The sequence below is a fragment of the Oncorhynchus kisutch genome, linkage group LG26 (genome assembly GCF_002021735.2).
Source record: "Oncorhynchus kisutch isolate 150728-3 linkage group LG26, Okis_V2, whole genome shotgun sequence".
In the NCBI taxonomy this organism is placed as follows: domain Eukaryota; kingdom Metazoa; phylum Chordata; class Actinopteri; order Salmoniformes; family Salmonidae; genus Oncorhynchus; species Oncorhynchus kisutch.
This window is the reverse complement of record NC_034199.2, coordinates 26,921,438-27,162,553: the sequence shown is the minus strand read 5'-3', so window position 1 is coordinate 27,162,553 and position 241,116 is coordinate 26,921,438. Positions and strand designations below refer to the sequence as shown.

General features: G+C 43.4%; 13 protein-coding genes, 1 long non-coding RNA gene and 2 pseudogenes across 41 annotated transcripts in view; 6 read left to right on the top strand and 10 right to left on the bottom strand.

Annotated features, from left to right (window-relative positions):
- Positions 1 to 8,821: 8,821 nt before the first annotated feature.
- On the bottom strand, positions 8,822 to 55,658 carry LOC109871348 (gap junction alpha-3 protein-like). 4 transcript variants are annotated; one of them, XM_031806082.1, is made up of 4 exons: positions 55,552 to 55,658; positions 21,320 to 21,558; positions 14,093 to 14,154; positions 8,822 to 12,919 (listed from the first exon to the last, which is right to left on the bottom strand). In XM_031806082.1, exon 4 carries the CDS (start codon positions 12,882 to 12,884, stop codon positions 11,583 to 11,585), a length of 1,302 nt encoding a protein of 433 aa, XP_031661942.1. In that variant the 5' UTR covers positions 12,885 to 12,919; positions 14,093 to 14,154; positions 21,320 to 21,558; positions 55,552 to 55,658; the 3' UTR covers positions 8,822 to 11,582. The 4 variants fall into 4 exon arrangements, with proteins under 4 accessions (XP_031661942.1, XP_031661943.1, XP_020317787.1 ...); XM_031806083.1 differs by lacking the exon at positions 55,552 to 55,658 and adding an exon at positions 40,836 to 40,945; XM_020462198.2 differs by lacking the exons at positions 21,320 to 21,558; positions 55,552 to 55,658 and adding an exon at positions 15,491 to 15,683.
- LOC109870703 (gap junction beta-2 protein-like) lies at positions 13,695 to 19,258 on the bottom strand. 2 transcript variants are annotated; one of them, XR_004205675.1, is made up of 3 exons: positions 19,061 to 19,258; positions 15,334 to 18,381; positions 13,695 to 14,154 (listed from the first exon to the last, which is right to left on the bottom strand). XR_004205675.1 is itself a non-coding variant. In XM_020461306.2 (2 exons), exon 2 carries the CDS (start codon positions 18,352 to 18,354, stop codon positions 17,551 to 17,553), a length of 804 nt encoding a protein of 267 aa, XP_020316895.1. In that variant the 5' UTR covers positions 18,355 to 18,381; positions 19,061 to 19,258; the 3' UTR covers positions 14,826 to 17,550. The 2 variants fall into 2 exon arrangements, 1 of the variants encoding a protein (XP_020316895.1); XM_020461306.2 differs by lacking the exon at positions 13,695 to 14,154 and having other exon boundaries at positions 14,826 to 18,381.
- Positions 47,187 to 54,637, top strand: LOC109871218 (intraflagellar transport protein 88 homolog; annotated as a pseudogene).
- On the top strand, positions 55,248 to 56,445 carry il17d (interleukin 17d). Its single transcript, XM_020462303.2, has 2 exons — positions 55,248 to 55,738; positions 55,824 to 56,445. The coding sequence occupies exons 1-2, from the start codon at positions 55,440 to 55,442 to the stop codon at positions 56,143 to 56,145; spliced, it is 621 nt and encodes a 206-aa protein (XP_020317892.1). The 5' UTR covers positions 55,248 to 55,439; the 3' UTR covers positions 56,146 to 56,445.
- Positions 56,446 to 60,638: 4,193 nt separating this feature from the next.
- On the bottom strand, positions 60,639 to 125,739 carry LOC109870954 (exportin-4). 4 transcript variants are annotated; one of them, XM_031805849.1, is made up of 22 exons: positions 125,628 to 125,739; positions 124,452 to 124,557; positions 117,551 to 117,692; positions 117,300 to 117,438; positions 114,227 to 114,343; positions 113,620 to 113,773; positions 102,898 to 103,010; positions 99,372 to 99,529; positions 98,466 to 98,640; positions 98,150 to 98,326; positions 97,235 to 97,377; positions 88,095 to 88,240; positions 82,991 to 83,168; positions 81,299 to 81,458; positions 68,467 to 68,636; positions 68,111 to 68,285; positions 64,561 to 64,854; positions 64,215 to 64,404; positions 62,747 to 62,868; positions 62,377 to 62,625; positions 62,178 to 62,270; positions 60,639 to 62,050 (listed from the first exon to the last, which is right to left on the bottom strand). In XM_031805849.1, the coding sequence occupies exons 1-22, from the start codon at positions 125,691 to 125,693 to the stop codon at positions 61,853 to 61,855; spliced, it is 3,465 nt and encodes a 1,154-aa protein (XP_031661709.1). In that variant the 5' UTR covers positions 125,694 to 125,739; the 3' UTR covers positions 60,639 to 61,852. The 4 variants fall into 4 exon arrangements, with proteins under 4 accessions (XP_031661709.1, XP_031661708.1, XP_020317262.1 ...); XM_031805848.1 differs by having other exon boundaries at positions 62,747 to 62,880; positions 64,224 to 64,404; XM_020461673.2 differs by having other exon boundaries at positions 64,224 to 64,404.
- Positions 125,740 to 135,201: 9,462 nt separating this feature from the next.
- Positions 135,202 to 153,849, bottom strand: LOC109870930 (serine/threonine-protein kinase LATS2). Of its 3 annotated transcripts, none has more exons than XM_020461636.2 (10): positions 153,627 to 153,849; positions 153,316 to 153,528; positions 148,183 to 148,866; positions 143,603 to 143,735; positions 140,480 to 142,014; positions 139,899 to 140,141; positions 139,422 to 139,761; positions 139,131 to 139,313; positions 138,919 to 139,025; positions 135,202 to 138,794 (listed from the first exon to the last, which is right to left on the bottom strand). In XM_020461636.2, the coding sequence occupies exons 3-10, from the start codon at positions 148,534 to 148,536 to the stop codon at positions 138,279 to 138,281; spliced, it is 3,411 nt and encodes a 1,136-aa protein (XP_020317225.1). In that variant the 5' UTR covers positions 148,537 to 148,866; positions 153,316 to 153,528; positions 153,627 to 153,849; the 3' UTR covers positions 135,202 to 138,278. The 3 variants fall into 3 exon arrangements, with proteins under 3 accessions (XP_020317225.1, XP_020317227.1, XP_020317226.1); XM_020461638.2 differs by having other exon boundaries at positions 153,316 to 153,496; XM_020461637.2 differs by lacking the exon at positions 153,316 to 153,528.
- Positions 153,850 to 154,019: 170 nt separating this feature from the next.
- LOC109870863 (uncharacterized) lies at positions 154,020 to 162,629 on the bottom strand. Of its 2 annotated transcripts, none has more exons than XM_020461541.2 (3): positions 162,188 to 162,629; positions 161,140 to 161,975; positions 154,020 to 159,663 (listed from the first exon to the last, which is right to left on the bottom strand). In XM_020461541.2, the coding sequence occupies exons 1-3, from the start codon at positions 162,522 to 162,524 to the stop codon at positions 159,178 to 159,180; spliced, it is 1,659 nt and encodes a 552-aa protein (XP_020317130.1). In that variant the 5' UTR covers positions 162,525 to 162,629; the 3' UTR covers positions 154,020 to 159,177. The 2 variants fall into 2 exon arrangements, with proteins under 2 accessions (XP_020317130.1, XP_020317131.1); XM_020461542.2 differs by having other exon boundaries at positions 157,523 to 159,660.
- A 28-nt stretch (positions 162,630 to 162,657) lies between these two features.
- On the top strand, positions 162,658 to 167,281 carry LOC116357704 (uncharacterized). 3 transcript variants are annotated; one of them, XR_004205624.1, is made up of 4 exons: positions 164,135 to 165,683; positions 165,808 to 165,919; positions 165,994 to 166,287; positions 166,638 to 167,281. It is a non-coding gene; the product is annotated as an uncharacterized LOC116357704 (long non-coding RNA). The 3 variants fall into 3 exon arrangements; XR_004205625.1 differs by lacking the exon at positions 166,638 to 167,281 and having other exon boundaries at positions 165,053 to 165,683; positions 165,816 to 165,919; positions 165,994 to 166,606; XR_004205623.1 differs by lacking the exon at positions 166,638 to 167,281 and having other exon boundaries at positions 162,658 to 165,683; positions 165,816 to 166,606.
- A 1,436-nt stretch (positions 167,282 to 168,717) lies between these two features.
- Positions 168,718 to 172,296, top strand: LOC109871301 (uncharacterized). The gene is made up of 3 exons (XM_020462127.2): positions 168,718 to 169,061; positions 169,208 to 169,721; positions 171,371 to 172,296. Exons 2-3 carry the CDS (start codon positions 169,275 to 169,277, stop codon positions 172,085 to 172,087), a joined length of 1,164 nt encoding a protein of 387 aa, XP_020317716.1. The 5' UTR covers positions 168,718 to 169,061; positions 169,208 to 169,274; the 3' UTR covers positions 172,088 to 172,296.
- Positions 172,187 to 177,949, bottom strand: LOC109888055 (potassium/sodium hyperpolarization-activated cyclic nucleotide-gated channel 1). Its single transcript, XM_031805644.1, has 10 exons — positions 177,613 to 177,949; positions 177,178 to 177,364; positions 176,357 to 176,461; positions 176,102 to 176,245; positions 175,743 to 175,904; positions 175,564 to 175,657; positions 175,312 to 175,439; positions 175,031 to 175,177; positions 173,075 to 173,312; positions 172,187 to 172,764 (listed from the first exon to the last, which is right to left on the bottom strand). The coding sequence occupies exons 1-10, from the start codon at positions 177,795 to 177,797 to the stop codon at positions 172,589 to 172,591; spliced, it is 1,566 nt and encodes a 521-aa protein (XP_031661504.1). The 5' UTR covers positions 177,798 to 177,949; the 3' UTR covers positions 172,187 to 172,588.
- An 11,735-nt stretch (positions 177,950 to 189,684) lies between these two features.
- On the top strand, positions 189,685 to 198,199 carry LOC109870998 (cytochrome c oxidase copper chaperone-like). Its single transcript, XM_020461738.1, has 4 exons — positions 189,685 to 189,884; positions 190,484 to 190,607; positions 192,122 to 192,231; positions 198,001 to 198,199. Exons 2-3 carry the CDS (start codon positions 190,492 to 190,494, stop codon positions 192,204 to 192,206), a joined length of 201 nt encoding a protein of 66 aa, XP_020317327.1. The 5' UTR covers positions 189,685 to 189,884; positions 190,484 to 190,491; the 3' UTR covers positions 192,207 to 192,231; positions 198,001 to 198,199.
- Positions 198,200 to 201,459: 3,260 nt separating this feature from the next.
- LOC109870850 (popeye domain-containing 2) lies at positions 201,460 to 207,464 on the top strand. 2 transcript variants are annotated; one of them, XM_020461516.2, is made up of 4 exons: positions 201,460 to 202,527; positions 204,302 to 204,410; positions 204,515 to 205,123; positions 206,650 to 207,464. In XM_020461516.2, the coding sequence occupies exons 1-3, from the start codon at positions 202,031 to 202,033 to the stop codon at positions 205,073 to 205,075; spliced, it is 1,167 nt and encodes a 388-aa protein (XP_020317105.1). In that variant the 5' UTR covers positions 201,460 to 202,030; the 3' UTR covers positions 205,076 to 205,123; positions 206,650 to 207,464. The 2 variants fall into 2 exon arrangements, with proteins under 2 accessions (XP_020317105.1, XP_020317106.1); XM_020461517.2 differs by having other exon boundaries at positions 201,461 to 202,527; positions 204,515 to 204,983.
- Positions 207,014 to 213,574, bottom strand: LOC109870848 (phospholipase A1 member A). Of its 8 annotated transcripts, none has more exons than XM_020461510.2 (12): positions 213,471 to 213,574; positions 213,000 to 213,072; positions 212,544 to 212,760; positions 212,186 to 212,363; positions 211,955 to 212,063; positions 210,715 to 210,816; positions 210,386 to 210,478; positions 209,478 to 209,663; positions 208,927 to 209,016; positions 208,634 to 208,742; positions 208,337 to 208,492; positions 207,014 to 208,244 (listed from the first exon to the last, which is right to left on the bottom strand). In XM_020461510.2, the coding sequence occupies exons 1-12, from the start codon at positions 213,525 to 213,527 to the stop codon at positions 208,154 to 208,156; spliced, it is 1,461 nt and encodes a 486-aa protein (XP_020317099.1). In that variant the 5' UTR covers positions 213,528 to 213,574; the 3' UTR covers positions 207,014 to 208,153. The 8 variants fall into 8 exon arrangements, with proteins under 8 accessions (XP_020317099.1, XP_020317101.1, XP_020317102.1 ...); XM_020461512.2 differs by having other exon boundaries at positions 209,478 to 209,645; XM_020461513.2 differs by having other exon boundaries at positions 209,478 to 209,645; positions 212,544 to 212,757.
- A 106-nt stretch (positions 213,575 to 213,680) lies between these two features.
- Positions 213,681 to 217,051, bottom strand: LOC109871217 (3 beta-hydroxysteroid dehydrogenase/Delta 5-->4-isomerase-like; annotated as a pseudogene).
- A 1,254-nt stretch (positions 217,052 to 218,305) lies between these two features.
- On the bottom strand, positions 218,306 to 233,810 carry LOC109870937 (kelch-like protein 9). Of its 2 annotated transcripts, none has more exons than XM_020461646.2 (9): positions 233,591 to 233,810; positions 232,769 to 232,822; positions 232,235 to 232,568; positions 222,157 to 222,289; positions 221,644 to 221,840; positions 220,664 to 221,486; positions 220,447 to 220,560; positions 219,184 to 219,392; positions 218,306 to 218,952 (listed from the first exon to the last, which is right to left on the bottom strand). In XM_020461646.2, exons 1-9 carry the CDS (start codon positions 233,644 to 233,646, stop codon positions 218,665 to 218,667), a joined length of 2,208 nt encoding a protein of 735 aa, XP_020317235.1. In that variant the 5' UTR covers positions 233,647 to 233,810; the 3' UTR covers positions 218,306 to 218,664. The 2 variants fall into 2 exon arrangements, with proteins under 2 accessions (XP_020317235.1, XP_020317236.1); XM_020461647.2 differs by having other exon boundaries at positions 232,769 to 232,845; positions 233,591 to 233,792.
- Positions 233,811 to 237,662: 3,852 nt separating this feature from the next.
- Positions 237,663 to 241,116, bottom strand: part of LOC109871358 (hydroxyacid oxidase 2) — a 6,868-nt gene continuing 3,414 nt past the window's right edge. For 6 of the 7 annotated variants that reach the window (XM_031805775.1, XM_031805776.1, XM_020462209.2 and 3 more), the window contains 7 exons: positions 240,732 to 240,884; positions 240,447 to 240,598; positions 239,914 to 240,197; positions 239,401 to 239,625; positions 238,591 to 238,749; positions 238,433 to 238,502; positions 237,663 to 238,300 (listed from right to left, as the gene is read on the bottom strand). In XM_031805775.1, the coding sequence (XP_031661635.1) occupies positions 238,245 to 238,300; positions 238,433 to 238,502; positions 238,591 to 238,749; positions 239,401 to 239,625; positions 239,914 to 240,197; positions 240,447 to 240,598; positions 240,732 to 240,862 (1,077 nt within the window). In that variant the 5' untranslated portion in view covers positions 240,863 to 240,884 and the 3' untranslated portion in view covers positions 237,663 to 238,244. Of the gene's footprint in view, positions 238,301 to 238,432; positions 238,503 to 238,590; positions 238,750 to 239,400; positions 239,626 to 239,913; positions 240,198 to 240,446; positions 240,599 to 240,731; positions 240,885 to 241,018 lie in introns of all 7 variants that reach the window. The other variant, XM_031805777.1, reaches the window with a different exon arrangement.

Sequence of the window (241,116 nt, the reverse complement as noted above, 5' to 3'; positions counted from 1 at the left end):
TGGAGGCCACAGAAGGAGTGTTGTATGGCATTGATGCTCGTTTGGAGGGTTGTTAAGTGTCCAAAGAAGGGCCAGATGTATACAGCATGGCGTTATCTGCGTAGAGGTGGATCAGGGAATCACCCGCAGCAAGAGCAACATCATTGGTATATACAGAGAAAAGAGTCGGCCAGAGAATTGAACCCTGTGGTACACCCAGACTGCCTGACTGAGGTCCGGACAACAGGTCCTCCGATTTGACACACTGAACTCTGTCTGAGAAGTAGTTGGTGAACCAGGTGAGGCAGTCATTTGAGAAACCAAGGCTGTTGAGTCTGCCGATAAGAATACGGTGATTGACAGAGTCGAAAGCCTTGGCCAGGTCAATGTACTGTGCAGCAGTCTTCAATCTTTTCTCGATGGTGGTTATGATATTGTTTAGTATCTTGAGCGTGGCTGAGGTGCACCTGTGACCAGCTTGGAAACCGGATTGCACAGCGGAGAAGGTACGATGGGATTCGAAATGGTCAGTGATCTGTTTATTAACTTGGCTTTTGAAGACTTTAGAAATGCAGGGCAGGATGGATATAGGTCTGTAACAGTTTGGGTCTAGAGTATCTCCCCCTTTGAAGAGGGGGGTGACTGGCAGCTTTCCAATCTTTAGGGATCTCGGACGATACAAAAGAGAGGTTGAACAGACTGGAAATAGGGGTTGCAACAATGGCGGATAATTTTTTGAAATTATTGTCAGCTGATTTATACGGGTCCATGTTTTGCAGTTCTTTCAGAACATATGCTATTTGGGTGAAGAAGAAGCTGGAGAGGCTTGGACAAGTAACTGCAGGGGGTGCGGAGCTGTTGGTTGGGATAGCCAGGAGGAAAGCATGGCCAGCCGTGTAGAGATGCATTTTGAAATTCTCGATTATCGTGGATTGATCGGTGGTGACAGTGTTACCTAGCCTCTGCAGTGGCAGCTTTGAGGAGGTGCTCTTGTTCTCCATGGACTTTAGTGTGCCAAAACTGTTTGGAGTTGGAGCTACAGGATGCAAATTTCTGTTCTAAAAAGCTAGCCTTTGCTTTCCTGATTGACTGCGTGTATTGGTTCCTGACTGCCCTGAACAGTTGCATATCGCCGGGACTATTCGATGCTATTGCAGTTCGCCACAGGATGTCCAGACAGGTCTGGAGTGAACCAGGGGCTATATCTGTTCTTAGTTCTACATTTTTTTGAAAGGTGCATGCTCATTTAAGATGGTGAGGAAATTACTTTTAAAGAACAACCAGGCATCCTCGACTGACGGGATGAGGATGTGTCCATGTGAGTGCCGCCTCACTGGTTCCGTCAGTGGCGTAACACTAGGGCCCTCACATGTAGTCGTGGTAACTTGTTTCCTGCATTACAAGGTGACCGGCAGACAGCCCGCTGATGAAGGCCCATATCTATTAGGTGGCAGACAGAGGGGGCATAAAGGGGTGACGCATGTCAACAACTCGCCCAGGAAAAGAGGCTGGGGGATCACATGACAGGAAGTGATGTAAGCCCACTGGGCACAGACGTCAATTCAATGTCTATTTCATGTTGGCTCAACGTAATGTCATTGAAATGATGTGGAAACATTGTTGGTTTATCCAGTGTGTTCCCAGTGGGGAGTAGTGAATAGTATCAAGTTTAGTAAGAAAAGTTTGGCATTCCATTCCTATTTTCTCTCAGTGAATTGATATGGTCAATTTCACGATAAAACAGAGCGATGGTGAGACTTTCCCTTTAAAATGTAAGCCAAACAAAAAGCAATGATTGCGACGTTAAACAAACCATATACAGAAGGATGACTTAACATTTTCCACAAATAATTCTTTACAATATCATATTTGCTTGAACTGTGTAGATGTAAAGTTTGGTAACGGAATGACTGCACCGACAGCACAAACCCTCTTTTTGTTACCAAACTTTGCACTGTTCTTCAAGTAAATGTTTTTGTAAAATTGTCAATGGACATTGTTAAACCTAGTGCCTGGGGAAGAGAGTTGTATGGTTTGTTTACATTTGCAGTCATTGGTTTTTGTTGGCATACATTGTAATGAAAAAAATCTTAGTCTCAGCATCACTCTTACTGTAGAATTGCCCATATGTTAATGTCTTGCCATACAATATCATAATGATGGTGACATTCTGAAAATCATCCACTGTTAGATGTAAAGTGATTGGGGTCAACTCAGGAAGTGAATTGCAATTCAATTAATGAACTCAAAATTGTCCATTCTTTTCCCTGGCATGTAATTCATATTCCTGTTTAATGTTCATATTATTGTGAAAAACATTCTGAACAAGGGTATTGAACATGTTCCCAGTAGGGGGCGCTATATGCCATGAGCATGCACGTTCTATATTGACCAGTGCATCATAGATGGGCAGATGGTGCCTAAACTCTTAACATCACAGCACAAGGTCGTGTTAAAATAATATCCATCATTCCCCACATGAATGCTGCTATGCTGAACTCCACGACAGGGGCGTGTGAAAGGGGCTGCAGTGTTTCCCCTGTGTGTGTGACTGACGAAAGGCCTTAATGGCCATCCCACCAGAATTTCAGAGGACATAGACCCCTGTATCCTTCCCCACTAGCAGTGCTAAATCTATCTGGAAATCTTAACCTTTAAATGGTCTAGCATAAACTTCAGGTGTTTAAACGGGCCATTTCATCATGAGCATTATGACAAAGGTATGACAACCCCTTTTTTTGAAGAGGCAGCTTTTTTCTTTTCTATCGGTTAGAGTTGGCCAGACTCCAATAACTTGTCCCATTGATCTAAAGCTAAAACGGCCCTGTGCGCACACAGCCAGACCTGAGAGAGAGCGGGCCTGGTGTAAAAACATTTTTCAACCTCTCGTTTTTTTTTTGTTTGGGCTCAATCCCCGTTCTTTCAGGGGGCATAAAGGAAGCGCTGTGCTCAGCAGGGTCATGTGGGTGAACCCTGCAGCCCAGGCGAGGGCAGACTATAGGTGGTGATTAGGGCCTCTAATGTGTGATGAATCCTTTTCGAATCACATGATATGAACTAATGTCGCCGTTTAATTATAAAACAACAGAGAGTGGGAGCGGGGGTGAAGAGCGCACAGCTGAACTGGACCGTATAGGGGGGATGGAATGGATGACAACTGCATTTCTAATGTTTTGTGCTCCAACACATGCCTCATACCCCAGTGAAGAAAGATTTAAAAAGCCCAGGGGGACTGATGGAAAGATACAAGTATTTAAGTTAAACACCTGACAACTTTGTTTTGCTTTTGCCTCATTGTCAATCCTCAACTGTATCTCCAGGCTCTACTTTAGACTCAGCTGTATCTGACAGTAGCTGTTTTCTCAGCTTTATTTGCTCCCTGTGTAAGTTATGGATGGTTTAGTTTGTCCTTCCCATTGGCCAAAAGAGTGGGTCGACAGGATAGTGTCCACGTCCGTTACACAGCCCTGTAACCTTGGGAGCTGGTTTCTGACTCTCAATAGAGGGTTGTCGGGGTGGATTAAGTTACATTTAGGATTACCTATCCTTATTTGGGGGACTTAGGGAAGCAGTGGGTGTAGCCCTCCAATAAGCACACACAGAGCTCTCTCACTCAAACAGGGAGTTTTCATACTCAGACTAAGAGACGGGCACTATGATAACCTAGCACTGCCTGTAGGAGTCTCTGTTGAGATCAGCACCTCTCCTCATCCCTATGTCCTTCTCATCCCCATGTTCCCACATCTCTGTCACTGGGATCTTGGATGTGTTGTCATCTTTACCTCACTTTCTTGTGACAAGCCCCTCTTTCTCATGGACAGTCAAAACACAGGATCCCTATTGGATGCAATGTTTGGCCACACTGTAGAAAAGTTACAGGACATGAAGTACTCAGGATTAGGGTCTATGCCATTTTCCAATCCGTCTATTTAAGGAATAAGGCCCGAGGAGGTGTAGTATATGGCCAATATACCATGACTAAGGGCTGTTCTTATGCGTAATGCGAAGTTCCAGAGGTGCCTTATTGTTATTATAAACTGATTACCAACATAATTAGAGTGTTAAAAATAGATGTTTTGTCATACCCGTGGTATACGGTCTGATATACCACTTCTGTCAGCCAATCAGCATTCAGGGCTCGAACCACCCAGTTTATAATCATGATTATACAACCAGTGGGTATAATCTTGAATGCTGATTGGTTAAAAGCGCATTCCAGCCGGTGCCTTTTCCACAAGTTACCACCGGCTAAATCTATGAAGTTAAAATGCCTATTTACTCTGTTCCATATGACTGCGCAATCCACTGTCGCATCAGCCCAGGCAGGGAAGTTATAAACTTGATCTCCATTATAAAAAGCCTCTAGACATTATCTCACATTTCTTTTAGACTAACATTTAGTTTTCAACAGCGGAGATTTGTATAAACCATATTGTCTGCCTCTCCGACATTTGCAACATTGTTTCAATATTCAAATTCGATCTAAAACTGTCCCTTAGTTATGAGTGTGTAGGGTCAGGGAGTCGAGACTAGAGACACACAGGCAGCGTTTCTCAGCCAGTCGAAATCATGATTCAGCTGGCATCATTTTTATGGATATATAACAAGAAATGTCAATTGAAAAAAGGTCAAACGAAATGAAGTGCAGCTAGTTTGCAGTCTTTCCAGCTTCTGTTTGAAGTTGTGTTCCCTGTGTTGTTGGCTAGCTCCTCAGAACAACAGTGTCTTATTAACGAGAGAGCACATTTTCTATGCCAATACGAAAAATTGTGCCTCGTTAGCTCATTGTTATGGATGTATCCAAATAAATGTCATTAGAAAACAACTTAGAACAACAACAGTAGCTGCATTTGTTTATCTGCACCGTTTGACGTGACTAAGTTAGACGTAGTTGGCTAGCTAGCAAGCAGGGGATAAGATCGTTTCCAGCCAGTATGGCAATGAAACATTTAGAACAAACGACTGGGTCACATCCATAGATACAGAACAAAAAGACTGAACGACTGGGTCGCGTCCATAGATGCAGAACAAAAAGAGTGGATGACTGGGTCGTGCCCATAGATACAGAACAAAAAGAGTGGATGACTGGGTCGAGTCTCTGGCAACCGAACCAATAGAACGAACGACCAGCCGGCTTTGGTTGATTTGTGTCGGGACAATATCTTGTGGAAGGATGAAATAGTATGAATAAATTAATCAAAATAATGATTTTAATGAAAACATGTCAATCGTTATTTGAATTTGTTGGTAACCCGTTGTATAAAAGTGATAATGCCCTCGAAGCCGGGTGTTGTTCGTCGAGGGCAGGCAAACCATGCCAGTATATCCTCCAAACACCCGGCTTCTCGGGCATTATCACTTAACTTCTTGGCGCACCCATCCCGTTAGCGGGATCATTTTCGTCAACATCCGCTGAATTGCGCAAAATTAAATTACTAAAAATATTAAATTTTCATGAAATCACAAGTGCAATATAGCAAAACACAGCTTAGCTTGTTGTTAATCCACCTGGCGCGTCAGATTTCAAAAAAGCTTTACAGCAAAAGCTTCCAATCGTTTGTTAGGACATCCCTCTCAGCAGACAAAACATTACAAACAGCTAGCAGCAAAGTAGATTGGTCACGAAAGTCAGAAAAGCAATAAAATGAATCGCTTACCTTCGATGATCTTCGGATGTTTGCACTCACGAGACTCCCAGTTACACAATAAATGTTCCTTTTTGTTCCATAAAGATTATTTTTATGTCCAAAATACCTCCATTTGGTTGGCGCGTTTTGTTCAGAAATCCACAGGCTCGAGCGGTCATGACGGGGCAGACGAAAATTCCAAATAGTATCAGTGAAGTTCGTAGAAACATGTCAAACGGGTTTTATAATCAATCCTCAGGTTGTTTTTACAATAAATTATCGATAATATTTCAAATGGACTGTAGCTCTTTCAATAGGAGAGAGAGAGATAAAATGTCTGCTCCAAGCTGTTGTGCATGCAAAACTCTGTTGGCACCCAGCCATCCACTGACGAGATGTGATCTTTCTCGCTCATTTTTCAGAATAAAATCCTGAAACTATGTCTAAAGACTGTTCACACCATGTGGAAGCCATAGAGAAAGGAATCTGGTTGATATCACTTCGTTTCTCTTAGGCACTTCCTTGTTGGATTTTCCCTCACGTTTTCGCCTACATTTTGGAAACTTTAGAGTGTTTTCTATCCTAATCTGACAATTATATGCATATTCTAGATTCTGGGCCAGAGAAATAGGCAGTTTCATTTGGGTACGTTTTTCATCCAAACATCAAAATACTGCCCCCTACACTCAACAGGTTAAGTAGAAAATGACACATTCTTTTCAATGTGGATACGATTCATGAATCAAATGTAATTTAACTTTCTGAATTGACAGAATAAAACATGGAATGTATTTGGCCACACTGTTTCAATGTTCCAATGTCTTCACTATAGGTTTAATTAACATCATTGTTTAACCCCTCATTCTCTCTCACACGCACACATACCCACGCACACCCTGTATTAGAAGATTATGTCTGTGGGAAGGCTATTCTAGGCCCCATAAAACATCCAGGGCACTACTGAAATTAACAACTGGGTACTGACTGATTGATTGACTGACTGGCTAACTGAAGTATTTGGACTCTGGGGCTAGTGTGAATTTGTTAGGCGATTAAAGGCTATAAATAACTGCTGTCTGTTTTGGGCCTTGCGGGCAGGGCTGGTGTCTCTGTGCCCTGGCAGCATGCAGAGCAGCTTTCACATGGCAGCTCCTTGCCAACCCACCAGCAATCTACCAACACTCCTCAGCCACAGCCACACTCCTGTACCCCACACCTATATGTTATCTCTCTATCTTGTCCCTCTGCCAGTCTGGCTGGCCCTGTCTGATCTATGCACCCAATACTATCACTCTCCTCCTCCTTGTTCCTATTGTACCTACTCACATTTCTTTGTCCATTGTCATTCTCCCCACATTTCTCATATTCTACCCACTGGGAAGAACTCCCAACTCTCAAACATGTCCACAAGTTCAGAACAGGTGTCCATTTAATTTGTAGATGTGTAGGTTTTGCTTTCCTGGTTCCCATGAGTTCCAGGGACAGCCCGAAGGGCCATTCCTAGCTCATTTTCATGCGTCAGGTGCTCCTGATCCAGGCTCTACATTAGACTCCAGGCTCTACATTAGACTCCAGGCTCTACTTTAGACTCCAGGCTCTACTTTAAGATTCCAGGCTCTACTTTAGACTCCAGGCTCTACTTTAGACTCCAGGCTCTACTTTAAGACTCCAGGCTCTAATTTAAGACTCCAGGCTCTACTTTAAGACTCCAGGCTCTAATTTAAGACTCCAGGCTCTACTTTAAGACTCCAGGCTCTACTTTAAGACTCCAGGCTCTACATTAAGACTCCAGGCTCTACATTAAGACTCCAGGCTCTACATTGGACTCCAGGCTCTACATTGGACTCCAGGCTCTACTTTAGACTCCAGGCTCTACTTTAGACTCCAGGCTCTACATTAGACTCCAGGCTCTACTTTAGACTCCAGGCTCTACTTTAGACTCGAGGCTCTACATTGGACTCGAGGCTCTACATTGGACTCGAGGCTCTACATTGGACTCGAGGCTCTACATTGGACTCGAGGCTCTACATTGGACTCGAGGCTCTACATTGGACTCGAGGCTCTACATCGGACTCGAGGCTCTACATTGGACTCGAGGCTCTACATTAGATTCGAGGCTCTACATTAGACTCCAGGCTCTACATTGGACTCCAGGCTCTACATTGGACTCCAGGCTCTACATTGGACTCCAGGCTCTACTTTAAGACTCCAGGCTCTACATTAAGACTCCAGGCTCTACATTGGACTCCAGGCTCTACATTGGACTCCAGGCTCTACTTTAGACTCCAGGCTCTACATTAGACTCCAGGCTCTACATTAGACTCCAGGCTCTACTTTAGACTCCAGGCTCTACTTTAGACTCGAGGCTCTACATTGGACTCGAGGCTCTACATTGGACTCGAGGCTCTACATTGGACTCGAGGCTCTACATTGGACTCGAGGCTCTACATTGGACTCGAAGCTCTACATTAGACTCGAGGCTCTACATTAGACTCGAGGCTCTACATTAGACTCGAGGCTCTACATTAGACTCGAGGCTCTACATTGGACTCGAGGCTCTACACTACACTGTTGTTTTAGGCAGGTTACGAATCACTCATTGACTCGTGGTACCCAATGTAGATATCATCGACACCTTGATGTCTTAATTCATATTCATAAGCCAGCTGGCTAACTACATTGCCCTCAGTTTTCTTGGGTTGCAGTTTACTATAATACTGTTGATTGTCTCTATTTTTATCCTAGTTATTATATGCCACCTCTGTGCCAAACTCATATTAACTTTCCCAGAGGTTTAATGTTGGGGAGTTGGTCCACCGGTGCTGGTAAGAGTTGCTGGGTCTGTGTGATGGTGTTTAATGGATTTGTGATAGATGTTTGTCTCCAACGTGTGAGACTGACACGCTGGTCTCAATTTAATTATATGTGTGGATGTGTGTTCGCAGGGTAGTCAGCACTGTGGGGAGTGGTGTCACTCTTTCCTCCTTTCCAGCGCAATATCCCATTCTCACATCCAACCTTGGAATGTGAAGAGAGGGAGCGATACATTTAAAGGTCAGTGAGTGTGAGCTCTTCTTGTACAAGATGCATCCCAGCTTCCCCAAGATATTATCTACTCATGAAGGTACAGAATGTGTGTGTGTTGAAAATGTATACTCAAGTACAGTAGGTCCACATACTGGCTCAATTTTATTGATTGCCACATATACCGGAAATATGGTACAAAAAGTTTGTTTAATAACAGTTTTGTAAACATTTGAGGTAAATTAACATTTACATCAACTTGTTTTTACAAAATGTCATACACAAGGCACTTCTCTTAAGACAGCATTGAAACAGGCTATTGTTCTGAGCATAATGTAGATGGTTCCTACTCCTGGCCAGAGAAATCACACTCAGCATGACACACATCAAGAGTTTGAAGAAAGCTACTGTATATTAACCTATTGGATGAGGGGCTTGCGGGCAACTCAAAACGATACACAAGTTGCTGTGTGTAGAAGAAGAAAAGGGCCAGCTACCCAGCTAACATTGTCTCAACATTAGTGTGATATTTTAATACAAGCTAACCAGAGAGTCACAGGAATGTGTTGAGAACATAGTGAAAGCACTGAGTGAGCACACAGGAAATACTCTCAGCCCACTTTTTTCTATATTTGAAAACCCAAACTTTCTGCAATCGTCTCAGACCATGACATTTGACGTAATTTTAAAAAAAATACTGTCTAACGCAAAGAGCCGTTGTGTTTAACTGTTAAGACATTTTCCTTTGAGGATTATAAACATTGGCAGTCTGGTGTCTTTTCCACTCTCTCTCCTACCAATATAAACTTCTTAGAACAGCATGTTTTGCCTAAATGTGCAAATATTTTACCTTTTTACTAAAATGTAAACTTTGAGAACCAAAATGACAAATGCAAATAACACAGATTTTTTTGTGGTTTGGGACATTTAAATAATTTAAATGAAAAGGTAACATACATTGGGAAAAACGGTTGTCCCAATAAGAGTAACACTGTTATAAGCAAAGGATTGCATAGTCTCCTCGGGTAGTCTCTCCACGGTTGTAACTATGGTTTCTAGTTTGCATTGAATGTTTGTTATTGTTTTATTTATGATCCTTCTCTAACTATAAACTATAAGCATATGGTAATTTGAAAGTATAAGAACTATGTAAGAAATACATAGAAGTGTGGTATTATACCAATCATGTTTCACAAGTAATTTAAGAAAAGGCCTATTAAGTGAATGATTGTGTTGTGCAATTACTTGCATAGCTTTTCAGTTATTCAAGATGGTTCAGGTAATCTACAATGTGAAATATTACATTTACACTAACTAGGCGGAAGCATATGCTTCCCATTGCTTACAACAGGTGAAGTAGTCAGTAATAGTTGAGCTTCTGTCAAAAATAAGAAATTAGGATGGACTTTTCATCCTGGCGTTATGACACTTGCAACGTCATTGCATTTGTCCATTTTGTACCATATAGCTGTTTTGGTTGTCATAAACTGACTACAGTTTAGAATTAAGATATCATTATGATTCTATTCTGTTTTAAAAAATAGCACTTTTAAGAAAAACCAATAAAGTATCACGTGATGTATGAGAGTGAGTTACCCTCAACATGAAGATGCAATGATTAAAAAGTGATATTGTGTTTAAGATGACAGCAATAAACATGGTTATCATAAATATATAAAAAACCAAATCTTATTTACCGTCTTAAGTTGAAGCATTTGGTATATATTTTGTTTTCAACCTCTTAAAATCGGATGTAAATTTTTGATTGTCCATATGGCAGTGCGCTTTTTAATTTCAGGCAAAAACAAATACTTTATTTGCTTAATTTTTGCATTGGAGAATCAAATGTAGGAGCAGGGGCTGGATGGAACCTTGTAACAGCTTTAGACTACAAGAACACATTCAACTTCTAGCTTTGACCCATAATCCGGTTATAGTTTGTGTAAATTATGTGTTCAGTAAGTGGATCCTGGGTAAAAATCAGACAGACAAATGCATCTGCAGACCAGTTAGTGAATCAGTGAGTTGTAGTTTGCATTTACAGATTCCACTGTTACTCTTCAAACACATAATACAAAAAATAGCTAGGCTATTTCCTGAATATTATAAAAATAAAAGTAATTTAGATTGTGAAATTCAGGAAGTGTTAAAGTACAATATAAAAGTTTGATAATGAACAAGCAAATGCTGTCCCCCATATTGGTGTCATTGCTGACATTGAACAGTATTCTTCATCTTAGAGAGAGAATGAGAGCATACATGTTTGGATTTAGTTTGTCTTGCAAGCGACTTTCTAATACACCAAAAAAATGATTAAAAATAACTTGTTTTAAGAAAGGCTCAACTTGAAGGAACTGGATAACAGCATAAGAGTAAACATAATAAAACACACAAGTGGTTTCAAATCACCCTGTACGTACTTGTTCCACATAAGTTTTATTCGAAGTTGGTTCTCAGCAATTTGCCAACCGAACTCAACGACTTGATGAATGTACAGTATCATTCCTAATTGGAATAAATAGGCTTTTATGTTCATCAAATAAACACAACAACAATAACCACTGTTGACAAGAGCACATTGACACATACCAGGCCATTGAAACCAAAATCAAACAGAAAAGTTACTTGGCCATTTTAAACTGGAATAAGAACCATAAAGTCCCCTGATGTCCAGTATATCGAAGCCTTCAGCTTGTCAGACCATTTTAACCAACATTGCACAATCAGACTGTGTGCATTTTTTATTCTAAAACGTATGCTACAACTCACCAATTGCACTGATATCAACTGCTGTTAATAGATATATATACTAGGCAACAACTCCAGTTCCAGACCCCTGCCTCACATTGCCTCCATTAAAAAAACAAAAATATTTTATTTTTATTTTGTACTTTTTATATAGAAAAATCATTGGGGGCTTTGGGAGGTTGGAGGTGTATTTAGGGGGACTGACTATACTGCCAGGTCTTTGGGCCTGGATCTGATGCTGCTGCTCTTGCTGGCCCTGCTGAGCCGTCGAGGGTCTGTGATCATAACGGGGGGCTCGTGCATTTCCACTGTGGTGGTGACGTGGCCTCCCTCCTGATCGCCATTCCCCCCACTCAAACTGCCCCCACTGGAGCTAGGGTTGGTGGTGGTGGTGGGGGGAGCAGCTTCACGAGGCTGCTGCTCACTATCAGATGGAGAGGAGGAGGAGGTGGCCTTCATCTCCCGAGTCTGCTGCTCGGTGGCCAGGTTGGCCCAGTTCTGCTGCGTGGTCAGCCTGTGGTTGTTGTTGCTGCTCATGTAGTAGGAGGATGAGGGCTCCTCCTGCAGGGGGTCCATTTTGAACTCTGCTGTGGAGGCTTCTGCCATGGGCGGCAGGAAGGCACCGCTCCCAGCAGTCACGTCCGTGTACATCGGTGGGTAGCTGAGGTTGGGAAGGGCAGTTCTGGAGGCTGAAGTCATGGACTCAGGCCCCACACCATCAGAGCAGGGCAGCAATGCATGATCAGGGGTGACCATTCCCTGTTTAACTTTCTTCCACCCAAGGTGATAGATCTCTAACAAATTCAGCAAAAGAGACAAGCAAGCCACCACAAGCATAAATATGATGAAAATCGTCTTTTCAGTGGGCCTAGATATGAAGCAGTCCACAGTGTTGGGGCAGGGCCACCGAGCACACTTGTATAGCGGCCTCAGCTGGAAGCCATAGAGAAAATACTGACCTAAAAGGAACCCCACTTCAAAAAGGGTTTTGAATATGATGTTGAACACATAGGTGCGCAGCAGGGCACCCCTAATGCGGATCTTGCCATGCTCATCCCTGATAGGTGGCTTCTCCTTTTTACCTCCTCCTCTTCCTCTTCCTCCACCTGCATCCCCTTTGCCGTTGTAAAGGAGTTCATTCTCCTCCTGGAGTCTGTTGGCCTTTCGCAGCTCCTCCTCCTTCTCTTTCCGCTTCTCCTCCATGCGGACGATGTGCAGTACGTGACCCAGGTAGATGAGGGTGGGCGTGGACACAAAGATGATCTGCAGCACCCAGAAGCGAATGTGCGAGATGGGGAAAGCCTCATCATAGCAGACGTTCTCACACCCAGGCTGCTGTGTGTTGCAGGTGAAGTCAGACTGCTCGTCGCCCCACACATCCTCGGCTGCCGCTCCCAGCACCAGGATCCTGAAGATGAAGAGGACAGTCAGCCAGACCTTGCCGATTACTGTTGAGTGTTCCTGTGCATTCTCCAACAGACGCCCCAGAAAGCTCCAGTCACCCATGCTTCAAGATTTCTAGCCTAGGGAGAAAGTACAGTCTGGAGCAAACAGAGGGAGGAGAGAGGGAGGAGGGGAAGAAGAGACAAGGAGAGGGGGAAAAAGAGATTGTTAGGAAACCTGTCAAAGTGATGCTGTGTAACATAAAGCATAAATAGCAGTCAAATAAAACATGGACAGAGAAGCATTACACACCTAGAGAGAGAAAGCAGAGGTATCATCACCCACAAAGTGTTAATCACACTTCACATCGGCACAACACATTAAGCGCTTATTAAAATGAATTACAAAAAATGGCCTTGAAGTCATTGACGTAAACCGCTGAATCAATTGTCTCAATCGAACAATTGGTCAAAGGAAGTGAACGGTATAGAAATGTTCGGTAATGTCATATCATTTTGTGAAGCACCCTATTTCCCTATTTAGCTTAGAACTATGAACCTGACATTTATGCTAACCCTCTTTCACTATCCTGTTCTCTCTCTCTCCCACTCTTTCTCTCAGTTACTGTCAAACTCACACACTCTCTCTCTCTCTTTCTCCCTCTCTCACCTGCTCGCTCCACTGCCCAGATGGCATGTGCTGAGATCAACATTATAATGTTCAAAAACAGCAGTGAGCGGAGGTTGCGGTGTGTAGGCCCTGACACACACAACTCCCACTGTTACAGATCCAATAGGGCCATAGGGGTCAAGTCCAAAGTCCAGCTATAGGCCTCTTTTAACATGATGACAATTATTTATTAGCTAAATCTAATACATCTCTACCTCACTTGTTAAAAAAGGATGAGAGAAGAAATAACCAATGCAGAGGCCATTTGATGTTTGAGTCTAAAAAATGTGTGTTCTTTTAATGGGAATTGAATGGTAATTTGTATCAGAAATTGCAGCCAATAAATGCAAATACACCATACTCACAATAACATGCATTGACTAAACTATTAACTATGCAATGATGTGTACCGTCATGCGGCATAAATGAAACCAGACAGAATAATCAGATGACACTTTCCCATAATGATGGTCAAAAACAAGCTTTTAGAATGGTTTTTAACTGACCAGGAGCATGAAGACAAATAGGTCTACTGCCTTTTGGAATCGATATATAGCGTTCGGTTAGCGTTGTGCACATGAACTTGCCAGTAGATGCCTATCAATCTACTATTCACACCAAAACCAAAACACAAGCAGGAACATAAAATAGTTGGAACTTACTAAAATGTTTTTCTATTGACGGTAATAAATCCATCGACTAGGGTTCAGAAGATATATGACACCTGTAACGAAAAAAAGTATAAATCAGTTAACATATTCGTCCATATTTACATCAAACCCAAACTAAAAAGAAGCCCATTCCCTTAGGTTTTATGTGCCAGTCTGCTTAAATCTGTTATTTTCTTTAATGATGGGTATTCTTTGGTTTACTAGTATTTTGTCACTCTTATTGAAGTGACAATTACCATAATCTGATTCATAACTAGTATGGTGTCACTAATTAGGATGTTAATTAGATTGGAAAGACAGGCATTTTGACAAATAATTTATATGCAAATACATTTCTATTTTGAAATATGCTTTCACCTATTTCTCTCTCCTTATCAATAGCCCACCCTATAGTTTGTATCCTGATTAAAATATTGTTAAAAAAATATATATATATATATATAAAATATAGGCCTATATGGTTCACAGCAAATACATATGAGATATATATTAAGAAGTGCTAACATTATAGGCCTATGCATATTGATACAACTTCAGATTAATCGATTCCAAAATTGTTGTTCGATGGGTCTGATGATGACCCACCCCAAATCAATGCTGGTCTCATCAGAATTTGAAGTGCTGATCAAGGGGAGAAAAAAACAGGCATCTAACTATTGAAGTCATCAGGGCTATGGGAAACATAAATGACTGTATAAAACAATGCAGAATGCTTTAACATGTATATGTTTCATATATTTGTATTTGCATTATCACTGCCATTATTAGGCTAGTATAAAGACTACATGATTAGAATACCATATCTGATAAGGTTGGAAGCTGCATGTTATTTTTGTTTGTTTTGTCTAAACACGTATATCAGTCCAGACAATGTCTCATCAGTTTATACAAATCGAATACATTCAATATCAGATGTTTTATGAAGGTTTTGTTTAACATTAAATAAGTAATATTGATTAATTTGATCATGTTCAGATAGCCGTCAGTTACTTACAAAGGGTGCAGGATAGGCCTTGTGTCCGTCCACTGGCTCTTTTTAATAAGCATCCCTATAACTTTATCCTATTATTTAATCCTGATTATATATTACAGTAGTAACCCTATATTATAATAATTAAAATAGGCACACTCAACATTGTCATTAAATAAAATGTGCTTATATATAAGTTACCAGCATCACGGTCTAGGACGACAGTGCCGGGAAAGATATTCACACCTAACTTCAATCATACCTTAAACTGGGGAAGCCCAACTTAAATATCGAAAGCAATATCCGTCTGCCATTGGTGCCATATTTTGAGTGCGTCGGATAGCCTACAGACCTCCCAAGGAAGCTGGTAACCTCCCCTCTCCCCCTGTCCCCAAATTCTGGCACCTCTGCCAGCTTACCAAACTCTTTTAAACGCAGCCAGGCCAAGATATTCATGCGCAAACTTCTTCACACGTGGATTCGCCGCCAAACTTGCGCAAGGAAAGTTCGTTTTTCCGAGGCAAATTTAACTTGGAAATGGGTTTCCGCGAAGGGCAGCTCCCTCCAGTTCCCAGTTATCGCGACTGTCACATTGTGTGACCATGCATGAATGAATTCAGAAAGTCATCACCCTGGACCAATGCACGCCACGCCCCTGTAAACTTTTTTATTTTTATTCATCGCTCAAGCTTCAACTATAGGCTATGCAGTCTGGGGGTGTATGTTATCCCGGAAAAGTGGGTTCTGCGTTCATTCTTTTACATCTGACCTTTGGCCTACTATAGTGGCTGAATTAGGCGATTTTGACAATACAGTAGGCCTATACAGTAGGAAAGCTGGGGAGAACATAGGCCTGTCAAATAAAATATGTGATTTAGGTATTTATGATTATACACTTCACTAGAATAAAATGAACTTACTTGTCATATGGCTATCAAAAGTTACACTGCAAATGCAGTCACCCACCCCAAAACCTATATCAGTAACCTCCTGCCCTCTCTTGGTTGTCCAGAGAAGCGCATCCTAGTGACTGAGGTTGATGCACATGCAATCAATCATTGTTATTACAACCGATAGTCCAACAGTGTGAAAGGAATAAGTATCATTTAAAAAAAATGTATTAAACAGTCTAATGTTTAGATAGCTAATAAAAAAATACAAATCAAACATCCTTCAAATAATATGCAGTTAGGGCATATCTATCAGCTTTCTAACTGCTGAAGTGTGACCATGAGGCTTTCAAAATGTTGCATTTACAGATATCCTTTGGTATTTCCTCAACAACAACAAAAAATCACAATACAAATAGCGCCTCAACTGAATATTGAGAGAAAGTTAGCCTACGGTTTGCTTTCCATGACAATGTCCAAATCATGAGCCATCACAAAATGTGTGGGATGCATCTCACTGGTAAAAGTGTCCTTATGTCTTCCCAGGTAACAGTCAGATTGTCACTACAGTGATACAAGTTATGGTGTTCCAACTTCTACATGTATGTGTGGACGGAGCACATTAAGCCATTTTTGCCTGTAGATCAGTCTGCTTACTCACATTGAAAGAGGTACACTGATTAGTTCAGTGGCTAAAATAAGCAGCAAGCTGAAAGACAACACCCCCAGTTAGGCTCTGTAGCCAGGTTTACCACCAGTCTCGACAACAATAGGCCATGTCTGTCACAGTTGGCATGCTCAGAGGGCCAGTTTCCAGGACCTAGCTTAAGCCTACACTTGGACCAAAAAGCACTTTACAATTAATATTCCTAATTGAGCATGCCTTCTAGTCTAGGCATAGGCTTCATCTGGGTCCAGGAAACCTTCCCAGAATGTTCAACTGGATCAGCCATCTTCTCTGAAACATTGTGCTCAATATACAGCATCAGGTACTATTTGACACTGCTGATAGCGACTCTCTTAAGGCACTGCATCTTAAAATTGCTTTGGTACTTGAGAAATTCCACTCGTCACTGTTAGAATGCAGGCAGATATGTGTACACGGGTGATCCTCAAATAGAACTTGGAGCAAAACTGCACGTTTGAGTTTCTGCTTTGGAAAAGTCTCCCACAAAAGCTGAACACAATGTTAACCAATTCTGGTTGCTCTCCACAATAAAACATCAATCTCCTGCAAACACATTGTAAACCAGAAGGTGGCACTCTAGACCCATTTTTCACTTCTGTTCAACCTACCACTCCCTGAACAGACATACAGCTCAAACATACAAGCACCTTAAATTGATATCAATAACAATAATACATTAAATTCTAGCACGTTAACTTTTAAAACTCAAAAAGTAGTTTAGGGCACTGAGAGAGAAATATCCTCTACATCCTCTGCAGACTCAGGGTTAGGCCGGTCCTCAGCTGCTACAGGCATCTGGAATAAAAGTATGGTCTCATCTCATGGTAACAAAACACTGATAGATTTCTACTCCCTAGTTATGTGTAGTCTCTAATGGAAAAGAACAGGCACTGGGCTGTCCTCACACAGTCTTGTTGCTGCAGGAATCCGTAACAGACGACAGCAGCATCTGATTCGTTTTATTCTGTAGTAGAGACTTGTCCATGGCCACATGACCAGAGGAACTCCTCTTGGAAGTCCTGTTGGAGCACCTCATCAGGGCCTTGGTGATGAGGTAGGCCAGCTCGGCCACATTGAGCACCATGCAGATGGCAGAGGAGACCACCATGAAGATGGTGAATATGGTCTTCTCCGTGGGTCGTGAAATGAAGCAGTCCACCTTGTTGGGGCAGGGCCATTGCTCACACTTCACCAGACGAGGCATCTGGAAGCCGTCGTAGACAAAGTAGATTGCGTACATGAAGCCAGCCTCAAAGATGAGGCGGAAGAACAGGCTGCAGGTGTACGTCCACCACAGAGGCCCAGTGATGGACAGACGCCGCCTCTTTAGAGTCTCCAGGTCCACCTGCCTGGTCTTGTCATCACCACCGCTTCGTGAGGCCGCGATGATGTGCCGCTTGTCCCCACTCTTCCTGTAAGCCACATGCATGGCCACCAGCAGGGCCGGCGTGGACACGAAGATCAGCTGTAGGCACCAGAGGCGGATGTGTGCCACTGGGAAGAAGTGGTCGTAGCAGACGTTCTTACAGCCAGGCTGCTGGGTGTTGCAGATGAAGTCAGCCTGCTCGTCTCTCCACACGCTCTCTGCAGCCAGTACCAGGATGGTGATACGGAAGATGAAGAGGACAGACAGCCAGATCTTCCCCAGGCTGGTGGAGTGTTTGTTCACCCCGCCCAGCTGGGTGTACAGAGGAACCCAACTCATCTCTAAGGCAACTTTGTCTGAGACCACCTGGAGAACACAAGAATGGAAAGAAGGATACAAATTCATTTCAGTTCTTAGTGGACATCAAAGGTTTTATTTTCAGAAAACCAAACAGACCCTGGGTAGGAAAACAGTAGACCTACATCACTGTTAAGTGTTTGTTTTAGTCCCCCCCCCCCCCCCCAGTACCACCAACTGAATTTGGCTCTGCCCGGAGTTCCCCCTCATGTGCATTTTAGCATTAAACCTATGGTCTCATGAGTCTTCTCAAGTACCCCATTTGAATAGGCCAAGTACCCCCAGGGGTCCTGGTTGGGAACCACTGATGTACAGTATATAATGTGTGTTGTCAGTCAAGTAATTACCTTCACACAACACTGGCTAGTGGCTATCAAAAGTGAGGCTATATTGAGAGATGGATCAAAATAAATCATGTCATACAAGAAAGTGAATTCCCATTATCTTAGAGAAATCAATTAAATCGCTTTTGTTTTCATTATAATAGGCCACAAAATGTCAAACTGTCCATAACAATTCGACAATCAATCACATTATATCAACTTTGGTTTCCTCATCGAATTTCTAACCTGTATATAAAGGGGGACAACATCTAAATCTCATTCACCATCGGCTCTATCGTTACATAAATCTGAATAAAACCGTTGAATATGCGGCACGAATGATTCACAAATCACAGCTAACTCACCTCCCACTTTCCTGGAATATCAGCAAACTTCCATCAACTTCAATTTTCGGTTCTCTTTAACGCCGTCTTGTCAAGGAACTCCAAACTGAGAAGAGTAAAGTGTGATTTGTTTGAAAGCAAGTCCAACTGAGAAAGCTGCGTGTGTGAGCTCAGGAGCGATGCACCTGAGTTTTTATAATCTTCTCCTCTTGAGGATCCACCCGCTAGGGGCGAGACCAAGGATAAGAGCACTCATCAACTCCACTCGCTAATCTGAATACCGGGACATGTTCAGGACAGAGTAGGCCTATGTATTTTTATGACTACCAGAATCTACTATTTGGTTTCGAAGTATTGAAACCAAACCATTATGATTTCAATTAAAAGTATTTTAATAAACAACCGGAAAAGGTTGTCATCATTTGAAATGGGTTACATGTCATATTAAACAGCATATAAACACTCTAAATAGGTCAGGAGCCAAACAAGTAGCCTGAGAAGGAACGAAAATGAATTATTTAGGCTATATTATTTCAAGGCTATAGTCTACAAAGAAATACAATACATCGTAAAGCATTTGCGAGTGCGACACACTAGGCTGTCGCATTAGCATTTAAATAACATTTCGTTGTATTAAATCATTATAGTCTATAAATTGCACATCTAGGCTGTGACTTACTTATAATTAAAATCAAATGAAACGAAAAATGCCTTATTAGGCTCCATCTACAGTCCCCTTGAATTCATTTTTAGAAACATGAGTTTGGCCTGAGTCACTGCTTTCAGGCTCAGGTGCCTGGAGAGCATGCCAGCAGCGGGAGAATATGCGCTCAGTGCTTGCAGAGCCACTGGGAACGCTAAAAACCCTTGGGCCACTCTTGCCAGGCTGGGCAGGGATGAGTGTGTGTTTTTTTCTGTAGGTAGGCCTAAAGGATTTTAGGTAAAATAACCCTATTAAAACGGAAAGCTCCTTGCAAGAGGTAACGTTAATATGCCAGGCATATTGAGCCCAAATTCATTTATGGCCTATTGTATAGATAATAGAACAAAAATTAACGAAACTTAATCTGATTTTTAGTTTATAAATACTTTCCTACAATGACACACCTAGCTAGCTACCCTTCTCGTTTCATTCTGTTAGCATTTGCACGTAACAAGTACGTGCAAATGCTTTCGGGATAACTTTCTTTTCAGATTCCACAACGATTCTTCAGTTCACCGCACTCTCTCTTTTTAAAAAACTTTTAACTAGGCAAGTCAGTTAAGAACACATTCTTATTTACAATGACGGCCTACCAGAAGGCAAAAGGCCTCCTGCAGGGACGGGGGCTGGGATTAAAAATACAAATATAAAACAAAACACACATCACGACAAGAGAGATTTAAGACAACACAGCACTTACTCCTCATCTTTGTAAGTCACCTTGATTTTTCACCTGAGTGTTTTATCAGTTTCTTTATGAAAATATTTTGCATACTAAATGACAATAGCCAAAGCAAAGGGCTATAGCAGCACACAAGTCGACTACAAATGCATGCTGGGCCGGCGATGCCCTGAGCTCGTCAAGTGAGCGCTACTGGAGAGAAACTGGAGCGGGCGAGAAGGACCATGCTCCCGCCTTTGGGAAACTCGCTCCACTTTTCGGTCTGTATGATTAAACATTCTGAACGTTTCATTTAACTGAATACACCCTGATCACGTTAACTTAACGTACTGTTGTCAGATCGAGACACTCGAATTCGGTGTTAATTACTAGTCAAGCATACTGTATAAAGTACATAGTCATCATGAGTCACAAGATCACCAGAACAAATGTAGGCATGACGGAAGAGGGAAGATAATATTTTTTTTGATGTTCAACCCATTTAACAGATCCCAATCATAGTTGTCCAAAATGTGACGTAACACAATATGAAAAACCCGATGATGTATCTTCAATCAATTAAGATGTTTGTTTTTTATCTTTAGTTCTTGATAAGGACAATTCAAATGTATTCCCATCCTAGAGAAATTCAACATTTTAATAAAAAAATAATTAAACAAGTTTATCACATTAACAATTCATATTCACAATTCAAGAAACCATTGTGGTATGACCAAACCATTACTACCTTTGTCTGATCATCAACTTGTTGATTGCATAAAACATGGATATATTTCTGAGAAGGCATGGCAATCAATCCCCAGATTGGTTTATTGTGTCTGTGGGCTCCTACAGTAACATCCCAGATTAGTTGAGCGATTGTGTGTGAGGACTCAGGGCTACAGTATTCATTTACCATCCCCAGTGTAGGCACCATTGAGAGATCAGATCATTCTATCACCATGCTCCTCAGGCTGAGTGAGGGTCAGTGAAGGCCTGAGTGATGGACAGAAGAGTCCCAGACACAAGTCCATCTTGTCCATCAGTGGTGTTGATAGTCCAGTGGTCACTTCTTGAGCTTGGCCAGGCCCATGAGGAGCTGATCCCTCCTCTCTCTCCTAGCAGACAGGTGCTGCGGGTCAGCTCACACATCTCCTGTAGGGATACATCAGAGGAGGGAGGGAGAAGATGAGATGAATAGAGAGTAGTTTTAGCTGCTGGGATTTCTTTCTGCTGTTGGCCTGGTAAAATATTTCCTTGGTTGGATACACTTGGATGCATTAAATTGGTCCAATTTGAAATATTTTCTGCTTGTGAAATATTTTCTGCCTATGGTCAGGGTGTTCTTTCACGACAGCCTCCATCTGTGGAGAATAATGTTTGAACGGCCTGATGGCATGTGGTTGAGTAATGTCTAATTAACAGAGTAAAGTTCTAGAGGAGGAAATATGTAGAACGCCCAACCTTGAGCTCATTGGACTAAAAGTTCCACACGTAAACATTGCCCTCTTTGAACTAACCCAGTTTTTCACACCTTGAACTTGATTAGTCAAATCTGAAGATATTTTTCCTAGTCCTAGAATCTAGTGGAGTTAGTACAAACAGTTCAACACACAAACACATAAGCCTATTTTGTTGATGCGCTCAGCTGCCTCCCCAGAGAATTCGGGAACAGGTCCAAAAGCGATCAGAACACTCCTCATGCCCTCTCTGTAGCACTGGAGATAGCCCTCCAGACCTGGGAGAGTGGACCATACATAGAGGGTTGGCCAGACTTTATTAAGGCAATGAGAAGATCTTATTTGTTACAGAAGTTCAGAGCAGCAAAATCAGATCTGTATGGTCTCACTATGACCGAAAATGAACATCTTCCAAGTACTTTAGTCATATTCTATAATGATTCTAGTAAGGGTTCTAGGGTGTAAGCATTTAAATGAGTAACTTGTTTCTTGGGTGTAAAATGCTATTCCCCATTTTCTTACTTCCAAGTTGAACACTGAATGTGTACATGAACATTACAGAGACAGACTAAAGCTAACATTTCAGTGTGATAACTGCCAGCTACATCCAGCTAAGCTCTCTCACAGAGTTATGTTTTTGGTGAGAGAGATCTCACCTGACTAGGACATTTTCAGTGATCCTTTCTCTCCTCTCTTCTGCTTCAATAGTCTGAACAAAATAAGTGCATGGCTCCTTCATTCTCGTGTTTAGCTTATAAAATGACGCTGCTTTCTGGTTTAAGGGCTTTTCTATGTCCTAACTGGAAAGTATAGTCACTCAGCCAGAGCAAAGCAGAGAGTGGACCGGAATGTTTTACAATCTGATTGGACGGGTTAGACTAGACGACCTACAGTCACAACAGGAATGGGCTTGAGTAACCTTTGGATGTTCTGAGCAACATGCTGTATGTAATTATTCCATACAATGGGAGATAAGTGTATTTTACTACACTTACACAGGCCGATGTTAATTCATCACTTGAGAAGATGACCATAGACTGGCACAATAGGACTGGTATAAAAAATGATTAAGAAAAAGGAAAACAGGTAAAGTAGAATGTGTGAGTACTGTACAACATGTATTCCTCCCTGGTAAGTGGTTTTAGATGACTTGTGTGAGGGAGTTTATTAATCTGTGTTGCTCAAAAGACAGCTTTGTTCTGCCAAAGTGCTCTCTCACTCTCTGAGCACGGTGGTACAGCCAGAGCAAGGTTAACCTTTAGTTTTCACACTTCCCTTTCATATTCTACATCTATATGACATCTCTCTCTCTCTCTCTCTCTCTCTCTCTCTCTCTCTCAAACACACGCACACCCCCCCAATATATGACTATATGGTAAAAGGGGACTGAGACATGTGAAGGCCACAGTTCCCCCTTCTCTTCACAGATGTTCAGGGTCTAGCAGAGCGACCTCTTTGAACTCTAATATCACGGTCTGGTCATAAGCTCTGCCTCTCACACAACCATAATTGCACATGGTTAAATGTGCCACAATCACACAGGACAAAGAGGACCGTATATAAATATGTATTCTTTGGGGACGGCCTCTCTATGTGTAAGTCAAATGAGGAACTGACCTTCAGGTGCATGGTTTCCATGGGACCAATAAAAGCGTAGCACATTCCCAGCCCCTCTGACATTACCAGGTCAATGTGCTTGACTGAGATGACACCATCCTGAAACGGTAGGTAGCAATGATCTCAGATTCAACAAAAAGGGCAAAAGTTTTATTTTTGTCCACCCCCCTCACTCAGGGTACCAAAGACACAGACGAGGGGTTATTCACCCTCAACGACACTCTTAATAAGCTTTCTACCTGCCCAACAAACAACCACCAGTCTGTCAGGAGGGCTGAGGAAGCAGCAGACTAGGCAACCCTTCTCCTTTCATCCCAGCAGAGCACAGCAGCATAAAGGCTACTCCCACCAGATTGGGTTTCCCTAATCATCTCATTCTGTGTCCAAGGATAATGGCAGAGAGGAAAGGCTGTGAGGGCAGTGCCAGGCCTGGGACAGGGCCTGCTGTTCCCAACTCAGATTACTGCTCAACAGATACTTGTTGGCTGACCAGGGGGAAATCAAAGCTCGGACACAGATATGGAGAGTAGTGGGAAAGGGGGACAGTGGCGTCTTTGTTCGCTTCCTGCAGGCCAACAACGGGCCCGTTATCTTGGTGTCGCGAGGCAGCGTCCAGGCGGGGGGCAGCCGTGAAAAGGGGCCTTTCCTCTGCTAATCACTGGGAGCTACCGGCTGCGTTCTCAGCCACTCTGCTTTCCGACACTGGCTTGGACTCAAAGGCCACGTTTTGTGTGTGTGTGTATGAGAGAATGTTATTTAACATTAATATCAGTGACACTTCACTTGAACTCTCCTTCATTAGGCCTACATACGACCATAACACTCAGCTTTTTGCAACTTGTACAGCAATGGCCAGGTAGACCTATGTACTTACAAGGCAACATTGTAATAACATGAATTACTTTATTATTTTGTGGGGATTCTCTGGGAATCAGGTACTGCAGAGTTTAATTATTCTATGTAACCTAAGTGACTAGTACATTTCCATTGATGCCATATATTTTCCTACCAATTAACAATACAGCACCGTAAAATTCCCTCTTTCAGAGTGCTAACAACAAAATGAGTTGTATCAAAGGAGAGAACATGCAGAATAGACCAGATTTCCAAACTCTGATATCACAGCGAGCTTACATTGTCATGCACCGAGGCAAGGTGTTTATAAAGGATGATAACATATCAACAGCTGAGTTGATGCTGGCTTTAAGATAAGCAAAGTGTGTCAATATCATTACGTCAATTGAGTAGATTCAGTTCGGAAATTGAAAAGACTGAAATATCTGCATTAGCGAATCGGCAGTAATTACATTTTAAATTGACCCAGACTGGTAAATAATAAAATATAGTCTGAAATGTTGATTCCATTAGCTAGGTTTCCATCCAAATGGCAACAGATTTTCATGTGAATATTCTAGAATCTATATAAAAATAATATGTGCACTTCCCACCAGAGAGGGGGGGGGGGGTGAATGCTCAGCAGTGGAGGCAGCTAAGGGGAGGAAGGCTCACAACAATATCTGAAATGGAGCCAATGAAACGGCACCAAACACATCAAAGATGTTGTTTCCATGTGGTTGACACCACTATATCGACTCCTTTCCAGCCACCACTAAGGTCCGTCCTCTCCTCAATAGCCCCCACTGATGCTTGGTATGTGTAGTGCTATGCTGTTACAGTAGAACATGTACCTCCCATAGCCTTCCAGGTGTCTTTGTATGATGTGTGTGGGTAGCATGTATTTTGAGCCAGTACATACAATGTCTAAGATTTGTCAATGTGGCTTTCGGTACAGCACCAATGACGAAACCTCATAGAACAATCTTATGGCACATACTATGTATAACAAAACCCATTTTCAAATTGACTTATTGCGGGTAAAAAGCTGTGCGTGATGATATAGTGCACATAAAAATACAATTATCATGTACTGAATTTAAAAATAAATTATATTGCATTTTCAACTCTACTGATGGTTTTGTCACAAGAAATGTATATTATATAGTAATGGGCCCACTCTGGTCTTTACACATGAGCTCTAGCCAACAGCTCACAGATACAGTCTAGCCATCAGCTCACAGACGCAGTCTAGCCAACAGCTCACATATACAGTCTAGCCAACAGCTCACAGATACAGTCTAGCCAACAGCTCACAGATATAGTCTAGCCAACAGCTCACAGATACAGTCTAGCCAACAGCTCACAGATACAGTCTAGCCAACAGCTCACAGATACAGTCTAGCCAACAGCTCACAGATACAGTCTAGCCAACAGCTCACAGATACAGTCTAGCCAACAGCTCACAGATACAGTCTAGCCAACAGCTCACAGATACAGTCTAGCCAACAGCTCACAGATACAGTCTAGCCAACAGCTCACAGATACAATCTAGCCAACAGCTCGCAGATACAGTCAAGCCAACAGCTGCTATTATATCAATATATATCAATATGATGCCTATTATATCAATATTTGCACATAAAGGTGTTGTTTAGAGCCATTTCATGCATTATAAATTTTACAGACACAAAAAGATCCCACCATGTCCAAATAACATGATTACTTATTCAATTGAACCGAAACTTTCTGTTTCCTGTTTCTACAACTGTCATGATTTTGGCCACCTAATGCATAGTTATAGTGATTCAGCCGGTTCAGCTGGTTCACCCAGAAGGCAGCCAGCCTCAACCGCAAGGATTTACAAATCACTGCCTGGCTCTGTCTCAGTGACTACTGACTACCCAGAGACAACATGAGTAGAGAGCAACAAACCCAAAATAAATAGAAGAGTAAAATCCTCAGTGACATATTTGACATTCATACAAATATTTGACCCAGTTCTGTCTGGTTTTTACCTGCACAACAGCCATACAATATCTTAAAAAGCTGAAAAACTGATCTCAATCTCTCATGACATATGGTGTCTATAGATGACAAGTATCATACTGTTATTTTCATCAGCTGGCATGATACACGTGACCAACACATCCTACAGTTCCATACTGTGTAGGTAGAGAACCATCCACTTAGTTTAAATTCCATCCAGGTCAGAGCATTTCAATAGTAACAGCAATGTGTCATTTGTCAGTAAAGAACCAAGGGTGCCCTCAGAGGTCATTTGGCTTCAGGGTACACCTTACAGCCAGCCAGGACACTCCAAACACTCCAGGGATCCAAGGAATGTCATAAAGACATGTGTCTGAGTTTCTACATGTCCATGTTAAGACGTAAATATCTGCACAGATGAGATGTATAGGGCGTGGGGAGTACAGCTCGCCAGCTTGTAGTCCTAAAACCTGGAAATGAGTGACCTCTGGTTTGTTCAGCCATCCCTATGGGAAAAATGAATAGGAAAGGAATAGGGTTTTGGAATAAATGCCAAAACTAAGGTCTGAGGTAAACAGGCTTAAGAGATATATGTTTTGTTCCGTGAGATAATAGCAGTCAGTTAACATGACCTTTATGAATTATGAAACCTTTGTGCTTTTTTTTTATTACATAAGTTACATAAATTCACAAAAAGTGACGTTAGCTGATGAAGATGATCTCATAGAACAAAACGTATAAGATCTCCTAAGCCTGTGTTTAGCAGACCTTATTTTCTGTGTTTATCCCAAAACCCTACAAAAACGACATTAATTTCCCCCATAGGCTTTGTCCAACAAACCAATAGCTGAGTTAGTGCTTACAAAACACCATTACTATTTCTCTCTATGGATGTAACGTGAAGAGGCTCAGTTCCCTGCGCCGTTTCTCTGAGCTAAAAACAATACAGATGTTCTCAGTAGCATGACCACAGCGCTCTGAGTGGACTGACTGAGCTCACAAGAGCTGTGCCCTTCACTCTGAAGACACACTTAACCTGTCTGTGAGAATAAGGTAACTCTCTAAAGACACTACAGTGTTACACGTTAATGCACATCCAGACTTAAGAGCTAATCGACTGGGTCGGAATGTTCTGAGTGTCTCTGTGCATTCCACTGGGTTGTCCATTGTCTCTGTTGTATGAAGACAATGGAAGTAGAATAATTATTCTCTTGGGTAGAGGTTCATTGACTAAATGGTTTGTGAAATCAATGCTAATTGACATTGCCAAATAAGTGGCAGACAGTGACATGACAAAAGCACCACTGAGGCGTTATTCTTTTATGCTTGAGAGGTTTCATGTCCAGTACTAGGCCAGATAAAGAGCCACAAAAGCAAAGCCGTCGTGACTGTGCACATTATCTGAGACTTCAGCACTTCTTACCATGTACAGTACCAGTCAAAGATTTGGACACACCTACTCATTCAAGGGTTTTTCTTTATTTTTACTATTTTCTACATGTAGAATAATAGTGAATACATCAAAACTATGAAATAACACATATGGAATCATGTCGTAACCAAAAAAGTGTTATCTCAAATATATATTTAAGATTCTTTAATGTAACCACCCTTTGCTTTGATGACAGCTTTGCACACTCTTGGCATTCTCTCCACCAGCTTAATGTGGTAGTCACCTGGAATGCATTTCAATTAACAGGTGTGCCTTGTTCAAAGTTACTATGTGGATTTTCTTTATTTCTTAATGCATTTGAGCCAAATCAGTTTTATTGTGACAAGGTAGGGGTGGTATACAGAAGATAGCCTTATATGGTAAAACACCAAATCAAATCAAACTTTATTTGCCGAATGACTTTACATGCGCCGAATACAACAAGTGTAGACCTTACCGTGAAATGCTTACTTACAAGCCCTTAACCAACAGTGCAGTTCAAGAAGAGTTAAGAAAATATTTACCAAATAAACTAAAGTGAAAAACAATAAAAAAGTAACACAATAACATAACAATAACGAGGCTATATACAGGGGGTACCGAGTCAGTGTGCGGGGGTACAGGTTAGAGGTCATTTGTACATGTACAGTGCCTTGCAAAAGTATTCATCCCCCTTGGTGTTTTTCCTATTTTGGTGCATTACAACTTGTAATTTAAACAGATTGGGATTTCATGTAATGGACATACATAAAATAGTCCAAATTGGTGAAGTGAATTAAAAAAATATACAACTTTGCTATAACCCCCTTTGCTATAAAGTCCCTAAATAAGATCTGGTGCAACCAATTACCTTCAGAAGTCACATAATTAGTTAAATAATGTCCACCTGTGTGCAATCTAAGTGTCACATGATCTCAGTATATACACGTACACCTGTTCTGAAAAGCACCACAAATCAAGGGGAACCACAAAGCAAGCAGCACCATGAAGACCAAGGAGCTCTCCAAACAGGTCAAGTACAAAGTTGTGGAGAAGTACAGATCAGGGTTGGGCTATAAAAAAATATCAAAATCTTTGGCACCAGAATATGGCACCACAACAAACCGGCCAAGAGAGAGCCGCCCACCATAACTCACGGACCAGGTAAGGAGGGCATTAATCAGAGAGGCAACAGAGACCAAATATAACCCTGAAGGAGCTGCAAAGCTCCACAGAGGAGATCGGTGTATCTGTCCATAAGACCACTTTAAGCAGTACACTCCACAGAGCTGGGCTTTGCAGAAGAGTGGTCAGAAAAAAGCCATTGCTTAAAGAAAAAAATAAGCAAACACGTTTGGTGTTCGCCAAAAGACATGTTGGAGACTCCCCAAACATATGGAAGGTACTCTGGTCAGATGAGACTAAAATGTAGCCTTTTGGCCATCAAGGAAAACTGTCTGGCGCAAACCCAACACCTCTCATCAACCCGAGAACAACTTTCAAAGCACTTCATGGCTACCGAAGTAAGTGCTACGGGGCGGTAATCATTTTAGGCAGGTTACATTCGCTTCCTTGAGCACAGAGACTTATGGTGGTCTGCTTGAAACATGTAGGTATTACTGACCCAGTCAGGAAGAGGTTGCAAATGTCAGTGAAGACACTTGCCAGTTGGTCCACGCATGCCTTGAGCACACGCCCCGGTAATCCATTTGTCCCCGCGGCTTTGTGAATGTTGACCTGTTTAAAGGTTTTGCTCACAATGGCTACCGAGAGCGTTATCACACAGTCATCCAGAACAGCTGGTGCTCTTGTGCATGCTTCAGTGTTGCTTGCCTCGAATCATGCATAAAAGGCATTTAGCTCGTCTGGTAGGCTCGCGTCACTGGGCAGCTCGCATCTGGGTTTCCCTTTGTAGTCCGCAATAGTTTTCAAGCCCTGCCACATCCGACGAGCGTCAAAGCCGGTGTAGTAGGTTTCAATCTTAATCCTGTATTGATACTTTGCTTGTTGGATGGTTCATCTGAGGGCATAGCAGGATTTCTTATCGGCGTCCCGCTCCTTGAAAGCGGCAGTTCTAGCCTTTAGCTTGATGCGGATGTTGCCTGTAATCCATGGCTTCTGGTTGGGAGATGTACGTACGATCACTGTGGGGATGGTGTTGTCGATGCATTTATCGATGAAGCCGATGACTGAGGTGGTATACTCCTCAATGCCATTGGATGAATCCCGGAACATATTCCAGTCTGTGCTAGCATAACAGCCCTCTAACGTAGCATCCGCCCCGTCTGACCACTTCCATATTGAGCAAGTTACTGGTACTTCCTGCTTTAGTTTTTGCTTATAAGTAGGAATCATATCATATCCACTCCACTCATATGTCAAATGGAGGGTGGGGGAGAGCTTTGTATGCATCTCTGTGTGTGGAGTAAAGGTGGTATAGAGTTTTTTCCCCCTCTGGTTGCACATGTGATATACTGGTAAAAATGTGGTAAAACTGATGTAAGTTTGCCTGCATTAAAGTCCCCGGCCACGAGAATCGTCACTTCTGGGTGAGCATTTTCTTGTTTGCTTTTGGCCTTATAGAGTTGGTTGAGTGCGCTCTTAGTGCCAGCTCCGGTCTGTAGTGGTAAATAGATGGCTACGAATAATATAGATGAGATCTCTCTTGGTAGATAGTGTGGTCTACAGCTTATCATAAGGTACTCTACCTCAGCGAGCAATACCGTGAGACCTCTTTAAATATTAGACATCGCACACCAGCTGCTAATGACAAAAAGACACACACCCCCACTCCTCGTCTTAACACACGTAGCTTCTCTGTTCTGCCGGGGGTATTGAAAATCCCTCCAGCTCTATATTGTCCGTGTCGTTGTTCAGCCACAACTCTGTGAAACATTGGATGTTACGGTTCTTAATGTCCCGTTGGTAGGATAATCGTAGGTCATCCATTTTATTTTCCAATAACTGCATAACTTCTTCCAGCAAGTGGAATTAATGTCAACAGAAGTTTAGTCGCTCGCCTACGGATTCTTAAAAGGCACCCTGATCTGCGTCCTCTTTTTCTCTGTCTTTTCTTCACACAAATAACGTGGATCTGGGCCTGTTCCCGGGAGAGCATTATATCATTCTTGTCGGACTCGTTAAAGGAAAAGGCTTCTTCCAGTCCGTGGTGAGTAATCCCATTTCTGATTTTCGGCCATAAGAGACGGTAGCAGCAACATGATGTACAAAATAAGTTTAAAAAAATAAGTTACAAACAACGGGTAAAAAATGAACAAAATATCACAATTGATTACGGCCATGTAAAACGTCAGGCATCCTCTTCGGCAAAATGTTCCATCAAGTCCATATTATGGCAAGAACAGCTCAAATAAGCAAAGAGAAACAAGTCCATCATACTTTGAAGACATGAAGGTCAGTCAATGCGGAACATTTCAAGAACGTTGAAAGTTTCTTCAAGTGCAGATGCAAAAACCATCAAGCGCTATGATGAAACTGGCTCTCATGGAGAACCGCCACAGAAAAGGAAGACCCAGAGTTACCTCTGCTGCATCACAGAGTGACACACACCTCTCAACACCAACTGTTCAGAGGAGGACGCGTGTATCAGGCCTTCATTGTTGAATTGCTGCAAAGAAACCACTACTAATGGACACCAATAAGAAGAAGAGAGTCGCTTGGGCCAAGAAACACGAGCAATCGACCTTAGACTGATGGAAATCTGTCCTTTGGTCTGAAGAGTTCAAATTTGAGATTTTTGGTTCCAACCGCAGTGTCTTTGTGGGATGCAGAGTAGGTGAACGGATAATTTCTGCATGTGTGGTTCCCACCGTGAAGCATGGAGGAGGTGGTGTGATTGTGCTTTGCTCTTGACACTGTCACTGATTTATTTAGAATTCAAGGCACACTTCACCAGAAAGGCTAACACAGCATTCTGCAGCGATATGCCATCTCATCTGGGGTTTTTTGCGCTTAGTGGGACTATCATTTGTTTCTCAGCAGGACAATGACCCAACACACCTCCAGGCTGTGTAAGGGCTAATTGACCAATATTTACTATAATTTTTTTTCACCTTTATTTAACCAAGTAAACTAGTTGAGAACAAGTTCTCATTTACAATTGCGACCTGGCCAAGAAAGCAAAGCAGTGCAACACAAACAACAACACAGAGTTACACATGGAATAAACAAGCGTACAGTTAATAACACAAAATAAAAAAAGAGTCTATACACAGTGCGTCAAAATGGCGTGAGGAGGTAAAGCAATAAATAGGCCATAGTAGGGAACTAATTACAATTGAGCAAATTAACACTGGAGTGATAGATGAGCAGATGGTGATGTGCAAGTAGAAATACTGGTGTGCAAAAGAGCAGAAAAGTAAATAAAAACAATATGGGGATGAGGTAGGTAGATTGGGTGGGCTATTTACAGATGGTCTATGTACAGCTGCAGCGATCGGTTAGCTGCTCAGATAGCTGATGTTTAAAATTAGTGAGGGAAATGTAAGTCTCCAGCTTCAGTGATTTTTGCAATTTGTTCCAGTCATTGGCAGCAGAGAACTGGAAGGAAAGGTGGCCAAAGGAGGTGTTGGGTTTGGGGATGACCAGTGAGATATACCTGCTGGAGTTCGTGCTACCGGTGGGTGTTGCTATCGTGACCAGTGAGCTGAGATAAGGCAGAGCTTTAGCAAAGACTTATAGATGACCTGGAGCCAGTGGGTCTGGCGACGAAAATGTAGCGAGGGCCAGCCAACAAGAGCATACAGGTCACAGTGGTGGGTTTGTATAAGGGGCTTTGGTGACAAAACGGATGGCACTGTGAAAGACTGCATCCAGTTTGCTGAGTAGAGTGTTGGAGGCTATTTTGTAGATGACATTGCCGAAGTTGAGGATCGGTAGGATAGTCAGTTTTACAAGGGTATGTTTGGCGGCGTGAGTGAAGGAGGCTTTGTTACGAAATAGGAAGCCAATTCTAGATTTAATTTTGGATTGGAGATGTTTAATATGAGTCTGGAAGGAGAGTTTACAGTCTAACCAGACACCTAGAATATGTGGATAACTACAAATACCTAAGTCAGAATCGTCCAGCGTAGTGATGCTAGTCGGGCAAGCGGGTGCAGGCAGCGAACAGGTGGAAAGCATGCATTTGGTTTTACTAGCGTTTAAGAGCAGTTGGAGGCCACGGAAGGAGTGTTGTATGGCATTGAAGCTCGTTTGGAGGTTAGTTAACACGGTGTCCAAAGAACGTCCAGATGTATGCAGAATGGTGTCGTCTGCGTAGAGGTGGATCAGGGAATCACCCACAGCAAGAGCGACATCGTTGATATATACAGAGAAAATAGTCGGCCCGAGAACTGAACCCTGTGGTACCCCATAGAGACTGCCGGAGGTCTGGACAACAGGCTCTCCGATTTGACACACTGAACTCTGTCTGAGAAGTAGTTGGTGAACAAGGCAAGGCAAGGCAGTCATTTGAGAAACCAAGGCTATTGAGTCTGCCGATAAGAATGCGGTGATTGACAGAGTCGAAAGCCTTGGCCACGTCGATGAAGACGACTGCACTGTACTGTTTTTTATCGATGGCGGTTATGATATCGTTTAGGACCTTGAGCGTGGCTGAGGTGCACCCGTGACCAGCTCGGTAACCGGATTGCACAGCGGAGAAGGTACGGTGGGATTCGAAATGGTCAGTGATCTGTTTATTATCTTGGCTTTTGAAGACTTTAGAAAGGCAGGGCAGGATGGATATAGGTCTATAACAGTTTGGGTCTAGAGTGTCACCCCCTTTGAAGAGGGGGATGACCGCTGCAGCTTTCCAATCTTTAGGGATCTCAGATGATACGAAAAGGAGGTTGAGCAGACTGGTAATAGGGGTTGCAACAATGGCAGTGGATCAAAAAGAGAGGGTCCAGATTGTCTAGCAGCTGATTTGTACGGGTCCAGGATTTGCAGAACATCTTATCTGGATTTGGGTGAAGGAGAAGCTGGGGAGGCTTGGGCAAGTAGCTGCGGGGAGTGAGGAGCTGTTGGCCGGGGTTGGGGTAGCCAGGAGGAAAGCATGGCCAGCCGTAGAGTAATGCTTATTGAAATTCTCGATTATCGTGGATTTATCGCTGGTGACAGTGTTACCTAGCCTCAGTGCAGTGGGCAGGAGTGGGGAGGTACTCTTGTTCTCCATGGACTTTACAGTGTCCCAAAACTTTTTGGAGTTAGAGCTACAGGATGCAAATTTCTGTTTGAAAAAGCTAGCCTTTGCTTTCCTAACTGACTGTGTGTATTGGTGCCTGACTTCCCATTTAGAGTGATGAGTGCTGCACCAGATGTCCTGGCCTCCACAATCACCCGACCTCAACCCAATTGAGATGGTTTGGGATGAGTTGGACCGCAGAGTAAAGGAAAAGCAGCCAACAAGTGCTCAGCATATGTGGGAACTCCTGTTGGAAAAGCATTCCAGGTAAAGCTGGTTGAGAGAATGCCAAGAGTGTGCAAAGCTGTCATCAAGGCAAAGGGTGGCTACTTTGAAGATTCTTAAATATAAAATATATTTTGATTTGTTTAACACTTTTTTGGTTACTACATGTTCGTTTTGTTTCGGTATGTTGCATTGAAAGTGGCTAAAATTACGTTGATTCGATCATAATTCACACAGTAAAGGGAAACATTGATAGTGTGTACTAATGGGGAAAACTCTAGAAAGTTGAGTTTAGTTCAATCTCCTGCTTATCTGCCAGGGCTGATATTTCTTCTGCACGGAAGTCCAAGAGAGCTGCGAGTTTAGAGTGAACATTGCCTAGTGCCTCGCTTTTTTATGTTAGAATTTGGAAAAACAGGGTGGTTGAAAACAATATGGTGGTTGTGTATGAGGAGTTTCACTCGTCCAGCACTCTCACACCGTCAATGCAAATGCAGTTGAAAATCAAATCAAACACTTCATGAGAGCCCCGGCATTCAGAGTTTGAGCGGAATAAGATCACCTGTTGAGCAGTGAGAGCCAGCTCCTCATAGTTTATTGACGTATTGAATAAGTGTTCCTGTTGTGCATTTCTATTTGCTATGCTATGCAATTGTGTTACAAAACAGCGTTTCGATGGCCTCTATTAAAAAGAGGAGGATCCCATCAGCTTTCTATTGGCAAAGCATACTATATTAATTTCACAAATTTCCATATATAAAGCACATTACTTTGCTTTACAACTGGAGTAGCCTACCTGGCTGAACTGCAGGAAAAGCATCTTCCATTTGCTATTCGAGTGCATATGGATGACATACCAGGCTGTATCACCGCCTGGTACGGCAACTGCTCCGCCCACAACCGCCCACAAGGCTCTCCAGAGGGTAGTGAGGTCTGCACAACGCATCACCAGGGGCAAACTACCTGCCCTCCAAGACACCTACACCACCCGATGTCACAGGAAGGCCAAAAAGATCATCACGAACAACAACCACCTGAGCCACTGCCTGTTCACCCCACTATCATCCAGAAGGCGAGGTCAGTACAGGTGCATCAAAGCGGGGACCGAGAGACTGAAAAGCAGCTTCTATCTCAAGGCCATCAGACTGTTAAACAGCCATCACTAACATTGAGTGGCTGCTGCCAACATACTGACTCAACTCTAGCCACTTTAATAATGGAATAATTGATGTAATAAATGTATCACTAGCCACTTTAAACAATGCCACTTTATATAATGTTTACATACCCTACATTACTCATCTCATATGTATATACTGTACTCTATACCATCTACTGCATCTTGCCTATGCCGTTCGGCCATCACTCATTCATATATTTTTATGTACATATTCTTATTCATTCCTTTAGACTTGTGTGTATAAGGTAGGTTGTTGTGAAATTGCTAGGTTAGATTAATTGTTAGATATTACTACATGGTCAGAACTAGAATCACAAGCATTTCGCTACACTCTCATTAACATCTGCTAACCATGTGTATGTGACAAATAAAATTTGATTTGGAACCTGCTCATGTTCCGATAGACGGTTGATAATGGGCCATTCTAATTCAAAACTAATTTCAACATATTGTTTAGTATATATAAAGAGAAGATCAAAATTCAGTCTAGCCCATAGGCCTATATATTTTGCTAAGGTTTGTATCACAACTAAAGTGGCCAAATAACTCCAAATGTAGCTTCTAGGCCCCTGGAACATGGATGGAGAGCCCATAACCTACAGAGCCTACTGAAACGTGTTCTTATAAGCCCAGTCATTGCGTAATCGCCTGTGAAAACAGAGTTTTGACTGGCCACTTTTTAATAGCGGATCCCAGCCTTCTCGTGCTGCTACATTTATTGCTCAATTCCTAAAAACGACAAACGTTGTAGCCTACCTCGCATATTAAAAAGTAGCTGCACGTAACGTGGATGACTTTCTTTTTTTTGTGGGCCATTCCAAATAAAAAATAATTACACACATATATTCATTTGTAAACTATATGTAAAGACCAGATTAAATTGAGAAAAGAGCGCTTCCCTTTCATGTAACTTTTTTCAAACATGCAGCCTTAGAATCTATTAGAAATCAAAACATATAGCCTAACGTTTGTATCACAACTAAAGTTGCACAAATAACTCTAAATTAAGCATATAGGAGGACCTCAATACAGAATAGCCACTCGACACAGGAGAAAGAGCTGCATATAAGCTCCCTCAAATCACTTGGGGAAAAATATATTTTCTATTTCATTCAGCTTTGTTCAATTGTATTGTTCTTACTATAAGATAATATAAAATAATGCCACGGGAATTATAAGCATATCTTGCCTGCTAAATGAACTAGTGTTGCCCACAGCCGTATGACATAGCCAGATCAGGGCCTACCTAACAACCACCTGACATAAGGCCTAAAATATATAATGGATTGTCATTGTGACAATGTTGGCTATTTGAAATGGATTTAGACTTTTTTAAAATATAAATGTTCCAAAGGTTCACATTAGTGGCTTGTAGACTATGTGTTTAGGTTCATTAACGGTCAATTACCGTGAGACCGGCAGTTATCTGCATGACAATCACCGGCTGACAAAATGTCACGACAGCCACAGCCCTATACACACACCCAGGGTATGTTCTTCTCTGTTGGACCACATTACTCTGTGATCCATAAGCAGGGCTTAGCTCACAGATCTCCCTCTGTGAAGGCCTCTATGAAAGGAGTGGTACTGAGGTAAAACCATGGGGGGATTAAACATTCACCACACACATACGTGCACATGCACACAAACCTTTCCAGGTAAAGGCAAACTCGTCTCTCTGGCCACAGAAGGACTGTGTCTGTATGTGTGTGTGTTTAAGCCTCAAGACGATGATAAGGGTGGAATTTCAGTGGTTAGCTAGTTGTTAGGAGACTAATGGAAGAGAGGGTAAAGTCCATAAGGTTCTCTAATACTTCTTTAAGACTGGACAAGGAGTGGACTGCAATAAAATATAGTGTTGCAACCTAGAAATTAGAACCTGAAGGTTACAAATGTTACTGTTGGAATGGATGGGTCATTCCCTTGTGCAAACACCAAAAGTACTGGCCTTGGACAGGGAGCGAGCATCCTGTTCCCTATGCTGTGCAGTGCTCTGGCCAAAAGGAATGGGATTAGGGCACCATATTGGACACAGCCTTGGTGTTTGGGGTAGTGCTGTACTGAACGGTTGAGATATGATGCAGCGCTTCTGGTTCTGGAGCTGGGAGAAGACGTTGCTGGGCAACAGGCTACTGAGGATCACGGCCTCTCCCACATGACTCTCCACCACCTGAAAGACAATCTGCTTGTCCTCAATCTCCTCAAACACACTCTCCTGTACACACAGAAACACACACGTTTGTTTAGCAGAGACAATGTGACACTGAAGTTAACACATTTTCCCATTGCAGTGGCAACAGATCTTCAGTGCAACATTATAAACAAATATTAGGACATACAGAAATACAAAGTAAAGGCCGATGAGAACAAAAATGGTGTACTTTCAAAATATTCATTTTTTTGCTGGAAAAATGGTTCTTCTTCACACAAAAAACAGCTTTCCAAGCTACTTGCATATGGCTGTGTCGTAAACTAAGTTATGGCACATGATCTGAACATAAATATAAATGCAACAAGATTTTACTGTTACAGTTCATATAAGGAAATCAGTCCATTTAAATAAATTCATTAGGCCCTAATCTATGGCTTTCACATGACTGGGAACACAGATATACATCTGTTGGTCACAGATACCTTTCAAAAATAATTATGGGCGTGGATCAGAAAATCAGTCAGTAGCTGGTGTGACCACCATTTGCCTCATGCAACGTGACACATCTCCTTCGCATAGGTTGTCGATTGTGGAATGTTGTCTCACCGCTCTTCAATGGCTGTGTGAAGTAGAACATGCTGTTGTACATGTCGATCCAGAGCATCTCAAACATGCTCAATGGGTGAAATGTCTGGTGAGTATGCAGGCCATGGAACTGGGACAATTTTAGCATCCAGCATCCATTTCTGGGACTTTTATTTCAGCTCATGAAACCAACACTTTACATGTTGCGTTTATATTTTTGTTCAGTGTAGTTCTACGACGTGATATTCCTATAAGACGACCTATTTCTTAAAGTAACTGCCCAGTGTTTCCAGATTTCTATGAAATATGACCTATAATAACTATTTCACTCATTGTAAGTATTCCTTGACATTTTTTTAATTAAGTTTGTTAAAAAGCTGATTTTCTGTGTCGTACTCCAACAACAGAATGGTCATTAAAAAATATTCACGCAAGTAGACCGCTTATTGGCCAGCTCATCCTCCTCTAGACCGCTGATTGGCTAGCTCATCCTCCTCAGGGAGATGACATCATGTTCTATGAGGAAATAGCAAGCATTCTTGAAACGGTCTGAGGTTGACAGAATATTAACTTTTAAAAGTGACATTTTGACTGGGCAGTTACTTTAAGAATGAAAAGGAATATTGGGGCATGATCATGTTTTTACTCCATATATATAACCTCCCAGTAATCTATTGGGTAAAAAAAACACCAACGTCTCGGCATCACCAATGCCTTCTTCTGGGTGCGACTGTCTTTGTTTTCATAACTTACAGTTTATTCCCCTTTAGGCAGCACCTCAACAACTAAATACTTTTCTCTGGGTGTGTGCCAGCTCATGCTTTTTATTAGACTGAAAATGTCACATCTACAATGACTCAGGAATGGTGGTTTACAAAATATGTTTCCCAGCTATCCTCATGATCCCCAGTCACACTGCTGACATTAGTGTTTCAATACAAATACAAACCACATTGAAAAGAACATGACATGATTTGATGTGGTCATCGCTTCTTAATTAATTAATACAGAACACTGCTTGTGCTTAGTCCTGTTATGTATCGCTCATCACAATCATATGCACAGACAAATGTCTTGAAGACCACGATGCTCTCTACCTCACAATGCTCTTTCACCTTCTAACTAAACTAACCAGCTTGGATATACTACACAATGGCTGCAGGGCAGCTTAACACCTCCAGGTATTTCTCTCTAAGCCCTGACGGCTCTCTTGTGGGCAGGTAAGGTAAGGTGTGTTGGCCAGTCTCCCTTGCAATGATTACTATGTCTTTATTAATCAACTAATAACTCCATAACAAAGTTGCACGTCACCAGATTAAACTAGCAGCACAACTGGCTGGATCAGTGGCATACCTGACACATTCACAAATAAAATGGTATGTCCCTCACATAAAGAGAGAGACAAAAATCAACAATTACCCAATGAGGTGAGACACATTATGCCTAAAATATTTCACTCATATTATTATAAGTCTTAAGTGGGAAAACAATTATAAAGCCTATTCATCCAAAATAAGGTTAGAATCAAAGTAGGAGTGAACTGCTGCTGTCAGTGAGGAAATGTATCTGAACCAGGAAAGTGTGGTCTCAGACGGGGACAGGAGATACTCGGAATATTTCACAACAGAATTTCCCTGTAACTCTCTCTGTAACACCCTCTATTGTTCTCCTCCACAATGTGACATGATGGTACGTTCCTGAAAGTTTTAATCGACACACTGGAATGATTAAGCCTGTGTGAAATACCATGTATCCATCTCCCCCGTGACCCCTGTCTATTTTTGGCTTGAAGACCACACTTCCTGGTTAGCGTGGTGTACTTGTGAGCATGTGCAGAGCGTGACTAAGACCAGATTAAATAATTAATTCAATGGTCATGTGGACTCTCCCATAGCCATATCCCCCTACACCTTCCATAACAGGAAATGTCTCAAAGCCAACCCTTCTAAGGAAGGGATGGGAAAACGGAATCTTTACAGTCTCCTGGCTTTTGTTCTAGATGATTGAGATCAGAGTATGTGAGCGGATCGGAGCAAGGAGTGGAGCATGCCCAATTTTACTGGAGCAAGTTTCCCAAGGATTGGAACGTCGGCCTTCTCGCCCACTCCAATTTCGCTCCAGTAGCGCTCACTTCACAAGCTCAGTGTATGCCAGGCACAGCAGAAAGGAACGAGGTGGGTAGCTAGCTAAGTTGGTCATTGTATAAAGTGAAAATCAGATCTCTTAAAAGTTTCGTTAATTTTCATTCTATACAATAGGCCATCATTGATTTCCGTTTTGATAGGGCTATTTTACCTAAAATCCTACCTACAGAAAAAAAACAAAAAAACACATACTCATCCCTGCCCAGCCTGGCAAGAGTGTCCCAAGGGTTTTTAGCGTTCCCAGTGGCTCTGCAAGCACTGAGCACATAATCTCCCGCTGCTGGCATGCTCTCCAGGCACCTGAGCCTGAAAGCAGTGACTCAGGCCAAACTCATGTTTCTAAAAATGAATTCAAAGGCACTGTAGATGGAGCCTAATAAGGTATTATTTTGTTTAATTTGAATGTAATTCTTAGTAAGTCACAGACAATATATGTGCATTTGGAGCAGCAGTTTTTTTCCTTTGAGCGAGGAGCGTTTGGAAAGGACGTGGAGTTGCACAAGCACCACTCAATGAGCGGGATTTCCGACCGCTTAACTCCGCTCACATTCTCTGATTGAGATGCATCCTAGCGAAGTGTTATTGCTATTTCAGCATGAAAGGGCATTTTCCTCAAAGATGATACTCATACCAGTCAGCTTACTGTACCTGGACGAAGAAGGCTCCCGCTAGTGCCTGAGGGAGGTCGTGGCTGCTCAGTAGGGCAGCTGCTCTGAGGCAATCAGCTGCCTGCCCCCTCAGCATGTGCGCTTCCTGCAGCTCCTCAAGCTGTTTCCTGGGCCACCACACAAGGAAACTGGGTTAACACACACACTCGCAGGCGCACCCACAACCCAAGATCTTTTTCAATGACCCCTAACTATATAGAAACGTTTTGACCTCTGGAATATGAAGGAGAGTCATTGCGTGCCACCTGACTACATAATTAATACACTATAACACTGTGTCTGTACCTGTCCGATTGATCCCAATACAAAAACCATGGGAGACCGGCAAAACACGATAACAACAAACAGGTTGAGAACTTTACCACATTGTGAATGGGCTGAACATTAGTGGTTTCACTAGACTGCATCGTCTACCTGACGGCCTTTATGTAAATACAATGACAGTCAATAACAGAGAAACGTCAAACTGAAGTGAAACCGCAGGGCACATATCTGAACTCAGTGTAAAAAAGAGAACTGAATGTTACCAGGTTGGTTCTCGAGCCAACAACATATGCACTGGTCTATTCCCTATGCTTTCATACTGTCATTTCAAAGTGAAGTAAATTAAAACTGTACACGTAAACATGTCTTTCCGGTAGCTCTACGCTGAGGCCAGTGGTATGAGGGATGGAGTTGTTTCAGTGGTGTGTCAGTTTGTTTAATAGGTAACCAAGCAAGATAGACTCTAAAAGCTCAAGACCGCCCCCTACTGTCCAAAACATGTTTTTTTAACTCATGTGCAGTTGAGCAAACCTTAGTATAAAAGTGCAAAACAGCATGGTATGGAGAAGGGTTTCCCAATCCTCTGCTCTGGGACCAGCAGATGTTTGACTTATAGCACACATTTGTTGGGAACTACTGGTATAGAAACCTGAAGACAAGACATACTGTAGCTCAAACTGTTAGGATATACTGTAGCAAATAGCTATTTATTTGACTTCATATCATATCGCAGGTCAAGGATTTGTTTACAGACATAAAAAATTAGCAGGTTGTTATTTATAAATACTTTTGGAGACCAACCTCAAAGTGTCTGTACAGTATGATGCTGAATGTGAAACTCTTCTAAATGAATCATAACAGAACATTTCTGGACTAGGCTAGTAGTTCTCTCCCTAATGTCACTCTAAGAACCTTTTCCCATCATCCAGAGCCTTGAGCTTAAAATACACTAGGTTAAAGTTAAACCAAAGATTTTTATAACTAACCCAAGATAGACCAGAGCCTGTCGTTTTCAATGGGAGCAAATTAATCATAGTGGGCAGAACATGCAAGGACACGGGCAGTGCATTGGTGCATTCTAGCATTTATTTGCATATTTCAGGCAATCCCTTCTCAAAAATCAGGGAATGAGTCAAGAATATGGAGCGAGATACCTGCCAAAAGTTTGAATGTACGTATCGTTAGGGTTGTAAGAAAATCCATAAGTAAAATGTTAGGATAATAAGAAAAGCCATGTATGAAACGTAAACGTGAAATTTAATCTGTGAACATACTAACACCATGTTACAAATATGGACTAACATTTTAGGCTTGAACAAATCTTGTATTGCAATTCTGACATACAATAATACCTGTCAGAGTTTTGGCAGTTTCATCTAAACAACAAAGAAAATGTACATCAAACAGACTATGGAGTGCTATGCGAACAAGCATAACCTCTCTTAGGTAGGAGGCAGTATTTTCACGTCCGAATGAAAAGCGTGCCCAAAGTAAACTGCCTGTTACTCAGGCCCAGAAGCTAGGATATGCATATAATTGGTAGATTTGGATAGAAAACACTCTAAAGTTTCTAAAACTGTATGTCTGTGAGTATAACAGAACTGATATGGCAGACGAAACCCCGAGGACAAACCACCCCCCCCAAAAAAAATGTTGGCCTACCTCTGTTTTCAATTTTATTATAAGGCAGAGTCCTCCCAGATTGCAGTGGCTAGGGCTTCCACTAGATGTCAACAGTCTTTAGAAAGAGTTTCATGCTGGTTTTTGGAAAAATGAGCCAGAAATTGTCATTTTTCTAGGTGGCTCCCATTTTGGCTGTAGTGTTTCAAGTGCGTAGAAGAGAGCACGTTCTTCTGTATTTTTCTCCGGTAAAGACAATAACGATTCTCCGTCTTAAATTTGATAGTTTATTTATGTATTAGGGTACCTAAGGTTTGATTATAAACGTTGTTTGACTTGTTTGGAAAAGTTTATTGGTAACGTTTGGGATTCATTTTGTATGCATTTTGATGGAGGGAAACTGGGTGGATTATTGACTGAAGCGTGCCAGCTAAACTGAGTTTATGGATATAAAGAAGAACATTGTCGAACAAAAGGACCATTTGTGATGTATCTGGGACCTTTTGGAGTGCCAACAGAAGAAGATCATCAAAGGTAAGGCATTTATTATATCGCTATTTCTGACTTACACCTGCCTGGTTGAAATGTTTTTCATGCCTTTGTATGTGGGGCGCTGTCCTCAGATAATCGCATGGTGTGCTTTCGCCGTAAAGCCTTTTTGAAATCTGACACAGAGGCTGGATTAACAAGAAGTTAAGCTTTATTTTCATGTATTACACTTGTGATTTTATGAAAGTTAAATATTTATAATTCTGTAGTTTGAATTTCACGCTGTGCAATTTCACAGGATGTTGGCCAGGTGGGACGCTACCATCCCACCTGCCCATAAGAAGATAACACAGTATTAAAAAAACAAAAATTCAGGAAACCAAAAAAAGGTATCCTGCACGTTTTCAAGTTAAAAGTATCCATTCTCTATTACTCCTCAGTTGAGTTTGCCACCGCGTGTCTAGATAGCACTAGCTGTATTATGTGAAGTGAAATTTCAGTCCGCTAGGTGAATCTATGAATTGTGTGACCACTGGAGTCTTTGCCACTTTAATAAGAATTTAAAATAATTTGACATGATTTATATGAATCAGGTCATGAACATATGGACTTTGAAAGGAACAAAGGAGAGGTTAAACGTAGGCTAAGTCTGGCATAAACGTATTCCCACACTTTACATTAACTCTGTTGCAGTGATTTTAGGTAGTCTCCGTACAGGCTATTCCCTCCATCATGACACTGCTGCCCAGTTGAAGAGCTTGTGATCTCCATGCAGCACAACAGCACCATGTGCATTCGGAAAAGCACCGCTCAGCCTCAGAAGATGCCCTTCTGGAGTCATGCAGCCATAAAGTCATTATACCCCAATGTAGGCCGATTTGTGTACTAGCCAAATAAAGTACAGAGCATGCATGATACGTGCAACTCATCATTCCAACATATTTGAACATTTAATTCATCCTTCATTCAATTCAGTATGTCATCCATTCAGTAAATGTCTGAGTTGCAATAGGAACTAAATCAAAGAGAATATCCATATGTTTAGTGAAATCCATATGTGTATTCAAAATTATCAAATTTCTCCAAAGTTCTTTAGCCTATAACTTTTGTAATTCAATGTTTAATTTAGTCCTATCCAAATTAAATATAGGCTTTCAACTTATAGACATTGCAATTTAGGCAATCATTTTAGGTACTGGTGTCTTGCAGAGTAATTGTAGAACTCTATTTGTGTTTTATAACTGTTTTTATTATAGGGCTCCCTTTAAAAAGAGACCCTAGCTCACAGGCCTCTAAATAGATCCTCTAAATAAATGTTAAACAAAATAGTTGAAGAAGCGCGTGCAGTGGCTGATCGAGAAAACAGATCTGGCAATAGGAATAGGCTATAGATAGTCTAGACCATTTGGTACCCCTTGGCTATTTCTCAGGACAAATTATAGCCAAGACTAGCCAAGACTCATGTAATGGACATACACCAAATTATCAAAATTGGTGAAGTGAAATGAAAATGTTTTACTTGTTTCAGAAAATTCAAAAAAATAAAAAAATTGAAAAGTGGTGCGTACATATGTATTCCTCCCATTTGCTATGAAGCCCCTAAATAAGATCTGGTGCAACCAATTACTTTCAGAAGTCACATAATTAGTTACATAAAGTCACCTGTGTGCAACCTAAGTGTCACATGATCTCAGTATATATACACCTGTTCTGAAAGGGTCCCAGAGTCTGCAACACCACAAAGCAAGAGGCACCACCAAGCAAGCGACACCATGAAGACCAAGGAGCTCAGGTCAGAAACAAAGTTGTGGAGAAGTACAGATCCCACGGAGCCCCACTAAATCCATTATTAAAACATTTAAAGAATATAGCACCACAACAAACCTGCCAAGAGAGGGCCGCCCACCAAAACTCACAGACCAGGCAAGGAGGGCATTAATCAGAGAGGCAACAAAGAGACCAAAGATAACCCTGAAGGAACTGCAAAGCTCTACAGTGGAGACTGGAGTATCTGTCCATAGGACCACTTTAAGCCGTACACTCCACAGAGCTGGGCTTTACGGAAGAGTGGCCAGAAAAAAAGCCATTCCTTAAAGATAAAAAAATTAAGCAAACATGATTGGTGTTTTTTCAAAAGGCATGTGGGAGACTCCCCAAACCTATGGAAGAAGGTACTCGGGTCAGATAAGACTAAAATGGAGCTTTTTGGCCATCAAGGAAAACGCTATACCCAACACCTCTCATCACCCCGAGAACATGGGAAACTGGTCAGAATTGAAGGAATGATGGATGGTGCTAAATACAAGGAAATTCTTGATTGAAACCTGTTTCAGTCTTCCAAAGATTTAAGACTGGGACGGAGGTTCACCTTCCAGCAGGACAATGACCATAAGCATACTGATAAAGCAACACTTGAGTGGTTTAGTCAAAGTCCAGGCCTCAATCCAATTGAGAATCTGTGGCATGACTTAAAGATTGCTGTACACCAGCGGAACCCATCCAACTTGAAGGATCTGGAGCAGTTTTGCTTTGAAGAATGGGCAAAAATCCCAGTGGCTAGATGTGCCAAACTTATAGAGACATAACCCAAGAGACTTGCAGCTGTAATTGCTGCCAAAGGTGGCTCTACAAAGTATTGATTTGGGGGGGTGTGAATAGTTTTGTTTTTTTGTCTTATTTCTGGTTTGTTTCAGAATCAAAAATATTTTACATCTTCAAAGTGGTAGGCATGTTGTGTAAATCAAATGATACAAAATGATACAAACCCCCAACAAATCTATTTTAATTCCAGGTTGTAAGGCAACAAAATAGTAAAAATAGCAAGGGGGGGTGAAGACTTTTGCAAGCCACTGTAGCTTCTGCGTGATGGGGTTGTGCAATCAAATGCCTATAACAAGCCTACATACAGAGTGGAATTCACTAATACAACAGTCAAAAGGCCTACCGTCCGTTCTCCCAAATACTGGAAAAAGTGTGTTTCATTAGGTTACATGATCACCACAGTAACACACACAGCATGGCATATTTAGATAGCATAATAGGCCTAGCCTACATCATATTTACTTTCTATTTTGCAGCTCGGGTGGTTATTCTAGACAAGGCTCTTTATCATTCTCACACAAGTCATTTGCTGAAGGCCCAAGCCTAGACTACGCAAGCATGCAGCGGAAATGAAAAACTATTCTACAGATGAGTGACCGAATCAGCGAAATCCGTTTGACTGTGATCCTGGCTCAGTTGACATGGCGGTAAATTAAGTCGATCAGCTGCTCGAGCTGTCATGTAATATGGTGCCGTCTCCCTCCGAGCATTAAAACTCATGGTACACCGATTCAGTGCTCTCGTCTGCATTAAAAACCAATATTGATCAAGTTTGGATGTGACAGGAGAGATACCCCTGTACTTTGAGAAGCTCCGACGCGATATGCATCAAGGACACCCATCTCATTAATGGTGGTGAGATAAGAGAAATTATGTCTGACTAATTTGCAATTGACTGTCATAGCCCCACATTAAAAGTATATGATGGTGAGTTGAGAATACAATCAGAAACACTGTTAGAATGTTTTGCAATTGATTGCCATGGCCCCAATTAAAAAAGTAATCATTGGCTGTTAATTACATAATTATTTTTCCACATGGTTGGGGTCACGAGAATTTTCAGATATTAAAATGGGGTCATGGGCCAAAAAAGTTTGGGAACCCCTGCCCTAGATAGAGGCAGGGTGGAAGGACAGAGCATTGGTGAGACAGAGGGAGCAATCAGGCAATGCAGACCACATCAACCTGGACCTCACCTGCTCTGTGAGTACAATAACAACTGTCAATAGAAATACTAATCAGTCCACATCACCTGGACCTCACCTGCTTGTGAGACGCAATGTATTTAAGGTCAATTTTGGTCCGATCATTGGGATCAGAGTTGATATTTAGGTATTTTATTAACTTGGCGACTCAATACACTAACAATGACATGTATGCAGAGGCCCTGAACACTTACCAGGTCATCGTAAAGAACAAGATGTTCAGTAACGCAGGTGGGTGGGAGAAGGATGTCATATTTTAGATTAGCCCCTGAAATGACAGACCAGCACTGATGAGCATTACTAGGCCAAAAACCTGTTTGTCAGATAACTATTTTTTACTTTCTTTCCAGGAAGGTTAAAAGTGAACATGACCAACATCTACTTCAAGCAGAAAGATAAAGATCATGCAGAACATCAATGTTGTCTTCATCCCCATGGGCAAGTACTCTGACGCCCTGAGCGAGAGCCCCAACAGCTTTAACTTGATCCTGTGTGTTACCACACCATTGGAGACATAGAAAGGGTGAAGAAGGCTTTTCAGAAGCTTATCTGTGTCTTCTGGGGGATCGACAAGTACATCCCACCCAACATGAGCACTTCTATTCTATTCAGCCAAGCTCATCTCCCCGACATTCGCTGCTGGATTTGACTAGTGTTTTTCCAAACCTCAACACTAGAGGGCAATACAGGGTAAATGTGGCCTGGCGTCCCCTTGGTACAGTAATGGCAATACTCGGTGTGGTTGTTTCTGTAGGTGTGTGAACATGGTGAAGAGTTTCCAGTAAAACGACCTAGAGATCACCAAAGCCATCACCTACCTGAGACCGAGGGACTCCAACCAGGTTGGTGTGTGTCACCGACTGTGAACAGTCTTCCCTTGTACCACATTGCATTTTTCCCCTTTTCACTCCATCCTGGCTGTATGTGTATACGCTGTATTTTCTGTCTATGTATCAGTTTCTCCCTTCGGCTGTTTCCCCACAGCTTTTCTCCTCTTCACTCCCTCCATTTGGTTTGTTTTCCTTTTCTCCATGGCTCTTAAACTCGAGGTATGTGTTACAAACAAATTAGTATATGTGTAATGCCCTTGTCAGATGTTGTGAGGTGTGTGTTTGTATGCTATATGAGTGTGTAAATGTAATAGTGATGCTAAGTGATTGGGTTCCTTCCACAGGCTGAGGAGACTCTGAAGACGTTTGAGAAGAAAGACAGCAGAGTGAAGAGTGCTACAGCCACGAAGCTCTCCTTCCTCTACTTCCTGGTAAGACCCTCTCATTCTGATTATCAATATTATATAGTCATATTAGGGAAATACTCCTATGTTCAATCATCATTAGCGTACTTCCTTGAACTGTATGGCATATGTAGATCTCTTGGTGAGATTAGCTCTGACTCATCACAAGAAGGACTATGACCAGGCTGACCACTATACTGACCTGGCCATGACGGCCGACCGCTACAACCCAGCGGCGCTCATCAACAAGGACGATACAGTGTTTGTGAAGAAGGACTTTGAGAAGGCTACAGAGTTCTAAAAGGAGGCTCTCCGGAACGACTTGTCCTGCACTGAGGCCCAACTGTATATAACATGGGTAAATAAAACAGTCAGGACTCAGCAAGATCATTTGGGAGCTCAGGGATCTGTTTAATATGCTATTATTAATCTTGCGCAGTAGTCTTCCTTTTCCCACAGAATGTGCTTTTTCCTCAGGTCTGACCTATAAGCGTCTGGGGCATCTGGAGGAGTCTCTAGACTGTTTCCTGAAGCTCAAAGCCACCCTGAGGAACAGCGCTCAGGTCATGTGGCAGCTTGCCAATCTTCTAAGTTTCAATGCGTATCACAGTGTATCTGTATTATTTTGATTCACAAGTCTAAATTGTAGGAACTCCTGTAGTTGATTACAAAAATCAGTCGCATGAAGACTGGATGAAATCTGTAATGTCTCCATGGTCTTTGTTCTTGTTCTATCCTTGAGGTATTCCCCCTCCAACATTGACGTTATTGAGTGGCTGGGGGGCTACTACATTGACACTCAGTTCTGTGAGAAGGCCGTCCAGTACTTTGAGAGAGCCACACTAATCCAGTGAGTCTGTAGTCCTCATCTCACTATAATATTGCTGTGTATGTGTCTTGAGTTTTTACATCATAATTTAACAAGTGATATGCTTTGTTTGTTGTGCCTCTATTTCGGCATATCTGCCCAGTAGCCTGGGGACAAAAGTAACGTTGTATCATGCCCCTGCAGCATTGATAACTTGTCAAGTCGTTTCATGCGAACTCAAGTGAAGTGGCAGTTTATGGTGACCAGCTGCTACAGGACAAATGGTGAGTTTATCATCCACGTCAAAGTGAGTTATTATGTAAATAAAAACATTTTGTCAGAATCAATTTATCACCCTTACCAAGAGAGAAATAATCCCATGTGCAATAACCTGAACACTGCTGCTCCTTGTTCCTTCATCCTCAGGAAACTACCAGAAAGCCCCGGAGACTTACAAAGACATCCACCGGAAATTCCTGGAAACCGTTGAATGTAATCCACCCAATCCCTTCTTGTCCTCTCAGCATTACTTCTCTAATGTAACGGTTTATAAACAATTATGTATTGATGCTGATCTATGGGTGTGTGTTTTCCCCATGTCCCCCTACAGGCCTGGGTTTTCTGGTGAGGCTGTGCACAGACATGGGTCTGAAAGAGGTCCAGGACTACGCCACCAAACTGAAGAGGGTGAAGAAGATGAAGGAGATCAGAGATCAGGTACTCTACTTACTCACTACACTCTTGTCTAAGGCTACTGACAGTGACACAACACCATTTGAGGCCACTGGAGACTTTGGCTTCACTGTGTCTTTCCTACGTAAAACAGACAGAGAATACCGACATCTCACTGAATCAGAACCATCTGCTCCTAAATCGGCACTGAGATTTTCTGGGATCAGAACGGTCCTTCTAAGGAGCGAATCTCATTCCTGCTCTGTTGTTAACTGGCCCAGGCTTTGCTGACATGATCAACTCTAATGTCTGTGGCTGTTTTTGCCCTCTGCAAGTCTCTTTGTTTTCACTATAGAAACCAGCAAAAAGTTGGATAAATCAGAGTGTCTGTTGTTGTTTTTGGTTGATGGTGGATTTGAACAGAGACATCTCTCTCTCCACTCTAGCGGGTTAAGTCGCCAAGGGAGGGCATTGCTAGAGGGGCCCGGAGAGAGGGCAGCGCCAGCAGTGGTGATTGACCCGGCTACAACAGGACCCTGAACACCTCCATATGTCGACACACATTTCCAACCCTGTTTAGTTATATTTGGATTGTAATCACTCACAAAAATTAATTGAACCAATTATCTATTTTCTCTTCACCGCTGTCTTGAAAGTGGGCACCCCGATCCCTGTCCGCACCCCGCCTAAGAAGGCATCGGTCCGAATAGACATTAGATAGTAATAGAAAAAGAGCTGTTTTAGACTTTCAGTATGACATGATGTTTCTGTCTAATCCCACTGTTGCTAATCCTAACCAAATACATTTCCTTTACATCTCTGACCCTGAGTTTCTCTTCTGATAGTAACCCTTTCCTACCTATTCAATTAACCTTTTCTAAATCGCTCTTTGCCCCACTGTTGTATCTGGGCATGTTTCGACAAGGGGTACTTCTGACCCAGTCCGCACCCCACCTATATGAAGGCCATCGGTACAAGCCTTCTCTGTGTAGATACAGTATGTGCCCCTTTCCAATACTTTTAATCCAGCTGTTACTTTTCTGTACTAACTACAACAAGTTAAAACAACATTGTTATTCTGTCTTGACCATGTGAAAACAATTATTACTACGAACCCGTCATTGTCATTGGCACAAAGGGTCAAAGGCTTTTGATTTGACTCCATACTACTTGCCCAAAGAATCTTTGAAATTTGTCCATGACCAGACTATTTCTTGTAGTTTCCTACACTAGATATGCTCTGCCATTTTATGTTATTAGTAATGGCTTAGTTCTACAGTATGCAGTATACTTGCTGATGTTTTCAGTGTTGAAGCAATAATTATCATGCCATGTTCTTCAAAAAACACAGCTAATCCTCCATCAGCACTCGGTAGTGAAGTGGAATTGTACAAATGTTTACACAAGCTTAGTCTTTCAGTCATTTACTCTTCTTTTTTATTCTCTCATGGCCCTTCAGAGATGGATAACAAAGCAGATGAGTAGGACACTGGTACACTTTGTGTGTGTTGCAGATTGGTCTGGTATTTGGTGTTTTATTAGGATCCTCATTAGATCACACACAGTGTGCTAACCCTTCACACAAAGACACCACACGATTTACTCTCCAACTGTCATTTTAAATTCCCTTTGTGCTCGCTTCATGCTGCTCTAGCTTGATCCTTTAAACTATCCTTGTTCTTCCCTGTCACTCTTCTGTCTTCCTTTTCTCTTTCCACGTCTGTCTTCTGGATCTGTTCTCTCTTTCATCCCGGGCCTAAACACAGTCCTCTGCTGTGTTGGGATTAGTTACTTAGTTAGTAGTCGTTACATTTAACACACACTACAATATTAGTGTGTGTGGAAAGTAAGGCGTTATTTATTTGTGTTACTTTTATGAAAAATATGTTTGTTTGACAGCTGGAGGGAGCATGGCGAGCTGCGCGCTCTACCAAACAGGCTACTTACTAACTCAGGTTTGATCAACAATGTCTCATCTGTGGCACTGCTTTCCTGTGATAGTCTACAAGTTCTGCGCTCTCATGGGCTACTTAATTAGCCATATATACTCTAAGCCAAACATCTGTACAGATTTCCTATCTTTTCATTCAAAATCTCTCTCGAGCTGCCAGTACTGGTTATAGACCGCACGTACACGGACTCAGAGATGTATAGAGGGCACACTTGCCACTAGATGGGGGAAGCCCTCTGTGGGCTTTGCTATCACAGTAGCGATCAATGGCAAAGATCAGAGATGCACCCTCCTATACATTTCTATGGACAGCAGCTGTCATGACATTTCTCCAAACACCCTAATTTCTCCGCTCCCTCGAGCTAAATGAGGAAACAAGTGGAGATCGGATCATGGAAACACGCCCGGTAGAGATATGATTCTGAAAGTTACGCATGCGTTGTTTGACAAAGTAACTGTAATAATGCTACCCAATTTGATAAAGTCACGCATTACTTTACTCCATTTCTCATGAAAGTAATGACTACATCATTTTTGTTGTTGTTTGTCAAATACACTAAGCCAGGTGACAGTGTTAAGGTATAAAGTAACTGTTTAGGTAAAAGTGAAGGAATGAAAGTTTTCCAGTATGTTAGAAAAAGAAACACCAACATTTTAATTCTCAAATTCAATGACTGAACTACAGTCTAGCTCTACATTCCCAATTCACAGCGTCCAAGAAGTCTTCTAGCAGGCTGCTGTTAGCTATGTGTGCCAGGAATGACTCCCTCCTGTAACTCGCCACCTCAAGAGAATGTTTGCACTGATCACATTGCAAAGAGAGAGCTGAAAATGCTCTCCGATATGAGAGAACCTCCCTCCTTGCATACACCCCTAAGAGTTTCCCCTCTTTTGACCCTCTTGACTACTAACTCTGAATAAATAGTGCTTGTACACGCACATTTTGGAGTGGTCGTTATTAAAAACTGGGGTTGTTATTACGGTTATTTTACTTCAGCAAAGTCATCTACTCATGACTACTCTGTAACTGAGGATTTAGTATGATTTAAAAGCACTTCTCAGACACTTCCAAATCAATGGTTCCCTTTGATCTAAACGTGTAAGCTGATCCTCTTCTTGCGCAGGGAGGTCTGATCGCACCAACAGTTGACAGCTGACCCTTTGACAGGGAAATACATAGCTAGACACTCATGGTATGTGCAGTACATTTTGTTTTCTCCGTTTTGAGGCAGAAAAAGGGGCTGCTTTTCCACTGGAAATCTCACTGAATTCTTTTGGGTGAGTGAGGCCTTGAAAGGCTGTGATTTGAGGATTGTGAGGGCCAACGGAATATTGGGCCTCCTCCTCTTCCTGTTTTTGTGGTTGGAGTTGTTTCCATGACTACCTGGTTGCCAGATGTGAGTGTCTCTTGCCTGTCCCCCACTTTTCTGGACCGCCATACGGACCTATCATCTGAGCCTAGAGCTGCCACACATTCCCTCTCCCTCCTTTCGCTCAAACACACACAGAGGACAGAGAAGCATGTGGTATTAAACAGCCTCTCATTGTTTATCCCTCTCTAACAGAGTGTAACAATCATTGCTAAATGTGATCCATGCAGTTACAGGGTATTGAAGGGGCCAGTTCCAACAGTAGGCAAGCAGGTTCATCCTGTGCCTGTTTTCTCAGGCAGTGGGCACCGCAGCCATGGCACCAGAGCCAAGGCTGAGAGCCAAGATTAAGGCACTGGCTGGCACCAATGAACCCTACGAGGTCAGCAGCCAGTGAGACATAGATGAGACACACACACTGCCTCCCACTTTCAACAGTGAAGACTTGCAGTATAGGTTTTTTGTCTTCCACCGCAGTCTTTCAATGGTGATCCAACTCTTTCCTCTTTGCCATTTTCACATCAGGCCCCTGATCCATCTTAACACCTTGTGGACAGAATCATGACAGAGGCCCAGACTAAACAGACAGACTTATATAGAGAGAAGCAGTATGCCATTCATCTGTCTATAGGCAGTGGACCATAGACCACACACTCTACCTCTCTGTCAGCACTAACACAGCTGTCACCTTTCATGAAGTAACTTACCCTCTCTTTCCAAACATTTATTTTCAGGGGATTGGTCTTGTGTTCCCCTTACAATATTTTTAGTCTGTGCTGCTACGATAGTTTATACATTTCACTTACAGTCGAGTTCTAACGTGGGTGTCACTGTGGACACCCCACAGTATCTGCAGGGAGTGTGGTACACAGTTGCCACATATGGCGAGTGATCATGTGTGCAATATGATGATCGATAGTAACTGAATGTGTTTGTGTCCGTGTAGATGCCTCCTATGTGGATCCACCAAAGACTGCATCCAAGAAGCACATAGAGGATGACGACTTTGCTGATGAAGAGTTGGGAGACGACCTACTACCAGAGTAACCAGTTCCAAGTTCCCCTGATTTCCTCCTCCCCTCCTTGACAGTAAGGGCGTTTTCACATATGAAATTCGGTACACTGGTTCAGTTTCCTGGAGCATTAGTGAGAATTCTACAGAACATGTTTTGCTTCACGAGACCTGAAAATAACAGTTTCAGGGTGCGATTAGCAAGCCGCACATTCTACATGATGTTAGTGAGCTAGCTAGGTAGCTTGTTTACAATGGGCAAAAAAGTTCCATGCGACTCGCGCTGACTCATTACAATACCTGGTACTCTGGTCCTGGATCTTGGACCCGCTACTATAGCATGGATCCGGATCATATATGTGAACAACAAGTTCAAAGAATCTATACATCGCATTCCACCAGAGTGGTGCAAACTGAGATGATTATTTTCCCATATGCTAGCCTTGATGCATTTTATCACCTGGAAACTTTCTGGGAAAATCCATTGTTATTAACTCTATGGTAACCTCAGGACAGTAATACAGTTTTAACTCAGTTTAGAGGCTCTTCATTTAAATGCATACTTTATAAAATATGTTTATATTGCAAAGCACTATTTATTCTAATCCGAAAGTCTTCCCTGGCTTTTTGTGTTCTGACTGAGGCAAAGAAGTGCATATATGCATCTAATTTGTCTATTTTCAGATAATAATAAAAAAATATCACCATACATTTGTGCTCTTGTTAATTTTGGATGCATGGATTTGGGTGTTAAAACGATTAATTATAAACCAGATTGTTCGAGCCCTGAATGCTGATTTTCTGAAAGCTGTGGTATATCAGACTGTATACCACGGATTTGACAAAACATGTATTTGTACTATTCTAGTTATGTTGGGAACCAGTTTATAATTGCAATAAGGCACCTCTGGGATCTATGGCCAAAATACCACAGTTAAGGGCTGTATCCAGGCACTCCGCATTATACAACACAACTCAACCTTTAAAATATTGCATTGTAGATACGGAAAATTTGAAAGTATGAACCTTGCCGAGCGCAGGTGGATGAATTCTTGTCATAATCAACCGAACATTTCCTATTACGGCTGTCCATTCTATCCCGAAAATATTTCAGAGTGGGAAATAGCTGGATGAGTACCTGCAGTTCGGCAACCATTCGAGTGACTCAGAGCGCAGTGCAATGTTTCCATCTGCGCAACAAGAATTACATGGGAGGACCCGACAACAGACGGAAGTTTTCGCAGACGTCAAAAACTATATAAGGGGTTCTAAACCAATGCTGTATAGCCCGACAATACATTTTTTTTTCTCTTTGCAGTAAAAGTTTACAATTTCGTGTCCAACAGAAGTGCGCAACGATGTTTGGTCGAGTATCTTTCGTGTGTTTGCTTCTGGTGCTGTTATGCGATGTGGCATCGGTAGCCAAGGTGTCCAAGAAGTCCACCCGGGGCCGACAGTGTTTGGACTTACCGGAAGAAATCCTCGAGCAGATGTTTGGGCGGCTTTCGGTGGGCGTCCTGAGTGCGTTCCACCACACTCTGCAGCTTGCACCATTGGAGCGGAAGAATCTCACCTGCCCATCAGGGGGACGCCCTGTCCCCGACAGGAAGTCTCGGATTCCCGTCAACCTTCTCAGCCTGTCTCCCTGGGCATACAGGTAGGAATACCTGGGTCTAAATGTCAAGTGTGCCACAGTAATTATGAATGGGTCAATATAATTATATATGGTTCCCCTTCAACAGGATCTCCCACGACCCCGCCAGGTATCCCAGGTTCATACCCGAGGCATATTGCTTGTGTAAAGGCTGTCTGATAGGACCGTTTGGTCAGGAGAGCGACCAGTACCGCAGCACCCCCGTGTACATGCCCTCCGTCATCCTGCGACGCACAGGTTCCTGCGTTGGGGGGCGTCACTCATACACAGAGAGCTACGTATCTGTGGCCGTGGGGTGCACCTGTGTTCCTCTGCTGGAGAAGGATAGGGATGCGCAGAGCAGCAACCAGAGCCTGGAGAGAGAACAGACAAAAGCTGACGAGCTCAGCTCCAACGACAAGAACATATAAAACATCAATGGAAAGCAAGGCAATAGAATAAAATGTATGGTTGGCTGTATAACACAACACGGTGTACCTAGCAGCAGCTTTTGAACAGTAATATAACTCTAGACACACACTGCCACCTGCTGGTGAATGGAATTATATTTCATGATCATCTAAGCATGTTTCCAGGCTTTCATAAGTTTGTATTTTCTGTGTGTGTATCTGAAATATTATTTACACTGAGGTCAAGCATACATGAATACCATTATTCACTTCAGAATTCTGTCATAAGGGACAAGAAATCATTAAAAACCGTCCCCCGAGTCTTTGTTATCATGGTCCCCAAAATGAAACATTGGAAGTCTGACAGGCAATGGACATTGCCCAACATGTTGGCCTTCCTTGCGACAGTCACAGCCAACATCAGTCAAGTCCGTTCTGTGGGATGGATGAATGTCACATCACCAGCCAGTAAGGACATTTATAAACAAAGGGTTGCAGTAGCAGCCAGCTTGTGGTTAGGGAGGAAGCTGCATATATTCAGACCCATAAGTGTGTCTGAACCATAATGGTTCCTGATGAGGGAGAGCAGTGGAGCAGGAGGGATTAGATCAAAAAGCTGCAGAGAACCATTAATATGTAGGAATACAATGTGTAATGTTTCAGGTGTGGAGAAGGACACAAGCCAAAGTGCACAACTATGTGAGGTTCACCAGTGCAGAGCAGCACCTTGCCCTTGGCCAGGTACTTCACAGTCTGGGCGACCTTGGTGAGGCTCGTTCTATAATCCGGAATGCCTTACCAGTAGGGTTGGCCGATATTACGATAGTATCGTCTATCGATGATGATTGACAGCCATTGTCGATGGTGACGACATAGTGATGTGATAGATGATGGTTTAGCCTATTTGATCTTTACTGGCACAGCAAAAAACAGAGTCAGCAGTGCACAGCAGGGCAGCACTCAAGTAATTTTCCTATTCCCGATAGCTTATTTCAATATGTTATATACAGAATGCAAGAGGAATGTAGTTGAGAGCGGATGCATGGGCCTCATAGCCTAAACCTATTCCTAACTATATTGTGTTTAGTGGTTATAAAAAAACAAGCTATATTCCCTTCTCTCTCCATTTGATAGGCTTTGTATGACTTTGGGCTATCCACGTTCATCGTTTTATGCATGGTTTTCTCCTGATAAAACGAATAAAGAATCCTTCTCAAACATGGTTTGAATAGCCTAAAAACACAAGGTAGCCAGGGAACTAGTAATAAGCTAGAACAAATAACATTAATAGCCTATAGAAACATTGAATGACAACTTTAATAAAGTTTTAGCTTATTAAGAAATAAATGATCCGTGCGGGGCGGAAAAACCTTGACCCTCCATGCGAGGTTTAAAACTAAATGACCAATAACCTATCCTCCTATTAGGCCTATCATAAAAGCTTTAAGACAAGTTAAAATGATCAACAATATCAATCAATTAATCAAATGTATTTATAAAGCCCTTTTTACATCAGCAGATGTCACAAAGTGCGATACAGAAACCCAGCCTAAAACTCCAAACTGCAAGCAATGAAGCACGGTGGCCAGGAAAAACTCTAGAAAAGCAGGAACCTAGGAAGAAACCTAGAGAGGAACCAGGCTCTGAGGGGTGGCCAGTCCTCTTCTGGCTGTGCCAGGTAGAGATAAGAGTACATGCATTAAGGTCAGATTGTTCTTCAAGATGTTCAAACGTTCATAGATGACCAGCAGGGTTGTAGAGGGTGCAACAGGTCAGTAACTCAGGAGTAAATGTCAGTTGGCTTTTCATAGCCGAGCATTCAGAGGTCGAGACAGCAAGTGCGATAGAGAGAGAGAGAGAGAGGGTCGAAAACAGCAGGTCCGGGACATGGTAGCACGTCCGGTGAACAGGTCAGGGTTCCATAGCCGCAGGTAGAACAGTTGAAACAGGAGCAGCAGCACGACCAGGTGGACAGGGGACAGCAATGAGTCATCAGGCCAGGTAGTCCTGAGGCATGGTCCTAGGGCTCAGGTCCTCTGGGGGAGGGGGGTAGAGAGGAAGAGAGAGAGAATTAGAGGGAACATTCTTAAATTAACACAGGACAACAGATAACACAGGAGAAATACACCAGATATAACAGACTGACCTATTTTGCCAAAGCACAGCCCCAACAACACTAGAGGGATATCAACAGACCATCAACTTACTACCCTGAGACAAGGCTGAGAATAGCCCACGAAAGATCCCCTCCACCACACAAGATCCCCTCCACCAAGGGGGCACAAAACCAGACAGGAAGATCACGTCTGACTCAACCCACTCAAGTGACGCACCCCTCCTATTTTATTTATTTATTTATTTATTTCACCTTTATTTAACCAGGTAGGCCAGTTGAGAACAAGTTCTCATTTACAACTGCGACCTGGCCAAGATAAAGCAAAACATTGTGACAAAAACAACAACACAGAGTTACACATATACAAACATAGTCAATAACACAGAAAAATCTATGTACAGTGTGTGCAAATGTAGAAAGAGTAGGGAGTTATGGCAATAAATAGGCCATAGAGGCAAAATATTTCCAATTTAGCATTAACACTGGAGTGGTAGATGTGCAGATGATGATGGGCAAGTGAAGATACTGGGTTGCAAAAGAGCAAGAGGATAAATAACAATATGGGGAGGAGGTAGTTGGGTGTGCTATTTACAGATTGGCTGTGTACAGGTACAGTGATCGGCAAGATGCTTAAAGTTACAGAGGGACATATAAGACTCCAGCTTCAGTGATTTTTGCAATTCGTTCCAGTCAATGGCAGCAGAGAACTGGGGCTTTACCTAGCAAAGACTTATAGATGACCTGGGGCCAGTGGATTTGGCGACGAATATGTAGTGAGGGCCAACCAACGAGAGCATACAGGTAGCAGTGGTGGGTGGTATATGGGGTTTTGACAAAACGGGTGGCAGTGTGATAGACTACATCCAGTTTGCTGAGTAGAGTGTTGGAGGCTATTTTGTAAATGACATCGCCGTAGTCAAGGATCGGTAGGATAGTCAGTTTTACAAGGGTATGTTTGGCAGCATGAGTATATGAGGCTTTGTTGCGAAATAGGAAGCCAAAAATCCTACAATGTGATTTTCTGGATTTTTTTCTCTCATTGCCTTTCATAGTTGAAGTGTACCTATGATGAAAATTACAGGCCTCTCTCACCTTTTTAAGTGGGAGAACTTGCACAATTAGTGGCTGACTAAATACTTTTTTGCCCCACTGTAAGTTCAAAGATGAAAAAGCCTTGAAGGAGGAGAGATGACTAGAAACGATTCGGTTAACCGTTTTATGTGTGGATTAATTGTCGGAGCAGAGGACCTTGTGCATTTCAGGTAAAATAAGAACTCAATGTTTATATCCCAGGACAAATTAGCTAGCAACAGCAAGCTAGCTAAATAGGACAAATTAGCTAGCAACAGGACAAATTTTCAGGGTGAGGAACCATCTAACATCGTTTTAAAATCGTGAACTACACCTTTAACACGTGCAGATGGGCACTGGTACTGATGATTGTCAGTGTGCTTGTAAAACATTTTTGGGATACTACTTATACTTTTCACATTATAACCATATTAGAAATCCCAATGCATTTCAGGGGCCATATACTTTAATGGGGAAAACTCTGGTCATCACTAGTCTGTTGGAAGATGGAAATGCCATTTAAACTATAAAACATGCAGACTGGTCTGGAATGGTGTGCTTGTATACAGCTTACATTTGTTTTGTATAAAGCTACATAAGTATTTGGATTCACCACTTGTGTTGAACTGTTAAGGTACAAACTCCAAACCAACTTTGACATGTATAAAACTAACAAACTTGCATTGCTTGTCAAAAGGATTGATTCCATTATTGAACTATAACTTTCAAATTAGCATAGAAGCTCCAGACTTCAAAGGCTAAATTTGTATTCACCATTGACTGTTCTGAAGCATTTCAGCTACAAAGACCACCAATGTTCACATGTGCAGACTGACTCATCTTAATGGCTTCACAGTTTTTTTTTACCATTTCCTACTTCAAACTAGAAAGCGTGTTGTATCCCCATTCATTTCAATGGCAGAATGCAAGCTTCAACATTCTAAACCTAAATCACTGCCACAAATGATTCAGAATGTTCAAGCTAAAACATTCTGAAAGCTTAAAAACATATGGTTTATGATAGTACTCTCTAGCCTACTATAACCACCTTAAAGTAGGTCACTATAACAAACAGCCTACAAAAACTCTATTCCTACCATTTCACAACCATAAACACTAGCAAGCACACCACGTTTACTTCAGTAAATGTCATTTTCTGAAAATAATTTCTAAATTTCAACTATTTTTATTTCAGAGATATTGAAAGCACTTTTGGGTTTTATGTTGACAAGAATGATCAAAACTGGATGTGGAACTTGTTTGCATATTCTTTAGAACAGGACATTGAGATAGAAAAAAACTTTATACAGAAGAGGAAAAACAACAATTATATTTTATATAATAAGTTTATGTACACTTTTACATTTCAATACAATTCATTCCAAAAGAACCAGGGTAGTGGTCTAAACAGAGGAAGGGCAGTGAGTCTACCTCAAATGCCATGGTTACAACAAGTGGCTCTGTTCCTTTTTTGGTTTGTTATTGCTTCCATTCAGTGTGTTTTGAAATGGAGATAGTGGCTGTGACATAGAAAAATATAACTAGAGAGAAGATTGCTAAACTTCAGGGGCCCAAACTTCCTAAGGCCTCCAATTTTCTGGATATCGGCTGTGGGCAGTCAGGACTGAGACAAAAGGGTGGCATAGAATACAATTACAATCTAGAACAATAAAGAAATCAAAATCCAAAGTTTTCAAACTTGCCCCCCTTTTTCTTCAAGTGATCATAACCATAAAAATTCAGCTCCACTGCCATCTTATAAAAACTTTTCAGTCATTGTTTAAAATTTCCCCCACTTTTTTGGGAAAACATATATACACACTTGATGAGGACGAAGTGAATCGTTTTTTGTCATCGGCCCTCCAGTTAACAGGTTCAGCAACCTGAAGGTGGTGGGATCTAGCCTCTCGTGGTCATGGAGATGTGTGTGTGTGTGTGCGTCCACTGTGTTTTTGGTGTGTGTGTGACAGGCACAGTTGTTGCTATAAGACACCTCTCAGCTTGGCCACACAGACACACGGGAGTCGACACACGACACAAACAAGAAAACCAAGGCACTCTGGGAGGGGAGAGAGGGTATGGGCATGGGGAGAGAGGGAGGGGCATAGCATTCTCAGAACAGATTGGCCCCTCCTCCTGTGTTCATCCCAACCCTCCCACTGGCAAACGTAAACAATGATTGGATGATGGGACAGAGGGGTACAGCGGGCAGGTCCATCCCTCTCTGACCCCCCCCACCACCAAATCGTAATCCCCGAAGCCACTGTACGTTTGTGCTGGGGGCCTTTGAGGAAAAAGGAAGGGTTAGGGGGAGGAGTGGGTGTGAACCTGCCCAAACCACACCCTAGTCCAGTCCACACCACAGCTCCAGTCAGTGTCTCAACCTCACCTATTTTTTCCCACACAGTCTAACAGTGCAGCTCATCAGCTCAGTCTGTCTGTCTTCTCAATGGTTTGGCTTGGTCAGATGTGGTCAAGGTAGGTAGGTAGATCTGTGAGCGGGTTGGATATAGAGGGGCTAGGAGGGAGGGGAGCTAATAGTTATTTGACACAAAGTAGCCCCCCTACATTGGACACAAACTCCTCCAGACTCTTGAGGAAGGCCACCTTCTGCTTGCGGTCCATGCTGGGCGGCGTGCTGCTGGCTGTCAGCTTGTTGAAGGCGTCGGCCAGTCTCTGGTAGATGACGGCGTCTCGCTGGGTGGCGAGCAGAGACTCCACCAGCTCCTGGTACTCCGCCTGGAGAGAGAATAGGAAATTACACCATCATATGAAGCCGACAGGAGGTACAACATCCAGATCACCAGAGCCAATAAAAAGAATGAGATCGATGTGTGCAGGAAGTTTAAAAACAAAGGACACTCACTTGATGCAGGCACACTAGTGTATAGAGAGCTTCTCCCGCTGCCACTGTGATCTCTGTGTTGTGTTTTTGCAGTACCAGCATGTCAAACACCAACTGGAGAAGGAGAGATTTTCCATTACAAAACATTTCCTCTTTTTGAGTATAATGGAATGAAGTAGACCTTGTAGTTAGGAGGAAATCCCAGGAGGTGGTGTCTCACCTTGAGGAAGTGGCGTGTAGCGATGAAGAGGGGCGTGTCTTTCTCCTGGGTCTTGGCACACTGCTCGGCCAGGGGAGACAGAGCCTCCAGACACAGCTGGCTGACCTCTGAACTCATGGATGTCATGCCCAGCTCTAGGGAGTACATGAGACTCTTAAACAGCTCCTCTGGTAACTGGGGGATCTTCTCAGGGAAGATCTCACAGATGAACGTGATAAGCTTGTAATACTGGTTACACAGAGACGGGAACTGAAAACACAGACAAACCAGTTTAACAACAGTTTGTAGTACAGTGACAATGTACATCAGTGATTACTTCGAGGAAGGAAGAAGCATTGTTTAACAATTGAGACTGGGACCTGGGTCTTACCTTGAGTAGGTCCTGAGACATGAGAGGCAGAATAATGTTGACTCCAAACAGAACTACGTCTGCAGCTGACACCGACCGACCTGCCGCTCCCGAACCCTGCTCCTGCCCCCGGAAAACCTCATCTGTTCCACCATCAACACACACACAAACCAGAGGATTCTGTAAATTGACTATAGCTCAGCCTTCAACACCATAGTACCCGCCAAGCTCATCAAGCTCAGGGCCTGAAATCCACCCTATGCAACTGGGTCCTGGACTTCCTGATGGGCCGCCCCCCAGGTGGTGAATGTAGGAAACAACACCTCCACTTCACTTATCCTCAACAGGGGCCCGACAAGGGTGCGTGCTCAGCCCCCTTCTGTACTCCCTGTTCACTCTTGACTGCGTGGTCACACACGCCTCCAACTCAAATCATCAAGTTTGCAGAAGACACAACAGTAGTACGCCTGATTACCAACAATGACGAGACGGCCTACAGGGAGGCAGAGTGGTGCCAGGAAAACAACCTCTCCCTCAATGTCAAAACAAAGGAGCTGATCGTGGACTTCAAGAAAAAGCAGCGTGAGCACATCCCTATAAACATCGACAGGACCGCAGTGGAGAAGGTGGAAAGCTCCAAGTTCCTCGGTGTATACGTCACTGACAATCTGAAATGGTCCACCCACACAGACAATGTGGTGAAGAAGGCGCAACAGTGCCTACGGCTTAGCCACTAAGACCCTCAGAAACTTTTGCAGATGCACAATTGAGAGCATCCTGTTGGGCTGTATCACCACCTGGTATTTGCAACTGTGCCGCCCACAACCGCAGGGCTCTCCAGAGGGTGGTGCAGTCTGCCCACCGCATCACCGGAGGCACACTGCCTGCCCTCCAGGACACCTACAGGAAGGCCAAAAAGATCATCAAGGACAACAACCACCTGAGACACAGCTTATTTACCCCGCTAACATCCAGAAGGCGAGGTCAGTACAGGTGCATCAAAGCTGGGACTGAGAAACTGAAAAGCATCTATCTATCAAGGCCATCAGACTGTTAAATAGCCACCACTAGCCGGCTACCACCCGGTTGGTTACTCAGTTCTGCACCTTAGAGGCTGCTGCTCTATGTACTTATAATCACTGGCCACTTTAATAATGGAACACTAGTCACTTTAATGTTTACATACTGCTTTACTCATCTCATATGGATATATTGTATTTAGTCAATGCCACTTCAACATTGCTTGTCCTAATTTATATATTTCTTAATTCCATTATTTTACTTTTAAATGTGTGTATTGTTAGATATTACTGCACTGCCTAAGAGCTAGAAACACAGGCATTTCGCTACACCCGCAATAACATCTGATAAATATGTGTATGTGATCAATAAAATTTGATAAGTATTGAAAACTAACTAGGAACTGAAAGTATCATACATAAATGCAGACTAATGTCATTGGGGATGGTGGAGATGTACACACACCCACCGTCCACACCTGTGTCTGAGAAGTCAATGAACTCCTTAGAGAGCAGGTTGGTGAGCAGCTCCATGATGAGCAGCAGGTCCTGGTACTGGTCCTCCTCAGCAGCCACATCAGCCCTCTTCCTGCCCAGGTTGTTCTTAGAGTAGACCTGCAGCAGCGTCAGGCACACCTCGTACAGCTTCATAGACTTAGACTGAGGGTCAGAGAGGGAGAAGAGGTGGCTGTTAACTCTTTCCAGTGGAAGCCCCATATCCGATTACATTACTCTACACATAATACAAGTGTAGGGATTTGTAATTCTAAGTGTGTAGTTATTATTAAAGCGATTAAGTGTTTTTGCTATCTTCACCTCTCCAAGGTAGCAGATCTGTTTGTGGGCGACCTCCACGAACACCTCAATGATGAGGTTGATCGTCTCGGGCGTGTTGCGGTACACCTCCATCAGGCCGATGCAACTGGACAGGAAGTCCATGAGGAAGCTGAAGAGAGACGCCACGTTGTCGATCTGCGTTGCCTCGGCGATGCCACATAGAGCCTCCAGGGTGGCAACGATCTCCCGCTTCACACTCTCCTCCTGACAGATCTGAGGAAAGTTCTCCTGGTTGATCAGGTTGAGGAAGCGCTGCTGGAGGGGGTGCAGCACCTGGAGGAAGAGAAAGGAAGGGAGGAAGGAAGGGAGAGAGGTGATCAATCAACATTTGTCACAAAGTGCTTTACAGTAACCTGGCCCAAAGATCAGCTGCAGGCTATTTTCATTCCCACTTCTTGAATGGGCTACTGTACTGTACACACTAGTCACAGCAGCTGGAAGGCAAGACAGCTGCCGCCTCATTCATAGATCTCTACTAATGGCTTTGGAATCGTCTTGCATTACTATAGAATGGCCTTCAAGATCATTATGAGGATCATTATCAAACATAGACTCTAGGGAGGTCTAATGGTTTTGGCTAAATCGTTTGGCTTCGCCGTATGTTTACTGAAGTCTATAGGGAGAGTGGTTAAACAGAATCACCATAGTAGGGAAAATACATTTAATCGCACAACTTGTTACCAACTGAAGTCTATGGGAAAGAGAGCCTATATAGAGGAAATCTGAAGGGAAATGACACTTGAGAGCTTGAAGTTATAGCTCCATTTCTCTGGGTCCTTGGAAAGGCGTGTGTGCGGAAGTTAGTTCCATTCAGGGATTCAGAGTGTAGGGGTGTGACGTTTAAACTAATTTGGGATCGGTAACACTTAGAAGAAATAAATGATGATTTGCCACAGATAGTCGTTAACAGTTGTAAAAATGGAAGAGAGTGAGACAGGGAAGCGGCAGCTGCAAAGATCTGTATGGCAGTACTTTGAGAAGTTAAATGAAAAGGTGATGAAATGCAAACTTTGCGAGGTAGAATTGAGCTACGAAAGAGGCACCGTGAGAGCCAAACCATTTCTGTCAGAAGTGCGATTATGGGCGGATCATCAACATCAATTATGGAGGGATCATCAACTAGATTCAGCCGAGGGCCAATTTTTTCTTGAGCGGATGGTCAGGGGGCCAGAACATACAGTTGAAGTCGGAAGTTCACATACACTTAGGTTGGAGTCATTAAAACTTGTTTTTCAATTTTCAACCACTCCACGAATTTCTTGTTAACAAACTATAGTTTTTGCAAGTCAGTTAGGACATCTACTTTGTGCATGACACAAGTCATTTATCCAACAATTGTTTACAGACAGATTATTTCACTTATAATTCACTCTATCACAATTCCAATGGGTCAGAAGTCAACATACACTAAGTTGACTGTGTCTTTAAACAGCTTGGAAAATTCCAGAAAATTATGTCATGGCTTTAGAAGCTTCTGATAGGCTAATTGACATCCCTTGAGTCAATTGGAGGTGTACCTGTGGATGTATTTCAAGGCCTACCTTCAAACTCAGTGCCTGACATCATGGGAAAATCAAAAGAAATCAGTCAAGGAAAGTATGGTTCATCCTTGGGAGCATTTTCCAAAACACCTGGAGGGACCACGTTCATCTGTACAAACAATAGTACGCAAGTATAAACACCATGGGACCACGCAGCGTTCATACCGCTCAGGAAGGAGACACATTCTGTCTCCTAGAGATGAACTTTCTTTGGTGCGAAAAGTGCAAATCAATCCCAGAACAACAGCAAAGGACCTTGTGAAGATGCTGGAGGAAACAGGTACAAAAGTATCTATATCCACAGTAAAGCCCTATATCGACATAACCTGAAAGGCCGCTCAGCAAGGAAGAAGCCACTGCTCCAAAACTGCCATAAACAAGCCACACTACGGTTTGCAACTGCACATGGGGACAAAGATTGTACTTTTTGGAGAAATGTCCTCTGGTCTGATGAAACAAAAATAGAACTGTTTGGTCATAATGACCATCGTTATGTTTGGAGGAGAAAGGGGAGGCTTGCAAGCCGAAGAACACCATCCCAACCGTGAAGCACAGGGATGGCAGCATCATGTTGTGGGGGTGCTTTACTGCAGGAGGGACTGGTGCAATTCACAAAATAGATAGCATCATGCAACATCTTAAGACCTCAGTCAGGAAGTTAAAGCTTGGTTGCAAATGGGTCTTCCAAATGGACAATGACCCCAAGCATACTTCCAAAATTGTGGCAAAATTGCTTAAGGACAACAAAGTCAAGGTATTGGAGTGGCCATCACAAAGCCCTGATCTCAATCCTATAGAAGATTTGTGTGCAGAACTGAAAAGGCGTGTGCGAGCAAGGAGGCCGACAAACCTGACTCAGTTACACCAGCTCTGTCAGGAGGAATGGGCCAAAATTCACCCAACTTATTGTAGGAACCTTGTGGAAGACTAGCTGAAACATTTGACCGAAGTTAAACAATTTAAAAGGTAATGCTACCAAATACTAATTGAGTGTATGTAAACTACTGACCCACTGGGAATGTGATGAAATAAATAAAAGTTGAAATAAATCACTACTATTATTCTGACATTTCACATTCTTAAAATAAAAGTGGTGATCCTAACTGACCTTAGACAGGACATTTTTACTAGGATTAAATGTCAGGAATTGTGAAAAACTGAGTTTAAATATATTTGGCTAAGGTGTATGTAAATTTATGACTAACTGTAATTACAAATTGACCGCAAGAAGCCCAAACAGAGATGAATTTCAAACCTTGCTTACATTTGTATATAATCACATATCTCTTATGTGTGGGAATACTTTGGGACATAATTCCAAAATGTAAAAAAATTACTTGGAGCTGATTTGCTGGTGTTTTTAGTCTATGTAAAAAAAGAAAACATTTGCGGGCTAAGAAAACATGGGGGGCCAAATGAAACCACCTGCGGGCCAAATTCGTCCCGCGGGCCACCAGTTGGGGAACCTTGCCCTAATGGCATATCTAGAACCAGAATACAAAGTGCCATGTGGAAAAACTGACGGCCCTGATGAAGAAATATTACAATTATTGCTCTGCAAGTACAAAGCGTGAGCTCTCAAACACGATACATGGCGTTAACAACAGATTGTTGGACGTCTATGAACACACTGTCATACATTACTGCAACAATTGATGAGATGTGGGACATGGAGTACGTACTGACAAGATGGAAGCACACAACAGTACCTAAAACATCATTCGTTAATACCATCGTTGCTGACTGGGTGGGTGACAGCAGTAAGGTGAGCACTGTTTGGTAGGGTTTCCAAGAGTTACCATGGACACAAAATCCAAATTGGCAGATTGTAAAAATTCATGAAAACAATTTGTATTTTTGGTCTTAATTTAAATGTAAGGTTAGGCTTAAGGTTATCGGTATGGTTAGGTTTAAAATCACATTTTAATAAGATACATTTTAGAAATAGGCAGCCTCTGTGTTATTTGGGGTTCTATAAGATTCCCTACCTCGGTCCAGTATTGCTGCTTGGTGTCTGAGTCCATGTGTGCGAAGCCCCCCAGAACCAGGGCCTTCATCAGGGTCCTTTGTACTGAGCTGGATAGCAGGTCCAGGGGAGGGCTGCGGCTGGCAAACTGCTTTGCTAAGTTCCACCAGTTCTCACACTGCACCACTATGTTGGCCCTGAGAGAGGAGGGATGGAGAATGGTTTGTTGGCATGTGATAATCATTGGCGAGATACATTTTCTCATCTACTATCACTCCACCACAAGGGGTAGTTGTTTCAAGCACCAACGTTTAGGCTCATTTGCTAACTAGATGTGTGTGCATTGTTCAAGTTGGGAAACATAAGTCAGTGTCGGACCTCTCCCTCTTCTCCACCAGACAGACCAGTAGCTCCACCGTGTCGTTAGCCAGTTCAGGTTCAGAGCTCCACACAGACAGGTTGTTGATCACTTTCTCCAGCAGGTATCCCACAATCCACTGGGCCCCCTCCGTGTCGGCCCCGAACGCAGTGCTCAGGGGTATACTGATCTGAAGGAGGAATGAAAAGAGTGAGAAAGATAGGTGTGAAATGGTTTGAGGCATAGATGAAAATCACTGCAACACTTGAACAGATCACATCATAAATAGCCATGGCAGCTGATGTCAGTCAACTGGCTGTACTGTCCAGTCCAGTGGTATACTGCACTGCTCCACACCATGCCACGACCCACAGCAAACCCGGTTTTACAAGACACACTTCCAGAGAGTACACTGGTGTTAAGGTGAAATTACACTGGTGGTGTAAACATAACAGAACTCTACAAGGAGGCCTTTACAGGGATACTTTAAGAACACTTAAAAGAGCTCTCAGAGCTTAGCTACTGTAGACAGTGATGGAGGACAATCCCTGGCATTTTCACCTCAAGTGTCCAGTGGCCGCCTCCTCATCAGTTAATGTTACAAAGACTATTTATGAAGTCATCTGTCAAATCCATGCCAAGTCCATTACCATGCCAGTGATATTGTTATATTTAAACTTTGTTTAACTAGGCAAGTTAGTAAAGAACAAATTCTTATTTACAATGACAGCCTAGGAACAATGGGTTAACTGCCTTGTTCAGGGTCAGAATGACAGGCCCTATAACATGGTGCGTCAGGTAGCCTAGTGATTAGAGCGTTGGGCCAGTAACCGGAAGGTTGCTCGACCTTGTCAGCTTTGGGATTCGATCGAGCAACCTTCCGGTTACTGGCCCAACGCTCTAACCACTAGCTACCTGCCGCACCATGTTATAGGGCCTTCACACTCAGAGGGTTGGAGTGAGAAGTGTTATTATGGACAACCACATTAAGACAAATCAGACAGTGGTGTCTGGTGTATGGGGTGTGAACGTTTCAACAAAATTGTGATCTTTAACGTTAAGAGAAAAAAAAAAAAAGGAATATACACTACTGTCCAAAAGTTTGAGGACACTTAGAAATGTCCTTGTTGTTTTAAGAAAACAGAAATCAGAAACACAGTGTAGATGTTAATGTTGTAAATGACTATTGTAGCTGGAAACGGCAGATTTTTTATGGAATATCTACATTGGCGTACAGAGGTCATTTATCAGCAACCACCACTCCTGTGTTTTCCAATGCCACGTTGTGTTAGCTAATCAATGTTTATAATTTGAAAAGGCTAATTGATCATTAGAAAACCCTTTTGCAATTATGTTAGCACCGCTGAAAACTGTTGTTCTGATTAAAGAAGCAATAAAACTGGCCTTCTTTAGACTAGTTAAGTATCTGGAGCATCAGCATTTGTGGGTTCGATTACAGGCTCAAAATGGCCAGAAACAAAGAACTTTCTTCTGAAACTCGTCAGACTATTCTTGTTCTGAGAAATGAAGGCTATTCCATGCGATAAATTGCCAAGAAACTGAAGATCTCGTACAACGCTGTGTACTACTCCCTTCACAGAACAGTGCAAACTGGCACTAACCAGAATATAAAGAGTGGGAGGCCCCGGTGCACAACTGAGCAAGAGGACAAGTACATTAGAGGGTCTAGTTTGAGAAACAGATGCTTCACAAGTCCTCAACTGGCAGCTTCATTAAATAGTACCCTCAAAACACCAGTCTCAACATCAACAGTGAGGAGGCCTTCTAGGCAGAGTTGCAAAGAAAAAGCCATATCTCAGACTGGCCAATAAAAATAAATGATTAAGATGGACAAAATAACACAGACACCGGACAGAGGAAGATTGGTCTGTCCATAACACTTTTTTCCAATCTAAGTTTGAGGTGTTCGGATCACAAAGAAGAACATTCGTGAGACGCAGAAAAAATGAAGAGATACAGGAGGACTGCTTGACGCCATCTGTCAAGAATGGTGGAGGCAATATGATGGTCTGGAGGTGATTTGGTGGTGGTAAAGTGGGAGATTTGTACAGGGTTAAAGGGATCTTGAAGAAGGAAGGCTATCACTCCATTTTGCAACACCATACCCTGTGGACAGCGCTTAATTGGAGCCAATTTCCTCCTACAACAGGACAATGACCCAAAGCACAGCTCCAAACTATGCAATAACTATTTAAGGAAGAAGCAGTCAGCTGGTATTCTGTCTATAAAGGAGTGGCCAGCACAATCACCAGATCTCAACCATATTGAGCAGTTGTGGGAGCAACTTGACCGTATGGTAAGAAGTGCCCAACAAGCCAATCCAACTTGTGGGAGGTGCTTCGGGACGCATGGGGTGAAATCTCTTCAGATTACCTCAACAAATGTCAAATAGAATTCCAAAGGTCTGCAAGACTGTAATTGCTGCAAATGGAAGATTATTTGACGAAAGCAAAGTTTGAAGGACACAATTATTATTAGTTAAAAAATATTTATAACCTTGTCAGTCTTGACTGTTTCCTAATAATTTTGCATCTCATTTCATGTATGTTTTCATGAAAAACAAAGACATTTCTAAGTGACCCCAAACTTAACGGTAGAATATATATTTTTTTATTACAAAATGTAAAATCACAAAACTACCACTAACAGGTACCGATCCTCATCATAAAGTGAAAATAAAAATGAAAATAAATTAATAATAAATTCTTATTTACAATGACTGCCTACTACACCGGCCAAACCCGGACAACGCTGTGCCAATTGCGTGCCGCCCTATGGGACTCCCAATCACGGCCGGTTGAGATGATGCTTGGATTCGAACCAGGGTGTCTGTAGTGATGCCTCCAGCAATGAGAATTTACCACAAGTTGTAGAAACATTTCAAGGATGATCAATGGAAACAGGATGCACTGGAGCTCAATTTCGAGTCTCATAGCAAAGGGTCTGAATACTTATATAAATAAGATGTTTTGAACTTTTTCTAAATTTGCAAACATTTCTAAACCTGTTTTCACTGTCATTAAGGATTGTTTGTAGATTGAAGGGGAAAAAACTATTTAATCCATTTTAGGACAAGGCTGTAACGTAACAAAATGTGGATAAAGTTAACAGGTCTGAATACTTTCCGAAAGCACTGTATTTATCATCTCATCTGATTACATAGTATCACTGTCTTGACTGCCTAAAACTGAGATAAGGAGCTAGCTAATGTTAGTTAGGGTGATTGAGACTACATAACTTTCTCCCCTTCCGAATCCTACAATGAATAACAACAAATCCATTCAAATTATTACTACCTGTTGGCTCTTGGTGTTGTAGCCGGTCCTTCTCATTTACCATTTAACTTCCATTGATTAGCCTAGAAATATCCTAATAGAGCACGTGATGCCGCGGAGCTGAGCAGATGTTGACAAACCGAGCTCTTCAAAGTTATTATATTTTTACCTAAATAACAACGTTGAAACAATATTCTAACATCGGCTGATAAATTGTCAAGTACTTACCTTCCCAAAGAGCCATTGACCTCCGACCGAGAGGCAAGAAGGACGACCAAAACGTTGTTGATTCCCAAGATAACGCTACAGCTAGCAAGATTAGCATTAGCCCTCATAACTCAGACGACAGTTCCAGACTGTTGCTCTCAGCAGCCTCTTGCGAGCCTGCCGACATGCTGGCTACTCTCCTCCGGGAAATTCAGGATGGTAACAGAGGTCTTTCTATGAAAATTGATAAGAAATCGGCTGAACTCCATTGACGACCTGAAATCCTCCATGAATGATCTCCTTTTGAGAACGACTGAGGCTGAGTTGCGCATTAGCACAGTTGAAGATACTCTTTCCTCTTTTAACTCCAAAGCAAGAGGAACTGCAATTTTGATAAGTAGACACATCCCCTTCTGCGTCAACAACACCATCTCTGATCCCTCTGGCAGGTTTGTTTTTGTGCAGGGGCATATGTTTTCAGAGTCTTGGACCCTATTGAATATTTATGCTCCTAACTTCGATGACCATATGTTTATTCAGAATGTCTTCCTTTAGGTCGCTCAAGCACCACCAGGATGGCTACTGGTTGGAGGAGATTTACATTTTTGCTTAGACACAGTTCTTGATAGGTCTTCTGATGAACCCTCACTTCTTACCAAAGCCGGCAAGCTCACCATGTCATTCATGAAAGATCTCAATTTACTAGACGTCTGGAGACAGTTGTGCCCACAGGATAGGGACTACTCTTTTTATTCACACCCACACAAGACACACACACGCATAGATAACTTTTTACTTTCGACACAACTGTTTCATAGTGTGTTAGATGTCGAGTATCTCCCCAGATTTCTTAGTGACCATTCTCCTCTGGTATTATCAATCTCCATTCCTACCAAGGTAAATGGAGCATATAGATGGAGACTAAATTCTACACTCCTAAAGCAACCTGAATTTTGTGCATTCATCAAAGAGCAGATCAATATTTTTACTTTGACAAACAAACCCTCTGCTCCTGACAACTTCATTCTTTGGGACACATTGAAGGCCTATCTGAGGGGACAGATTATTTCCTATACTAAAGGGCTGAAGAGAAAACACGGTGCGGCACTGAGTGCCCTTGAATCTGAACTCTCCGAGCTAGAGAACCTACCAAAGAGGCCCGACTAAAGATCTATATAGGCTTTTGGCGTAGCAGTCAGACGTCTTGTCGTGTCGTGTCCCTTGTATATATAGTTTTTTACACATTTTTCTTCGCATATCTTTTAAAACATTTTGCTAAACCTCAACTTCTAAATACTCTCCTGCAACCCGCCTCACCCAATGTAGCGCGGATCTGCTTTTTTTCCCTAAAGTATTTATATTTACTTCGGATCCGGAACCCCTCAACTGAAGCTAGCCAGCTAACTACCAGCTATCAGTCAGCAAACCATTGCTAGTGGTCTTCAGCTAACCGGTCATCAGCTAACCTTTAGCTCGGAAAGCTCTCGCCAGTTCGAACAATGCGACTCTAACCAGAGCATAATGGACCTATTTTTTTATCCCCGGATTCCCACCGCAAATGGAACATTTTCAGCTGGATCTTCACAACTAGCTAACTAGCTAACCGCAACCCCGGATGATTACTCCTGGCTAGCGTTTCCACCCACTTAGCTTGAAGCTAGCCCGGCCAGAGCTCCTGTGCTACCACCGAAGCATACTCCTGGGCTACAATATCCGGACCCACGACCGGTCTATCGATGTCACCGCATGAAGAGGCATAAACAGACTCACCCCATCGCGACGTCCCCCAAAGGCTAACTTTCTAGCCCTTGCCATCTCCTTGCTTGCTAATTCGGCCTGCTAACTGCTAACTTGTTTAGCCCCGGTCCGCTAACTGCTACCTTGTTTAGCCCCGGTCCGCTAACTGCTACCTTGTTAGCACAGGCCTGCTAACCGTCTGAATCGCCGCGTCCCAACCACTCACTGGACCCATATTTATTTTCAATCTCTTTTCGATAATTTTTATTAGTTTACACCTTCCGGTAACCTGCCTCACCCAATGTGATACGGAATTGCTATTATTTTTTATTTTTAGAACACACTCAAGAACCTCCAGAAGCTAACCAGCTACAAGCTATTTAGTCATTGTTAGCCACTGCTAGCGGCTTTTACCTTTTACCTTCTGCACAGCCAGCCAGTTTTTTAAACCTGGATAATACTCGCCAGTCTAGCTTCCCTGCCCCACCCAGCGCTGCCCCCTGGACACTGATCACTTGGCTACATAGCTGATGCATGCTGGACTGTCCATTAATCACGGTACTCCATTCTGCTTGTTTTATCTGTCGGCTCCAGCCGCACTCAGGCTGTGTGTGTAGTTAATCCTACCCTCCCTGCCTAGTCAACGCCATTTTACCTGCTGTTGTTGTGCTAGCTGATTAGCTGTTGTTGTCTCACCTACTGTTTTAGCTAGCTCTCCCAATTCAACACCTGTGATTACTGTATGCCTCGCTGTATGTCTCTCTCAAATGTCAATATGCCTTGTATACTGTTGTTCAGGTTAGTTATCATTGTTTTAGTTTACAATGGAGCCCCTAGTTCCACCCTTCATACCCCTGATACCTCCTTTGTCCCACCTCCCACACATGCGGTGACCTCACCCATTACAACCAGCATGTCCAGTGATACAACCTCTCTCATCATCACCCAGTGCCTGGGCTTACCTCCGCTGTACCCGCACTCCACCATACCCCTGTCTGCGCATTATGCCCTGAATATATTCTACCATGCCCAGAAATCTGCTCCTTTTATTCTCTGTCCCCAACGCTCTAGGCGACCAGTTTTGATAGCCTTTAGCCGCACCCTCATTCTACTCCTCCTCTGTTCCGCGGGTGATGTGGAGGTAAACCCAGGCCCTGCATGTCCCCAGGCACCCTCATTTGTTGACTTCTGTGATCGAAAAAGTATTGGTTTCATGCATGTCAACATCAGAAGCCTCCTCCCGAAGTTTGTTTTACTCACTGCTTTAGCACACTCTGCTAACCCTGATATCCTTGCAGTGTCTGAATCCTGGCTCAGGAAGGCCACCAAAAATTCTGAGATTTCCATACCCAACTATAACATTTTCCGTCAAGATAGAACTGCCAAAGGGGGAGGAGTTGCAGTCTACTGCAGAGATAGCCTGCAAAGTAATGTCATACTTTCCAGGTCCACACCCAAACAGTTCGAACTACTAATTTTGAAAATTACTCTCTCCAGAAATAAGTCTCTCACTGTTGCCGTCTGCTACCGACCTCCCTCAGCTCCCAGCTGTGCCCTGGACACCATTTGTGAATTGATCGCCCCCCATCTAGCTTCAGAGTTTGTTCTGTTAGGTGACCTTAACTGGGATATGCTTAACACCCCGGGCAGTCCTACAATCTAAGCTAGATGCCCTCAATCTCACACAAATCATCAAGGAACCCACTAGGTACAACCCTAAATCTGTAAACAAGGGCACCCTCATAGACGTCATCCTGACCAACTGGCCCTCCAAATACACCTCCGCTGTCTTCAACCAGGATCTCAGCGATCACTGCCTCATTGCCTGTATCCGCTACGGAGACGCAGTCAAACGACCACCCCTCAATCACTGTCAAACGCTTCCTAAAACACTTCTGTGAGCAGGCCTTTCTAATCGACCTGGCCCGGGTATCCTGGAAGGACATTGACCTCATCCCGTCAGTTGAGGTTGCCTGGTCATTCTTTAAAAGTAACTTCCTCACCATTTTAGATAAGCATGCTCCGTTCCAAAAAATGCAGAACTAAGAACAGATATAGCCCTTGGTTCACTCCAGACCCGACTGCCCTCGACCAGCACAAAAACATCCTGTGACGGACTGCAATAGCATCGAATAGTCCCCGCGATATGCAACTGTTCAGGGAAGTCAGGAACCAATACACGCAGTCAGTCAGGAAAGCTAAGGCCAGCTTCTTCAGGCAGAAATTTGCATCCTGTAGCTCCAACTCCAAAAAGTTCTGGGACACTGAAGTCCATGGAGAACAAGAGCACCTCCTCCCAGCTGCCCACTGCACTGAGGCTAGGTAACACGGTCACCATCGATAAATCCATGATTATCGAAAACTTCAACAAGCATTTCTCAACGGCTGGCCATGCCTTCCGCCTGGCTACTCCAACCTCGGCCAACAGCTCCGCCCCCCCCGCAGCTGCTCGCCCAAGCCTCTCCAGGTTCTCCTTTACCCAAATCCAGATAGCAGATGTTCTGAAAGAGCTGCAAAACTTGGACCCGTACAAATCAGCTGGGCGTGACAATCTGGACCCTCTATTTCTGAAACTATCTGCCGCCATTGTCGCAACCCCTATTACGAGCCTGTTCAACCTCTCTTTCATATCGTCTGAGATCCCCAAGGATTGGAAAGCTGCCGCAGTCATCCCCCACTTCAAAGGGGGAGACACCCTGGACCCAAACTGTTACAGACCTATATCCATCCTGCCCTGCCTATCTAAGGTCTTCGAAAGCCAAGTCAACAACAAGGTCACTGACCATCTCGAATCCCACCGTACCTTCTCCGCTGTGCAATCTGGTTTCCGAGCCGGTCACGGGTGCACCTCAGCCACGCTCAAGGTACTAAATGATATCATAACCGCCATCAATAAAAGACAGTACTGTGCAGCCGTCTTCATCAACCTTGCCAAGGCTTTCGACTCTGTCAATCACCATATTCTTATCGGCAGACTCAGTAGCCTCGGTTTTTCGGATGACTGCCTTGCCTGGTTCACCAATTACTTTGCAGACAGAGTTCAGTGTGTCAAATCGGAGGGCATGCTGTCCGGTCCTCTGGCAGTCTCTATGGGGGTGCCACAGGGTTCAATCCTCGGGCCGACTCTTTTCTCTGTATATATCAATGATGTTGCTCTTGCTGCGGCGATTCCCTGAACCACCTCTACACAGACGACACCATTCTATATACTTCCGGCCCGTCCTTGGACACTGTGCTATTTAACCTCCAAACGAGCTTCAATGCCATACAACACTCCTTCCGTGGCCTCCAACTGCTCTTATTAAACGCTAGTAAAACCAAATACATGCTTTTCAACCGTTCGCTGCCTGCACCCGCGCGCCTGACCAGCATCACCACCCTGGATGGTTCCGACCTTGAATATGTGGACATCTATAAGTACCTAGGTGTCTGGCTAGACTGTAAACTCTCCTTCCAGACTCATATCAAACATCTCCAATCGAAAATCAAATCAAGAGTCGGCTTTCTATTCCGCAACAAAGCCTCCTTCACTCATGCCGCCAAACTTACCCTAGTAAAACTGACTATCCTACCGATCCTCGACTTCGGCGATGTCATCTACAAAATAGCTTCCAACACTCTACTCAGCAAACTGGATGCAGTTTATCACAGTGCCATCCGTTTTGTCACTAAAGCACCTCATACCACCCACCACTGCGACTTGTATGCTCTAGTCGGCTGGCCCTTGCTATATATTCGTCGCCAGACCCACTGGCTCCAGGTCATCTACAAGTCCATGCTAGGTAAAGCTCCGCCTTATCTCAGTTCACTGGTCACGATGGCAACACCCATCCGTAGCACGCGCTCCAGCAGGTGTATCTCACTGATCATCCCTAAAGCCAACACCTCATTTGGCCGCCTTTCGTTCCAAGTTCTCTGCTGCCTGTGACTGGAACGAATTGCAAAAATCGCTGAAGTTGGAGACTTATCTCCCTCACCAACTTCAAACATCTGCTATCTGAGCAGCTAACCGATCGCTGCAGCTGCAGCTTTACATCGGTAAATAGCCCACACATTTTTACCTACCTCATCCCCATACTGTTTTTATTTATTTATTTCTGCTCTTTTGCACACCAATATCTCTACCTGTACATGACCATCTGATCATTTATCACTCCAGTGTTAATCTGCAAAATTGTAATTATTCGCCTACCTCCTCATGCCTTTTGCACACAATGTATATAGACTCCCCCTTTTTTTTCTACTGTGTTATTGACTTGTTAATTGTTTACTCCATGTGTAACTCTGTGTCGTCTCTTCACACTGCTATGCTTTATCTTGGCCAGGCCGCAGTTGCAAATGAGAACTTGTTCTCAACTAGCCTACCTGGTGAAATAAAAAATAGAAAAAGAATAGAAAAAAATTTAATATAATATTCTGAACACATATCAAGCTGAGAGGGCCATCACTAAATCAAAGCAGGGTTATTACGAGCTTGGAGAGAAAGCTCACAAAGTATTGGCATGGCAACTGAAAGCAGAGGAAAGTAAGAGGACAATTAATGCTATAGAAACTCTTACTAATGAGATATCTTTCGACCCTACTGAAATTAATAATACTTTTAAGAAATACTATGAAGACCTCTACACTTCCCAATCAAGCGATGATCTATCAGAGATCGACTCCTTTCTCTCCTCTCTCAACCTCCCATGCCTGTCAGGGGAAGACAGCGAATGCCTGAGTGAACACTTCTCAGTTCCTGAATTGTTGGAGGCCATTAAATCCTTACCTTCTAATAAATCTCCTGGGGAGGATGGCTTCCCTCCAGAGTTCTATAAAGAATTTAAGGAGCTGTTGGTCCCCTACCTTATGGAGGTACTTAAAAAAGCCAGAGAAGACAACTGCTTTCTAGAGTCCTTCTCTCAAGCAGTGATTACTGTAATCCACAAGAAAGGGAAAAACCTGCTAAAGTGCACCTCCTATAGACCAATCTCTCTCCTTAACACAGATTGTAAACTGGTCACCAAGATGCTATCTAAGAGACTGGAGCCATGTCTTCCCCTGTTGGTCAACCCAGATCAGACTGGCTTCATAATTAATAGATTGTCCTCCAATAATCTCAGAAGGTTCTTTGATATAATTCACCTGGCTAACAAAAACAAAATACCTAGTGTCGCAGTCTCCCTCGACGAAAAGGCCTTTGATAGGGTTGAATGGCCATACCTCTTTCGCGTCTTGGAAAAGTTCAGTTTAGGTACCGTGTTTGTAAATTTGATAAAATCACTCTACAAATCTCCTAAAGCTAGGATTGCTACCAATGGGATTACTTCCTCCTCTTTCCCTCTTTATAGGGGGAACAGACAAGGTTGCCCAATTAGCCCCCACCTCTTTGCCCTCGCCATCGAACCGTTGGCTGAGGCTATTAGAACGTGCCCTGACATACATGGCTTTGAGGTGGGCCCCCATACCCATAAATTATCACTCTTTGCAGACAACCATATCTTATTTCTAACAAACCCAGAACACTCCCTCTCTCACTTGCAGATCCTACTACAGTGTTATAGTTCTTTCTCTGGATATAAAGTCAATTTTGATAAAAGCGAAATCTTACCGTTGTCTGTCTTTGACCATCATACCATCAAGCACAAGTTTCCTTTTAGATGGTCGCCTATGGGCTTCACATATTTGGGCATAATGGTGGATGGTAATCTGAACAACCTCTAAACTCAATCTGGCCAGTTTGTTGCAAAGGGTGGAGGTTGACCTTTGTAAATGGATGGACTTACCTCTCACTCTACTGGGTAGAATCAATGTAATTAAAATGAATGTCCTGCCCAGATTTCTATATCTGTTTCAATCTCTCCCTATCCCTGTTCCCGCAGCATTTTTTTCCTCTCTCGACAAGCTGACCAGACGGTTTATCTGGCACGGCAAAACCCCTAGGGTTGGCCTGGATAAACTGACCCTTGATTACAGTCAAGGGGGCTAAAACCTCCCCAATTTTAGAATGTACTACTGGGCTGCACAGTCTAGGTTTCTGGCTCAAAGGTTTGACAATGGTCCCTCTCCCTCATGGTTGAACATCGAAAAGCTTGAGGTAAATGATGACACTGGGGCAGAATTGTTTTACAAATTAGACAGAAAATCTATAAAAACCATCAGACAACCCTTTAATCATACATTCTGTCCTGGCATGGTGCAAACTGCATGAGCTGTTCGGACGAGAGGGATTCCTTTCCCCTAAAACCCCTTTATGGAACAATAGATTGATCCCTATGTTTTTCCAGAATAGTAACTTTAGACCATGGTCTGATAAGGGGGTCACTCTTCTGGAACATTGTTACGAGGAGAGAGTTCTTATGTCTGTTGATCAGCTGAAACAGAAATACCACTTGCCTAACAGGGACTTCTTTAGCTACCTACAACTACGGAACTTTATTAGGGTGACTCTCAAGGGACAATGGAACCTACCTAAGATGTCACCTATTGAACAACTCTGCCATGCAGACCAACCACTGTTCAAGACCATTTCCCGTGTGTACGATGCTCTTATGTCAGGACTAACACTGCCTGGGCTAGATAAACCCCGACTTAGATGGGAAAAAGATCTGGGTATTGATCTTGATGAGGATCTATGGAGTGACCTATGCAGGGATGGTGTTACATCCACGTTGAACTCCAGATACAGACTGATCCAGTTTAATTTCCTCCATCAGCTCTATATCACCCCATCTAGACTGCACAAGTTCAACCCAGATATCTCCTCCCTATGTTTTAGATGTGGCTCAGATGAAGGAACATTCCTCCATTCCACTTGGCAGTGTTTTTACTAACACCAATCTTAGGCAAAGCCATACTATAAAGCTAACAGAAATATTGCTAGCGATTGCCAAGAAATGTATTGCCTTGAAATGGAAATTGGATTCCTCCCTGCCAGTTGCAATGTGGCTATCGGAAGTTAATAGTTGTACCCCTTTGGAGAAAATCACTTACTGCTTGAGAAATAAGTTAAAGACATTTTACTGAATGTGGCAACCTTTTATTGACTATATGGAGAATCTCCCCCCACATCTCATTGACTGAACCTATATATAATCCTCACATAATGTTTCACACGTAATGTATAATATGTAGCCTACGGCAGGTGATCCAATGTCTCGTTATTTTTTTCTTATTGTATGTTTGTATATATAATTATATATATTTTATTTTTGTTACGCTCGTCTGTTACTGTCACTTTGTCCTATCGTTGTCTAATATCTTTTCACTTTTGTTTTGAATGTTCTAAATTGGAAAATGCAAAAATAAAATATATATATAAAAAAAAGAAATATCCTAATAACTTGCCACTTGGAGGATCTAGCTCTATGACTGTAGCCTAGTGCCGGTTTGATGACTTGTGATTGGACGACAACAAGCTACTCGCGCTACACTCCTGAAAAGAACCAGCAGCATAAATAATGTATTCTGTCAGCGGGAAGCGCGATATAGACCATCTGCATTGTGAATTCACATGGAACTGTGTGAATTTGTCTTATTGTTTTAACGGAAAACGTTTTTAAAAAAATGGCAGCTTAAACATTAAGATTTTTTTTCTCCATTTGTCACATCCCTAGTCTGGTGGTAGTTGTACCTGTCCGTAGAGTTTCTCGTCCACCAGTAGGTAAGTCTTAGCCCAGCGTTTGAGGAACCAGACAATGTCCTTCCCCATCTGAGGGCTGAGCAGCTCTGTCAGACTGGCCCTGGTGGCCCTGGACTCTACCTCTGACGTCCTCAACACCGCTGACAACAACCTGAGAGAGGGGACAGGGAGAGTGAAGGAATGATAGAGGTTAAAGAGAAAGAAATGGCAAAAGAGAGAGAAGGAAAAAAGGAGAGTGTGATAGCAAGGGAAGTGAGGAGGAAAAAGAGGTGGATGAATTGTAATAAGAAGCCAAGGCCAGGATGAGCAAGAGGAGGGAAGGGGAAGAACAAAAGAAAGAGGTAGGGATTTAGTCTGTTCATTTCAGTAACTCTGACAACAAATGACCACGTTGACCCACACACACACATACACGTGACAAAGTCCAGAGAGATAGAGGGCTTAGTGCAGCTTAGTGTTCTGTATGTAAGAGATGGGCCTCAGTACGTGCCCACGCAGCATGACAGTGCACTGTTTCACATTGTTTGCAAAAACAAAAGCCCATTGACATTAACAGAGCCGGGGTCGCACAGTGTTATTAGGAAATCTGATGCCCGGCCTCTTGCCTTTCCATTCCTCTGTGCCCCCTCGCCCCCACAAGGAATAATCCAGAGCCCACTATCACGACCCCCACCACCTCAAATTCCCTATATGATTGCCCATGTACCCCCGACACCAAAAGCACGCGTGCAGACACGCACACACTACCCCAGCCCCCTACTAGTCTTAGCAGCACCTGGCCATGCCTTAAATTAATGTTGGGGAGTGGTGGTCTGGGGCTGGGAGGGCTGGTGCTGCTCTAAGGCTGGCTAGGCCGCTACGCCATCATGTGTGTGTCCAAGATCCTGTGTGTGTGTGAGTGGCTAGCATGGCTCGGTCTGTACCAGGGCATTCCCCCTCTGTGGCGCTGGCACCACACCCCCAGGGGGGCACTCCCAAAAGGGTGTGGCCACACCCACGGGTGGCTCATTGGCCCTGCACTGTACGTAATATTCCCCCTACCATTGTACTGTACTGGTGGTGCGAGGAACCAATACCTAGATATGTTGCCGCTTAAAAAATCCTTCTGTTGGCTTCAATGGACAGTTTCTGTGCCAGATGGCTTGTGTAATGATATGTGGACCTTTGTTCCTCGTCTGGAAAATACTATAAGGGAAAGGCTGCTGCCATGCCACGGGACAGTAGGTTTTTACATGGCACACTCCGGACAGACAGCGCACTGGTGTGAACGTGACAGAGCACTACAACCAGTTAACAAGTACACCACTTAGAACTCAGCTTCTGTAGACAGTGGGGGGAGCTGTTCATTAGATCACTGACTGTGACAATGAGGGGAGACTGTCCAAGCTGTTCATTAGATCACTGACTGGGACAGTGATGGGAGACTGTCCAAGCTGTTCATTAGATCACTGACTGGGACAGTGATGGGAGACTGTCCAAGCTGTTCATTAGATCACTGACTGACACAGTGCGTTTTAGACCCATTAGTTGATGGATTTATAGTGGAGATGAGCAACTCTGGTCCACTGACGAGGGCCTGAGTGTCTGTTGGTTTTAGTCATTCCTTTCAAACCAGCCATCCAATTTAGATCTGGGAATTTGATACGAAACTAGGTGTTTGCAATTAAGTAGTCCCTCCCTTACCTGATGACGGAGTCTGTCCTGTTGCATCCTGGGATAGAGGAGGCCTTCTCTCCAGGGGAGCCCAGTATCTGCAAGGTGGTGTTGATGTCTACCTCAGTAGAGTGGTTGATAGAATACTCCATCACCTCAGCCGGGATCAGAGGAGTCTCACCCTGAGGGTCATCTGCCAGGAGGTAGCCTGGAACACACACACAAATCCCTTGCATTCACAATTACAACTAGGACCAGCCAGAAACAATCCATTATGGAGGCACTTAATAAGAAAACGTTGTCAAACAGAGCAAACATCAAACTCTAAGCACACTAAGAGAGAACCAACTAGGGGTGCAAATTGAGTTATGCACTGAAGGGGAATTCTGTAGCCAATGGGAATGCTAAAATGTACTATACAGCAAAGCAGTTGGTTCGTGGAGGGCCAGGCCACCAGTTGTGCAACATTCCTGCCATGCACCAATACACCAGCGCAGTGTGCCTCCCAGCCTAAATTTAGTCCCTAAAAACAACTAAGGAGATCTAAGGACATAGTCGATGCCCCCCAGAGTGCAGTTAGGTTTCATTTTATGCTGATGGTCAATAAAACGGACTGAATGCTAAAAATATTTGTTACACAATAAATCCATGCATAAAACAATAAGGGACCACTGATGGAAATGAGCATGTAAACAACACTATGTTCTGTTTTAGGACCACCACACACACACACACCCCCTCCCTCCCTCTTGGTGATGTCATCCGTAAAAATGTCAACTTTTACTATGTGGACGACACACAGCTGTAAATTTGGATGAAACATGGTGAAGCCCCAATATTCCCTACCCTGGATCCCTGTGTTTCAGACATAAGGATGGGGCGGGAGGTAGCCTAGTGTCTAGAGCGTTGGGCCAGTAACCAAAAGGTTGCTCGATCGAATCCCCGAGCTGACAAGGTAAAAAAAAAATCTGTCGTTCTGCCTATGAACAAGGCAGTGCACACTGTTCCTAGGCTGTCATTGTAAATAATAATTTGTTCTTAACTGACTTGCCTAGTGAAATAAAAGGTTTAAAAAACTTTTTTTTTAAAATAAAAAATAAAGTGGTTGGAGGCAATTTTTCTCTCGTTTAAACTTTGACAAAACAGAGAAGTTAGTTCTAGGCCCCAAAAAATAATGAAATCTGCTGTTGGAGCTGACAAAAATGCAGAACTAAAAACAGATAAAGCCCTTGGTTCACTCCAGACCTGCCTGCCCTCAACCAGCACAAAAACATCCTGTGGCGGACTGCACTAGTATCGAATAGTCCCCGTGATATGCAACTTTTCAGGGAAGTCAGGAACCAATACACGCAGTCAGTCAGGAAAGCAAAGGATAGCTTTTTAGAATAGAAATTTGCATCCTGTAGCACTAATTCCAAAAAGTTTTGGGACACTAAAGTCCAAGGAGAATAAGAGCACCTCCACCCACCTCCGCCCACTGCATTGAAGCTAGGTAACATTGTCACCACCTATAAATCCATGATAATTGAGAATTTCAATAAGCACTTCTCTACGGCTGGCCATGCTTTCCTCCTGGCTACCCCAACCAACAGCGTCGCACCCCCCGCAGCTACTTGCCCAAGCCTCCCCAGCTTCTCCTTCACCCAAATCCAGAAAGCAGATGTTCTGAAAGAGCTGCAAAACCTGGACCCGTACAAATCAGCTAGGCTGGAAAATCTGGACCCTCTCTAAAATTATCCACCGTCATTGTTGCAACCCCAATTACCAGTCTGTTCAAACTCTCTTTCGTATCGTCTGAGATCCCTAAAGATTGGAAAGCTGCCGTGGTCATCCCCCTCTTCAAAGGGGGTGACACTCTAGACCCAAACTGTTACAGACCTATATCCATCCTGCCCTGCCCTGCCTCTAGACCCAAACTGTTACAGACCTATATCCATCCTGCCCTGCCCTGCCTCTAGACCCAAACTGTTACAGACCTATATCCATCCTGCCCTGCCTTTCTAAAGTTTTCGAAAGCCAAGTTAATAAACAGATCACTGACCATTTCGAAATTCACCGTACCTTCGCCGTTGTGCTATCCGGTTTCCGAGCTGGTCACGGGTGCACCTCAGCCACGCGCAAGGTACTAAACGATATCATAACCGCCATCGATAAAAGACAATACTGTGCAGCCGTATTCATCGACCTGGCCAAGGCTTTCAACTCTGTCAATCACCGTATTCTTATCGGCAGACTCAACAGCCTTGGTTTCTCAAATGGCTGCCTCGCCTGGTTCACCAACTACTTCTCAGGCAGAGTTCAGTGTGTCAAATCGGAGGGCTTGTTGTCCGGACCTCCGGCAGTCTATGGGGGTACCACAGGGTTCAATTCTCGGGCCGACTCTTTTCTCTGTATATATCAACGATGTCGCTCTTGCTGCGAGTGATTCCCTAATCCACCTCTACGCAGACAACACCATTCTGTATACATCTGACCCTTCTTTGGACACTGTGTTAACAAACCTCCAAACGAGCTTCAATGCCATACAACACTCCTTCCGTGGCCTCCAACTGCTCTTAAAACGCTAGTAAAACTAAATGCATGCTTTTCAACCGTTCGCTGCCCTCACCCGCCCGCCCGACGAGCATCACAACTCTGGACGGTTCTGACTTAGAATATGTGGACAACTACAAATACCTAGGTGTCTGGCTAGACTGTAAACTCTCCCTCCAGACTCATATTAAACATCTCCAATCCAAAATTAAATCTAGAATCAGCTTCCTATTTCACAACAAAGCCTTCACTCACGCCGCCAAACATACCCTCGTAAAACTGACTGTCCTACCGATCCTCGACTTCGGCGATGTCATTTACAAAATAGCCTCCAACACTCTACTCAGAAAACTGGATTCAGTGACATCCGTTTTGTCACCAAAGCCCCATATACCACCCACCACTGCGACCTGTATGCTCTAGTCGGCTGGCCCTCGCTACATATTCGTTGCCAGACCCACTGGCTCCAGGTTATCTATAGGTCTTTGCTAGGTAAAGCTCCGCCTTATCTCAGCTCACTGGTCACGATAACACCCACCCGTAGCATGCGCTCCAGCAGGTATCTCTCACTGGTCATCCCCAAAGCAAATACCCTCTTTGGCTGCCTTTCCTTCCAGTTCTCTGCTGCCAATGACTGGAACGGATTGCAACAATTGCTGAAACTGGAGACTTATATTTCCCTCACTAACTTTAAACATCAGCTATCTGAGCATCGAACCGATCGCTGCAGCTGTACATAGCCCATCTGTAAATAGCACATTCAATCTACCTACCTCATCCCCATAGTTATTTACTTTTCTGCTCTTTTGCACACCAGTATTCCTACTTGCACATCATCATGTGCACATCTATCACTCCAGTGTTAATTTGCTAAATTGTAATTACTTTGCTACTATGGCCAATTTATTGCCCTACCTCCTCACGCCATTTGCACACTGTATATAGACTTTCTTTTTTTCTATAGTGTTATTCACCATACGCTTGTTTATTCCATGTAACTCTGTGTTGTTGTTTGTCGCATTGCTTTGCTTTATCTTGGCCAGGTCGCAGTGTGTGAAATAAATAAGGTGAAATAAAAAAATAATACTCTTGATGGTGTCGTCTCAAATAAAACTGAAGGACCTCGACGTTACTCGGGACCCTGATCTCTCTTTTGACGAACATATCAAGAATATTGCAAAAAATCTGAAACATTTTGTCCCAAAATTATGCAGAAAAGCTTTTGTCACTTCTAGATTAGACTAGGGCAATACTCCTAACTAATCTCCGATTTGGTCCTGCCGTACGTACCTACGCGTTTGCTACGGTCACAAGACGCAGGCCTCCTTATTGTCCTTTTCTAAGCAAGCAGCTGGAGGCAGGGCTTTCTCCTATAGAGCTCCATTTTTATGGAATGGTCTGCCTATCCATGTGAGAGACGCAGACTCTGTCTAAACTTTTAAGTCTTTACTGATGACTTGTCACTTCAATAGGTCATATGAGTGTAGTCGAGCCCTGGGGTGCGAAGGTGAATGGCAAGGCACTGGTGAGCGACAAACCACCATTGCTGTCTCTTCCTTGCTGGCTCCCCTCACTCCACTTGGATCTCTGCCTCTGACCCTATTATGTGGGCTGACTCACTAGTGCTCTTCCATACTGTCTCTAGGAGGGGTGTGTAACTTTAGTCACTCATTGGATCTTCCCGTCCGGTTTTGTGCCCCCTCTGGCTTGTGTGGTGGAGGAGATCTTCGTGGGCTATACTCAGCCTTGTCTCAGGGTAGTAAGTTCGTGGTCTGTTGATATCCGTCTAGTGGTGTGGGGACTGTGCTTTGGCAAAGTGGGTGGGGTTATGTCCTGCCTGGTTGGCCCTGTCCAGGGGTATCGTGGGACGGGGCCACAGTGACCTGACCCCACCCGTCTCAGCCTCCATTATCTATGCTGCAATATCTCTCTCTCACCCAGAGGACCTGGGCCCTATCACCATGCCTCAGGACTACCTAGCCTGATGACTCCTTGCTGTCCCCAGTCCACCTGGTCGTGCTGCTGCTCCAGTTTCAACTGTTCTGCCTGCGGCTATGGAACCCTGACCTGTTCACCGGACGTGCTACCTTCTCGGACCTGCTGTTTTCGACACGCTCTCTTTCTACCGCACCTGCTGTCTCTAACTCTGAATGCTCAGCTATGAAAAGCCAACTGACATTTATTCCTGAGGTGCTGACCTGTTGCACCCTCTACAACCACTGTGATTTTATTTGACCCTGCTGGTCATCTATGAACATTTGAAAATCTTGAAGAACAGTGTCCTTAATGCATGTATTCTTATAATCTCCACCCGGCACAGCCAGAAGAGGACTGGCAACCCCTCAGAGCCTGGTTCCACTCTAGGTTCCTGCCTTTCTAGGGAGTTTTTCCTAGCCTCCATGCTTCTACATCTGCATTGCTTGGAGTTTTAGGCTGGGGTTCTGTATAGCACTGTGACATCTGCTGATGTAAAAAAGGCTTTATAAATACATTTGATTGATTGATAGTGCCTTATGTTGGGAATCGTGCCTTATAATTAAACAAATAAAATATTTTCTGAGTGGACTATTCTGAGTAAATATGATCCCAGTGATCCACTGACCTGAGACCAGTATGAGCCAGTGGATATCTTCGTAGAGGTCATCCAGGACCTTGCGGTCCACTGATCCGGGGTTAGAGGAGTTCATGAGGTGCTGCTGGGTCCTCTGGAGCTGGCCGTGGAGCCGCGTCACCCGCTCCTCCAACAGACTGACCAACCACACACACACACACACACACAGGTCAGACTCATGTTTACAGAGCTAGGGGATAGTCTAATAGCACGAGGTGTGTGTGGAGTTTTTCAACCAATTTGTGTAGTGGTTGAAAAACGAGTTTTAATGACTCCAACCTAAGAAGTGTATGTAAACTTTCGACTTCAACTGTACATATAAATACAGTTGAAGTCGGAAGTTTACATAGGCTGGAGTCATTAAAACTCGTTTTTCAACCACTCCGCAAATTTCTTGTTAACAAACTGTAGTTTTGGCAAGTCGGTAAGGACATCTACTTTGTGCATGACAAGTAATTTTTCCAACAATTGTATGCAGACAGATTATTTCACTTATAATTCACTGTATCACAATTCCAGTGGGTCAGAAGTTCACATACACTAAGTTGACTGTGCCTTTAAACTAGAGGTCGACCGAATATGATTTTTCAACGCCGATACCGATTATTGGAGGACCAAAAAAAAGCAGATACCGATTAATCGGCCAATTTATTTTATTCATTTTTAATAATGACAATTACAACAATATTGAATGAACACTTATTTTTACTTAATATAATACATCAATTTAGCCTCAAATAAATAATGAAACATGTTAAATTTGGTTTAAATAATGCAAAAACAGTGTTGGAGAAGAAAGTAAAAGTGCAATATGTGCCATGTAAAAAAGCTATTGGATGTTCTTATAGGCACTTTAGTATTGCAAGTGTAACAGTATAGCTTCCGTCCCTCTCCTCGCCCCTACCTGGGCTCGAACCAGGAACACATTGACAACAGCCACCCTCGAAGCATCGTTACCCATCGCTCCACAAAAGCCGCGGGGAAGGGGAACAACTACTTTAAGGTCTCAGAGTGAGTGACGTCACCGATTGAAACGCTATTAGCGCGCACCCCGCTAACTAGCTAGCCATTTCACATCGGTTACACCAGTCTAATCTCGGGAGTTGATAGGCTTGAAGTAATAAACAGCTCAATGCTTGAAGCACAGCGAAGAGCTGCTGGCAAACGCATGAAAGTGCTGTTTGACTGAATGCTTACGAGCCTGCTGCTGCCTACCACCGCTCAGTCAGACTGCGCTATCAAATCATAGACTTAATTATATCATAACACACAAAAATTTGAGCCTTAGGTCATTAATATGGTAAAATCCCAAAACGATCATTTTGAAAACGTTTATTCTTTCAGTGAAATACGGAACCGTTATGCATTTTATCTAAGGGGTGGCATCCATCAGTCTAAATATTCCAGTTACATTGCACAACCTTCAATGTTATGTCATAATTACGTACAATTCTGGCAAATTAGTTTGCAACGAGCCAGGCGGCCCCAAACTGTTGCATATACCCTGACTCTGCGTGCAATGAATGCAAGAGAAGTGACACAATTTCCATAGTTTAATATTCCTGCTTCTTTTAACTAAATATGCAGGTTTTAAAAAATGTACTTCGGTATATTGATTTTAAGAAAGGCATTGATGTTTATGTACATTCGTGCAAATGCGCTTTTGTTAAATCATCCCCCGTTTGGTGAAGTTGGCTGTCTTTGTTAGGAACAAATAGTTTTCACACAGTTCGCAACGAGCCAGGCAACCAAACTGCTACATATACACTGACTCTGTTGCACAGAACACAATAGAAGTGACACAATTTCCCTAGTTAAAAGAAATTCATGTTAGCAGGCAATATTAACTAAATATGCAAGTTTAAAAAGATATACTTGTGTATTGATTTTAAGAAAGGGGTTGATGTTTATAGTTAGGTACACATTGGTGCAACAACAGTGCTTTTTTCACAAATGTGCTTGTTAAATCACCCGTTTGGCGAAGTAGGCTATGATTCAATGATAAATTAACAGGCACCGCATCGATTATATGCAATGCAGGACAAGCTAGATAAACTAGTAATATCATCAACCATGTGTAGTTAACATAATCACTAGTTAAGATTGATTGTTTTTTTTAATAAGATACGTTTAATGCTCGCTAGCACCATACCTTGCTCCTTGCTGCACTCGCATAACAGGTAGTCAGCCTGCCACGCAGTCTCCTCGTGGAGTGCAATGTAATCGGCCACGATCGGTGTCCAAAAATGCAGATTACCGATTGTTATGAAAAGTTGAAGTCGGCCCTAATTAAATCGGCCATTCCGATTAAATCGGTCGTCCTCTACTTTAAACAGCTTGGAAAATTCCAGAAAATTATGTCATGGCTTTAGAAGCTTCTGATAAGCTAATTGGCGTCATTTGAGTCAATTGGAGGTATACATGTGGATGTATTTCAAGGCCTACCTTCAAACTTAGTGCCTCTTTGCTTAACATCAAGGGAAAATCAAAAGAAATCAGCCAAGACCTCAGAAAATTGTAGACCTCCACAAGTCTGGTTCATCCTTGGGAGCAATTTCCAAACGCCTGAAGGTACCACGTTCATCTGTACAAACAATAGTAAGCAAGTATAAACACCATGGGACCACACAGCCGTCATACCCATCAGGAAGGAGATGCGTTCTGTCTCCTAGAGATGAACACACTTTGTTGCGAAAAGTGCAAATCAATCCCAGAACAGCAGCAAAGGACCCTGTGAAGATGCTGGAGGAAACAGGTACAAAAGTATCTATATACACAGTAAAACGAGTCCTATATTGACATAACCTGAAAGGCCACTCAGCAAGGATGAGGCCACTGCTTCGAAACCACCATAGAAAAGCCAGACTACGGTTTGCAAATGCACATGCGGACAAAGATGGTACTTTTTGGAGAAATGTCCTCTGGTCTGATGAAACAAAAATATAACTGTTTGGTCATAATGAATGTTTGGAGGAGAAAGGGGATGCTTGCAAGCCGAAGAACACCATCCCAACCATGAAGCACGGGGGTGGCAGCATCATGTTGTGGGGTGCTTTGCTGCAGGGGGGACTGGTGCACTTCACAAAATAGATGGCATCATGAGGTAGGAAAATCATGTGGATATATTGAAGCAACATCTCAAGACATCAGTCAGGAAGTTAAAGCTTGGTCGCAAATGGGTCTTCCAAAATGGACCATGACCCCAAGCATACTTCCAATGTTGTTGCAAAATGGCCTAAGGACAACAAAGTCAAGGTATTGGAGTGGTCATCACAAAGCCCTGACCTCAATCCTATAGAACATTTGTGGGCTGAACTGAAAAAGCATGTGCGAGCAAGGATGCCTACAAACCTGACTCAGTTACACCAGCTGTCAGGAGGAATGGGCCAAAATTCACCCAACTTATTGTGGGAAGCTTGTGGAAGGCTACCCAAAACATTTGACCCAAGTTAACTTCTCTAGGGTACGGGGCAGCATTCTGAATTTTGGATGAAAAGCATGCCCAAATTAAACTGTCTGCTACTTGGGCCCAGAAGATATGATATGCATATAACTGCTAGATTTGTGTAGAAAACACTCTAAAGTTTCCAAAACTGTTAAAATAGTGTCTGTGTATAACAGAACTGATTTGGCAGGCGCAAACCTGAAAGAAATCCTTTCAGGAAGTAGTTTTTTGTTGTTTTGTTTTTGTAGTTTTCTATTCAATGCCATTACAGTATCCATTGACTTAGGACTCAAATTGCAGTTCCTATGCCTTCCACTAGATGTCAACAGTCTTTAGAAATGGTTTCAAGCTTGTATTCTGATAAATGAGGGAGTAAGACCAGTCTGAATGGTGTCCAGTCTGAGTGGACCCTGACATGTCACAGAGCTTTTTCATGCGCAATCCCGAGAGAGAGCCTTTCTTGTTGACTTTTTATATTGACAACGTTATTATCCGGTTGAAATATTATAGATAATTTAGGCTAAAAACAACCTGAGGATTAAAAATAAACATTGTTTAACATGTTTCTATGAACTTTATGGATACAATTTGGATTTTTTGTCTGCCTGTTCTGACTGGGTTTGAGCCTGTGGATTACTGAAGAAAACGCAAACAAAACAGAGGTTTTTGGATATAAAGAGACTTCATCGAACAAAAGGAACATTTATTGAGTTAATGAATATCTTCTGAGTGCAACCATATGAAGATCATCAAAGGTAAGGGATTAATTGTATCTTTATTTCTGAGTTGTGTAACTCTTCTGCTTGGCTGGTTACTGTTTGTAATGATGTCTACTGGGCTATGTTCTCAAATAATCGTAAGGTATGCTTTCGCCGTAAAGCATTAATTTTTTACAAATCTGACACCGTGGTTTGATTCACAAGAAATGAATGTAAAATATGTTTTTTCTGAATTTTTATAATGAGCATGTCTGTATTTTAATTTGGCGCTCTGCAATCTCACTGGATGTTATGCTAGCGTCCCACATACCCTAGAGAGGTTAAACAATTTAAAAGCAATGCTACCAAATACTAATTGAGTGCATGTAAACTTCTGACCCACTGGGAAAGTGATGAAAGAAAAAAAAGCTGAAATAAATCACTCTCTACTAGTATTCTGACATTTCACATTCTTAAAATAAACTGGTGATCCTAACTGACCTAAGACAGGGAATCTTATTAGGATTAAAGATCAGGAATTGTGAAAAAATGAGTTTAAATGTATTTAGCTAAAGTGTATGTAAACTGCCGACTTCAACTGTACATATACACACACACACATATATATGTATGTGTGTGTGTGTGAATGAATATATATATTCACACACATACAGTGAGGGAAAAGAGTATTTGATCCCCTGCTGATTTTGTACATTTGCCCACTGACAAAGAAATTATCAGTCTATAATTTTAATGGTAGGTTTATTTGAACAGTGAGAGACAGAATAACAACAAATAAATCCAGAAAATCGCATGTCAAAAATGTTATAAATTGATTTGCATTTTAATGAGGGAAATAAGTATTTGACCCCCTCTCAATCAGAAAGATTTCTGGCTCCCAGGTGTCTTTTATACAGGTAACGAGCTGAGATTAGGAGCACACTCTTAAAGGGAGTGCTCCTAATCTCAGTTTGTTACCTGTATAAAAGACACCTGTCCACAGAAACAATCAATCAATCAGATTAAACTCTCCACCATGGCCAATACCAAAGAGCTCTCCAAGGATGTCAGGGACAAGATTGTAGACCTACACAAGGCTGGATTGGGCTACAAGACCATCGCCAAGCAGCTTGGTGAGATGGTGACAACAGTTGGTGCGATTATTCGCAAATGGAAGAAACACAAAATAACTGTCAATCTCCCTCGGCCTGGAGCTCCATGCAAGATCTCACCTCATAGAGTTGCAATGATCATGAGAACTGTGAGGAGTCAGCCCACAACTACACGGGAGGATCTTGTCAATGATCTCAAGGCAGATGGGACCATAGTCACCAAGAAAACAATTGGTAACACACTACGCTGTGAAGGACTGAAATCCTGCAGCGCCGCAAGGTCCCCCTGCTCAAGAAAGCACATATACAGTGGGGCAAAAAAGTATTTAGTCAGCCACCAATTGTGCAAGTTCTCCCACTTAAAAAGATGAGAGGCCTGTAATTTTCATCATAGGTACACTTCAACTATGACAGACAAAATCCCCCAAAAACCCAGAAAATCACGTTGTAGGATTTTTATGAATTTATTTGCAAATTATGGTGGAAAATACGTATTTGGTCAATAACAAAAGTTTATCTCAATACTTTGTTATATACCCTTTAAGTATATAACAATACCCGTTGAGGAGATCTGCATGGAGGATGGGCCAAAATACCAGCAACAGTGTGTGAAACCCTTGAAGACCATATTTTGCAAAATAATTATTAAAAATCCTACAATGTGATTTTCTGGATTTATTTTCTCATTTTGTCTGTCATAGTTGAAGTGTACCTATGATGAAAATTACAGGCCTCTCTCATCTTTTTAAGTGGGAAAACATCACTGCTCTAGAGGAGATCTGCATGGAGGAATGGGACAAAATACCAGCAACAGTGTGTGAAAACCTTGTGAAGACTTACAGAAAACGTTTGACCTCTGTCATTAACAACAAAGGGTATATCACAAAGTATTGAGATAAACTTTTGTTATTGACCAAATACTTATTTTCCACCATAATTTGCAAATTAATTCATTAAAAATTCTACAATGTGATTTTCAGGATTTTTTTTTCTCATTTTGTCTGTCATAGTTGAAGTGTACCTATGATGAAAATTACAGGCCTCTCTCATATTTTTAAGTGGGAGAACTTGCACAATTGGTGGCTGACTAAATACTTTTTTTCTCCACTGTACATGCCCGTCTGATGTTTGCCAATGAACATCTGAATGATTCATAGGACAACTGGGTAAAAGTGTTGTGGTCAGATGAGACCAACATGGAGCTCTTTGGCATCAACTTAACTCACCGTGTTTGGAGGAGGAATGCTGCCTATGACCCCAAGAACACCATCCCCCCCGTCAAACATGCAGGTGGAAACATTATGCTTTGGGGGTGTTTTTCTGCTAAGGGTGACAGGACAACTTCACCGCATCAAAGGGATGATGGACGGGGCCATGTACCGTCAAATCTTGGGTGAGAACCTCCTTCCCTCAGCCAGGGCATTGAAAATGGGTCGTGGATGGGTATTCCAGCATGACAATGACCCAAAACACACAGCCAAGGCAACAAAGGAGTGGCTCAAGAAGAAGCACATTAAGGTCCTGGAGTGGCCTAGCCAGTCTCCAGACCTTAATCCCATAGAAAATCTGTGGAGGGAGCTGAAGGTTCGAGTTGCCAAACATCAGCCTCGAAACCTTAATGACTTGGAGAAGATCTACAAAGAGGAATGGGACAAAATCCCTCCTGAGATGTGTGCAAACCTGGTGGCCAACTACAAGAAACGTCTGACCTCTGTGATTGCCAACAAGGGTTTTTTCACCAAGTACTAAGTCATGTTTTGCAGAGGGGTCAAATACTTATTTCCCTCATTAAAATGCAAATCAATTTATAACATTTTTGACATGCGTTTTTCTGGATGTTTTTGTTGTTATTCTGTCTCTCACTGTTCAAATAAACCTACCATTAAAATTATAGACTGATCATTTCTTTGTCAGTGGGCAAACGTACAAAATCAGCAGGGGATCAAATACACACACACACACGTATGCATACCTGGTAGAGGTCGACCGATTAATCGGAATGGCCGATTAATTAGGGCCGATTTCAAGTTTCCATAATCGGAAATTGGTATTTTTGGGCGCCGATTTGTATATATATTTTTTTACATCTTTATTTAACTAGGCAAGTCAGTTAAGAACACATTCTTATTTTCAATGACGGCCTAGGAACGGTGGGTTAACTGCCTTGTTCAGGGGCAGAACGACAGATTTTTACCTTGTCAGCTCAGGTGATCCAATCTTGCAACCTTACAGTTAACTAGTCCAACACTCTAACCACCTGCCTCACGAGGAGCCTGCCTGTTACGCGAATGCAGTAAGCCAGGGTAAGTTGCTAGCTAGCATGAAACTTATCTTAGAAAAAACAAATGTGTACTTAACCATAAACATCAATGCCTTTCTTAAAATCAATACACAAGTATACACTTATACAATACACTTATTTTTTGTTGTTTTTTGTTTGCTTATTTTTTATTTTATTTTTATTATTATTATATTTTTTATTTTACCCCCTTTTTCTCCCCAATTTCGTGGTATCCAATTATTAGTAGCTACTATCTTGTCTCATCGCTACAACTCCCGTACGGGCTCAGGAGAGACGAAGGTTGAAAGTCATGCGTCCTCCGATACACAACCCAAACAAGCCGCACTGCTTCTTAATACAGCACGCATCCAACCCGGAAGCCAGCCGCACCAATGTGTCGGAGGAAACACCGTGCACATGGCAACCTTGGTTAGTGTGTACTGCGCCCGGCCCGCCACAGGAGTCGCTGGTGCGCGATGAGACAAGGATATCCCTACCGGCCAAACTCTCCCTAACCCGGACGACGCTAGGCCAATTGTGCGTCGCCCCACGGACCTCCCGGGCGCGGTCGGTTACGAAAGAGCTTGGGCACAAACCCAGAGTCTCTGGTGGCACAGCTGGCGCTGCAGTACAGCACCCTTAACCACTGCGCCACCCGGGAGGCCGACTGACTGCTTATTTGAGTCCAACACTCTAACCACCTGCCTCACGAGGAGCCTGCCTGTTACGCGAATGCAGGAAGCCAGGGTAAGTTGCTAGCTAGCATGAAACTTATCTTAGAAAAAACAAATGTGTACTTAACCATAAACATCAATGCCTTTCTTAAAATCAATACACAAGTATATATTTTTTAAACCTGCATATTTAGCTAAAAGAAATCCAAGTTAGCAGGCAATATTAACCAGGTGAAATTGTGTCACTTCTCTTGCGTTAATTGCACGCAGAGTCAGGGTATATGCAACAGTTTGGGCAGCCTGGCTTGCTGTGAACTAATTTGCCAGAATTGTATGTAATTATGACATAACATTGAAGGTTGTGCAATGTAACAGGACTATTTAGACTCATGGATGCCACCCGTTAGATAAAATACGGAACGGAATAAACGTTTTGTTTTCAAGGTGATAGATACCTTAGGTGATATTTGACCTAAGGCTCGTACTTCTGTGTGTTTATTATAGTTAAGTCTATGATTTGATATTTGATAGAGCAGTCTGACTGAGGGGTGGTAGGCAGCAGCAGGCTCGTAATAGTCAAAGGTTTATGGTTTAGAGCGAAATAGTCGACGCGTTATAATTCCTGTAATAACTTGCGGCTGAACTTGATAGGGGTTCCTTCTTTATTTTACCGTTCATGTCTTCCATAGTTCAAATAAGGTCTGTGTTTCATGCAGGCTTAAACCGCCTCGGTGTTTTGATACCTGTGTAAATCTCACTAGGATAAGGTAACGTTTGTCAAAAATTTTTCATAAATCCACTCTACAAAAAAACGATCTTCGCTTATATTTAGCCAATCGGCCGATAATCGGTATCGGCCTTTTTTGTCCTCCAATAATCGGTATCGGTATTGAAAAATCATAATCGGTCGACCTCTAATACCTGGTCAGTAGGGGGATACAGTGGTTGGCTGCTATGCGTCCTAACATGCCGATGCTGGCCAGCTGATCTGAGAACAGCTCTCTGTCATCCTCCTGTAACTCGTTAATCTCATCCTCCTCATGAGATGCCACGCCGTTCACCGTCTGGAGGGAGGGAGAGAGACCATGACATTAAAGAGGGACCGAGACTAAGGAAGGAGAAGAATCAGATGAAGAGAGAGCGAGGAAGAAAGAAAACAAAGAAAGAGTGATGGAATGTATGACAAAGGAGTGAGAAGATGTGGATTGACTGTTGAAAGTGCTGACCTATCATTTACCCATAAAAACAATTGACTGTGCTTATTTTTTGTTGTTTTTTGTTTGCTTATTTTTTTTTTTTTTTTTATTATTATTATATTTTTTATTTTACCCCCTTTTTCTCCCCAATTTCGTGGTATCCAATTATTAGTAGCTACTATCTTGTCTCATCGCTACAACTCCCGTACGGGCTCAGGAGAGACGAAGGTTGAAAGTCATGCGTCCTCCGATACACAACCCAAACAAGCCGCACTGCTTCTTAACACAGCACGCATCCAACCCGGAAGCCAGCCGCACCAATGTGTCGGAGGAAACACCGTGCACATGGCAACCTTGGTTAGTGTGTACTGCGCCCGGCCCGCCACAGGAGTCGCTGGTGCGCGATGAGACAAGGATATCCCTACCGGCCAAACTCTCCCTAACCCGGACGACGCTAGGCCAATTGTGCGTCGCCCCACGGACCTCCCGGGCGCGGTCGGTTACGAAAGAGCTTGGGCACAAACCCAGAGTCTCTGGTGGCACAGCTGGCGCTGCAGTACAGCACCCTTAACCACTGCGCCACCCGGGAGGCCGACTGACTGCTTATTTGAGTCTAGATTGAAGCGTGTGTGTGTCTCACCAGGTTGCGGGTGCCGTCAGGCGCAGCCAGGTGACACTGGATGTAGGAATTGAAGACCTGAACAGCGGGCTGGACGAAGCAGCCGCGGGGGAAATGTTCATCATCCTGAACCAGGGTCAGCCATGACTCTAACAGCTTGTCATACGCCTCCATGTATACCATGTCATCCTTATCCAGCTGGAAGAGAGAGAAAAAGAGAGCGAGAGAAGGGGGGAGAGTAGAGAGACTCATTGAATGTGTGTTTTCAAAGAACGAAAATAAAATAATGGATCAACTATGTAATGTTCCTGCAGTAAGGATAGAGTGTAATGCTGACCACTTCCTCCAGGGCGGCGCTGCGTCCGAAGGAGCAGGTGAGGAGGGTGAGACAGTTGATGAAAGAGGTGAAGAGCTCGCTGGGCAGGGCAGTCAGGATGACACGGGGAAATGTGCTGATCAGGTTGGAGATTATGTTAGAGATGCCCACCGCCTCAGAGTCCTCGATCTCTATCCTGGGGGAGGGACACAAACAAAACACAACCTTAAAGGAATGTTGGCTAATTTCATTCAAAATCTGGAAAATTATTTTTAATATTTAAAAAAATAAGTATTTCAGAAATATATGTTTGAAACAGGCATGGTATGAAACCAGACGCAGTGCTGCCCAGTGTGTGAGCACTGTTGCCCGGGTAGGGCCATGTTTCCACAGCCCCAGTTAGAGTACTGTCTTTGAGGCCTGCCTGCCGTAGCTAGTCTACTGCCTAGAACAGTGCGGCTCGCTAAACCTTATCAGATAGATTTCAATAGCAAGCAGAGCTGTTCAACCACTGCAGATTGGCCATCCTGCCCGCATGGTTTTCCGATGATGCAACTGGAAAAAAGCTCCAGGAATAGGTGATTACGGAGAGAGCGAGCGAGCCCCTAACTCACTCCGCCTACTGAGTCACGAGTTCCGAGCACAAGTGTGGGTGTGTGTGTTTTATTTATACATTCGAGCAGAGCCCTGTTGATTCAGTTAAGTACTACTTCAACTGAGAGGACACACAAGTCGATACATACAAATCACATCATTCATGCTACCAGCCTCCAGTCCAAATAATCCCACTAACACACGTACAGGCCATCATAATAATCATGCAGTACATGATATATTCTTGCATGCACAGAGGGCAGCAGTGTTTCTAGCCCTGGATTGGGTCCATTGAAACCAACCAGAATTAGTTTAAGGCTCTGACAGACTCACCCATTGATCATGCTGAGAAGCCCCTCCACCAGGTGGGCCAGGTAGGAGACCTGGGCACTCTCATCAGGGAAGATTGGGCCGTGCATGGAGGCCAGCTGGGCCAGGCACTGCAGGGAGTCCTGGGCCATGTCTGAGTCCTCACGGATCTTTATGTGGACCTGAGTGGAGGGGAGCATGGAAGGTTATAATTAAATAGTTTTTCTTTTGAGCAAGGGAGATATAATAACATACAAGCTCTTGCCCATGTTAGTTTTAAAGGACAGAGAATTATTTTTTCTTCTGATGACGATTATGATTGTGTGAGACCATGAATGTAAAATAAGCAGAGCGGTGAAAGCATATGGATGAAAACCTATCCAGGTTATTTATCTACAAAGACTGTGATGTAATGGAATAGACCCCAAACATGATTTGTACCTCCCGTACGACATTGTGCATCTCAGACAAAGTAACACGGCTCATACACAGACCTGACCAGGGCCGGTTATGCCACGGGTACAACTGACAGAGCCACAACTCTCAATGCAGTTTCAGTAGTTTCTGTTTACATCCAGAAAAAGACAGCATTATGAGACAAACTGAAGTGACAGACTCACCGTCTTCTGAAGCAAAGGGAACAGAGAATTAATGCTCAAAATGCCAGCCACTGGACCCAGACACAGTAACTCTGGATGTCAACACAGACAATACCAATCGATCACAGAGCCCGTCTGAAACTTGCTGAGGCCGTCTCAATCAAACCCAGAGTCAGTCAGTAGTCAGAGAGAACCTGTAATTCTCTGCCAGAGAAGTTGTATGGTGAATCGGATGTGAAGTGACCGGGCAGTGAGGCAGTTTCAGCTCCACTGTGGAGCAACGTGTGCTTTCACTGACAGGCAGCGCAATGAGGACTCCTGGCTCTGAATGCTCACTCAGAGCTCTGCCTTTTCTCTCCGTCTGCTTTTTCTCCCATTCTCTTACTGTTATCGACCCTGAAAAAGCCTGGGTGCTAGCCACACAATCCCTACGCAACCCCAAACAGCTCCAGAGCCCTCTCCGCACCTCAAGTATCCTTTTTTCCTCAGAGAAACTCCTTCTCTCAACCTCCCTGTCTCACTCCCTTTCTGGCTTTCCCTCCCTCCCTCCCCCAGCTGTAGTGGTTGGTTGTCGGCCACGGTGTTCCAAGGACTCTGATGCTAATGTAGCGTAGCAAAGAGATCTCTGCTGTTGGTGAGTGCTGCTGCTGCCCTCTCCAGAGTCTGAAGTCATTCTCTGGAGGAGTAGAGTGGAGGGAAGGAAAGAGGGAGGGAGGGAGAGAATGAAAAAGAACGCAAGGCCAAAGATCGCACACCGCACGCGCTCTAAAAACAGCTGCACCAACGAACATCCGCGCAGCGCTAGCTATGCCAATCGCCTTCAGTACGACTATAGTTAGAGACAGGCAGGGGGTAGAGGGGGGAATCAAAACAAGACTGGGTACTCCTCTGCGGAGAGAGAATGAATCTCCTATTTATAGCAGGAGACAAAGCCTGGTGTCTGTTTCCTCAGGGGGATTGAAGGCTCCCCTTTCTGTTTTTTAAATTAACTGAGCGCTTCCGTATGATTGTCTCCCCCCTCTCCTTTTCTCACTCCCTCGTTTGTCAGATTCAGTTACTGCCGCCCAGGGTAGAATCAGCCATCGTCACATCATCATAAGCTCAGCTCTACAGACGCAGCCCTGATTGGGTTTACTGGGCAAACAGAGCTGGAGTGTACGTGTGAGAATGACAAATTAAAGGCACTCTCACAAGCCAAAACCAACGCAAACCACAAACAAAAACAGTCGTAGACCCAAATTACAGCTGGTGGGGAAAATGTTAACTTAGAGCTCATTTCGCGAGGTGTCAAAAGAACAGAGGGGATGGATACGATGTATTTTGAGGGTGGTGTCATTCCCATCGCTGATTTATCCTCCCCGGCCTAGACCAATGTCTCAAGAGTGGAACTGAGAACGCTATTCATTCAAATTACCTTGAACATTTGTTATTTCTTTCAGATCTGTTAGTCACACCTACAAAAGGGGAGATGGACCCCCTCAGGGTCCTTACGGTATGCGAGGCGAGGGGTGTTAACGGGGCCCCGTAATCTAGGGCCCTATAAAATCAGTCTTATTTTCCCCCAAAATTCTGTTTTCTCCTGGGTTTCCATTTCTACCCATTTTTACCTCTCAAAATCATACGTTTTAAATAGAAAAAGAACAGAATTGGATGTTCTAAATCCACAACAATGCTTAAACCACATAAGGAGACGACTTTTTAGGTCTGGGGAAAAACGAAGACATCAGAATTTTGGGTGTAGTTACCCTTTAATGAAAGTGGGCACCAGCCAGATACCGTTGTTTGGTTAGCAATGTTTCTGTAGTGCTCATGTGATTGCAGAATCATGATACAATTTTGCCAGTTAGGCATAGGCTACTGTGTAGTTAACATTTAATTGAGAAGGTTTTTGGGAAAGCCTTTCCATCTACCAGAAGGTTATCATTAGCATCATGCGCGGGCACAGGCGCGCACACATTCCTGTGTCGTTTCAGAAAGTTGCAGGAAAATACAAATCACTGATGCATTTTGTTCATGTCTTATGATTTAAAAAATAAAATGCTTGAATTCCACTTGTCTGGATTCCATGATCCCGTCCGCAACGCCGATTTTATAAGGCCCTAATAATGCCAAGGTTAGCGTGTAATCGCTCTGTTTGAACTCTGACCCTGGCGGCACGTGTCTGGATGGCCCCCTCCATGGGCCTTCACCCTCACAGCTGAGGATTGAGGAGCAGCAGCTGAGCACCCACCAAAACACACACACACAACGAACAGTTGCACTACAGCAGTCTTACAATAACAAACACCCCATCCACCACAAATACCACAGAGGGAGGTAAGAGACACTAGCCCTCTGTTAGACCAATATACTGGTCAGTGGTCAGACAATACAATAGATCTTCTGGTCTCAAACCACTCCATAAAACGAGAGGGGGTTACACATGTATAACTTTGCAGAGAAGCTGAACAAAAAAATACCATAATACAAAAGATATCTTCCAGGGCCAAACCACTCAAAACCTCTATGGGCCTCTCAACCTCAGTCATCCAACAACATATCTCATGTCAATTGTAGAAATTGAGAGATGCAGAATAGAGAGAAGCCTCCAGGTCGGGGATATTGCCTGGAGAAGGGAGCAGTATTTGGCAGAGAGAGCCTGGATGCTGAGGGAGAGTTGACTGATTTGTTCCACACTCAGACACAAACACTTTATAAAAACAAGTTTCACTACTATATCTACACGTCACCTAGGAAAAATACTACTACATTGCAATAAAGATCATTTTTAATACATGCCTCACTATAAAATGTCATATGTTTCACATGCCTCATAAAATACACAGTTCAAACCCTCCCTCTCCTAATCTGTGGTAAGAACTACAAGAGAAGACAAATGGTCAAAGAACAGTCAGCAGGACACAAGTATATTCTAGCTACAGAGACGAAGAGGAGAGAAAGATAAGACTCACGGTGAAGAAGAGGTCCATGACGCGGGTGTCAAGCAGGGCTTCTCTCCAGGTCTCTGTGGGCTTCAGCATCACGTTCTGGGTGGACTCAAACATGGCAATGTAGTGGCGCCCCAGTGACCCCTAGGTTAAGGCCAACAACATAAGGAACGCTGACTCTCTCACAGGAGTCCCTGTCACTAGAGCCCTCTCTGTCAGTCACAGTGGAATCTGGTCTCTCAGCCCTCTCTTTCTCCTCTCTGAGGTCTGAGTGCAGTGGAAACTAGTGGTTACTAACTCACTAGTTCTCGCTCATCAAGTCTGCCACGCTCTCCCTCCCCGACCCTCTTGCCCTCTTTTTTACACTCAAGGCTGTCTCTCTCTTTCCTTCACTCTGTCGTTTTCTCTCCCTGTCTGTGCTGAGGCCCAGTGAGGAAACTCCCACAGGAAAGCCAGTCACTGGCACAGACCAAGCATTCCACTGGGCAGGACCAACAGTCACTCCCAAACACACCCTACACAATCGTGCTACTGAGACAGGTGTGTTTCTGTGCCCCTCACCCTACAGCAGCCTTGCCTTTTTGCCCATTTAAACAGCTCTGGTCCACCAGAAAGCTAAATGAACAGACCGAGAGAGAGAGAGAGAGAGCGTGTGAGAAGCCTCTAGGAAAGAGTGTTGGAAACATGAGTATTAACTCTAGAGCCCAACCACCAGTGTTCATACGTGTGAGAGATTTACCTTACGGACAACCTTATATGTATCAATCAAATAAAAATATGATTTGGGGGTATATACTCAAGCAATTTGGAATGGATCTTAGATCAAATAATGGATACTCTTCACTTTACGTAGTGTAAAATAAAGAAGGTCATATGTCTTTATGAGCATGAAAGTACATGCTTGTGGACAGATGGATGTGCACAGTCAGGTGACTTTTTCCACATATCACCCATCTCTATCATCACACTGTCCAACCTTCCAGCATGCTCCAGAATAAGCAACAGTACTCTGTTACCTCGCCGACAGAGACAAAGGAAGAGGAGACGTAGAGACAGAGACCTCCTGCTGGGCTCTAAACCCTGCTGCACTAAAACGGGTCTGGATGACAGGTCAAACATCCAGCAACACTTTTAGAGCGTTGTTTTAGTATCAAACATTTACAGTTGTCCATCAACTGTCTCTCAATTTACAGTTATCTGTCAACAGTATTGCAACTCATATGACAACTGTGACATCAGTAGAAGTTAGATGACTGTTTAAGTATCTTAACACTATTGGTGTAAACACACTGTGATGAATAATATTTGAAGTCTATATAAAAGTGTGTTTACTTATAGTGAAAGCCTATATTGAACTCCTCTAGGTATTTTCTGTCCAGATGACTTGAGGCCATTGTATTTAGATACTGTACATCGACAGTGGACGTGTTAAGAGTGCAAAGCTATGTTAAGGAGTGGTAGGGTTTAAGTGATACATCCTCCACTAAGTCTTGCTTGCAGCCTTGCCATGTGAAATAACACTGGAGGAATGCGCATCACCCCCACCCTCTTCTGCCCTAATGCTCTCCCCAATAGGGTTGGCCCGATCAATTATTAAATCGAATATCTTGATATTTGACATTGACGATATACACTGCTCAAAAAAATAAAAGGGAACACTAAAATAACACATCCTAGATCTGAATGAATGAAATATTCTTATGAAATACTTTTTTCTTTACATAGTTGAATGTGCTCACAACAAAATCACACAAAAATTATCAATGGAAATCAACTTTATCAACCCATGGAGGCCTGGATTTGGAGTCACACTCAAAATTAAAGTGGAAAACCACACTACAGGCTGATCCAACGTTGATGTAATGTCCTTAAAACAAGTCAAAATGAGGCTCAGTAGTGTGTGTGGCCTCCACGTGCCTGTATGACCTCCCTACAATGCCTGGGCATGCTCCTGATGAGGTGGCGGATGGTCTCCTGAGGGATCTCCTCCCAGACCTGGACTAAAGCATCCGCCAACTCCTGGACAGTCTGTGGTGCAACGTGCCGTTGGTGGATGGAGCGAGACATGATGTCCCAGATGTGCTCAATTGGATTCAGGTCTGGGGAACGGGTGGGCCAGTCCATAGCATCAATGCCTTCCTCTTGCAGGAACTGCTGACACACTCCAGCCACATGAGGTCTAGCATTGTCTTGCATTAGGAGGAACCCAGGGCCAACCGCACCAGCATATGGTCTCACAAGGGGTCTGAGGATCTCATCTCGGTACCTAATGGCAGTCAGGCTACCTCTGGCGAGCACATGGAGGCCTGTGCGGCCCCCCAAAGAAATGCCACCCCACACCATGACTGACCCACAGCCAAACCTGTCATGCGGGAGGATGTTGCAGGCAGCAGAACGTTCTCCACGGCGTCTACAGACTCTGTCACGTGCTCAGTGTGAACCTGCTTTCATCTGCGAAGAGCACAGGGTGCCCGTGGCGAATTTGCCAGTCTGGTGTCTGGCAGTCTGGCAAATGCCAAACGTCCTGCACGGTGTTGGGCTATAAGCACAACCCCCACCTGTGGACGTCGGGCCCTCATACCACCCTCATGGTGTCTGTTTCTGACCGTTTGAGCAGACACATGCACATTTGTGGCCTGCTGGAGGTCATTTTGCAGGGCTCTGGCAGTGCTCCTCCTGCTCCTCCTTGCACAAAGGCGGAGACAGCGGTCCTGCTGCTGGGTTGTTGCCCTCCTACGGCCTCCTCCACATCTCCTGATGTACTGACCGGTCTCCTGGTAGCGCCTCCATGCTCTGGACACTACGCTGACATACACAGCAAACCTTCCTGCCACTTGCATTGAGGTGCCATCCTGGATGAGCTGCACTACCTGAGCCACTTGTGTGGATTGTAGACTCTGTCTCATGCTACCACTAGAGTGAAAGCACCGCCAGCATTCAAAAGTGACCAAAACATCAGCCAGGAAGCATAGGAACTGAGAAGTGGTCTGTGGTCACCACCTGCAGAACCACTCCTTTATTGGGGGTGTCTTGCTAATTGCCTATAATTTCCACCTGTTGTCTATACCATTTGCACAACAGCATGTGACATTTATTGTCAATCAGTGTTGTTTCCTAAGTGGACAGTTTGATTTCACAGAAGTGTGATTGACTTGGAGTTACATTGTGTTGTTTAAGTGTTCCCTTTATCTTTTTGAGCAGTGTATATATCTTGAAGAGCAAGATGATACTCTATTTGACTTTACAAATCAAAAATATGCAGTTTTATCATTTAAGACTAGATCAATATGTTGACAATAAAGCCTAAATCAAGGGTTCTCAAACGTTTTTGTGGCTGGGGACGCCTTTTGTGATAGCAAATTCATCAGGTACCCTCTCATAAATCAGGAGGGAGATCCAAATAGCATACAAGGACTTCACTAAGACTTCGGCAGTGCATGACAGGACGAACCAAGTCTCGGGACCTGGGAAGGAACATTTTAATTCTACATATTTAATGCGTTTTGTTGTTGCAGTTTTAAAGCTAATATCCTGCAATTCTACAAATATTTCCACGAGGCAGAGAAAACATTGCAGTTTAAAAATTGGTGCATTCATGTAAAACAAATAAAAATAAGTATTGCGTGTGGCTGCGGTCCGGATTTTCTGGAACCCAAATTGCAGCAGCTATTAATAGATATTTCTGCGCATGTACAGGAATAAAAAATAAAGTGTAGCTGCTGCCCACTCTGCTCCCTACGTAGTTTATACCCAAGTGTTCCCACCACTCCACTGCCTCTACATTCACATGGGAGGGGGAAACGTAATGTTGTACACTAAAGACACGATCGACATGTTCGAACTATGCATTCATGCCTCAAGCGTGATTTCATGTTATTTAGTCATGTTGTACACTACACAAAAGACACGATCGACATGTTCAGACAAACTGTTGTCTGTTGTAAAAGTATATTTAGGCAAGCAAAACACACAGGCAGTCAACATAGCAATTACTTTCTCATCATTACAAACATTGGCTAGTTCTTTTTCCATCAACTCTCGCTACGATATGGCAGCATGAGGAATAATCGTGTCCTGGGCGATGCGAAACAAACTTGCCCATTGTCAGACTGATTACCGGTCCGGGTACACAGCTAGGTAGCCTACTCATGTGTTACTTGCATGATCTTAAGGTGGTTAAAATGGAGATAGTTTTTTGCCCCAATGCAAAACTCAAGTGGGGAGTTACATTCCTTTCAGTAACTCTGGCTAGTGGCTACGATATGGCAGCAACTATAAAGATTAGCCTACATTATCACACAAAACATTGATTGGTTTTACTCCAATGCAATGTGTGTGCGCTGCTTGTCGTTTTGATGTCTTCACTATTATTCAACAATGTAAAAAATAATTAAAATAAAGAAATGTTTGAATGAGTAGGTGAGTCCAAACTGTGTGTGTGAGAGAGATACATAAAAAGAAAACTGTCCGCGGACCACTTGCAGTACCTCTGCGGACCCCTAGCCGGTCCATGGATCCCACTTTGAGAACCCCTGGTCTCTAAATGAATAGAAATGTATAAAACAAAGATGTTTTATTGTCACATACACCAGATAGGTGCAGTGAAATGTGTTGTTTTACAGGGTCAGCCATAAACTAAGCTCAATTTTTTTTTCACTAGACAATTTATTTAGGAGAATGTGACTGTAATATTGGAAATAAGCACACAAATGGGCCAAAACGATTATATCGGATATCGCAATATTTGGAGTAGCATACGGTAGAAGCGGTTTCCCCAAATATGACCAGATTCCCCCTCACCTGTGCATGAGTTGGGACAGCCATCCCCAAGACAGCCGTATTCCCTGTTTAATGTGTGTGTGTTTATGTCAAGGTCCCCAGTGGCTCAAGGCAAGGGGCAGGACATAGGGGTTGTCATCCACAGTAGCCATTCAGAGCACCTGACCAGCCTTGAGCTTGACCACGTCTCCATCCCGACTCTGGGGTTAACATCAGCGTGGAGAGACGCGCTGTCTTACTAACGCAGGGGCCACATACTGGGCCCAGAGGGGGGAGTGTGGCGCAGACAGATGAAACACATGCCACACGGTTGGTTTGTGAAGGATGGAGCCACTGTGGTGTTTTAAAAAGAGTCTTTAAAAAGGAGAGAGGGGGGGGGGGGGGGCTAACAGGCTACAGCTGCCAGGCATGCAATTAAGGAGTGGCCCCCTGATACACACACGGTCACGGACACACACACTCAAATTCAGACAGAGAGACATGTCTGATACACATGGACAGAAGGCCACACCGCTTTACCTTCCCAGAAGTCTTCATAAATCTGTTCTCCGATCAAACAAGCATCCAGACAGCACACACACCAGTGTTTCCGTTAGGAAAATGTGGCGCCGGACAAGTGACCGGGAAGATTTTAATTTATCGGACATTTGAGAAATGTATCGGTCATCCAAATGCATTGCATGTCCACCCACGCAGCCAGAGCCATCAATAAACAAGGGATGTTGGCCAAATGAGCCACAATTACAAACGTTTTATTTAGCAGACAATCTTTGGCAAAGAGACTTACAGGAGCAATTAGGGTTAAGTGTCTTGATCAAGGGAACAGAGATTTTTCACCTAGTCAACTCAGGGATTCGAAACAGCAACCTTTCGGTTACTGGCCCAACGCTCTTACCGCAAGGCCACTTGTGTAAAAGTTCATAGCCTACTGTTGTATAGGTTTTACTTTCTTAAAACAATAATTGTCCATCTCACAGTTCAGTAGTCAGAGACTTGAGCACTAAATGCACCGGTATTGCATGCATAGGCGTGCAATGTATGATTTTAAATATATAAAAAGAAAGCGAAGCTTAGGCCTAGCCACCAGAGAGAGAGAGAGAGATGCCGGTGGCATGCTACAACAACGACATGCATTTCTTTACCCTTGTCGGCAGACGCAGTAGCCTGTCTGACACAGATATAAACGTACAGAAAGAGGCTAATTCATTCCTTTTCTATCCCAATATTTTTTCTAAAAGATAAGCATTATATTGTTCGATTATAGGAAAAACTATGGTAGGCCTAAAACATTCTTCCTCACCTCAAGTTCAACTGTTGGAGTCAGTAGGAGCGCCGTTGCCTGCAGTATAGTAGGCTAATAGCCAAATCAACAGCCTAATAATTGTCTGCTCTGTATTAGGTTTAAGATGGGTTATAAGCAGGCCTGTTAAAATAAATATCATTAGCCTATTGTCATCATTGGTTGAGTATGTTAGGTAGTAGTCTTTGTTGGTAACTGCTGCAATATAGACTATTCAAAACCTTTGTGAAGGTTTAAACTAGCTCGCCAGTGTTTTGTTTCATTCTGTTGAGTCATTTTCTTTGGCCAAATTAAGTCTCAACTGTAACGTTGTGTTTGCCACAATATACACTGAAGAAAAATAAACACAACATATAACAATTTCAAAGATTTTACAGAGTTAATGTTCATATAAGGAAATCAGTCAATTGAAATGAATTCATTAGGCCCTAATCTATGGATTTCACATGACTGGGAATAAAGATATGCATCTGTTAGTCACAGATACCTTAAAAAAAGGTGACCACCATTTGCCTCATGCAGCGCGACACATCTCCTTCACAGGCTGTTGATTGTGGCCTGTGGAAATTTGTCCCACTCCTCTTCAATGGCTGAGCGAAGTTGTTGGATAATGGCGGGAACTGGAATACGCTGTCGTACACATCGATCCATAGCATCCCAAACATGTTCAATGGGTGACATGGCTGGTGAGTATGCAGCCCATGGAAGAACTGGGACATTTTCAGCTTCCAGGTATTGTGTACAGATCCTTGCGACATGAACTTCGGATGAATGGCACGACGATGGGTCTCAGGATCTCATCACGTTATCTCTGTGCATTCAAATTGCCATTGATAAAATGCAATTGTGTTCATTGTCCGTAGCTTATGCCTGCACATACCATAACCCCACCACCACGGGGAACTCTGTTCACAATCTTGACATAAGGAAATTGCTCGCCCACATGACGCCATACACGCTTAGTGCCATCTGCCAGGTACCGTTGAAACCAAAACTCATCTGCCAAGAGTACCCATTTACAGCGTGCCAGTGCCATAAAAGGTGAGCATTTGCCCACTGAAGTTGGTTACGACGCCGAACTGCAGTCAGGTCAAAACCCTGGTGAGGACGACGAGCACGTAGATGTGCTTCCCTGAGATGGCTTCTGACAGTTTGTCCAGAAATTCTTTGGTTGTGCAAACCCACAGTTTCATTAGCTGTCCAGGTGGCTATTCTTAGACAATCCCACAGGTGAAAAAGCCAGATGTGGAGGTCCTGGGCTGGCGTGGTTACTTACACATGGTCTGCGGTTGTAAGGCCGGTTGGACATACTGCCAAATTCATTAAAATGACATTGACCTCCAATGTCTTATAGTAGAGAAATGACATTAAATTCTCTGGCAACAGCTCTGGTGGACATAGCTGCAGTCAGCATGACAATTGCTCACTCAAAACTTGACACATCTGTGGCATTGTGTTGTCTGACAAGACTGCACATTTTAGAGTAGCCTTCTATTGTCCCCAGCACAAGGTACACCTGTGTAGTCAATGACATTTAATCAGTTTCTTGATATGCCACACCTGTCAGGTGGATGAATTATCTTGGAAAAGTATAAATGCTCACCAACAGGGTTGTACACAAAGTAGTGCACAAAAGAGAAATAAGCTTTTTGTGAGAGAAATAAGCTTTTTGTGCATATGGATAATTTCTGGGATCTTCTATTTCAGCTCATGATACATGGGACCAACACTTTACATTTTGCGTTTATATTTTTGTTGAGTGTAATAGCCTGCTCGTATTTCCCTATAAACAAAGGCTTGATTTACTTTTGATATTACCCTAACAAAGTTTAGAAACCTTTGATGTGGTGTAGCTATTATTAAGCTTTAGCTACTGACAGTTGAACTTGAGGTAAGGAAGAATGTGAGGTGGACAATTATTGTTTTAGGAAAGTAAAAAACTATTGGTTATAAAGTTTTACATATGCTACTGGCTGGCAGGTAGTCTACAGGTTAAGAGCGTTGGGCCAGTAACTGAAAGATTGTTGGTTTGAATCCCTGAAATGACTAGGTGAATAATATGTCAATGTGCCCGTGAGCAAGTACTACATATCGAAACACAAGGAATAGTGTTTATGTCATTTGTTATATGGCTGTTTTGAGGACGCATACATTTAGCTCATTTGGCCAATATCCCTTGTTTATTGATGGTGCTAGCTGCGCCAGGTCGGAGGTTTCTTTCTCACTCTCTTCCATAAAGCATGTCTCTGGTTCGAATCCAGGCTGTTTGACATCCGGCATTGGGAGTCCCATAGGGCGGCGCACAATTGGCCATCATTGTAGAAAATAATTTGTCCTTTACTGACTTGCCCAGTTAAAAAAATATATATAGACAGATAAATGTCTTGTAAATTTCTCAAATGTCTGGTAAATTAACATCTTCCCGGTCACGTTGTACAGAGACATATTTTCCTAAAGGAAACCCTAACACACATACACACACAGGACCATGTCTGGCATTCCAGACGGACACTCAACAAGCTGTGGGGTTTAAAGAGGCTGGCGGCAATCCACCCCCTCGCCTGTCCCCCATTAAAGAGGCCTGGTTATCAGGCTGCTATCTGGTATGGGCACAGACACACAGGGCCTCTTTGAAAGTGATACATAACCCTGGTTTGCAGCGACGCCACCTTAGATCCCTTTAAAACACAGAGGCGGGAGAGAGAGGCTGCTAGTCTGAGTAGGATTAACGCTCCAATGAGCTCAACAGGCCAATGACACACGTGTGTGCGCACCCACACAAACACAGCCAAATGAGCACAAACGCAGCCAAATGAGAGTAACAAATGAAAACATAAGTGGTACAACCATATGCCACACCCCAAACCTTTTGCACTGTACCCAAGACAGCCACATTTTCATATGATGCACCTAACATACAAGACCAATGTTTATGATCAAACCAGTCTACAGTGTTTCCTCTAGGATTTTTCAGCAGTGGTGGTAAAGTTAGGGTGGCCAATGGCGCGGTTTTAAAGGCCCCCCTTTCGGCCGCAGAGACAATATTTTACGGTTTTAAAGCTAGTTTCTGCAATTCTACACATTTTCCATGGGGCTCCATTATCTTTTCTAAATACTTTATATCTGCTTTTAGTCATTTAAGACCACACGGAAAATGTTTTACCATCCCTAAAATTACAGTGCATTCGGAAAGTATTCAGACCTTGACTTATTCTACATTTTGTTATGTTATAGCCTTATTCTAAAATTGATTAAATAAAAAAACATTCCCTCAATCTACACACAATACCCCATAAAGCGAAAACAGGTTTAGACAAGGCACACACCAGTCTATATAAGGAACTACAGTTCACAGTGCATGTCAGAGCAGAAACCAAGCCATGAGGTTCAAGGAATTGGCCATAGAGCTCAGATAGCAGTGTCATGGCACAGATCTGGGGAAGGGTACCAAAACATTTCTGCAGCATTGAAGGTTCCCAAGAACATTGTGGCCTCCATAATTCTTAAATTGACGTTTGGAAACTCCAAGACTTCCTAGAGCTGCCCACCCCGGCCAAACTGAGCAATTATGGGAGAAGGCCTTGGTCAGGGAGGTGACCAAGAATCCAATGGTAACTGACATAGCTCCAGAGTTCTACTGTGGAGATGGGAGAACCTTACAGAATAACAACCATCTCTGCAGCACTCCACCAATCAGGCCTTTATGGTAGAGTGGCCAGACGGAAGCAACTCCTCAGTAAAGGAACATGACAGTCTGTTTGGAGTTTGCCAAAAGGCACCCAAAGGAATCAGACTATGAGAAACATGATTCTCTGGTCTGATGAAACCAAGATTAAACTCTTTGGCCTGAATGCCAAGTGTCACATCTGGAGAAAACCTGGCACCATCCCTATGGTGAAGCATGGTAGTGGCATCATCATGCTATGGGGATGTTTTTCAGCGGCAGGGACTGAGAGACTAGTCAGGATCGAGACAAAGATGAATGGAGCAAAGTCAGAGATCATTGATGAACACCTGCTCCAGAGCACTCAGGACCTCAGGCTGGGGTGAAGGTTCACCTTCCAACAGGACAATGACCCTAAGCACACAGTCAAGACAACGTCGGAATGCCTTCGGGACAAGTCTCTGAATGTCCTTGAGTGGCCCAGCCAGAGCCCGGACTTGAACCTGATCGAACATCCCTGCAGACCTAAAAATATCTGTGCAGCGACGCTCCCCATCCAACCTGACAGAGCTTGAGTGTATCTGCAGAGAAGAATGGGAGAAACTCACCAAATACAAGTGTGCCAAGCTTGTAGCATCATATCCAAGAAGACTTGAGGCTGTAATCGCTGCCAAAGGTGCTTCAATAAAGTACTGAGTAAAGGGTCTAAATACTTAAGTAAATGTGATTTCATTTTTTATATACATTTGCAAAAATTTCAAACAATCTGTTTTTGCTTTTTGATTATGGGGTATTGTGTGTAGATTGATGAGGAAAAAAACAATTGTATCCATTTTAGAAAAAGGCTGTAACGTAAGAAAATGTGGAAATAGTCAAGAGGTCTGAATACTTCCGGAATACACTGCGTTTTCAAAAACAATATTTAATACAATCCTTCCATGACCCAAATAGAATAAACTGCTACCCACCAATGGGGAAACACTGCGGACGCAAGAAAGGATATGATTGGGCGGCAGGAAGTTCCAGCTAAGGACCTGATTGGCCAGGGCCAGGTATCTCTGGAACACAGAGGACATCTGAGCGTTGAGGTTCTCTCTGCGACTGAACTCCTGCAGCACCTCCATGGTCAATACGAAGATCTGACGCAGGTTGTCCTCCTGAACGTGAACACACATCAGAACAAAAACACATGCACAAAAGGTGTCAACACAAACACACACTACTACCAAGCCAGAGAGAGCATAGCATTCAGTTAGATGAACAGAGGAGAAAGGAGGAAAAAGGAGCAGGAGAAAAAGGAGCAGGAGGAAAAAGGAGCAGGAGGAAAAAGGAGCAGGAGGAAAAAGGAGCGGGAGGAAAAAGGAGCGGGAGGAAAAAGGAGCGGGAGGCAAAAGGAGCGGGAGGAAAAAGGAGCGGGAGGAAAAAGGAGCGGGAGGAAAAAGGAGCGGGAGGCAAAAGGAGCGGGAGGCAAAAGGAGCGGGAGGAAAAAGGAGCGGGAGGAAAAAGGAGCGGGAGGAAAAAGGAGCGGGAGGAAAAAGGAGCGGGAGGAAAAAGGAGCGGGAGGAAAAAGGAGCGGGAGGCAAAAGGAGCGGGAGGAACGGAAGTCTGACCTGAAAGATGCGTTTGCAGCTGCCGTGGAACTCCATGTTGAGGCCGATATTACTGGTCTTACTGGAGCTGGAGAACTCACTGATGAGAGCCGTCAGGATGGAGCAGGCCAGTGTCTGCTGCAGGGGCACACACACAGGTCTGAGGTCACACACACCGTCTGATGTCATATGTCACATTGAGGGTAGCTGACAGAGGACAGCAGCCGGCTTACTAAAGAGGACAGATCTAAATAAGACCCAAGCCATGAAAACCTCCCTGGCCTCCTGAAGAATGACTGCCATCTAGTGGAGACAGTTATACTACTGGGAGAGCTCATATCAGGTTAGGGAGGCCAGAAATCTCAAAGGAACGGTGGGTACCGCATGGGCATTTAACTCCTCTGTTTTGGGGACCTGTGTGGTTCTGGTACCAGCTCCGACCAACATTTTAGCTTATAACTCTGACATCACTTAAGGCTGGGATGTCCCTCCTACCATTTCATTCGCTCTTCCAAATGTCCAACTCCTGGCTGAATCCTACGTCACAGCCCCTAACAACATATGCCTGGAATCCTTACATCATAATGCAGCAGGAGTGGTTTCGTCACTGTGGCACATTCAGAGATGTTTTAGATTACTAGCTATAAATCATTCATAGATTTTAAACAAAAACACTGTCATAAATGGGCAAGATTAATATAAGATGAAAGGCGAGTTCCTAACAAGTTCAGGAAGACACGCTAGAGTTCTGTGAGACATTCACAGAAATGGGGGCAGACGTTTTGATCAAGAAAGACCTTAAGAAAATTTGCATTTTAACACTAAACATACAAATATGTATTTTACAGTTATAAGGAAGGTGAAATCTTATAGTTAGTCGTTTTATAATTTGATTATAGTATTTTTAGAAAGCATATAATTAATTTCAAGCCTTATTCATACAGCTGTGTTGAATAGTAAATACAGTTCGGAAAGTATTCAGACCCCTTAACTTTTCCCACATTTTGTTAAGTTACAGCCTCATCCTAAAAGGATAAAATAAAATCCTCAATCTACACACAATAGCCCACAATGACAAAGTGAAAAAAGGTTTTAAGACATTCAAAATAAAAAAACAAATACCTTATTTACAGAAGTATTCAAACCCTTTGCTATGAGACTTGACATTGAGCTCAGGTGCATCCTATTTCCATTGATCATCCTTGAGATGTTTCTACAACTTGGAGTCCACCTGTGGTCAATTCAATTGATTGGACATGATTTGAAAATACACATACCTGTCTATATAAGGTCCCACAGTTGACAGTGCATGTCAGAGCAAAAACCAAGCCATGAGGTCAAAGGAATTTTCTGTAGAGACCTGATACAGGATTGTGTCGAGGCACAGATCTTTGGAAAAGTAGTAAAAAATATCTGCAGCATTGAAGGTTCCCAAGAACACAGTGGCCTCAATCATTCTCAAATGGAAGAAGTTTGGAACCACCAAGACTCTTCCTAGAGCTGGCTGCACATCCAAACTGAACAATCAGGAGAGAAGTGCCTTGGTCAGGGAGGTGACCAAGAACCCGATGGTCACTCTGACAGAGCCTCAGAGTTCTACTGTGGAGATGGGAGAACCTTCCAGAAGAACAACCATCTCTGCAGCACTCCACCAATCAGGCCTTTATGGTAGCGTGGCCAGACGGAAGCAACTCCTCAGTAAAGGAATATGACAGTCTGCTTGGAGTTTGCCAAAAGGCACCTAAAGGACTCAAACATGATTCTCTGATCTGGTGAAACCAAGACTGAAGTATTTTGCCTGAATATCAAACGTCACATCTGGAGGAAACCTGGCACCATCCCTATGGTGAAGCATGGTGGCAGCATCATGCTATGGGGATGTTTTTCAGCGGCAGGGACTGGGAGACTAGTCAGGATCGAGGGAAAGAAGAACAGAGCAAAGTACAGAGAGAACCTTGATGAAAACCTGCTCCAGAGCGCTCAGGATCTCAGACTGGGGCAAAAGTTCACCTTCTAACAGGACAATGACTAACTACACAGCCAAGACAATGCACGAGTGACTTTGGAACAAGTCTCTGAATATCCTCGAGTGGCCCAGCCAGAGCCCAGACTTGAACCTGATCGAATATCCCTGGAGAGACCTGAAAATAGCTGTGCAGTGACGCTCCCCATCCAACCTAACAGAGCTTGAGAGGATCTGTAGGGAAGAATGGGAGAAACTCCCCAAATACAGGTGTGCCAAGCTTGCAGCGTCATACCCAAGAATACTCATTGCTCTAATCGCTGCCAAAGGCGCTTCAACAAAGTACTGAGAAAATAGTCTGAATACTTTTATTTCAGGTGTTTTATTTTTTAATTACATTTGCAAAAAAAAATCTAAAAACCTGTTTTTGCTTTGTCATTATGGGGCATTGTGTGTAGATTGATGAACAAAAAAACTACTGAATCAACTGTAGAATAAGGCTGTAACGTAGCAAAATGTGGAAAAAGTCCAGGTGTAAATGCTTTTGAAGGCACTGTACATCATAAAATATTTGTACTGTGTACTTGAGCTTGTGTCCTCAAAAGTGACTACTCCTCAGCAATGTTTACCAGAAAGGTGATATTTTAACCTTTTTTTGGAGTATGCAGCATTACTAGTTATTGTTTATGGCCCTCATGATAAATAATTACTTTTGGAGATAATGTAGATTACATACAGTTTCAATTACATTTAACTGGTTTTAAAGCCAGAAGCAGAGTGAACATCTATCACTGTGGGATTTGAAGGAGTGGACTTGTGGAGCTCTTTTCCCATATCACTAACGAGTGTACTCCTTTCACATCTTTGATAATTATGACATTCTGATGTTTTTTCCATGAATTGATCATTTGCCCAATCACATCAGATCTTTTTCAGAGTGGACTTATTGATCTGAAAAAAGATCAGAATTGGGCTGTGGAGTCAAGTAGGCTGCGTTAACCTAGGAAGCCCAATTCTTTTGACCAAGAAGATCAGCTCTGAAAAATATATTACATGAAAAGATAGGATGTAATTGGTTAAAATAACATTTAGTGAGAAAAATATAAGAATTGGGCTGCCTGTGTTTCTTACCACTGTGGGGTTGCCGCTGCTGATAAGCTGGCTGACTTCGTGGAAGATACCTTTACAGTTAATGGACTTGTCCAAAGAGCCTCTCTTCACTATGACCGCTACAGCCAGCAGGATCTGCTCCCGGACATACTTCTGTAGACTGGGGGGGAGAGAGGAGAGACTTATTTTTAAACTGCATTAGAGGCCTGCATGAAGTGAGATTGATAGATCCTTGAGAATCTAATTCATGCTGCCGCTACACACACGCCTACTTGGGTCTCTGTAAAACGTAGGTGAGGAGGAATGTCCGGAGCGACTCGATGCTGGCCTTCTCCAGCAGGATCCACTCCCGTACCACCGCCTCCATGACAGCCGTGGCTGCCTGGAACAGCACATAGTCCACCTTACTGGTCTCTGTGGAGGGTGACAGATGCACATTAATCACAGAGTAGCGTTAAGATTTCCCTTCACTGGAACTCAGGGGCCTAGCCCAAACCCAGAACATTATTCTTCCTCCACCAAACTTTCCAGTTGGCACTATGCTTTGGGGTAGGTAGAGTTCTCCTGGCATCCACCACACTCAGATCTGTCTGTTGGACTTGCCAGATGGTGAAGTGTGGTTCATCACTCTAGAGAACGCATTTCCACTGCTCCAGAGTACATCGGCGGAGAGCTTCACACCACTCCAGTCCAGTCGACGCTTAGCATTCATTGCACATGGCGATCTTAGGCTTGATGTGCGGCTGTTTCCGATTATGGAAACCCATTTCAGGAAGCTCCCGACAAACAGTTATTGTGCTGACGTTGCTTCCAGAGGCAGTTTGAAACTCGGTAGTGAGTGTTGCAAACGAGGACAGGCAATTTTTACTTGCTATGCTCTTCAGCACTTGGCGTCCCGTTTTGTGAGGTTGTGTGGCCTACCACTTTGCGGCTGAGACGTTGTTACTCCTAGATATTTCCACCTCACAATAACAGCACTTAAAGGGCATACATTTTACAAACCGACTTGTTGGAAAGGTGGCATCCTATGACAATGGCACATTGAAAGTCACTGAGCTCTTCAGTAAGGCCATTCTACTGCCAATGTTTGTCTATGGAGATTGCATGGCCGTGTGCTCGATTTTATACACCGGTCAGGGTGTGGCTGAAATAGCCGCATCCACTAATGTGTGTCCACATACTTTGCGTATATACAGTGTATTTCCATCAATTAATAGGCTAAAATGCATTATTTCACAATGGGATTTTTTTCTTTCTTCTCCCAGACAATTGGTCTGCGCCAATTTGAATTAAATCAGCTTCTCTCATTTTAAATGTTTTATATATTATTTTTTTTATCGGCCAAATGCTGGCTAAAGGAAACACTTATGGGCACACCTGCACACATACAGTATCATATATCACCCACACAAACTTTTACATATGCACAATTGAGAATAGAGGTTGACCGATTATGATTTTTCAACGCCGATACTGATTATTGGAGGACCAAAAAAAGCCGATACCGATTAATCAGCCGATATATATATATATATACACACACACACACACACACACACACACACACACACACACACACACTGCTCAAAAAAATAAAGGGAACACTTAAACAACACAATGAAAATCCAAGTCAATCACACTTCTGTGAAATCAAACTGTCCACTTAGGAAGCAACACTGATTGACAATAAATTTCACATGCTGTTGTGCAAATGGAATAGACAACAGGTGGAAATAGGCATTTAGCAAGACACCCCCAATAAAGGAGTGGTTCTGCAGGTGGGGACCACAGACCACTTCTCAGTTCCTATGCTTCCTGGCTGATGTTTTGGTCACTTTTGAATGCTGGCGGTGCTTTCACTCTAGTGGTAGCATGAGACAGAGTCTACAATCCACACAAGTGGCTCAGGTAGTGCAGCTCATCCAGGATGGGACATCAATGCGAGATGTGGCAAGAAGGTTTGCTGTGTCTGTCAGCGTAGTGTCCAGAGCATGGAGGCGCTACCAGGAGACAGGCCAGTACATCAGGAGACGTGGAGGAGGCCGTAGGAGGGCAACAACCCAGCAGCAGGACCGCTACCTCCGCCTTTGTGCAAGGAAGAGCAGGAGGAGCACTGCCAGAGCCCTGCAAAATGACCTCCAGCAGGCCACAAATGTGCATGTGTCTGCTCAAACGGTCAGAAACAGACTCCATGAGGGTGGTATGAGGGCCCGACGTCCACAGGTGGGGGTTGTGCTTACAGCCCAACACCGTGCAGGACGTTTGGCATTTGCCAGAGAACACCAAGATTGGCAAATTCGCCACTGGCGCCCTGTGCTCTTCACAGATGAAAGCAGGTTCACACTGAGCACATGTGACAGACGTGACAGTTTGGAGACGCCGTGGAAAACGTTCTGCTGCCTGCAACATCCTCCAGCATGACCGGATTGGCGGTGGGTCAGTCATGGTGTGGGGTGGCATTTATTTGGGGGGGCCGCACAGCCCTCCATGTGCTCGCCAGAGGTAGCCTGACTTCCATTAGGTCCCGAGATGAGATCCTCAGACCCCTTGTGAGACCATATGCTGGTATGGTTGGCACTGGGTTCCTCCTAATGCAAGACAATGCTAGACCTCATGTGGCTGGAGTGTGTCAGCAGTTCCTGCAAGAGGAAGGCATTGATGCTATAGAATGGCCCACCCGTTCCCCAGACCTGAATCCAATTGAGCACATCTGGGACATCATGTCTCGCTCCATCCACCAACTGTGCAGGAGTTGGCAGATGCTTTAGTCCAGGTCTGGGAGGAGATCCCTCAGGAGACCATCCGCCACCTCATCAGGAGCATGCCCAGGCATTGTAGGGAGGTCATACAGGCACGTAGAGGCCACACACACTACTGAGCCTCATTTTGACTTGTTTTAAGGACATTACATCAAAGTTAGATAAGCCTGTAATGTGGTTTTCCACTTTAATTTTGAGTGTGACTCCAAATCCAGACCTTCCTGGGTTGATACATTTGATTTCCATTGATAATTTGTGTGATTTTGTTGTCAGCACATTCAACTATGTAAAGAAAAAAGTATTTAATAAGAATATTTCATTCATTCAGATCTAGGATGTGTTATTTTAGTGTTCCCTTTATTTGTGTATATACAGTGGGGCAAAAAAGTATTTAGTCAGCCACCAATTGTGCAAGTTCTCCCACTTAAAAAGATGAGAGAGGCCTGTAATTTTCATCATAGGTACACTTCAACTATGACAGACAAAATGAGAAAAAAAATCCAGAAAATCACATTGTAGGATTTTTAATGTATTTATTTGCAAATTATGGTGGAAAATAAGTATTTGGTCACCTACAAACAAGCAAGATTTCTGGCTCTCACAGACCTGTAAGAGGCTCCTCTGTCCTCCACTCATTACCTGTATTAATGGCACCTGTTATCAGTATAAAAGACACCGGTCCACAACCTCAAACAGTCACACTCCAAACTCCACTATGGCCAAGACCAAAGAGCTGTCAAAGGACACCAGAAACAAAATTGTAGACCTGCACCAGGCTGGGAAGACTGAATCTGCAATTGGTAAGCAGCTTGGTTTGAATAAATCAACTGTGAGAGCAATTATTAGGAAATGGAAGACATACAAGACCACTGATAATCTCCCTCGATCTGGGGCTCCACGCAAGATCTCACCCCGTGGGGTCAAAATGATCACAAGAACGGTGAGCAAAAATCCCAGAACCACACGGGGGTACCTAATGAATGACCTGCAGAGAGCTGGGACCAAAGTAACAAAGCCTACCATCAGTAACACACTACGCCGCCAGGGACTTGAATTCTGCAACTCCATGAGGTGTCCCCCTGCTTAAGCCAGTACATGTCCAGGCCCGTTTGAAGTTTTCTAGAGAGCATTTGGATGATCCAGAAGAAGATTGGGGGAATGTCATATGGTCAGATGAAACCAAAATATAACTTTTTGGTAAAAACTCAACTCGTCGTGTTTGCAGGACAAAGAATGCTGAGTTGCATCCAAAGAACACCATACCTACTGTGAAGCATGGGGGTGGAAACATCATTCTTTGGGGCCGTTTTTCTGCAAAGGGACCAGGACGACTGATCCGTGTAAAGGAAAGAATGAATGGGGCCATGTATCGTGAGATTTTGAGTGAAAACCTCCTTCCATCAGCAAGGGCATTGAAGATGAAACGTGGCTGGGTCTTTCAGCATGACAATGATCCCAAACACACCGCCCGGGCAACGAAGGAGTGGCTTTGTAAGAAGCATTTCAAGGTCCTGGAGTGGCCTAGCCAGTCTTCAGATCTCAACCCCATAGAAAATCTTTGGAGGGAGTTGAAAGTCCGTGTTGCCCAGCAACAGCCCCAAAACATCACTGCTCTAGAGGAGATCTGCATGGAGGAATGGGACAAAATACCAGCAACAGTGTGTGAAAACCTTGTGAAGACTTACAGAAAACGTTTGACCTCTGTCATTAACAACAAAGGGTATATCACAAAGTATTGAGATACACTTTTGTTATTGACCAAATACTTATTTTCCACCATAATTTGCAAATGAATTCATTAAAAATTCTACAATGTGATTTTCTGGATTTTTTGTCTCATTTTGTCTGTCATAGTTAAATTGTACCTATGATGAAAATTACAGGCCTCTCATCTTTTTAAGTGGGAGAACTTGCACAATTGGTGGCTGACTAAATATTTTTTTGCCCCACTGTATGTATGTATGTATGTATGTATGTATGTATGTATGTATGTATATATATATATATATATATATATATATATATATAATGTAAATGACAATTACAAGAATACTGAATGAACAATGAACACTTATTTTAATATAATACATCAATCAAATCATTTTACTCTCAAATAAATAATGAAACATGTTCAATTTGGTTTAAATAATGCAAAAACAAAGTGTTGGAGAAGAAAGTAAAAGTGGAAACGTGCCATGTAAGAAAGCTAACGTTTCAGTTCCTTGCTCAGAACATGAGAACATATGAAAGCTGGTGGTTCCTTTCAACATGAGCCTTAAATAGTCCCAGGTAATAAGTTTTAGGTTGTAGTTATTATAGGGCTATTTCTCTCTATACCATTTGTATTTAATATACCTTTGACTATTGGATGTTCTAATAGGTACTTCAATATTGCCAGCCTAATCTCGGGAGTTGATAGGCTTGAAGTCATAAACGGCTCAATGCTTGAAGCACAGCAAAGATCTGCTGGCAAACGCAGTAAAGTGCTGTTTGAATGCATGCTTATGAGCCTGCTGCTGCCTACCACCGCTCAGTCAGACTGCTCTATCAAATCATAGACTTAATTATAACATAATAGCACACAGAAATACGAGCCTTAGGTCATTAATATGGTCAACAATAATTTCAAAAACAAGACGTTTATTCTTTCAGTGAAATACGGAACCGTTACGTATTTTATCTAAGGGGTGGCATCCATCAGTCTAAATATTCCAGTTACATTGCACAACCTTCAATGTTATGTCATAATTACGTACAATTCTGGCAAATTAGTTGAGCCAGACAGCCCAAACGGTTGCATATACCCTGACTCTGCGTGCAATGAATGCAAGAGAAGTGACACAATTTCCATAGTTAATATTGCCTGCTAACATGAATTTCTTTTAACTAAATATGCAGGTTTAAAAATATATACTTCTGTGTATTGATTTTAAGAAAGGCATTGATGTTTATTGTTAGGTACAGTCGTGCAACGATTGTGCTTGTTTCGCAAATGTGCTTTTGTTAAATCATCCCCCGGTTTGGCGAAGTTGGCTGTCTTTGGGCCGCCTGGCTCGCAACGAGCTGCATATAGCCTGAGTCTGTTGCACAAAACGCAAGAGAAGTGACACAATTTCCCTAATTTAAAAAAAATTCATGTTAGCAGGCAATATTAACTAAATATGCAGGTTTAAAAATATATACTTGTGTATTGATTTTAAGAAAGGCATTGATGTTTATAGTTAGGTACACATTGGTGCAACGACAGTGCTTTTATCGCGAGTGCGCTTGTTAAATCATCACCCGTTTGGCGAAGTAGGCTGTGATTCAATGATAAATTAACAGGCACCGCGTCGATTATATGCAACGCAGGACAAGCTAGATAAACTAGTAATATCATCAACCATGTGTAGTTAACTAGTGATTATGTTAAGATTTATGTTTTTTTTATAAGATAAGTTTAATGCTAGCTAGCACCATACCTAACACATACCATTTGTGTACAGTCAGTTACACCATATCTCAACAGGTAGTCAGCCTGCCATGCAGTCTACTCGTGGAGTGCAATGTAATCGGTCATAATCGGTGTCCAAAAATGCAGATTACCGATTGTTATGAAAACTTGAAATCTGCCCTAATTAAATCGGCCATTCTGATTAATCGGCCGACCTCTGAGAGCATCCTGTCGGGCTGTATCACCGCCTGATATGGCAACTGCACCACCCTCAACCGCAAGGCTCTCCAGAGGGTGGTGCGTTCTGCACAACGCATCACCAGGGGCAAACTACCTGCCCTCCAGGAGACCTACAGCACCCGATGTCACAGGAAGGCCAAAAAGATCATCAAGGACAACAACCTCCCGAGCCAATGCCTGTTCACCCAGCTGCCATCCAGGAGACGAGGTCAGTACAGGTGCATCAAAGCTGGGACCGAGAGACTGAAAAACAGCTTCTATCTCAAGGCCTTCAGACTGTTAAACAGCCATCACTAGCACAGAGAGGCTGCTTCCTACATATAGATCAAATCATAAGCCACTTTAATAAATGGATCACTAGTCACTTAAAAAAATGCCGCTTTAATAATGTTTACATATCTTACATTACTCATCTCATATGTATATACTGTATTTTATACCATCTATTGCATCTTGCCTATGCCGCTTGTCCATCGCTCATCCATATATTTATTTGTACATATTCTTATTCCATCCCTTCACATTTGTGTGTATTAGGTAGTTGTTATGAATTTGTTAGATTACTTGTTAGATATTACTGCACTGTTCGAACTAGAAGCACAAGCATTTCGCTACACTCGCATTAACATCTGCTAACCATGTGTATGTGACCAATAACATTTGATTTGATTTAGGCCTAACACACACAAACAAACATGATTGAGAAGTGTTTTGAAGCTTTTTTGTTAGAGGGACACTTACCTAATATGTGCTTGCAGACAGCGAAGGGTGATTTAGACTTCCGGAAGGAGAGGAATATGTGTTCTGCGTGCTGCCTCTGTTCTGTATTGACCATGGATGGCGGTGCCTAAACACACATACCATTTGTGTACAGTCAATTACACCATATCTCAACTAGGTAAAGTCACACACACACCTTAAAAGACCCCCAAAATATACACAACTAAACACACATACGCGGTAAACCAAGGAGTGTGGCCAGAATGGGGCTCGGCAGAAAAATCCCAATCCAGGTCTAATTGCAGTAAAATAAGATCTTTGACTCACGTCACGGTGGCCAGGAATGAGGCGAGAAATACCATTTTATCTCTCCTGACCACAGGCACGACAGGGGCTTCCTTCCCATGCCCACCCCTTCCCCTGAACATACACGTTTAGAAACTATTGGACCAGAATCTGTTAACTAGCTTACATAATTATGTGGCTAAAACAATAGCATGGATAGAATAAACTCAAACATGAAGAATGTTATTCGAAGTAACTGGCACGAGCTCCCAAGAGTACTTCAATCACCAAGCATGGTGCTTAATCAAGTGTGTGATCGATAACTTTTAGCCAACTACTGTACTAGCAAGCCAACCCTTCCCGATGGTTAAGCTAATTGTTTCCAATATATCACTTTTCCTTTACTAAAAGCTGTGCTTTGTGATATATTCAGGGAATTGAGAGAGTGTCCTCCTTGACTGTTGCATAACGTTGGTGACAAATAGACGGTAAAGTCAATAGCTAGCTAGCTAACGTTAGGTGGAACATGGTGAATCAACAGCGTGTCTAACGACGCGGGCTGCAATGGGGATGTTCACCGAACTGTCTAGCGTTGAAGAAATACAACTTGAGTATTGAATCAAACTAACTAGCTAAACAAGTGTGTGGTTCCCTGTAAACATGAGTGTTCTACTAGTGAAGTGTTTAGGAAACATCGTCACAACAGACACTGTCACACTTAGCTAGCGGCTTTTGGGGATGATGGCTATGCTAGATTTTTGCAGGATGGAGACAACACTGCGCCACGCATCAGTATCCTTTCCGATAAATAACTGTGCCCGATAGATCGCTCGCCGTCACATAACCCTCAATAAAACCAAGAACTATGCACATACCAAAAAACTTTAACAAAAAAAATATTATATTTCTCACCATTAAAACTTTGGCAGCGCTTTCCAGCTGTGAAATCACTTCTGGTGCACCAACCGCCGCCATCATTGTCTCTCTTCAATGACGCGCCATGCGCTGAATTATGGGATTAGGGGTTCTCTGGCCAATTTGATAGTGGAGACTTTTTGCAGGGAGTTTCAGGACAGCGCGTCGCTCTATGGAGGATATGTAATTTAAAAAAACATAGCAATAAAATATTGAACATAAGGTCTTAATTTTTTACAAGCCAAGACGCTTGCAAACGTCATATGTTGTGATACCTTAACGTTTATAGATGATTCCTACCACCAGGAGAGCGCACCAAAAAAGTCAGAAAATAATTTGAATCCTTTTGTCAAAATGGTTTATTGAAAGATTTGCACTGAAGTGGGACTTTCTGGAAAGTTTTTAAAAATAATATTGATAAAGGTGGTCATTTTTACTTCTAAAATAAACCCCCATTATGCCTATTTATATGTTCTAAATGACATATTACCAGAGATCTATGTTATTACCTTTACCTTATCATAACCCCCAGAGGCCCTATTCTGTTCATAATGTTATGGCTGTCATAACATAGGACACAAATTATACCTATTAAAAAAAGTGATGTTGTTCTCATGAAATGTAATTCCTTGCCCCACTACCCTATCATAGAAAATATATTGTTTTACATGTGATTTTATAGCTTCAAATTATGATGTAAATTACTTTAAAGAGATATGTCAGTTATGAAAAAATATGCAGCCACATTTCTTAAAACTATGTGACAGATAAAAAACGACCAGTTATGTCTAAATGGTGCGTGCGTGTCCTTCAAATCTGAGCCCACAACATCATCTGTTGTCATTTGATTTCATCTGTTGTATGTTGTACTTCTGATTGTTCTATCTCATTGTTTCCTTCTGTAAGATAAATATTTGACACTTCATGGTAGGGTTAACATATTTATTTTTGAAAATGTCATCAATTCGTACATAATTATTGGTGACGTGATAACTAGTTCTTCCTGAATACATACAATGCCTGTGCTGTGTAGGATAGATGGTGTGCTGGACTTCCTTCACTGGTAAAAAATGTATCATAATCTACATGTTCATCCATCTACCACACATACACCTCTTTCAAACAAGATGAATAACCTGCATAGATTTAAGTTGTAATCAACCACCCATTTGAATATTTCACTGTATTGCTCATCTTACCATAGATTTTTTTTTTTTTTTTTCACCTTTATTTAACCAGGTAGGCTAGTTGAGAACAAGTTCTCATTTGCAACTGCGACCTGGCCAAGATAAAGCATAGCAGTGTGAGCAGACAACAAAGAGTTACACATGGAGTAAACAATTAACAAGTCAATAACACAGTAGAAACCAAAGGGGGAGTCTATATACAATGTGTGCAAAAGGCATGAGGAGGTAGGCAAATAATTACAATTTTGCAGATTAACACTGGAGTGATGAATGATCAGATGGTCATGTACAGGTAGAGATATTGGTGTGCAAAAGAGCAGAAAAGTAAATAAATAAAAACAGTATGGGGATGAGGTAGGTGAAAAAGGGTGGGCTATTTACCAATAGACTATGTACAGCTGCAGCGATCGGTTAGCTGCTCAGATAGCTGATGTTTGAAGTTGGTGAGGGAGATAAAAGTCTCCAACTTCAGTGATTTTTGCAATTCGTTCCAGTCACAGGCAGCAGAGTACTGGAACGAAAGGCGGCCAAATGAGGTGTTGGCTTTAGGGATGATCAGTGAGATACACCTGCTGGAGCGCGTGCTACGGATGGGTGTTGCCATCGTGACCAGTGAGCTGAGATAAGGCGGAGCTTTACCTAGCATGGACTTGTAGATGACCTGGAGCCAGTGGGTCTGGCGACGAATATGTAGCGAGGGCCAGCCGACTAGAGCATACAAGTCGCAGTGGTGGGTGGTATAAGGTGCTTTAGTGACGAAACGGATGGCACTGTGATAGACTGCATCCAGTTTGCTGAGTAGAGTGTTGGAAGCCATTTTGTAGATGACATCGCCGAAGTCGAGGATCGGTAGGATAGTCAGTTTTACTAGGGTAAGCTTGGCGGCGTGAGTGAAGGAGGCTTTGTTGCGGAATAGAAAGCCGACTCTTGATTTGATTTTCGATTGGAGATGTTTGATATGAGTCTGGAAGGAGAGTTTGCAGTCTAGCCAGACACCTAGGTACTTATAGACGTCCACATATTCTAGGTCGGAACCATCCAGGGTGGTGATGCTAGTCGGGCATGCGGGTGCAGGCAGCGACCGGTTGAAAAGCATGCATTTGGTTTTACTAGCGTTTAAGAGCAGTTGGAGGCCACGGAAGGAGTGTTGTATGGCATTGAAGCTTGTTTGGAGGTTAGATAGCACAGTGTCCAAAGACGGGCCGAAGGTATATAGAATGGTGTCGTCTGCGTAGAGGTGGATCAGGGAATCGCCCGCAGCAAGAGCAACATCATTGATATACACAGAGAAAAGAGTCAGCCCGAGAATTGAACCCTGTGGCACTCCCATAGAGACTGCCAGAGGACCAGACAGCATGCCCTCCGATTTGACGCACTGAACTCTGTCTGCAAAGTAATTGGTGAACCAGGCAAGGCAGTCATCCGAAAAACCGAGGCTCCTGAGTCTGCCGATAAGAATATGGTGATTGACAGAGTCGAAAGCCTTGGCAAGGTCGATGAAGACGGCTGCACAGTACTGTCTTTTATCGATGGCGGTTATGATATCGTTGAGTACCTTGAGTGTGGCTGAGGTGCACCCATGACCGGCTCGGAAACCAGATTGGACAGCGGAGAAGGTGCGGTGGGATTCGAGATGGTCAGTGACCTGTTTGTTGACTTGGCTTTCGAAGACCTTAGATAGGCAGGGCAGGATGGATATAGGTCTGTAACAGTTTGGGTCCAGGGTGTCTCCCCCTTTGAAGAGGGGGATGACTGCGGCAGCTTTCCAATCCTTGGGGATCTCAGACGATATGAAAGAGAGGTTGAACAGGCTGGTAATAGGGGTTGCGACAATGGTGGCAGATAGTTTCAGAAATAGAGGGTCCAGATTGTCAAGCCCAGCTGATTTGTACGGGTCCAGGTTTTGCAGCTCTTTCAGAACATCTGCTATCTGGATTTGGTTAAAGGAGAACCTGGAGAGGCTTGGGCGAGGAGCTGCGGGGGGGGCGGAGCTGTTGGCCGAGGTTGAAGTAGCCAGGCGGAAGGCATGGCCAGCCGTTGAGAAATGCTTATTGACGTTTTCGATAATCATGGATTTATCAGTGGTGACCGTGTTACCTAGCCTCAGTGCAGTGGGCAGCTGGGAGGAGGTGCTCTTGTTCTCCATGGACTTCACGGTGTCCAAGAACGTTTTGGAGTTGGAGCTACAGGATGCAAACTTCTGCCTGAAGAAGCTGGCCTTAGCTTTCCTGACTGACTGCGTGTATTGGTTCCGGACTTCCCTGAACAGTTGCATATCACGGGGACTATTCGATGCTATTGCAGTCCGCCACAGGATGTTTTTGTGCTGGTCGAGGGCAGTCAGGTCTGGGGTGAACCAAGGGCTGTATCTGTTCTTAGTTCTGCATTTTTTGAACGGAGCATGCTTATCTAAAATGGTGAGGAAGTTACTTTTGAAGAATGACCAGGCATCTTCAACTGACGGGATGAGGTCAATGTCCTTCCAGGATACCCGGGCCAGGTCGATTAGAAAGGCCTGCTCACAGAAGTGTTTTAGGGAGCGTTTGACAGTGATGAGGGGTGGTCGTTTGACTGCGGCTCCGTAGCGGATACAGGCAATGAGGCAGTGATCGCTGAGATCCTGGTTGAAGACAGCGGAGGTGTATTTGGAGGGCCAGTTGGTCAGAATGACGTCTATGAGGGTGCCCTTGTTTACAGAGTTAGGGTTGTACCTGGTGGGTTCCTTGATGATTTGTGTGAGATTGAGGGCATCTAGCTTAGATTGTAGGACTGGCGAGGTGTTAAGCATATCCCAGTTTAGGTCACCTAACAGAACAAACTCTGAAGCTAGATGGGGGGCGATCAATTCACAAATGGTGTCCAGGGCACAGCTGGGGAGCTGAGGGGGGTCGGTAGCAGGCGGCAACCGTGAGAGACTTATTTCTGGAGAGAGTAATTTTCAAAATTAGTAGTTCGAACTGTTTGGGTATGGACCTGGAAAGTATGACATTACTTTGCAGGCTATCTCTGCAGTAAACTGCAACTCCGCCCCCTTTGGCAGTTCTATCTTGACGGAAGATGTTATAGTTGGGTATGGAAATCTCTGAATTTTTGGTGGCCTTCCTGAGCCAGGATTCAGACACAGCAAGGACATCAGGGTTAGCAGAGTGTGCTAAAGCAGTGAGTAAAACAAACTTAGGGAGGAGGCTTCTGATGTTGACATGCATGAAACCAAGGCTTTTTCGATCACAGAAGTCAACAAATGAGGGTGCCTGGGGACATGCAGGGCCTGGGTTTACCTCCACATCACCCGCGGAACAGAGAAGGAGTAGTATGAGGGTGCGGCTAAAGGCTATCAAAACTGGTCGCCTAGAGCGTTGGGGACAGAGAATAAGAGAAGCAGGTTTCTGGGCATGGTAGAATATATTCAGGGCATAATGCGCAGACAGGGGTATGGTGGGGTGCGGGTACAGCGGAGGTAAGCCCAGGCACTGGGTGATGATGAGGGAGGTTGTATCTCTGGACATGCTGATAGTAATGGGTGAGGTCACCGCATGTGTGGGAGGTGGGACAAAGGAGTTATCAGGGGCGTGAAGAGTGGAACTAGGGGCTCCATTGTGAACTAAATGGAACCCATGTTTCAGTTCACGTGTGCATCAAAAAATATTCTGCAACCCTTTTAACACCTTCAGAGAGGTAGCCCACACAGTGAAATGACAGACTTGAGAAAAATTACAATTTATGTCAAAACACCTTCTAAGTGTTCTCTGTGTGTCTTGTTGCATTTCAATAGAATACTGAATAAAAATATGTTCAGGTCTATATTTGAACACCCTCGTCCTCATACTGCTTTCTAAATACATCTTATGGTAAGACAAAAATGCATGTCACATTCTATGTCTCCATCTGATGGAAATGAACAGTTTAAATGGCATCTGAATTCATTAATGTTATGAAAATGATCTTGTATCAGTACCGTTGAAAATAGAGCTAAATAATATTGGGTACAGCCAGAATGCTGATATTGGTATAGCTCACTGTATCCAATTTCAAACTCTCAGGGGACAATCTTCTAATTATCCAAAGCAAAGCAACCCACAAGCATCCACAATGCTCAAAACAACCACCCAAAACAACACTAGATACCCAAAACAACACAACTACCCCCAAAATAACCCAAACTACCCCACAATGAACGACTACCCAAAACAGCTACCTCAAACCAACCAAAAACAACCCATAACTACCCACAATGCCCAAAACAACCCCACAATTACCACCCAAAACAACACAACCACCCCACAATGGACAGCTACCCAAAACAGCTACATCAAACCTACCCACAATGGCCAAAACAACCCTACAAACTAGCCTGGCTGACACCAAACTCGAAGTCTTGATGTTGTAGGCACAAAGTGTGGATAATGAAGGGGGATTTTTAACAGATTGGTTCTCCTATGTGTCTTTCTCACTAAAATACCCACATGGACAGCCACACACAGCCCCCGAGCACCGCCCCCTACCAACACAACTGTTGGATTTTTAAATCCAAAGGACAGTTCAAACCCTCTGGGGAAAAAAGAGAGAACCAAACAAAGCTCAAGCAACTTTTGTGTGAATATTGCACCAAGAACGGACTCTTGTCCAGGCCAATGTTTCACAGCTCTCCCTCGCTGTGTACCATGTGAGTCATGTCAGCCAGGCTACTACAAAACCCCAAACTCTTCATTTTAAAGGTATGGGGTTAAGGTCTGACTACAACCTACTCTGAATATTGTCCTCTTTTCTTTTGCACATATGGCCTTTTGATCTTGCTGATGTGTGTGGACCTGTCAGATTCTGCAGGAACTGCATAACTAGTCCTAGATTCCCTATGTCCACAGCTAGTACAAACAGCACTCTGAAATATTTTGTTCATGGAAGCATTAAAATGCTTAACATGCACTTAGCAGTTTAAAGAAGCCTGTGATTAAAAGCAGAGTCCTGTGGACATTGTGACGTTGCACTGTGTTAATCATGATCATGTATTTTGCAATAACTATTCTTTTCACTGTATTTATCATGTGCTATAACATATAAACCCATAGCTTCTGTTACAGTTGAAGTCGGAAGTTGACATACACCTTAGCCAAATACATTTAAACTCAGTTATTCACAATTCATTACATTTAATCCTAGTAAAAATTCCCTGTCTAAGGTAATTTAGGATCACCACTTTTATTTTAAGAATGTGAAATGTCAGAATAATAGTAGAGAGAATGATTTATTTCAGCTTTTATAACTTTCATGACATTCCCAGTGGGTCAGAAGTTTACATACACTGAATTAGTATTTGGTAGCATTGCCTTTAAATGGTTTAACTTCGGTCAAACGTTTCAGGTAGCCTTCCACAAGCTTCCCACAATAAGTTGGGTGAATTTTGGCCCATTCCTCCTGACAGAGCTGGTGTAACTGAGTCAGGTTTGTAGACCTCCTTGCTCGCACACGCCTTTTCAGTTCTGCCCACAAATGTTCAATAGGATTGAGGTCAGGGCTTTGTGATGGCCACTCCAATATCTTGACTTTGTTGTCCTTAAGCCATTTTGCCACAATTTTGGAAGTATGCTTGGGGTCATGGTCCATTTGGAAGACCCATTTGCGACCAAGCTTTAACTTCCTGAATGATGTCTTGAGATGTTGCTTCAATATATCCACATAATTTTCCTACCTCATGATGCCATCTATTTTGTGAAGTGCACCAGTCCCTCCTGCAGCAAAGCACCCCCACAACATGATGCTGCCACCCCCTGTGCTTCACAGTTAGGATGGTGTTCTTCGGCTTGCAAGCCTCCCCGTTTCCTCCAAACATAACGATGGTCATTATGGCCAAACAATTCTATTTTTGTTTCATCAGACCAGAGGATATTTCTCCAAAAAGTACCATATTTGTCCCCATGTGCAGTTGCAAACCGTAGTCTGGCTTGTTTATGGCGGTTTTGGAGCAGTTGCTTCTTCCTTGCTGAGCGGCCTTTCAAGTTATGTCGATATAAGACTTGTTTTCCTGTGGATATAGATACTTTTGTGCCTGTTTCCTCCAGCATCTTCACAATGTCATTTGCTGTTGTTCTGGGATTGATTTGCACTTTTCACACCAAAGTACATTCATCTCTAGGAGACAGAACGCCTCTCGTTCCTAAGCGGTATGACAGCTGCGTGGTCCCATGGTGTTTATACTTGCATACTATTGTTTGTACAGATGAACGTGGTACCTTCAGAAATTTGGAAATTGCTCCCAAGGATGAACCAGACTTGTGGAGGTCTACAATTTTTCTTCTGAGGTCTTGGTTGATTTCTTTTGATTTTCCCATGATGTCAAGCAAAGAGGCACTGAGTTTGAAGGTAGGCCTTGAAATACATCCACAGGTACACCTCCAACTGACTCAAATTATGTCAATTAGCCTATCAGAAGCTTCTAAAGCCATGACATCATTTTCTGGAATTTTCCAAGCTGTTTAAAGGCACAGTCAACTTAGTATATGTAAACTTCTGACCCATTGGAATTGTGATACAGTGAATTATAAGTGAAATAATCTGTCTGTAAACAATTGTTGGAAAAATTAATTGTGTCATGCATAAAGTCGAAGTCCTAACCTACTTGCCAAAACTATAGTTTGTTAACAAGAAATTTGTGGAGTGGTTGAAAAATGAGTTTTAATGACTCCAACATAAGTGTATGTAAACTTCCGACTTCAACTGTATATACAGTGCATTCAGAAAGTATGCAGACCCCTTCACTTTCTCCACATTGTTGCGTTACAGCCTTAATGTAAAATGGATTAAATAGTCCCCCCCCCCAAGCTACACACAATACCCCATAATGACAAAGCAAAAACAGTTTTATTAAAAATAAACTGAAATATTACATTTACATAAGTATTCAGACCCTTACTCAGTACTTTGTTGAAGCACCTAAGGTAGGAATTACAGTCTCGAGTCTTCTTGGGTATGAAGCTTCAAGCTTGGCACGCCTGTATTTGGGGAGTTTCTCCCATTCTTCTCTGAAGATGCTCTCAAGCTCTGTCAGGTTCAATGGGGAGCGTTGCTGCACAACTATTTTCATGTCTCTCCAGAGATGTTAGATTGGATTCAAGTCCGGGCTCTGGCTGGGCCACTCAATTACATTCAGAGACTTGTCCTGAAGTCACTCGCACATTGTCTTGGCTGTGTGCTTAGGGTCATTGCCCTGTTGGAAGGTAAAACTTCGCCCCAGTCCGAGGTCATGAGTGCTCTGGAGCAGGTTTTCATCAAGGATCTCTCTGTACTTTGATCTGTTCATCTTTCCCTCAATCCTGTTAGTCTCCCAGCCCCTGCTGCTGAAAAACATCCCCACAGCATGATGCTTCACCGTAGGGATGGTGCCAGGTTTCCTCCAGACGTGACGCTTGGCATTCAGGCCAAATAGTTCAACTTGGTTTCATCAGACCAGAGAATCTTGTTTCTTATGATCTTTAGGTGCCTTTTGGCAAACTCCAAGCGGGCTGTTGTATGCCTTTTACTGAGTAGTGGCTTCTGAACTCTGTCAGAGTTACCATTGGATTATTGGTCACCTCCCTGACCAAGGCCCTTCTCCCCCGACTGCTCTGTTTGGCTGGGCAGCCAGCTCTAGGAAGAGTATTGGTGGTTCCAAACTTCTTCCATTCTTAAATGCTGCAGAATTTTTTTGGTACCCTTCTGTCCCTCGACACAATCCTGTCTCGGAGCTCTGCGGAACAATTATTTTGAGCTCGTGGCTTGGTTTTTGCTCTGACATGCATTGTCAACTGTGGGACCTTATATGAACATGCGTGCCTTTCCAAATGTCCTGTCAATTGAATTTACCACAGGTGGATCCAATCAAGTTGTAGAAACATCTCAAGGATGATCAATGGAAACAGGATGCACCTGAGCTCAATTTAAAGTCTCATAGCAAAAGGTCTGAATACTTCTTAAATAAGGTATCTTTTTAAATGTTATTTTTTTATACATTTGCAAACATTTCTACAACCTGCTTTTGCCTTGTCATCATGGGGTAATGTGTGACATTTTTCATAAATCCATTTTAGAATAAGGCTGTAACTTAACATTTGGAAAAAGTTTAAGGGTTTGAATATTTTCCAAATGCACTGTAGCTCTGTGTTTGTGGTTGTCATCTGTCATGTCTGTAAATTATGATGATTTAATGTTGTCTAAACTCAGTGATCTTCAATGCCAGACAAGTTCCTGTAGAAGCCCAAATATATTAACTGAATTGATCACTATCTTTCACCTTTCTCACAATTTTCTGCTAAAATTGGTTATGTCTAATATTCAAAGCCAACAATAGTAAATCATATTATTCATCCAGACATAACATTGTTTGAGGCTTTGGAATTACAACACAAGTCAAAGCTGGTTAATTTAAATTTATACATATATTTTACACGTGAGGACAGTGAAAGCATTTTTTCAAATTCATACATATGTAAAAAAGGTGATATACTGTCCAAATTATATTGTCTATAATACTGTAGACAAAGAGGTTCGAACATTAGCTCAGAGGAAATTAAAAAGAATATAGATACAAAAAAATATGTATATCTGTATAAATATATATTCAAGAGTAACAAAATTGTACTATACATTAAGGAGGATCAAAGACATGAGAAACTCCCGAGAGTATAAATACAAAAAGGTACATAGATTTTTTTTAAATCCCATCATGAGTCATTACATAAGATCTCAAATCAGTCAAAGATTGTCAGTCATCACTTTCAAAACTCAGATACAGGGAAACCACACATCATCCACAGCACACCTAATACAAAACACTCATACACACGAGAAAACTGACTCGGTGAGCAGTTTCTTTTTAAAGCTATTTTTCACTGAGTAGTCCATCATGGTGGATTGGCAAGCCCACTTGCGCTGACAAAGATGATCAAATTAAGTGAATTTGATGCCCAATCCTGAAGACATGAGGCATATTATAAAAAATATGTCCATTTCAATTCATTTTGTCATGCAAGTGAGCAAAAACATTAATGGCACGTTTAAACAATTGTCATTGTTTCAAATATTTCCCTCATATTATGTCACAAATCTGATCTTTGAGATACATATTGGTGCACTTAGAATGTTTGGGAATTGACATACGGCAGAACTTGCAACTTCTTGACCCTTCCGTCAGTATGCAATCATATATGGAATACTGTTATTCAGTTGGACATACAAGACTGCGTCAATGGTTGATTGTCAATAAGCATATGGAGATATTGGAGAAAATAAAGCATTTCCTGCTTTGAGCAGTGCTCCACTGCATAACAACAATTCTTTAACACAAGCATAATATTAATGGTCAAATTAACCTGTGGTCATTAGGATGCATTAAAATGTACCAATAATAGTCTGTCATTTACCATACTTGGGCTTGTAATACAAAGGAGGCTATTTATTCATATATTTGACACTTTATAACCAATCCTGCCCAGCTTTCCTTTTGTCTCTGAAACACATCTTTCTCTATCACTTGTCTGTCTCTCTCCCTCTTCCATCCCTACTCTCCTACACACAGGGCCAGCCCAGTTGCAGAGAGCAGGAACGCTGCTGTCGTTATTCTGCACAAACACTGATCATCAACATCATCTTGTGGTGGATAGACATGCACCAACATTCATTGAAAAAAGCACTTTCAAACTCAAACACACTGGCAAGCAAACCCACACTTTTCCTTTACACAACAAGGAAAGAAGTACGTATACATGAAATAATGAGAAAAATGCAAATAATATTCATCACAATAATAAGCAGCATTGGGTCATGTAACTATACGGAAAATATATAAACCAATATAATATATATTTGTACATAGCGTGTTTCAGTATTAAAAAAATCAAAAGGATAATTGTAAGTGTTTACAAAAGGATATATTGTATTTTCTGTATTGCACATAGTATGACTATCACATGTTTCTGCCATGTCTCCATACGGACCGAGGAGACTGTGTGGACACTTGGATGTGTTAACTCTATAATACTGCGTGTGTGGAAGTGGTGCACTAGCAGGTTGGACTTTGAAATGTCAATGTGGCTAAAAAGCACAGCATCAGTAATGTCACAGTACATGACAGTCTTAGAGCAGGTGTACTGTATGTGTTGTGTTGAGACATGGATAGGCGTGACTGCTTACCAAACATGTATGTAATCACGAGATCCATATCCACAACAATGCAATGATTCACACTTGTAGTTCACCTTCCTCAGAACTAGCTCAATAAAAGATAGTCATCATAATAATACCGAGAAAGGAATTGATTGACTCAAATAACAATGTCATCCATGTATCTGGCAGCTGGCACTTCAACCAAAGGAATTTGTTGTTGTTCCTACGATTATTTCCCCATCACATCCATTCTCCTGGGTCTGACACTCAAAACAGAATCATTTAGGGGTGGTAAGGGAACAACATATTGGCTCTCTAACCACAAGATGGCGGCATCCCACATCACCTATTTGGAGAAAAAAAATGTGTGTGAAGTTGAAGGTAGGAGACACACAGCTAGTTAACCTTGGGGGAATCTCTAGACTGCCATGTCAGACCGTCTACCTTTGAAAAACATCCAAACAACATTGATAGAAATGTGTAAGATAACCCTGTGGTTTTAGAGGACTTCAGGTGGTTAGCTGCAGAGGACAACCTCATTGCCCCCTCCTAGATTGTGTAGTTCAACCATCCTGCAAAGTGTGCATGTGTATGTGTATTTTGGTAGCTTATTTTGTCACAGCTGTGTGAGAAATGTTGCGTTTTGATTCTTCCTGCTAGTTAATTCAGTCCAGTCCAACCTAACGTCCAGCTCAGTCTCCAAAGCACACACTGGTTCTAGTCTCAGAAAGGAGGAGACAAGCAACCCGTGAAACAGCAAGTGTTTGTGTTTACTTCATGGGGTAAGGTCAACCTGGAAGAAGTGATCTCTGTAAGACCCAGGGTGGAAGGAATGGGACAGAGCACTATGACCACTAGAAACACGCATGGTCACGGTCCCAGCGTCAAACTCTTATCTGAACACTTTTGTAAACCTCCACAGTGCAGTGGGAGCCTTTTAGAAGAACTACCTGTTCTGATTAGTATTTTTTCATAACAATCCTCTGGCATCATTATCCCATGCCTAGCCCTTGTACAGTTAGTTGTTTCTTGGTCCCAGATCAGGGGTTCTTACTGTAGCCTCTGCTCACGCTGTAGATTCCACACAGTAGTGCTTGAATTGTTGAACAGATGTCAGGCTGTCCTGTTCTCAATATCTCACTCGTTCTCAGTCTCTCAAAACCACATATACAGAGGCACGCACACACACATGAACATACATTCACAGTGGTAGATGGGAGGTTGGCAGACAGGGTCTCAGGTGCTGAGTGTTGATTTGCTGGAGAGAGAGAGCGAGAGAGAAAGAGAGAGGGGGGCATGGTTTAGAAAGCCAACAGTCTGGGCTCTTCTACACATACACAGGCTCACAGCCCTCCCCCTGCTCTTCCTCCTCCTCATCCTCTTCTTCCTCAGGGCCCATGCTGCTGGGAGGCCCCTGGCTGTGGCTGGTCTCTGGGGGCTTGGGATAGCGGAAGGGGCAGCCGTTGTCATCAAAGAACCTGCGGAAGGTGAACTCGTAGAAGGCGTGCTCCGGGTGTTTCCCGTGTGGGGTGCAGAGGGTCTCCCAGGCCCGGTTGCTGTCTCCGCTATCACTCCACGCCCCGGGACCCCCATCCTCCTCCACTGGGTCGAAGTTGGAAGTGTCCATGGGGTGGGCAATCTTGGGCCGGTAAGGGGCAGGCTGGGTGCGCAGGTTGCTGGAGAAGTCCATCTGGTCGAAGAAGGGATGAGTTTTGATCTCGCCGGCGCCGTTGCTCCCAAGACGTTCCTCTGGGGAGCAGCAGAGACGGCCGATGATGTCGACAGCCTCGGGGCTGAGCTTGATCTGCGGAGGCACCTGCAGCGTGCTCTCCCAGTTTATCACCTGAAGAGGAAAGGGAAGGGGGAGACCGTGAGGATAAAGTATGTTTCAGAGCTGCAATTGAGGAGTGATATGGTATTTCCACATTCAGTAGTTTTACTGAGCCGTGAGTCGACTGACTACTAACCTTAATCTGTGTCTCGGTGGGTGTCGGGGCCAGGAAGGGGGGCTGTCCCACCAGCATTTCAAACAAGATCACTCCCACACTCCACCAGTCACACAGCTGGGTGTACCCTGCAAGGACAACAGCACAACTGCTCACTAACAAGATTATAATAGGCTTCTTTATTTCATATATCAAACATACACCTACTCCACCATGCCTGGTCTTGCCCTCACCTTTGCGCAACAACACCTCAGGGGCGATGTAGTTGGGCGTGCCCACCAGAGAGTGTGCCAGGCAGCGCTGGTGTTGCCGTGTCGCCCGCTGCTCTAGGGTCTGCAGCCGGTCGCCACAACGACAGTTGGACACGTCGTCCCAGAAGTCACTGGGCTCCATGCTGTCCTGTCTGATGTGGCTCCCTGGAGAGAGGAGAGGATATTACATATAGATCATATCAAGAGGAAGACGTCTATACAAAAGCATCTACGCAGTGAAAGAACTTGTTCTTTGTCTTGTCCCCTGCTCACCTTTCTGATAGTACTTGGAGTTGTGCGTCCAGCGGAAGCCAGTGCAGAGGCCAAAGTCGGTCAACTTGATGTGTCCGTCCAGGTCGATGAGGATGTTGTCCGGCTTGATGTCGCGGTGGATGAAGCCCATCTTGTGGACACTCTCGATGGCCAGCGTCAGCTCAGCCACGTAGAAGCATGCCAGCGGCTCGGGGAAGATGCCCATGCGGATCAGCAGGCTCATCATGTCTCCTCCGGGGATGTAGTCCATGACAAAGTAGAGGCTATCCCGGTCCTGGAACGAGTAGTACAGACGCACCACCCACTCGTTGTCTGCCTCCGCCAGGATGTCACGCTCAGCCTTAGGGTTAGAAAGAATAAGAAAAAACTTTATTGTCCATTCCACACCAGACGCTGAAATGTGCTTTTGGCATCACAATAACATGGAAACATCACCAGGTGCAACGCGTCATCATGATAATTTGCCTTCAGCTTTACCTTGACGTGGGCCACCTGGTTGCGGTTGAGCACGTCCTTCTTGCGCAGCGTCTTCATGGCATACAGGGCTCCCGTGTCCACCTTGCGGGTCAGGCACACCTCACCGAAGGCCCCGATCCCCAACGTCTTGATCTTGATAAACATGGCCTTGTCCATCTTGGCACGGCGCAGCCGGTTGTAGTTGGACTCCTTCTGGTTAAGCATCTTCCTCATCTGCTCCTGCTCCGCCTCTGATAGGCCAGCCTTAAAAAAGGTTAAGTTGCCTTGGTAAAATACGGTATACATACCTTACTACTATTATATTATATTTGATGTTGCTAATGTCTCAATCAACTGTGAATGTAGGGGGAAAAAATATCTAATGTATTACTTGACTAGTAAAAGCCATTTTCTGTTTGTATAATTTCATAACATTCTATCAAAAGGACTGAACCCTGAGTTTTTCTAAATGTTTTGGACAAGCTGTTACATATAAAGCCATGCACTCATTGACTCCCATTCTAAGCATGTAGGGTTTTCGAGGTGTAGGGTCTTGAGGACAACACAAGTCCTCAAAACCTTTAGGTCTCTCTCTGTCTCACCTTGGACATCTCCTGCTCTAGCTGTAGCCTGCGGTTCAGTTTCTGCTGGTGGGTCTTCATCACATTCTCCACATGCTGCTCCATGTAGAACTTGAAGGCGAAGGGCGAGTAGCTTTTAATGCGCGACTCCCTCTTCTCCTGATCACGTCCATTCTTCCTCACCGGCACCGGCGATGTCTGGATCTGCTTCTTGTTTTTCACTGCCTTCTCTCCTTTCCCAGACTTGGTCTTCTCTTTCACCTGGCTCTCCTCTGCCTTTCCTCCTCCACTACCACCATGTGGCCTAGAAGGAGTGTTGAGGTCTGGGGCTCCACACATAGCTCCTCCTGGTCCCTCCAGGGGCCCTGCCTCTGAAGCAGCCCCAGACATGTGCAGGGTTTTGGGGTAGGGAGGTGGTGGACAGCGGGTCTCCTGGGCATGCTCCAGAGAGTAGGCCTCTTCAGGCATGTAGGCGAGGGGCTCAGATGCTTCCTGAGCAGCCAACCAGCCAGGGTGACATGGCCCCACAGCAGTCTTCGGCTCGGGCCTCATTACTCGGATGCTCTTCACAGGCTGCTGGATGGGGGGCGAAGTCACTGCTGTGATGGTGTTGGGTTGTCCCAGGGACGGGTCCTGCTTGCCAGGAGCTGGGGTGACCAGGGTGGGTCGGACGTTGTTTGGGGGCACTGACCGGTTGTTGAAGGAGTTGGTCCTACTGGGGACCCGCACCTCTCCCCGGAAGGGCCCCTGAGGCTGGGGCTGCCTGGCTGGAGGGGCCCCCTCAGGCCCCTGGGGACCGGCCCAGTGGTGCTGGTGCTGCTCGTACAGGTCCAGGTTAAGGCTGGCTCTAGAGGGTGTGAGCAGGTCAGAGAAATCTGGCCCCAGGGCAGCGGCGGCTCCACCGGGTGAGCGGGACATCATGTGGACCTGGTGTGAGGTTGGGCTGGACTGCTGGGGGTGGGGCGGTATGTACATGTTAGGAGGGTACCCTCCCCCATTCTGGCCCATGACCCCTTTCCCCTGCATGTTGACGTAGTTGTCGGGTGCCAGCGGCGGCATCTTGTTCTGGAAGGAGGCACTCCTCTGCACGCCGTAGCTTGAGGGCTCCAACATGTGAGGCCGGACGTGGCCATAGTCATAGTGGGGTCCTGGGACAGGGCCTCCTGGTGCCTGGGGCTGGAGCTGCAGGGGCTGGCTGGGGACACTGTAGCCCATCATGGCCTGCTCCATACTGCCTGGGTAGGCATTCTGCGTGGTGCCTGGGGTATACATGGGGTTCCCTGGATTGGCTGGAGGGTAGGCTGCCATGGCTGGAGTGTAGGCTCCCATGCTGAGAGGGCGTCCCATGGGGTTACCTATGGCAGGACCCTGTACCGCGACCGAGGGGGGCATCATGTAGTTCATGACAGGAGGGGTGCCCATGTAGGCGCCCTCTGGCCCATAACCAGCACCCTCATACATCGGCGCCCCCATCTGGTGGTAGGGAGGCATGGCGCCCTCACTTGTTCCCTCCAATGGTGGTCTGTGGTCCATTGAGTTTGGAATGCCCCCTTTGCCTGTGGACAGAAATCATAGTGGGGAGTGAGTTCATATCCTTACTGCATTTCAAATTTATGTGCATATATTTAGAATGTACCGTGCATTCGGATACTATTCAGACCCCTTCACTTTTCCCACATTTTGCTACATTACAGCCTCATTCTAAAATGGATTAAATAAAACATTTTCCTCATGAATCTACACACAATAACCCATAATGACAAAGTCAAATCAGCTTTTTAGACATTTTTGCAAATGTATTACAAATAAAAACTGGAAATATCTTATTTAGATAAGTATTGCTATGAGATTTGAAAATGAGCTCAGGTGCATCCTGTTTCCATTTATCATCCTTGAGATGTTTCTGCAGTCCACTTGTGGGAAATACAATTGACTGGACATGATTTGGAAAGGCACACACCTGTCTATATAAGGTCCCACAGTTGGCAATGCATGTCAGAGCAAATACAAATGTCCGTAGAGCTCCGAGACAGGATTGTGTCGAGGCACAGATTTTTATTTTTTATTTAACCTTTATTTAAGATCTGGGGTAGGGTACCAAAAATGTCTGCAGCATTGAAGGTCCCCAAGAACACATTGGCCTCCATCATTCTTTATTGGAAGAAGTTTGGAACCACCAAGACTCTTCCAAGAGCTGGACGCCCTGCCAAACTGAGCAATCGGGATGTCTGTCACTCTGACAGACATCCAGAGTTCCTCTGTGGAGATGAGAGAACCTTCCAGAAGGACCAACATCACTGCAGCACTCCACCAATCAGGCCTTTATGTTAGTGGCCAGACAAAAGCCACTCCTCAGTAAAAGGCACATGACAGCCTGCTTAGAGTTTGCAAAAGGCACCTAAAGGACTCTCAGAACATGAGAAACAAGATTCTCTGCTCTGATTAAACCAAGATTGAACTCTTTGGCCTGAATGCCAAGCGTCACGTCTGGAGGAAACCTGGCACCATCCCTACGGTGAAGCATGGTGGTGGCAGTATCATGCTGTGGGGATGTTTTTAAGCTGCAGGGACTGGGAGACTCGTCAGGATCGAGGGAATGATAAACGGAGCAAAGTACAGAGTGATCCTTGATGAAAACTTGCTCCAGAGCGCTCTTGACCTCATACTGGGATGACGGTTCACCTTCCAACAGGACAACGACCCTAAGCACACAGCAAAGACAACACAGCAGTGGCTTCGGGACAAGTCTCTGAATGTCCTTGAGCAGCCCTGCCAGGGCCCGGACTTGAACCCGATCGAACATCTCTGGAGACAGATCTTGAGAATATCTGTAGAGATGAATGGGATAAACTCCACAAATACAGGTGTGCCAAGCTTGTAGAGTCATACCCAAGAAGGCTCGTGGCTGTAATCGCTGCCAAAGGTGTTTCAACAAAGTACTGAGTAAAGGGTCTGAATACTTATGTAAATGTCATATTTCCATTTTTTACTTTTAATACATTTGCAAACATTTCTATCAACCTGTTGTAGCTTTGTCACCAATGTAATCCTTTTTAGAATAAGACTGTACATTTATGAAATGTAGAACAAGTAAAGGGGTCTGAATACTTCCCGAATGCACTGTATGTACATGAGTTGTATTACCTGGTGAGGTCTGTTTGATGACCTGGACGATGAGTTCATTGCGGGGGTCCAGGTATCCCATCTTACTGATGTACTCCAGAGCAGCCTCAATGTTTCTGCTGCCCGTCTGCTTCAGAGCCCGCACCGCCATTTCCTGGTGGCAAAACAACGGTGTTGAAAAGACACTGATAAATCATTGAGAGACTGTGACTGATGACACTCATCCATCTCATTTTGTGGAACAGATTGCATTATTTTAGTGCCAGATAGTGTATAGCCTCTTCTGTTGTCATTGTCTCTTCTATTGTCAACCATGCACACATAAGGACATGATGATTTCAACAGCCCCTCAGCAGGCCTTGCACCTGCATCCTCTTCTCCTGGGGTCATGCACCAGCCACTTCCTGAGCCACACACACACAACAACATAAAACAGAGAACATAGAACCTTCCCTTTTACATTCTTTCAACAGCACGATATTTTTTATGACAAGGACCTCTACGGTGACAGTCCTGTACCATACTGTAGTACATATTTTAGGATTTATATAAAGATCATGCAGGTTATCCTACTATTTTCATACTGGCTGATAGGCAGCGTACAAACAACAGCCATTAAACATCAGTGAGTGAGACGTGAAAATAAAGCCGACACAAGCTGTGACCGTTCTTTAACTAGGCGACGCACACCTACATGAGGAAATACCCCTTAATGTCATATGACCTCACTCTAAAGACATTCAACCCATACCTCAGTGTGGCCCTCAGTCAACACAGGCATTCAGCCCCACACTGCCTCCGCTGGTAAGTTAGAGAACTTCAACCAAATCCTACTGCGCATCTGAAAGAACCACTGGAGGTTGTTGTTTAAAACATAGAATCAAGACTAATCTTGATGGATGTTGAATATGAATATTACATTTGACAGAAAATAAACTAGAGCTAGCGTTGTGGCGGTCATTCATTTTTGTCAGACGGTTATTGTCATGCATAAGACTGCAGGTCTCAAGGTAATTGACCGTTAATTAACATAAACACGTTTAGCATCTCCAGACCTCCACGCATACAAGCTGCTGATGTGCGCCTTTGGAACGTTGCATGAAAGAAAAGTTAGAAATCAATTGAATATATACCATCACCAATGAATGTATTTTCAGCAGGTCTAAAGAAACATTATTATTTGAAGAAAATGTATTTCAGAAGAACAAAATGTGAGTTGGCCTACTGTATGTTATCTGGCTATGTGCCATGCTATAGGCTGTAGGCTTGTTAATTTAGCAGACAATATATGCTTATGAGTCATGTTCCATTATTTGATATTATTTTATAGTAATAAGAATATAATTGAACAGCTGAATAAAATATAAAGTATATTTCGAATTCCTGGAGTGAGAGTGCACATATGAAGCGGCTATGTTGAGAGTAAAAGTAATCATTTGAAACCGGTCCTATTCACTAGATTTAGACTTATTTGTCAACTGTAGTTGAGAATGATACAAACCTTAAAATGTCTTAGAAATCAAAAGATATATGGGCTGCATGATGAAACTATAGGATAGAGGACTTTAGAAAGTCGCAAAAATATGTTCTAATTTTAACCCATCAGACTATATAGACTAAGTTTAATCTTGTCTTTACTAATATGTCAAATTAGTTTTGATTTACAATGTCCCATTATTAAATGGGCAGAAATTGAGGCCACTTTCCCGTTGGTTTGTTTAGGTTACTCCGGTTACTTCACCACACGCAACTGGTGATATTCTGCCCAAACTGTATGCCATGGGCTCTGTTCCCACCCTGTTTCTACAGCTACTCGGTGCTTCAGTTGGGAAACCAAGTGAAATCTGTTTGGGAACATGGATAGTAACATGTTTTCACACCTAAACATTTCATGAAACTGTTGCCACCCCCTCTCTCTGTGCGCTGGAGAAAGGAATGAAGAAGAGAGGGGAGGAGAAGGAAATGGACAGTAGTGAGATATTCTCTAGCTATAAGGTCATGTGTCAGCCGATTAACTATGAAAATAAATAAAATGCCCTATTACTAGGCTATTCAAAATCAAATTCACTACAAACTGTAGACTAACTCAATTTAGGATAGACCAATTATACACCAAAGATATCTTAAAATCAGTATTTTGGTGTAATATGCAGAAGGCTATGTATTGTATAACAGCACAGAAATGTTAATTCAGTTTTTTTTTGGGGGGGGGTGTCTTCGACTCATTACGGCTTGGGCCTATGAATATTCATAAGTTCTAATATGCATGTTTTGAATTAATCATTACCTTAGAAAGTGCGGTCTATTTCTTTGTATTAGACTTTGAAGCAATATCCACAACAACCATGTTTTCCACTTAGTTTCAACCCGTTGTTGAATTTCTTTCTTCAAATTGATCATCACAGTGAGGTGAGTTTTAGAAGCAGATATTGTTTTAATTTTAGATTGCGTTTATGTCAGAGTGGTTAGAGGGTCAATAGAACCCTGACTACCAGGCCATTTGCGACCTGATGATCGTTAGCGAGTTGGGTACTACTAACGCATATACAGAGTGCATAAGAGGAGGTTACAGATGACTCAACGGTCACTTAGAATTTGACTGCAGTCATCGCAACAACCCTAACTAGGGCTAAACACATTTTAAGGACTGAAGTGGACTTTAAACTAGTTTAAAGAGACTAATGCAGCCATCCACAGGTTCTGACACAGACTGGGTGCTTCCATTTGCAGGGAGGAAACTTAAGGGTTTAAAAACAGGGCTGCATAGCGACAGAACACAATCAGCTCTCAGAACCAGGAAACAACGGAGCCACAGATATTCTACACAATGTGTGTGTACATCAGAGTGGGCCTGCCCATATCACTGAACCAAAACAAACTCTTTCCCTCCCTTTCCCTCACGCATAACACACACACATACTAGCGTACAGGCACAGGAAACCAAAAATAAACACTCACTTCCACAGGCCAGGAAGTAAAGAATTCCAGCTATTTGGAAATCTGTATTTTTGGGTGTCTTTTCCTCCCATTGCTCTCCTTCCCTCTCACATACTCTCATCTTCTCCCTCTGTTTGTCTACTAGACTCATGTGCCTAAAATATCCTCAACCACATTTGCACCCTTGTTATAATGGTTACAGCAACAAGCCAGGGAGTTATCTCAAACACACAAGGCCTCTGTCACATCCTGTTAACCTCATCATTACATAAAGGCAGCGACCACATCATTTCATATGTCAGAGGTTTAATATTCTTAGTGTGCATAAGATTCCTGTCTCCCCTCCACTCCCCCAGGCCCGCCCCTCGTACAGTAATAGTGCAGCCGCTGTACACATGAAGGAAGGTGGAGGAGAGGAAAAGAGCTCCTCCACACTCCACCCCTCCCAGTGGCCCCTCCTCGCTCCCCACCAAAACATTTCCTCTTTTACTGCGATTATGTAACTTGAGGCAGCGCTGTGTAATTTGTGGCTGGAGGAGGAGAGGCTGCTGATAAGAATAAGGCCAGAGGGCCCTTGGGGATGGAGGGGGGTTGAGACTAGAGAGGCCACTCACTACAGTGGCCATTATGGCTGTGGAATGTGTAGGAAAATACAGGCCCGGGCTCACTCAATGGTCTGTTCAGTGGCCCCTAGGTTACAGTCGCCTAAAAAGACCAGGACCGTCCATCATACGACACGCCTGGTGGCTGGTCCAGAAAACTAAAAGCATTTATGTAAAGGGCGGAGGACTGATTCAGTTGCTAAATGGTCGTAATGTTGTTGTTAATGTCTTCACTGGACCCGTTCCTCGGTCCGACTGGGTTAACTTGAGGAGGCCGTCCTAGGACAAACACAGTGCCAGGCGACCGCAGCTTCGCTCACTGAGACACCATATCTACAATCCATTACATCACTATGATGGTGAAAGCCAGACGACAAACAGTCAAAGTCAGTAGGCAGGAAAAGAGTTGCATCTATCTGGCTTGTGTCTTTCTTCCCTCCCTCTCGCCCCACTATCTCTAATTCTACTGTGCCGAGGTCTGAGGAGCGTTTTTTCCCTAGCACAGACTTCAGTTAAGCATTCTTTAAAATGAGAGTGCTGCCATCACAGGGCAGAGCCCTTTAAAATTTAAAATGCCCTGATCTTCGGACAGTTATTGGTGTTTAAAGAGACTGAACTCTGCTGAACAGCCTGACCCTTATTACTTAGAAATACTCAGAGAACTTGCATCCCTGTAATAAGGCTATCCATATCTGAAATATAGTAGGCTTTATTTCTTTAGGCGAAAGGTGAGCATGTGTGAGCTGACAATTTCCTGCAGAAACCTTCGCTCTCCTCTTCTAGCTCTCTCTGGAGTGGACAAGACATTCACTCGTTCCAAAAGAAGATGAAGAAACCAACTGATATTTTAACATTTCTGCGTTCCACATTATGTAACCATTGTACTGTACTCTGGATATTATGACATTGAATGGCGCTTTCAACATCCACATTTGTGAGTTATGTTAGGCACTTACAGGACATGATTATAGAACCAGCATTTAAGCTGAGACATTGATACAGACGAGAGCAGATTCTCCCACTTGAAAGCGCACAGACACTCACTCACTCTCCAGTCCTCACCTGGTCACAGCCAGCATTGACCAACTCCTGCAGCATCTGTCGGTTGACGTCTCCAGCAGGGTGGGTGGAGCCAGAGGGGCCAGACTCATTGGCAAAGGGCATGAGGGACCTGCGGATCTCTCTCAAAGCGTTCTGGTAGTTGTTGAACTTCTGAGGGGGCCGGAGCTGCTGCTGGCGACTCCCGGGGTCTTTGCCCTTGCTTTCGGTCCCGCGGCCCCCCTCACCCCAGGAGCTGCCCCCATGGAGGGCCTGGCTCACCAGCTTGGCTGGCTGCTTCAGCCCCTCCTTGATCTCCTGGAGGCGCTGGCGCGTGTTGCCCACATACGGAGCAGCGGGGAACGTCTTGGGCCTCATGACACTCCCCTGTTTTAGTATCTAGCCTAGGGAACTCACACCCAAACAGACACCCACAACTGACACAACACTCGTAAGCTTGCTCTGGAACTCTGTGACCTAAATAGATAAGGTCCACCAGTAGGAGAGATTTGTGGAGAGATTATGTTTCCTCCTCTCTTTCTCTTGGTCAAGGTTTTTGTTTATCTCTGTGTTGCTGGCTCCTACTGATAGGATTCCAACTGGCATTCCATGTTGTGTGTTTTAGGGATCACACTCATTCCTATTCCAAGTCATGTGAGGGGTCACAAGGATGCCCTTGGCCCAAACCACTCTGGCTCCCTTCTGTACCTGTGGAGCAAGACCAGAGCATAAAAACGTTACTAAAATGTCACTGTATGGGTAAGGTCAAGATGTGTGTGTGTGTGGTCGGGTTGTGGTCATGGTGGCCTAGGGTTACATTAGTTACACACATCTCATCAACTGTTGGGGAACTTCTCCTGTGTGATCCAATATTAACACCCCTTTGCAGTTTTATCTCCAAGAACATCGTCTACATTCTATTGTGGCAGTGCTACTCTCTGGGGCATAATAGGTGTGAAGGAAGCATATTTATCTGTGCACACGTGGAATAGTCACATAGCAACAACAATGTATTATTGCGGTGTAATTGTGTAACATAGCTATTGCGGTGTAATTGTGTAACATAGCTTTTGTGGTGTAAAACCCTATTATTGATGTATGATCGTGTATAACATTTTATTAATGTATTGGACCTGTGTAACTTAGGCATGTTCAATTATGACAATTCTTAAAATATAGGTGGTTAGCTTAGAGTGTTTGAGGCGTTTTCTGACACAAACACAGCACTCACTGTGAGTGTAGTTTTTCTAAGCAAACACATATTTAGGATGGTAGTGCCAAGCACCATAGCAATCTCCAGAATATTTCACCTCAGCTCCCATTCTTGCTTTGCGTGCCACATCTGACCCATAGCATTCCATTCCACAAGTGACGACAAGAAAACTCATACCATTGCATCACGGGGCAGAGCGGACCAAAATAAACAACAGAAAAATAGATTTCCACTGAAAAACAACAGAAAGGAGAGTAGAGACAGGGTCTCCTACTTAAAAGGCTCATACATGTTTTAAACCCACTAGTAGGAACAGTGGGCTGGCCTGCAGTTGACAGAGTGTACTCATGTGTATAGTGTACAGATGAATCAGTGATTGCTTTTCTACGTGTATAATGTCATTTTCTATGCTTGATTGTGTGTTTTTATGTATACGCTGAGCCACAACCAACATTTTCCCACAGGATAATAAAGTAATTATGTTATCAACCTATCTGATCTCGGCAAAATATCTAATTGTGATTTTTTTTCTCTCCAAATATTGAGATTTGACATGCAAAATATATAAAAGAACTGGAATGATTTTTATTAAGATGCAAAGTGGAACACAGCATCGTGCTTGTTTGGAACAATCTGTTGACTGCATTTGACCCAACAGAACATCATGCACACTTATAATGAATCTAACAGCAAGGAGGAAGTGAGCCCGGCCATTTTAGCAAAAAAACACCCTTTTTTGGCTTGTTATTTTGGCATTAATTCGTGTCACATCTCAGTTTGAAAACAATGTCCCCCCCCAAAAAATCCTTGATTTAAAAAAGCTGCATACAAACATGGTCTCTTTCTTGAGTAAGGCAGCTCCAAAATGCAGGTGTTTCAGCCTAGCTCAGTGCTTTCTGTGGTGGAGGGACGGGCAGCGGAAATACAGTGTAGGCGTTGGTAATCGACTCCAGTTGCGCCGTGATTGGCTCAGTGTTGTGTCACTCATGGGGACACTATGTCACCACCAAATCTACAGGGACAGCTAGACAGTTCAGGCCCCCTTGGGTGCTGCCATAGATTTACATGAGAAGTGCCTGTCCAAGAACACTCAAGGTCATTGGCCACAGATAAAATGGCTTCAAATCACATTATATCTACCGTAGCTTTGATTGGACTGATCATGTCAACATCATACTTTCACAATCTTAGCTAACAAGCAGTCATCCTCATGAATTATGACAATCTCCTGGCAAATCCATTTCAATCCTTGTCATATGAAGAGAAATTATAGATTAAACCTATCGGTGCTCATTGGGCCATTGGACAAAACATTGCTCAACAAGTCTGAAATCGCATATTCAAGAATGAGTGGTTTGGAAGGAATCGATGGCTAACTGCAAGAGTTTAGAAGCAATCACTATTTTGCTTCCCCTGCCTGCTATTAGGTGGAGAGGGTGTGTGGTCCAAGTCTGGATTTATGGATTTAAAACATCGGTCTGAAAGGGTCTCCTTTCCAAGTTTAAAAGGATGAACATTCACAAGCAACACCATGGGCCAAAACAGGTTGAATTACATCGGTGTGTTCAAGACAACTGGGAACTTGGAACTCCGGCCTCTTTCTAGAGCTCCGACCTTAAGATCACTGACATCATGACTCTGAGTTACCAGTTGTCTTGAAAGCACCATAAATCGAGAGATTGCCAGACTTTGATGACAAAGTTTGCCCACAAGAAGGACCGCCACGTTCAAGTGATCACAGCAATGGTGAGTCCAAAAATATATATTGTATACTGCTGCATAAATGTAATATGCCAGGAAGATCCACTACATGACCAAAAGTATGTGGACACCTCATCAAACATCTCATTCCAAAATCAAGAGCATTCAAATGTAGTTGGTCCCCATTTGCTGCTATAACAGCTTCTACTCTTCTGTGAAGGCTTTCCACTAGATGATGATGGAACATTGCTGCGGGGACTTGCTTCTATTCAGCCACAAGAGCATTAGTGAGGTCGGGCATGGATGTTGGGCGATAGGCCTGGCTCGCATTCGGCGATCCAATTCATCCTAAAGGTGTTCGATTGGGTTGAGGTCTGGGCTCTGTGCAGGCCAGTCAAGTTCTCCACATCGATCTCGACAAACCATTTCTGTATGGACATTGCTTTGTGCACAGGGGCATTTTCATGCTGAAACAGAAAAGGGCCTTCCCTAAACTGTTGCCACAAAGTTAGAGGCACGGAATCCTGTAGTATGTCATTGTATGCTATAGCATTAAGATTTCCCTACACTGAAACTAAGGGGCCTAGCCTGAACCACGAAAAAACAGCCACAGACCATTATTTATCCTCCACCAAACTTTACAGTTAGCACTATGCAGTCGGGAAGGTAGCGTTCTCCTGGCATCCACCAAACCGGTCCCATTTTGTGAGCTTGTGTGGACTACCATTTCACAGCTGTTGCTCCTAGACAATTCCACTTCACAGTAACAGCCCTTACAGTTGACCGGGCCAGCTCTAGACTTGTTGGAAAGGTGGCATCCTATGACGGTGGCACGTTGAAAGTCACAGAGCTCTTCAATAAGGTCACTCTACTGACAATTCTTGTCTATGGAGATTGCATGGCTGTGTGCTCGATTTTATACACTTGTCAGCAACGGGTGTGGCTGAAATAACCAAATCCAGTCATTTGAAGGGGTATTGTTGCCTCTACCTTCTTAACCTTTGTGCTGTTGTCTGTGCACAATAATGTCTGTACCGTGATTTATACTGCTACCATGTTGTACAGCGACAGAATTCAGAATGTTGCTACCATGCTGTGTTGTCAAGTGTTTATGCCTTTCTCTGTTGTTGTCTAGGTCTCTCTTTATGTAGTGTTGTCTCTCTTGTCGTGATGTGTGTTTTGTCCTATTTTTATATTCATTTTTAATCCCAGCCCCCGTCCCCACAGGAGGCCTTTTGGTAGGCCGCCATTATAAATAAGAATTTGTTCTTAACTGACTTGCCTAGTTAAATAAAGTTTAAATATATATTTTTTTAAATCCACATACTTTTGTACATATAGTGTATGTCAGTAGCTAATAACGTTATCTTAAGTGTATGATGTGTAGTAAGCTGCTAGTAGCCAATGTGTCTCACCCTAATTATTTGGTCCTTCTCCCCCTCAGTACTTAGCCTACTGTTCTGACTTGGTGGTGCACATGTAGCCTATTGCCTGTTGTAGAGAAATGTAATCATTGAATATTGTAAGAGCTTTCCTTGTCTGCTTATTTATCCTATGGTTCTGACTTGGTGTACTGGGAGCATATTGTAATAATGGCCCATATTCTGAATTCTGACGCTGTACATTTCAAAAGTGCTGAACAAATAGTTATGACTACTTGCTCATTGTCTTAATCGAAATTATGGCTTGCCTCTTATATGCTCATCCTTCCATTATGCGATAGTTTGTACATGCAATTGTTTTATTGCTTATATAGGTCTCATTAGTATCTTATTCATCATTTTTGACAATGTCGGAATGATTTCATTGTTTTGCTTACTTTGTGTATTATAATAAGCTGATGTGTTTTTCTTCACGATGACGGGATACTATATAATGTTGTTGGGTCTGTAACCATGTTTGCCAGTGACAGTCTCTTGCCATTCAAATATATATATTTTTAACAATACATTCAGTAATAGACCCATGTAATTCCAGCTGATATTGCGAGGGTTGTTTTGTTTGCGCAATGCGTTGTCTGCGCGTCGGTATATTGTCTATAAAAGTGGATCCTCCTGGTTGTATTTCCCTTACTTTCTGGACCACATAGGCATTATAAAATGTTGTGTAGTGGCTTTGCTGGCATACATCTAAAAAAAGAATTGGTCGAGTTTGTCCCACCAAGATTTACATGCTAAAATCGCCAGTATGAACCCCGTCCATCACAGTGAAAAGTTAAAAAATTGTTGTTTCAATATTCTTACCATATTGATCACTTCGTGGGTTTTCTTGTCGAGGTTGTGATTAGTTTAACATTTCGAGAGTGAAAGAACGTGGGGCCTTCTCAATTTAGCGCTGGAAGCAACGCAACTCCACAGCCTGGAGCAGCCCGACATTCCAATGAAGGGAGAATTTCAGTCCCAGCAGTCTTTCTCTGGCCGAAAGCTGGTCGCGTTGGAAGAAATCCGAGGCTTTATCTTCAATTTAAATAAAATGCAGTACTAATAATAACTTTTATTTCTGTGTCTTCATCAAAATAGTTAGACTTTCCCAAAATATGAAGTTGTTAACTTACCATGAGATAGATGTATCATTCAGATTTAATCCGATAAAGAATCCAACCAAATACACTTTTCGGGAAACTTTAAATCCAATCATTTGTTGCACAACACATACGATAATTTATCGAACTTTCTCTTAACGGTAGGCCCGAGTAAATATCATGAAGAGACTCCATTTTCTCCCAACTCCAGGCAGAATTAGAATTCAGTACAAAATTGGACGACACTTACTGCATTGTTAACATTCCTGGAGTCACGTGAGGGACAAATGCACGTCAGCGCCACACATATTATAGGCGGTGCTTCCTACATGCATTTAGCTATATAATAATACAACTTGGAAATTGATGCTTGCATTTAGCAAAACCAACTAAATGTGTTCTGTACAAGAATAATATGAACCACACTCAAGATATTAATATTTGGTTTATATTCATAGGCAGATAATGAACACAACAAATAACCCTTGACATCAAAAGGAGGCTGATAATCATTTGCATCATGGAATAGGGCAGGCTATGGGTCTTACATGCTTTTCATACACAAGAACATTGCACAGGTAAATAACAATCAAGAGTAGTGCAACAAATTCACCTTTTGAAATGAATTGTAAAGAATGAAATACCGAGAATCTCACTGCCGATCGGTACACATAACAGTAGGATGTCGTTCTTTATGTTTACAGAAGAAAAGCTGTACCTGCTACATGTCGACCCGGTCTAATGATTGTACTTGTAGAATAGATAGGCTTGTCAGTGGCCAACAACTTCACTTTGAGCCAAGTAGAGAGCATTAACCCACATGTGTGCGAGCCAAAAAAAGGGGGTGAAATAGGGCATTTTCTCATTACATCCATGGACAAGCCAGTCACACTTCATATGCAATGTAGGCTATGGGAATGTAGCGTAGCTAGCTAGCTAACTAAATGCACACAACACTAAATACTTCCTGCAAGATAGCTAATCAATTGTGATTGAATTAACTGCAGAGTTAGTTAGTCTAGTGTCCTTAGCTAGCTCGTTGTGCTAGCTGGTGAATATGCCAAGGTTAACTAGCAAAACAATTTGGTTATGGGATTATGGAGGGGGAAATAAATTGTGTTTTCGTAATCTAGCTAGTATCAACAAGATAGCTAGACCATAAGCAATATGCACGGATACGCATCGCCAACTTCTAGTTTGGAGTATTTTAATATGATTGAGTGGCTGACAACTTTCAAGGTCTTTGCTGTGTGAACACAAAAAAAGAGATTGACTGCTGACACCATTCTGCGGTGCTAAATACTGTCCGCAGGCAAACGTTTGACAATCCTACCAGTGTGTCAGAGCTTTAATGCATGAATAGAAAATTAATTAAATACATGCCTATGCTGTGTGCATCCATGGGTCTGTTACTGAACTTTTTGTTTAAAAAAAATAATATTTGAATGGGAAGAGACTGGTCACTGGCAAACATGGTTACAGACCCAACAACATTATATAGTATCCCGTCATCGTGAAGAAAAGCACATCAGCTTATTATAATACACAAAGTAGGCAAAACAATGAAATGTGCATTTAAGCAATGAGAAGAAGGCATGTTGTGCTATAGCATGTCTCTGACACCTAGGTAGGGGGTCGACTCCCATTTTTGGGTGTCAAGCTTCGAAATCGACTCAAGATTCAGTATTTTTGCAACGGGGGAAACTATTTTCCGTAGTCTATTTCGAGAACAAACACTCGCATCTTTCACAGAAAAGAAAGAAAGAGCGAGCTAGCATGAGAGCGAATGGTGGAAGTGCACAGCCAGACATCTCGGCCAATAGGCAAACCGTCAGATCCGTAATCAAACTATTTAGGCTATCGCAATGCTGTATTTCGCAATTTCTTGGCTTGCGCATGTTCATTATAGTAGGGGATATCAATTAGTAGGTAAACTATTATACATGCAACAGACAGAAGACCAAACACTGGCGTTGTTCATAGTGAAGAGAAAGAGGCGCAGGCGAGAGAGAATGAGGGAGAGAATCGGGGCAGACAGAAACGGTCAGAACCGTGCGCGCAGGCTATATTTAGCAATGCCTCGTAAATTCAAAAGTAGAATAAAGTTTATATTAGGCTCAGAGTATGGCACTATGAAGAATAGTTTAGCCAGTGAATTTAAGTTGAACATCGCCAAATGCATCAGTTTAATTCGGCCTAAATGTGCAATACAAAGTATTGTCTTTCGCTCATTTAATACAACCCTGCCTGGCTATTGATGTCCATGGACAGGGCTTTCCAAACCTGTTCCGGGAGAGCTACCGTCCTGTAGGTTCTCTCCAACCCCAGTTGTAACTAACCTGATTCAGTTTATAACCAGCTAAGTATTGAATCGGATGCGCTAGATTATGGTTGGAGTGAAAACCTACATAATGGTAGCTCTCCACGAACAGGGTTGGAGAGCCCTGGCCTAGGCAATAGATCGCAAAGCAGCATCCCCATTAAACTTTTTGGGAAATGGCAACTTCACTCTCATCCATAAATAGTAAAGTGCAAATACGGTCCAGCATCTCAAATCAGCTAGATGTGGGGTATTAGTAAGGACGTCTACCATGAATGGATCGCTAAAATAATGATTATGATCACACTTCATCCATGTAAATGTATGGGGAGACCTATACATTTGGCAGCCAATCACGTGTCGCATATCTATCATTTTGACATTCTCGCCTACAATAAAAACCTACTGGCTTTGGGAAAAATTAAGAATTACTGGGGACAATTTGGAAAAACTAATCCTGTGTGAATCGTTCTCTGGAATAATGCACATGCTTGGATAATTACAAAACCAACGTCTCTAGTAATACCCGTCCGAATAGGGCTGTAACATGGCAAAGAATAGGTTTATCAGCGTAGAGTGCGCCGCATCATCCCAAGGATGCACACAGCAGAAATATCACTCAAATATTCAAGTTCCTACACATCACCTTCTATATTCAAACAAAATAGGTACTTTATAGGCAAATGGGCAGAATCATGCTCATGGCAGTCCTCTTGAACGTAAATGTAGTCTTCCTAGTAGGACTCCGCAATGAGGTGGTGTATGTGCGCGCATCCGTTTTAGCGTATTTTGGGAGTCGGAGAGGTGGTGGTAGGGTATCCACAGTAGTGTTGTTTACGCGACTTTTTATTATTTTCTCTCTCTTGACGCATTGCATGTGATGCACAATATGTAAACAATAGCCTACTGTAACCAAATGTAGGAGTCCGAAGCACGTTTCTTCGCAATCTGCGGTAAGTGTTCGCCACCATATTGTCCAAACGTTTGTCACATGCGAATTGCATCGGTATTAAAAATTCAACCGATATACAGACCAGCGTACTGAAGGTCGGGTTTATAACACTTCCCTCTGGATTTTGTATCAGATTACCTTAGACACACGTAAAGTAAATTTAAGTTAAGTGTGTTCAACATTCTGATGTAATGGGACTGTTCGGGAATGCTGAGCCTACATGTTAGAGACAAGTGGAAAAGTATTTAACTCTCAGATTCTACAAAGAGGCACCTAAACTACACCATTAAATTCCCAGCACCTCTCAATCAACAGAACCAAAGATCATACACAGACTGTCCTTGCAGACTGACATCCGTCAGCACTATTAACATGAACAAACTGGACGTGAAAAAAAGAAGAAACACACTTAACTCATGCTCAGAGAATGCATAAACCACAACATAAGTGACAAAAAGTTTTAGCCTTCATTAGTGCTTTTTGAGGACAGTTATTGACATTATCTATATTTCTATCCAATTGGCGACAGATTTTCATACGAATACTCTAGAATCTGCATAACTAAAATATAAAAAAATTCCCACCAAATTTTCTTTTTTCGGATAAAAATCAGTGCGTGATGTACACACATTGTACTTTTTCGCTTATGTTTTCATGTACTGAATACAAATCTAAAGTTCAATATGTTTCCATCGCATTGCCAACTCTGGCAAAAGTTGTCACAAAAACTGTGGCTTTAAATAGCAAATGTGCCTATTCTGGCCTTGACACGTGCGCTCTAGACAACAGCTCGCAGATAAAGTGTGGGTAGGCTGTGATGAGATTATTAAGGATAAGAGCGAGAAAAATATATTTGTCAAACGGCAGTCAAGCATCGATTATCATGTCACCAGAATAAGACTCGATATTTATTGGAAAGGAGCATCAAGATCACAGTGCACTTCCACTACCCTGTGAAGTTCATAATTTATTTAATCTGTAGCCTAATAAACGGCATGGTTTCCCGAATCGTAGTGGGAGGACCACACACCATATCATCACGTGACTCCAAATGTACTTAAATTTGATGTTTATTATATCAATATTTGAGCATAAAGGCGTTTCCGCCGCCATTTGTCACATAATTAATTTTACCGACACTAAAAGATCCCACCATGTCGAACTAACAAATTATCTGTCAGCATTTATAAAATTGTACCGAAACTTCGTTTCCATCAAAACTGTCATAACATTTTTTAGACAGTATGATTTTACTCGCATAAAAACTGTGGATGGAAACGTGGTTATTCATATGACATGGAAGGCATTGTGTCATGTAAAAACATCTGTTTTGTTACAGCAGTACCAGCATTTCAAACGAAAGCACTAACACCTGAGGAAAACGGTAGGCTACTGTTCGATCCATTGTAAGTCACGCAAATGTCTCTGAGAACCAAGTAATGGTCGAAAACCACAATCTACATTCAATCATAGAATACTTGGAACCTTTGGAATGTCCTTCTGAAATATATCCACATTTAAAAAATGCTGATGAGCTCAGTAATTCAAATTCTCAATCAGTTACATCCAGAGGGGCAAAAATAGTAATACAGTGAAAATATTGTGATAAATGGATCCATCAAATATCCCTCTGAAAGTTATCTGTTGAAAAAAATACAAATAAAAAGTTCCCCTCTCCAGCATCTACGAGTGGAATTGTAGAATGGAGCTAGGATGTTTGAAGAAAAAGTTCACTTTTTTTAAACTAAATCTATATTTTGGATGCATATGGCCAAATGCCCAGACACTTGTTTTTGAGGACCTTACCCCAACCAGTGATAACCTACCTCATATTCGTTCTGCAGTGCCAGTGTGTGGATAAAAGCAACAAATGCATTCAGATGCAGGTCTTTAGATGTTGTACACATGCAATTGTGTCATTTCAAACTTTAACCACAACGTTGTATTCCATAGGATGTGGTAAACCTATCCATCTGGCTGCTCCATGTTAGCCATCACATGCACACACAGAAGTATCTCTCGTGCCATACAAAACGGAATTAAACGTTGCGGATAAAGTTCTGAAGTACATAAATTACAAAACAAGTACAAGGACATATTTGGGTGATTTTGGGGCTTTTGTTCATGTTTTCTTTTCACGCACTGGCACTGCAGAATGAGCATGAGAACGTCTATCGCTGGTTGGGGTAAGTTTTGCAAGAAATGTGTCTGGGCACTTCTCAACATGCCATTTACATCCAAAATATAGATTCTTTAAGTGTTCAAGCATTAAAGTGGCTATCAATGCTCGTATGGAGCAGCACTAGTGTGAGTCACTCTAGGGGTGCAGCAGATATACACAGGTTGTTTAAGGCACAGGCAACCTGCACAATCTTATCAAAAGTGAAAATGTTGGATGACCGCTCAGCGGCCGTGAAGGGGACCTCCACTGGGCCAGTCAGCATGGAGTACCTTAGTTTCACCATGGACACAACCCTCTCCACATGCCTCCGCACACTCAGCCTCTCTGGGGAAATGTCTGTCAGAGAGACATCTTCGCTCCCTTCAGAACCCTCTCCGCCATCGCAGCCAGTGATTTTCAGCAGGGCACCATGAGCCGCCACCGACTCACCAATGTCCAAATCCTTATCGGCCAGGACCACGTCTCCTGGAAGGAGCTTGCCCAGGAAGCCACACCCCTCTGCCAGGCTCTTGTCGCTGACACTCCCCGGCGACCCCCTGGAGACGAAAGTGACCACGCCCTGCGGGGCCATGCCTATCATGTATTTCAGAGTGTTGCTCCCTGCTGACGCCCCCTGCTGGTTCAAGTAAATTCAAGGAGCAATTGTTTCTGGGTTTAAATTATGACAAGCAGTACCAGTCAAAGGGTTGGACACCTATTTATTCAAGGGTTTTTCTTTATTTGTACTATTTTCTACATTGTAGAATAATAGTGAAGACATGTGAAATAACACAGAGTCATGTAGTAACAAATTTTTTTTTAAACAAATCTAAATATATATTTACATTTCTTCAAAGCAGCCACCCTTTGCCGTGATGACAGCTTTTGCACACTCTTCAGCTTCACCTGGAATGCTTTTCCAACAGTCTTGAAGGACTTCCCACATATGCTGAGCACTTGGCTGCTTTTCCTTCACTCTGTGGTCCAACTCATCCCAAACCATCTCAATTGGGTTGAGGTCGGGTGATTGTGGACGCCAGGTCATCTGATGCAGCACTCCATCTTGGTCAAATAGCCTTTACACAGCCTGGATGTGTGTTTTGGGTCATTGTCCTGTTGAATTACAGTCCCACTAAGTGCAAACTAGATGAGATGGCGTTTCGCTGCAGAATGCTGTGGTAGCCATGCTGGTTAAGTGTGCCTTGAATTCTAAATAAAATCACAGACAGTGTCACCAGCAAAGCACCCCCACGCTTCACGGTGGGAACCACACATGCGGAGATCATCTCTTCACCTACTCTGTGTCTCACAAAGACACTGTGGTTGGAAGCAAAAATCAAAATTTTGGACTCTAATGTCCATTGCTCGTGGTTTCTTTGCAGCATTTCAATCACGAAGGCCTGATTCACGCAGTCTCACCTGAACAGTCAATGTTGAGATGTGTCTGTTACTTGAACTCTGAATCATTTATTTGGGCTGCAATTTCTGAGTCTGGTAACTCTAATGAACTTATCCTCTGCAGCAGAGGTAACTCTGGCTCTTCCTTTCCTGTGGCGGTCCTCAGAGAGCATAGCACTTTCATCATAGCACTTGCAACTTTGAAAGTTCTTGAACATTTCCAGACTGACTGACCTTCATGACTTAAAGTAATGGACTGTCTCTTTGCTTATTTATTTGAGCTGTTCTTGCCATAATATGTACTTGGTCTTTTACCAATTAGGGCCATCTTCTGTATACCACCCCTACCTTGTTACTACACAACTGATAGGCTCAAACGCATTAAGGAAAGATATTCCACACCTGTTAATTGAAATGCATTCCAGGTGACTACCTCTTGAAGCTGGTTGAGAGAATGCCAAGGGTGTGCAACGCTACCAAGGCAAAGTGTGGCTACTTTGAAGAATCTCAAATATAAAATGGTTAATACATGATTCCATATGTATCATTTCATAGTTTGCCTTCACTATTATGCTACAATTTAGAAAATAGTAAAAATAACTTTTTTTAAAATTGAATGAGTAGGTGTGTACTGGTACTGACTGGTACTGTATAACAGCATATATTTACCACAGCATATATCATATATACCAAATTAGACAGGACAGATACTCACACACAACAAGTTTACTTCTGACCCGGGTTTCTCCAGGGTCACCCTGAAGCAGTCTATGATCACGGCACAGTCAGGGTACGTCGAGTGGAGAGCTGCCGGGAGGTTCTTGCGGAGCTCAGCCCTGGAGGGCCAGAAGACAGCCGTGGGTACCAGCGTGGTGGACATGACGTTAACCATTCTGAGCACTGTCCTGGTCACTGTGCCAACCTTCACACCGAAGCGGTAGGCCAAGTCCTGGTTCTTGAGGTCAAGCCGGAGACGCATTAGTGTCAGCAGCAGCTGCTGAAACATGGAGAGTTTGACCATGTTCTTGGTCCCGTTCATGTGTGGTGCGAGGAGCCACATGACTGTCTCAAATACAAAGTAGTTGGGCAAGCCAGTGTAAAACCTGACCTTCTCTGGGTCATTCCGGAATGAGGTCTCTGAGAGTGACATTTTATCCACAGACTCCCGGAGAGCCCGGTTCTCCTTCTTCAAGATCTTCAGCACATCCTCATAGTTGTCGGGCTCTGCGGCTGACCTTTTGCCGGGCTTCCCTCCCCTGTCTTTGCTGTCGCTTGACACGGGTTCAGATTCCTCACCATTGTCACTGGTAGAGGATGAGGATGCACTCTGGGCCACGTCATGGTCCACCTGGCTCGGCCTCTGGTAGACCACAGACCTGCCCTGGCCCTGCAGGAAGAGCAAGGCGTTGGCAGCCTCCACTTGGGCTTCCTGCTTGTCTGAGATTTCAAAGCCAGCAGTCTCTTCCTTAATTTCTGACTCCGGGGATAGGGGAGCTGATGTAAATACAGAGGGAACATAGTCTGGCGAGCGTGGATTCTTCACCTGTTTACCTGGAGTTGAAGAAAAAGGGAGAAACTTTAGTGAGGCATCATGCACAATCACATTAGAACATACAGCTGCAGTGATTTCTAGTAAACAAAAGTAAAGAATAGCAGTAACGTTTAATATGGTGGTCAGGTGCTGGTTGGGAAAACTTCAAAAGTGAATTGAATGGCACATTGCTCATTTATGGACTGTTTTATTGACAACGTTGGCTGCGCACCTGAGATGAAATGAGTACTACACAACCTGCTCCCGTCGTTTGGCAGCCAGCCTTCACGGTTCACAGCAGCTATCCAACGCTGCTTTCTGTCGGGATCGCGTGGGAAACGGTAAAAAGACAATGATGTGCCTGGTATTCTTCTATTCCGACAGCCAGCCACCACGCACGTGTGTACCATAATAAGGCCCAAAGGGTGGTGGTTTTCCAATACAATTCTGACTCCCAAAATGGTGGCTGTTGGCAAATTAGTAAAGGGGCTTTTTGTGGCCTCGTTGTAATTTTCCAGTGGCGTGATTCGTCGAGGAGGCTCTGTTTTATACAGTTTCTCCGACGTCATCAGCACGCGACTAGTATTTATTTTCTGCTGCTACTCGTTGAAAGTTCCACTTGCAATTTAGCTAAATTATCAAACGCTGTCAAGCATGGCTGTGGAATCAAGAGTAACACAATAAGAACTTAAAAAATAACCTGAAAAACCTGTTGACAGAGAGAAGGTAGCTACTAGCTAACCAACTGCATTTGGATAATGTTAGCTCGGAACGCTAGCTACAGCTAGCTGGCTGGTTAGCTAGGTTTTGAGCAGTGGTTTATATACACTAGAATACCGATAGGGGCCGCTAAATTGAAGCCACGGTGCCACCATCTTGGTGCTCCCCCACAATTGTAAAACATATTTTGGAACCTATAGAAATGGATTTATTCATTGCGTACATTCGTTTTTGCCACATTTATTATATTAGACACCCTAATGCATCATTTAACATGGTAAACAAAAACATCTAAATATATAAAATGTTCCTTAAAGTATACGTTTTAATACTTACTGTCCCCACTATAACAAAGATACATGTAATTGTACTTAAAACAATTGAAATACTGTAGAATTCCATTAATCCCTATGGAGGACTGCTCCCACTGGGGAGTGACAATATGGCCTCTTGATGGCCAATACATAGCATCAGCAATCCATGGTTTATATACATTATTGGTTTTGAGGCACTCATGCCATGCTGTTCTGTTAGCTAGACCAGGTATTCCCAAACTGGGGTATGCGAAGCCAGTGAATTCTATGTGGTACATCTGGATGAGTCAACAGACGTGGTGGGCCTGACACAGCTCCTGGTATATGTCCGTTACATTTATGGGGGATCAATTAAGGAAGACATCCTCCCCCACGGGTACGCCAAATAAAAATGTGATTCACATTTTTTTTAAAATAATTTTATTACATTTAAAAAAAAAAATGTTTCTTCACATTTTCAAACAGTCCATTTATATTTTCCAAGGGGGCTATACATTTGGGTGAGGTTTTTTTGTCACCTGACTAGCCATGTTTCACTGCCAAAAATAAAATTAAACCATCTAGTGTTCAGTGAAATAACAACACTGTCAAATACAGGTAGCCTAGTCAAATAATGAACATCCAATCACCTGAACCGTTACTCTCTCGTGGGTGAAACCTTCAGTCTTGCGCAGACTTTTAGAAACGAAACATGCCAATTAAAAAAAATAAGCCACGAGTCTTTTGAGCGAGAGTAAGACATGTACAAAAGCCACAGAAACCCATTAAAAGAAGGGGCTAGGTGGAAGATTGGCCACCCGTGACTTTTTCAAACAGTGGGAGGCATAAAGAAATGCCTACGGCTTTGTACGCAGCGGCAGGCTTGCATGTATCGGAGTTCTGATGATTTTGTCGGAATCAATGTGTGTAAAAAAAATTTGCCTACAGACGTGTCCACTTCTACTGAGAGTATTCACCACCTAGTGGCAGGCATCACTCAAACGGTGGTGGTAATGCACGTAATTTATGAAAGTTGCCAGATCTGGGGAGAGTTACCAAAAAAATCTTTGCAGCATTGAAGGTCCCCAAGAACAGTGGCCTCCATCATTCTTAAATGGAGGAAGTTTGGAACCACCAAGACTCTCCCTAGAGGTGGCCGCCCAGCCAAACTGAGCAATCGGGGGAGAAGGGCCTTGGTCAGGGAGGTGACCAAGAACCTGATGGTAATGCTGACAGAGCTCCAGAGTTCATCTGTGGAGATGGGAGAACCTTACAGAAGGACCAACATCGCTACAGCTCTCCGCCAATCAGGCCTTTATGGTAGTGGCCAGACAGAAGACACTCCTCAGTAAAAGGCACATGATGGCCAGTTTGGACTTTTGGCACCTGAAGGACTCAGACTATGAGAAACAAGATTTTCTGGTCTGATGAAAACAAGATTGAACTCTTTGACCTGAATGCCAAGTGTCACGTCTGGAGGAAACCTACCGCCATCCCTACGGTGAAGCATGGTGGTGGCAGCATCATGCTATGGGGGTGTTTTCAGCAGCAGGGACTGGGAGACTAGTCAGGATTGAGGGAAAGATGAATGGAGCAGAGAGATCCTTGATGAAGTCCTAAACACTCTGGGGCAGGTTCTCAGACTGGGGCGAAGGTTCACCTTCCAACAGGACAACGACCCTAAGCACACAGCCACGACAACGCACGAGTGGCTTCGGGACAAGCTTCTGAATGTCTTTTAGTGGCCCAGCCAGAGCCCTGACTTCTCTGTTGAGACCTGAAAATAGCTGTGCAGCGATGCTCCATATCCAACCTGACAGAGCTTGAGAGGATCTATAGAGAATAATCAAATTAACTCCCCAAATACAGGTGTGCCAAGCTTGAAGCGTCATAACTAAGAAGACTCGAGGCTGTAATCGCTGCCAAAGATGCTTCAACATAGTACTGAGTAAAGGGTCTGAATATTTATGTAAAGAAGGTATTTCAGTGTTTTATTTTAACCTGTTTTCACTTTGTCATTGTGGGGTATTGTGTGTTGATGAGGAAAACAAATAATTTAATACATTTTATAATAAGGCTGTAATGTAACAACAAAAAGTCAAGGCCTACTCAAATGATGGTCAGTAAATGGGACCTCACTCAGTAGTGTCGAGTCATTTGGGAGGTTTAAGAAGGTGGGGAATGTCATTTTAATTCCGATCAGGTATGCGTCCGTGAAGGGATTTTATACATGGCGCTGGTACCTACTCCCTGCACATGCTACAGCCTCTTCAGCTCAGTCAGACACAAGAAGTACATGGGGGCTTTGATGCCCACCTCCGTGATCCTCTTCAGCTCCTCCATCAGAAACCCTGCATGACCACCTGAGGCAACAGAGTCCCAAAATACATTTCTGTGGCACTGTTGATCTTCTGAATGGCCTGGTTGAGGCTGGACAGAGGAATCTGTCTCACGTAGCTTGGAATACTTTCTGACACCATGGCCAGACACCGCCCTGGAGGGAAGACTTTCTGACACCATGGCCTGACACAGCCCTGAGAGAAGACTGACACCGCCCTGGAGGGAAGACTTTCTGACACCATGGCCAGACACCGCCCTGGAGGGAAGACTTTCTGACACCATGGCCTGACACAGCCCTGAGAGAAGACTGACACCGCCCTGGAGGGAAGATTTGGGCCCTGGAGGAATGACAAAAAGAAAGCAGAGGTTTGACTAGTAAGTAAATATATTGGAATTGGTAATGGTGTAACTCTTTTTAGGATATGTTATTAATAAACCTATTCTACTTTCTTGTTGACATTATCAGAGTTGACCTGTTCTTCCCTGTTGCTGTGTGGAGGATTGAAGGTATGCAGTGTTGCTGAACTACTGCTGTGGGGAGTTTCTTGCTCTGGGAAATGAGCTGTGAGATGAAAGACAAAACCCATCATCAGAACCAGTCAGCACAGAAGGTAAAATAACATCTCTCTAAAAGCCCACTTGGTAGTACAGACACTGAAGCCCTTGCACCCCTATCTGTGCACAGGAAAGGCAGTTCCCACATCTTCTACTCCACAAGTCTCCAGTGCAATCATCTTAAAGAGGTCCTGTGTGACAGAGCTTAGGTCCGGCATCTCGGGACCGAATGGCTCGGGGTAATCCCCTCACCCGCAGGGTACCCAGGTTGGATGCCTGGGTGGAACCGTCCGGCTCCAGCATTGAGAGGGGGCTTTCCTGCCCCATGCTCTACTCCCCACGGGCTCCACCACCACCCCTCTACAGTCAGGGAGAGAAGGGACAGCGAGGCAAAATAGATACTCCAACTTAACTATTACTATAAGTAAGCACTCAAGTGACTTTATAGCAGTTTCAGCTTACAAAGGGCAAAGTTGCCCAGAAAGGACTCTATGCTTGTCATCTCTGGTGTAGATTTTTTCCACTGTACATCCAATGATCGAGATCTCTGGCACATTATATAACCAGGCTTGATTGGCGCCTCTATTGGAGGTTGGAAGTTCCAAGTGATCTTGTTCTTCATCTGCCTGTGTGTGTCTCACCCTGCAACATGACAGTTACTCACTATATTTGAGTGCAATTTGTAGTTATGTCTATGGTCCATGCCTCCATAAATACATAAATAAACAGACATGTTGACAGACTGACAGTAATACACATCTTTCTGTTGCTAAGGAGCCTGTTGATGTACGGGATCTCAAATACTGGGACCTCAGTGCGGCTTGGGCCACTCTCTCCCTTCAGAAAAGGGGACGTGGATGGGCTTTGATCTTCAGACCTGGGGTGAAATAAAATGTATTCACATGCTTATCACAAACGGACAAAAATGTCACAAAAATAGTCCCAGGCAGTGTCAACATTGGGAGTCAGACTTACATGATCTGCACCATAGTATTGATAGAGTAAGAACGCTTGCTCATCAAACTGTCTGAAATGTATTTAAAAAATATAACAGGGTTTGGCTTTGGTAGTTTATGTATTTCTGACCTTGATACCTTTGATGTATTTCTGACCTTTATGTATTTGATGACCTTGATAATTTATTGTTAAAACGAGAGGCTGCCTGGATCTTTAATTTAAAGACCCTTGCGCCCTTCGGTCTCAACGTAGACTTTGATCTGAAGCCATTCTTGTGATTATTGTGACTTTTCCATTGTAATTGTGTGTAAACTTGTATAGTCAAATTAATCTACGATCGTATGCTATCCATTTGTTTGTATGCTGTTCTTTGTATGACATTTTAATATTTGATTATTAACCAATGATATTAGGCCACTCCTGGCCATTATTACAGACACCTGTGTCTTTTGACACTATATAAACGAGTCATCCCGCAGTGTTTGTGATTATACCCTGATGAAGACAGCTTGGCTGTCGAAACGTTGGTATTACATTTTTGCATCTGAGCTCCAAGAGTGTGCGGCTTTCTTTTATTTTATTTTCAAGTTTATGTATTTCTAACACAAGCTTTTGCATAGCGATCACTCACATCATTACAGAATATCCCAGTCGATGTGTATTTGTGAGGGGTATTCGTTAGAATGGCCAATAGTGTTGATTTTTTAGGTGCTCTGGGATTCGGTCTTGTAGGAGCATTAATTAATTGTGCGAGAGTCACAGTACTTTAAAAGAGGCCGATACAGACGTAAGCATGTCTCAGTTCAAATCTCATAAAATAATGAATTCAGAGTCATTTAGCTTCTGTAGGACAATAGAGAGTTTAGTGCGTCTCCCGAAGCCGAGGGCGGTCTGTAGCAGCCGAGGGCGGTCTGTAGCAGCCGACTACAGTGATGTGGGAGCCCTTATATACAGTTGAAGTCGGAAGTTTACATACACTTAGGTTGGAGTCATAAACTCGTTTTTCAACCACTCCACAAGGCTATCTGCTTGTTGGCGCATTAGCTGCTCCTTCACAACAAGCAAGTTATGTAAATCATTCTCTAAATATGTATACTAATGAGTCACATAGCTATTATTAACTACAAGCAGCTCATCAGGTACCACATTAAGGCTGCTGACCTCCGAGTGCAGCTCATGCAGAACTTGCACTGCACCCTCAGTGCTATGATCTGAAACAGTTTTACAGCACGTTACACAACAAAGTGACAATACAGTAGAGGCGGACTGACTTCTTCTGCCATACACCTATCAAAATGGTTCTGATCCGACATTTGGCCTCACCTCTACCCAGTGGAACATTCATATAAATTACATCTAGTTTCAAAGATCTTTTGGCAGACCGCCTGCTTATCTGAGACCAATCTCGTCATTACATAGCTACTGTATCTCTGGTGGAAGTATGTTTCATACATCCTTCGTCGTAGTTCTGGTGTGCTTGCTAAAGACCGGTAGTTTCAATCTTCACCGCTAGGTTTTGCAGCGAAAAAAGTGCCGACGAGTCAATGTGTTTCTAAAAGTAGTATCGTTATCTTAAACTGCAATTTAAACAACTTTCGCTGTCTGTTTAAATTCATACAATTTGGCACAGGAATTTGACGCCACATCCGGAAATAGTTTTAGTATTTACTATTCAGGACTTTCACCACCGAAGAAGAGAATGCATCTCGAGTTAAATGCAAAACTGCCACCTACCGGCTTCACGATTAAATGCATTTAGTTAGAGAATCAAATCAACGTTTATTTGTCACGTGCGCCGAATACAACAGGTGTAGTAGACCTTACAGTGAAATGCTTACTTACAGGCTCTAACCAATAGTGCAAAAAAGGTATTAGGTGAACAATAAGTAAAGAAATAAAAACAACAGTAAAAAGACAGTGAAAAATGAGAAATGAGCAAGATACTTTTTGAAGAATTCTGTGTTGGACTGACTATCATCATGAAGAAAAACTTCAAAGGCAAGAGTTCATAACACACTTCAATATGAACATTTGTAACATTCATGACAAAAAAAGGTCTATCCATCTATTCATTTGCAATAAACTCACTTCCTTTACTTATAACCCTCTTTAGCATGAGGTCGATTAATAAAGCTAGGAGGTGGAGGAACCTTATCAGATCGCTGATTATGCTGGAGAGTGTATAAATACTGAGGAAACAGTGAAGGTCACCACAGACCTGACGAAGAAACATTCTGACTGGTGAGTAATGGAGTAACATGTAAACTTTCTATAATCTGAATAGCATAAGTATTTACAGAAGATTATGGTTGGTAGATATTGGCCTTCTGTATTGACTACACTGGCATATTGGCCTATAATTAGATCTATTTCTCTTGATTCCTCAGCACCAGAATCAGCCGGCTATTTCACACTTAACAGATATTTAGTAAATAAAACCATTTAGTTGTAGCGATGGCAATGTTCGGCAAGGTGCTGGAGCCGGTGGGCTACATGCAGACCATGAGGACTCTGGTGGAGGGCATCTGTACCTACCTGGGTGGCAGTGCCTCAGCTGAAGAGACAGACCTGGCCAGGAAGAACTTGGACTACATAGACCAGGAGCTGGCTGCTGCAGGGCCGGGCCTGCTGACCGACCAGGAGGTCCATCGGCTGGAGGATGACCTGGCCGTGGTCTATTACCAGCTGGGCGCAGTCGTCAGGGCCCAGTCTGAGTTCACCAAACGGGAGACAGAGGTGTTTCTCCAGTATGTTCAGGAGCACCGGCTGGAGAGGCAGCTGACGGCACTCCACAGCCGGCTGATGGGGGTGTCGGTCCTGACAGACCAGCCGACCCTGCTGGAAGAGCTGGTCCAGAGCCGCAAGCCCAAACGCTGGGAGATGAGGGAGTTCTGTGTCAAGGTCAGTGGGGGTCAGGGAGTGGTCAGCCATCAACACACAATTCTCAACAGGCAATAGAGGTCATCATGTTACATTCTAAATTTCTCTAACCAATTAATGTGTAAATCACATTCTTTGGTTTACCAAAATGATCCATGAAGTTCAAAGAACAAAGTTGCTTGCCTGGGCACCATGCCTTATCTGACTGTCAGACTAAAACAGTTTGTAAATAGACATGAACCTAATGCTTTTCTACACTCTTAGAAAAAAGGGTTCCAAAAGGGTTCTACGGCTGTCCCCATAGGATAACCATTTTTGGTTCCAGGTAGGACTATTTTGGGTTCCATGTGGAACCCTCCTTGTAAAGGGTTCAACATGGGACTGAAGAGTTCTACCTGGAACCAAAAAGGGTTATTTAAAGGGTTTTCCTATGGGGACAGATGAAGAACCCTTTTAGGTTCTAGATGGCACCTTTTTTTCTAAGAGTGTAGCCTACTTCCAGATCTGGCACTCAGCCAAATTATTTTACCCCTAAACATTTTACACTAAAATAGTCAAAGTTACTGGTTGTGTGTTTTATTCAAAATAGATAGTGATAATTGTAATGCAGTTGCATATACAAAGTTCACCCCTATCTTTTCCAACACTTGGTACGTCACACTGAAAAATGTATTCCTCTGCTAGTGAGCAGAAAATGTATGTGGAGAGACAACCTTATTTCACCTTGCGAGAAATACAAACACATCTGTTATGTTAACCTTGGATAACTTATCAGTCACAAACATTGCAGCAAAATGTATGAGACTGATTAAATACAAGCTATTTTGGGCACTGTGTGATCTTGAAGGATCGTCCCAGCCCCTGCTGTTGAAGCAGATTTGTTCAATCATATACATTATCGTGAATATTGATGAGTGAGAAAGTTAGACACAAAAATATCATATCCCCCCCGCCCACCAGTGTAACCTCCCATTTTATTGTAATGGTGAAAGGTCTTGGGGGAATGATGTGTTTATCTAACTTTCTCACTCAACATTATTCACAAATTCATACAGAATGATCTGTAATCATGGTAGCATCCACATTAATGTACAAGTGTTTAGAAACATTGTATTCTTCTTTATAATAAAAGTAAAGAAGAATACATTATTTACCGTTAATTTCTATTGGGCACAAAATCATCTGAAACACAATCAAATCAAACTGCAAATGCATCTCTGAATATGGGATCAAACACTTAAAGTAGTGAAAAGTTAATACACAAGTGAATTTGTCCCAATATCTTTGGTCCCCTAAAACGTGGTAACTATGTACAAAAAGTGCGGTAATTTCTAAATGGTTCACCCGATATGGATAAAAATACCCTCAAATTAAAGCTGCCAGTCTGCACTTTAACCTCAGTCAGTGTATGATGTCAAATCCGAAGTGCTAGAGTAGAGAGCAACACAAATGTGTCTCTGTCCCAATACTTTTGGAGCTCACTGTGTATAGCTCTATGCTATGCCTCTCCAAATGCTGATTCTTCAAGATGCAGTCTGTTCAGTAAAGTAGACCACCAGTTAACTAAGGGGGGCAACACTACTATTATTTAATCTCCTGAACATGAGTCACATAGTCATAGCATAGAACTTGGGTTTTGTTATATCAGCCTCTCTTCCTTCCTCTTGCAGGTGAATTTTGTCCTAGGCACGGGTCTGCTGTGCCTCTTCACCCAGGCCTTCCTTACGGGCCGAGATCAGGCCCTGCTGATGAAGACCTGGTCTGAGCGCATGGGTGCCCTCTACAGGAAGATGAAGACCACTGGGGGTCGCTGTTCGGGCTACTTCCTACAGCAGGCGGAGGAAGATGTGCGTCAGCAGCTGCAGGAGGCCATGCAAAGCCGTTCAGCTCCCGAGGAGGCGGCAGCCGGCATTCTAAAGACCCTGGAGAAGAACTACGACTGGCTGCGCTGGGCCGTCATGGTGCACCCTGCCATGGGGCCCTTGGAGGAGGAGGATGGGGGGGAGGGCCGGGGGAACACACTACAGCCCAACCACTTCTTGTCCGTGTCATCTGAGGCACCATGCCCTCATGTGGTGGCCTGCTACCGTGACATGCCCACCTCGCTGGACAAGAACCACATCCACCAGCTGATCGTGGACCTGGAGTGGAAGATCCCCAATCCACCTCCAGAGGTGTATGCTGCCATCGAGGAGGACCCAGGGAAGGCCCGACGCTACCTGGCCTCTCGCATGCTGAAGAAGCTGCAGGAGGGGCTGGGCTCAGCGGTGGCTGTCCATGTGGTGCCGGGCAAGATGGAGATGAAGTGTAACTTCCCCCAAGCCTCCTACTACCTGTACGAGTACAAACATAGGCTGGCCTCGGGCACCTTGTGTGTGTTTGGATAAGAGAGAGGGGGGCTGGCTAGTCTTGCAGGCTTAGGTTCAGCTGCTGCATCTGCTGGGGCTGGGCACACATGAATGAATACACTACTTAAAAAACCTCCAGATGTTCAGTCAACTGAAACTATGTTTCCCTTTTTATTTCAGCTGTTTCATAACCAAATAGACCTTGTTTTATGTAACTGAAATTTCTTCACAATAAACGATTAGAAAAACAAAACAACAATTTTAATCATTGCCTGTCCTGAAATACATTCTCAGTTAAAGCAACAATATTGTGTGGTGTTTGGAATCCACCCAGATCTAGAGTCTAACTATTAGTAATCCAGACTATGGGTTGTATGATGCACAGCTGAACATGTATTGTGGATTTGCTAAATTTGAAGAAAGAAATATTCATAAAATCTTTATACATAAAGTATAATACAATTTTAGACCAGTTTACACAGTACCAAGTCTGAGCTACACTATACATAAGTGGACACACACATAAATGGGCGCACTGCACTAGAGATGTATCACATCTTCCTTGTCCTGTTGTGCATACTTTTCCATGTCCCTCCTTATGTCAGGGAAGCTCTGTAGAACCCTCTGGAAGCGATCTGAGGACAGGGAGAAGAGCTGGCACGTGGTCAGAGCTCGCACCGTGGCCAAGCGCTTTCCTTTGGTCATGAGGCAGGTCTCTGTAAACCAGTAAGGCACAGAACACAATATACATTTATTAAAATGCATATCAGATATGCCCACTGTTCCTTGTCATATCCTGCATAGTCCCAGGGATGTAATCAGCACAACCATGTAGAACAGGAGAATAAGAATAACTTGTGTTGGGGGTTGGGTCTTTTTCAATTATGTAAGAAATGGATGAAGGATGAGGTTTGACTATCAGAATTTCAAGATTACCCAATCTCTTGTGTGATGGCCTGAATAGAATGATAGTCTGAACAAATGAATGAATGATGCTGAAATGAGCTACTCGAATGTGAGCCTGACCTCCAAAGTAGTCGCCGTCAGCCAGCTCCTGCGGGAAGGAGTCTGTTTCCACCAGGACCTGGCCGTGCTCGATGAAGAACATGCGGTCGCCGGGCGCGTTCTGGTGGAAGATGACATCATCCTCCTGGAAGACCTCGTGCTGAAACTGGAGGAGGACGGTGTTCAGGAAGTTGACATCTCGGTTCTGGAACATGGGTACGTTGTTCAGAAGGCTCGAACACATCACCGTCAGAATCTCCTGTATAACACACACAAAGCTTTTCTTCAGATTGTTTCATAATAAAGTTGCACAACTAGACAGACAGATTCCACTATTAAACACAGCTGTAATAACCTAAGGAAATCACAGGTAAGTAGAATGTAGCTATGTACTTCATGTAGTTACGTACTTATACTTTCACCGAACAAAAATATAAACGCAACATGCATCAAGATTTTACTAAGTTACAGTTCATATAAGGTAATCAGTCAATTGAAATAAATAAATAAATAACTTAGGCCCTAATCAATGGATTTCATTGGGAATACAGATATGCATCAGTTGATCACAGATACCTTAAAAAAAGGTAGGGGCGTGGTACGGAAAACCAGTCCGTATCTGGCGTGACCACCATTTGCCTCATGCAGTGCGACACATCTCTTTTGCATAGAGTTGATCAGGTTGTTGATTGTGGCCTGTGGAATTGTCCTACTCCTCTTCAATGGCTGTGTGAAGTTTCTGGATATTGGTGGGAACTGGAACACTCTGTGGTACGTGGCGATCCAGAGCATCTCAAACACACTCAATGGTTGACATGTCTGGTGAGAATTTAGACCATGGAGAACTGGGAAATGCTTTAGCTTCCAGGAATTGTGTACAGATCCTTGCGATATGGGGCTGTGCATTATCATGCTGAAACATAACGTGATGGTGGTGGATGAATGGCATGACAAGGGGCCTCGGGATGCATTCAAATTTCCAATGATAAAATGCAATTGTGTTCGTTGTCCGTAGCTTATGCCTGCCCATACCATAACCCCACCACCACCATGGGGCACTCTGTTCACAACGTTGACATCAGCAAACCGCTCACCCACACGACACCGTTGTCTGACATCATATCAGGTACAGTTGAAACCGGGATTAATCCATGAAGAGCACACTTCTCCAGCATGTCAGTAGCCATCGAAGGGGAGAATTTGCCAACTGAAGTCCCTTACAATGCCGATCTGCAGTCAGGTCAAGACCCTGATGAGGACGATGAGCACGCCGATGTGCTTCCCTGAGATGGCTTCTGACAGTTTGTGCAGAAATTCTTTGGTTGTGCAAATCCACAGTTTCACCAGCTGTCTGGGTGGCTGGTGTCAGATGATCCCGCAGGTAAAGAAGCTGGATGTGGAGATCAAGGGCTGGCGTGGTTACAAATGGTCTGTGGTTGTGAGCCCATGGGGGGGAATTGCCAAATTCTCTAAAACAACGTTGGTGGTGACTTACAGCTCTGGTGGACATTCCTGGAGTCAGCATGCCAATTGCACGCTCCCTCAAGTTGAGACATCTGTGGCATTGTGTTGTGCGACAAAACTGCACATTTTATAGTGGCCTTTTATTGTCCCCAGCACAACGTACACATGTGTAATGATCATGCTGTTAAATCAGCTTCTTGATATGCCACACCTGTCAGGTGGATGGATTATCTTGGCAAAGGAGAAATTATCAATAACCGGGATGTAAACAAATCTGTGTACAAAATATGAGAGAAATATGTTTTTTGTGCATATGGAACATTTCCGAGACTTTTATTTCAGCTCGTGAAACATGGGATCAAAACTTTACATGTTGTGTTTATATTTTTGTTCAGTGTATATTTTTTACATTTGTACATTATTATATAAGGTCTGCCTAATGTAAAGTGGGACCTAAAGACACAGTGAATACAGAGAAGTTGTATAAAATAGAATAGAATATGACTGAAGTACCTCTCTCAAAGCTGAGGAGACTGAAATTAGAAAATTCTTCTCGTCAAACCATCTCCCCCCATAGCGGGCCCCGTAGTACTTGTTGATGCGAAGCCGAAGGTCATTCGGAAGCTTCAAGAAAGTCATGTAGTCATCTAGATGATTCATCTGTAGATTATCAGACATTATGGCCTTTGAATGACATGCCATTACAGTTAAGTGACATATCAATAGAGTTCCTTTCTTATGTGATCAAGTTTGAACCTGAGTCATCTGTGTTAGCTTTATTACACTTAGTATACCTTGTTCTTGTAGGCCTTTGCTGCTTGGTCTACGTTGGTTATTATGGCAGCGGCGTTGGCCACCAGTACAGTGTACATTAGAGCCCCAGACAGCATACTGGTCATGACCACCCACAGCTCCACCTCATCTATGGATCAGAATACCCAGTACACACAAATACAGTGTAATAATTTGCTATTAAACTCCACGCACTCCAGTCTTGGAGTAGCATCAGTCTAATAGAATATCACCAGATTATGAACAGTCCTTACTTGTTGGTGACTCTGTAGAGCCATAGGATATTTGGATCATATGAGAGAGAGCACGAAACACTCCAAAGGAATACTTCTCACCAACCGTTGCATTCTGGAAAATACCACATTGTTTATATAGGGTGAATTAACCCTTTCAATGCATCTGAGACCTACATTTCAGTATATGTGGGGCTTACCATCAGTTTCTCTCGTCTGACCCAGCAGTCTGATGGGAACTCCTCCAGCATCGGGACAAAGTACTGGATACAGCCGTTCCAGTGGCACAGCAGGAACATCATCATAAACAAAGACAGTATGCGGAAGAACAGTTGAACATACTCCAAGTTGGCATTTGAAACCTATCAGGAAAGAAACAAAGGCAAATTATTAAACATGATGCCACTAAAAATATTGATTGGACTGCAAAGATAACCTAGATGTGTATGCCAATCAAAAGCACTACCCCTGTACATGTTTGTATTGCTTCTTGGCCAAATGTATTTGTAGTACAAGGTTTGACTTTGTGGGGATGTGCAGCATACATATCAGAACTTACCTTCTCAACTTCGTTGAAGAAGCGGACAAGCCTGGAGACTCTGAGGAGCCTGACGAGGCTGATGATTCGGACAAACATGAGAATCCGGACCATTCTACTGGCTTTGGAACCTGAGGTGGAGGTGTCACTGTGGGATTGTAACTCCTGTCACAATAAAAATACACAAATACATATTTTAATTCCATGATCTTACATTAGACTGGAACTACTGTATAACAGCGTGATGCTGGAACAGTTGGAGTGATTTATCATTACCGCAATTAATAATATGTAGCCAATTGGGAATGCTGCAATCACATCTGGTATGAACCAACTCTTTAGGTAAATCACACTGATCTTTTTGATATCCAGGATAGCCACCTGCGGAATTGAATAACAGACAGTAGATGTTCAGATGATTGATATTAATGATTGGCAGCATGCTTCAGACAAATGAATCATTCAACCATTCAACGGAAGCTAAATGTTTTGGGATTCTGGCCAAAATGAAACGAGACAGTGATGCCATCCAGAATGTACGTCATAAGCTATTAATAGAGAAGTGCATTAATATAAACTTGACAGGGTAGTCAATTGGCCAAACTTTCACATTAATATTTTAAACCAACTTGGCCTGAAACTGAAACAGCATAAAGCACTAACTGGTTCTTGATCAGCCCCCTTATTTGCCCATTTCCTTTTTATCAAATAACAATGATCCACAGCCATGTTTCATTATGTTTCATTACCGGTGCACTTCAGGACATATTTACTAAGCATCTTGGTCCTAGGTAAAGTTTGTGCCTGTTATTTTCATGAGAGAATTTAAGATAAAAGGAAACCTAATCTATAAATAGTTATCTGTAAATGAATCTACTTCTCAGAATCTTTGTCTTCCAAATTTGGAAAATTCCCTCTTGCAAATAACAGCTGCAGGCTTAGCACATGCGCCAGGGGTTCAGTTAATCTGGCCCCTTCTGTGTATTGAAACTAATACAGATAGGGCAAATTGGGATTGCATGCTCGTGGAAGGGGATTATAAAACTATCACAGATTGGGACTGGTCTGAAAATACAGTAAAGTCAGAGCCACGTTACCTCACTGTCCTCAGAGATGATACCCATTCGAAAATTCAGAGCCACATCCATCAGAAACAAAGTGTCCGAGAAGACATTGAAACCTTCCCAGCCCACTCCACTGTACCCGTCTAAGAAAGCTATCTCCATGGGGATCCCAATCAAATTCAGGAATGTGATGGCAACCATACACATGATGTAGTAACTCCTACAAGACACAATAACAAAGGGTTTGCATATTAAAGACATGCAGACACGCAGTTCTCAGAAACACTGTTTGAAACACCCTTTCGTGTTTTCTTTGGCATATACCTAAGCTCTTTGCTGTCTTTGCAAACTTTGCTGTGTTGTGCTTTGACAGGCAAACAAAATGCCAAGACATCCCCAAGGTCTAACTTGTTGTTCTAGGACAGACAAAATGCCAAGGCAGCACAAACAGCAGTTAGACAAGAATACCTTATGGGGCTGAATGGGTGGATGACCCAGACTCCACTCTGCAGCTGGCGTATACATTCCTTCTCCACAGCTATCTCGCTACCGTACACAGATAGAGATTGCCTGTTCAGCTGAGGCAGAAAGACACCTCTCCAACCACAGGTGCTGGCTGTGCGTCTGCCGACAGGGGCTTGGGAGTTCTCCATCCCAGAAGGAGCACACAGTTCCTCTGTTCAGCCGACCGAGCTGGCCATCCTTCCCTGGGCTGCTGAAGAGTCGCGTCTAACTCAGTCTTTTTGGTCACAGGGTAATTTTCCATCACAGCTCCTGTGGCCGGGGCTTATTGAGGTGGTGTAGTGGGAGGAGAGTGGATGCCAGACCTCTCTCTCTCTCTCTCTCTCTCTACCTCCCTCCCTCCCTCCATGGGAAACATATGTTTATATTGCCAAAGCAAGTGAAATAGATAAACAAAAGTGAAATGTTTTTTACAGAAAACATTTCACTTACAAAAGTTCCAAAATAATACAATTATTTAAAATGTCATATTATGTCTATATGCAGTGTTGTAATGATGTACAAATAGTTGAAGTACAAAAAGGGAAAATAAATAAATATAGGTTGTATTTACAATGGTTTGTTCTTCAGTGGTTGCCCTTTTCTTGTGGCAACAGGTCACACATCTTACTGCTGTGATTGCACACTGTGGTATTTCACTCAATAGCTATGGGAGTTCATAAACATTGGATTTGTTTTCGAATTCTTTGTGGGTCTGTGTAATCTGAGGGAAATATGTCTCTCTCTCCCTCCCTCCCTCCCGGCTGATAAACTATTGAGTATCTCCACCATGCAAGCATGAATTAAGCCCAATCAAAAGACGAGTCTGGATGACATTAATACTAAATACAATAGCTGGTTTTGAATATCACAATTATTATCATCTGAACTAGACAACTAGGAGGGCACAGGATGAGAAGTTTAGTAATTGTAACAGTTGACCATTGACTATGAAAAATAACGACTCTCCTTTTGGTCTGATCTGTTACCCACCAGCACCTCCTCCAGTAAGATGGGAATGAGGGAATCGAGTTACACACAAGGGAACTTTATTGCCATACACAGTGCCGGCTCCAGGCATAAGTGACATAAGGAATCATGGAGTAAGCATAAAAGTGTTAAACAAATCAAAGTACATGTTATATTTGAGATTCTTCAAAGTAGCCATCCTTTGCCTTGATGACAGCTTTGCACACTCTTGGCATTCTCTCAACCAGCTTCATGAGGTAGTCACCTGGAATGCATTTTTTAACAGGTGTGCCTCAACATTGGGATTAGACACCTATAAAAAAAAATGTATATACTGTAGCATACAGTGATGGGGTAAAGAACTACATGCAGTTCAACTAGTAATTGAATTACATTTTGATGTAGCTTGGTGGTAGTTGAACAAAATGTAATCATTGGTAGTGTACACCATGTAGTGGTGTAGCTAACTATTGGAACTATACATTACTTCTTTTTTTTAAAGAACAGAAAATATGGGTAAAGTAGGCAAGATTTCCTTTTTTGGCATCAGACCTGCCTAGTTCTTACTTGAAACGTAGTCTTTGTGTTTAATAGGCTACATTACACATCTGACTCCAGAGTGATCTGTTCTTGCAATTTGTAGTCCATGACATTTCAGATATGATAATTTTTCACAATGTAGTGAACTCCTTTTTCAAAGCAACTTTAAATAAGTCAATTATACTGTATGTTTTAATAGGGTAGCTCTAGCTTAACTTCTTCCAGTGTGAAGTAATTGGTACCTTGATAATCTATATTTTCAATGTAGCTTTAAATAACTGAAATGCTTTCTAAGTAGTAACAATCAAATTAGTATAAATCTAATTTTAAACAGCTTACTATAAGATTTCACCTTTCTTATAACTGTAAAATACACTGCTCAAAAAAATAAAGGGAACACTTAACACTTAACACTTAAACAACACAATTTAACTCCAAGTCAATCACACTTCTGTGAAATCAAACTGTCCACTTAGGAAGCAACACTGATTGACAATACATTTCACATGCGGTTGTGCAAATGGCATAGACAACAGGTGGAAATTATAGGCAATTAGCAAGACACCCCCAATAAAGGAGTGGTTCTGCAGGTGGTGACTACAGACCACTTGCTTTCACTCTAGTGGTAGCATGAGAGTCTACAACCCACACAAGTGGCTCAGGTAGTGCAGCTCATCCAGGATGGCACATCAATGCGAGCTGTGGCAAGAAGGTTTGCTGTGTCTGTCAGCGTAGTGTCCAGAGCATGGAGGCGCTACCGGGAGACAGGCCAGTCTATCAGGAGACGTGGAGGAGGCCGTAGGAGGGCAACAACCCAGCAGCAGGACCGCTACCTCCGCCTTTGTGCAAGGAGGAGCAGGAGGAGCACTGCCAGAGCCCTGCAAAATGACCTCCAGCAGGCCACAAATGTGCATGTGTCTGCTCAAACGGTCAGAAACAGACTCCATGAGGGTGTTATGAGGGCCCGACATCCACAGGTGGGGGTTGTGCTTACAGCCCAACACCGTGCAGGACGTTTGGCATTTGCCAGAGAACACCAAGATTGGCAAATTCGCCACCTGCGCCCTGTGCTCTTCACAGATGAAAGCAGGTTCACACTGAGCACATGTGACAGACGTGACAGTCTTGAAACGCTGTGGAGAACGTTCTGCTGTTGGCGGTGGGTCAGTCATGGTGTGGGGTGGCATTTCTTTGGGGGGCCGCACAGCCCTCCATGTGCTCGCCAGAGGTAGCCTGACTGCCATTAGGTACCGAGATGAGATCCTCAGAGCCCTTGTGAGACCATATGCTGGTGCGGTTGGCCCTGGGTTCCTCCTAATGCAAGACAATGCTAGACCTCATGTTGCTGGAGTGTGTCAGCAGTTCCTGCAAGAGGAAAGCATTGATGCTATGGACTGGCCCGCCCGTTCCCCAGACCTGAATCCAATTGAGCACATCTGGGACATCATGTTTCGCTCCATCCACAGACTGTCCAGGAGTTGGCGGATGCTTTAGTCCAGGTCTGGGAGGAGATCCCTCAGGAGACCATCCGCCACCTCATCAGGAGCATGCCCAGGCGTTGTAGGGAGGTCATACAGGCACGTGGAGGCCACACACACTACTGAGCCTCATTTTGACTTGTTTTAAGGACATTACATCAAAGTTGGATCAAATCAAATCAAATCAAATTTATTTATATAGCCCTTCGTACATCAGCTGATATCTCAAAGTGCTGTACAGAAACCCAGCCTAAAACCCCAAACAGCAAGCAATGCAGGTGTAGAAGCACGGTGGCTAGGAAAAACTCCCTAGAAAGGCCAATACCTAGGAAGAAACCTAGAGAGGAACCAGGCTATGTGGGGTGGCCAGTCCTCTTCTGGCTGTGCCGGGTGGAGATTATAACAGAACATGGCCAAGATGTTCAAATGTTCATAAATGACCAGCATGGTCGAATAATAATAAGGCAGAACAGTTGAAACTAGAGCAGCAGCACAGTCAGGTGGAAGTTGAAACTGGAGCAGCAGCATGGCCAGGTGGACTGGGGACAGCAAGGAGTCATCATGTCAGGTAGTCCTGGGGCATGGTCCTAGGGCTCAGGTCCTCCGAGAGAGAGAAAGAAAGAGAGAAGGAGAGAATTAGAGAACGCACACTTAGATTCACACAGAACACCGAATAGGACAGGAGAAGTACTCCAGATATAACAAACTGACCCCAGCCCCCCGACACATAAACTACTGCAGCATAAATACTGGAGGCTGAGACAGGAGGGGTCAGGAGACACTGTGGCCCCATCCGAGGACACCCCCGGACAGGGCCAAACAGGAAGGATATAACCCTGGATCAGCCTGTAGTGTGGTTTTCCACTTTAATTTTGAGTGCGACTCCAAATCCATGCCTCCATAGGTTGAAAAATGTGATTTCCATTGATAATTTGTGTGATTTTGTTGTCAGCACATTCAACTATGTAAAGAAAAAAGTATTTAATAAAAAATATTTCATTCATTCAGATCTAGGATGTGTTATTTTAGTGTTCCCTTTATTTTTTTGAGTAGTGTATATATATTCTTATATTTAGTGACAGTACAAATTTGGCCCCATTTCATATAACAGAGGACAGAACATTTTCTGCCCACCATTCTAATGTCTGCAGACATCAACTAAGAACAGGGTGTCTGAGAATACATTCAACTTTTAAGCACACCCGGACGAGCAAGGGCTATCAGGGTCTTCGGAAAAGGCCATTGCTATTGGAATGGAAATGAGGTTCACGAATGTGATAAACACCATGAATATGACATAATAATGCCTGTAAAGATAAACACAAATGGGTTAGCCAACATTTTGAAGACAAATCACAACCAACCACCTGTCTTTCTTGCCAAACCATACAAAAAAAGATTGCAGTTAGAGTGCAGTATAACTGCAGTACACTGCAGTATAACTGCAGTTATTCTACAATTACTGCGTCCAAAATACCACAGTCGACTGCAGTTTCAAAACTGCAATCTTTTTTTTGTATGAGCATTCAAACTTACAATGAACATGTTGTTAAGTGCCTCCTTGAAGGAGGGAGGTGCAGGAATCAGGAGCAGGAGAGCAAGGAAGTCCCAGTGGCACAATAGTTTATTCTGAAAGTCCCAACTCAACAACAACATGGGGGGTAATACGCCCAAACGAGGTTGCCACACACAGGGAAAATAAATAATACACACGGGGGAGAAACCTCTACTCCTACACACATACCAAACCCGTACGTACAACTGCCGAGTGAAAGAAAAACCCCTTGGTGCAGACACGCATCCCTAACACAGTAACCACAGCAAAACAATCCTGCACAGACTAACAGTCAGCGGAGGTAAATAAACCCACCAAAATCAACTAATAGGACACAGGTGTAAACAATACAGACAAACGAGAAATGGATCGATAGCAGCTAGTAGGCCGGCAACGACGACCGCCGAGCACGCCCGAACAGGGAGAGGAGCCACCTTCGGTGGAAGTCGAGACATTTTTTATTCAACTGTTAACATGCCCATTGGTACAAAAGTATCTTTTAACAAACAAAAATAAGCGTGTAGCTAGATAATCATTATGTGATTTATTATATGTTTATTTCAGAGGGGTCCTTGATCTCAGCCTGTAAAGACCAACCAGAAACAAGGTCTTAGTACCCCAATATGGGGCAAGCACTGTAGCTAGCGTTAGCTGCAGTGCTTGCCCCATATTGGTGTGCTAAGACATTGTTGCTAGCTAAGGTAGCCAATTTACCAGCGGTGCCCATAGACTTAGAAAGACATCGCATCAGTATCTGTCCCATTATGGCGTCTGTGAGAGCAAGGGCAGTGCCAGACTTTTTCACTGGATGTATAAATCTTTAGCATCTGATTGGCATTTCTATTTACCACCAAATATGGTGATTAGAGAAAGGCCAGTGGCCGGCAGTGGGAGAAGATGGAGCGAGACATTCTGCAAGTTCTCATCTATGAAACAGTTGATCTCAATACAGTTCCCAAAACTAGAATCTGTTACAAACAGTGGACTAAGCTTTGTAGACTTTAAAAATATATATTTTTAAAGTTTTTAAAAATTACATTGTTTAGAAGGAGTGCAAGGGAAAATGTTGTTATTGCACACTCACGCTTTACAGAGAAGACATTCCCTTATGGAAATATGCAAATAACTGCTAAAACATGCCAATAGGATCTTGCTAGCTAGTGCTTGGCTCATCCCACCTCCTTGCTTGTTCTACACACTATCTCTAATTTACTCCCATTGGAAAAGACAGGCTGTGGTCTATCTTGGGTTAGTTACACAAATGTTTGGCATCGCTATTGAGGCCATCTCCATTTTGAAGTAGTCAATTTTATTCTCATGCTACTTCTATGAGTTGGCAAACTGTGTGTTGTTTGAACAGGCATAAAGCCAAGGTCGGCGATTTACTGCCACCTGCAGTTATGGAATGTTTCATAATGTGTTTGGAGTTACCTTTATATCTAATAAACTATGTTAGAGTTTACATTTCCTTTTCTAATTATAATGTGGGAAGGTCAAGATAATGAAAAACTAGCTACCAAATCTATTCATACATGAAGACCGTTGAAGTTTGGGCAGAGAGGAAGAGGTGAGGCAAGAGGGTTTACTCGAGCCATAATCTGTTCACGAAAATAAGACCACAAAGTGAGGAATGTTTGTATGGAGGTCAATTTGGTCAATGAAAAATATAATTGCTAATTTGCTACGTCAGGCTTATTTGATCTAATATAAGTTTCGTAATGGTTAGGTTGTTACGAATGCACTGATATAAGTGGACGCACAAAAAAACGTGATATCGGAGTTGTGCCTGTTGCTCTCAAGCGTATTTGCCCTCTCATTTGCTATAATGGTCCCACCTGATCTTGCCTTCTCCCACCTGCATTCCATCTTTGAGGACATGTATTTCCATTTTTAGAGCGGTCACTCTACTATCTGGTCAATAAATAATCTTTGGTATGGGTAACTGCATACTTGGAGTGTGTCTGAAAGTGGGCATTGCAAAAGAAGTGGGTGGATCAACAGCAATGGGTGTAACATCAGTGGGTGGATCAACAGCAATGGGTGTAACATCAGTGGGTGGATCAACAGTGATGAGTGTAACATCAGAGTGGTATAATACAAAGAAAGCTAGATCTACTCAGGCTTTTATAAAGCTAGCCAGCTTCAGTTAGCTTTACATTCCAGCTCAGGCTTCATCCATACTACGACGGTGGATATTACTTGTCTGCCCCCACTAACTCTAACAGGCTTGTAACTGCGAGTGCAAGTAGCTAGTCAAATGCCAAACTCTTCATTGAGACAATGGGTTAAGGGAGGAGGATTGGAGGGAAAGAGAAGAGGTTGAAAAGACTGTGGAAGGCAGAGGATGGGTGTGAATCTGTTGAAGCTAGCAATAACAAGGGAGAGGATGTTTTGAGCAAGATTGGTGTCAAGTTCAAACAGAGTGAGCCGGACACCAGTTCGAGTTCTGGAAGTGAAATGGAAGGGCTAGAAGGTGTTGTGTGGAGCTTTGAGCCTTGCATTGATGGACATCGTTATGATAAAGATATGTTTAGTCCAGAGATTAATGAAGAGGGTGGAACCATGTCTCCTGGCTCATTCATGGGTGGTTTCAGGTTTGTTGGAAAATATGGTGGGTGCATTTGTGTCGGTGAAGGTAACCCAAAGTGGTTTGTTTGTGTTTCTTCAGATCAGAGGGCGCAGCAACTTGGGAAAAGACCTGTATCTTTCTTTGCACTTAGATACAGGGCACAGTTAAAGGGAGTGATTTCTGGGGTAGTGTGGAGGTGTGGCAATTGAAAAGGAAGATGCCTGGGGTTTGTGATGCCCACGGGTACAGCCATCAGTGGGCCTTAGAGGCCACCCACTTGGCAGCCAGGCCCATTCACTGGGGAGGCAGGCCCAGGAAATCAGAATGAGTTTATCCCCACAAAAGGACTTTATTACAGACAGAAATACTCCTCTGCAACCCCACCCCCGTCAGATGATCCCACAGGTGAAGAAACTAGATATGGAGATCAAGGGCTGGCGTGGTTACACGTGGTCTGTGATTGTGAGACCGGTTGGAAGTACTGCCAAATTCTTTAAAATTATGTTGGAGGCAGCTTTTGGTAGAAAAATGTGCATTATACTATCTGGCAACAGCTCTGATGGACATTCCTGTAGTCAGCATGTGAATTGCACGCTCCACCAAAACTTGAGACATCTGTGGCATTGTATTGTGTGACAAAACTGCACATTTTAAATGGGCCTTTTATTGCCCCCAGCACAAGGTGCACCTGTGTAATGATCATGCTGTTTAATCAGCTTCTTGATATGCCACACCAGTCAGGTGATCATCTTGGCAAAGGAGAAATGCTCACTTATAGGGATGTAAACTAATTTAGAGAGCATTGATATAAAATGCATGCTCCACTTTTAAGTTGAATTTTCACTTGTTGACTGATGCTCTGGCAGTGGCTGCTAGGAAGGGAGAAACGGCAGACCAGAAGACTGAAGCCAAGGCAGCACTGGTCCACACCTGCCCAGTCTGTCGGGTGAGTAGTATTGGTTGATACTGTATGTGCCTTTGGGTTCCTCTCCATGTGTAGGCTATTGTACTGGGCCCCGTTTCTCGATAGTCATGGAACAGTCTTGTTTTAACATGCATCTTTCCTACAATGGCAAAAGATGTAACATGCGTTCCCCAAAACACCATGCAGAGAGAACATTTGCTAATTGCATCGTTGAGGCATGTGTCGATACTGATATGATCAAAAGAAAGGCAGCACTGCTCTCGGATCAGCTTTCTCCATTTAGATCTTACCTTAAAATTGTAATTATTCCACAACACTGATGATGGATCAGCTCCTAGAACGATATATTATCAACTATGTCTGCAAATATTGAGGCAGCTTATTCTGATGCTTAGGTTACTGAGTATACCAAGCATTAGGAACACCATCCTCATATTGCGTTGCACCTCCCCTTTTGCACTCAGAACAGCCTCAAGTCGTCGGGGCATGGACTCTACAAGGTGTCGAAAGGGTTCCACAGGGATGCTGGCCCATGCTGACTCCATTGCTTCCCACTGTTGTCAAATTTGCAGGATGTACTTTTGGTGGTTGACCATTCTTGATACACGTGGGAAACTGTTGAGTGTGAAAAACCCAGCATTCTTGCCGTTCTTGACACAAACCGGTGAGCCTGGCACCTACTAATGTACCATACCCTGTTCAAATACATATTTAACTGTTGTCTTTCTTTTGTATATGTGTGCCATTCACCATCTGAATGGCACACATACAGTACATACTACCTCAATTGGCCCGACCTTGAGCATGGCTGAGGTTCACTCGGAAACCGGATTGCACTGTGGAGAAGGTAATGTGGGATTCGAAATGGTCAGTGATCTGTTTATTAACTTGGCTTTTGAAGACTTTAGAAAGGCAGAGCAGGATGGATATAGGTCTATAACAGTTTGGGTCTAGAGTGTCACCCCCTTTGAAGAGGGGGATGACCGCAGCACCTTTCCAATCTTTAGGGATCTCGGACGATACGAAAGAGAGGTTGAACAGACTGGTAATAGGGATTGCAACAATGGTTGCGGATAATTTTAGAAAGGTATACATTATTGTAATATACAACATTGTACGAGATCTTCAGTTTCTTGGCAATTTCTCGCATGGAATAGCCTTCATTTCTCAGAACAAGAATATACTAAAGAGTTTCAGAAGAAAGGTATTTGTTTCTGGCCATTTTGAGCCTGTAATCGAACTCACAAATGCTGATGCTCCAGATACTCAACTCATCTAAAGAAGGACAGTTTTATTGCTTCTTTAATCAGAACAGTTTTCAGCTGTGCTAACATAATTACATAATAATAACTACATAATAATCAATTAGCCTTTTTAAAATGATAAACTTGTATTAGCTAACACAATGTGCCATTGGAACACAGGAGTGATGGTTGCTGATAATGGACCTCTGTACGCCTATGTAGATGTTCCATAAAGAATCAGCCATTTCCAGCTACAATAGTTATTTACAATGTCTACACTGTATTTCTGATAAATTTTATGTTATTTTAATGGACAAAGAAATGTGATTTTCTTTGAAGGTGGCTTTTAAAAAGCATATTGATGAGTTATCAAGCTGGGAATGAAAACAGGCTTCTTCTATAGAAATAGGTCTGGCTTATTGCTAAATAGTAGAAAACATATTATTTAGGCGACGTTCCTATCGGTCCTTGACAATGGCGACACCATCTATTTGAACACAGGTGCCACTTCATTAAAGCCGTTAAATGCAGTTTTATTACGGGTGACAATTTTAGTACTCATCGCTGCATTCTCTATCAGAAAGTTGGTTGGCCCTCTTTGATGGCAAGTAGGTTGATACATTGCTATGTTTTAATTTATAAAGTCATTTTACAAAAAGTCCCCCTGTACCTAACATCTTTACTAAACTTTAGACATACAAGTACCACATGGATGGCTAACTCTGGCAATTCCTTTGATCTCTTTGATCTCCAGGTCTTCCTCACATTTTTGTGCCATCGGGAAAAGCCTCTGTCAACCCTTAATACAATTTTCGAAATTAACTTCAGAGGTTTGTCAGATTGCTTTAAAATAGTTTCTTGCTTGTCCAGTGTTTGCTGCACAGAGGGACTAAAGTGTTGTCACAGACTGGTTGAGATCTGGAGACTGGCTAGGCCACTCCAGGACCTTGAAATGCTTCTTACGAAGCCACTCCTTTGTTGCCCGGGCGGTGTGTTTGGGATCATTGTCATGCTGAAAGACCCAGCCACGTTTCATCTTCAATGCCCTTGCTGATGGAAGGAGATTTTCACTCAAAATCTCACAATACATGGCCCCGTTCATTCTTTCCTCAGTCGTCCTGGTCCCTTTGCAGAAAAACAGCCCCAAAGCATGATGTTTCCACCCCATGCTTCACAGTAGGTATGGTGTTCTTTGGATGCAACTCAGCATTCATGGTCCTCCAAACACGACGAGTTGAGTTTTTACCAAAAAGTTATATTTTGGTTTCATCTGACCATATGACATTCTAGGCTTTGTTACTTTGGTCCCAGCTCTCTGCAGGTCATTCACTAGGTCCCCCCGTGTGGTTCTGGGATTTTTGCTCACCGTTCTTGTGATCATTTTGACCCCACGGGGAGAGATCTTGCGTGGAGCCCCAGATCGAGTGAGATTAGCAGTGGTCTTGTATGTCTCCCATTTCCTAATAATTGCTCCCACAGTTGATTTCTTCAAAGCAAGAAGCTTACCTATTGCAGATTCAGTCTTCCCAGCCTGGTGCAGGTATACAATTTTGTTTCTGGTGTCCTTTGACAGCTCTTTGGTCTTGGCTATAGTGGAGTTTGGAGTGTGACTGTTTGAGGTTGTGGACAGGTGTCTTTTATACTGATAACAAGTTCAAACAGGTGCCATTAATACAGGTAACGAGGGGAGGACAGAGGAGCCTCTTAAAGAAGAAGTTACAGGTCTGTGAGAGCCAGAAATCTTGCTTGTAGGTGACCAAATACTTATTTTCCACCATAATTTGCAAATAAATTCATAAAAAATCCTACAATGTGATTTTCTGGATTTTTTTTCTTCTCATTTTGTCTGTCATAGTTGAAGTGTACCTATGATGAAAATTACAGGCCTCTCTCATCTTTTTAAGTGGGAGAACTTGCACAATTGGTGGCTGACTAAATACTTTTTTACCCCACTGTATGTAGACATGGAATAACTGGTCACTTTAATAATGTTTACATACCGTACTGCTTTACTCATTTCATATGTATTGTAATGACCTGACTAGATCATAAAGGAAAAATTGTCCAGACAGAGGATTGAGTTTACTAATTGACGGTTTATTAACCCAACTTTACACAGGCTACTGTTTGGCCGTAGCCCACACCAAATAAATGAAAGATAACACACAAGCCAACCCGTGACCGTCTCTTGTGAAGGCCAGACGTAAGAGAGAACAAAGGCTTAACCTGGTCTTAACTGCCAATGCTCCACCCCCCTGCCCAACCCCCCTCCACGCCACTCCACCACCGCCAGGATGCCCGGCATCAGAACATTCCAGGCATTCCAGTGATTGGCAGATAGCAGGTTGAACTCTGGGTACTGGTAAGTACAACACAACCACCTACTAGCCTAACACATAACACACAGCTGTCTGTGCTGGTCGCTACAGTTTACTGTATTCTATTCTACTGTATTTTAGTCAATGCCACTCTGACATTGCTCGTCCTAATATTTATATATTTCCTAATTCCATTATTTTACTTTAGATGTGTGTGTATTGCTGTAAATTGTTAGATACTACTGCACTGTTGGAGCTAGGAACACAAGCATTTTGCTACACCCACAGTAACATCTGCTAAATATGTGTATGTGACCAATAAAATTTGATGGTCCTAAAGCACACCGGTGCTGCGTTGTGTATCACAGTGCAATGATAAAACTGGGGGGACAAATATGCAATTTCAGAATGTGGGGGCATTATGCCCCCCCCTCCGCCCGTGAAAGTTGCGCCCCTGGTAGAAGCAAAAATGAGTGGAATTACCTACACTTGTCAATTTGTTGCAGCTTGGAAATGAAAACTTAATGTCCCAGAAATCTTAGCGTAACCATCAAAAACATAACTGGCTACACCGTGTTGTATAAGGAAGGACACATAAATCGGCGTCCATGCGCATGAAGGCATAACAGCTAGCTAGCTAAGTATGTTACATAAGGATTATTTTTGCTAGTGTGTTGTTAAATATCTTCTCTACTGAATGTTTAATTGTGCACTGCTCTTAAATAATTCAGTACGAGTGACCCTTGACATACAGTATTACAAGCTAATGTTTTTCTAAAATATAGCTTTGTATGTAAGCTAACGTTAGCTAGATAACTAGCCTAGACATATAGTTTTGGTTCTAGCAGATGGTGCGGTTTTGGTTTTGCAAATGGAATTTCTACGTGATATTAAGTTACCTATAATGTGACATCAGCTATAGGAAACTGTTTGTCTTTAGTTAAATAACTACCTACAATCAATCACAATGTTGCCATCAATTTGGGAAGCTAGCAAATATATTGAGAACTGTCACTTTGTAACACATGTAGCAGAGTATCTTCTCGTGTAAAGTTGGCTCCATTTTCACTCTGCGTTCTATGATGGTCCGTTATATCCGGGATACTTGGGACATCCCTACCCAATTTTGAAGTTGGCGTTTATTATGGTTAAGGGTAGGGACGTTCCAAGGATATGAGATAACATTGACCGTTTTATGATGATGCCATGTAGCTAATCGCTTACACTGTTTATTTTACAGCCTGAAAAATGTCCTCCATGTCTGCTGCCAGCGTCGGGCCATTGAGGGCCATTGAGGGCACAGAGAAGAAACCACTGAAACCCTGTTGTGCGTGCCCTGAGACGAAGAAAGTCAGGGATGTTTGGTAGGCTTACATGTATTGGAACTTGAATGGCATTATACTTGTAAAGTGAAAGTTTCTCGTGGACTGTCTTCTCTGGAGTATGCAGTTCAGTGGCGGTCTGTGCCGTTTATGATGAGGGAGGACGATTTTGTTTTTACATGAGCATGGCCTTATTTCTATTACATCATGTTGGATGATGATCCATTTCAGTTCAATGTAACATGATACTCAAATGTTCCCTATACCCCTTATGAGGTTGCTACAACCTGGCTTATGAAGGAAAGTTTACAACGTACACCGGTTGAGAGAGAAATTTGAGATGATAGTGACACATGGGCAGACAGTGACACATTCAATACCACCTTGCACACTCTTGCCTGCTTCTAGATGATCTAGGGTGTAATCATTAGTCCAACAGTTGCAAACAAGAGTTTCTATTGGACAAATAAGTATTTTTATCCCTGTTTCGTTTTCTTCCGTTTAAGATTTTTTTTTCAAAAGAATCAGAGGAATGAATACACCCCTGATCACGCATAAACACAGTTCACTTTCATAGCAGCCACGTTGTATTCATTCTTGCCCCTATATACTCTACTCCTCTCACCCTTTCCCTTCGTTTGTGAACTTCAATTAACAACACATCATCTGTATGTGACCAGGTGAAAAAATCTTTACACGCCAAACCATTTCATAACCGCTACGCACAGCCTACATCGTTGTCCCCATTTTAGCTAAAGTAACGTCCTAGTCAACATAGCTAATGGACCTAATGCGTTACTAAACGCTCAACAATCATGCAGTAACGTTAGTGTATAGTCAGTAAACAATTGCACTGGCGGGCCCCGGTGGAAAAACCAAGAACAGCTCTACTTGGCAGACTTCCAGTTTTGTTTTGGATAGTCATAGCCAGCTATCTAACATGGCATTTGCTAGCTAAGTAAGTGAAACTGAAAGTGATAAAAAAAACTCCTTCATTTTTGAAGAAACACATTTGTTAACTCTTCAGAAATGGTCTTTCTCTCTCTTTGAGTCAACTACTCACCACATTTTGTGCACTGCAGTGCTAGCTAGCTGTAGCTTATGCTTTCAGTACTAGATTTATTCTCTGATCCTTTGATTGGGTTGACAACATGTCAGTTCATGCTGCAAGAGCTCTGATTGGTTGGAGGACGTCCTCTGGAAGTTGTCATAATTACTGTGTAAGTCTATGGAGGGGGGAAGAACCAATAGCCTCCTAGGTTTTGTATTGAAGTCAATGTATCCAGAGGAGGACGGAAGCTAGCTGTCCTCTGGCTACACCATGGTGCTACCCTACAGAGTGCTGTTGAGGCTACTGTAGACCTTCATTGCAAAACAGTGTGTTTTAATCAATTATTTGGTGACGGTAATATATTTAGTATAGTTTTATCTAAAAAGGATATATTTTTCAATGTTTTACCATTTTTATGAAATTCACTGAGGAGGATGGTCCTCCCCATCCTTCTCTGAGGAGCTTCCACTGATGCAGTTGCTGATGACAATTTCCTCTGTTTCAGCATCATTGAGAAGGGTGAAGAAAGTTGCACAGATCTCATCGAGGCACATAAGGATTGTATGAGGGCGCTTGGATTCAAGATTTAATTTGACTCCATATAATAAGTGGTCGGTGAGTCTCAAATATGTCTATTGATCTTGCATGTCGTGACGCATAATTTAGCCTCACTTGTAGTGCCTATGTTGTGAAAATAACATTCTGCCCGAGATGAGTATCATCAAAATGGCTCAAATGTCCTAGAAATCCTGTTAAAGCCAGTTTTCAGATAAGAAAAACTCTGTGTAGGTTTTAGGATGATGTTAAGACACTGCTCAGACACAAACCAGGAATAAATTAACTCCCAAAACTTTCTCAGCTGGCAATCAAAACAGTGTGAGTAAGGTACAACAAAGGAAAGCTGGTGATGACGCTCATTGACCAAGTTGCAAATGATAGGGAATAACCAATGATGAACAGTGCCTTCGGAAAGTATTCAGACCCTTTGATTTTTTCCCACATTTTGTTACGTTACATTCTTATTCTAAAATGGAATTTAAAAAATCCTCAGCAATCTACACACACTAGCCCATAATGACAAAGTGTAAACAGGTTTTTAGACATTTTTGCAAATGTGTATATATATATATATTTAAGATAAGATACCTTATTTACAAAAGTATTCAGACTCTTTGCTATGAGACTCGAAATTGAGCTCAGGTGCATCCTGTTTCCATTGATCATCCTTGATGTTTCTACAACTTGATTGCAGTCCACCTGTGGTAAATTCAATTGATTGAACATGACAGTTCTGCAGCATTGACGGTCCCCAAGCACAAAGTGGCCTCCATCATTCTTAAATGGAAGAAGTTTGGAACCACCAAGACTCTTCTTAGAGCTGGCCACCCTGCCAAACTGTGCAATTGGGTGAGGGTCTTGGTCATGGTCACTCTGACAGAGCTCTAGTGTTCCTCTGTGGAGATGGGAGAACCTTCCAGAAGGACAACCTTCTTTGCAGCACTCCACCAATCAGGTCTTTATGGTTGAGTGGCCAGATGGAAGCCACTCCTCAGTAAAAGGCACATGACAGCCTGCTTGGAGTTTGCCAAAAGGCACCTAAAGGACTCTGACCACGAGAAACACGATTCTTTCGTCTGATTAAACCAAGATGGAACACTTTGGCCTGAATGCCAAGCGTCACATCTTGAGGAAACCAGGCACCTTCCCTATGGTGAAGCATGGTCGTGGCAGCATCATGCTGTGGGGATGTTTTTCAGCGGCAGGGACTGGGAGACTAGTCAGGTCTGAGGCAAAGATGAATGGAATAAAGTACAGAGAGATCCTTGATTAAAAACCTGCTCCAAAGCGCTCAGGACCTCAGACTGGGGTGAAGGTTCACCTTACAACAGGAAAATGACCCTAAGAACACAGCCAAGACAACACCGGAGTGGCTTTGGGACAAATCTCAATGTCCTTAAGTGGCCTAGCCAGAGCCCGGACTTGAACCCGATCGAATATCTCTGAAGAGACCCTGAAAATAGCTGGGCAGCAATGCTCCCCATCCACCCTTCAGAGCTTGAGAGGATCTGCAGAGAAGAATGGGAGAACCTCCCCAAATACAGGTGTGCCAAGCTTGTAGCATCATACCCAAATCAAATTAATTTATATAGCCCTTCGTACATCAGCTGATATCTCAAAGTGCTGTACAGAAACCCAGCCTAAAACCCCAAACAGCAAGCAATGCAGGTGTAGAAGCACGGTGGCTAGGAAAAACTCCCTAGAAAGGCTAAAACCCAGGAAGCAACCTAAAGAGGAACCAGGCTATGAGGGGTGGCCAGTCCTCTTCTGGCTGTGCCGGGTGGAGATTATAACAGAACATGGCAGAGATTTCATAGATGACCAGCAGGGTCAAATAATAATAATCACAGTAGTTGTAGAGGATGCAACAGGACAGCACCTCAAGAGTAAATATGAACAGTTTAGGGTTCCATAGCCGCAGGCAGAACAGTTGAAACTGGAACAGCAGCATGGCCAGGTGGACTGGGGACAGCAAGGAGTCATCATGCCAGGTAGTCCTGACGCATGGTCCTAGGGCTCAGGTCCTCCGAGAGAGAGAAAGAGAGAATTAGAGAGAGCATACTTAAATTCACACAGGACACCGGATAAGACAGAAGAAGTACTCCAGATATAACAAACTGACCCTAGCCCCCCGACACATAAACTACTGCAGCATAAATACTGGAGGCTGAGACAGGAGGAGTCAGGAGACACTGTGGCTCCATCCGATGAGACCCCCAGACAGGGCCAAACAGGAGGATATAACCCCACCCACTTTGCCAAAGCTCTACACAATACTGTGCTGCTGATGCCAGGTGCCATAGCAGTCTATTTCTGCTGTAAAGTGTGTATCAACAGGTACAATAAACAGATATATATATATATATGAGTACAGGGAACATAAGGTTAAATATATTATTATTACCTGCTAGATCTACTGTCTCTTTTATATTATGACATTTCAGCTAGATCTACTGTCTCTATTATATTATGACAGACCAGCTAGATCTACTGTCTTTATTATATTACAACAGACCAGCTGTATCTACTGTCTCCATTTCACTTTGGACATTGTTGTGGGCCTGCCCTCCCCTCAACAACCTCAAATAGGCTATTTCATGTGGGTTGGGGTGGGGCGGCAGACACACGCATCTCACATTTAATTTACATTACATTTTTATATATTGCTTCTAAAATTAAAAAAAATCACAAATAATATTTTTTATTATTAATTTCAAACAAGCATGAGAAGAACTTACCAGTCCAAAAATTGTGTGTACACCTGTATATCTAGACTTCAATTTAGCTTTCCCTGACTTAGTCGCCATACTGATTGATATATAAACAGCTGAATCTGCACATTTACCAAACAATGCTGTGCGTAATATGCATAGCTCCTTCCGGTATAAAACTTCAATAGCGAATGACTCTCTTTACGCCGGAGTTTACTAAATGGGTTGGTCTTCCAACACATAACCATTGCATATTGCCGTTTACCTCAGCTCATTGGCTATCTACCCAGCTAGATTTCAAGACTATCAGTGGTCATTGGGTTAAAATACAGTCAATCAACGAAACAGTGGTCATATCATTGGTGCACAGTGATGTCATTACTTGTTGTCTTCAAATCGGTTTATTTCAGTCAATACGTACCGCGAAATGGCCCATCAGGTTTGGTTGTGTTACAAACTAACCAGTCGATTGCAATGAAACCAAACATGACTGGAAAAGTCACGTTTTGTGTAGGTATTTACCCTCGAATGTGTTGTCGAAAATGGAATGAGACGGAATTCACGACACAAGCGGTTCACAAAATGTTTCGTGTTAGGCTATAAAAATGAATTTGATCAAACAAAAGATCATTCATTGTGTAACAATGAGCATTGGGATTGCAAACAGACAAAGATTGTCAAAGGTAAACAATTTATTTTAATGCAGTTTGTGATTTTGTAAGCCTGTGCTGGTTGAAATAGTTTTTTTATGGGGCTCTATCCTCAGATAATCGCTTCGTATTATTTCGCAGTAAATCCTTTTTTAAATCTGACAACACAGCTGGATTAGCAAGATTTTAGGCTTTCGATACATGTGAGACACTTGTATTTTCATGAATGTTTAATATTACTATTTATGTAGCGATCACCGTATGTTGTGGAATTTCAGCCCGCTACCGGGTTCCATGCGCAGAGAGGTTAAGCTAAGGGCCCTGGGACGAAGCTCATCACTAAGCTAAAGGCCCTGGGACTAAACTCCTCCCTCTGCAACTGGATCCTGGACTTCCTGATGGGCTGCTCCCAGTTGGTACGGGTAGGTAACAACATGCCACGCTGATCCTCAACACAGGGGCCCCTCAGGTGCGTGTTCTGCCCCATCCTGTACTCCCTGTTCACTCATGACTGCACGACTCCAACACCATCAAATTTGCTGATGACACAACAGTGGTAGACCTGATCACCGACAACAATGAGACAACCTCTCCCTCAACGTGATCAAGACAAAGGAGATGATTGTGGACTACAGGAAAAAGAGGACCGAGCACGCCCCCATTCTCATCGACAGGGCTGCAGTGGAGCAGGTTGAAAGCTTCTAGTTCCTTGGTGTCCACATCACCAGCAAACTAACATGGTCCAAGCACACCATGACAGTCGTGAAGCGGGCGCGACAAAACCTATTCCCACTCAGAAGACTGAAAAGATTTGGCATGGGTCCTCAGATCCTCAAAAGGTACTACAGCTGAACCATCGAGAGGCACTACAGAGGGTAGTGCGAACGGCCCAGTACATCACTGGGGCCAAGCTTCCTGCCATCCACGACCTATACCAGGTGGTGTCAGAGGAAGGCCCTGAAAATTGTCAAAGATTCCACCCATCCTAGTTATAGACTGTTCTCTCTGCTACCACACAGCAAGCGGTACCGGAGCGCCAAGTCAAGGTCCATGTACATACTACCTCAACTAACCGGTGCCCCTGCACATTGACTCTGTACCAGCAGCCCCCTGTATATATTATCTTTTACTGCTCCTCTTTAATTACTTGTTACTTTGATCTCTTATCTGTATTTTTTTAAACTGCACTGTCGGTTAGGGTCTTGTAAGTGTTTCTCTGTAAGGTCTACCTGTTGTATTCGGCGCATGTGACTAATAAAGTTAGATTTGAGCCGCCAGAGCAGTCCAGGCTCAGGTTTGGAATATCCATTGCAGTGTGTAGTGCAGACTAGTTTTATTTACACCATCCAAGCAGCTATCTTAGAAATATAACTTTGCTCTGTGCTTCTCCGCACATGCACTTCGTAGCCTGTAGGCTATTTATCATTTGATTTAGACCACACTAAATAGCCTGTAGGCTCACTTGATATTGCGTGCCCGGTGGAGAATCAGAGATGAGGGGCGGCATTGAGCACACATCGATAAATAGTACATCTATCTATCTCATCTTCTAATAAGCAATACATTCTAAAGCACTGGGAAATATACATTTAATCCATTACGAATTACATGACCCTCCCCTGGACTAGATTTAAAAAAAATACTAAACCCTCCAGTTGACTGAAATTTAATGACCCTCCCACATTTTCCTCCAGGTACCAATTCTGTGAATTTCGATCCAACCCTAATCAGTAGTAAACACTCCTCGGTCATTTTTATCTACATTAAAAATAAAGTTAAAGGTACAATATTCCGAAATCCATCTGCCATTTCCTGTTTGCCTAATTTCACTTTGACAAAACAAGTGTAGGTAGTCATTGAACCATCTAAACGGTCTAAACCGCTGTGAAATATATTTTCAATAACCACAAATATAGTATTTTCAGCTGTTTTTGAAGCTGGTGTACAAAAGTAAAAGATGCAAAAACGAAACTTACGGGAAGTATAGAAATAGCGCTCATGGAACAGATCTACCGCTTTTTAGACCTGCTTTCAATGAGAATGACAGTTCTATAACTAACACATTTTCTACTCAGAGATGCTTTGTGGATAAGGCCCCAAACTTCTGATGTTTTGCAGTGTCCCCTGTAAGTTAGCATTTTCTGCCTTTTTTCTGCTGAAGTTGATCAAGCTGCTGATGTCAACAGCTGTAGTGTTTGTTGATGGATAAGAGAAAAAAACTTTGGTGGTGCAGGGATTGTTTCTCTTGGATTGACTTAAAGGAGATCAATTGGATTAAATGTGATTTATTAAATGATGCTCGCAAGCAGTGATGGGGACAAGCTTGTATATTGGTAGTGTTTTTATTTTGATCAGATTATTAATAACCTTGTCACATTGGATTTACAACATTTCAGATGGTCTAACTGCTATATGAAATGGTTTATATGTGCTGAAGTTGACACTTCTCTGTTCTCCTTTTGCAGTGTGCCGTTGTTGGCCGGCTGTCCGGAAGGAGACCTGGGATATTTCTTGTTTTTATTTATACTGCAACCTGAATGGAAGATGTGATTTCTGCAAGGAGGGTGTTCCACTGAGTGAAATGTGTTGGCTTAATGCTCAGATTTTCTGAATGATGTGAATCTTGTTCTGCTGATTAGAATTAAATATATGTCCTATGCGAAATGACTTAGTTTTTATATGGCAGGATGAACCACAATTAAATGAATTGTATAGGTAGTGTTAAAGGGGCAATCTGCAGTGGTTACATCTATTTTTATACTTATAAACAAATCATATGTACCCATTGATTCTTGAAGAATATACAGTTGAAGTCAGAACTTTACATACACCTTAGCCAAGTACATTTAAACTCAGTTTTTCACAATTCCTGACATTGAATCCTAATAAAAATGCCCTGTCTTAGGTCAGTTAGGATTACCACTTTATTTTAAGAATGTGAAATGTCGAAATAATAGATTTATTTCAGATTTGATTTCTTTCATCACATTCCCAATGGGTCAGAAGTTTACATACACTCAATTAGTATTTGGTAGCATTGCCTTAAACAATTTAAACTTGGGTTAAATGTTTCGGGTAGCCTTCCACAAGCTTCCCACAATAAGTTGGGTGAATTTTGGCCCATTCCTCCTGACAGAGCTGGTGTAACTGAATCAGGTTTGTAGGCCTCTTTGCTTGCACACACTTTTTCAGTTCTGCCCACAACTGTTCTATAGGATTGAGGTCAGGGCTTTGTGATGGCCACTCCAATACCTTGACTTTGTTGTCCTTAAGCCATTTTGCCACACCTTTGGAAGTATGCTTGAGGTCATTGTCCATTTGGTAGACCCATTTACGACCAAGCTTTAACTTCCTGACTGATGTCTTGAGATGTTGCTTCAATATAGCCACGTCATTTTCCTACCTCATGATGCTATTTTGTGAAGTGCACCAGTCTCTCCTACAGCAAAGCACCCCCACAATATGATGCTGCCACCCCCGTGCTTCACGGTTGGGATGATTTGCACTTTGATTTGCACTTTTCGCAACAAAGTGTGTTCATCTAGGAGACAGAACACGTCTTCTTCCTGAGCGGTATGATGGCTGCGTGGTCCCATGGTGTTTATACTTGCGAACTATTGTTTGTACAGATGAATGTTGTACCTTCAGGCGTTTGGAAATTGCTCTCAAGGATGAACCAGACTTGTGGAGGTCTTTTTTTGGGCAGATTTCATTGGATTTTCCCTTGATGTCAAGCAAAGACGCAGAGTTTGAAGGTAGGCCTTGAAATACATCCACAGGTACACCTCCAATTGACTCAAATGATGTCAATTAGCCTATCAAGCTTCTAAATCCATGACATCATTTTCTGGAATTTTCCAAGCTGTTTAAAGGCAGTCAACTTAGTGTATGTACATTTCTGATACAGTGAATTATCAGTGAAATAATCTGTAAACAATTGTTGGAAAACCTTTAGTCATGCACAAAGTAGATGTCCTACCTGACCTGCCAAAACTATAGTTTGTTAACAAGAAATTTGTGGCGTGGTTAAAAAACAAGTTTTAATGACTCCAACCTAAGTGTATGTAAACTGTAACTTTATAAATGCCCCTGAGCTTAGTTGAAATGTACCCAACCAGAAACCAAAATATAATATTGTTTACAAACATTGGAATAAAAACAAAGTAAATGTAAACCTTATATAGCCTCAACATGGTTAAAACACATTTTTATATCATGGATGGTTAGTCCTTGCATACATACATGTAGTTCTAACTACATTTAAGAGTGATTACATTTTTCCAGCCCCATCCCTCAGCATTTTAGTGAAATGGGGATGGGATGAAAGCTTTGTTTCAACTGCGGATTGCCGTTTAAGGATGCAGTACTGTCCTAATTTCATGCTGAACCATACTGACGCCATAACTATATACACATAGGCAGACTTTACTTCCTGTCACCCTGCAAAAACTTCCTGGTTTGAATGTCCTTTGATATTCTCCTTCCTGTTTGAGACTGGCTTGTGACAGCTGCTCTCTCTGGTATGCACTTTGGCTTAAAATAACTTCTGCTCAAGTCAACACTTGGCATATCTGAATTCTTCTCACAACAAGGGCTGCGTTTACACAGAGCCCAATTCTGATCTTTTGCCTAATTTTAAGCAAAAGAGCTGATCTGATTGGTCAAAAGACCAGCTAGTGAAAAAATATATCTTAATTGGGCTCCCTGTGTACACACAGCCCCAGGTGCCACTGTTCTGTGAAGTGCTGAGTACCTTGCAGTTTAGAAGCCTGCTTGCTAGCAATGGACTTGAATTTTTAAAGACCTGATGCTTGCTAAATATGCGAACATAATGAGCAGTGATATGGAGGTCATTCAATGGCCTGTGCGCTGCAAAGGAGCCAAGTGCTTAATGGAAATGTAATGAGCGTTGCCAGTGTCCCAAATTCTGCAAATAGATTGACGTAGGTATTTTAGGCAGTTAACAACCTGGAATGTACCAACTGCAGAAATCATCCCAGTACAATTTTTTTTTGTTGGTAGTTTAGGACAAGTATCTGTGATACATCTTGTTTTTGTGTCCTGCAGAAGAATGTAATTGTAATATACTAGCAGAGAGAACACTGAGATATCTCTGCATTGGCACCCTTTCCCTGGCCCAATGCCTTGTATGGATGTCATGCCATGCCAGGGAACCAGCCCTACACTGTGACCTTTCCAACTTATCTGCTGCTGCAGAGGGCGGGAGCTACTCAGGACTGCCATGTGAACAGCCGTTGCTTGACTGATGTCTTTGATACACACAAGTAAAGGAGATAGTATGTGTACAGTACGAGAAAGATGTGAGTGGGGGCATAGCCTACACACCTTGTATAGAATCATTAAACAAGTCTATATGATTCAAAGCACCTGTGCTTTTGAAGCAAATGTAACATTCAGTTCTAATTGTTTGTGAATCTCTAAGACAACACGCACACACACCAGAATCATGTGTGGCTTTGAATATATCCCAAGTGGTATGATATCAAAGCCACTCACTTCACCCTGACCCCTATTCCAGTGACACAGTCCCCTTAGAACAGTGTCTAACTGGTGGGGCATGGTGAATTTTTGAAACCCGACCTACACTGTAATTCTACTATTTCAGTATTTCTAAATATGCACCCAGCAGACCCACCGTCTTGGCCCCACTTTGAACCAGAGGTTTAGGGGCCAAATAAGTATTCTGTTAATTAAAAGATGGTTCCGTTTTGGCAGAAGGGGAGTTTTTATTGGTGTGACTTACCTGGAGGCATGACTATAGCCTCTCTCTCTCAATTCAATTCAAGGGTCTCTCTCTCTCTCTCTCTCTCTGTCACCTGTTATCATCTCGCTCCCCCCTCTCCATTTTTCCTCTCTCTCCCCAGCAGTGTTATGATAAGTAGTTGGTCTGCTTTCTGTCTGTGGCTTTCTGCTCCTTGGGTTTCAATTCCAAACATGGTTATCCTACTAGGGGTCTCTCTCTCCTCCTCTCCCTCTCTCTCCCCTCTCCCTCCCTCTCTCTCTCTGTACTGCCAACTGTGAGCTCTCCAGAGTAAGCAAATGGCTGAGTAAAATAGAGAGAAAATCAAGAGACAGACACAGCAAAACATAGACGGGGAAAAGAAGGGAGAAATCCATTCCAATCATATTTATGGTGTAATAACTGAAGCAGGACAAAGAAAATCTGTAGTCCAGCTGTATGTAAGAGAGCAACAGAGCAACTTTTGATAATTCATACTATTTTTTGCAATGTATTCTCTGTTTTGACAATACCTTGATTGAACTTTTAAGAAATAGACCAACTCCAGTGACAACTTTTCAGACTCACTGGTAAAGTAACAACAACAACTTGAGGCTTGAGTGGGGGACAAACGTTTTCTTCCAGCTTTGACCTCGGGTAGCGTAGTAAACTTTGGAATATTCTGAGTGTAACTGTTTTTTGGAACTTATTGAACAACTCGAAAGTTTTGTTTGGAATAACAGCCTCCCTCCACCATGAGTGCAGACAACTCCACCCTGTTGGAGACGGTTTTCTACGGCCATCCACCATGTGATGGCTGGACCAACAACACAGAGGGGGCCTTCTACCACCTGGGCAACACCGTCTTGTTCCTGGGGTACATGGGGGGCAGCAGCGCCTACGGCTCCCTGTTCATCTTTGGTTTCATGACGCCTGCCTTCACCTGCCTGGCCCTGTGGGGCTGGATGACCATGTGTGGGGTGGATGTGTTCACCTGGAACCTGCTGCTGCTGGTGGCCTGCGTGTTCCAGATTTGCCACCTCATATACAGGCTGCAACAGGATGGTTTGGCCAGCGAGGAGCTGTTGTCCCTCTACTCAGCCATCTACCTGCCCCTGGACGTGCCCGTACAGGTGTTCAAAGACATTGTGGGGGCCTGTGAGAACAAGGTGCTGGCCCTAAGAGTAGAGGAGACGTATGCAGTGGAGGGCAAGACGCCCATCAACCAGCTATCCTTTCTGCTGTCAGGGAGGTGAGCGAGAGGAGGGTGTGAGTTCTAATGTCTGTATCATACCACTTAGAATGCATGATCAATAGTACATTACTTTGTTTGTTCTTGGTAGTATGTTACTGGAGATATTGGAACAGACCTGAGTCTTGTTTTAGTTGAGTTCCTGGAGGAACATAGCCAACTGTAGTTTAGTTACATTGCTGTAGGTAAATTGCAATTGTCAGGTAGTAGAGTTAGTGTTCCCAGTGAATGTTCTTCTCTTAGCATTTTATCTCTTGATCTGTCTGTCCAAAAAAAACCAATGGCTTAGACTATGGCTTATGGAAACCTGAGTGAGATATATCACTTACCAATAATGTAATTAAATACAGAACACTTTTAAGAGGTCATGTGTCCTCAACAGTGTTGAAGAATGTTGAAGTGTTGAAGAATTTACTCTGAAAATATAGTTTACCAAGCTACCAATTACCTCACACTGGAAGAAGATAAGCTACACTAAAGCTACCCTTAAGAAAAACATATCTTACCTAACTGAAGTTACTAGTTCACTACATCCAAACTACTACCTGAAAAATGATCATATCTAAATCTGAAATGTCATAGACTACAAATTGTAAGAACAGATCACTCTGGAGTCAGATGTTAACATAATGTGTAATTTAGCCTATTAAACACAAAGTGTTTCAAGTGAGAATTAGGCATGTCTGATATTGAAAAAGAAAGGACATTCTTGACTACTTCACCCATATTTTATTTGAGCTAAAATAAAGTACTGTGTAATTCCAGTAGTTAGCTACACCACTACATGGCAAGAAATGTATTACTTACTGAAAACACTACCAAGATTTTAATTTAGTTCAACTACCACCATGCTACTGCAAAATGTAATGCAATTACTAGTTGAACTAAATGTAATTCACTACTCCCCAACACTGGTCCTCAGCAGTGACTCCATCACTTCTTAGCTTTTTGACTAATATCAGGTTTAGTGTGTGTATCAAGTGTGTTGGGATTGGGAGGGTATGGTTAAAATGTCAGCCCCAGACGTTGTAAAACACAGAGTATTCGTGTTACTGACTCACTGTAGGGTACTTGCTCCCCTTAGCGGCAGACAGCTGGGTCAAATACATAATGTCAAACACTTTATTTTCAAGTACTTGAGGTGTGCTTGATTTAGCTCATGTGGGACTATTACATTGATTCCATTGTACCGGGCAAATTAAATCAAGTGCTGTTCAAGATTTTGGAAGTATACGATGTATTTGACCCAGGTCTGGCGGCTGCTAAAGTGTTGTGATATTCCCCAGAAAATCTGCTGTCCTTAGGTTGTGTACCAACACAGTTAACTAACTCCTCATATACTGCCTCTAAAATGAATGGTTCATTAATGGTACTGACAGCTATGTGAATGCAAGTCAAGTTTATAACTTCAGGATAGCTAATTATTATCATATGCAAATAACATTTGGTGTCATAAGATGACATCTGTTTATGACAAGCAATTCCTAGTTTCAATTGATTGATAATCAGACATGAAAGAGCACTGTTGGAATGTCTGTGATTTATAAACCAAGAATAGATGTTTTCCTCTGAATAGATGTTTTCCTATGTCTAACTTGGATTACTTCCCTGTGAGTGTTGAGGTTAAGGACATAGATATTCATGTTAACTTGTTTCAAGGTTTGGGATCAAACCTAGTGATGTGTGTATTCCCTTCCTTCTCTCATTATCACCTCTCCATACTTTCCCCCTCTCCTCTCTTACTAACCTTGCCCTTTCCTGCTCTCCCTGGTAGGATCCGTGTGTCTCTAGAAGGACAGTTCCTCCATTACATCTTCCCACTCCAGTTTCTGGACTCTCCTGAGTGGGAGTCTCTCAGACCCAATGAGGAGGGGAACTTTCAGGTACTGGACGGATTCTCGTCATTCATTCATTCATTCATTCATTTCTGAAGCCAGGGGTAAGTCCTTCACACTTACCCCTGACTTTTGACATTCCTAACCACCAGGTGACCCTGACGGCGGAGACGGACTGCCGCTACATCTCGTGGCACCGGCGCAGCCTTTACATGCTGCTGTCCAAGGATCGCTACATCACCCGCCTCTTCTCCGTCATGCTGGGCAGCGACATTGCCAACAAGCTCTACTCACTCAATGATAAGCTCTTTGCCAAGAGCGGTGTACGCCTCGACATCCGCCTGCCCAGTCTCTACCATGTCCTGGCCCCCTCACCCCCGGGCAGCGAGGGTGAGGTCTGTAGCGGCAGTGGTAGTGCAAGGGACTGGGTAGACCCAGTGGAGCAGCAGGAGGCAGCAGTCCCGGTGCCTGCCTACCAGAAGTCAGAGCCTCCAACACCCCCGACCCCACGGCTGCAGATACAAGAGAAGTCCCCCAACACATCAACTGCAAGCCCCCGCCAACCCCAAGGCCCACACCCCCAGCGCCAGCCCTGGCCCTCAGACATGGAGATGCTCTCTGGTGAGGACTCCACCAGCCTGGTCCTGGAGGACTTTGCTGATATGACCGGGTCCTTAATGGATTATGGGAGTGAGAGGGATTATTTGAGGTAGAGGGCAGGTTGCTGGAGCTAACACACTGGGCCACTACTTAAGCTACATGTAAGTACACCTGTGTGCAGTGAGAGGGTGGGCTGGGGGGGTTTGCGTGTTTTGCTTGCTGTGTCCACACTCTCACTAATCCAGTTTTAAAATGGCAATGCCCTGTGTTAAAGAACCTCATTTCAACTTTGCAATTATTTAAGTGATTTTCTGTTGGTTTTTACACATATTCCATCTATCTTATGCAGAGGCTATGCACTGCTTGCTCCTTTATTTTTTTAAATGATATGAATGTTTAGAGAGTGAGTTAGTAATCTTAATACATTTCTTGTTCAAAATGAATGAGCCTGAAGGAAAGAACATTAGATTGACCAAAGAGTTGGCAGAACTGGGACACCTCGCCTCTTGGGTACCCACTCTGTCTCTGAGGATTGTTATTATACAGTTTACCTCCACTCCATCTCAATGGAGATCTGAAGCCTCAGGAGCTCTACCCCCCAAACTCTTGCTGGTCTAATTCTCTATGTTATACTGTATATGTATGTACAGTATATTACAGCCTCTCCACCACTCCTCTTCCGGTATGTGGCATGCCCTCTTGGTAGCTGGATTTACTGTAGAGTGTGTATGGAGAGTGTGTTTGTTTAGCTAGGTTAGTTAGACTGTACTTTCTGACTGGATTCCAAAGCTTGGCCAGATGAAAGACAGTGTTGTACACAACAGTTTACCTGAGGGTGACTCTGATAGCTTATGTTGGTTCAAACAGATGGGGGTACCATCTGTATATATGTTGGAGGTTTGTAGTTTGGACCAGGATAGGGAGACAGCAGGGTGGGAGGCTGGCAATCATCTGTGTGTTTTTCTCTGACAGAGGCAATGATTAGAGCCTGCTGGAAACTGGGGATATCCTGGCAGACAGAGATCCAGTGCCATGCCATTAATCCACATGCCTACCCACTACCCCCTCCCTTTCCCCCTATCCCAAAATCCTCCCTGACCCAACCGAGGGCAGATCGTGCTTCGGGTGGAGGGAGAGGGGGGCAGGAAGGGGGTTGGATTCCAGGACAGCTGCTGGGTGCTTGGTGGAGGGCTCTGGCTCTGCTGTCATTGTAAAGGCTGCTGCTGACCTTCAGATGCAGGCTATGGTCAGTTAGACAGTGGCTACGGCAAGCAAGGGAATGAGAGGGGTGAGGGTTTGACAGGGGTAAGGGATGAGAGAAGGGCGAGGGATGTGGGTCATGTGAAAGCAGAGACCAGCCAGGCTCAGAGAACAGCCTTTCACTCCATGTCATTGTGACATCACAGGTCAGTAGTTCCTCCATCTCTCACTGTTAACCTGTTGTCAGGAATGTGAGGACTATGCCGGTGTAATTCGACCAATGGGAACGTTCGTTGTGAGATCATGTTGCAACCTTACACCATACTATATGTTCAGCTGTAATGCGTGATACATAGCATTTAGGTGAAAATGAAATACTCTCTGTACTTGGACAAGGTGAATATGATCTGCTTTCCTGCCATAAGGAAGGTTGTCGTAGTAACAGTTATGCTTGTTTTTTGACAGATGTTCTCTGTTTATTCCACAGGAGGGGAAACCGCTGGGACTCTAACAATGCGATACCAGAGAGGAAGAGCTCCTCTGGCTCCCACGGACACCCCTAAGCTGTGATAGTTTTACCAAAAGTGCAAACAGTTCCAGGTTGTCTTTATTACAGTCATGCTGTGCAGCTTATAACACTATCACAAAATGTTTATGCATATCTACAGCATTTTCCTGAGAAGACCAGTGGAACTGCAGGAAAGACAACCTGGGATATAACTATCACCACTGTCCTGGGTGGAATCAGGCCCACCCACCACATCCCAGTCTCTCACCTAACATTATCTCACTCCTGTGATGTCATCTGTGCATGACAATAAAGGAGAGAGTGAGACTCTGGACACTGAACATAATTATGTTATTAACTGAATTTATTAGTTAATGTCACAGAAAATAATCGTATACTCTTTTTATTATGTCACTCACATCTCCCATTCATCTGGATGGAAAGCCTTTTGAAGTGGAGATAGGATTATTCTATTATGATTCCACATTAAACTAATCATGTGCATTAGATGTTTTAACAGCCGGGGTTGGGTTGGCTAGCTAGGGGCACGTTAATCTTGTTTGTTTGTGCAGACATAATCTGAGAGAATAATGTTTGACTGAGAGCATGCTAAAAGGGTTTTCTCTTCCTGCATACATAATTTCAAATCATGATTCCAAATTTAACAGGCAGACACACACTTCTGCATTTTGTCTACGTGCTTGTAAAGGTGAGATGTCTCACACACATTTAGTACATTTAGTCAGAAAACATAGAACAGGGACTCTACTATTTTGTTTTTGTTGTCCCCCCCCCAAAAAAATGTGGGCCTACATATACATAATGTGATAAACATGTATTTTCATGGGGCCAATCTTTCTCCATAAAGTTCTTGGTGAAAATACATTGACTGTCAATTTTTCATCTATATCTCCTCTCTCCTCCATCCTCAGTCCGAATAAGATTGAGTCTTCAAGTTTATCATGACGAGGTATTCAAACTCATCACAATTTGAACACATTGCTCACCCCTGCTTCTCAGAGCTGTTTTGCTTCAACAGAAGCTCTTATTAAGAAAGTAACATTCAGCTGCATCGGAAAGATTATGTACAGCGATACTAACGCTATTAGAAAACACAGAACAAATGTAACCAGAAGAAAATTGTAGCGTAGTCTGGCTGTAGGTGGTCCATCAGTAACATATGAGTGTGTGAGTGTGTTTGTATGTATATTTCCAACAGGAGCTATTGGCTGCATGTGTGTGTGTTTCTGTGTGAGCTGGAAACAGACTACGTCCCAGTAAAACTCTCCTAATTTCCTTTCCTTCATGCCTAATGATAAGGACAGGATAGGCTTCCTCCTTACTGCTCAAAGCATTCCACATCATTGATGACAAAGGAAAGGAGACGAGGAGAGGATGCCAGTTCAGAACTATTAGGAAGTTGACACAGCGAAAGAAACAGATGTTGGTGCATAGGTTGTGTGTGTTCAGGACATAAGGGTCCTCAGTCATTCCCACACAGCTGCACAAAATCATGGTTCCACGGAGATCCTCGTCTAATGTCAATCTTCTTCACACACAACGACTCCACTTCTCTGAAAGAGAAACAGATGAGGAACAGTGTCATATGTACGCACAGGTACGCACACACAGACTGTGTGTTTTAAATAGATGAAAGGACATATACCTGACAGAGGGGAACTCTGATATACAGACAGACACAAAGTGGATGTCTCCCTGTCTGTAGAAGCGTGCTCCAGTGTTCTTCAGCTGGATGGAGTCTATCTCACACAGTGGCACCAGGTGGGCTATCACCCTCCTGTAAACTGTACCGTCTGTCTCTCTAGAATACACACACACAGCATGACTGTTACTGAGAATATAATCCATGTTTACGTATCATAAAGTGAACAGCTGTGATTCATGCTGCTGTCTAAATATTTGTTTTGTCTCTAACAGTGAGGTTAGAGGTTGTTATACCTACAGCCTGAGTCTGTGCTCTGTTTCAGGAAGTCCACTGGTTCTTAGGGTCACCTGCACCTCAGCAGTCTTGTCCAGGGGGGATACCTCTAGCTGCACCAGGATGTGATGGGCTGAGGGGGAGAGGGTGGCGGAGGGGGACGGAAAATAAGTTTATCATCATCACTTCAAATATTGCTTTATTTAAGCATTCAACTGTGGGGTGAAAGTAGTGGTGATGTGTCATGAAAATTCAACAATCTCCGGCTGGACAGTCAGTCCGAGATCACGAGAGGAAGGCTAGATGCAGCTACTCACCACAGAAAGGAGGTGCAGAGGTTGTCAGGAGGAAAAGCTTCTCTTGTTGAGGAAGAGGAGAGGCTGTCATACCGCTGTTCTCCAATAACCCTGAAACAGACAAGGACACATGGATGTACAAGAGACAGAGAGAGTGAGATGTAAAGTAGCCCTTCCTTTCGCATCTATGACAGATGAAAGGCCTCCAGACTACATTAACCTCTTTGTCTGTATACTGTACGTCTGTAACTGTATCTGCAGTGCCAGTGGCCACAGTGATACTGTAAGTGGACACCAGACCAGATGTGACACTAGCTATGTCAGACAGAAGCCCTATCTCTTATTGAGTGAAATCTGATTAAGGTGAAAATGGAAAGTGTGCTGGGAACTTTTAATATGATTAGGCCTATTCAAAATATCAAAATATGAACATGATGAAAATAATTTACATATAGCCTACTATACATGTATGAAGTGGCTTATTTATATTTTTTACATTCCAATGATCAAAGTACTCACAGACAACAGGTTGGTTTAGTTTTCAAGAAATTGTGTCATGTTGATAACCCTACCTATTTGTGGACATGTGCCATTGAAGACACCTTGGCAGCCTAAACAGCGCCCCTTGAGGAATTCCTCATAGCTGGAACAAGGGATGCCAGTCAGTGGGCAGGTCCCGTTCAGTGCGCTTATGTAGACGTGGAGCGCCCTCATGTGGTCACAGATCACATAGCCATACACTGGAAAGTAGACAAGAACTGACAACAAACGAAGAGGCTCAGGTAGCCATCAGTTTACCACCAAATATATCTGCTTGCTAGCAGTGGATGTTAGTGCTTAGTTGATAAAGACATGTCTGAAGTTTATGTAGGCATATCATACTATCATACACAGGCACAGGGGCATCATGGACGCTGTAGAATATAGCATTTTTCAAACAGCTGAAACAGATTTTCCTGCAATTTAGAGACATAATTGTTATAATTGATTCTATATAAAAAAAAAAACATGTCTATTTTTTTGCATATTTAAGCATACCTCTTGAGGTGTTTGTATCCATCTGACTGGTGGTTCTTATTTTTTAAGAAACTAAATATACTTCTCTTCATCTCTGCTAAAATCTGGGTAAAAGATTGAAAGGAATGTGAGTCTTAGTCAGTACATTTAGTTATTTATTGCTTTTCTAAAGTCTACCAACCTTGCCAGCAGCCATGCCAGCTAAGATAGCTAGTTATCAGGTTGGGAGATTGTGAATCTATCTGGGCTAGCTAAATCCAACTTCATAAAATTGCTAGGTGGGCTAGTAGTATTACAGAGAAACAACCAAACACATAAAAAAGTACATCTGAGGGAACATGTGCCCCTGTGCCCCCTATGACGCCTCTGCACAGGCCTCTATGACAATTGTAGTAGGATGTGCTTCTCAATTTAAATAACATTACACCAATTAAACATTTTGTTGGCAAAAGCACACACTTACTTGACTCAAACCTTGAGCGAGCGCAACCTGCCTGGTCCATCCCGCCATTCAGGAAGAAGTCAGCATGGCCAACAGGGATGGAGATACCAAAGTCTGAGAGAAAATATAGACAAAAGGCTGATATCAGGAGATTGTCAGGTAAGCAGTGTTGTTGGGGTGCAGCCAACCTTTGTGTAGTGACTATGACAGAATTGCAGAGGAACTAGACCTATAACAAAACAGAACACACTAGCATTCAAGCTAGCTACCTAGCCCAATAACCAGCAAGCTAGGTGGAAAGATAATTGCAGGAATCTCTTTGCAATAACATTGTTTGTGTGTTCTCTTACAGTCAGAGTCTGTGTGGATGGCCTCCACAAACAGTGCATCTGAGGGGTCAAGACGGTCAAACGTGTCAGCTCCCTTAAACATGGGTCCAGCTGGGTCCAGACCTACAGAAGGAGATACAGACAGAGCAGTGAATGACTGAGGTGAGTGAGTGATAGGCTACAGCAGGGATGGGAAACTTTGATGGGGTTGGGGTTAAAAAAAAAAGTGAACTCTTCGTGAGGGGCCACGGTGGCTTGTAGGTCTGCGTACACACATCCATACAGAGCCGTGCGAGTAAAACATTTAATTGGCCCTCCTCTTACTAGCGGTTTTAGAGTTCATTTCCTGCAATTCTACTCATTTTGCTATGGGGCAGTTTTACAGCAAAAAGAGGGGGCATATGGCACACACACACACGGTCTTGTACAGCTAACTTTATTGGGACATAATTCAATCCCATTCAAAATCATATTTTCTCTAACCCCTAACCCTAACCCTAACCCTAACCTTGACACTAACCCAAAAACCCAACCTTAACCCTAACCCTATTTCTTAACCCTAACCCTAAAACTAACCCTAGTTCCTAACCCTAACCCTAGCACTAATTCTAACCTTAACCCTAATCCCCCTAAAAATAGCATTTGACCCCGTGGGGACAAACAAAATGTCCCCAGTTGGTCAAATTGTTGTTTGTTTAATTTTCTTGTGGGGACTTCTGGTCCCCACACACTTCTGATCCACACACACACACACACACACACACACACACACACACACACACACACACACACACACACACACACACACACACACACACACACACACACACACACACACACACACACACACACACACACACACACACACACACACACACACACAGCTGTGACTTGCTGCACCTAAACATTCAGACTACTTCACATCACAGGGCTGAATGCCTCTACTCAGACAAAAACACCAGAGATAATGTGAAGACAGACAATTGAATGCATTGTTGTGCCGTTGTGTGTCCTCAGAAGGGTAACGTCTCCATCGTTCACAAATTCAGAGCAGCGCTTTTCAATGTCTGCTGTTGTTGTTTTCTGGAGAGTGCTCTCTCTTTCTCTGAAAGCCTCATTCAGTCCAATTGGCAGAGATGAAAGGGTGAGTGACTGCCCTGCTTTGTGGTGACCAGTCGTTGTCTGGCCCTGTAGAGCCTTGTTCTGCAGACAGTAGGGGCCCTGCGAAACTGTTACTGGGTCAGACACAGATGGAGCTCACCTGTGATTCTCCCTATCTCCCCCTTGAACAGGGTCCCCACGAATCCAGACACGTGTGCCCCGAGGCTAACCCCAATGAAGTGAAATGACTCCAGTTTGCATCCATGGTTCTGTGAGACAGACATCAGTTCTACGTTATTTTCATTACTTTTAAATTAATTTGCTGTTGGTCAGTGAACATTGAGATTGCATTTATTAGTATGTAAACATAAACAAAGGATTAGGCCCTGACCTGGAGCTGGTTAATGAGGACAGATATCTGGACAGCCACCTCCTTGTAGTTCTCCACCACCAGGTTGTAGGCGAAGGAGGCCCCATAGACCCAGTCCACCACCACCACATTGGCATCCTGCGCCCGCAGCAGAGCCTGGGCCAGCTGTTTCACCCAGGACGGCTTACTGCCCAGAGCCCTGGGAGGGAGGGAGGAAGGAAGGGGACGGGAGGGAGATAGCTTATACGTTTTAGTTGTAGATCCCCTTGCACTTTATATGTGCCCATCAGCATAACTTCTCTCTCTATCTCTCTCACCTCTGTAAAGAGAGTATGAAATGACTGTGTCATGTTTTTGACCTCCCTCCCCTTCTCCTTACCTGTATCCATGGACAATGATCTTGGTGGGTAGGGAGGAGTTGAAGTAGGAGGTGTTGTTGCTGAGGGACTCCTGACTGAAGAGGCTGGCACAGTCTGTATTCTTGCGTGTCAGAAGCAGGTATTGCACCTGTAGCTTGCTGCCCTGCTGACGGTACTCCAGCCAGGTCGTGTTGTTGAAGTCAGCACATTCTGATCTGGACTCCTCATCCTCCCCTGCTGGTTCAGAGGAGAAATGTCCATAAAGAACCTTGACGACAACAACACCACCACCACCAACAACAACAATGATAGATGCACCATTTGCACAAAAAAATCATGTTTCACAACAGAGTTATTTACATACAGTGAAGTGGCATATGCTATAATAAATTATGCTTAGAGCAATGATAGTGTTTATTCATTACATGAAAATGTATTAGGAAGAAGCTTCTGCAATAGAGATGAGTGGTACTTACCTACTGTGGACGTGATGTAGAATGCTAAAATACTGAGAAAAGTTTCCGCTGTTTTCAGTTTCCAGCCCATTCTCTTGAAAGAAGAATGTTACGATTGGTAACTTGTTCTGTAGCTTTACTGCTTAGGTTGGTGAACAGTGCCTCAGATCCTTAGCTTTGGAAAACCTATTTTCCCTCCCAACTGTGCTTGAAGTTATGCAATGACTATTTAATAGTACTGTAGTTCCCTTTGGATCTAGAAATGCCATTCAATCCTCTACTGGTCAACATTAACCTCAAACAGGGCAGGAATCTCCTTAAGAGAATTAAGTCGAACAAAATACGTTATTTCACAATGCCTGGCATTGAAATATTAAGTTACAACATCTGATTACAGTACAGAGATGGGGGGTTGGAGGAATTTCCTTCCCTGCTTTCTCGTAAAGCTCAGCTGGCACAGTAAACTAGGCTTATGAAAACATACCCACATACCCATGTACCCCTCCTGCTCCAGTCGTTGGTCGGTGTTTTGCTTAGGACCCAGTGCATGGTCAAGTGCTTAGTCTGTATGGGGGCTTGGAGGGCACTGGCAGTGGATCTATGACCTCACCGATGATCAATGCCTGTTTGTTTTCATGCTGGACTCTGGCCATCTGGGGGTGACACTCACTGTGTTACATGGTGATAAGCTACATTTCAGCATTGGATTACCAATTCTACCTTTATACTAGTCCATGTGAACCTAGAGATGGACCTGCAACTGTAATCTGTCACGCAACTTTAATATACACATTTACAGACCACTGTGATAATGATTATAAGCATGGACCAGGGGATGGTCAGCTACAGTCTTACAGGCAGCGCCTTGGGCAGTTATTTAGCCTTTATTCACTTTCTTTCTTTGGGTAACTGGGATGCTAACCAATCCATGGACCACTTGCGTACCTCCTCCCAGCTATACAGGGGGACGTACCCCATGTCCCTCTGAGAGCTCCGATAGGTGAAGCTAAAGGGCATGTTCAGCATGTTGAGGAGCTGCTGGTTTATGGGCGGGTACCTGAAGCCCAACGGCGACAACACAACACGGTTGAAGTCAAAATAGCTGATGGGTGGTGTGTCGTCTGAGATGTAGTAGAAGTTCCCTCTGATGGGGCCTCTCCCCTGGGGGTCTCGCAGGGCGGGCGCGGGCGGCCTGGAGGTGGGCCAGTGCTGCGTTCCCCGCATACACATGGTTCACCTGGGCCTCCGGGTGGGAGGTACGGTACAATACGTCCCTGTTCGGAATCCCGTCGCTCATGTGGCCCAGCAGAAATCGTCAGCACTCTCCGTAGATGTACATTGGTCTGAGGGTGCAGGTGGAGCCCCTCGCCCTGGGCTTGCAGTGTGACCCGCTCAGCTTCCTTTTTGGTCCTGCAGTAAGGGGAACTTTATGGAGCACGTGTAGGGTGTGTTCTCGTCACCGTTGATGATGGGGTCTCCGTTGGCATTGGGGCCGGCCACCTCAATGCTGCTGGTGTAAATGAAGGACGCCATGCTTTCCTGGACGTACGTCTACAGAAGGAGCTGGGTTCCTGAGGAAGAAATGAGATTAATGAGTATATTAGCAGGGTCAATTCAGTTTTCAAGTGCAGCTCAAGTATTTGAAAGTATCGGACATTTCACTCAGGACTGCTGCCAATCCCAACCCAATGCATCAGTAAAACTCGACCATACCTTTGACGTTGGCTCCGGGGATCTTGCTGTAGTCCACCTTCTCGATGACATCTATGAGGGACGCAGTGTGGTAGACCTCCGATGCTCCCTTACACGCTGTCCTCAGCAGCTCACTGTCCCTGATGTCCCCCTCAAACACACTCACCACAATGTCACCTCTGACCTCTAACAACAAACAGAAAAGAAAAAAACGAATCAGAGAAGAAACAAGCCAAATAAAAATGTTAAAATATCAATATTTACACCAACCATGGTAGGAATGGAGAACAAAAGGAGAGCTGGTACAGTATTTACCTTCCAGAGACTGTATGAGTTGTGGTCGGACATGACCAATGCTCCGGACTTGGTCCCCACTCCAAACCTATCGCCCCACTCTATTATCCCCCTCTGCGACAACGTCTTTTTCTAGCCTGAGGGAATGTGCTGGAAGTGACGGTAACTCTGCCACTCTGGGGCGAGAAGTGAGGCAAGTTCTAGCGGCAGACAGACGCAAAAGAGGGAGAGCGGGCAGGGACATTTTATTCAAACAGTATCTGCCAAGGATGGCCACCAAGGCTGCTGGCCCCAAAAAAGCCAAGGAAAACAGTTTGCAAGGACTTGAAAGTCAAGACGACATCTGCCAGATGACGAACGATTTGCTTTGCTCTCCCATTGACACAGTGATGAACTGATTCTCGTCAGAGTAGAGTCAATATGCTGCAGATTTAGTGGCTGGGTTTATTTTGACAGGCTTGGCCACTGATTATCAACGTGGTCTATAAAGCATCTGCAGTATATTCACCCTAACAGTGTAATTTATTCTATATCTGTGTAGCATATGTTGAAGTGGTTTCATCCTCTCAGAAACTGCCAAATGTATGTGATTGCAGCTGGTTTTGTAGGGTTTTGAACATATTAAGATTCCAGGGTTACACACTGAACATGTCTTATATAAACCCTGGATTGCTGACAGTATGTATTTGCCATTGAGAGGCTTTGAAGCCACTGTCCAGACATATTTTACACTCCCAAGTAGGCACAGTCCTCCATAGGAATGAATGGAACTTCAATTAAATGTTTCAAGGACAAAATGACATGTATCTAAGTATTTGATTGTTTTAGTGTGGACAGTAACAGTACTAAAAAAATACTTTAATACTTTAAGGAAAATGTTTTTATATATACAGTGCCTTCGGAAAATGTACAAACCCCTTGACTTTTTCCACATTTTGTTACGTTACAGCCTTATTCTAAAATGGATTAAATTCAATTTTATTACAAATAAAAAACAGAAACACCTTATTTACATTCAGGCCGTTTGCTATGAGACTCGAAATTGAGCTCAGGTGCATCCTGATTCCATTGATCATCCTTGGGATGTTTCTTGATACAAGTTAGTGGACTCCAACTTGATTGTGGTAAACTGTGGTAAATTCAATTGATTGGACATGTTTGGAAAGGCACACACCTGTCTATATAAGGTCCCACAGCTGACAGTGTGTGTCAGAGCAAAAACCAAGCCATGAGGTTGAAGCAATTGTCCGTAGAGCTACGAGACAGGATTGTGTCAAGGCACAGATCCGGGGGGTCTGAATACTTAGGTAAATGTGATATTTCCCGTTTAATTTTTTAAAATATATTTGCAAATATTTATATAACCTGTTTTTGCTTTGTCAATATTGGCTATTGTGTGTAGATTGATGAGAAAAAAATAAACAATTTAATCCATTTTAGTATAAGGCTATAATGTAGCAAAATGTGGAACAAGTCAAGGGTCTGAATACTTTCCGAAGGCACTGTGTATATACACTTTTTTAATTAAGGTGTCTGTAAACTTGTCAAAGACGTTAGTTGTCCTTGGTCTGGTTCCAGGGCCTCTCTCTCGGCTCTCTCTGGAGGATGAAGGATGACGTCAGTGTGACAAGGCTAGAGCTGAAACATGCAAAAGCCTCCATATTCCACCTGCATCACTTCAACTCAACTGACCCTTCACTAAGCCCCGCCCCAGAACTTTGGGCAAACAATTACACCACTCCAATGGTTAGGAACTGTTGTCAAGTCCCGAAACCTTGGAAAAGCTTATGTTTAAATCGCATGAAAGCCAGTGAGGACTGAAATACAGAGCCTGTTGATGAAGTTATACTTTTGTTACATCGTTTGCCAGCTCAGCTGGTTAGCTAGCTCTCAGTCTCATTGGCCACAAAATGTTGCTAACGGTAGCTAGCTAGCCAGCCATTTAATATACCTTGGCTGCAGTCCAAACTCAAAGTCGACAGCCCTCGGCCCTAAACCCTCAGCCCTTGAATGACCTTTACCATCGTCACAGTCGAGTGTACCTTACTAAATGTCCCTTGCCCAAGCGATGATCGGAGAGGCGACATCCTTGGTGCTTAAAAACAATCAATCTAAATGTATTAATGTACCGAGCAAGCTACAGTTAACCATAGCTGGCTAATTAGTTGAATAGTTTGGTCATTTATTCCCTCCCAAAATAGAATTCCCCAAAATATGTTTATGACGCTAGTTATGTATTATAGGCTCCTCACGATGAGACTAAGCCAATTTCCCAACTCTAAAATCAATGTCATCTATATCTTTTAGCAAGCTAGTATCATCATATTAACTGACATCCTGAAAATGCAGCTCTGTTGATTAAATTTTACACTTTGTGGCCACCGGAGTTTGACACGTGACTACAGTTTGCATTAAATTGTGGGTCATATCAACCTCCAAAATTATCAAAGTTCTTCACTTGCTCCGTCAAGCTAAATCGAGGGGGCAACTTTTGTGAATTGGACCTCAACTTAATATTGTAGTCGAACTGCATCTGGTTTCGATGGGGATTGACGCTAGGGAAAGTGACAGGCAAGAGGGCTGAGAGGGTAAAAAATTATGTTTGGACTGCAGCCCTTGTTTTCTCAGAATGTGTTAGCTAGCTAAGTTAGCAAAGTTATGAATACAACTCCCATCTGCTCTAGACATCAGGATGCGATTTGAGAGCACCAGTTAGCTCCAAAAGCTGTTATGGCTTTGACTGCCTGCTGGCAGTGAATTCAGAGTCATTCAGCCATACAGTGTAAGATCTTAATTTGAGCCAGTTTGCTACAGCAACAGGACATGTGAATTAATATGTGAATTCTAATTCATGGAATTTTTTTGTAGGGGTTGATACTTTTTTTGTTCGGGCAAATCAAGTCTGTCATTTGAAAGTGGAAATGACAAACTTTAAAATACTTTTTAAACCTCAAACACACTACAAGTTTGCATTAGCTGCTGTACAGTAAAATTATTAGCAATAAAAGAGTGATTAATTTAAGATCCTACATCGGTAGTTATATTACAAACATAATTGTACCATGTTCCCATGAAGCAATTGTAATGACAGTCCACCACAACATGCCTAAGACTTTCCTGGTTAGCAATGGGTAGTCTGAGTTCAATTCCAGTGTGTATTAGAAACACAGTTTGAGATCATTGTGAGGGGATTTTGCCAATGGTTTAATGGGGAATTGGGCTTCCCAGGAAAAGGTTGTCCGAGGTTGCAACAGTAACCAAGAAGGGCGGAGATCCTAGACTAGTTAGTGGGTTGACTTGTTAGATTGTGTGGTGTCTGTTTAGTATTGAAAAATATGATAATTAATAGTATGCATTTTATTTTCATTAGTCATTCATATACAATACAAAATACTCCATAACTTATAGTTTGAAAATACATTGTCAAAGTAAAAAACACATTATCCATGAAAAGGAGCTTTTTGAGAGGTGTTTCACATTAAAGAGCAAAGCAGAAGTCATTCAGATACGAAAATAATTCCAACGCAAAAGACACAAAGATTACAAAAGAACAGTCAGTCAACCAAATGTACGGATATATTAGAGAAATTCTACTGCAGACGTTCGTTCCACTTCTCCCACAGTCCAAGCTTGCAAAAAGGTCAAATTTTTCAGCATCACAAACACAGAGGCTAAAGCCATATGTCCTTGCTCTCAGCTCTCAGTTCTTGGCAGTGTCCAGAGGGCACTCATGCATCTGTCCGTCGTCCACGGCACCCTCGGGTAGGTGCACAGTCATGGTGCAGGCCCGGATCCCTCCCAGTGGTTCTAGTACGTTGAACACCCGGTCCCACTCATCCTTCTCTGGGTCATAGCGCTGCACAATGTCCACCATGCAGCGGCTGTTCCAGGAATAGCCCCCCACTACATAGATCTGGTCCTGGAACACGGCCACCCCCACATCACTCTGGCCCCATGGCATGGCTGCCACCACCGTCCACTGGTCCACCTGGGGGAAGATATAAAACACATCATAATAAGATCGGAGCTCTGATTGGATAGCTGCCTCACAGAATTCTGCTTTTCTCCCTTAATAATTTCTCCCTAGAAAGCTCCTAAAACTTCCGGACATGTGACCATCAAAGTCAGAACAGTTAGGATAAGGGTAAGGTATCGAGAAAGTGGTCAAATTGCTTAGCATATTGTTGGGACCAAAACTAAGGCCTGTGCCATGCCTTACCTCAGGGCTGTAGAACTCACAGTCCAGTACGTCATCGTAGTCGCTGCTGCCCCGGAAGTGGTTCCCTCCCATCACGTAGAGCCGGTCGCCCACCGTGCACATGCAGTGGAGGCCACGCAGTTCCATCATGTCGGCACGGTGACTCCATGTGTCAGTCTCAGGGTCATAACATGACAGCTCCTTCTGGAATGTGTCCTGTGTGATGCCACCTGTTGGATCAGTGGATTGACATTGGTTTTATTAGATACCATGAAAACATGTTTACTAAAATACAGTTTTATGTATACAAACTAATATCCTATGGTTTTAATAAGACAAACATTTCAATCCATCCATGACATTTTCATCTGACGTGGAATACATCACAGTCAGAGAGAGTTCAAGGGGAGGGCAGTGTAACTTTGGTACTGTAGCATATGTAAAGGATGGACGTTGAGAAGGAAAGAGTGACGGTGTAGGGGGCTGAACTGTGAGGCAGTGGTCGGGTGCTCTTCTACCCACATGATCAACCACCAGCATAGAGTGGGGCAGAAGCAGTAGGGCCCTAGTGTGAAAAACAGGAACAGGAAGGATGTGGTCTGGTGCTGTGAGCTGCAGAGAGCTGTGACCATTATTCCATTACACCATCCTCAACATGTCCCCACGCCTCCGATGGAATCCACCTACTCTTTGCCATACCATCCCCACTCACCCTTGGGCTCAAACTACTTAGCCACTGCTTTGTAGCAACACTTGGATGCTGAAATGAATGCAGATTAAAAATTATACATTTTCTGCATGGACTTTTTAAAGCATCTGTTCAGAATAAGCTGTTTTCTGGTTGTCTCCGCGAGCATAAAATCGACACAATTGCTCTTCAGAGAGTTGTGGTTAACCTACTCTCTGACCCATTTCAACTAAAGGTCTTTGTGTTTCCTGGCCCTCAATCCCATATCTACAACTTCTGTTCCCAACATGAGAAATTGGTTTCTACTCCAAGGTTGCTAGGAGACCATCATAGAAATCGACCAAGATGAGAATGGTAACGGTTCAGAGCTACTATGTTATGTTAAAGTCTATCAAAGCTGTTAAGCGACGGGAGTGGATTAAAGCAGGTCAACAACACATTCTTTGTTTGCCTGAATACATTAACTGAAAACCTATCCGGTCTGACTGAGCTGATTGCATCAGGACAGCAATCACAGTCAATTCAAGCCTTCACGCTGTAGGTTTTAACTGTTTGGTGAGTTTGTATTCTAACTCTCAGTGGTCTGAGAAACTTACCTGAGACATACATCAGGTCACCATGGACTGTCCCAGCATGCCCGTAGTGGGGGTCGATCATGGGTGACACGAACATCCACTCGTTCTTTCTGAGGTTGTAGCACTCCACTGTGTCTAAAAGAGTAAAACAAACGTAAATTCACTCGATATGCACCTTAAAGATCACTATTTCTCTGTAACAGATTTCAGTAAAAACATCTCCACACTAGTGCCCCACCGATCTCTCCTGAGGCATTCCTGCCCCCAACAGCATACAGCTTCCCCTTCAGGGCGCTCAGGTGGAAGAAGGTTCTCTTCTCATTGAGCGAGGCTACCTGCAGCCAACGGTCGAAGCGCGGGTCATAGCGGTAGACGCTGTCCACCGCCGTCTTGCCCTTGGTGTCGTAGGTGCTCTGGCCACCCACGATGTAGAGGAAGCCCCCGAGCAGAGCCACGCCGTGCTGGTAGCATGGAACCTCCATGGGCCTCAGCGCCCTCCAGTGGCCGCTCTCCTCATCGTACAACCTCAGCTCCCTGCTCACCACCAGCTGTTGCCGCATCACCCCACCCAGCGCCAGCAGGTGTGTGGCGTCGGACCGGATGCGCGTGCGCTCTGTCTGTAAGGAAGGTTGGAGGAAGGGCATCATCTGGTAGTTGCTGGCCTCTAGCAGGAGGTTTACGCAGGCCGTGTCCGAGCGCATCATGGCTGCCCCGCCGTCGTCGTGCCCCTCGTCCTCCTGGGAGATCTCAAGCAGCTCCGTGGGGGTCATGAGGGGGAAGCGGATGTGGCGCATCAGGGAGTAGGCGGCGGTGCGGCGGGTGGGAGGGTCGTGGTCCAGCCAGGAGCGGGCGATGCGGTACAGCTCCATCTCAGAGAAGCCCTTGAGGCTATCGCTGGCCAGGGCGTTGGCTAGGCTGTGCTCGGAGAGCAGCAGGTAGCGGCCAGACTGCAGCAACACTGACAGGTTCTGACAGACAAACTTCCCAATGTGGGCCTGCACGTCCTCCAGGAGCAAGTCCCCGGCAATGCGCTCCACCTCCACACAGTTATCAATAGTGATCTACCACACACACAGGAAAACAGACACGACTGGATGAACTTGTGACAGGTCTCCTGTCTTTACATTGGCCATGCTTTTCACTATCTCTTCAATACACCCATCCAGCACATCCACCTGTTCATTGTTTCATTGCCAGTAAGTAACCTGATCAACTCACCTCAGTGCTGAGCAGCTCGTTGCAGAAGCTGAGGACGGGGAGGACTTGTAAAAAGTTGGCAGCCTCCAGAGTGTCCTGCAGGTTGGCCATACTCAGACTCAGCCGGGATGTGTAGATGAACTCTATGATGTTCTTCAGACCCGTCTTGCTCACACCATGGAGCTTAATCTCCCTCATCTCCTGCTCTCTCATACCCCCTAGAGAGAGGGAAAGAGGAAAAGTGAGAGATATAGAGGGTGAATGCTGTTACAGTTAAGGATGTAAGAGTGCAGGAATTTTCAAACATAGTTTGAAAATGGTCTGAGGGGACGTGATGAGAGCAAATACAATAAGAGAGAGACTTTTCATAGGCTCAGCCCTAAAAGACTCATCTGTGAAAACGTACTTACTCGATGACTGTTCTCGATCACACATTGTCAAACAATCACATTGAAAATTAGTGGCATATTGAGATATATTAACATATTGCACATATTGAAAAACCTCATTGAATGTTATTTATCACACACTAACCTGTGAACATGGCTTTGAAGTAGTCGCAGGCGGACGCCATAAGGACTCTGTGTACTGGGAAGGTGTCACTGCTGTCCCCAGGCACTAGGATGACATCACACAGAGTCTCATCACCTCTGAACAACTGAAACCCCTGAAAGGAAGAACAACATTAATTTGACATCTATGGTCACCACACATGCAAAGATCATCCGTTCACCTACTCTGCGTCTCATGAAGACACGGCGGTTTGAACCAAAAATCTCACATTTGGACTCATCAGACCAAAGGACAGATTTCCACCGGTCTAATGTCCATTGCTCATGTTTCTTGGCCCAAGAAAGTATCTTCTTCTCACTGGTGTCCATTAGTAGTGGTTTCTTTGCAGAAATTCGACCATGAAGGCCTGATTCATGCAGTCTCCTCTGAACAGTTGATGTTGAGATGTGTCTGTTACTTGAACTCTGTGAAGCATTTATTTGGGCCGCAATTCCTGAGGCTGGTAACTAATGAACTTATCCTCTGCAGCAGAGGTAACACTGCGTCTTTCTTTTCTGTGGCGGTCCTCATTAGAGCCAGTTTCGTCATAGCGCTTGATAGTTTTTGCGACTGCACTTGAAAAAACCTTCAAAGTTCTTGAAATTTTCCGTATTGACTGATCTTCATGTGCTAAAGTAATGATGGACTGTCATTTCTCTTTGCTTATTTGAGCTGTTCTTGCAATAATATGAACTTGGTATTTTACCAAATAGGGCTATCGTCTGTATACCACCCCTACAACGCCTAACTGATTGTCTCAAATGCATTAAGAAGGAAAGAAATTGCACAAATGAACTTTTAACAAATCGCACCTGTTAATTGAAATGCATTCCATGTGACTACCTCATGTAGCTGGTTGAGAGAATGCCAAGAGTGTGCAAAGCTGTCATCAAGGCAAAGGGTGGCTACTTTGAAGAACCTCAAATATAACATCTATTTTGATTTGTTTAACACTTTTTTGGTTACATGATTCCATATGTGTTATTTCATAGAGTTGATGTCTTCACTATTATTCTAGTTTTCTATTTTCTATTCATGTAGAAAATAGTAAAAACTTAAGAAAAACCCTTGAATGAGTAGGCGTGTCCAAACTTTTGACTAGTACTGTATCTATCTTTTTCACTCCAGATACAAAATTATACATAAGTACAACAGCATATAGACACACACAAACAATGACATCTTATCTGCCCTGACCCGGATGCTCACACCCCCATCCCCATCCTTAGTTATTGTTTGCCACTTGGCCTTAAATTGTAACAATTAGTTTTTCTCGGTTGCCCAGGCTATTTCAATATTTCAATAATAAATCATTCGAATTTTTCATTGTGTCAATGATAGCAGATTGATTGATTTCCAAGTTTTTAAATAAGTGATGAGAAGAGAATCGTCCAGGCCATTGGGTATCTCACTACACCCTCATATGCCATGTCTTGAAATATGCAAACAGATGGATTAAAAGTAAGTTTACATTGTAATACTTCTGACAGCCAATTTGGAATTTGTGAATTTGGTTTATACTGGATTAAGTGTACATTTTAGTTAACTGTAATTTAGATAGTTATGCTCCAACTTTCCCTCCATCTTGTGCCAACATCCATTCTTCTTAAATGTTGGTTCCAATAGATAATATATGTTTTCTAAGAGATTGTAGTTGGATGAGCTCCCTGCAAGGTTTTCTTTATCTTCCTTATCATATGGACATTCTTTTCTGACTCAACTAATATTCCCTCCAACTTTTAACTTTTATTTGAAACTACTTTTGAATTCTGTCATGAAAATAAATGTTTTTCCTATTACCAAGTCCTTTCCAGGTGGATCAATTTATCTGTGAATTCTGAAAAGCTATCCAAGGATTGTTCCATAAGGTTGTGTTTTTAGGGAGTGATATTGTTCCTGTAGAATACTTTTAATTCACTTCCATATTGTTATAATGTTATATAACTACATATTTGTTAATGTTCTTAGCTTTATCCTTTGAAAATAGATAGGAGAAAGATTAACTTTTTATTCTATGAATTTTATTTGCACATAAAGTATGTTATGACCGAGTGTACTTTTTTAAAGAATGTCTTCAGTGGGGTAATTGGTATTACTGAAAATAAATACAAAAACGTTGGTAGCCATGCCATTCTAAAGAGGTTTATTCTACCTGTAAGATTTCTGGGAAGTTTATTCCATTTAATTAGATCTGCTTTCATATGGTTGAGTAATGGAATGAATTTATCTTTATATATTTGTTGTTTGTTGTCACTTATTAAGCATCCTAAGTATTTAATATTTTTTGTGGTCCACTTAAAGAATAGCTGTAGATTGTGAGTTATTCTTTTTCTTTTTCCTACTGCTCATTATTTTGTTTTATCCACGTTCATTTTATATCCTGAGATTTTTGAGTCGTCTGTAAATATCTTCAGCAAAGGGTGCATTGAGTTTTCAATATTGGTCAGGTATATCAGGAGATCATCTGCAAATAAGATTAGTTTATGAGTTTATATTCATTTATATTTACCAATACTGACACTTGCTACGTTTGGGTCCTGTCTAATTCTTTCTGCAAGCAGTTCAAATGCCAGTCAAACAGGAGGGGGAGAGGGGACATCCCTATCTTATCTAATCAGACTGTCACGGGTGTGCGTACTGGTAGCGAAGTCAGGTGCAGAGAGTTGTGAACAGGCATACACTTTATTTATGCAGGAGTAAACAGCAAACGGACGCAACTGTGTCAAAACCTCCAGCAAAATGGCAAAAGTGCAAAGCGCGAAAACAGTCACAAAAGCTATAGTTTACCAAATAAGCATACTTCGTGAAATAAACACGGAACATGGAAAACCAGCCTGGCGCGTCACATAAAACACGTAACACAAAACAATACCACACAAGGACACGGGGGGGAACAGAGGAACATATATACACAATGTGATTAGGGAATGTAAACCAGGTGTGCGGGGAACATAGAAAACAAATGGAAAAACAAAAAATGGAGCGGCGAAGGCTAGAAGGCCAGTGACGTCGACTGCCGAACGCCGCCCGAACAAGGAGAGGAGCCGACTTCGGTGGAAGTCGTGACAGTACCCCACCCCCTTGACGTGCGGCTCCAGCAGCTCGCCGACACCGGCCTCGGGGACGACCCAGAGGGCGAGGCGCAGGGCAATCCGGCCGGAGATGGTGGAACTCCCGCAGCAGTTTAGGGTCCAAGACGTCCACCACCGGAACCCAGCACCTCTCCTCCGGACCGTACCCATCCCACTCCATGAGGTACTGAAGGCCCCTCGCCCGACGCCTCGAATACAGGATGGAACGCACAGGGTACGCCGGGGCCCCCTCGATGTCCAGATGGGGCGGAGGAACCTCCCGCACCTCAGACTTCTGGAGCGGACCAGCCGCAACCGGCCTGAGGAGAGACACATGGCACGTTAATAAGGTAATCGGGGGGAAGCTGTAACCTGTAACACACCTCGTTCACCCTCCTCAGGACTTTGAATGGCCCCACAAACCGCGGGCCCAGCTTCCGGCAGGGCAGGCGGAGGGGCAGGTTTCGGGTCGAGAGCCAGACCCGGTCCCCCGGTGCGAACACCGGGGCCTCACTGTGATGACGGTCTGCGCCAACATTCTGGCGCAGCACAGCGCACTGAAGGTGCAGATGGGCGGCGTCCCATGTTTCTTCCACATGCCGGAACTAGTCATCCACCGCAAGGGCCTCGGTCTGAATCTGATGCCAAGGAGCCAGAACCGGCTGATACCCCAATACACACTGGAAGGGGGTGAGGTTAGTGGAGGAGTGGCGGAGCGAGTTCTGGTCCATCTCTGCCCAGGGCATGAATGCTGCCCACTCCCCCAGCAGGTCCTGACAATAGGACCTCAGAAACCTACCCACATCCTGGTTTGCTCTCTCCACCTGCCCGTTACTCTCGGGGTGGAAACCTGAAATAAGGCTGACCGAGACCCCCAGACATTCCATGAACGCCTTCCAGACCCTCGACGTGAACTGGGGACCCGATCAGACACTATCTCCTCAGGCACCCCGTAGTGCCGGAAGACGTGTGTAAACAAAGCCTCCGCAGTCGGTAGGGCCGTAGGGAGACCAGGCAAAGGGAGGAGATGACAGGATTTAGAAAAACGATCCACAATGACCAGGATCGCGGTGTTACCCTGTGAGGGAGGAAGATCGGTCAGGAAATCTACCAACAGGTGTGACCACGGCCGTTGTGGAACGGGTAAGGGTTGTAACTTACCTCTGGGCAGGTGCCTAGAAGCCTTGCACTGGGCGCACACCGAGCAGGAGGAAACAGAAACCCTCACGTGTGGGCCCAGTAGATCAGCCGGTCGCGGACAGCAGACAGAATGTACAGACGCCCAGCTGGACACTGGAGGGGAGAGGGCTCTGTACGTAACGCCTGCTCAATGTCCGCGTCCAGCTCCCACACGACCGGCGCTACCAGGCAGGAGTCCGGGAGTATGGGAGTGTGATCCGTGAGCCACTCCTCTGTGTCATACAGCCGGGACAGTGCATCTGCCTTCACATTTTGTGAACCTGGTCTGTAGGACACACAAAGGTACACACAAAACAAGTAAAAATATGGCCCACCTTGCCTGACGAGGATTCAGTCTCCTCGCAGCCCGGATGTACTCCAGGTTGCGGTGGTCAGTCCAGATGAGAAAAAGGTGTTTAGCCCCCTCAAGCCAATGTCTCCACGCCTTCAACGCCTTGGCCTCAGCCAACAGCTCCTTGGTCCCCCACATCATAGTTTCACTCCAACGGACTGAGCATCTTCGAGAAGAAGGCACAGGAGCGGAGCTTCGGTGGCGTGCCCGAGCACTGAGAGAGCAAGGCTCCTATCCCAGCCTCGGACGCGTCCACCTCCACTATGAACGCCAAAGAGGGATCCGGATGGGCCAGCACGGGAGCTGAGGTAAACAGAGCCCTTAGGTGCCCAAAAGTCATTTCCGCCTCAGCCGACCACTGCAAACGTACAAGACCCTCATTCAGCAGTGAGGTAATGGGAGCAGCCACCTGGCCAAACCCCCGGATAAATCTCCGGTAGTAATTGGCAAACACTAAAAACCGCTGCACCTCCTTTTTCCATGGTGGGAGTCGGTCAATTACGCACGGCTGCAATGTGGTCACTCTCCATCTCCACCCCTGATGTGGAAATGCGATACCCTAGGAAGGAGACGGCCTGCTGGAAGAATAGGCATTTCTCAGCCTTGACGTACAGGTCATGCTCCAACAGTCGTCCAAGTACCCTGCGCACCAAGGACACATGCTCGGCACGTGTAGCGGAGTATCTCAGAATGTCATCGATATAGACCGCTACACCCTGCCCGTGCAGGTCCCTGAAAATCTTGTCTACAAAGGATTGGAAGACTGATGGAGCATTCATTAACCCGTATGGCATGACGAGGTACTCATAATGCCCTGTGGTGGTACTGAACGCTGTCTTCCACTCGTCCCCCTCCCGGATACGCACCAGGTTGTAAGTGCTCCTGAGATCCAGTTTAGTGAAGAAGTGCGCCCCGTGCATTGACTCAATCGCCGTGGCGATGAGAGGTAGCGGGTAACTGTACCGCCACGTGTTTTGAATGAGACCTCGATAGTCAATGCACAGGCGCAGACCTCCCTCCTCCTTCATGAAAAATAAACTCAAGGAGACGGGTGAAGTGGAGGACCGAATGTACCCCTGACGCAGGGATTCGGAGACATATGTCTCCATAGCCACCGTCTCCGCTTGCGACAGGGGATACATGTGACTCCTGGGAAGTGCAGTGTCTACCAGGAGATTTATTGCACAATCCCCCTGTCGATGGGGTGGTAATTGAGTCGCTTTCTGTTTGGAGAAGGCGAGAGCCAAATCGGCATTTTATGGGGGGATGCGTAAGGTGGAGACCTGGTCTGGACTTTCCACCATGGTAGCACCAACGGAAACCTCTATACACCTCCCAGAGCACTCTCTCGACCACCCCGTTAGAGCCCTCTGTTGCCATGAAATGGTGGGGTCATGACGAGCCAACCTGGGAAGGCCTAGTACCATGAGAAACGCAGGAGAGTCAATGAGGAAGAGACTGATTCTCGCCTCGTGAATCCCCTGCGTCACCATGGCCAGGGAGATGGTGGCTTCCCTAATTAACCCGTACCTTAATGGTCGAATATCTAGAGTATGTACCAGGAAAGGTATAACCACAGGAACAATGGGAATCCCTAAAGTAAGGGCGAACACTCTGTCAATAAAATTCACAGCCGTGCCTGAATCGACGAGCGCTTTATGCTGGGAATGCGGGGAAAACTCAGGAAAACAAACATGAACAAACAGGTGGTCAACAGAGGGCTCTGGATGAGAGTTGTGCCTACTCACCTGGGGTGATGCCAGAGAGCCCTGCCTGCTGCCTCGACTCCCAGAGGTCCCGGCACCGACCGGCAGGGTGCCCTCTGCGGCCACAGTTGGTGCATGTGAAGCTCCAGCCTCCCTAAGCTCAGCCCCTCCCAGCTCCATGGGCACCGGAGCGGGGGTGCTGGAAGATGGAACCGACCGAGCCCTCTATGGACGTCCGCGGGTGACTAGCAGGTTATCCAACCGGATGGACAGATCCACCAGTTGGTCAAAGGTGATGGTGGCATCGCTGCAGGCCAGCTCCCGCCGGGCGGCCTTGCGCAGGCTGCATCGGTAGTTGTCGATAAGGGCCCTGTCGTTCCATCCTGCTCTGGCGGCCAACGTCTGGAATTCTAGGGCGAACTCCTGGGCGCTCCTCGTCCCCTGCCTCAGGTGGAAGAGCCGCTCCCCCACCACTCTACCCTCGGGCGGATGGTCAAAGACGGCCCGGAAGTGGCGGGTGAACTCCTCGAAGTGGTCCAACACCGCATCTCCTTCTCCCCACACGGCGTTTCCCCACTCCAGAGCTCTCATGAGACGAGGACACCCTCTCCCTTCCCGAGGGAGCTTGGTGAACGGTGGCCAGGTATAGGTCCAGCTGTAATAGGAACCCCTGGCACCGTGCTGCCGTCCCATCATACTCCCTGGGAAGGGAGAGACTCATCCCGCTGGGATTGGATCCAGGAGGGATGGGTAGAGATACCCCTGGTTGTGCTGGTCGAGGCGCTGGAGAGACTCCCTGTCTCTCCCAGTGGTCCATAGTCTGGACAACGCGATTAATCGTGGCGCCGAGATGTTCCAGCATCGCCGAGTGTTCTCAGATGCGTTCCTCGACTCCTCTACCCGGGGTACCTGCTCTGGCTGACTCCATGGATGGTGTGGTATTCTGTCACGGGTGTGCGTACTGGTAGCAAAGTCAGGTGCAGGAGAGCAGAGAGTTGCGAACAGGCGCATACTTTATTTATGCAAGAGTAAACAGCAAACAGACGCAACAAATGGTGTTGGAGAACCATATGCTTTTTTCCCCATCATTGAGCCCATTGTCATTACATGCTGCTCTTTACTAGTATAGAATCAAAGTTAACCTTATCTGTTCTGTCTATCATTTAAGAACCAATTAAAACATTTTAGCATACATGACATATGAGGGCAGTGGGCATTCCATAGAATGGGAGGATCACAGTATAAATACATAGTTATTGTATACATTACATATACAGAGTGTGTGGGCATGCGGGCTGAGCAGAAATAAAATTTAAAAACATAAAGCAAAGTATATATTTTTTGCGCAGACTCCTCTCCTAATGTTACCCCCAAAAAACTGTGGATACATACATTGTACATTTGAAGAAAGACTGCCACTTACTGTAAGTACTGGGGTTGGTTTGTATTACGTTATAAATTAAATTATAATGGTTGGTGGGGGTCTACTTAGGGTGAGTGGGTCCTCCGAGAGACTGAAATGGGATGAGTGGAGGTCCCACACACACCTCAGAGAAGTATCTGATGCCCTCCCAGTCACCCAATCCACTGGATATGGCCCCTCTCCATTCTCACCAATAACCACCATTAAATCTTAGTTGGAATTACAAACAAGGAATAATAATGATTCAACATCCTTTCCTAATCTATCCAGAACTCTAAATAATTTTACAACAGGTTTGCAAGTTACAAAAAAAACTAATACAATGACATTGTAGTATAATTCCTTTCTTCTCTTTCTCCCAATCCAAATCCAATTCTCTTTATCCCACCCAAGTCAAGCTTATTCCCACCTCCCATATTTACCCCCTTTCCCCTCCAAGCGAAGCTTGTCACCACTTCCCTCCTTGCCCTCCCTTACCCACCCAGGCTAAGTTTATCCCAACCTCCATCTTCCCCCCCACCCTTCTTCTCAAACACATTCACACCTCTATACATTTATTTACTATAATTCTTTACTATGCATCTGCTTACTCATCCGTTCTCCTTCATTCACACACAACATATATTCGATGCCTCCGCACACCCATCCTTCCTACACATATTCATATTCACCCTCCTTCACTCTCCCATTCATATGGGACACCAGTTGAGGCTGCTGAGGGGAAGACGGCTCATAATAATGCCTGGAATGGCATGTAATGGATGGAATGGAGTGAATGGAATGGTATCAAACACATTAAAAATATGTTTTTGATACAATTCCATTTACTCCATTTCAGCAGTTATTATGAGCCGTTCTCCCCTCAGCAGCCTCCACTGACAAACACATACCCACGCATACACCCACTCACAACCTCTTGCCCACACACACACACACACACACACACACACACACACACACACACACACACACACACACACACACACACACACATCCATAGAACAATTCTTGACAATTATTAACTTTCATGCTGTATTCACACTTTTATTGTCTTTTCAGTGTCCATGTATTTCATTGGCATCGGCTAATTCTATCGTTACTTCCTAGAGAAGAACAATTACTTGGGGACAATAGAGTCTAGATTGTATTGGGTGGAGGGGGAATGAATATTGTCTCAACTTACGATAAGCTGGTCTTGGGCATCAATGTATGTAGCCTACTGTAGTGTGCTTATCTGTTTATTACGCTTCTGCTTCTCCTCAGGGCACTGGTCTCTCTCTCATCAACTGGAAATGTTTCCTGCAGCCTGTTCACGCTGCTGCCGGTAATCGGAGTTGAGACTTGATTTCTTTTTCTTCCAGTGACTGTCTGATTGGAATTAATTGCTTGTGTTTTTTCCTGAGCCTAGCACACACGTCCTGGGCGAATCGAATGGACTGGCCCTGGACCTTGATCTCCTTTCCTACCTGTGCCTGCAGAATGTTGACTTTGGTAGGATAGTTCCACAGCTTAAAGATTACCATGCGAGGGTATTTAGAGTTCTTCTGCTTCATGCAGATCCGATGGCATCGCTCCAGATTCTCTGGTGATTCATCCACGCCAAGCTCCTCCAATATCAGCTTGATCACGTAGCTGGAAAGTTCCCCTTTTTCCTCATCTTCCAATAGGGACAACATTATCATATTATTTTGTCTCTATCTGTTTTCTAGCTGAAATAGTTAATCTTCTAAAGTTTACACCTTTGTTTCCAGAAGGCCAATTTTGTTGTCTTCTTTGTCCACGTACTTCTCCTGTATATGCATATCTGACACGATAGAATCTACTTTAATTTCAAGCAAATCTACTTCATTTTTTTGGTGAGCATTGAGAGCATTTTAGCTATGTTTTCCTGGGTATCATTCAGCTGTTCGTTGCTCTAATTTGCATCTCCAAGTTGTTCTTTGTCTTTACCGCTAAGGAAAGCCAAGGCATGTCGGATTCGAGTCTCAGTGTCACTTTACCCACAGATTGGTTCGCTGTTGTGTATTACAGGCCGCTCACTCTCTCCCGTTTGTTTAGGGATATTCTTGATCTATCGATTTTAAAGGCTTAATTTAAACTATGCTGCCTGGCTTCTACATATAATCACAGTTTTGCCTGTACTAAACGGAATAACTATCTCCCCATGTATCCTATTGATATATGCATGTGTTGGACACCATTCAGATAGATTACAAAAATAATCGTCCTAGGATCCTAATACATCTCGACAACTTTCTCAGCTAAGTAATAACCCCAATAACCCTTTCATAACTCTGGCTGGTGTATGAGTGGTGTGGTTGGGTTGTACCTGTAGGACTGCGGTGCCATGCTCATTGCTGCTGAACATCCTGGTTAGAGGCCTTGGAGGGAGGCTTGGCTTCAGGTTGATATCAGGGGGTTTCGGGGGAAGCTCCAATGGTTTAGGTGCTGGGTCTGGAGGTGTTGGAGGGTTTGGTGTTGGGGGAGTGGGTCTGTCAACTGGGGCCGGAGATGGGGCCGGAGCTGGGGCAGGAGATGGTGCTGGGGGTTGGACAGGTTGGGGTGGAAGTCTGGGTGGCTCTCTAAGAGAGCCTCTGCTCCCCAGACGAGACAGTCTCCTGTGAAGCCTTCCCGGCCCACTCTCCTTCTCCTCACCTCTGCCCCTGGAACACAAAATAACAGGGGTCCTTGCTGTACCATCTTCAGCTACTGTAGTAGTTTAGTCCACTGCTTGGCAGCTCACATTGCAGTTTACTGAAGCAAGTACATTCTAATATTGATTGTTATGAAATATACAGTATTTAGTCACTATACTCTACTATTAAATTACCTAAAAATGACCCCAAAAATGTGATCAGCCTACCCCATATCAGTTGGTGTGTCGCTGGATTTCCTGTTGCACCTCTGTGAAAGGTTCCTAAACAGATGCACAAGACAGCACTAAAACAGGGCAGTATTAAATTGATGTCTGGTCTGTCAGTACCAAATCATTTGCTGTTTTTCTTTTTCAGAGCCTCTTCACTCTGAACAAGCTACAAAATGGGAAATGAAACTGTTGAGTATGTCTTTGTTTTATATGTAGGTTGTCTGGTAGGCAGTATGACTCACTTAATCAACAGGCCCAGGGAACATATGCAGATCTGGGGCTTTCCTGATAACTTTGTTACTATACTATGTGTATTTGCTGTAAATGTTAATACATTGAACTCCTGTAACTTACCTCATTAACTTCTCTATTTTAATGTTGTTGTCCTCAACTTGATTATGTTGCAGCATCTCATATTTCTTAATTTCTTTAATTTTGGGGAAATGTGTGTATTGTTTTCTATTGTTAAGTATACTGCACTGTTGGAGCTATAAACATAAGCATTTCGCTCCACCTGTGATAACATTATCAAAACACGTGTTCGCGACCAATGAAATGTTATTTGATTTATCGTGCTGTGGTGTTGCTTCAATACTTCCACATTGGTTGATGTTTCAAGTGGATAACAGTAGTGTTTATAAGATCTAACTCAGTAGCCTCTGAACACTGAACTTATGCTTCACTTTGTATTCATCACTTGTATTTATATTCTTTATTTTGGGTCATGGCAGTTAGTTTCTGGGCAAGACTGTACTCTAGATCAAGTGTACAAACTTTACACCCGCATTAACATAAATGATAGGAAAGGAAGGAACCTACCTCGAAACTATTCTTTTCAACAGGTTCTCCTTAACCGAAAGGCCTTCTTCTGACATATAACCAACATACAGCAATCTATTAAATTCTTTACAGATCACTAAATGTCTCCTTGCAGCAGCTGGATGCAGAGTGGAAACGTTATATAGAATGGGGTAAGCAGCAACACAGTCAGTTTCTCACAGCTAACCAAGACCTCAGCCACTTCCTGTGTCAGTTCTCTTTCTCTCTTTTTGTTCTAACCCTCCCCACTCTTATTTTTACACATTATTTGTTGTAAAGACAGAAGCATACAATGACTTCCCACTGGGCACATACTACAAATAAACATCTACAGTGCCTTGCGAAAGTATTCGGCCCCCTTGAACTTTGCGACCTTTTGCCACATTTCAGGCTTCAAACATAAAGATATAAAACTGTATTTTTTTGTGAAGAATCAACAACAAGTGGGACACAATCATGAAGTGGAACGACATTTATTGGATATTTCAAACTTTTTTAACAAATCAAAAACTGAAAAATTGGGCGTGCAAAATTATTCAGCCCCCTTAAGTTAATACTTTGTAGCGCCACCTTTTGCTGCAATTACAGCTGTAAGTCACTTGGGGTATGTCTCTATCAGTTTTGCACATCGAGAGACTGACATTCTTTCCCATTCCTCCTTGCAAAACAGCTCGAGCTCAGTGAGGTTGGATGGAGAGCATTTGTGAACAGCAGTTTTCAGTTCTTTCCACAGATTCTCGATTGGATTCAGGTCTGGACTTTGACTTGGCCATTCTAACACCTGGATATGTTTATTTTTGAACCATTCCATTGTAGATTTTGCTTTATGTTTTGGATCATTGTCTTGTTGGAAGACAAATCTCCGTCCCAGTCTCAAGTCTTTTGCAGACTCCATCAGGTTTTCTTCCAGAATGGTCCTGTATTTGGCTCCATCCATCTTCCCATCAATTTTAACCATCTTCCCTGTCCCTGCTGAAGAAAAGCAGGCCCAAACCATGATGCTGCCACCACCATGTTTGACAGTGGGGATGGTGTGTTCAGGGTGATGAGCTGTGTTGCTTTTACGCCAAACATAACGTTTTGCATTGTTGCCAAAAAGTTCAATTTTGGTTTCATCTGACCAGAGCACCTTCTTCCACATGTTTGGTGTGTCTCCGAGGTGGCTTGTGGCAAACTTTAAACGACACTTTTTATGGATATCTTTAAGAAATGGCCTTCTTCTTGCCACTCTTCCATAAAGGCCAGATTTGTGCAATATACGACTGATTGTTGTCCTATGGACAGAGTCTCCCACCTCAGCTGTAGATCTCTGCAGTTCATCCAGAGTGATCATGGGCCTCTTGGCTGCATCTCTGATCAGTCTTCTCCTTGTATGAGCTGAAAGTTTAGAGGGACGGCCAGGTCTTGGTAGATTTGCAGTGGTCTGATACTCCTTCCATTTCAATATTATCGCTTGCACAGTGCTCCTTGGGATGTTTAAAGCTTGGGAAATCTTTTTGTATCCAAATCCGGCTTTAAACTTCTTCACAACAGTATCTCGGACCTGCCTGGTGTGTTCCTTGTTCTTCATGATGCTCTCTGCGCTTTTAACGGACCTCTGAGACTATCACAGTGCAGGTGCATTTATACGGAGACTTGATTACACACAGGTGGATTGTATTTATCATCATTAGTCATTTAGGTCAACATTGGATCATTCAGAGATCCTCACTGAACTTCTGGAGAGTTTGCTGCACTGAAAGTAAAGGGGCTGAATAATTTTGCACGCCCAATTTTTCAGTTTTTGATTTGTTAAAAAAGTTTGAAATATCCAATAAATGTCGTTCCACTTCATGATTGTGTCCCACTTGTTGTTGATTCTTCACAAAAACATACAGTTTTATATCTTTATGTTTGAAGCCTGAAATGTGGCAAAAGGTCGCAAAGTTCAAGGGGGCCGAATACTTTCGCAAGGCACTGTATACCACGTTGGTCATTCGTTGGTAATTTCATTGAAATGACATGGAAACAACTGATTCAACCAGCGTGTGCCTAGTGTGTTTTTGCTCATCCCTTCAGTCCCTAGAGTCTCCTATATTTCTCTAGTGTCAAATGTGGCACTACAGTTTCTTACAAAAAAATTTTTGAATCCCATTATGATCTCATGTTACTATGATGTCATATCTAAAGAAATGTCAATTAAATTGTCAGAGGAAACAAATAACATACACCATCAAATATTTTAGCATCATATAAAACTAAATGAATGACAGGAAGCAGAAAGTTAAAAAATATACATTTTATTCTCAAAGTGGTTTTACAGTAGTTCTCATCTCATTGTGTCTCCAGGGTTCTGAATCAAATCACGCTGTTGTTCTCAGAGGATTAGGAACTGGAATGCCTAACAGCCCTATTACATCACTCTATCAACCAACTACACTCCTCTCGCTTCCACCTCACCATCCAGAACAGTTATTACAATCAAACCAGAAGGGATCAATCATTTCACCCTCAACCTTTTTTGACTGATGGATCTCTGTTGGCCACTGATCTAAAAGCAAATTCACCTTCACAATTCACTTACGTTCAGAAAGTATTCACAAACCTTGACATTTTCCACATTTTGTTGTGTTACAGCCTGAATTTCACTTGTGTTCAGAAAGTATTCACAAACCTTGACATTTTCCACATTTTGTTGTGTTACAGCCTGAATTTAAAATGGATTCATTTTAGATTTTTTTGTCACTGGCCTGCACACAATACCACATAATATCAAAGTGGAATCATATTTGTAGAATTTTTAAAAAACAAATTAAGCATGGTGAAGTTATTAATTACACTTTGGATGGTGTATCAATACACCCAGTCACTACAAAGACACAGGCGCCCTTCCGAACGCAGTTGCCGGAGAGGAAGGATACTGCTCAGGGATTTCACTATGAGGCCAATGGTGACTTTAAAACAGTTTAATGGCTGTGATAGGAGAAATTTGGAGGATGGATTAACAACATTGTAGTTACTCCACAATACTAACCTAAATTACAGAGTGAAAAGAAGGAAGACTGTACAGAATAAAAATATTCCAAAACATACATCCTGTTTGCAACAAGGCACTAAAGTAATAATTTGCAAAGCAATTATTTTTTTTTCCTGAATACAAAATGTTATGTCTGGGGAAAATCCAATACAACACATTCAGCGTTTTTCAGGATAAAAGATTTACGGAATGGAGCTAAGCAAATTCAAAATCCTAGAGGAAAACCTGGTTCAGTCTGCTTTCCACCAGACACTGGGATATTTATTCACCTTTCAGCTGGACAATAACCTAAAACACAAGGCCAAATATATACTGGAGTTGCTTACCAAGAAGACAGTGAATGTTCCTGACTGGGCAAGTTACAGTTTTGACTTTAATCTGCCTGAAGAATTTTTAGAAGAATAATGGGTAAATATTGTACAATTCAGGTGTGCCAAGCCCTTACAGACTTCCTAGAAAGACTCACAGCTGGTGCATATCCCACGTCAGGCCTCAGCCAGATCATCAGGTTTTTACGCTCAGCTGGCTCCTCAGGCTGCTACGCCTCAGCCGGATCATCGGGCTCCTACGCCTCAGTGGGATAGACAGGCTCCTATGCCTCAGCTGGCCCACCAGGCTCCCACGCCTCTGCTGGTTCATCGGGATTCTACCCCAAGCCGGCTTGTCCAGCGCCGTTTCTCGGCCGGCCCATCAGGCTCGCCCAGGTGGGACGCTGGGTGGTGCCCCTTGAGGGGGGGTGGTACTGTCACACCTGCTCCCCTCTTCCCCCCCTGGCACTCGAGGGCGCCAGGATGCCCTGCATTATACACTCCTGCCACCATCATTACGCACACCTGCCTTCCCTCATCACGTGCATCAGCGATTATTGGACTCACCTGGACTCAATCACCTGTTTATTACCTCCCCTATATTTGTCAGCTCCCCGGTGCTGCATTGACTGTCATCTGTCTTTGTGTTTCCCAGTTCTGACGCTGTTCCTGTCCTGTTACATGTCCGTTCCTAATTAAATGTCAACTCCCCGTTCCTGCTTCTCTTCTACAGCGTCGTTCCTTACAATTTCTTTATTTAGTTTTCAATACATTTTCAAAAAGAAATCTAAAGCCATGATTTCACTTTGTTATTATTGTGTAGATGGGTGAGAGAAAATATTTTTATTCCATTTTGAATTCAGGATGTAACGCAACAAATTGTGTAATAAGTCAAGGGGTATGAATATTTTCTGAAGGCACTGTACTTTAGTCACCATATTCTCTGCCACCCCTCTTCATCAGAGACACAATATCAGGCGTCTCTCACTCATAGATGGGTTGACAGGGGGCCAGCAGCCATTGAGAGTTAGGAATAGCTGAGTGAAAAACATATTTTGTTGGTTATATCATATGGAGGATGCTTATATTTAAATATCTCTGGTTATTTTTTCACAAGAACTAAGGCAGCCACATTGGATAAAACTATTCAAATGTATTATGATTTCAGGATTTATTTGATTGATGTCAGATTCAGTTTCAGTTCATTGTGATTCACATGAGAGGTTTCCTTTTCTTGTCCCAAATTCCAAGTTCTATTGATTGAATGGATAGCGCTGTATTGCTTTCGTCGTTATTCGTCAAGCTGGTTCTGGCGCCCCCTGCTGTTAAGTCACAGTTTGGAGAACTGGATGAGGTTCCTGTTGATCTCAGCCACGTTCCTGCACCCTAAGGGAGGAAAGACCAACAAAACATTAGTGTTGCAATGTTATGAGGTTGAGATAATGATAGGTAAGCAAGGGGTTTTAATCTCAGACTGGAAAAAATATGATTATGTAAGAAGTTTGGTTCCTTACTCACCAGACAGAGCCATTGACAGACGGAACTCATCGTTGAGGATATGTAGTACCTCCTTCAACCCCTCTTCACCCTGAAGGAACAAACACAGGCAGCAAGACAGTTTGTTATGCTCAGTATCTCAAGTTAATAGGCTGATCACACACAATGTTAATTGTTACCTTATAGGCGAGGCCCCACACTGCCGGCCTGCCGATGAACACACACTTGGCTCCCAGAGCTACAGCCTTCAGCACGTCACTACCAGTGCGGACACCCCCGTCCAGATATACCTCGATCCGCCCCTGCACTGTGTCCACAATCTCAGACAGGGCATCTATCTGGGTGGTAGAGAGAGAAAAGAGCAGAGGAAACTTCCTATGGAATATTAAGTATAATTTAAAACAACTGATATTCAAATCAACATTCTATGATGTGTGGACCTCCAACCATCTTTGTGGTACCATTTGAAAGTTCATATTTATATTGTATTCCCTTTTAGTACATTTATCAGCCAAAACATGACACCCACCCTGTATTCAAGAGCATGCTGTATCTAAACTGATGGCTGGCACAACACAAACACTTCAGATTATGTAAAATAGGGTCTAGGCTAGGAAATAAATAAAAAAGTATAGAACAGTTTGACAACCCTGATTCTAAGATTTTCAATGATAACAAAATCAACTGTTTATCTTTTCCAGTGATGAGGACACGGACGTCTCATGGTATGGTGGGTTTTGCAAAAACCTTTGAGCACTTCTATCTCTTGAATGTGTTGGCATTCAGGTCCAAAATGTAACTTCTGACCACTTCTAAAATGGGCAAACATGTATGAAAAGGGGTGTGGTCAAAAGTGATTGAAATCAAATGGAACGACCCTGTCCTTTAAAATCAACATTTCATAAACAAAAGGGTGTTTGGCTTGCTGACTGTAGGGTCAAATAGAGGCGAGATGATGATGAAGTGATATACTCTGTGCCCATTCTTACTGTGGCGGGCCCTCCGTCCAGCTGGCGTCCTCCGTGGTTGGACACGATGATGCCCTGGACCCCGTGCTCCACGGCCAGCTCAGCGTCCTCCTTCGTCAGGATGCCTTTGATGATGATGGGTAGGCGGGTGAGAGACTGCAGCCAGTACACGTCCTTCCAGCTGATGGAGGGGTCCAGGGTGTTGGCAGGGACCCCATACTCCTCACCCGCAGGACCGGCAGCCTCCTACAGAGGTAGTCAAAGGGACACCCACCCAGACACGACAGACACATACAGTACAGAACAAAACACACAGAAGGAGGCCTCATGGGAAATACATTAGTTGGATTATTCTTGAATAATTCTAGAGCAGCTACTGTCTCTCAACTATGGCACTATGGACTGGTTTCCCAGACACAGATTAAGATTCTCCATTGACAGTGTTTTTTAGTCCAAGACTAGACTTAATCTTTGTCCAGGAAACCATCCCTATATGATTTTATGGTAAAAATCATTATTGTTAAAAATATTAACCTGGAAGACACCGTCAAAGTTCTTGACCTTGAGGTGTGGCGGGAGCTTGAACTGGTTGCGTATATCGTTGCGCCGCTTCCCGGTGTAGGGCACGTCGACGGTGAGGACCAAGGCCTTGTAGCCCAGGGCCTCCACACGGTGAATGATTGATTCAGAGAGCTTTCTGTCCCGGTACACATAGAGCTGGAACCAGCGGTAGCCATTAGGTGCTGCAGCTGCGATCTCCTCCACAGAGCAGGTGGAGTAGGTACTGGTGATGTAACATGTGTTCACTGCCTCCGTAGCTGAGGAGAGAGAGAGAAAATATATATTTTTTTGCACAAGTATAATACAGGAAGGCACAATTTATTTACACATGGGGGGATTGGGGGGCAAGTGTTTAAATTGTGCAGTATTAGCAATAGTAAACAAGCGCAATAGTAAACAAGAGAAAGAGATTTTGAGTGGACCACCCCTAGAATACTCATTGACAACAAAGCTATTGGCCTAAAGAGCTCAACCTCTACAGCTGTTAAACCCCTCCTAGTCCTCACCCCTAGCGGTGGCCATCTCTCCCTCATGCCAGGCCAGGCAGTGGAAGGCAGTGGGGGCGATGCCCACAGGGAAGCTGATCTCTGTGCCCTGCACCGTGGTCCTGGTGTCACACACTGACACGTCCCGTAGAATCCGTGGTCGCAGACGGATCCTGGGACCGAGACAAAGTGATTATTTTGGATCTTCCAAGCACTACTGTTTGAGGTGTGCTGTTATTGAGTGATGTTAGTGACTGACATTGAATCGTGGGTACTGTAGTTTGCAGGATGGGGAGAGGTACTTACCGTTTGTAGGCCAGCAGATTGTCATCCCTGGTGCAGCACTCGTCTGCTCCGGCTGCGTAGTAGTCCCATGTGGCCTTGGAGAGGTGCTCCTTCGCATACTCCTCAAAGTCTGTGAGACATACCATAGCCATCTCAGCACGGCAGGTCCCCTCTCTGTAGGATATATGATCACTGTCAGGGACAGCAGTTGTAAAGAAATGCTATCAATATGTCAATTACACTATCATGTAATCCTGTATTAAAAGCAGAATGGATAAATACTTATGGCATAAGTTCTTTACGCACACCTGTCACCATCGTTATGCGCACCAGCGACGTCATCAGATTTACCTGGACTCCATCACTTGCCTGATTACCTTCCCTATATATGTCAATCCCTTTGGTT

Bases quoted from the DNA above. Each gene is read 5' to 3' on its own strand.
- LOC109888055 (XM_031805644.1), bottom strand. From the start codon at position 177,797: ATGGAGAACTCCCAAGCCCCTGTCGGCAGACGCACAGCCAGCACCTGT. The intron at 175,440-175,563 runs GTAAGGACTGTT...TCTGATCCATAG, and splicing joins CTCTACAGAGTCACCAACAA to ATGAGGTGGAGCTGTGGGTG. The intron at 173,313-175,030 runs GTACTTCAGTCA...TGTGTTATACAG, and splicing joins TCTCCTCAGCTTTGAGAGAG to GAGATTCTGACGGTGATGTG.
- LOC109870937 (XM_020461646.2), bottom strand. From the start codon at position 233,646: ATGTCAGAAGAAGGCCTTTCGGTTAAGGAGAACCTGTTGAAAAGAATA. The intron at 221,487-221,643 runs GTGAGTTGATCA...TGTGTGTGGTAG, and splicing joins ACGAGCTGCTCAGCACTGAG to ATCACTATTGATAACTGTGT. The intron at 218,953-219,183 runs GTAAGGCATGGC...ATCTTCCCCCAG, and splicing joins GTGAGTTCTACAGCCCTGAG to GTGGACCAGTGGACGGTGGT.
- LOC109870954 (XM_031805848.1), bottom strand. From the start codon at position 125,693: ATGATGGCGGCGGTTGGTGCACCAGAAGTGATTTCACAGCTGGAAAGC. The intron at 117,693-124,451 runs GTAAGTGTCCCT...CACCCTCCACAG, and splicing joins TGTCTGCAAGCACATATTAG to AGACCAGTAAGGTGGACTAT. The intron at 62,626-62,746 runs GTAAGACCCAGG...CTGTGTTTTCAG, and splicing joins TGTCTCAGGACCTACTCAAG to TTCCCGTCTCTGTGTAACCA.
- LOC109870930 (XM_020461636.2), bottom strand. From the start codon at position 148,536: ATGAGGCCCAAGACGTTCCCCGCTGCTCCGTATGTGGGCAACACGCGC. The intron at 143,736-148,182 runs GTGAGGACTGGA...TTTTGCCACCAG, and splicing joins TCAATGCTGGCTGTGACCAG to GAAATGGCGGTGCGGGCTCT. The intron at 138,795-138,918 runs GTTAGTAGTCAG...TTTCCTCTTCAG, and splicing joins CCACCGAGACACAGATTAAG to GTGATAAACTGGGAGAGCAC.
- LOC109870998 (XM_020461738.1), top strand. From the start codon at position 190,492: ATGTCCTCCATGTCTGCTGCCAGCGTCGGGCCATTGAGGGCCATTGAG. The intron at 190,608-192,121 runs GTAGGCTTACAT...CCTCTGTTTCAG, and splicing joins AAGAAAGTCAGGGATGTTTG to CATCATTGAGAAGGGTGAAG.
- LOC109870863 (XM_020461541.2), bottom strand. From the start codon at position 162,524: ATGACGTCGGAGAAACTGTATAAAACAGAGCCTCCTCGACGAATCACG. The intron at 161,976-162,187 runs GTGCGCAGCCAA...CTTCAACTCCAG, and splicing joins TAGTACTCATTTCATCTCAG to GTAAACAGGTGAAGAATCCA. The intron at 159,664-161,139 runs GTGAGTATCTGT...TACTTGAACCAG, and splicing joins CAGAAGTAAACTTGTTGTGT to CAGGGGGCGTCAGCAGGGAG.
- il17d (XM_020462303.2), top strand. From the start codon at position 55,440: ATGTTTGGTCGAGTATCTTTCGTGTGTTTGCTTCTGGTGCTGTTATGC. The intron at 55,739-55,823 runs GTAGGAATACCT...CCCCTTCAACAG, and splicing joins CTGTCTCCCTGGGCATACAG to GATCTCCCACGACCCCGCCA.
- LOC109870848 (XM_020461510.2), bottom strand. From the start codon at position 213,527: ATGCACTGGGTCCTAAGCAAAACACCGACCAACGACTGGAGCAGGAGG. The intron at 212,364-212,543 runs GTAAGGAGAAGG...CCTCCCTCCCAG, and splicing joins ATCATTGTCCATGGATACAG to GGCTCTGGGCAGTAAGCCGT. The intron at 209,664-210,385 runs GTAAGTGTGTGC...GTTTGTTGTCAG, and splicing joins TCGCTCAAGGTTTGAGTCAA to TTCTTGTCTACTTTCCAGTG.
- LOC109871348 (XM_031806082.1), bottom strand. From the start codon at position 12,884: ATGGGTGACTGGAGCTTTCTGGGGCGTCTGTTGGAGAATGCACAGGAA.
- LOC109870850 (XM_020461516.2), top strand. From the start codon at position 202,031: ATGAGTGCAGACAACTCCACCCTGTTGGAGACGGTTTTCTACGGCCAT. The intron at 202,528-204,301 runs GTGAGCGAGAGG...TCTCCCTGGTAG, and splicing joins TCCTTTCTGCTGTCAGGGAG to GATCCGTGTGTCTCTAGAAG. The intron at 204,411-204,514 runs GTACTGGACGGA...CCTAACCACCAG, and splicing joins ATGAGGAGGGGAACTTTCAG to GTGACCCTGACGGCGGAGAC.
- LOC109871301 (XM_020462127.2), top strand. From the start codon at position 169,275: ATGGCAATGTTCGGCAAGGTGCTGGAGCCGGTGGGCTACATGCAGACC. The intron at 169,722-171,370 runs GTCAGTGGGGGT...TTCCTCTTGCAG, and splicing joins TGAGGGAGTTCTGTGTCAAG to GTGAATTTTGTCCTAGGCAC.
- LOC109870703 (XM_020461306.2), bottom strand. From the start codon at position 18,354: ATGAGTTGGGTTCCTCTGTACACCCAGCTGGGCGGGGTGAACAAACAC.